General features: G+C 36.6%; 3 protein-coding genes across 20 annotated transcripts; 2 read left to right on the top strand and 1 right to left on the bottom strand.

Moving 5' to 3' along the window:
- The first annotated feature begins 13656 nt into the window (after positions 1-13656).
- On the top strand, positions 13657-14052 carry LOC145983830 (uncharacterized). The gene has a single exon (XM_083116874.1). It carries the CDS (start codon positions 13657-13659, stop codon positions 14050-14052), a length of 396 nt encoding a protein of 131 aa, XP_082973000.1.
- A 12561-nt stretch (positions 14053-26613) lies between these two features.
- LOC145984266 (transcriptional adapter 3-B-like) lies at positions 26614-71032 on the bottom strand. The gene is made up of 10 exons (XM_083117878.1): positions 70798-71032; positions 64049-64270; positions 58351-58532; positions 54066-54221; positions 44721-44861; positions 40357-40553; positions 39372-39472; positions 36496-36617; positions 30582-30746; positions 26614-28372 (listed from the first exon to the last, which is right to left on the bottom strand). Exons 2-10 carry the CDS (start codon positions 64245-64247, stop codon positions 28238-28240), a joined length of 1398 nt encoding a protein of 465 aa, XP_082974004.1. The 5' UTR covers positions 64248-64270; positions 70798-71032; the 3' UTR covers positions 26614-28237.
- A 38315-nt stretch (positions 71033-109347) lies between these two features.
- On the top strand, positions 109348-288002 carry RhoGAPp190 (Rho GTPase-activating protein 190). Of its 18 annotated transcripts, none has more exons than XM_083117879.1 (36): positions 109348-109674; positions 122592-122787; positions 124285-124705; positions 132069-132216; positions 132572-132661; positions 137519-138191; positions 141819-142028; positions 143460-143471; positions 151050-151236; positions 154862-154977; positions 156919-157071; positions 158315-158429; positions 164662-164785; positions 167572-167622; positions 174036-174237; positions 177283-177453; positions 180627-180878; positions 182762-182940; positions 195007-195193; positions 199840-200051; positions 200372-200725; positions 208813-208938; positions 215278-215322; positions 217885-217902; positions 218895-219043; positions 227202-227369; positions 235673-235796; positions 236766-237011; positions 246074-246358; positions 256352-256446; positions 260431-260782; positions 265114-265245; positions 270127-270150; positions 274251-274277; positions 284948-285053; positions 286606-288001. In XM_083117879.1, the coding sequence occupies exons 3-36, from the start codon at positions 124535-124537 to the stop codon at positions 286802-286804; spliced, it is 5703 nt and encodes a 1900-aa protein (XP_082974005.1). In that variant the 5' UTR covers positions 109348-109674; positions 122592-122787; positions 124285-124534; the 3' UTR covers positions 286805-288001. The 18 variants fall into 18 exon arrangements, with proteins under 18 accessions (XP_082974005.1, XP_082974014.1, XP_082974006.1 ...); XM_083117890.1 differs by having other exon boundaries at positions 109349-109674; positions 200630-200725; positions 286606-288000; XM_083117888.1 differs by lacking the exon at positions 227202-227369 and having other exon boundaries at positions 286606-288002.
- The last annotated feature ends 356 nt before the right edge of the window (positions 288003-288358 follow it).

Raw genomic sequence — 288358 nt, 5'->3', positions numbered from 1 at the left:
AAATTAAAGGCGCACACTTCCTCAACAACATTACAAATAGTTGTCGCGCACCCAAAGCCTTGCATGGCGAAGGTTTTATGATTTAAAACACTACATCACCAAAATGAGTAGATTTACACTTAACATTGAGATTTAAAATTGTTGCTTCATCCTTCAGATAATGTAGACAAGTCAAAAAGAAAGAAGACGAAGACACTGCTAGTAGAAACTAATATTTATCTTGGCATACATTTAAGCGAGTATGGATATTGAGAAGAATTTATAATTTTTATAAACTCCTACAGTTAAATTTTAAAACAATAATTTTAAGTTTCGCGAATTGCTTGATTGATTGATTTGCTTTATTATATTACGCTTTTTGTGCCACTTTTGGCTAATTTGCGAAGATGGGGATGAGTGATGATATGATGAATGGACACTCACAAACATCCATGCCCAGGCCAGGATTCGAACCCGAGACCCCTGGCGTCGTAGCGCGAGGTGCTAACCACTCCGCCACGGGGGCCGACTCGCGAATTGCAATTCGCATCATGAAGTTTGAGCATTGCCAGAGCTGCTGTGAAGTTACAAATAGCTATTGATTTTTTTTAAAAAAATCAAACATATTCATCGATATCATGGTTAGTGGACAAGGTGGAGGTTAATTCTGAGGAACAGGCAAAATAATTTCCAATGAAGAGAGAAGTAAGGCATTTCAATAATTTAAACGGGAAAAAATATATTGTTTACCTTAGTAATGTTTCCTTGTTCTTGAGGGAATTGACGGGCGAGTAAAGGGGGGAAGGTTTTAAGCGGAAACTATAACAATTCACAGTAAATGAAAATTGACCTGTGTTTTGTAAATGGATTTTCGGTGGGCGTTATGGTGGACTGGCTACCACACTACAAGGTCCCTGTTTCGTATTCTTCATAAAACATGAATTATTATAATTATTCATATTTCTTGTTTTACTTTAGTTTATTATTTTTTCCTTGTACTCTAAAATTTATTAACGAAATGTATTCTGACCTCACTAGAACAGTTCTGTACCGTTCAAATTTGTGTAACTAAAATATAAATTATATTTATACAATAAAGGAGAAAAGGTTTATTTAAAAAGCAGATGAATCCTTAAACATTCGCAGAAAAGACGCCCGAGGTTTATTTTATTTATTATATATATATAATAACCAGTGGCGTCTCGTGGCCTCAAATTTGGCCGGGGCTTATTTTTTAAAGAATTTAAAATATAATGACAATTCACATGAATTACATAAAATAGGTATTTTTTCTTCTAGACTACAAAACTGGACTTATTTTTTGAAAGAATTTAAAATGTAATGACAAATTACATTAATTACAAAAAAACGGGTATTTATCTTCTTCTAAACTACAAAACTGGACTTATTTTTTTAAAGAATTTAAAATATAATGACAATTCACATGATTACAAAAGAAACAGGTATTGTTGTGAAACATACCTTTCTACGAACGTTGACTCCTGTTCTTCTGCTCAGAAAATTTTGTTATTCCTTTTTCGTTGAAGCCCTCTATGTTTGAAATGTATTCTTTCTATATTGTAAGCAAGTGCCAAGGCATTTGGTCTGTCTTGTCCCATTGCATTTCTTAACCAGGTTTTAATACGCTTCAATGTGCTGAAACATCGTTCAGATTCAGCTGTTGCCACTGGAGTTATTAAAACTATGTTTGTCATTTTTACTGTTTCTGAAAAGGTACCCTCTAAATAATTTTAAATAAAAAATGAATGCAATCTACTGATAGAGTTTATGTTTTTCAACTCTTCACTACAACAAAGAACACGAAGTTCCCTCTTTAGTTTTCCCTCTTCTATGAATGGATAATAAATCTGGGAAGATGCCTCTATTTAAAGATTGTTCTCTTTCATTATGTCCTCGTAGAGCAAGTTCATATCGACCACAGAATTTTAAGCAATCGATAATTCTATTTAATATATGCCTATTTTTCCGGACAAATCCATTGTGTCTTGTAATTGACAGCCTATGTCCTTCATCAATTTGTGTTCGAACATCAACCCTGCCAAACTCACTCAAACATGGCGATTAGCGAATGAAAGCCACCAAACCACTACAGAACAACACGCGAGATCGAACGCGACGCCAAGGAACTAGCCCCGAATCAGCACTCAAATCCATTGGACTCTCCCCCTTCTCTTTCTGCTAGCACGTGACCTTCACTGTAGCGTAGGTGGGTGTAGGCCACGCCTTCCTTTGCGACGTGCCCCGGAAAACCATAATTGTCATCAATGCCGCTAGGAGCGCTGTCGTATCCATTGCAACAGACGATGAATTTACGTGGGTAAAAATCGCCTTTTAAAAGACTGTGTGATAGTTATGCGTCCGTTTTTCTTTAGGGGCTAAGCCCCGGAAGCCCCAAGGGAAGAGACGCCACTGATAATAACCCATGGGGCTACAGCCCTCGAAGGGCCTTGGCCTATCTCCTGACTGCCAGTCTCCCTCCCACAATCCTACCTAGAGGTGTGGAGTTCTTCAACCGGTAATGGGGTGACGTGTGGTCAGCATGTGTTCTTATTGAATTAGTGCTTGATGTATCAATGATTCACATTTTGGAGGTCGTGGGTTGAAATTTCGTGGCTCGACATTCTGAGGTTATCCCTGTCCTCCTTCAGTCACTCCCGATGGATGGTGGGGTGATACATTTGATGAACGCCGCTTACCACTTTCTAGGGCTTTCCTGCGTTCTGTCATCTTCTGCCATAACGTCCAGATGAATAACGTTAATCAAATAGATCAGCATAGGTTTTTGTAGCCTTGTTTAAAACCTGGTAAACAGTAATATGTTTTTGCGAGTATTGACGGTGACGCAGAATAGTTGATAGTTGTTGCTAGTGTCAACTTGAAAAGTTTCAGCTCTTAATGTTTATTACATGTGCTTATTATTTTTGTCCGCCAGAAACTCTAGACAAATACCGAGTTAATCTTGTTACTTGGCTAATGTAGGGCACTCTAAAAACGGAAGTCATAGCTTCGATTCTTGGCTCAAATTTCGCCTTTTTGTATGCTCAATTAATCAGTTGTCCACATTTACCGTTTTCTTCTCTGCGATTGTGATCAACAAATTGTTTCTCAATGTGTTTTATCCCCCCCCTCGGTCTTGGGAGGGGGGTAAAATTTTCTGTGAATTTACGCTGGGTGTGAACACGGGTGGGGGGATTTTCTCTGGATTTAGGCTAGGTGTGAACACCCAACGATTTACTCCACGCGCGCCACTGCGTAGATGCATATCAGTGATTTCACAACATATTAGGTTGATAATTCAAGTAGCCTGCATGATAATTTATGAGGCAAATATTTAAACAACTTGATCCAATCTTTATCGTACAAATGCATAATATAGTAAATAGCCATGGCAACCGAACCAGAGATCACCTGCTAATATTTCGTCACCATTCTGAACACCAATACAAAATTCTCTGACAATGCTATTGTTTATGCCGTATGGCAAAGTAAATCGTGTTATTTCCGTTACTTGATTTTATGCACAGACGTTAATCAGTAACGTTGGATATGAGCCAGATTTCTCGTACTGGTCTTGAACCCGGGACCCTTCACTTATAATTGATTCTCCTTTTCGATGCGTTGTGATTGCAAAATTGGAAATAATGACAATATTTTAACAATGATGAAGGCAAAATTGGTAATTTTAAGAAGTCGCAGAACACTTATCTTGAAGAAGTAATTTAAGATTTTACTTCGTGAGCCACCATGTGCTATCTTGTCAGTAAAGGTTGCATGGAGTTGTGCGTTTCGAGACGATTGAGAGTTTTGGAAGCTGTCTACTCATAGGCATTTTTTGTTACAGACGTAAACACATACATACATTGCAAAAAAAAATGCGTGACTGAAAACACTTTGAATAAAATAGGCATACATTATATTACAAAAAAATTTAGAGATTTCTGGCTCCTTTTTAAAAGGCGCGATGCATAGTCCATCGGCCCATTGCCATGTTGACTGTACTGGCAGCATTCTTCGGATTTTGTTTTTCATCTTCCCTTGGTAAGTGTAGTGTGTATGTGGTAAGTGTATCTTTATATTATTTCTTTCTGCTGAAATTTGTATAAGTTAAAGTACAGTATGAACACTACAACTTGTGTTTTCAGCTGGAAGCCCTTACTCAGAAAATTGAAATGCTTACATTGGCAGCCGTCGCTTCCCAAAATATATAAAAAAACAGAAAAGTTGGGGAGGGTTCAATTTGTCACAGCTGGATATGTTGAAGAGTACAACTCAGATATCCTAAGTGGAGTCGACCATGAGCATTATTTCCAAAGATATTGTGAATAAAAATAGAAACTCAATCACCAGACAAAGATGATGGTTGAGAATACTCTGGGACAAAATTGGGTGGCAAAATGTATTACTAATTATCCCGCACGGCAAATTCAGTGATGGAAAATAGAAACTTTACAAATAGGTGAAGAGGGACGGAACATAAATGTCTAACCTAAGCATTAGTGCATATAATCTAACCTGAATAGAATAATAGTGTAAGAACTCTTCTCATTGTTCTAACAACCATTGTAAATTTGTTCTCAGTGTAGACCTACTTGGTATTACTTATTCCAAATAAAAAAAAGGTTCGATCATTAACATCGTTAACATCACTAATTACGGGAACCTGTAACAATATACGTCACAACATTTTACTCCAGACCCATCTAGTAGTAGGTACATCACAGTGTCCAGTAGCGGCTTCTGCCTATTCGCACGTGAACACCCAAATAAATCTGCAATGCAATTATTTTTTTATATACTTATTCACTGGACACTATCTCCTTCAAAATATAAAACGTTCCGAAACCCAATCGCCCAATCGGATTCGCATTACCAGCGCCTGCCGCTGAGATACGATCGCTCGGAACACAAGTCGACCTGTGCTCGTTTGCCGCTGTTTGCAGCACTCAAGAAAAGAGAAGAGATTCACTCTTCTAGATCGCGGTATTATGGGCTTCACGCACACTGCTAGCATTGTGTTCACGATACAACAGTGTTGCAATCCCGTTCCACTTGAGATCGTGTAGCGGAGTAGAGGCAACCCACACATCGTCGTAAATCGAGGGATTTTTTTTTTTTTTGGAAAAGTGAATTTCTATGGTATCTTCGCCCACACTGTTCCGAGCATGAAAGGGAAAGAAAGAAGGGAAGACGGAATGGGGGGGGGGGGGTGGCAACTGAAAGCGAAAGGCGTGCTTTAAACAATGTCTTGCATTGTCTTTGCTTAGTGCAGCTTGGTCACAATAAACTGCTCTTGTGACGCTGTAGTCGAATTATCATATCAACCCACGCATGAGAACCGTGGATCAGTCAGCTGTACCTGCTCGTGCGATTTTAAAATTGTTCCACTGTCAAAGCTCCTTCCTGTTTCAGTGGAAAGTGTTTGCTTTCATAATGAAAGATAAAACTGTACATAGCGAAAGCAGAGCCATAATATTTAACGTTGCTGAATTTTTGGAGGGAAGTTAGCTACAAAGCGTGTAGCGACTGCAGTAATAATACGGATACGGTGGAAGAGAAAGAAAAAGTTTGAACTACAAAGAGGGCAGTGTGGAGTGGACTGAGTGAGTACTGTTATTTTCCTTAATATTTATTATTATCTTGATTTCGCTTGCTTCTGTCGGTCATTAGAAGTAAACAACTGCTAGATAGATTACAACTGATTTTGTGCATTGGTCGTCGGATCTGCTACCTTGTTTGCAGGAGTGGCTCCAGATGAAATTTTCACCCGGGCGAGGTGGAATTTTGGCGTCCCCTATTTTCCACCTTCCTCCAATATAAATCATAACCATGTTATATACTTACGGTTTTAATGACGAAAAATAATAGCCTTATTTTAAATATACTTTAATACTGTTCAAGAACACGTTTATTGTAGTAGGTATATGTTTATTTAATACCTACAGATCGGTATTTCTATGTTTATAGTGATTTTGTTAGTTTATCGAATGTTGAATAATCTATACCCAATAACATCGCTCTTCTCGTGATCGACGGAAAATTCACAGAAGTATTTCCAATTTATATATATTAATATTTTTGATATTTTTCATGAAATAAAACTCTTCCATAGCCTCATTTTCAGTAAAAGGTGGTCATAATTTTGGTTGCCAATACATTTAGCATCATAATGTACGAAAAAACGGGTGCGAGTATTTGAGAAGGGCTAAATAACACTTCTTCTGGACACGAGTCTGAAGTGCACACCCATAAAGTCAGACCACGAGCCGCCACTGACAGTGTCACTCGATTAACTTGAACGGCCGTAATATTTAATTCTTCCAACCATTATTATTATTATTATTATTAAAAAAAGAGTAAAACTGCTATATACAATCTCAAAAGTTCTAACCTACAAGTATGGAAATACATTTTAAGAAACACGTTACACACTCTCAAAGTGCTCCATCTGAAGCTTAATTTCTTTATGTCGTATCTTGATTACTAACCAGAGGATCTGGTGAAGAGTAAGGTGACAGAAACCTGAAAAAGGAAGAACGACGTAATCAGCGACGTTAGTGTGTAAATATGATAGCCGATGACATTGGCTCATTACACGTAATAATCCTACGAAATAATATTCGAGAAAATGGGAAACACAAGCAGTCTAACGCACATTCTCAAGATCTGTAGAAGCTCTAAGGGAAGATCTGAGGGATCAGTTCAAATCTGATGAAAATCGGAGGGTGTATTAGGAGATGGTCAATTGAGTTGACAGGGGAGAAATAATTTAGCAAAACCGCACCCAGAAATTTTCAACTGCAGAAAACATTTTTGAGTGCTTTCATGAATTGGAAAAAAATCGCAGTTCCTTCAGAACATGTTATTAATACAAGGGAATCAAAATTAATGTTTTGTCCTAAAGTGAGGATATACTTATATATTTAGAAAATATGTAAACAATTGTATGCTTGAGTGTTCACAAAATTAAATAAAAACACTAAAAAATCAAACTAATAAAATTACTCTAATAGCACAGTTAGATAAAACCAATTCTTATATATTACAATGAAAATTTTCGTTATTAGATTTTTTAATTAATTTTTTTGTCAGGTAGACAATTTCATATCAATAATGTATTTCGTGTTTCCTCCTTCACCGTTAAACACAGTTTCCCTATCCTGTATTCCTGCGTTTGATTGATGTTTTTCTTGCCTATGAACATGGGTGAACTGAAATAATTATTTCTAATGTTATTATCAATTTGTGACTGCTCATTTCAATTTTTGAAATGAGAGAGTAATTGGACACAATGTCGCTTCTCTTCCAAAATCACAAAATGAAGGAGAAGAGCACTCCCCTTTTTTAAAATTCCAACACTATGGTATTGCGAGATAGACCAGATCTTTGACTCAGCACACGCCACTGCTTTAATTGCAAATAATAATAACAAAATCTGCGTGAAGTCATATTTACAGGTCGTCGTAAGAATGAAATGTTTAAATAGAAAGAGAGAAAAAGAAAAACGATAAATAAAATGAGCGGTACACAGAGACATACGGACAGAGAGAGAAGAGAAAAAGAATCCAGTGAGAGAAAAGAAATACATGAAGTGAAAAGGTGAGAAATAGGAAGAAGAGAAATAAAATAAGTGACAAGGAGAGAAATAAGATAAACAAAATCAGGGAAATAGAGAGAAAGACAAAGAAGAGAAATAAAATAAGGAAAAGGAGAGAAAGAAGATAAACAAAATCAGGGAAATAGAGAGAAAGAGAAAGAAGAGAAATAAAATAAGTGACAAGGAGAGAAAGAAGATAAACAAAATCATGGAAAAGAGAGAAAGAGAAAGAAGAGAAATGAAATAAGAAAAAGGAGAGAAAGAAGATAAACAAAATCAGGGAAAAGAGAGAAAGAGAAAGAAGAGAAATGAAATAAGGAGAAGGAGAGAAAGAAGAGAAATAGAATATAGAAATGTGTGCACGAGTAAGAGAAAGAGGGTGGGATAGGGAGAAGGGGAAAGAGAGTGGAACAAAGAGAAAGAGAGAATGAAATAAAAATAAACGTTGTAGACGGACGGAGGACAAAGAAAGTAACAGAGAATAAGACAAATAAAAAAGGATCTACAAAGTTATAGAGGGGGCTCACAATGAAGAAAACGGGTGAGAAATGGTAATGAAAGAAATGTGATTGCGATTTGTGTTATTTAGCGTCGCTTTTATGGCACTTTTGGCTAATCGCGACGATTAGGATGAGTAATGATATGATGAAATTGTAAAATGGACACTCGCAACGAACACCCAAGCCCAGACTGGGATTCGAACCCGAGACCCCTGGCGTCGTAGTTCCTTGTGCTAACCACTCCGCCATAGAGGTCGGTGGTAATAAAATAAATTATCAACAACAGAAAAGTACGATGGGATACAAATAAAAGAGATAACTTAAAAATAAGTAGGCATTTGTTGGTGTCACGTGACCCTCTTGACTCACCCTTTGGGCACCCATTTGCATTATCCTATTTCCCTCAGGAAAATGATGCCCCCAATAACTCCCCTTTGGTGTGCTCATAAAATCGCTGTATTTTTAGTAAGTGGTAATTGAGAGCCAGAATAATTTATTTCTGTAAAATCATAAGTTGCTTTATCACTTTAAATGTCACTTTGTACCTTTTGTATTTTTTCCCCTATAAAAGTGCTGATATCCCGCCTATGATTTTTTACCATCACATGACCTATTGTGTTAAAAGTCTTGTGGGTGTTACATGACAAGTGGGCGTCAACATTGCTCAAAGCATCTTGCTCTCTGATTGGCTGCTGTTTTTAAGGTTGCGGAAATAATGTGAAAGAGCAACAACTCGCAATCTGACCAATCCGAGGTTGTTCTATTCAAGCATCATTTGTCACGCACATTCCAGGAAGGAAAGCATTAACGTGTGACAATAGCTCTTTTACACTGTGTATGGAACGCATATTCAATAGCATTAGGCCCATTTGACATTAATGTAGGAATGATTTGACTTGAACAATTGAATTAGTTTGCGTTAATGGGTTTTGAACGTGAGATTTTGTAAGAAATCGACACTCAGGAAATTATTTTACGATTCTGAGACTTGTAAAATATAAATAGCTCAATACAAGGCTAAATACCCAAGTAGAAAATAATGTGCATGGCTTTGTTCATATTCACAGTCCTTGCATTTCTATCGGATAATCAAAATGCATTATGTTGATTACAATTATACGACGCACGGTTTTAGAAGCGATATCGGTCGGAGTTACGGAGAGCGTGTCCTTGGCGACCAGCCAATAGCAGGAGTGCAACGTTGTACAGTTAGGAAACTGCGGCGAGCAAGTTAAGAGCCGTGTTCTGTAATTTTTTTTTGCGCGCAAGAAGTTCTTTATAAAACTCGCCACTTTAAGGTTCATCATTGGATGGGACACAACATTATGAACCTGACTGTCCAAGTCCCATGCATTTCCGTCGCCTACAGCCGGAGATATTGTTTCTCGAAGAAACAAGGGAAACAGCGCGTCTCTACACACACACAATGACCCTTCGTTTTCCTTCAGTGTTCAGTCTGTTTTTTGTTTTTTATATATTATTATTTGCCACCTTGTTAACCCCGCTGAGTTGTGTCTTGGTAAACCTATGGGTGTCAAATTCGGCTGAATATGAACAATGGTCCTTCATTGTCGTGGGCTTTTACGAACATTGCGAGTCTGAGTCACTTTCAGTTCAGCGTTTTCGTAACAAGGGCGGTGTAAGATAATTGTACTCGTACGCCACGAAGAACAGTTGTGAGACGATTCAATATGGCCCTTATTGATTGATTAAATGTTGGTTTATTTTACTTCGCTTTTCGCAAAGATGAGGATGGATGATGATATGATGAAATTGATGGACACTTACATACACCTATGCCCGGTCCGGGATTCGAACCCGGGACCCCTGTGAAGTCCAGCCCTTATGTTCGATAGTTATGCAATAGTGTGTGTTCCGCGAGTGTTACTACAGCGCATAGGTGTAACTTGGGACATAACTGAGGAGGGGGGGGGGATCGAACTTGGAGCTGAACTTTGGGGGAGCAGAATCACAACTTTTCAATCCAATAAAATATCATCCAGGGCTATCTTGATAAATTACTGTTACATTTGTAAAATCATAAACATTACTCGATACTTTGCTCCTCAGGTTACAGGAGGTTAACAAAAGTATCATTAACTTGTAAATTTTCATAATCCTGAAAATTTGGAGGGAAAGTACCCCCCCGCCCCCGCTAAGTCATGCCTACGCTACAGCGTACATTGCATGGACTGCTGTCTGTGTAAATAATATTTCTTAAAGTATATATTCCTTAAGTATCATACAATTTTAGCTTTTGTTATTACAATAAATTAACCTCAATCAACTTCTGTGCTATTAGATAAGAACAATTAAATATATCAAAGTGTGAAACAGTTAATCTAATACTCCAACGGGCCTCCCGATGGCGTAGTGGTAACGTCGTCGCCTTGATATCAAGGGGTCCCGGATTCGGTACCCGGTGGTTGCACATAGTAGGCTCAGATCCCATCTTAAACTGTAGGTCCAGTCTCGATTAGCCTTACTGTGCATAGAGTGGACTTACAACGCAAAATCAATGAATACTCCAACAGCACTTGGCCGATCTCCGTGACGGCAGCGGTGTTCGATGCCTTCATCAAATGCATCATATCATCATTCATTCTTATCGTCGCGATTAGCCAAAAGTGGCATAAAAGCGGTGTAAATTAACCTAAATCAATCCAAAAGCATTTTGGATCTACTCTTTGTTCCAAATTTTCAGATTTGTCCTCCCATTCTCTTCCGTCCTAAAAAAATCCTAGGTACGGGTGGCTGTGTGATTAAGAATGTTGTCTTACGTTTTCCATGCCTAGTTCTTGATAATGATACGCTGGATACATTGAAAGTAAAAGATAAATTCTGCACTAGGAGGCTTTTTTCGTCAATTTGTGATTACTGTAATTTTTATATTTATTATTTTGTTGATTTTGCTTATTTTAATTTGTTCGGCCAGTCGGTCTTGTGATATTAATAGTATTTTCGTGATCGATCGTAACTGATTCTTCTGCTTTGAAGCCGCTGCTGTGTATAACATTGGAAAATTACGCTTGTAAAATACTCTTAAAAACACAGTAAGTAGAATGTGTAAGCACTTGTAAATTATATATGTAAATAGCTTATAAATCCACAGATTGTAAAGTGCCGCCTCAAAAAATGACAATCCAGATATATTCTTCATAATATATGTACGTACCCACTTTCAAAATACGACTGAACTGAGATCGCGAAGTTACTGAAATGGAATGGGATTAAGAAAGAAATCCACAAGTTATGCTCAAAGCCATGTGTTTCAGTTGGAACTCTGACGCCACGAGGTGTTAGGAAACTTAAGTTCCCTTTTAGCGTGTCTTGCTACCAAAGCTACGCGAAATTTCCTTAAAACATGCCAAAAACGAGTGGATGCACGAAGACAACATTTCCAACATCCCCCGTGACAATTAACGTGCTTACTTTGAATGTAATTGTAACTATAATTCTGAGAACTTGAAATCATTTCGAAGCTAGCGGCTTTCATAGCGGAGATATCGCACGCGATTTGACGGGAGTTGGCGTCCGGGCGGCCGTTAAGCGTGCCGCCATCAAGGCGCTCATGGCTGAACGAAGGACCCTATTTCGCCAAAAATTAATAAAAATTCATCACTTGATTAAATCAGAGAGGATTAATCGGACTTATTAAATTGTGAAAATGGAACAACAGTTGGTTTTGCGATGAAAATCTTCGAACCTGAGTAAATAACACGTGAATATATTTAGTTACTTTTCAGTCGTTTTTCACAGTGTACCTGCCATTAAAGAATGAGGAATGTAGGTTGCAGTAAGCTTTAAATTCCCCTCCACATATTGCCATCACCTTGTTCTTTAGGTTAGAAGCTTTCGATTAATCAAAATGAATTTCGATCGACTATTTCGTGTGAATTGAAATGCTGCATTGTAGCATTGCGTCTAGCATATAGCTAATACACCGTGCATACAATATCCACCTGTCTCAAAATGTCTTACCTTATTCCCGAAGCTTGAACCTTCAAATCGTTTATTTTCCTTACGATTTGGCACACACGGGATATGTTGTTACGTTTCTTTTTCAATAGTTTCAATAATTTTTCACTTGTAGTTAAATATTTTGGAACTTCGTCGCAGTTACACTAACCTCCGAATACTGTAACGACTTCTCATCTGCACTTCAAGTAGTGTCTTGACACACAATCTTTTACTGCTGGCGCCAAAGCTGTCTGAATTGAATAGACTGCGGTGGGGGGGGGGGGGGTTAACTGCTCGCAACCTTGCCTTTATGCTCAGTATATTTCCATTTTTTTCATTCATACTCTCCCCATAGTGCACATACAAGTGCATTCAGTTCAAATAATTTCATTGCATTTCACTTCGACAAACATTTCAACCGTATGTCATTAAAGATTTTCGTGCAAATTACCGCGGATACGTACAGGAGACAATATATTGTATACGACGCAAAAATGAAGTCATTCTGGATATGTTGTGGCAGTCCATAAGAAATGAAAAGCCGTAGAAGGCGTATTTTCCTATGGCGGAAACACGTATTCGTACGAATGACACTTCTGTAAAAGCTAACAGAAGCTTTGTGGAAAGTCGAATTTTAAAACCGAAGTTACGGTACCTTATTTTTTTTAAAAAAATATTAAACGTTGTTTAAAATTGAAAACTTTGCCCGTGATGCCCGCACACTTTCGGAACTTTCTTTTTTTAATGCTTCTTCGGTTAAAAGTCTATGTTTCTAACTTAAAGTAATAGAGATTTTTTGTTATTTGAAAGAATATATTAAGCAGCGACAGCTATAGCGAAATCTACCTGTCGACCTTTCCAAAAGGGGGGGGGGACTGAAAACACCAATAGGACGGTGAAATAATAAAATACTACCTTCCCAAATCGATTGTAGAATTCATTTTGCTCTGGGCAAGCCCAAGTCCCTAGCGATCCCTTTGAAACATAAATGAGGCAATAAGGCAATAAGCATTTCCTGCTCACCAATAAATTACCTGGAGACAGGCACGTATCTAGAAATATGTTTCGGGGGGCGGTCCGAACCAAGTGTCTCAAACTGATGTTGAATGATAATAATAATAATAATGTTTAAACAAAAATAATTATTATATTAAATTAATTAAGAAAGTATTAGAATATTCAAATTAATTAATATATTTTTATTACATCAATAGGTAAAAGGACGATATAAGAATAGTGATATGACAGCACTATTCATTATCTAGCTTACGTGCACTTAAGGTCGGCAAAATGTGTACAAAAAAACTGCCCTGGCAAGAAAATTGAATATTTATTAAATATAATAAAAGGTTGTTATATATAGAGAGGAAAGAATAGAAATAAATGGGAAGGAATTTGAAAGAGTCAGGTCATTCCAATTCTTAGGGTTGATCATAAATGAACAAAATAAAAAAGATAGCATGATAAAGGAAAGGATATACATGGGGAATAGAGCATATTATGCAATTATTAAAGAGCAAACTAATAAACAGGAATCTCAAAATTACCATATATAAAACGTTAATAAGACCTATAATAACATATTGTTCAGAGATATGGGTAATGAATAAGACAGAAGAGGAAGCATTGCGCAGATTTGAGAGGAGGGTGATACGCAAAATATATGGACCGGTTAATGAAAATAATTTCTGGAGAATAAGAACTAATGAAGAAATTAACCATATACTAGGGAAAGAGGATATTGTGAGATTTATTAAATCACAAAGAATGCGGTGGCTGCGTCACGTACAGAGAATGGGAAAGGATAGAATGCAAAGGAAAGTGATGCAAGAAAAAATCTATTCAACAAGAAGAAGAGGAAGACCAATGACAAGATGGCTAGATGGTGTCCTGGAAGATTTGCGTCACATGAAAGTGAAAAGATGGTGGGAGATTGCAGAGGACAGGAATAGATGGAGGCACATAGTTGAGGAGGCCAAAGCCCATAAGGAGCTGTAGCGCCATGTGGTAAGGTAAGGTATAAAAGGTTGTTAGATCCGTTGACGGAAAGTAAAGTTCCTGGTGATATTTTATGAATGTTACGTTATAACTTATAAGTAGTAATAAATCTTGCATAAATCTACTTTGTCACTGTCATTCAAAGTAGTATGATTACAATATAATCTTAGCCTTCCAATAAGTTTGGCGGAAATAAATAAACATCGATTAAAGATAAAGTATATTTTGATTAATTATTTAATTTTAGTTATTTTATTATTTCATTATTTTCATTATTTAATTTTTGTATTAATTAGTGAGTCTTTCGTGGGGGGTCCGGACCCCCCCCCCCCCACCAAATACGTCCTTGGCTGGAGACCCTAGCGTACGCAGGATTTTTTTTAGCTGCGTTCGAAGTGGTGGACGTTATACACTGTAAAATATTTCGTAATTAAACTTCGTTTTTCAGTTGTTCAAAATAATCGGCGTCATTTGAAGGGTGGTTTGCGTTTAGCACTTCGACTTTTCCTGAGTTCCTTATTGCTTTCAATTGGAAATTGTGTTGTTTTTTAAAATTTCTGTATATATTATCCCCATCAGTCTCCTCCCCCTCCCCCTGCGTACGTCAGGGGATAGAGAGTTCCATGCCTAAGAGTTTCCTTATGAATTTGTGGCAAACTGTTAATTTAGTATTTAAAAGACACGAATTTTAACTTGGAATTATTACCAACAAATTAATCACATAGTATTTTTCTAAGATATTTTAGAGCTCAATTGACGTGGTTTAAAAGCTATAGAAACAGAATAAATAATCAACATCCCAGCTTTACGTGATTTTTGTAGCCAATGGAAAATATTAACATTGTTCTACCCAGGCACGTATCCAGGAATTCCTTTCGGGGGGGGGGCTCAACACCATTTTTTTAAGGGGTATAGTAAGAACCTCACAATTGTGTGTTTAAGACCAGAGGTGGCAATTGGGTTCCAAAACGGGGTGCGGGGGGGGGGGGTGCGCAGGGCTTTACAAGGAAAGTTTACTTTCTCTTGGTAGCCAAGGCTTAACATTAAGAGGTCATAATGTTGAGGCAAAAAAATAAAAAAATGGGGAACAACTATCTCTTAAATCGTTGCCACTGCAAGGCTGTCATTTTAATCAGAACGTGAAATCGGAACATTTTTTACCACTCGACTCCTCTGTTTCCATGCATTAATATTGTGTGCCGGAACCATCTCAGTATGTGTGTTTGTTCATTTCATCTCATCAGACATAAAAACATCTATGGTGTCTTTGAGTGTTTTTACGAAGCTGTTACACATGCACGGGATGGACAATCCACTCGACAACGCGAGATTCAAATTGTGGGCTGCGAACTGGACGCAGACAGCTCTCGAATATTTCTCTCTGATTCGAGCCTGAACACCACTAACGTGTCTTGTCCTCCCATTTTTCAGCTCTTATAAAAGCTGAAACCCACCAAATTGTTCAGATTCAGGGCTTAGCACTCACAAGTGTTCAAAAATGCCTGTCACAGCTTCCGCTGTCTTGTCATATATCGGCACGAAACAAAGGAAGTCTTCTCGAATACAGGTGGATCACGAAACAATTAATGCACAGTGAAAACCCTTCCGTTCCCAACACATCTAGTGTTTCGTCTCCCAGTATGATGAAATGCTTACTCATTTATCTCCAGTGACGTGCCCAAGGGAGGTTTGGTGAGGTAATAACCCCATTTGACCCAGTATTCCCCCTCTCCCTTCCGAAAATCCTGGGCACGCCTCTCTTTATCTCGGACATTTTTTAAAATCAACTCACCAGAAGTTTTTATCATCGTATTGGAGATTGAAGTAAGATGCGTTCTTCCTGCAGGTTTGGATATGATCCTTTAGGGTGCTGTCGTCTGCCTGCCTTCACACCTAACCTTAACAAGACCCTAATTTTCCATCCTTGTGACTTGGATTTTCAAGACTTAGGAAGGTTTCAGACCGAAGGGACACGCGATACATGTCGATTGGAATGGGCCAATCAACAGCAACGTTTCACACCGTAGCGACACAAAAGGTCGCACAAACCTAATTTCGATTTGTGAAATCCTCAGGCGACAGGGTGTGAAATCTCCCTTATTAGGCCACTGTCATTGTCACTTCGAAGTAGTAACTCTTGTTGACCACAGAAAAAAATATCCTCAACCGGTGATAATGATCCTCAGTTTTCTTCTCTCTCCTATATTTTCTGTGCTTGTTCACTATACAGGCAACACCTTACGATTTGATATATACAGGACATGTACTATGTAGACATTTTAACGAAAAATCGGTTGAAGTCAAGGATGGCTAGGTGGCTCAGTTGGTAGAGCCCTGATTTGGGTCCTGGTAGAGCCTGCAATTTCCGCCCAAAATGTATACATATGCAACATCTTCTTGCTTTCTCTTCTCGACATTCATAAAATTTTCGGCTGTCTCTTTAAGGTAGTTAAGTGTTTGAATGTGTTTCGAACCCAGTAGGCTTAAACAAAAGTATTTTTTATACCATGAAATTCTCGGACTGCATATACGAAATTTAGTTCTGGCAAAACTAAATCATCACTCAAAACTTTGATTCTCAGTTATCTATGCAGCTTATTTCTGTTTTAATAAACCACTCCAATATCCGGTACTGCTGAAATATTCACTTTAGAGAGAGACCTTTGATCTATTCGGCCCTCGAACCGAACTAGCACTACACCGAGGCCCCGGAAATTCTGTTGTCGTCAATGTCTTCATTTTCGAATCACTATATCTTATAAAGCAATCAGAGGACGCTGACTGATGTCATCACCGACGACTGTGTGAATTGTCACACTTACCTCTGAAATCTCATTAACCGATTCTTTGTACAGATCAACCGAAAAATTGAATCCGCGTATTTATATCCTCATTATATTCTAAAACGTTCCGCAGATAAAACGATTCGTTAATATCGCCAGTAGTTGACTCCTTCTCTCATTCAAGAACGTACCCCCTCCCGCCTTCCAGAGATTAGAAATTACAACGAATCGCCCTAAGTGTGGCGCTACCTTTGTTGTGCAGCTTCCAAATGCTGACAAGTTTCTACATAGTGCTCAAGTGCGCTGCGAGAACACCGAAAGTACAAGAAAAGTGTACGTGCAATATTATCAACAACAGGGTTATAGAACATTCTCCGTCTTGCCTCGATAATTGTCTATCTCCTTAAATCATCGTCGCATTATTCAAAAAGCCAAAAACCTGATTTTATCTAGTGTAAAATAAAAAAATTCCTGGGGCGCTCGAGCCACCTCAACCCCAGCTTGGATACGTGTTATTAACAATAACAGGGTTATAGAGCATTCTCCATCTTGTCTCGATAATTATTTCTCCCAAATTATCATCACATTATTCAAGAAGAAAAAATCCTAGTTTTATCTAGCGTAAACAGAAAAAAATCCTGAAGGGGGGCTCGAGCCTCCTGATTCCCACCTTGGATACGTACTATTGACAATAATAGGGTTATAGAACACTCTCCGTTTTGTCTCGATAATTATTTCTCTCAGATTTATAAATTTATTATCTTCACATTATTCAAGACGCCAAAAATCTAATTTTATCTAGTGTAAATTGAAAAATTTCCTGAGGGAGGGGGGCTCGAGCCATTAACTATAACAGGGGTATAAAACATGCTCCGTCTTGCCTCGATAATTATTTCTCTCCTTACATTACTTTCACATTATTTAAGAAGCCAAAAACCTAATTTTATCTAACGTAAACTGAAAAATTTCCTGGGTAGAGGGTCTAGCCCCCTGTGCCCCATCTTGGATACGTGCTATTATCAATAACAAGGTTACGGAACATTCTCCGTCTTGCCTCGATAATTATTTCTCTCCTTAAATTATTGTCACATTATTTTATTTCACACCACAAGAAATCAAAAACCTCTTTTTATCTAGTGTAAACCTAAAACTTTCGGGGGGCTCGAGCCCCCTAAGCTCCCCCTCTGGATACGTGCCTGGACCATATTTGAACGGAAAGTACAGTGTCTCGAAGTTTTAGGACAACGACATTTTAAACTAGGCAACCCAATTTACACAAGGCGTTGGTGGGTTGCGTGTAGAGTTAGGCTCAATTTCAGGGTTGCCACATGCACAATAGATATTTATAAAATACGCGAAAGAAATAAAAACAAGCAATAGTGTATAAAATTATTAAAAATATCACTATTATATAGGAAGTGACAAAATACTTTCTGAAAGAAAAAAAATAGGTTTTCTAGTATTTCATCGCTGATGAATCTACAGAAAGGAAAAGAGGTGAGAGAAAACGAAAGGTGACAAAGGAGAGGAGAAAGAGAAAGCGAAAGGAGAAGAGGAAAAGTAGAGGAGAGAAGAAAGAGAGGATAGACGAGGAGAGGAGATGTAGTGAGGAGAATGAAAAAATATTCTAGGAGAGATGAGGAAAATGGAGCAAAGAAGAGAGAAGAGGAGACGAGAAGAGGGGAGTGGAGAGTAAAGTAAAGGAGAGAAAAAGAGAAGAACGAAAAGAAGAGGAGAAGAGTGCAGTGGAGTCGGAAATCTAAGACAGGAGAGGAGATACGAGGAGTGGAGATGAGTGGGATGGAGATAAGATGCGAGAAAAGTAGGGAAGGCGATATGAGATAAAAGCAGAGCAGAAGGAGGGGAGAGAAGAAGGAGAAGAGAAGAACAGAAGGGACTGAAGAGAAGAGGTAGTTGCAGAAAATATCGTCTCAGCGTCTCAGTTCCTCTACAATAAATATGTACCTTCAAACTTCTTTCAGGTACGAGTTTCTCTTATATGCTGCAGTGATATGATATAATTCTGTGTAGAATTCTTTACTATATATTTCATTGTACTCAAATATCACGTGCATGCATTATATATAAAAAGCCTAATATTGGACACGGCGAAATCTCTGCGTATCCTTTCCGCTAGCAGTTGGTTTGGCAGCAGCGCGACAGCACTGGCTGTGTATTGGCTGAACTCATGTTCCTTCTAAAAGCGTACGCTGTATAGTAGGAGATAATAATAGTATCAACTAGATCAGCGTCGCCAAAAGTACAGCCCGCGGGCCACACTCGGCTCCCCATGGCTTTTCATGTCGCCCGCCTTAGTACTCTAAAACTTAATTTATTATTGCATTGCTTTAACTTCAGTGTTATTATGGCCCGCGACCCATTGCTCAAGTACTTTCTGGCCCTACATATAAAAAGGTTTGGACGCCTCTGGACTAAGCTGTTCTTGAAGCAACGGTGTTTATCATATGAAACTTTCCGGTCCTTAACGGTTACAGGACACACCGTGATCTTGCCCAGTACGCCAGTCTGCAACTTCCCTTAACCCTCACCAAACAATAAACCTACATAAATAAATGCTTATTTACCTCAAACACATATTTTTGTATGGCATTTAAGGGTATATATAGATATAGATATATTAAATATGGCTGCAAGGGTGTTCTTTGCAAGTTTTCTTTCATCGATTTCACCTGATCATCATTCATCCTTTTCGTTGCTTTTAGCCAAAAGTGAAAAAAGCGACGTAAGATAACAAAAATACAAATGCGAAACCAAACACTCAGTTCAATGTCTCTCAGAATAAACACTGCGACGCCAGGGGTCGTAGGTTCAAATCCCGGTTTGGCATGGATGTTCTTTGTGAGTGTCCCTTCATTAATTTCATCCTATCATCATCATCTTCGCGATTAGGCAAAAGTGGCAGAAAAGTTAAACAAAATCTAATGAAATCAATCAGAATGAACAGTTGGCCTCCCCGATGGCGCAGTGGTAGTGTCTTCGCCTTGTAATCAAGGGATTCCGGGTTCGATACCCGGTGGAGGCACATAGTGGTTTGGGTCCCACTTTAAGCTGTAGCCTCACTGTGCATAATGTGGACTTAAAACCAACTCAATCAATCAATCTTGGAGAGGAGGACAATTTTTACCGGCTGGAAATTAAGATTGATTGATTGATTTTGGTTATTTTACATTGCTTTTCTGCCACTTTTGGCTAATCGCGGCAAGGCTAATGAGTGATGATATGATGAAGTGAAACTCACAAAGAACACCCATGCCCAGGCCAGGATTCGAAACTGGGACCCCTGGCGTCGTAGCGTGCTGTGCTAACTATTCCACCAAAGAGGTTGGTGGGAATGAAAAAATGTAAGGTCTCGGAAAGAAACTCAGGAGGGACGAATTTGAATGCTATTCAAGATAATATTAAATTTAGAATATTCTATTGTTTAAAGCACTAAGAGTACGCGTCTGACTACCATGCTAAAGGTCCCGGGTTCGATCCCCGGCCGGTTCAAATCCGGGAACTTTTCTAACGGTGGAAGCGGTTCCGGCGCCCACCCAGCGTCGAATAACATGGGTACCTGGGGGAAACCCTGGGGGGTAAAGGCGGTCAGGGGCATGATGCTGATCACATCACCCCCACTCACGACCGGATCAAGAAAGTGTGGGGCGTTACCCCCACACCCCCTATACGCCTTCATGGCGTGGTGCTATGCACAGGGGAACACTTTACTTTTACTTTACTTTACTAAGAGTATATTGAATTATAACCTTCCCTAAGGTTATAATTCAATATACTCTTATATATATATATATATATATATATATATATATATATATATATATATATAAGGAGCAACATGCAAGACGTTGTCGACCAGGCCACAATCACCGCCTCCTTGTCACCTAGCGTCCCTTACAGAATTCCACTGCCCAGTGGCAGGGCCAAGGATTTTCGAAAAAGGGTTATGACCGTAAGGGAAAGGATTGTTTTCCTAGTTAGCAGTAAGTCCTATAATTTGTTTTTTCTGGTATTTGATGTCTTTTTTTTCTGGAAATGGCATGTCGAAAGAGAAATATGAACCCCACCAAGCGCCCCTGCCCCCTCCTTGGGCACGCCACTGCTACCGTCAGAAAGGTGATGGTACCTCTGATTTTGGGAACTACGACTGCAGGTCTTGTATTGAAAGTAAAAGTAAAATACAGAATAGGATAGGCATTCGTCAAGTGTTAATTCAATCAGAATGAGTAATTCTTCAACCGGGGCTTGCACGAGTACATTCAGAAGGTATGCCTCATTCGTAAACAATGTCACTCCTAAAGTTGACAGAAAAGTGTCAGTCCCTTTGTTCTTAGGAGGAATGTTGATGGCGTCTTCTGAAATGTGAATGCACAGTTCAAAATAACAATCTTCTCCCATAGCCAGAGGAAGGCCCAGATTTAGGGAGGATTTTGTAGGGTGGTGGCAAAAGCTCAAAACTCCTTGCTTCTACCAGTAATGGCATATACGGCCATATCATTTTTGTTGTCATATAATATTAGGCGTATAAATTAATTCTCAGCCCATAAATTAGTTCACCTATTATGCTTTACTGTTACAATTGCTCAAATTGGAACTTTCCCCGCCATATTTGGACACTCCAATACCAACCTAGAAAGGTTTTATTGATTTGTTTTGTTTTACTTCGCATTTCTGCTAGTTTTGGCTAATTGCCAAGATGAAGATGAATGATAAAATTAAATAGAAGAGAGAGTCACAAACACATATGGACAGGACACAACACAAGTCTCATAGAGGATAAACGTGGCTATGGATCCAGATGCCAGAGCCTCACTAGTCTGCAAAATGCAGTCCAGGGCATACTACGTAGAAGTGAGGTTGACATTTAGGTCACCCCTTATACCGCAACCTAGAAAGGTGAGATACCCAACTAGCAGACATGACAAAGAAGCAGTAGTGAGCATGATGCCATTTGTGAAGCAGCATGTCAGGCACTGCAGTTTTTTTTGCATACCAGCTTAAGAAAAAGGCCACCGAGGCAAAGGAAATGATTTGTTTGGCCTTAGGTGCAGATGCCGTATCATACAGCACCTGCAAGAAGTGGTTTCAGAGATTCCAGGAGGAGAATTTAAATCTGGAAGATGAACAGCATTCTGGACAGCCAAACAAAGTGGAGAACTGTTGAATTAAAATACATGTCAAATGCAGTCTGAACTTGCCACAGCACTACGAGTGACCCAACAAGCCATTTCTAACTGCCTGCAGAAGCTACAGAAAATACAAGAAGGCCGTTGGGTTTCACACATTCTCTTTGCTGACAATGAGAGACCCTACTACACTACTGTTTCCCCCCTGCTGACCTCCATGGCAGAGTGGTTAGCACAGCATATTATGATGCCAGGGAACCCAGGTTTGAGTCCCAGCATGGGGATAGGTCTTCTTTGCGAGTGTCCCTTCATCAATTTTCTTTTTCTCTTTTCTTTTCAAACTAAAGAATATCTTCAAAACAAGCCAGTCTAAAGAAATGGTGTAGTGAAACCTTCAATATATCATCTTCCTCCATTTCCACACTACAGATTATAATCACAAAGTATACATTAGGAGAGATTAGTAGTCAGAATACCAATGAGTCGGTTTGCATATTTCTTATTATACGTCCCTTTTGCCTCTTAAGATAATGATGATGAGTGATGGTTAGAAACTCTTTCATGCAGAGATTGTGAATCCAACACCTTTGGCTGCTGAGGTGATAATGAGTCAGTAGTGTGCACTAACGAGAGGCAGGCTTCCAAAGTTCTCATAGAATATTTATAGAACACTGCAGTAGTCGCGCAGATCACAATAGTGATCCACTCATTTGCTACTGCCTTTTGGAAACACTGTTGCTGACCTTTGCTCCCAGTGGACCTTCCTGGAACAGTCCAGGAACTATGTTCGTTCAGCATTTATTTGAAAATGATCCATTGTTGACTTGTTATTAGAGCTCACATTTCAGTGGAGCAGGATAGTGATCCACGCGACTATTGACAGGAGCGTTTTCAAACACCTAGTATTTTCATATACATAAAAACATGGTTTCTAAAAATTTATAAATGTAAAAAGTGAGTCTCCGGACCACAAGAAACCTGTTTGTGAATCTTGTGTCGAAAGGTAATAATAACAGTAAGATTCTAAAATACCCTGTATGTATTTTTGTTTGGTCTCATCACATTCAAATGTAATTTACTAGATTTAGTATTTCCTCTCTCCTGTAATATATTGAGTGAAATAACTGATAATTTCTTTCTAAGTGAATGAGAATACTTTAGAAAGGACATTCTGGCTATTAAACCAGATAAAGTTTGATAAATGGGTAAAAATGATAATATTTGATGGATCACAATAGTGATCCATGCGACCAAGAATGTGTATTTTTTCTACGACCACTGCAGTGTTAAGAGAGATGAGTTTCCTCTGCCACCATCTGCTTGGAAATTTGTTGCTTCACTGCTGGGCTGGCTTATGGATCCTGTCATTTCCCTGTGTGCTGCTAGGAGCGCTAGTGTAGCCAGTTCATCTGCTGCATGTGTTGGGTTTACATTGTTGCAGTAGTGGGAGGGAAATGTGATGTGCCTGACTGCTGTCGATGTTCAGATCATGTGGAAAGTGCATAATTGTGTGAGTTTCTTTGATTTTGGTGTCAATAAGGGTGTGCGACACTTTTTCATATGAAATAATATTTTCACTTCACGATTTAATTCTATAATTAAACAAATAGTACATGTTAAATATTTTTAATTGAAATATTTGAACACGATTCTCATTGCTCCTCACTAGGGCTGGCTCTGGTCATCTCTGAAGCTCAGGCAGACAACAGAAATTTTCCATGTAAAACAGTTCAACTTGTAATTTTTCGCAAAAAAATTAAATAACTTCTTCAGATAAAGTTTGAGAAGTGTTAGAACAATCTGTAAATACATTTATGTATCTCAGGAATCAAATTTTTAATAGTTTTAACGTTCAAAGTGGAAATTCCTAGGCTTGTTCAAGCCTTGGGAATAAGCTGTTGGGTATGCAAATTATCCTAGCTGAGGGAATTTCATTCCCCACTTTCAATACAAATATATTCAAAGTCTATATTTAAATTGAATAACTACTACCAATAAGTAAGGGTCTTTAAGTGCAATAAAATACTTTTTTCAATTGAAGGTTCAAATTTGTAGGTAGAGTGTAACCCTGATTTTACATTTTCCTGCATTTATACATTCAATCTTGATGGTCCCAACATAGCAAAATGTTATAAAATGTTCCTCAATTTTACATTTTGCTGCACTTTAAGTATTTTCAGATTGGTCCCCTGAAAAATGTAAAATCAAGGTTCCACTGTATTGTAATATCATAATGGCAGCTATGAGACACTCCTGACAAAAAATTTGAAATATTGTTATATTAGGCACAAAATTTAGAATATTGTTAAATTAGGCAAAAAAAAATTGCAATATTGTTATGCTAAAGCCGTTTTCACGTTCAGAAGACACAATGGGCTCTTATGGGCAATGCTTTTCTTATGCGAAATACAAGCGCGCTGTTGTGAAATTTCTGGATTTACAAATTTAGCTTAAGTAAAATCGGTACCTGCAGTTTTGCAGGAAATTTTGTAGAGAATATGATGGTGAACACAAAAAACTGGTAACTTGCTTACATAATTTTAGATAAATTAAAAACGTAAAGTTTCTGTGAAAATACAATTTTTACATTGTTTTCATTCCTAACGTTGAAACATGCCGTAAAATTGAAGCATTCATTATTAAAAAAATTGACACTGTTTTTTAATTGTTATAGGTGACGGTGGTACTCAGAATTTATCAATACTGTAAAGCATATTTGCATTAAAAAATATTCAAATAAAGTATGTGGAGATTTTTTATATTCGTGCAGTAGAAAATGTCGTCATAGGCCATTTTTTGTTCTGTAATTCCAAGTAAAAACTTTCAGCGACAAAGTTGTGGAGAAAATAATGAAATTATTTTTATAACCACTCAAAGGTTCCCAGAAATATTACTTCCATGCATTTGGAGTTTCTTTTTAACCCGAACCGCACGCGAAGTAAGGAGACGTTGTCTGGCCATCTTGAGCTGGCTCACCGCAGCATTCCGGCTAATCACCACCAAGTTTTCGAGTTGTTATTTTATTTCCATTCAGTAAAAATATGAACTTCATGCAGTTTGTTATAATAGAATTGAAATTACTTAAATGTAATAATTGACAATTATTTCCAATACTGCTGTTGTGAGCAACATTACATACAGGTTGTTTTTGTTTACATTACTGTCCCCATTAATACTGAAATGAAGATCACCTTTCAGTTTCCAACATACACATAAATTCATAGACATCATATTAACCCTTGAAAGGCTTTCCAACACGTGACAAAATATGGGGCTTCAAGATAGAAATATGACATGCCTTGCTTGAGTCATTCACGTCTTATCAGTTCACGTGGGCCATAACTTATTTGTTTGTTTGGGTTGCAACTTGAATCTAACCCATGTGCAAGGTTCGCCTTACTTGAGTGAGAGATCTGCTTTGGTCTGTTTAGACTTTTTTCTCTCTCGAAAAAGTGTTTTCAGTTGTGTGAGCGCTCAGTGATTTTTACTTTTTTAAGTGATTTCTGAAGTGTCATATTCGTGCATTACACTGGCGTGTGTAGTGATCGCAATGGATCATAGTAAAAAGGGTAACTGTAACGTTCACAGTATAATATTAATATTTACATATAATTATCATTATATATACAAAATACGTAACACCTTCATTGTGAAGGAAGGCCATCATTTCCCGGCGACATGAGTTAGCGCTGTATTGGCAACACTGTGCGGTTTCTCCATAAGCGCCGTTGTGTCTTCTGAACGTGAAAACGACTCTAGGCAATAGGTAGAGGCATGCAAATTTTGTTTTTGACGAAAACACGAAATATGAAATAACATGAAGTAATGTTCATTTTTCATGTTTCTGAAAGGTGTGAAGTGCATTTTCCTACCCTGTTTTGTCACGAAATAATGCGAAATGAACTGCAAAATGCGAAATAGACTCTGAAACACAAAATTTACAGTTTATATACCGACGCGACACTTTCTGAAGTCTGAAGTATCCTGTGAGTTATGCAATTCACGGAAAATTGATTAATTTTGCTGTAAATATTCGAGAAGCAAAAATGGACCCCGCTATAACACCGAAATGTTATTTTATTTACCGCTTTTGAACCCGAAATCGACTCTGTTTTTGTACCAAAATTTTGCTTTTTTATTTACCCAAAATATGTGCCTCTAGTGATAAGTAAGGTGGCATATGTCAGCAAACGTTCTGCAGACAGACAGATACTGTGTCGTGTTGAATTCCAAGGCCTTGCCCATCACCTATTGCCTAATATAACAATATTCCAAACTTTTCGTGAGGAGTGTATAATGATGATAATTATTATTATATACATATTTGTGTGAATTATATTCAGTCGCTTGCCTAACCCCAAATGTCACTGCACACCACTGCAATGAGTGAATTTGAATGTAATATCTTCTTCTATCACAGTTACAATTAACATACCTCACAATGTTTATAAACACATTGTTTCAAGTGTTTTCATTGATTTATAGGCATGCAAAATTTTCACATTCATAAAAACAAAAAACACAAAATTTTTCAAGTTCAGTTTACAAGGACAATAAATTACAAGTAATTCTTGGATTCCTTTAACCTCCTTTCAGTAGATTCAGTGAGCAAAGTGGAAACACAAACATACACACATTATATAAAAACGTATATTTTCTAAATATTTTGGATACAAGAGTTATTCACAGATCAGTTATTTACAAAAATCTATCCAAACTTGGAGAGTTCATAAATCAAATATTTTTGAAGCACAAGAACCAATAATGTTGCAAAAATAAGACTTTATGATATTTTATTTTTAAATGAGTATGCTCATGACTCACAGTTGTACAATAGTGCCAAATATGATTTTGTATAAGAGACGCACAAAAAAACAAATTGTTAGACACACTTCACTAATACATATTTGCATGGATTATGATTGCACTGCAGAATACTGAAACTTCTTCGGATTTGAAAACGATGGGATTAGAGTCGGAAAACAAATGCTGTTATTTACTTGCACACTTTTCTCTTTTAATATTGTTACTCTTTAATATGTAAAACTAAAAATGAACCCATGTGCACAACAATAATTTGAAGACCAAGGCCTGCCAATATGCTATCCAAGTAAATTACTCTCAGCATATCTAGTTTTATGGTAAGTTTCTTTTTTAAAAAAAAATACCTGTTTAAACTTTTCTTCCTAAAAAATAAAGTTCTTTGTCATGCACTCATTGTACTGTTTGGTTTGGTTTGAGTTCCTGTTTTAAGTCCACTTCATGCACAGTAAGGCTAATCGGGACTGGACCTACAGTTTAAAGTGGAATCCGAACCACTTGTACCTCCACCGTGTATCGAACCCGGGACCCCTTGATTACAAGGCAATGATGCTACCACTGCGCCATGGGGGAGGCCCTACATTGTACTGTTGTTTGGAATACTAGCTTGTATCCTTAGGAATTTGAAATGGCACATGCTAGAGAATCTTGGAACTTCCATTTCTGATTCTAGGCATAAAAATTAACAAAAAAAAATCTACTTTTACTTCAAGGCAAAAAATCCAAAATTTGTTGTACAGTGTTACCATAGTACAATCCCCATTCACTCCACTAATAGATGAAAAACAAATACAAATTTATGTACCAGCATTTGCAGAACTGGTACGTAATACAGACAAAAATTGTGAAAACATGATGATAACTATACTGACTCTGTCAACCGTTTTTTTTTTTCTGTAAATCTTTCTACAGTTCAAATGATAAAAAATACAAATTTTGTTTCTCATTTTAAAAATGTTAATATTAATAAAATATATAAGATTTTCACACCATATTTGTACATATTGCAAAGTTTAGTTGCCATACAAAAAATAACATGCACAAACGCACACATACATACTTTGAAAACAAGTAATTTACAATTTTCTTTCAATCATACTACAGTACTATTCATTCAAGCAACAAAAAAAGGTTTGGATAAACAACACAATCAGACTAGTTTTGAGATACTTTATTCGGAGGTCTGGTATTTTAAAATTACTTTGTCTAGCTGTTGCTGTTGGTGATGACAGTGTCTAAAATCAAAATTAGTTCAGACACCTGGATTTCTGCTCATTTTATAATACAAATGTAGAAACTACCATTTTGGTAGAATGCAAATTGATTATGCACATGAGCCATCACCTCTTATCAGCTCATACCAAAAAAGTATAGGTAAATGTTATATTACCACAAGTAAAAAGGGCCATACTTATAATTTAAGTATATTACATTATGTTACCCTAGGGAATCCAACTTCTTAAGAATCAGTTCTCTTTCTTTCAAAGCTTTCCAGGCCTGCTCCTTTTCTTTCTTGGAAGGTGACTTCTTCTTCTGTTTTGCAGAAGCTATTTTTCTGTATATCTCCATCACCTACAAAATTAACAACAAAAGTGCTAATTTTTCATGAATCATACAATAGTTAAAAATAAAACACTTCTATGTTCACATTTCTTTCAATGTAACTTATGGCTAAAGACAATCAATTTTCATGATGTGTGAAAATGAAAATTGTTTGATTGATTTGATCCATTTTACTTTGCATTTCCACCAACTTGGGTAATTGCAAAGATGAGGATGAACAATGATATGATGGAACTGATGAAGGGACACTCAGAAAGAACACCCATGCCAGTATTCGAACCTGGGACCTGTGGTGTTGTAGAGTGCTGTGCTAACCACTCTGCCACAGAGGCTGGCATGAAAGAATGCAAAATGTGACAAACTAATTTAATTTCTAGAATTCTACACCTAACAACAATTTTGTGGCCACGGAGGCTCAGTCGGTAATGCATCTGACTACCATGCTATAGGTCCCAAGTTCGATCCCTGGCCGGTTCATATCCGGGAACTTTTCTAACATTGGAAGCAGCCCCGGCATCCACCCAGCATCGAATGACATGGTTACCTGGGGGAAACCCTGATCACATCACCCCCACTCACAACCGGATCAAGAAAGAGTGGGGCGTTACCCCCCCCCCTATACGCCTTCATGGTGTGGTGCTAAGCACAGGGGAGTACTTTGCACTTTTTTTTTTACCTAACAACATCCCCAGTGATGAAATATGCATGAATTTTGTTTGCAAAGTAATGCAAAATACCTTGTGAAAATACTTTTCCATGCATTATGTCTTGAATGTTTAATCTTCATTATTACAGAAGTTAAAATTAATTTTATAGTATTTCACATAATCAAAGGTTCCAATTGCAATAATTCACATAGTTGTTAAAAATTCAAATAAAACCATCATCTCAAATCTAAACATTCAAAATTTATGACATTTTTCATGTAGAGTGCTGCATGTATACATGTGTTTAAGGTATTCTACATATTTTAATACTGTCATTTCACATTTCACTGATACATTATCAACTTGCATCATTGAACAGAATAAAGTAAAATGCCACTTTCTACTCATTAGTGATGTTTGGTTTAGAGTTTCTTAGATCTTCAAGGAAGTTTATCTATGACAGTTTGTTGGTTGTTAAGAAAAAAATGCATTTACAAGTTGTTAAAATAGGCATATCATTAAATAACCTGAGTAGTTGGCTAATTTGGATCCATGTAAAGGATCTCGAATTAGGTGTCACTAGTAAATGTTGTTTAAGTCGATTTTTATGTCCGTTAAGCTAATTGGGACTGGACTTACAGCTTAGAGAAAGACTCAAACCACTATGTAATGTACCACCATGGGGATCAAAACTGAGACCCCTTCATTTCAAGGCAATCACACTATGCTGTAGGGGAGGCCTAGGTATTACTACAGCAAAGCATGTGTTTGATTCTATGGTAGACAGTATTATAGAAAAGTATCAGCTTTCCAAAGTTCACTTTTTTGCTCCGATGACTGGACAGAGTACGCAGATAGAAGAAAATATCCAAAAATTAGAACTACTTCAAATTTTCAATTTGGCGATTTTCTCCTCAGGGGAGAAAAAATACAAAAAAGGGAGAATGAACATATTTCGAAACTAGCATAAGCTATAAATTTGTAACAAGCTTCATCTGATGTTTTTTTTTCCCTCAGTGACAAGAATGAATAAATCACACGTAATGGATTCACACAAAATAGAGTAGCATAAAATAAATAAATTAAATATGCAACCTCAACACCCACTACATTCATACAAAAGAACAAGATGAAGGTGGCAACAAACCCCTCTAATTGGCCCCTTTACTTATTCATTTCAAAGCATGAAACTAAACGTAACACATAAACAAAATGGTGAAGAGACAAATGCATAGAAATAAAAAATAAAACAAATAAAAAACATTACATAAGCATACAAGTTATGTCATAGTGTCTGTACACTATCTCTGTTCTGTTAAAAGGAAATTATTTACTTCATTTTTTAAAATATTCTATTTTAGAAATACTTGTGAGTTCTAGACATTTTGTTTTCCCCATGTGTGTTAGTTGTGGCAGTTATGCAACACAACAGCTTGCTACAAGCATTTCATTTAATACATTATATGTACCACTTAATCATTATGTTTCAATACACTCTTTCTGCAATACAATTAATCAATTAAAACTAACATTGTGAACAATGTACCTATATATGGTTACTTTTAACCTACCTCCAAGTCTGCTAGATGAAGTTTCTTCCTGTAATCTTGTCTTATATTTTCCTGATGTGTTAATTTTAGCATCAGCCTTAGTTGTTGAAGATTATGATGAGAGATTGTCCTTAGCTGACTTTGGCATCTCTTCAACTCGGTCAGAATTTCATCGTCTGCTTGCTCCTTAAATGATATTATATGTAATATGAGAATATAAATGGAAAAACAGTGAGCACATTGTAATGGATATGTGTAACAGTATTGATATGATTTAAAACTAATGTTCGATTTGAACACATTTCAAGGATTTAAGTAATGTTTTTTTAAAATTATTTTTACAATGGATATGACTGAAGGGATTACAGAAATATTCAGTTGCACAGTTAGAGATTCTTAAGCTTATATCACCCATATCTCTGCTCCCCTTAAAAAACTGCATTCATGAGATGAAATATTTAGATATTGTGCCATCAAAAATAGTTATATTTTCTTCTTTCGCAAACTTCCTGGAAAGTGGGAGTAGTTCTAAATACAATATAAATTCTTCAGTTTTACATGAAGAAATGCCAACATTCAAAATGTTGTACTTGGATTGTGGTATTGGTTTAGAGTGAAAAACTACTAATAAAAATATGATTTTGAGCGACATGTCAGTAGTTTGATAAAATTGTCATAGTGTGTGGGGCTCTTCATACTGATTCAGTGTAAAAAAAAAACTGCCATCAAAGGCAATTGTCTACACTGTAATTCATGTTTGCTACTCAGTAATATTTGTAGAGTTGTCACAAAATGATCTTGTACTGCAGTAACAAAAAAAGTAACTCAAAAGTACCTTTAGTATTATTGATCGTTTCTTGGATAGTGTGAAAGTAGATACTTTTCCAGTGCAATTTAGGTTTTCTTGTCTGTCAAGTGCAAAATGATGATGATGATTTAATTTTGATGAAGTACAACCCCCTTTTACAGAAACTATATTCAATTTATCAAGTGCAAATACACACACACATAAATAAAATGGTAAAGGAATACACAAACTCGCCAAACACTGAACAATTCAATATTTTAAAGCACCTCCACAACTTTTGAGTTAGGGAAAAGATTGATCAATTGAAATAAAAATTCTGGGAGGTTCAGCACTTTGCTATTTGCACCCATCACATTCTAAGGGATCCCAATGCATGGCTCCCACTAAACTCTCCTTACCTGGGTTAAAGACTGAGACTGTAAATGGGCATTCAGCACATATAAGGACAAAACACAGCCCTACAGAGGATTATACTGGCCATAGGTCCCAAAACCAGAGCCTCATTGGTTTATATCAATGCAGATACAGGGGTGACCTATGTGAAAAAGTGCCGACCCCATGGCAGAGTGGTTAGCACATCGTGCTATGATGCCAGGGTCCCGGGTTCGAATCCTGGCCTGGGCATGGATGTTTGTGAGTGTTCATTCATCAATTTCATCATATCATCACTCATCCCCAGTTTTGCAAATTAGACAAAAGTGGTACAAAAGGCAAAGTAAAATAAAGCAAATCAATCTATGTGACAAAGTGAGGTAGACTTTTGGGTGACCTCTATCCTGTATGCCATCTTTAATGTTTTCCTTGGGGTGTATCAGATCAGTGCAGTGCAGTACTTGGTAGTTCTTTTGCCAATGTAGGGGCAGCAAGTAGTGGGAAAAACTACAGGTGAATACAGATGTTGACATATATAAACTAGCATGGGATTGAAAAGAATAGGATCGTTACTGGGTGGTCTTACTGAGCCAAAGGAGAATTGTTTGCATGGGCTCTCTCCCAACATTCTCTGATAGAGGTAATAAATGGATAATTGCTGCCCAGAAACAGGCTATTAGTATGGATGGCAGCAGTAAAATTGTGGATCAGGACTGTGCTGTTTTAGGGCTGTTTACATTCCACCTTCAAGTTGAGACAGATAATGTACAACCTTGGTGACAATGAAGTTCGACCAGAAAGGAATATGTGATTAAATGCACAGAGGCATAGGCAGTGGAATGGGTGACCCGCAGAAGTGACGCATGTGTGTAAGAGGAGGCGTGTGAGCAGGCAAGAATCGTGATCCCAGCATGTTGCACCCAAGGTCACGTAAAGAACGAAAACGGGGAACTATACGCGTGACATTGAACTTCAACCAGGCACCAGACCCATACGGAAAATTCCAGATAGTGGCGCATTCGACGGAAGCATGACGTCACGGACACGATAAGGGAGTCTGCCGTATATAAGCATGTGCTGTGCACCGAGGAACCGCAGTGCATCATCACCATGGCCAGGGCAAACCTATTGACAACACCGTGAGGAGAAGAGTGGTGGAGTTGCAACGGGATGGACTCAGTGAACGGGAAATAGGGTGCCAACTGAACTTACCCAAGTCAACCGTCCACTGCATCATCAAACACCACCAAAATACGGGTACTACAGAGCCAGGTAAGGCCCCCGGTCGAAAACGCCTGCTGAGCGTGCGTGACCTACGGATATTTAGGCACTATATCCAGACCAACAATCATGTTTCTGTGGCCGAATTACGACTGTGGACTCGAGAACGCTTTCACATTGAAGCGTCAACCAGAACCATTCGCCGTTACCTACAGCGATGCGGTTACCGAGTGTACAAGGCGAAACGTAAACCCTTCCTTTCCATGTTGAACAAAGGCAATCGACTACGGTGGACACGAATGTACCGGGGATGGACATTTCGGCAGTGGAACAGGGTTTTGTGGACGGACGAATCCATTTTCAATGTTGTGTACGGGAAAATATGGAAAACAGTCATTTGTCGGAAGGAGGAACAGAATGAAGCAAAATGTTATGCACGTCGGGTACAGAAACCTGCGTCAGTGATGGTATGGGGATGCATGACGGCATCTGGGGTTGGCCCACTACACGTCTGTGAGGGCATTGTGAATGCACACGTTTATACACGCATACTGGAGCGGCATCTTCCCACAGTGCGAAGGCACCTGTTCCACAGGACAATGCCAGGCCTCATACAGCGCGGCTGACAAGAGAATGGTTGACTCGCCATCACGTGCGAACTCTGCCATGGCCACCATCGAGTCCCGACCTCTCGCCCATTGAGAATGTGTGGCGTGTTCTTAAGCGACGTGTGCAACAGAGGGGACCCAAGACAGTGGCTGCTCTTATCGCCTGCCTGCAGGAGGAATGGCACCGCATCGATGTGGAATACCTTGAACGACTCATCCGCAGCATGCCCCGATGCATTGCCACAGTTATTCGCCGATGGGGCGGCATCACGCCATGGTAAACAGGATCCCCTCTAACAGTGGTCGAACTTCAATGTCATGTGTAGATGGACGAAAATGTTTTATTTTGTGTGGACACCATACATTGCTGCGTTGCAGCGGAAATTTATGTTTTCCTTTGTTCCATGTAGCCTGCTGAATAAAATATGTTCAGCATATGCATGTGTTCTCCTTCTTCCACAACGCACTCCTATATTTGTGACTGGTCGAACTTCATTGTCACTAAGGTTGTACATGAGGATATTATAAATATATATGGGGCATTCCATGTCAAAGTAGCTCTGAATTCTTTAAATTAAATGAAATGTTGTACCTTTATTCTATCTTGCAAGTCAGCAATCTAAAATTGTTATTTGGATAAAAATTCAAGTATTATACATAATCAAATTAGAAGGTAGATGGTATTTCAAATATTGTAAATTTATTTTAACTTTTATATTTGCTTTTGTTTTGTATTGTGTTCCACCCATGACACAAAAAACGATAATTTTTCCTTTAACAGTTAAATTTCCCCTGCAACTCCACTAGAATATTCAAAGGTCAATTCCGTTTTCTCTTTGTCTTGAATAATTTATTTTTCATGATTATTACACAGATATTAAAATTAGTTTCTTATTAAGTAAAGAGGCAGTGTTTTATCTGTTCCACCTGTGACACAAAAATTGTTCACTTATAGCTATAAATCTGGGAAAGTATTTTAAGGGTAGTTATGTTTAATCAACACCGTTTAGTTTCAGGATTCATTGGATAGAAACTGTAAGAAAAATGTTACTTAAGTATCAGTAAAATAGCTACTTTTTAAAAAATTAAGTTTGTGTGTCCCAGCTGTGACAATGGAATGTCCCATATATATATATATATATATATATATATATATATATATATATATATATAATGGATAAAAGCAAGGAGGGCCAAAAGATCTAAGTAAAAATCAAAGAAGGTAAAAGGAAACACTCACCGGACAGTAGAAAAATTCAAAATTTTTCGCTAATTTCATAGCATCATCGGTGTGAGAAGAAATAGACGGAACCGGAACTTCCGGTGAGTGTTTCCTTTTACCTTCTTTGATTTATATATATATATACACTGGCTGACAAAAAAAGTGAAGCACCCAGAAGGAGTGGTCGAAGATTACCCCATTTCGGTATACCTGCATACCATTGATGTGTGAGTAAATGATTAGATGTACAAGGATCTGTAATGTGTAGAACGCCCACCAGAGGGCATTTGTGACGTCACCTCCTGTTGCTGATAAGGTGGGACCAGTCACCTGCTGTGAGTCAGACAGTGCAGCACGAAGTTCAGAGAGGAAAACGAAGCACCGGCGATGCCTCGCAGACGCGTTAGACAGCCGATCCAGCAATTGACAGCATTTGACAGAGGCCGCATTGTGGGACTGCATGAGGCGGGTTGGTCGTATCGGGCAATTGCCAGGCATGTGGGCCATTCAGATGTCACAGTGGCCCGATGTTGGAATCAATGGGTACATGAGGGCACCCATGCACGTCGTGCAGGTTCAGGTCGACCAAGAAACACCGCCCCGAGGGAGGACCGTCGTATGGCGCTCCAAGCAGTACGGGATCCCACAACTTCGGCACCCGTCATCCGAGAACATGTACTGGACACTCTACAACATCCTGTGAGTTCCCGCACAGTGTCTCGACGACTCGCATCCGCCGGATTCGGGTCCTACCGCCCCATGCGCCGGTTGCCGTTGACACCACAACACCGACAGCTGCGGTTGGTGTGGTGCCGTGCTCGGGAGGCATGGACAGAGGACGAATGGCATCGCATCATGTTCAGTGATGAGTCCCGCTTCTCCATGACCTCCGCTGACCATCGTGTGCGGGTGTGGCAGCGTCGAGGGCAGAGGGCACATCCTGCCTACATTGTGGAGAGACACACAGGTGTGACTCCTGGCATCATGGTGTGGGGAGCCATTGGATATGCGTTCAGGTCACCTCTAATAGTGCTATGGCAGACTTTGACGGCACAGCGATACGTCACAGACATTCTGCATCCACACGTCCTACCCCTTATGGCACAGCACCCTGGGACAGTGTTCCAACAAGATAATGCACGCCCACACACAGCCCATGTGTCTATGGACTGCCTAGAGCATGTTGAGGTCCTCCCGTGGCCAGCACGATCCCTGGACCTCTCCATCATTGAACATGTGTGGGATGACATTGGACGGGGACTCCGTCCTAGTGCCAACCTGCGGGATCTGGAGGGACAGCTGCAACACCTGTGGACGAACGTACCTCAGGAGAGGATCCAAAGGCTGTTTGACACTATTCCGAACCGCATAAGGGCATGCATTGCGGCCAGAGGGGGTGCGACACCCTACTGACCTGGCGCCACTATTCCACCTGTAACTGCCAACGGGCTTGACTCTTGCATCCTATATTGTAATCAGTTCAATAAAGGTACATGGACTTTCAGCATATGTAGTTTCATTCACGTCCAACCACTCCTTCTGGGTGCTTAACTTTTTTTGTCAGGCAGTATATAATATATATATATATATATATATATATATATATATATACACACATACACACACACACACACAACTGTATATAACTGCAGTTATAAATACATATGAGGTTGGGATCCCTTAGGATGGGAACTGCAAGATTACCTTTGATGGTTCAACTGGATCAAGGAGCCCCTGTTCTTCAAGTTCTTTCCTTACTCTTTTTTCAAGCATGCTCATATCCACATTTCTCAAGGCAGTTGCTTTTGTTGAAATATTTTCAGCACCTATGTTAAAAAAAGTGTTACATAATCAATTCTACATTTTCTCCATACAAAGTTTTGTACAGATACTTAATAGCTCTTTATTTATAAAAAAAAAGTGTTGTGATTACAGTCTTCAAAGATATGAACATATATAAAACCACTGAAAAAAAATGCCACTCAACCGAACCCAGCACTGCTTGATGCAAGAACAACACATGAACAGGCTATCATAGAGCTCAATAGATATACAAAAGTATAGGAATGGGCAGATATGAAATTTTTGCTGATACCCATAAAAGTACGAACATAAAATTAACCAATACTGATAGCCAGAGGACAAATTTATATGTAGTAAAAATGTGCTAAATATGTAAAAACATATTTAGTTATCTTCACAAAATATGGAGTTAAATATGGACTTAAAATTGTATTTACCTTTTAATAATATAAGATATTACACGAGCTACATAAAATACAGTCTCAGCTGTATTGAAGTGAAACCAGAAGCAAATGCCATACGTGTGCGGCTAAAATATTGCTTCTGTCGCAGCTGTTGGGCATGCAACTAGTAGTGAAGGTGGGGTTAGCAATGGGCTGCTCGACTTGGGACTCTCTTCCAATGTTGCCAAAATAACATAATAACGTTTGTAAAAAGCAGGAGCCAATGCTTGAGCCTTCATTCTCTATTGTCGACAGGGCTCCCTGATAGCACAGTGGTAGCGTTATTGCCCTGTAATCAACGGGTCCCAGATACCCAGTGGAGACACATAGTAGTTTGGATCCCACTTTAAACTGTAGGTCCAGTCCCGACTAGCCTTACTGTACATAAAAACACCAAATCAATCAATCTATTGTCGACAACAATTGTAAATAAACGGGAATTTCAAGTGTTTTACAATAGCAAAAGCAAACAGTTGGGAGGAGAAAAAAATTATTATTATTATTCGGAAGACAGAAAACTTGTAATTAATGCAATTGGAGGGCTATAAAAAAGGTGGTAAACTTTCATTTATTTAATTTTGCTTCAGACTTTGTCAGTTATTCGCAAGAAATTCACCCAACTCTTTTGATCACATGGGGACAGTTAGTTATTGCGTGAATATGGCGTATATGTTGATAAATCTCCTGAAATATGGAAATAATCTGTAAAAATAACAAAATATATAAAATATGAACCAAAACATAATATATGTACAAATATGGAAAATAAAAACGGAATTTTTTGAGTCTATATGCCATGATGCACAAAGATAATAGAAAAAATAATTTGTTTCAGCTTCATACATAAATATGTATTTACATAAAAATACATTCCCTGCTGATAACAAACATTCTATCAATCCATTCATATTCATCATTAGGTTTTGCCTTAGAAAAAGAAGTTTCATATTTAGACATTTACTTTACAAAACCAGGACATATGAACTACATCACAGGCAATTTATAGGCATATTGGATCGATTCGTAAAATTATGGGTAATTTTACCAATAAAAAAATACACCTTTATTCGCCAACACTGATTAACAGGGAACGGATTTATATGTAGTAAAAATGTTCTAAATATGTAAATACATAAGGCAATGTACACTCTCAATTAACTCTCAATTTCTGGGTAAAAGGGTCATTGTTGGAATTTTTATTGATTTTGATCCATCCCCTACCTCCACATACAAAAATTGAATTAAAATTTTACTTGGGCCACTACTGATAGACTCTCATGGCAGAATCTCACATTATATTAATTAAATGACAATTTATTTTAATACGTGGACGTCTTCTGCTTTAAATGATACCCCACAGGTGGAAATACACCCAAAGATCACATCATATTTTTTTTAAAATAACAGAGTGTAGGAACACAACACTCCACATCGGTCAGCCTAAAATAACAGTTGCACCTTGGAAAATAATATGCTCTTCCTAAATAAAACTACCTTATTTTAACAGTGGACATCCTTCCAATTACAATGATATCCCACAAATGCAGTTACGATCACTGATGACTATCAAAATTTTTAAACAATGGGTTTGTGCATCAGCTCAACATTGCACCGTGGCAAGTAACACATGGCAAGTACTTTGCCCAGGCCCTCGCATGGTTTGACCGACAACCAAAGCCTCACTGGCCAAGCAAACATAGTTGGAGATGGTGGTCTTAAGTGTTGTACTATCAACAGTGTATAGTACAGTGCTTGCAAAGAGAATTGCAATACAGATACCAAAATAAGTGCAACAAACATACTTCTTTGGCAGATTTCCTTTATAAATATTTTACCTTTTTCCAAAGTTTTCACAGTCTCCAGCAAAAGCGCTGTTACTTCGACTGTTAGTTACTCCAGCTGTGGTGGTCTAGTTGGTAGAGCATATCTGACTGCCATGTGGGAGACCCAGGTTCGATTCCCAGGATGGGTGATCTAAGGTTGGAATTTTTCTGGCGTTGCCATCATATGAAGTGGCTCTTGGGCTTACCCAGCCTCAAATCAATGGGCACCTGGGGGGAAACGCTGAGGGGTGAGGGTTAAATGTGTCCTGAGCTTGCTGCTGATCACATCACCCCCAAAATGGCCGAGATGGAGAATGTGTGGGGGCCTACCCCCACATCCCCTAAATGTGCCTTGATGGCACAGTGCATGGGGAACTTTACCTTAAGTACGGTAACATGGACAAGTGAAAACCTCTTTATAGCATACTGATAAGGATGTATGTTCAATAACTGTAAGAATAAAATTACCAGCTATATGTTTTACCAATTATAAATGACAAAGAAAGTATACCTTTTTCAGTATCTAATGATATATGATGAGGGTCCATTATGTTTTCATTTATTAATGCTGAAACTAATCTCTGAGTGAGTGGGCCAGCAGTGGATTCTGAACTGCAAATTAAGATAAAATATCAAAGTACCACATATGGATGTACTAAAGTAAACATTATTTCCTGAATCCAAATCAGATAATTTGTAATTTCTAGTTTATTAACACTGACTTAAGTAACAAATTCTTACTTAAACAATATACATCATACTGTACATGATAAAGGTTTTGCAATTACAGTTCGAACAAAATTATATGATTTTAGCTATCTGTGATATTTTGTTGAAAAAACAAGATATATATTTTGTAGAAGTAAGATTACTTAAAAAGATACTTCAGAAACAACTCTATGCTATATATTTTAGGAATTCCACAAGTACAAAACCTGTAAAAAATACTAGTTATAACTTAAACAACAAATGGAGGTGGTCAATGATGGTTTTAAGTTCCATCAATTCTACAAAATTTATCACCATCAGTATCTTGAAAGAGGCATCTGTTGATATTGCAGTTAAGACTCTGGAAGACTAAAATAGCACAGGAAGGACACAAAGGAAAGCCAATTACAAAAATACAGTAAAATATGTTTTATATAATTCTAAAATACACTCAATATGCACCATAACATTAAATTTTAGAAAAGTTCCAAGCAAAATTGATCTTCTTCTAGTTCATCACACGAATATCTATTCAGTACTATTGTAAATTGCCTAACATTGGCAAGAATCTGCAGTGTATCTGCATTAGAATTGTAATGAAAACTCTTATTAAAAAAGTTTTCAAGGATTTATGTGTGAGGGAGGAGTGTTATGATGCAGGGGGGGGGAGGGAATCTAATATTTTTTTGGGTAAAAATAAGTTTGAGTATATTTTATAGGAGAAATAAAAAATATAGTGGTAACTATGGTAGTTGTGTTACACAATTTGAAGCATAAAATAAACAAACCTTTTCTTCTCTGAACGCCTCAACATACTAGAAAGTTCAGTTCCTTGCTTTCGTTTTTTGTCTATATGAACGGAAGCTTCTTCCTGCTCCTCCAACAATTCTTCTTGAGCCCATTTTAAAGTATAATGGCGACCAAGAGCAGGGACTTTTTGGTATTCTGAATCATCCTGATGAGCGAGAATTTGTTCCTCTAGGAGCTGCAAGACACAAATGACATGCATCTTTTGTTTTAATCATATTGTAAATGTTGCTACAACAATTCTGCAAGTTAGTTTGCCAACAAGATTGCCATTCTTTAACCCTCCATAACCCACACCGCGGCACCGCATTTTATAGAATTTTGATTATTTTCCTTACCAGTGCAATAATGATCGGGAAAGCACTAGGTAACCTATCTACACTATTCCCACAAAAACATACAGGTGTTTGCGCCTTTTCTCTGACAGTTTTTCAGTTGTTTACATGCCTCTGAAGTGACCGGTCCCCCTTTGGCAGCACTCAGTACTGCACATGAGAAGTTTCCTACCTTAAATCATAGCACGTCAACCATAAATTTGGCGGCAATAAGAAGAATAAAGTAACGGTACGAAGTTCGATATGCAAATTATTTGTATGCAGAAATCATTGCAGTACCCATACGAAATGTCAGAGTTGTCAAAATAACGATATTCAAAAGTGACAACATTCGGTAACACTGGTTTGAGTCAGTATGTCTTTCTTTCCATATATCTCGTAAAAGTAGGAGAAAAATATTGAGATTTGAACATTTTAAAATTATTTTGTAAGTCTTAGAGTTGTGTTTAAAACATTTGATTGTCTTTTCTGCGAGTCAGTAAGATCTTGTCTGAAAATTTTGGAACAAATAATTCCTTTGTAAGCCCATATAAGTTGTACGATTCAGTTTGAAAAATATGTTGCAAATTTTGTGAATGGTGAGTTAATTTTTTAGTTCCTTCATTACATGGTAAAGTTTTAATTATTTTTAGAATAATATTTTGGTGCATCTGCTCCGAGTGTAAGCTTGTAATTCTGAGACACTTTTCTTATTTTTTAAAGTTTTTTTTTATTATAATAGCTAGAGCCCGGAAGTTTGGCAAAATGCCTCTTTTTATCTACTGCATATATTGATAAAATTTTTCCGGATATACGTTTCTTATGCTGTTTTGAATGTTTTAGAAGCCTTTTCATTTTGCCTATTTTGCCTATTTGGTTCCCCACTGCCTATTTGTAATTATAATGCCTTTTTTTTGCCTTTTTCAATGAAATTTGACCATTTTTTTAAAAAAAATGTGTATATAAATTATTTTTCTCCCAAAAAACGTTATTGGCATTTATTTTTCTTCCGTTTATTATGTGAATAATTTTCGCCTTATTTAAGTAATATTGAACTCACGCATGTTTCAACATTGTTGAAGGAGAAAAGTGTGAGAAAACTGTATTTCATGCTCACTTAGGATATTGCCTTTCGGTTAACATTTCCTTCTGCATGATTGACTTCTGAAGTGGACAGGTTGATTTCGAACACAAAGAAGATATTTCTGAAATCTCCCTCTCGAACCCGAAAATTTAAGGAAGTTGCATCTGAGCTTAGTTTACCTCTGCAACCAGTCTTGAACAGATAGGGAACCTGGATATCATCAGCTATATATTATGCTAACAACCTTGAAAAATTCAGTGAGGTGATAGATGCTCTTCCAGAAAATGAAGCAGCTTCAATTCTTGAAGTGGAAAAACTCCTGTGCTATTCAAGTTTATTTTTGCACATTATGGTGCATTGCCAGAGACAATTACAATTATAGCATCCATGAAAATCTACGAGGAATCTAAGCAGCATATGATGGAAGTGCCAGGAGAAAAGGGGTCAGCTGTTGCGGAAAAGTGCAAACGGGTAGTGAGTGCAAATGAGGACTTGAAACAATTGAAAACAATTTGTGATATTCTAAAAGGTGAAAATGCTGTTACCAAAATGAGTCCAGCTACATTAGCTTGTTTTATGTATGCTCCAATAACTTCTGTCGAAGTAGAAAGATCATTTTCTATTAAGAAAAACATTCTCTCTGACAGACGACTATCAATGAATGTTGAGAACTTAAAAAACACCTGGTAGTTATGTGCAATCAAGACGGAGAAAATTGAAATGCTCTTCCCAATGTAGATTTTAACATTTTGCCAGAAATTATGGATAAAAGTAAGCGACTTCCAAATGTGCCTTTTTTCAGTTTATTTTGCCTTTTTTGGTTTATTTTGCCTTTTTTTCCTTTTTAGTGCCTATTTTCCACATTATAAATGCCTTTTTGCCTGCCTATTTTAACGAAAATAAATGCCTGAACTTCCGGGCTCTAATAATAGCTAATAAAAATGTCCGAAATGGACGTTTGCATTCATATATATTTCACCTGATTTGCATCAATAATTCACATAAATAACATTGGTTTTGATGGGGGTAGCACTGAGTGCCGCACACGGGACATTTGTGCTAGTATGAGGAAGCGGATGACAGAGGATTAAAGAAAATATCAACAATTATTTAATAGAGCCACATATTTATGGTGAATAAAATACCAGGATTTTGTTACAAAAACTTGGCATATTTCGGGATCTAAAGTGGATATAAAATAGCATTTCAGTGAATAAAAACCTAAACTTGAAAAAAAGCTATACTTATCACACAAAATTAACATTTCACTTCTAATAATACATTTATATAGTTATCAGTGTGTTAAGTTCATTCATGTGTAAAGGAGTCAATTTTGCTTCTCAAATATTTACAGCAGAATTAATCAATTTTCCATGATTTGCATAACTCACAGGATAATTCAGACCTCGGAAGCTACTGTGTTGGTAAATAAACCCCAAATGTTGTGTTTAAGTTTATTTCACATTTTGCAGTTCATTTCGCATCATTTCGAAAAACACTGTAGAAAAATGTACCTCACACCTTTCAAAAACCTGAAAAATTAACACTACAATGTGTTATTTCACATTTCATGTTTTCATCAAAAATGGAATATGCACCTGTTGATTGAACAGTTCAGTCTTTTCATGAACGATTGTTATTTGGAATTGTAGCTTTCCAGGCAATGTGATTCAAACATGTGTTCTCAGGTTACCAGCCAGGATATGTCGGCATTAGTGTCCAATGTTTCTAGTAAAAACATTGCTCTCATAATCAGAGAATGTTGATTAGAGAAGAGGATGAGGTAAATATGTGTATATTAAGAGGCAGAGCTTAGAATTTGTCTTGTGAAAGGTTCGCTCTGGATCCTGGTGTTCTATTATTGGATGTCATGCTAATAAACATTCCCTGATGACGAGAGCAATGTATGTTCTCAAAACATTGTGCACTAATGCTGAATTAACTTGGCTGGTAAACTTGAGAACACATGTTCCAATTGTTATTTGTTGCTTTAGTGAGCTTAGTGGCTGAGGCATATGGTCACCCCAAGGGGAGTCAAAATAAAAAAGTTATGTCTGTAAATAGGATATACAGTGGAATCTAGATTTTACAGGTGGAAAAACTTAAAATGTAGGAAAATTTTAAAACATTTTGTCCATTGGGATCATGAAGAATGAATGTATAATGCAGGAACATGTAAAATCCTGGAATGTAAAAAATCAGGGTTCCACCCTCTTGATGTTATGTTTATGTTCCAACAGAAGAAATAAAACGAAATTACAAGTGTATAAGTCAGTAGTGGAACCAATTCTACTATACGGAAGTGAAATCTGGCCAGTAAGAGGAAACGAAGTAAGACAAATAACGACAGTAGAGATGAAATGCTTCAGTAGAATAGTTGGTAAAACAAGAAGAGATAGAATACAAAATGAAAGAATCAGAGAAGAATTAAATCAGAAGCCAATAGAAGAGAAACTGACACAAAGACAACTAAAACGGTTTTGACATGTAGTAAGAATGGACGAAGATAAAGCAAAACAATTAATGGAAGCTAGAACAAAAGGAAGGAGAAAAAGAGGTAGACCCCGGAAGACATTCAAAACAGGAATAGTAGAAATAGGACAAAATAAAGGAAAAGGAATAAGAGAATTGAAGAGGATGGCAAAATAATGGGGGAGATGGAAGGAGTGGATAGAGGCAACCCTGACACCATAAGGCAAAAGGGGAAAGAGGAAGAAGAAGAAGAAATAAATGGTTTAAGAGGGAGACAAAATAAGATATACCTAAGAAGAAGTCACAGAGAATGAAGGATGAGAAATAAAGTGACAAAGAGAGAGGGGGAGTAGTAGGAGAAGAAGAAGAAATAATTGTGCAGTGATGGAGTACGCATGAAGAAAAATTGAGACAAGAAGAAAGAAAGCTAAAAAAGAGAATACATCTAGACATGAAAACTCTCTAACTTAAATACCTTTATATCTTCTGAAGATATTTCAGCACAAAATGGTTCTACGGAGCTCCAGAATTTATTTGGAGTATCATTCTTAGGAAGCACTACTCTTGGAACTTCTGGCTGTGGTGTTTCCGAGATGTCAGCATCTGGTGGTGCAGGCTATAAAAAATTAAAGTTTTAATAGCTGAAATATAAATTAATTTTAAAAATAATAAGTTCCTATTCCTTCAAATTATTCTTATCCAATACAAAACAGAACATGGAGTACAGAGCTAAAGGTGGAGGCAGGAACGTAGCCAGGGGGCTGTAGCCCCTAAAATCCTACAAATATCAAATCTAAATAGTGTATAGTGGTAATTAATTTTACTTCCTTAGCAGGATTAAACATTAGATTGGAAAAAGTTTAGTGTATAATATAGGAACAAGGTTATATTTTTATATTCTACCATTTAATCCAAAGAATAAATGGATCCACAGCTCTCAAAATGTATAGTTTTCTTTGCGAGAGGTCACACAATATAAACTTTATGAGTAAAATTTGGCAAGCGCACCACACTTGGATTCCCCTACTACAACAGTTATCGCCCGGAAATAGCAGACGACACAGACTCAGATGCACAGTTAACAACACGCACCTAGCGGCACCCAGAGAACTACAAACAAAAGACGCACGCCAAGCTACAGTACCGCAAGTTCCAACGAGGATGGTGGAAGTGGCCACTGAAATTAATCGAAAAGAAAAAACAGCTTCGCGGATAAAAGTGACTACTAGTTTCTCCGTATTTATAACTTTTAAAGTTGTCTTTTTTTTAACGGAATGTGTAAAAGTTAATAAAAAATTACAATAACTATGAATATCAGTACACTAACTGTACAAAATGTAAGAAAAATAATGGACAACATTTGTGTTGTATATTCAATCATACGGTGGATCAAGTAGCACATTCTCTCTATTTATATAATAATAATAACAATAATAATACATTTGCATTAAAATTTGTTTAATTTTAATAACTTATAATAGTTATTATTGTAAAATAACAATTATAACCATTGCAATAATTAAGATTTTCATTATTATTTCTACTAATAAAGTTTTATCCTCTACAAATAGTTCTGGCAATGCCTGTGCTGATTAGGGATGAGCCCCCCCCCCCACCCCCCCGAAATAAAATCTTGGCTATGGGCCTGGGTGGAGGTGATGTAAACAGTAAGCATGATCTAGTTGTCTCATCTCCCTATCTATAAAAAACTGGATTGATAAACGTAAGAAAATTCCCTAACACCTAACATTACCCACATTAGCCATGTCACGAAGGAGAAATTTAGAAAGGATGGCTAGTCAATGTTTATTTAAAATGTTCAATGATTTTCAGATATTTTGAGAATAAGATGAACTTAATACTTGGCACATATTTGTTCGTAGGATTAGTATTAAACAGAAAACAAAATAATAATATTAACGGAACAGCTGATGTTGTATCAATGTCAACATTATGTTGTTTTTTTTTTAAATTGTTGATACTGTTTATTTATTTTCCTTCGCTTTTGTGCCACTTTTGGCTAATTTGCGAAGATGGGAATGAGTGATTATATGATGAAATTGACACTCACAAACATCCATGCCCAGGCCAGGATTCGAACATGGGAGCGCGATGTGTTAATCACTCCACCATGGGGGCCAGCTGTTGATACTGTTAATGTAATTCACATCTATACCCATCTACTTCACATTAAAAAGTTGATCTTGTAGAACCTAAAATAGAAATTTTTTGGCTCATGCACCTTTAGTCTGTCTGCGAAATGAGCATCTTGCCATGTGCAGTATTTTAACAAATCATTACTAACAACCACACATTTCAAACCACAAACATGCTCTTCAACAGCAAAATGTCTGTAATACACCTGCTTATATGTGCACATGCTTTGAGAATGTGTTACTTTACATTCATCCATATGTACAACACACTTTCTTGACATGTATATAACTTATATGTATGTAACTTATACACTATCAAATGTAAGTGATAAATCATTTATATAGTTGGGGCATTCCATGTGATAGTTAGTGTCCCTGAACCTCAATTTTTAACCCCTTCCCTGTGTTCGGAGTAATATTACGTCCTTGGTCACTATAGCTTATTCTGTGTTGGGCGTAATATTATGCCCGCGAACATCTCTGACTGAAGTAACCTGTGTTGAATGGAATACTAATACGTTTCTTGTTGGTGAAACATATGTTCTGCTATTGAAGAAACAACAACCTTTTATTTAGTCACAATTTTCAGTGCCGACAAAGAAGAAGTAGTAGTTCAGAGGAAAGTAAACTGTTTTTGTGTTATGCTGACAAAGTGCAAGCTTGAGTTCGTTTGTGTGCCGTGTTTAGTAAGTTGATGATTTATTGTTTGTTTTGGTGTGTAAAATGGCAAAGAGGAAACGTGCCAAGAAAAGTGTTCAAGTTCAGATTGTTTTTCCTAAGTTTGAGTTTCTAAACATGCCAAGAAAAGTGTTCAAGTTCAGATTGTTTTTCCTAAGTTTGAGTTTCTAATAGTATCTAACAGTGGCAGCGAGGGGGCAGTTGCCCCCTACTTTTTGCCACTTTTGCCCCCACACTATGCCCCCTCCCCAGTTTTGGCACCTTGTCCCCCCCTCCGCTTTTTGGAACCAAATCGCCGCCACTGGCTATCTAATAGTATTGTCAAACAGGATTGCAAAATATTTTTCCCTCATACCTATTGAAGATATTGCAATGAAACTTTGTGGACACATTACATATAGACTATAGTATTTTTCAAGGTAGATTATAATCGGGTACCTATATCCAAGGCATGGGGGTGAAACTTGATGACGTTTCTTGTGGTCTTTGGCTGAGGTCGGCAATGTTAGCGACATCTATGAGCAGTCGATTCCACTATTTGTCTCGAGTTGTTTCTCAACTGTCATGCTAGATGGCAGAATCGACGATCGGTATCCATTCTTTTTATGGGGAGCTGAGATTTACCTAAAAAATGGCGACGTCTACCAACAGCTGATTCTAGTACTCCGATAACAAATTCCTATAAATTTATTTATTTTAGAGTAAGAATAATAATTGTCATCGCAATATTAAAATTATTATTTCCTCATAAGTTATACATAAATTTGTGAGTTTCTATGTAATACAAAACTCAATTACACGTTAGTGCAAAATATGTTTGTGTTCATCAATTTAAGAATTTGTGAACCTAGTTGATTGGAAAGGTTGATTACATCAATGTCGAACTTGTAACTACTAATATTCCTTTAATTGACATGAGAAAAGTTGATTGTGGTTTGTGCAATCGTATTATTGTTTATACATTGTCAAAAATTGTATAATTGGAAGTGTAAAGCCCACGTATTTGCTTTCTAGTTCCAGTTTAAAAGCATTATGTGCACGATGATAAGTATGTCGTGGAATAAATATAATGTCCATCAATGAAATTTATGACTTCATTCTATTTTTATGGACTATATCACAAATATATTGTGGATAATTTTATACCCTTGCACTCAGTATGAACAATGAATGTTATGCACATAACATCCATTGCTTCTTCCTCTATAAAATACTTCTGTCAAAACAGCAAGATCTTTGTGATTATTTCAATGGAATTAATGAACTATATTAAAACGTAAAAGAAAGTTTAAACAAGATCCTAAAGTGAAAAGTTGCTACTAAAATACCCTGTACGCTTGCACCGTCAGTCAATGTGATTTCATGTATGCTATTTGCTTTATTTTCATGTATGTATGGTCCGTATGGAAGAGTAGGAGAGCGAGATATTATCTCAACCTGTCTTAACGTCAAGTGCAAGGGGGGAATATAATTATTAACTGACATGTCATGGAATATAAAGTTGTAATATATGCTCAACGACTATCAATTTAATGGATTACTATTTTCTCAAATTCGTAATCTGCCTAAAATTTAGACTACAGGGTCATTATCTTGTCATTATACATACACACAGCACACCTATTTTACATGACACGATATCGAAACATGTAATGTACAGTTAAATTTAAATTTTCGTTTTTAGGGATTAATGAAACACACGCCTAAAACTGACGTCTTATCTTGAAAAACAACTTTAATCATGTATTGCCCTTTGATTTTTACCATTGCCTGGCTTTTCTACCGAAATGAATATAAATTATAGGAATTGTAGAACAAAAAATTCCAGTATTAACAATGGCAATATTCTCCTTACAATACAGTACATGAGCCTACTGGTTCTTTTGCTTCTTGCTTTGGATTTCTTAGTTAAAGTAGGCTGATTTCCCTAATATTCCCAATGAGTTTCATTTTCCGCGTGACAGTAAATACCTTTGAATAGGCTTGAATTAGTTGGTTATGTAATTCTAGTTTAGTGTTCTTAGCATCTAGGTGTTTCGAGTAGGTTAGGCTAGTTATGCATTTTGTATTTCACTCTTTGCCTGCGCATGTATACGAAAAATTTTAAATACGAAAAATTAAAATTAAAATTTTATTTGAAAATTAGAAATTAATTCACATTATACACGGAAATTGCAATTCCAAAGTTTAAAAGCTTATTTGATACGAAATTCCAATCTTACAAACATTTTGTGCATCCTGTAAGTAACATTTTTTAGAAAATTATCTTGGATACGGAACTCTGGCCCATAACATGTTATTAGATAGCATTTATACAAGAACGTTGATAATTCTTTCGAATTCACAGTAAGTTTCAAATGTTGATAATATTTTTATCTGTGTTGCCCTTTTTTTTTTTTTTTTTTTTTTTTTTTTTTTATAATTTGAAAAATAAAGTTAGATTATGCAGAACAGTAAAGATTGCATTTGTTGTTTTATGGAGCTACTGCACATGGTGGCTATGAATTAATTGACTAAAATATATTATGAAAAGGGATTGCTCATAAAATTGTTTAACTGTAAATTTACAACTATTTTTAAGGCAAAATATAGTTTGTTCGTTGTTCTTTTAATTTTACTTTCAACTGAATGAAACTGATAACGTTTCATATCAAACAAAATTTAGAAAAAAATATTTGTACGTGCGAGTGAGTCTCTTGTATTTCTGTTATACACAGTGTGTTCCATAATTTTCCGGACTGATGTTGAAGTGTATTTACATATGTAATGTAAATGTCACTTCCCCAGTCACCCTGATGTTGTTTCTATCTTGCTGGTAAATTTGAACGTTGGGGAAGGATCCTCTTAAATGTTACAGTAACACAAGCGACACCACCCTAGGTCACAATATCGGAAATGACCAGTAAAACAAAAGGATCAACATTGCTGAGACCTACGTAATTAGGGTTGCGGACAGGGATTCCAATTTCCTGAAAACTCTCGTAACTCCTCCAAGGGAAGTGTTCTGCTTGATCATGCCCCTATTCCCCTGATCTGTTTCCTCCTGACTACTTCCCTTTCCCGAAACTCAAATTTCGGCTGAAAGGTACCCAGTTTTATGCTGTTGCAGACATTCAAAGATCTTCGACTGAGTATCTCAACTCTATTCCTGTCAAAGACTTCCAGAAGTGTTTTGACAAGCTGCATGAACGTTGTGTTGTATTCAGTGTACTGAAGCACAAGGTATGTACTTTGAATAATATACACCCCAGAGTCTCATTGCATGTGCACTAAACTTTTTTTCTTGTCCTAGTCTGGAAAATTATGACACACACTGTGTATAGCATCGCTTTTCTGCCACCTTTGGCTAATCGTATCGATGAAGATGAGTGATAATATCTATGTCCAGGCCGGGTCTCAAACCCGAGAACCTCAATAGCGAATTTCGAAAGTAGACCACTTAACTCGTTCGGTTCTGAGTCAGCTGAATGTGTGTGTGTATGTGTAGATACACACAAACATACTCAAACTCTGTTTTCTTTCCCTGGTGATCGGAGGCATATGCTGTGCCGGCACGATTTTCCATGGTGAAATTGATGCATATATCATCGCCATGATACGAGGGTCACTATTTATATTTTGAGCCTAACAATGAAAAAACAGGAATTTGGCATTGAAAACTGCTTTATTGTTTTTTGAAGTATTCTCCTTTATGGTCAATACACTTTTGCATTCATTCGAACCATTTGTCAAAGAAGTTTTTCCAATCTTCTTGAGACACCTTCATAATATGGTTTTTGAACGCATCAACGGCATCTTCCGCCGATGAAAATCGTTGTCCACGCAATTTATTCTTGACATTCGGGAACAAGAAGAAGTCATTGGGTGCCAAATCAGGACTGTATGGTGGATGACCCATCAATTCGATTTTTTGACTGTTCATAAAGTCGGTTGTTAGACGAGATGTGTGACAGCTGGCATTGTCTTGATGAAGAATGATCCGACGGCGTTTGTATGTTTTCCGTATTTGACCGAAGACCTCTGGCAAACAAATTGTTGTGTACCATTCAGAGTTGACCGTTCTACGTTCCTCTAAAGGCACATGACCAGTTTTCCCGAAAAAACAGGCGACCATTTGTTTCGATGTGCTTCGAGCGCGAACAACTTTTGTTGGATTGGGTTCATCTTGAAACACCCATACAGTCGACTGCTGTTTACGTTCCGGCTCATATGCATATATATCTATGATTCGTCACCTGTTACAATATTATATATGTCTTTTGAAGCACCACGATTGTATTTATTGAGCATTTGTTTGCACAAATTGACACGAGCGTCTTTTTGAGTTTTTGTCAAATTGTGTGGGATCCAACGAGAACATACCTTTCTCACAGCTAAATGATCATGTAATATTTTATATATGCTGGTGCTGGTGGAACTAATGCCTATGGTTGCCTCAATCTCACAGTATGTCACATGACGATCTTGCAGTATTAGGTTTTGCACAGCATCAATGTTTTCTTGAACAACAACTGATTTTGGACGACCTTTGCGAATCTCGTCGGTGAGCGAACGGCGGCCACGATTAAATTTGTTATACCAGCGTTTCACAGTGGCAAACGATGGGGCTTCATCACCAAATGTGGAAGTAAGTTGATCGATGCACTCTTGTCCTGATAATCCACGTCGAAAATCGTAAAAAATCATCGCACGAAAATGTGCATGAGTTAATTCCATTTTATTGTTGTCGCGCAATCTCCAAGGCAACATAAACAACACAAATCAAGCTATTGACAAAACATTTGAAGTACGTTATGGTCAATAATGCCAGACGATTCCGTGCAAACGTCAAATCCCGCCTAACTTCAATCAGTGTTGCCAAGGCTCAAAATATAAATAGTGGCCCTCGTATATAACTTGTTGCAATGAAATACCTATATGCTTTGGTTCTTTCTTTCAGTGTGCTCTTCTCTTCTTTGCCAAGTATTTTTTAATATTATCTGCAGTGTGTTGACTGGCAGAGTATAGTGCAGCAGGATAGTTTTGTCTCAAATGTTTAAAATATAAAATAATTATTATATTGTTATACAACAGAGGAGTAATTGTGCTACATTCTGTTTAACACATTAATGCTTTGGAAATTTGTATACTCATTGTTTACTGTCATTTTGTGAGACCGGGTGCATTCTGGTTACATAAAAAGGTACCAGGGTGCCACTGGCAAAACTAAACCACTGAGCAAGGCTGTATGTTTTTACAGGTATATTTTCGCATGTTCTGTTATGCCCATTCATTGTTATTTATATTGTAAGGAATTTTACTTTCGGCTATACTGTTGTAATATCAGAATGGGTTTCAACAGTGGTTAATGAACCACCACTGATGATCAACAGGTAATAATACTCCAAGGAAAGGTTAGGTTTATTGTCAAGAATGCTTTGAATATGAGATATATCTACTTTTCATCTGCCATCCTAATCACCTGTCACTTTATCATATTAGTTTCCATACAGCACCCCACGTTTCACAATAGAAAAACTCTTTTCACATGGAGGAGCAGCAAAACAATTTTTTGTTTGTTTTTATGTAGGTGCATTGCAAATAAATATACCTCCTGATCATGTAGGACAGGTACACTGAATTATTCGATAGTGTTTTAATGAACTAATATTTTGAAGTAGTAATTCATTTAGGGTCTCTGAATACAAATGTGGATGGATTAACCCCCATTCGGGATCTTGCTCATCGCAAGTCACCTTTGTGTTGTGAGGTGAGTGGAATATGCCTTCGTTGTTAGGTTTAGTTCTCTTAGCGTAAATACACTGCATTTCTAAGAGATTTGTTAGGTTCAGCATAAATAATACAACGAAGGGAAGATTCTGATCAAAAAAAGTTGTCTGATTTGCGTGCAATGAACGGGAGAAAGGTGTCTGCTCTGGGTGCAATGAGTGAGATGCATTCATTGATATGCACTGCCATCTAGCGTGTGCACAGAGAAACATATCGAAATAGTTGGATCCACTGCTCATAGATGGCCCTAGCATCGTCAGAGACGTATTAAGGCCACAGAATATAACACTGAGTTAACAAATCTCTCTAGTAGTTTATCGATGATTCAGGGCCGGTCCAGAGGGCACCAAAGTTACCAAAAGTGATTTTTCAGAGAGAAATTTTCCAAATTATCCCCGATTTCCCTTTCGTCAGACTTGATGTACACATGTGTGTGGTATAATTTCAAAGCCTATTCTATTCTGAAGAGAAAGACGTATGAACCATGATACTCGGATGAATTGTGCTGAAGCAGTAGCTACTTAAAAATATTACTACGCAAACTCAGAAAAAAAATAAGCAGAGCGAGAAAGCATTTTGTCAGAAAATTACACTGGGAAGGGGTTAAAATTAAATGCAATGCTGTAACATTATCTTATCTTGTGAGTGAACAATCTAAAATTGTCTCTTGGATAAAAATTTAAGTATTGTACATAATTAAGTTAGAAAGTAAAAGGTATTTTACATATTATTAATTTATTTCAATTTTTTTATTTACTTGTGTTTTCTACTGTGTCCCACCTGTGACACCAAATAACAATTAATTTCTCCTTTAACTGTTACATTCCCCCTCAACTCCACCACAAGAATATTCAAAAGTCAATTACCTTCTCTTTTTGTCTTAAATAATTTATTTTTCATCATTTTACAATTCACAGAAATTAAAATTTCTTATTAAGTGAAGATGAAGCGTTTCATCTGTCCCACCCGTGACACAAAATTTTTCACTTAAAGCAACAAATCTGAGAAAGTATTTTAAGGGATGTTTAATCAACAGTGTTATGTTTCATATTTTATTGCACAGAAACTGTAAGAAAAATGTTGCTTAACTATCAGTAGAATAGTTACTTTAATATAAAAAATGTAGTATGCGTGTCCCACCCATGACAATGAAATGCCCCAGTTACATTTGTTAAATCACAGTTAAGAAAGCATGTACTGCATAATCTCATACATACACCTGCCACAGGAACACCATTTACAGCTGGAATTTTCACTTTGGAGAATTTCACAGGAGCTGGTGGTTGAGGCACTTCTCTAGCCTTTCCTGTTATTTCTTTCAACTTCTTTATTGGTTTCTCTTCCTGCTTGCTTCGTTTCCCTGGTGATAGAGGCTGCAAAAATATTAAGTGTTAGGAGGATGCAAAACATTGTCACTAAACACACGTACAATCGTACACTTCATATCACTATAGCTCCTTCCAGTCTTATGGTGGGTGCTCAATATGCTGGCAAGGAAAGTGGGGAGCGAGGTGAGCATAATAGTTCCTCTCCTCGACATCGTAACTCTCAGCGCCACCGCTATTGTCTGGTTAGTCTGCTGCGTATTCCCTGCTCCCCACTTCCCTTGCCAGCATATATAGCACCCGCCGTAAGAATAGAAAAGATCTATAGCAAATACTACAAAATCATATTTACAACACATTACAAATGGTACTATTAAATAATACTGGTGTATATTGATGTACAGAAGTCACAATTATGTATTGAGTACTATATGGAAGGATATGAGCTCACTTTGCCAGGTTAATTCTTTCAGCACACAGAAAATTTACTTGTGCTACATTTAAGACACACAGTAAAATAATCAGCACAGAAGATTCTTTTTAAGGAATGAAAGAGTACACTACATTATAATACTGTTATTTTTCATCAAGATGAACAGTCAAAGATTATATACCATGTGTTTTTCCCATGACAATCAGCTTTAAAAAGTAAAAGTAAAACTTTTCACCGAACAATGACAAAAGGAAATGACTCCTGTAAACTATAATATCTCATGCACAAACGTAATGAAAATTGCATATTCTGATGAATTCCCTGCAGCCAACCTGGTCGCCTAGCTTGTTAAGTGGTTGACCTTTGAACTTAAAACTAAGTGGAATCCTGGCAAGGGTGTTCATTAATTTCATCATATCACCGGGGAACGGATTTATATGTAGTAAAAATGTGCTAAATATGTAAATACATATTTAGTTATTTTCACCAAAATGTGGAGTTAAATATGATCAGAAGCAAAGTAAGACCACATATGATTAAAAACTGTTTCCTGTGAATTATTGAAAAAAAAAAAAAAAAAAAAAAACTGGACCGAAACTAAGTAATAATACATGTATATTATTATCTTTTCATTTATTAGCACACACGCACTGTATATATTTTGTCATCTGTTTTCTTTTGTGATTTTCTTTGTGTAGTAGTAGTTTTTTTTATATATAGTTTCCTTTATGTTATTTTACTCATGTATAATAATTGTACCTAGATACTCTGCTACATCTTTCTTTGTCGGGTTAGGTGGTAGATCAGCATTTGCTGAACCTCGCCCAAGAATAAAGACCATTGAATTGAAAAATTTACCTTTTTAATCAAGTGGTAACACTATACGAGCTACATAAAATACAGTTTCAGCATTGTAACTATGACCATGACTGTCTAGAAGAGAAACCAGAAGTGAATCCCATATGTGTGCCACAAAATCGCTGCTTCTGGCACTACTGTCAGGTAACTATTAGTGAGGGTGTGGTTAGCAATCGGCTGCTCAACTCGGGACTCTGTTTCAATGTTTGTAAAAACCAGGAGCTGACGTTTGAGCCCTCATTCTCTATTGTTGACAATAATTGTAAATAAACTGGAATTTCAGGTGTTTTACAAAAGCAAAAAGTTGGGAAGTGTAAAATTGAAGGGAAAAAATATTTTGTTTGGATGACAGAAAACATGCAATTAAATTATTGGAGGGTATAGATGTTTCACCTACATCACAAACTGTTGCATTGTGGGACCGAGCATCCATGATTGAGGCTGGTTCTTGTAAACATACAGAATTCAAGCAGGCAGGCGGGAGATTCCAACCTTGTTCACGATGGTACTGTGTAGTTTTCGGTTGTTTAACAGAAACTCACATTTATCCTCGAATTTTCCAAGAAAGAACAGAAGGTGCGCTTCAGGGCATGGGACTCGATAATTGTTGATCAGAAGATACCACCGCATCATCTGGTTGGCAAAAGTAAATCGTGCCAACATTAATGAACAAAGCGAACATTACAGAGTATGCAGTGAACATTTCCTCTCAGGTAAGTTCATATGCCACCTTTCTCTGTGACTTTTAGTACAAATGGATCGAACTGGTCTTTTTAATCATGCTTGCAATAGTGTTTCCTCGTTTTTTGGTAGTAGAAAGGTGCTGATACTTCCGACAAGTTTGACGATAAAAATGATAATGTTCAAAGTTTAATTCATCTTGATAATTGTATGTTTGTACTTGGTTATGTATTATATTTTGTTCGTTAACACAAACTGTTATTAATTGTTATTCGATCCATGAGAAAAAGTGCCGCTAGTAGGCCTTGGGTGCTGTCAAAAAAAAAACACTGCTATCAAAGAATCCCAAATCGATTGATTGGTTTGGTTTATTTTACTTCGCTTTTCTGCCAGTATTGGCTAATCATGAAGACGAGGCTGAGTGATGATATGTTGAAACTGATAAAGCGAAACTCACAAAGAACACCATTTGAGCCCAGGACCCCTGGCTACATAGCACACTGTTTTGTTTTTTTGTTTGTTTCTTTAAGGAAAGCCCCTAAGCGGAAGCTTCCCCATTACATAGCACTGTGCTAACCACTCCACCACGGGGGCCAGTATATCTGCAATTGTAAAAGCAAGGAGTGAAATTACTGTTCTCGAGCACCTCAACATTTTACATTACAGCGCTTCAACAAACCTTAAAAGGAAACAGAGGCGATAATGGCGGAGCCTTCGAATTTACAGTTAATCTTGACTGGATGTAAATGTTTCAAGCAGAATCCTAACCAGTAATAAATACAAAAACAAACTGATTCCAGATAGTTGGGTCAAGTAAATAAACACACGTGAACTACAGTTGGTCAAAGGTTTAGGCCCCTTTTCGTTTCATTATTGTCCAGTTCATATGGATCTACACTGCAAAACTTTGCTTTTTCTCCATATCTCTTTCTGTCAATTGCACAAAGAGTTTGAACATATGAAAAATTACCGCTATTCCCAGATGACACGACACTGTCATTAATTTTATGCAATGTTACCGACATTTTACACAGTACTAACAAACGTACAGTTGGCGTAGGTGTAACGAACGCTATGTGGTGGGTATTTCCTTGCAGACGACAAGCAACTTTGCCGCAAACACGGCGGCAGTACGAATCCTGACGTCACATGAAACCCACCTATAAAAAAGGTCGTAAACTTTAGTTTGTTCGCAAGAAAATCACCCAATTATTTTGGTCACATGGAGGCATGTAGTTATTGCACGAATATGGAGTACGTGTTGAGAAATATTCTGAAATATGTAAAAATAACTAATGTATGTAAAATATGAGCCAAAACCTAATATATGTAAAAATATGGAAAATAAAAACTGAATTTTTAGAGTCTACATGCCATGATGCACAAAGATAATAAAAAATATAACTGATTTCAGCTTCATATGTAAATATCCGTTCCCTGATCATCACCAATCCTTATAGTCACAATTAGCCAAAAGTAGCAGAAAAGCAACACTAGAGAATAAAAAATGCAAATACAAATTTCCTGCAAACTTGGACCATACCAAAACCTATTTTTGAACCTATGTTTCTGATATTGTTAAATATTTCTAAACTATAGTACCATTACAAATACAGTAGAGATGTGACGAAACAGTTTCCAATTTATTGATATTGGCCAAAAATGGCATGTCAAAACTGGTATCAGAACTGGTAAAAAGGTGATATTTAAACTGATTCTGATATTCATTTTCCTACTTTAAAATTCTGATTAAAAGGGAGATATTGATGTAGTGTTGACAAGTTGAAAAGTGTAAAGAAAACAACAAATGTGATTTTGAAGCTCTGTTCTCTTGTAATCATTTCAAATTTCTTAACTTTATCCCTTGTCATCAATATGGGAGAAATATTTCTGTACTACTATAAAATATCAGTGATTGAGGTTTATTTATTGCAAACAAAGGGCTTATTTGAGTCCTGGTATATGCATGGGTATACCTTTGGGTTCAATCTCATTTAATTTTCATTACTTCTCATGTAAAATAAGATAAAAATCCACAAAAATATTTTTTGCACTACTTTTTTTACTTTTAGCATGTTGGTATTGCATTTCTGTTAAACAATCATGCACACCAAAATCAGTTGAAAAAATTATCTGCAAATTTTCTCCGTCATCACATCACTACCTAGTAGCATGAATTACAAGAAATGCATATGATGTACCTACTGGTTTCCCAACCAGCACTTTTCCTTTCTTATCTTTCTTTTCTTCGATTATGTTCAAGGCTACTATTTCTCCCTGCAGTGTTCTCATTCGCACAGCAACTGATGAAAGTAGAGCTTCTAACTCCAGCTGCAAAGTATCAAGATCTTCCATTCCTACTCCCTCTTCTTCTGTGCGACTTAGAACTGAAACAAACATCAGAATTAAATTCCAGTTATTATTACCTCGCCTAATGTAATGTATATGAATTAGGGCTGAGACGATACCGATGGCAATGTATCGATATCAGCCAATACCAGTGGTATTGATATTGTAAAGTATCAGTTTGATATTATTTATCGATACTTTTCTGGCATTTTGGTCGTTCATGGGGTTTGCAAAAATGCTGCATAACACTTTCACAGAGTCTAAATATCCTGGAAGTTTTGCAAAATTTGAAGTTTCCATTGATTTTGTACAAGTATTATGTGAAAAATATATATATATATACATAGCACGTATTTTTGCATTCTGATGTAATTTTTTAGTATTTTAAAGCAAAACTCTGGTAAATTGAAGCTTATAATAAATGGGCACTAATAGTAATCAATATTTTGATCAACTTTTAATTATTACAATTTTCAAGCATTGCACAGTGATCTGGAATGCGCAAAAAACGGCAAAAATCAGGAGCTCGCTATTTGACCTCTAAATCAATACAAATGTGTAAGATTAGCAATTTTAAGGAAAACTTCACACTTTGGGTCCACAGAATTCACATGAGATTGATTATTTTGATTTTTATACAAAAAGTATAATTTTGACCTATTTCAATACACACATGGGACCACAGTAAAACTAAACAATACACGTGGAAGACCGAAATCCATTTCTAGAAATAGATTAAATAATAACAAAAATTAGGATTTTAATGATATAATAAAATATTAATAATAATAGTAATAATAAATGTGAGAAGTATTGTTAAAATGAATTTATGCGCAATAAATGTTTAAAGCGAGGAAAACAGACTTCCTATCAAATCAGTCTCAAGATAAATTAATCTCTTTTAAGGCATTAAAAAATATTTATTTCTATTTTCAATATCTTTCCTTCTTCCTTTAAATGAACTTTGGTTGTGAATGCGAGTTCCTTAGACATATTTTCCCAGTGAAGCTCTTCAGTGTATCGCCTATCATTTCTGGTGCTACTTTCTTCAAAATTGATAATATGCTTTTGAGATTGCATAGAGTGAAGAAAAAGACAAGTACAAAAACTTTTTTAAAAAGTCAACTGGAATAATTTTGAATAAAATTATCTTCTTTTCGACAACATTTTTCATATCCTTAAAATTGTCCTTTTCTCTCTCTCTCCCTCTCTCTCTCTCTCTCCTCTTCTCCAACCTGTCGTTGGTTGACTTCATTCATTTCAACTCACTAATTGCACAGACTTGTTTTCGTTCGCTTGTTCCAGAAATTTCCACGGCACAGTGTAGAAACACATAAAAATGTTTCACAATGAAATAATTAAACATATAGCTGGTCCACATGTGCTACTCATTACAAACTTAGGAATATACATTTCTAGGTCTGCCCCTCCAACAGACACGCTGCTTTAATTTTCTGGTAGTACGTAGTATTGGAACTTTCTTGCCAAGCCGGTGGTAAAAAAATTAGATAAATAATGCTGAACTTACGATAATGTATGATTATGCTGTAGTATGTTCAGCAGCCCTGGTTAACTTTATACACCTCATCTTCATAGAAGTTCATTCTCTTTGTGTTCTTATGAAGATTACCAAAATTATTTCATGGAGAAAAATGTATTATGCGAACAGACATACACACGGCGGTGTCAACCCCTTTATAAATCCCTTTTTTACAATGAGGGGCACTGCTTGAATTTTGAAATTTTTGTTCCTTCAACGAACCTGTAACATACTTGTATTTAATTATCAATCCATTTCAGTGGCAGCGATTGGGTTACAAAACTGCAGGGGGTGGCATTTTACTTTCCCTTCGTAGATAAGGTTTAGGATAGTGAGGGAGGAAAAGTGGCAAAAAGTGGGGGGCAGGCAACTGGTCCCCGCTCCAGCCTAATCGCTGCCAATGGTCCCTTTTAATAATTATTTCAGTAAAGTGAAATTATATGTATGACCTATCCCGATATACCTACAGTTTCCAGGATGCACGTGAACCTCCACTTCCTCTTCTCTCAATTACACCAATGAGATATGAATAAAATGTTTTTTTTTACAGTGCACAACTAAGTACAAACCATTACATTTCCAGCCCATTTTATTTAGTAGTAGGCACTATATCGAGAAAAGATGGTCACATCTACAGACAAGCACGTAAACCTACAACAAAGACAAATGGCCTAATCCGTGTATGGTGAACCGGTCGCCTGCACAATGGTACCCACGTTCCTAATCCCAATTACAATTCCTGCATGGACTTGATTCGCTGCTCCCTCCCACAGCTGTCATGCTCGTGGATCCCACCCAGCAAGCAACCGTAGTGCGACGACACTAGTCCGGTTATATCCAAGCTGTGCTGGCCCATGGAGAGCTGGGTCCCGAGACGAGACGAGCCACATTGAACGGATCCTGGATTACGGAGTGAGTCATGCCCACCCACGCAGATCTCTAATAATTGGAGCATGGCAAATCAACTTGATTCTCAAGAAAACTGAATTTGATATTTTTTACACATATTTTGCACAGGAAAAGAACATGCATGAATTAGATTTATGCATTTCAAAGAACCAATACACAATAATGTCTATATCATGTACACCACCTCTTTTTCACACACGCAAACCGCACACAAGTATGGACGGAAGGATGTACACACACACACATACCCACACATCTACTCATCCGAAGAGTGTTATACATTCGCATTCATATCCCTGATAAGCATAGTATGTACGAGTTGCAGCTCTTGGTAGTGAATGAATCTCTCCAATGATATCAAATCGTGTGTCACTTTTCAAATAACATACTGGAGATCTCTGGATATGGACGCAGGATATTCAATTAATGCCTTGTGAATATCTATAACCGGATAAATATGTCCAAATATACCATGTTGGTTGGTTGAATTGGTGTTTTAAGTCCACTATATGCACAGTAAGGCTAATTGGGACTGGACCTACAGTTTAAAGTGGGATCCGAACTACTATGTGCCTCCACCGGAATATATCATGTTGTAAGTGACAATACAAATTCGTAAATATAATCTCGTTAATCCATATAAAAGTGGTCTAGATAGTCCTCGAAGTTGTTGGTTCTAGTCCAAAGCCTGGGTTTGGCTGTTCATTGTGAGTATCACTTAAATCATACCATAACTTCTCATCCAAAAATGACAAAAAAACAGCTTAATAACAAAAATAAATGTACCCTTCAAAACAAACATCTTTCACTTTGGCACCCATCAACTTCCTGTTTTCCAAAATCATGTTCACACATCATGCTCTAATTACCACATGCTATAAACAAAATGATTTTTACTTTTCTATTTTAAGGAGTATCATTTTGTCAATATGGAGTCCATCCATTCCATCATGTTAATTTGTCATGCTTAAATTAGCACAAGCTACCATCAAACCGAATTTAACTTCTCTATCTTAAAAAGTAATATTTTTCAATATGACGTCCATCAACTTCCGGTTTTCCACAATCATGTTGATTTGCCATGCTCTAATTAGCATAAGCTAATGTCAAACCAAATTTCACTTCTCTATCTTAAGAAGTAACGTTTTTCAATATGGCATCCATCAACTTGCGGTATTCCACAAACATATTGATTTGCCATGTTCTAAATAGCATAAGTTATCATTAAACCAAATTTCACATTGCTATCTTAAAAAGTAACATTTTTCAATATGGCGTTCATCACCTTCCGGTTTTCCACAATCATGTTGATTTGCCATTCTCTAATTAGCATAAGCTACCATCAAACCGAATTTCACTTCTCTATCTTAAAAAGTAACACGTTCAATATAGCATCTAATTTCCAGTTTTACCAAAATCATGTTGAATGGCAATGCTCTAATTAGTATAGGTCAATCCAAATTTAAGATCTGTACCTTAGATGGTAACATTTCTCAATATGGCGTACATTAACTTCCCCTTTTTTCCATATGTATTAATTGGTAATATTCTAATTACCATAAACTATCATCATGTCGAACTTTCAATACCTTGCTTGAAAATATTTTTTTTTTCAATATATTGGCATCACCTTGCACCCTAATATTACGTGTATTGGTTATATAAAAGTAACATTATCAATAACAAATCTCAGGATTCCATAATTATTTTGTTATATATATTGCCTACAACCTCCAATAATATTAGTTATTATCGATTGTTCAAGAATTCGACAATGAAAGTTTTAAAATGAAGAGTAGCGTGACTTATATATTTTCTGATCCATTCAATACCCATTTGATTTGTTAAACATAGGTTTTGTTACAATTGTACCCGTTCCCAAAGTTTCAGGTATACCCATCACGATTTTGTACCGGTATGATTCTAATGAGAGGCATTCAAGAAGGAATAAGTTCCATGATTTCTGGTATGGGTATTTTAATGTTCCACTCTGTGTACCTAAAGCTGTCGTCCCTGAAGCTCTCTCGGGTACGAACGGAACAGTACAGCAGAAACGTTACTGTTCGCTTTACCAAGTGGTTCTGGTATTTTCCTTGAACGGTCCATGGCACTTGGGCTGGTAAGCGGTACCCGGTACAGAAATAACATGGAACAGTGACAAATACCAATGAATTGCATTACGTTACAGGTACCTGATTTAAAGTATCATTTGCTTTAGAAATCTTCGGGAAAATAGCGGCAAAAGCTATGTTAACTCAAGATAACTTTTGTATTTTCAAGTCAAAAATAAAACCATTATATTTTATTGTAATTCAAATATGTGTTCTTTTGCTGTGCATTACTGAGAAGTTGTGAGTCTACCTAGCACAATCATATTGTCCGGCGAAAAAATAATTGCTACAACAAGTCTTAAAAATAAGTACAAAATATAGACCGAAAATTCATTTTTCATGAACCGCCATTTTGAGGCCCGAAAACAAGAACAAATAATCAATTTAGAGAAAAAAAAATATGGCAGTTTCATGCCCCATTTAGCTGTTTACAGAAGTGGTAATATTTTATCCCCTTACCGAAAAGTCAAAATTTCTATTCTTGCCGACTTTTTTCGCATTCTGGATCACTGTGCATTTACCAAGTGGTTCTGGTATTTTCCTTGGAAAATAAAAGGGCTCTAAAAATCCCGGGCGCCAGGTCGCCATTACGACTAAAATTTCTACTAATGTAGAATTAAATAACTTTGCCTGTTAGTTACATCAGTTTGAACAGTGTCTTTTTTTCTCTCCTAACTACTGAAAATCTATAAGCATGGCCAATACCAAGCTACAGGACACAATTATCTCACTTCATTATTTGATTATTAAATCATAGCACATGAAATAGAATTCCACAAACCCTTGTAATTAAGAACATAATTTAATATGATTTATGATTTACTATATCCCATTTTTCAACTGTTTGTTTCAAACCTTCTACAAACCTAGCAAATTAAATGGTGCACATGCATTAGGATAATAGGAAGGTTACAGAAGTGTTATACAACTTTGCACAGAAAGGAAGAGATCAAATTGTTTAATATTTTGAAACTGATGAAATAAATCTTCATACCTGCCATATAGCGAGGAAGGAACCTAACACTGTCAACAGTTTTCAGCTGAGGAAAAGTTAAAACACATTCCTTCACATCTGGGCAGTCACTTTCTTTCACCTTAACAACTTCCTTTTGCTTTGGGACAACAGTTTTGATGTGATCCTTTGGTTTCCCATTACCTTTCTTAGGTGTTTGCTTTCCTTTGCCTGTCATCATATTGTATGGGTCTCAAGTACACACTAGAATAAAAATACAGAAAAAAATATTTTAGAATTAACTGCAATCAACCAAATGTATGCATAATTTCAGCTCCATATTCATAACTCAAATTTATAGCATAACCCCCCCCCCCCTTCCTTTTTGTAAGTGAATTCCAGGTGTTCGTTCTGCATAAATATCACTTACCTTATCGATAAACGGCTACACCTGAATACTAGGATGAATGTAACCTGTGTTTTTTTTCTGGCATTTTGCAACTATACCAGCAACTTTTTATTTTCAAGAAAAAAATGTGTGTGAACTACATGGATGCATATCATTAATGAACACACCACAATATTTTGAGTATACTCTGTCCTGGCTATCTCTCGAGCAAGATGACAAAAACAAGTCTCTGTGCAAGTAGTGACACGAGACGGATCTACTGATGAACACATGAGAGGGAACGAGATTGCATGGAGGGGGGAAAGTGACTGCAGTTTCCAGCCTTCGCAGCAGCATGTACTGCTTAGCTCTGCCCACTCGATTCCCCCCTTCTCTGCCACTATGCATGGCCTTGCTCCACAGATTCTGGGGATAGAGTATAGTTCTTATGATAAACACAACAACAAATTAGCTTGAAGAGAACCAGAACCTTTCATCCCCGAAAAAAAAAAAACACTTGATGTAACTGTCTTTTGACTCTGACAATATTCATAACACAATGAAGTGTACGGCCAAAACTTATCACAATCCTCACCATTCATTTAGTGCTGCAGCAAGACTATATTTATAAAAATCAAAAATAGCCTGTATGCAAGTTCTACCAAGCAGGCATTAGTAGCTTCATAACTTGGTACACACACATGAGATGTACAATCGTGGACACTTTTTCGATTGATTGATTGAGTTGGTGTTTTAAGTCCACTTTATACACAATAAGGCTAATCAGTACTTGACCTATAGTTTAAAGTGGGATCCGAACCACTATGTGCCTCCACCAGGTATCGAACCTGGGACCCCTTGATTACAAGGCGACGATGATACCGCTGCACCATCAGGGAGGCCCATGGACACTTTTTCAATCGGATCGTTACAACCCAGAACTGTCAGTGACTACACTATGTACAGTCATGGAAAGAAATACTTACCCCATAAGACTATTGGTATTAAAGCTGTATGGGGGAAGTATTTTTTTTCAATGACTTATCAATTTAAGTGAAAAGTGCAGGCTCAACCAAGACTTCAACCCAGGCCTCTGACATCATCAATGTTTCAAAGGCAACAGATCATATCACAGTGTCACTAAACCAGACAATTCCACACTGGTAAAATAGAAAAAGTGAAAAAATCAGGAAAGCCAAGGACTAGTTCAGTTGCTCGGTTGGTAGAGCAATGGCACAGTGTGTCATGTACCTCGGTTTGAATCCTGGCTGAGCCTAAATTTTTTGCTTCAATTGCTACATAGCTTTTGAGACTGTGGTACAAATCTCTGAATAACACTGCATACTCTAAACTGAAATTTTTGACAGTATTTGTTTTAATACTCAGTTGAAAAGCTTATAAAAATATATTTTTAAATTACTGATAACGTTACTGTCATAGCAAAAAATTATTCTAATTTTTGATTATAACAGAATGCAGTAAAAACAGTCTAACTGTATCAAACATAATGCATGAAACCTCAATCATCAACATCAAATGTTGATTCCGGGGCTGTATACGCACTGTACCCCCTCGAGAATTATATCGATTTTTTTTTTATTCTACAAATTTCAATGTTTTACGTAATGTAAAAGTGGTTCCATCATTAGGAAAGCACAAATAAGGCAGATATTTGATCCCAAAGTATGGCCCCAGTTAAAACCTGCAATTTCGGTGTATTTTCGAAGCTTTTTGTTAATAAAAACCGTTTGTATCTCCTGTCTTTTCTAAACTTACAAATTGCTTATCAGCGACGTTTGCAGAATGATTTCAGTTATTTATACAAAATTGTGAATGCAAAAATCCGCTGCAACACACTTCTTGAGGAATTCCACTTTCGAGTAGCTATGCGCACAACACGCAACACAAGATTATTTTATACAAAAAAACTTAGACTAGAAATTCAAAAAAGATCTCTCTTTTACAGACTTGCAGCACAATACAATGATCTCCCCTCAAATATTGATATATTTTCCTCCGAGTTTGCCTTTCGGTCTTCCATCAGAAGAAATGATTGTAATTAATATCACATAGTGCCATCTTTTACTTATTTTTTTGTTCATTTGCTATTCACTTTTATGTTGTTTTGTTACTCTTAATTATTTTTTTTAATTTTTTTATTTTTATGCTTATTATAATTATTGCTTTCTCATTGTTGACAATTTCAGTGTAAAATGACCACCTGTGCTGTATCTGAAATTTTCTCAATAAATAAATAAATAATAGAACATTTCGAAAATAACTATCAGTACCAGTATGTAAAATTATAGCTGCTGTTGTGGAAAGTCATTTTGGGTGCTATATTCACTTGCACAAGCCTTTGGGCTGTTCTACTACATGGTAAAGTAACACGCTAACGCTAAGGTAACAGACTGACTTTACTTCACAATAACACATTTCCGCGGGCAAAAATCAACTGAAAACACATATTAACAACAAAATCTTCATAAACCATGCAAAACATTTCATTTTCTTCAGGGGGTACAGAGGGTCAAGAGTACCAAAATTCCTACAATCTAGCTGTCTTCAATGATTGCAGAGAAAATCAACATGATAGAACCCAACCATTCTCTCAATGTTAGTGACAGTGGTTCTATATTAGCTACTATTGTGTTAGAATAAGTATAATTTAAAGCACTGGACAAGGATAATGTCCAGTTAACATTGCATGGTAATGATAGAACCCACTTGGGCCTTAAAATCTTCTCTGGTTTAAAATATCGAAAATTCTTCTTGGTTCGTACTAGTGTAAAATTTTGCAATATCAATTATTCATTTCAAAGCATGATGTGGAATAGAATTACGGGGCATTCACACAACAAGAAAAATATTCTGAAGTTACACTTAAGTGCAGAAAAACACTGAAACCCCTTATTCAACTTAATATTATAAATTCTAGCTTAGTCATGAATATGTGAGCGTATGTGTGTGTGTTTTGTTGTATGCCCATGAGTATAGGTTAGACTTTTATTCCTGTACGTAATTCTTTCTTTGTCATTTTATATTTTTCTCGTTTGTTTCCAATATTGCTCTTCTTATGTAATGCTTTAATTTGTTTTCTAATTTTTGTATACTGAAATTTCGCTGTAAACATGGTTAAGTGGTAGAAAAGGTGTATTATTGTGATTTCATCATGCTATGAATGCAATTATTACATGGTTCGATTTCGATGTACGTCTGTTAACACATACTGCGAAGTTTTAGCGATTACTTAAGATTTTGTTCAATATATGCTTTCGTGGTTAGGTTAGGCAGGTTAGGTTTCGTTCCCTTAGCATTAAAATAAAGTCCCTAAATGCATTTTACTAAGGTTACGATTTACTTTTACACCCATTCCCACGCTTCTACGATATTTATCTTGTCCATGAGAAGTGCGTAAGGTAATTTTAAAGTTGTTTTTTTTCAACATAAATAACTTTTTTTGAGTCCAAACAGTGGTCATTACTCTAAGGAAGGTTCAAATTTCGTTTGACAATGATTTTCAAAATTCTACGATAATTTGTCTTTGTGCTAGTAGAAATCATAAAATAATCAGAACTGTTACAGAAAAGGCTACAAAGCCTTAACTTCACCATGATAAACTAAACGAAATAAATAAATAAATAAAAAGATTATCACATTTTTCAGTTGCAGAAATTTCATACTAGCAGTAGGTTGTATATGTTGTTGTGCTCATAAATGTTACTGCCTGAAGTTGTTTCTAGGTAAAGAAAATAAATATGTATGTGAAAACACTAATGCAATCTAACCTAATCTGACTAACCTATTCACATGAACATTTTTTGGTAACAGTTCGTTATATCGGAGACACTTTTCTTCAAATTTACAGGAGAAACTACTTACGGAAATCAGTTTCTGTAGCATTGTCGAAGTTCTTCGAGGTATTTTCTTTCATCTTTCAATCTATTTCAACCGGAAATCAATTCCCGTTGCTTCAATTTAAGCAAAAAAGTAACCACGCCATTTTTCAACTATGTTTGCCTAACCTAACCTTCTGTGAATGGTCCATGGGGCTATCCAGGAATGGCTTTTGGGGCTATTCGTGGATGGTTATACGATACCAAATAGTTTTTGGGGATATGCATGAATGGTTTTTGGGGCTATCCGTGAATGGTTTGTGGGGCTCACATCATGACGTGCGTTCCGTAACAGTTCGAGAAATGGCTTATTTTAGTGTAAAAAATGTTTCTAATCATGTGAAAACCTTAATGGCACCTTCAAATATGTTCCGCAATACACAATTGGTAAGTACGAACCATAACACAAAATATCCGATTTTAAAGTGTCTCCGATATAACGAACTGATACCCATTTTTCATCAGAAATGATAAACCCGATTTAGGGATATTTTATTACTGCTAAGAGCCCTGAACCTGACCCACCTGAAAGCATTTAGCAAAAAATACCTCTTCACACTGCATGCACGTAAAGTAGATAGCAGCAACAGTCTGAATCCAAGATGATAGTAAAAGAATGTCTGCTTGCAAACAAAGAATTATATAGGAGTGTGTGGAAGGGAAAAATCGTTCTCCAGAACATGTGCAGTAAGTAATAACCAAGTTAACAGATATAATTAGAAATCAAAGCATGCAAGAAAATGCCTATGAACCATGATAAACTCGGAATTAAACAATTGGAACATGGGCCCTTTAAATTTCTATTATGGTTATTTCACATCGCTCTCCTATCTTGGGTAACCATGATAATGAGTTAGGATTAACAGCCCAAGTTCCTTTTGTTTTATGGCGATTTCATCATGCTACGAATGCAATTTTTACATGGTTCGATTTCGATGTACATCTGTTAACACATACTGCGGAGTCTTAGCGATTACTCAAGGTTTTGTTCAATATATGCTTTCATGGCTAGGTTAGGCAGGTTAGGTTTGGTTCCCTTAGCATTAAAATAAAGTCCCTACATGCATTCTACTAAGGTTCTGATTTACTTCTACATTCATTTCCGTGCTTCTACAATATTTACTGTTGCCTTTCGACGAAGAATATCTTGTCCATGAGAAGTGCATAACGTAATTTTCAAGTTTTTTTCATTTTGAACATAAATAACTTTGGTACTAGTTTACTATTGCACGGACAGATTTCTTCATTTTTACAGAAGAAACTACTTACCGTAATAAGTTCCTGTAGCATTGTACGTGTCGTGGATGCATGGTGAAATTGATGTAAGTTTTCCGTATCCTGGAAACGGATTTCTTCAAATTTAAAAGTTTGGGGCTCATTTGGGGGTAGGTGACTCTGGCCAATTTCTAACATGCCTTTAACAGGGAGTCTATAGAAAAAGCCGAGGAGCCGGAGTGGAGCGGAGGCGGGGCCGCGTTAGCGGTTGGGGGTGGTAGGTCAATTAACCCAGGGGCGGAGCCCGGAATCTGTGGGAAATTTCGACTCGAAAATTTCAAACGAAAATAGTGAAGAATTGCAATTACTTTGATCAAAAAAACGTCAATACACCTTATGGAATGTTCCGCGAAGCAGATAGGTAAGTACGAATGTCAAAAATTGGCAAAACAAAGAAATTATAGGTGTCCGCAGGATAGTAAATAGGAAGGTTCAAATTTCGTGTGACAATGATTTCCAAAATTCTATGATAATTAGTCTTTGTGCTAGGAGAAATCATAAAACAATCGGAACCATTACCGGATTAACTGACAAAATGGATATTTCGGAAAACACAATGGTACAAACATGCCTTAACCAGGATTTTAACCTGGAACCTCTGGCATCATTTGGCCACTCTGCCATGGAGGCAGGCACCTAGCAAGTCATTAATGACAAATAAATCATGAACCAAGAGCAACATTCACTAATCATGTATGTTTAAATTTAATGTAAATATCACAAATGAAACAAATACTGTATCTACTATTTTGCATTTTTTATTTCTCAATGCTTTTCTGATTGAGCTAACCCAGACCACGAAAGATGATTGGATGGAAGGGATACACACAAATGGTGCAACTTCCAGGACTCGAATCTGGAATCTTTGGTGGTGAGATGTGGAGTCAACCAACCATTCGGTGCAATCGGTCACAGACCTCTCCTCGCCGAATTTGAACTGCCCGCACAACATAACAAACGCCTAGTTGTAAACAGCATTTGATAATAAGGTACCTTTGTATTTCGAACTCGTTCTTAGTTCATTTGGCGCTAAAATTATAATTATTATGTTGACAGCTGAAATTTTATGTTACTAAAAAAAATATGGTTATGACAGCAATTCATCCCGACAGATGAAAGGCAGAACATATAGTACAACATGTCACTTCAATAAAATAAGTAATTTCAAAGTTTCTGTGTAGAAATATATATATATATATAAATCAAAACTAAAATTATATGTAACTACATACGTTTGATTTAATAACAAGGACAAATTGAACACTGCAAGCTGCTTTTCAATTGTAAACACTGATGTGTTGTTATTTTTACGTCGCTTCACTGATTCTCCAGATTAAGTTCAACTCTGAGGATGAAAGATGTTTACGCGAAACTGGTGAAGCAACATCATCATGTCCTTTCCGGGGCTTGAACCCGGAACCTTTGTTGTTGTTGTCTAGATCTGAGTCGATCACTCAACCAACTCAACTCAATTAGTGATGGGTCGTTCGTGAACGAGTCGTTCAAAAGTAACGAATCTCTCTTGTGAGCGGTGAACGACTCGTTCACCAGAATTGAACGACACGTTCAAAGAGTCGTATGTGTGCCACGACTCCTCCGCCCGCCAAGCAACTATTATTCCATTATTCCCTCTCCTTTCCACGAATTTTGCGAGGAAGGCGCATGCGCAAGTGTATACTCGCCTGGCGGCCGGAATTTTTGAAAGAAAGCAAGTCGATTCTGCGGGCAGCAAATGGGGACTGGAGAGGAGAGGGAGGGGGGTCCTCTCTGTTCCTTTTCCCTACCCCTAGTTGAGTAAAGCTGGCTGAAACGTGCCGTGTACGATGAGAGGGGAAGGAGCATGCTCGCGAGTCGACTCTTTCCTTCGTTCAAAGAGTCGTGGCACACTTTAGCGACTCTTTGAACGAAGGAAAGAGTCGACTCGCGAGCTCGCGACTCGCGAGTGTTGTTTGCAGAGAGAGAGCGCGCAACCTCAGCCCATGACGGACAGCGAAGAACAGCCAACAAATTTGTCCTGTAGTTTCAAGTTCGGCCAAACCATTAGCGCTAAAATTACAAGAAATTAAATGTTAGTAAAAATATTAGGGGAGTCTTGTAAAAAATTTTGGGAAGGTGTTAGGCACAGACCTCTTGATTACAATATTCCGATTAGCCTATTTTGAGTTGTTATTGTTTAAGTCCACTTTATGTGCAGATAGGATAGTCGGGACTGGACCTACAGTTTAAAGTGGGATCCGAACCTCCACTTTGTATTGAACACGGTACCCCTTGATTACCGGCGACGTTATCACTACGCCATCGGGGAGACCCGATTAGCCTATTGGAGCATAAAATTGGACTTATAACAATTTTTGCCAAGCAGACCATTTTAATACATGACAGCGTTAACCACTATGCTATTAGGGTGAATCAGAAAAGGGGGGCAGTAATTTATAATTTGTAACACAAAGTACTTAGTGTGGAAAGCGATTGTTACTTTTAATTATTTTCTAAAGCGCCGGCCTCCATGGTGGAGTGGTTAGTACACCTCATTACTCATCCTGATCTTCGCGATTACCCAAAAAAGTGACAGAAAAGCGAAGTAAAATAAACCAAATCTATCAACCAATCATTATTTTCTAAAGCAAGATCAAAGACAATAAACACCTTTTGTTTTCTGTTACTCCAAATCCAAAAATGACGTAATACAAGCAGCAAGCACAAGTTCAAATGATAAACCTTTAGTGAAAATAAGAAACATGTATTAAAACAAAAATTATAACTTACAATTTTTTATATTCAGTTAAGAATTACCTAATAGAACAAACCACATGATAATGAATTAATTATAAGTGGACTCGTGAAATGAAGGTCTTTTTATATTTGAATACTACATTATGTTCTGTTTTTCTGATTTTTTTAATAAAGAACCTGAGAGACAAACACACGCTCACACGCGCAGTTATACACAATTTCTTATAATCCGATCTATAATGGATATTCAATTTGTTATAACATTAATTTAATATATTTTGTGTAATACAAGGAACAAATTTGAAATTATGCGGGGAACGGTGGGGATTTCCCCTCTAACGATCATATCATGCAATTTCCCAATACAATCGCTCTCTCTTTCTCTCTGTATGCATGTGTACATACATATTACTTACATATTATACACGTGAGATTAGAAGATTAAAATTTAAATCACATTGGAATGATAACGTTATTAGAGACGAATCACAAATTTACACCAATAGAAACACAGCATTATATACAAAATAAAAGTAAAACACAAATGAAAAGCAAAGATAAATATGAAAATTCAGTGCGCAAAATCATTGCAAAACAAAAATGCAATCAATAAAATTAATATTGACAAAACTAACTCAAGTATTCTATAATGTATGCCGGCGTGGTTAGCACATCAAGGGTCTCGAGAAATATAGTTTAAGGGATGTAAGGGATGATCCTTCCACGTAGTACACCCAATTGTCAACCTCACTTCCACATAGTACACCCTGGACTGCATTTTGCAGACAAACGAGGCTCTGGCGTCTATACCTACGGCCAGTATAATTTTCGTACGAATATGTGTGTGTGTTGTCCTGTGTTTTGCCCTTGTGTGTGCTGAGTGCCTTTACAGCCTCAGCTTTTAACCGGTCAGATTATTTTAATATTTTAGTTACTACAGGACATTACAGTTATGTTATTTTAGTTCTGGTAAGTGGCTGGATCCCGTATAAAGTGAAGGGTGCAAAATAGCCTAAGTGACGCACACAAAATTTTAAATTCATATTCAATCATAGCCTTTAGTATAAAACAGAGATGTGATGGGGAGGGCCGGCCCCCGTGGCGGAGTGGTTAGCACATCGCGGCACGAGGGCAGGGAGTCCTGAGGCCGATATTCGGTGGAAACACATAGCGGCTCGGGATACCACTTTTGCCCAGGCTTTGCTCTTCTGCCACTTTGGCTAATCGCGAACATGAAAATCAGTGATGATATAATGAAATTGATGAAGTGACACTCAATTCCGAGATTCCTCTTAGCGCATTGTTCTAACCACTCCTCCACGGAGGCGACTGAAATTGTTGGAAGTGAATCAGTTTCACAAGTAGCAGGACATTACAAAATCGCAATGAAAACAGGGCCAACCCTTCCAAAGTTGGTGAGATGATGAGAGACACTCTGTGTAAAATGTACTGTCCGAGAATCTCGTCTCATTGGAGTAACGATACCGATTTATGCTTTGAAATCGATAAGCGAACAAGACCAGACAGGTGTTTCTAACTTGAAATCAAATCGCGAACAAGATATGCATTCTCATTCACGAGTTGAAACGATGTGCCAAGTCATCTTGTCTCACCACGATACTCGATCGAGTTGCTCTTCCGCTTCGTGCACATGTAAACCTTTTAATTTACACGTTCAATTTTATTTATCCAAGAAAACAAATCTGTTAACATGAGAATGAACAGAAGAAATAAGCTACTAGTTATTTTCCCATTAAGGAACAAACAAATTTTAAAATGCTATAATTTCTTATAAATTAGCATGGAGTAATTATATTTTATAATTTATTAATTCAATTTTAATATTTTAACTGCCTAACACGCTTTGTTGTATTTTATGCATCTTTTATACCTAATTACTTAGTATTGACAGCGAGGATGAATGAATTTTACGTACAGATAAGCTAATCGGGACTGGATCTACAGTTTAAAGTGGGATCCACCAGGTATCGTTACAAGGCAACGACGGAGGATGGATGGTGATTAGAGTAATTGACAAGAGGTTAAATACAGATTACCACTCATCTCTGGGCTGGGGTTCGAACCCGGAACTTTCGGTGTCAATAGGCTTACTTTGAGGAGGGCGACACCACTTATCTGTCACTCCAAGATTATTTCAAGCTGGCCAACATAGAAACCAAGAAACAAAGAACATGCACCATGGAGTATGTTTTATTTATGTTATTCAGCCATCCTTTCATTCCTTGTTAAATCCTGGTAAGGAAATCGCTTCCTGTCTCGGATTCGATCCTCGGTGGAGGCACCTTGCCCAGTGATTTAGACCCCAGTTTAAAATGTAGCTTCAATCCCGATTAGACTATCTGAGCATAAAGTGAACTTTAAACATTGTCTGACAAAATCGTTTTGATATGACGTGAAATATTTCATTAACATTAACGTGTAAATATTTTACTAATGAAAACAGCATTAAAGAATAAATATAGAAGTTTAATCATAAATCTCATCGTACATGATACTGCAAAAAAGCTTTTATTGAATGACTGCAGAATTAGGAACAACTACGTAAGATGGACATGGGTCATGTTCACGAGTGATATAAACAGCTGTTGGCCATCTGCGGTGAGCCTACGTGTTAAGGTGTTTTACTAGTAGAAAGCAACATTAAAAGAAATACATAAATATAATTTGGCCTGCTTTATAGAAATTTGATCATACATTATGATATTGGCAGAAACTTATATTGAATGACTGTAGAACAACAAAAAGCTATGGACATGGATATGGGATGGACATGGATAATATTCAAGAGCGATATATATTTCTTAAACACAGCTGTTAGCCATCCGCGGAGAGCGAGCGAGTGGATCCTACTTTAAACTGTAGATCCAGTCTGCTGGCGAGACTGCCGCACCCGCGCCTTGTGTAAGATAGCTCGCGACTCGCGAGCGAACGATGAGTGAGGAGAAGAGTCGCTAAGGCGAGCGAGTCGTTAAGGTGCTTAATGACTCTTCGTGCCGACTCGCGAGTCGTGAACGATGAGGGAGGAGAAGAGTCGCTAAGGCGAGCGAGTCGTTAAGGTGCTTAATGACTCTTCGTGCCGACTCGCGAGTCGTGAACGAATGATGGGGAAAGAGTCGTGGGACTGTGCTGTGACTCTTCGTGCTGTTTCAAGAGTCGTGAACGAGCGATGCTCGTGGAAATGCAAGCATGTGTCGCAGCGCAGATCTGGAGTGCATTTTGTTGCGATATTAAAACCAGTGATCGAATGCAAAAAAGGAAGAATATGTAAATGCACGTTATTACTAATAAAAGGTTGATATAATTATATAGCATTTCTGTGTATGCTATCGTACTGCATAATTTGCATTATCCGCAGCATGAAATGTAAACTGAAACAAGATACAAATATAGAAAATCTCACTCATGAGACAGAGTAATGAAAACAAGTATGTGCAATAAATTTTGTTTGTGTGTGTGTGTTTACTGTTTACACATATATGTATATCCACACACATACAGAATCGTATTTGTATTTTTCTTATTTTATGCCGCTTTTCTTCAAATTTTAAGTAATCGCGACGATGAGGATGATGCGTGATGATATAGATGAAGGGACACTCGTAAAGAATATCCTTGCCCAGACCGGGACTAGAACCCGGGAACTTCTGTGGCAAGATCAAATGTCGATTACTTCAGAATCTTGGCCATCTAGTCGGCTACACGCACACACAAATGCACAAAAATGCAATACAATTTATTAATGTTGAAGGACGTACGTTGTGTTCGTTTACTTAAATACAATCATCTGCTTCAACACCTCCTACCCCCTTCCCCCTCTTCAGGCATGTGTTTCGAGAAAAAGAAGCTTGGCGACTCTTTTGAACGACTCATTTGAACGACTCTTCTCAGTGAGCGAGCGCTCATGAGTCGACTCGCACAAATGAACGGCTTGAACCCATCACTAAACTCAATGCGTTCGACGAACTCCAGCCACCGGGTCTCCTCTCCTTATCGCACAACGCGTGAGCAGCCTTGCGCTCTGACGTCACAGCGCACTGCTTTCATTATTACGCTAAATGCCGTTAGGTTCAGTTCTCTTAGTATAAATAATAAATTTTCTGTTTTTATGCTAAGGGAACCAAACCTAACAACATATGCTTTTAGCATCTGACGTCAGAACCTAAAGTTGGTCTCGCTTTGTGCAATAGAGGAGACCCCCGGCCACCTTGCAGTGCAAACATGTTGATGTTGATATGCCGTGAAGGTGATGTTTTCTGAGAATTTCCCTACCGCACGACAAAAGTTTCCCTTTTCTTCATAAAAATTCCCTCACTTCCACGTAAAATTATCACTCACCTCAATTAGTACTCCGGCAGTTTGGGTGCGTTCCGAAAGTCTTAACGAAACGAACGCATTCAACGAAAATAACTGGGCTCGTGAATCTGGTGAAACCAGTTATTTTACTCTAGGCGAAAGCGCAGGCGCAGCGTTTTGTTTAGAGAAAGTTTCCGCATGGCGTCAGCGGAAGGAATGTCCTTATGGCAAAAATAAACTCTATTATGGCCACTGTTACACATTTTAATCACATTCTAAGAACGGTCAAGGCATACTTATCTTGTGCATGTTGCTTCATATCGCTATCTGTTAAAATTATGATACATTTTCCGAACTAGTGCAGTTTGAATCCATCAGCACGCGCTTTGTCTGCAAGAAGCAGACGATTTTCACGGAACAAACCAGCATCCTGGCCCGTGCGTTTGGTGAATCTCGTTCTTGCACGAAACGCACGGAATGCGACTTTTGGGACAGCATAATGAAACTCACGAAACGCACGGAAGCACTTATGGAACGGCCAGTTACCATAACTCGTTTAACGCGTTAAACTCGTGCGACTTTCGGGGCAATTTCCCCCTCTAATCATGGACGAGCGCAGATCTTTCCCACTGAGGGACAAGCAAGGTATTTTTCCATGGGGCATATTACCCCGATAATAGTGTTGCCCCCCCAAGAAAACACCACTTGAATTTGAAACTATCGCATTAATGTGACTGAAATCAAATTATAGGTTTGAAATATATACTTTTTTGGTTGACATTCGATTTCTAAGGGGTAGGTGTGGCCATCCTTGACCCCCTTCCCTTCCAGACTTCCATGTTCCTACATTATTATTAGGGCTCGGATAGTTATGCACTAAAAAACGCAAAATATGCACTAAAAAGTGTAAAATATGCACATAAATATGCACTTTATAAACCTGTTTAATTTATAAGTGCTGTATATTACAAACTAGGAAAGATTACATGCCAGGCAATGAATATGCATTATTCTGGTTCTGCGTTAAATGAAACAAAATACACTACAGATCAAGATCTTGATTGCATTTGATAACAACATGACTGAAATTTTCGAACTACCTTCTGTTTTCAGCTAGAATAGTCTTAGGTATATTCAGAAATAGTTCCAGATCATCCATACGTTGTCCATTTGCGATAAGGAAAGAAGAAAGATAGAAACGATATTATTTATACTCTTAAAGTAAATGTAAGTATTTTCAAGCCGATTAAAGTTCAAAGCAACTACGAAGGAAGGGAGTGCAGTGGCGCAACCACAGGGGGAAAATGGGAATTGCCCTTCCCAACCTTGGACGGAAATCAATTCTAGGGAGGCAAGGGGGGCAAACACTGAGGTAAGATAAAGCAAGATTAGTAGAAACTAAAAGTAGCAGGACAAAAGGTTACTCAAGATGGAATTAGTTTTCACGTCGTTCTTGGATTATTTCTTCCAGACGGCCAAGAGCACCTTCAGGGGGGCACAGAGGGACAAATGCCCCCCTCGACATCAAATTTTATACAAATAAAAATACATTTCGTAAAATTTTGTTGCTCGCGTCGTTCGCAATGTCTACTTTTCTTGTCAAGCTCAGAGCCGTAGCTAGGGGGCGGCGGTAGTTGGCCCTGGGCGCTGAACAATCTAAATTAACAAGATTGTAAAAGAGAATGCCATGGCGCTCCATGATATTTGTGGTGCCATATTAAATCAATATTGTTTTCAGTTTGAAAAAAAATGGATCTAAAAATTTTCTTGCTCGCTTCGCTCACAATTTTATTGGTTTCTGTAACCCACTGTAAATTACTAGAGAGAGAGAAGTTATAACTACTAAGTACTTAAGACTCTTGCTGTTAAACAGTTTTGTCTTACATGAATGAACATAATTGTTGTGAGGAAAAGGAGCGCGCCATATTTTAGAGGCAATTTATTCATTCGTTATGGTGCTTCTATGTTGCTGCACACACACACATCAATGTAATGAAACTAAAAACAATGAGGTTTTCTTTCCCGACTGAACTTTTATCTAGGCTTTGCCCCCCCCCCCCCCAATGAGAGGGTCTGCGCACGTCTATGATCCGCAATATACGCTGTATAAAACACACCTTACTACGATCTTCGTTGACCCTCCACGGATGTTTTTTTTATTTACAATGCATTACAAAATCGGAAAGATAACATGCGTCTTCAATTAAAATATAAACTAGGAACATCACATTTTATTAACCATTATTTACTTCTACATCTACATGCAAATAAAATAATTTTCACTGCAAAATAGGGAGAAAAAACACTCGGGTTGTTCTTCTTTTATAGAAGGTTCGTATTTTTTTGGTTTTTTTTTTAAAAAAATAGAAAAAGCAATGAAGATGAGGACACAAATGAGGGTGCTCCCGTCCATGGAGGAAGGAAGGGGCTCCCATCCCTTCTGGCTGTTTTGGTAAAAATTCCCATTTCTCCCTTCACGTCAGAGGGATTCAATATTTCCCTTCGACATGGGAAATTTCCCTCAAACTACTTTTACCGCAACCAAAACTGCTCTTCCCTCAGCTGCCCTTGATGTAGCCAGGCAGGGGCCGGGGCTTGACATTACCCCGCTTGACATTAGGTAAAACTACTTATATTATGAATAGATTTTCTCGGGCTATCGACCAGGTGAGTTGTGGAAGATGAGAGTGACGTTAGCTCTCGAAAGCTTGGAATATTTTCCACAACTTACCTGGTCGATAGCCAGAGAGAATCTATTAGTTAAGAGTGAAAATGTAGACAACAGACATTATTTTGCTCACAACTTGGTGAAGGATAATTTCACAGAACATGAACAGCAGCTGTTATATTCATTCATCTTGTTTATAAGTCGAAGTCTAAGTAGCGGCAGGTATTTAGCAGATTCACACTGTTGCGGCCTCCCGTTGAGAGAGAAATACGTGACTTTAACATCATCATCCACATTATTTCCGCATCTGCGTCAAAGGTCAACTCCTCCCAAGTTTTGGGAAAGAAGTTTTATTGTTTCGGTCGGGGGTGGAATGTATGGTAGGCACTATGATTAATTATTGTGCATTTTTCTTGTATGATATACCATCAAAAGTAATATAGAGTGTGTAGTAAGGAATGATGCCAGTAGCAGTCAATTAACACCTAAGAGATGTTTTAGAAGATATAGAAGATATATTTGTATGATATTTCTAAATTTTATATTCACTTAATGATCCCTCCCCCATACACACACACATAATTTACCTTAATTTAATACTGTTAAACTTTTGAAAAATGAACTTAGTTTACAAAGCCCCTCTGATAGCCCGTGAGCCACCCCCCTGAAGATCAGTTCTAGCTACGGGCCTGACTCACTGTTGTAAATCTTAGACTAATATTGAACATTGCATGATGATGTGTATTTGCAATTTGAACTCGTTCTTAGTTAATATGATGGTGGAAGTTATTGATTTGTAAAATAAAGATTTTAAAACATTTTGAGAAGTTAAATTATTAGTGGATTAGATACATACGTCTCGTTTAATACCAAGCACAATCGCAACTCGAACTAGAGCGTGCACACAGCACACCGGCACTTTTTCTGATAAACACTGGAACAGCCTGTGCAAAACAGAGTGATTGAAGGCAGATCGTAAGCGAGTGGAAAGTGCGCAGAGTGCCACTGTGCTGCCTTGAATCACGCGCAAACAGCGCGGAATGAAATGTCCTTGTAAGCCATAAATAAGGGGAGGGCTTAACGGATGCAAACCCCACTCATTGGTTTAATAAACATTCTGCATTCATTGAATAATTGCATCAACATTTGAGCAAATCACTTTCCGCGATGCAGATCGCATTATGGTCTTTATGTACAGTTTGCTTGATTGATTTGCTTTATTTTACTACGCTTTTGTGTCACTTTTGGCAAATTTGCAAAGATGGGGATGAGTCGCAAAATGATGATGAAATTGATGAATCGACATTCACAAACATCCATGCCCAGGCCGGGATTCAAACCCGGAACGCCATCCCACTCTAAACTGTATGTCCAGTCCCAATTAGCCTCACTGTGCAAAAAGTGGACTTCAAACACCAACTCAATCAATCAAGTACTAATTTTCCAATACACTTTATTCAGTGCTGTAGTCCCAAAATTTTCACAGGGTACACGCTAAGTTTCGTGAAACGTTAAATGGAGACCATGTTTCCAATAACTTTGGATTATGTTTCCATTAAATATATGGATGAAAACATTTGACTTCTGCAAAAAATTTCATTCGTGGTAGACTGATGATGTTATACCCATAATTTTCATTAAAGAGTCATATTACAACAGAGAAGGCATTTTTAAAATTTCAAAAAATATATATGAAACGCGCAGCACGTTATTCTATTTTATATTCTTCTTAATATTGCTTTTGTGAATTATCAGCTTATATACTTTTAATAATTTTAATACTGCTAATTACACTAAAAATGAAAGACTTGGAAAAATACATAGATGAAAGATAAAAAAAATGAACAGAAAAATCAATATATATATATACATATTTTTTTGTTCTCTTCATGTTTTAAAATAGTAATACAACAGACTTCAATTGTCGCGTTTAACAATTAGAACTTTTATTATCCGCCGCCAAATGTTGCGGAAATGAGAAACAAGAGCATTGTTGAGACTCTCTCATGGGACTTACTTGATACTTCGAAATCTCAAGTCATGTAAAGTCAAACTTCTACATTGGTTTTGTTAACAAAAGGCAGATCTCAATAAGCTCACTGGAGTTATGGCCAAATTACATAAATAAGTATAAACGAAACCAAAATAGAAGGTATGAGCATTGTAACAGAAGTACACGCTAATGAGTACCTTTAAGCACAGGGTACACGGCATATTCCGCCGTATACCGTCGACTGCAGCCATGACTTTATTGAATGTTGGGCATCACTAGAAAAAAAAACTCTTGCTGGACCCCTCTAGTGCTGTTCTCGAATTTTTAACCGTAAGCGGATGGAGCGTGGGTAATGTTATGTGCGTCGTCAGTGTTGATTGATTTGCTTTATTTTACTTCGCTTTTGTGCAACGTTTGGCTAATTTGCGAAGATGGGGATGAGTGATGATATTGATAAATGGACACTCGCAAACATTCATGCCTAGGCCGGGATTCGAACTCGGGCCCCCTGGCGTCGTAACGCGATGTGCTAACCACTCCGCCACGGGGGCAGTGTTTCTTTCAGAAAATTTGCTCGGGGGAGGGGGGCATTCCAGAGAACCGGGAGGGCGTTGTAAATCTCATCTGCGAAATACAACATATGTGCGTTTAACATTGAGAATTACCAGTGGTCGTTCGTGGTTCGTCAAGGAACTTGACGCTGAGCGTTACAGGTGGGAAATGACGTACAGTAACAAAAATAAAGTAGGATGCGGTGACCTAAGTAGACTTAGTAATTCAATGTGGAAAGACATAGATTTTTCTTTTTATTAGTCTGTTGTCTAACATTTACAAATATTATCTTGTGCAATTACAATAGTAAATTACAAAACATCACCTACTTTTACATTTAATCATCCAGAACAAATTCCTCGATGGTGAACCATGAAAAATATTACAATTATTAAACTCAATAGAACACATCATGCAAAACTTAAGATGGCATGAAGAATTTACAGCACCCTTATCCTGCGAGGTTTCTTCGTGGCATATAAATCTACTGTTTTCTTCAGAAAATCATCAGTTGGAATCTTAGGTCCCTAAATGCTTATTATCATCATGCAATGCATTAAAGTTCCTGGTAGAATTCTACTTCTTGTCCTAGCTAGAGTGCGCGTCAAACCTCCTGCATATGGCGATAGCCAATAGCAGCGCACTGCAGCGGTGCCATGTCGAAATCTCACACGGAAAAGAGACAGCTTGGTTGAGCAAAACGCCTTGTCAAGAAGAGCACGGCAACGCCGCACGTCTGTGATTCGCTGGTGCTGTTCAGCCGTTCAAGGCCATATGCAGGAGATTTGACGCGCACTTCTAGTATCCTATTCATAACACTGAAAGACCTTTCCACGCCGACCGGCTGTTAGAAATCGCAATATCCCACGTCAGCTTCTAAGATTTTCAACAGTGGATTGTCAGCTTCTGTATATATTCCGTTATCAAGCATCGATTTGACAAAAAATTTGTAGGACTTGAGGTCAGCAAGAACTTCTGTACGATTGGACAAGTGTGGGCGTTGTTATTTACAGAGGGAAATATAAAGGCAAAAGTATTCGCCACACAAAGTAATGCGGTCCGATGCGAGGGAAACAACGGTAGTAGAAAAGTTTTATACTTTGATTTTGTTGTACAATTTTGTCCGGGGAGGGCGGTAGATTCCCTCCGGGGGTGCTCCACACCCCCGAAAAGGTGCCTGAAAGAAACACTGCACGGGGGACGGCGTTAGTGTTGAATCCAGCCACTTTTCTCTGGGGGGATATAAAACTTCACGGGGGGCGTCATAGGCATGAAATTATAATACTAATAAAATTATATTAATATTTCTAAATTTCCCCTTACCTCTGATATGCAATGATATCAAATTAAGTGTATTTAGGTATACTTAACTATCATTTTAAGAATGAGATTTTGAGAACCAATAAAATGATATTATAGCATGTATTATGTAAAAGCAAAGTGATGGTTGATTGATTGATTTTGTTTATTTTACTTCGCGTTTTGTGCCTCTTGGCTAATTTGCGAAGATGGGGATGGGTGATGAAATGGATGAATGGACATTCACAAACAACCAAGCACAAGCTGGATTCGAACCCGGGACCCTTGGTGTCACAGCGCGATGTGCTAACCACTTTTTTTTTTTTTTTTTTTTTTTTTAAAAGGAAAGCCCCTATGCGGAAGCTTCCCCCATCACACTTCATTCACTCATATCATTTCGTTCATATTTCAATTTCAGGACTTTTCAGGACAGACAATCACAAACATCCATGTCCGAGCCAGGATTCGAACCCGGGACCCCCGGCGTCGTAGCGCGATGTGCTAACCACTCCGCCACGGGGGCCGACACCACTCGGCCACAGTGCCCGGCGCAAACTAATTGGTCGAGGCTTTCTTTTACATTATATCTGTGGATGACATCATCAATGAAACTTTTTGTGGGTTCCTCGACCCCCTCAGTTGACACCATCGCACAAACTTTAAAAGTATCCTTACCTGTCCTATTTCTAAATTTTGTCATCACCCTATTCATGGTTCTGAATTACCTTATTTTTTCTTTGTTTCTGGTAGATTTTCTCAATTTAGTGAAATTTACAGAAATGAACATTCCGCAGGGTTTTTTTTAGCTTCAATGTCATTTTTAAATGCCTGTCACATAATTCCAAAAAGCCCCCACCTCGATCGCGGTCAAAGTACAATCAATTGTTCTTACACTCCCATCTTTGCTGGTACCTAATCGCCCGTTCAGGATAACTTGACGATGGGTCAGAAACAATACGCTCTTCATTCGAAGGATGAGGGAGAGTAACCGAAGCTTCTGTCGTTTGAAACCAAATATTATGTACTAAGAGATTGATTGATTTAGTTTATTTTACTTCGCGTTTTGTGCCTCTTGGCTAATTTGCGAAGATGGGGATGAGTGATGAAATGATGAAATTGATGAATGGACATTCACAAACAACCAAGCCCGACCGGGATTCGAACCCGGGACCCTTGGCGTCGCAGCGCGATGTGCTAACCACTCGGCCACAGGGTCGGGCCGTGTATGTACTAAGAGAAAAGGTCGCAATTGTAATAACCCGATTAACCTATGTAAGCATGTATTTTTCTTAGGTAACAACAAATACATTTCATAATAATTTTCTGGACACGAGACTTTCGTCAAAACACATGCATTTCGCCTGTTACAGTACCATAAAAAGATAAAATTGTCCTGCAGTGTTGAAACATCTCAATTTTTTCTTATAATAATGTCTATCGAACGACATTTTCATATTAGGAAGACAGAATATTGAAAATTGTTGCTCCAGCAAACGCTAGAAGCATGGTGTAGTGGTTAGAGTTCTTGACTGAAATGTAAGTGTTCTCAGGTTCGATTCTAGCTAGGAAATGTTTCTTTTTAAAGTATATTTCTCCTTTTATTAAACAAGAACAATGTAATATTATTTGAAGTGACAGTGTAAAATGGCCAGTGTTATCTATCTGGAATTTCCTAAAAAATAAACAAGTAAATGAGTTGATAGTCCTCCTCCGTAGCCGAGCGGGTTAAGGCGTTCACTCGTCTTGAGATCGTTCGCTGCGGGACGGCGTAGGTTCGCAACCCACCATCGTGAGGAAATTGGGGAGCTCCGAGTGAGTGAGCGTAATACGGTCGCGAAGTCCTACGACGACTGGGGGTCGGTCGGGCTGACCACCCGTCCTCCTAGTCTGGCTGCAGATCTCCACGCCCCCTTGGTGGCTCGCGTGGGAGGGAGGCCAGCAGTCGGTAGGTAAGCCTTGGCCCAATATTGGGCTGTTGCGCTATTGGATTATTAAATGAGTTGATACACGTTCAGAAGAGCATTTTTATGTGGAAAATAAGGGTTTGAAGATCGTGAGATTATGATATTCCGATGATAATTGTGTATGGATTCAAATATATTGACAACAATTAATTAATTAACAATTTATATTTGTGGCAGTTCAACACTTACTAATTTCACCCCTTCCTCCACTCAAGTTACGCAAGGCTACCTGAGCAAATAACAAATGAATACTTTTCAACATGTGCAAATATTCATGAAATGTTTCCGTCGATTCGTTTCGTATGTTACAATCAAGTATTATATACACAATACATGTAGGAGGTGAGTTGCATATACATTTCACATTGGCCAGCTCTATCTAAGTCTTTAAAGTACAAATAGAAGAAACGAAAGTTTGTAGGGTAGTGGTTACTGTTCAGGATTGTCAGCCTAATGGTCGTAGGTTCAAACCCCTCCGATGGCAGAATCTTTTCGTAAGTTTTAGACATATCCCATTGTGTTCAATGTCCACGCCGTGTGAAATTGGATGGTTCCGTTTGGTATTAACTATGAAATAATAAAATTTCCATTTCAACGAATTGACAAGAGGAACAAATTTGGAAACTTCTCATAAATATAAAAATTAAATTCGTGTTTTTAGTGGTGTAATCGCAGGTAAAATCGAAAATCTTACGCAGAAGATCTTATCTTGCTCTGAAGTCGGCCAAAAGACATTTCGCCCCTAGGATGTATTTATTATATCGCAATTTTAAAATGTTTTTTTGAATGTTTGATTAATGCATCAATTCTTGAAGCTCAGACGACATTTCCTGCAACTACTTCCCTTCTCCTCTCTTCTTCCCCCCCTCTATCCTCTGTCCTCTTCCCTCTTTCTTATATCTCATGTCGCCTCCTATTCTCGCCTATTCTCCACTCCTCTTATCTCCTCTCCTGTCTTCGATTCCAGACTCCAATGCACAATTTACCTTTCCTATCTTTTACCCTATTCTCCACTCCCCTCTTCTCGTCTCCTCCTCTCCTTTTCACCCTCCTCTTCTACTCTCCTCTCATCTTATCTCGTTTTCTCCATTTTGTTCCCTCTTTTCTCTTTTTTCATATCTCTCTCTCTCTCTCTCTCTCTCATATCTTCTTTCCTTTCCTCTCATTTCTTTTATTGTCCACTTCTATCCCCTATTTCCTTCCCTCCCCTGCTTTTATCTTCTCCATTCGCCTCCTCTCCTCTTTTCTTCTTTTCTTATGTGTAGACTCATCAACGATAAAATAGTAGAAAATCGATTTTCCTTATTTCATGGAACTCTATTTCTTTCATAAAGTATTTTGTCATTTGCGATATAATACTGAATTTCTTCGTAATTTTAAAATACATAAATCTTAGTGTTATTCGTTTAACTTATTTCACATGTATCTATTATGCATGTGGCAACCCTGAAACTGACCCTAACTCTACAGGCAACCCAGCAACGCCTTATGTAAGTTGGCTTGCCTATTATAAAATGTCGTTGTCCTAACACTTTTGAGAGACACTGTACAGCAAATGCTACATTTTCATTATTTCATTTATGTACTCGGTAAGTCTTTCGTCAAGGGGGGTCCGGACCCCCTGAACACCTTCCCTAAATACGATCTTGATAGACGAGGATAGACGAGTCTTCTTCAATATCCTGTCTTTCTTTAGAAAAGAAAAGAAAATGTTTGTTGTTTACATTGTATTTCGGTAACACTAACACAGTAACATTTCTTCGAAAAAAAAGTGCACAAGCACGTCACCATCATTCCATAACAAACTGTTAAAATAGCTGATACATTTTATTTGAAATTCGTTGCAATAATATAAGCTTACGTTACGCCAGCCCTGCTGCTCTACACGTGTCCATTTGTGAGCTTCAATGAAATGTAATTTCATTATATGTATTACTTGTAGCACTTATCAAAACGGACGATAATTTACAATTGTTCATTAGTTTGACCTTTAGTTTAAAAAAGGGGGAAGGAATCAGTGTTTATTATTACGGAAAAGCCAGAAAAAAATGCGTTCTACGTTAAATTAAAGTGAATGAAGGAAAGAGAAAGTCAACATGTTTGCCAATTTTTTTTAGCTATTGTCCAAAGGCTGTGTAAGGTTATTGACATTTTGAGGAGTCCTTTTAATTTCCGGAGGGGATTTTAACCCCCTGGCCACCTGTATTCATCACTGATCGTCATCACCTTTATTCAGCGCAAAGTGATACAGGGAAAAGAAGATAGAGATAAAGAGGAAGAATGATAAAGTAGAGGAAGCATACAAGAGAAATGAAAGGCAGAGATAAAGTAGAGGTAGAAGGGAGAAACGGGGGAAAACACACAGAGAGAGAGAGAGAGAGAGAGAGAGCGAGAGAGAGAGAGAGAGAGAGAGAGAGAGAGAGAGAGAGAGAGAGAGAGAGAGAGAGAGAATAGTAGAAGAAAGAGAGAGGGATAGAAACAGAGGAAAGAAGGAAACAGTGGAAGAAAGAGAGAGAGAGAAAGAGGGAGAAATTGGATAGAAAGAAATAAAGAAATAGTAGAAGAAAGAGATAAGGATAGAAACAGAGGGAAAAGGAAACGGTGGCAAAAAAAGAGAGAGAGAGAGAAATTACATAGAAATAGATAAAGAAATAGTAGAAGAAAGAGAATAAATAGAAACAGAGGAAAAAAGGAAACAGTGGAACAAAAGAGAGAGAGAGAGAGAGAGAGAGAGAGAGAAAGAAAAGAAGAACATGGACAGAATGAGAACGTAAGAAAGAAACTTTGAAAGTAAATGAGAAAAGAAGAATAGAAATAAAGATAATTTTGTTAGAGGCATTGTAATTTTTTTTCAAAAAGTTTATTCCCCTTGAAACCATCTTCAATGATGTGATGTTTTTGTTAATTCGAATTTTGGATGATTCGAACTTCTTCGTGTCCTTGGAGTCAGTGGCGATTCCTCCATGTAGGAAGTGAGGAACTTCCTACAGTTTCATTTATACTTATTTCCAGTTTTCTACCTTTTAAGAGTTTAATGAGCGTTATAAAATTTTGAGCGCAATCAAGGTTGGCTACTCGACTGTCAAGAGTCAATGTGCTAGCTATCACCAGCTCGTTCCAGATCTGTTGCCCAAAGACCACCGACTTTGCCTGCCGCTGAGAAACCTTTCTCGTCATCCTACAGGCAGATGGGTGAGGGGCAGTGCAAGGGAGGGCGGGGGGTTGCCCAGTTATACGGTCCGCGAGGAAGGTCCCGTGGGTTCCTCAACAGTGATGCCAACTCTAGCATAATGGTTCTAAACCTAGCAAAATTTGAACTTCGTTGGCACCTAGCAATCTGTGTTTGGCATAATGGAAAATCCAGCATCATCTCAAAAACGGGCGTCCCTGGGAAACAGAAAATGAATTCTAATGAAGATATTTTGAGGAAATATTTATTTTTAAGAAAATCTCCAGATCTTGTTTGTACTTCTCTAGCGGACTTGTTTCAAACAAAAGGAAGTATGCCGACCAAGGTATAAGCTTTTACAGGCCCTGATCCATCCTCTTGTTTTCATCTTCTCTTTATCCTCCCCGAACATTTCATAAAAGGAAATCGGTAGAAAGAGTTGGAGGTCACACATAAAACAAACGGACGGCGTTACCAGTCATGGAATTTTCTTCAACTTTTTTCAAGCACTATGCAAAACCCATTTTATTGAATGGTCGAAATTCCTAATGTTGCTTAACTACAATACATAATCAATAACGCAGTTCACAACTATAAAATAGCAAAATAAAATTGAACTTAAAACTACTAAAGTGATCAGAAAATTATGATAATAAATTAATAATAATTGATTGATTTGGTGTTTTAAGTCCACTTTGTGCACAGTAAGGCTAATCGGGACTGGACCTACAGTTTAAAATGGGATCCGAACCACTATGTGCCTCCACCGGGTATCGAACCCGGGACCCTTTGATTACAAGGCGACGAAGCTACCACTGCGCCATCGGGGAGGCCCTAAATTAATAATAATTGTATAATAATAATAAACCCTAGCATAATTTTATCACATTTAGAGTAATTTATGAGTTGAAACAGCACCTTTTCTTATCAGGAGGTTGGTATTGGCAAAGCTGTTCTTAATCCACACATGACAGGCAGGGAGGGCCTGCAGCTAGCATTACAAATCCAATGGCTAATCCAAGGTACAGGCCATACGTCTCACTGTGTAATTGAACGCATTTTCGAAAACTTTCCTCAGTCTGTTTAACATAACTTCCTACACCCCAAAATTTTCACGAGTTGGAGTTTGAATTAAAGTGGGTCCACTGTAATTGTCTCTGTTTTCTTCGGCACGTGGGCCTCTCATCCGTGCATTCGGGAGGTGAAAACAGCAGTTTGAATTCGGCTTCAAAGATTTATTTGTTGTAATATGGTATGTGTACAAAATGTGATGCAGTACAGGGGCGGCTTAAGGGCCTGGCGACCTGGGCTACTGATCGGGGGGACGCCAAACCAGCGGTTCTCCCCTGGTTAGCTCCAAAACCGTATTTCTGATTACAGAAGCGTGGGTATTTGTTTGTTTATTTATTATTAAGTCCACTTTATGCACAGAAAGGCTAATTGGGACTGGACTTACAGTTTAAAGTGGGATTCGAACCACCACGTGCCTCCAACCGATACGAGGTTATTTTGTTTTAAAAAGAGTTGCATTTATTGTTGATAAGAATTAATTGAAGTTAGAGCTGCATAGCATAAGTATATTGAAAAATCATGTAGCAATTTAAGATAAGCAATTAATATTATTCTGTAGTCATTATGTAGGTATTTTTAAAAAAAAACTACAATAAACGTGTTCTTTAACAGTAACACTTAAAGTATTTTAGAAATAAGGCAATTATTCTTTCCGTCATTAAAACCCGTAAACATATAACATGGTTATGTTTTTTTTCTTTTTCCCTCGCCTCCCCGATGGCGTAGTGGTAGCGTCGTCGTCTTGTAATCAAGGGGTCCCAGGATCGATACCCGGTGGAGGCACATCGTGGTTTTCATTTATCATTGGAGAAAGGTGGAAAGTGACCAGGGTAGAAAGAAGGGGGTTGCCAAAAATCGACCTCGCCCGAGTGAAAATTTTACTTTGAGCCACCCCTGATGCAGTCTATTTCATTAGGATGTTCTAATAAACTGGTCGCACATGAAAGGGCTACGGAATCAAAGCCGAAAGCGCCTGTGGCTAGGTGGGCGAAAAGCAACGAACACAAATAACGTAATCCATATAGCATTTTTCGCAAAATTTCAGAATCTTGGCTATTTGAAGTAACAAGATGAGAAGATAAATTATATGCCGGAGTGACTATGACGTCACCAGGCTGCGTCTTATTTAAAGTTCGAAGTTCATCGTCCAATTGCAGTTCCCATGCTCTAGGAAAAGCTAAAGCCAAGGTGCGAAACCCTCACCAAAAATATTGTCCTAAAAAATTCCCCACCAAAAATTTCAGGGAGGAATAGTTATGCACAATATAAGTAAAAAAAAAAAAAAGAATGCAAGACAAATATAAGTATGAAATCTAATTGATTTATGTTAATGAAAGCAAAAGCTAAACAAAAACTTAAACATAACAAATCCATTTCAACTACGTAATTTCTTGACATTTTTAACTAGTTGGTGAAGGAATTAGTTTGCTACTTTAAAAATTCTATAAAAGTAACAAATGAATTCCTTTACACCCTCACCCACACACATTATATATATATATATATTAAATATTTAGTAATTTACTTTTTAATGCAATAACATTATAAATATGTATATCATAAAAATACACACACACATTGTATTTATGTATGTTACATATCGCCGGCTGAATGTCGTATGTCTATCTGCACTGACTTTGCAGAAGAGCTGATTCAACGATTTCGCACCCTGACTAAAGCTACTTCGCCGATAGGCAAATAATGTTGGAAGCTAGCTGAAACCAAAATTTTCTTATGCTTTCGTAATATCAGCTGTTACAATGTTCATCTTGCTCGTGTGTGGCGAGGACCTATTCTGAACTTTGCTCGCAGTTGAAATGAGAGTCGCAACGCTCGAACTCGGTTCGGTCGCCTGACAGGAAAAAAAATATTTGACCTCCTTCAGTACTTGCAAGTGGAAGCAGCACATCCGGTAAATTCAATGTCCCTTGTTTGCGAACTGGAATGTGCTGGAGCTACACGTTTCGAAGTGGTTGAAAGTGAAAACATTTAACCGTCTTCGTGGGTCAGCGGGAATTGTTACCAGTGGCGAAAGAACGGGGGATACAGAGGTACATTGTACCCCCAAATTTTGGAGAGGGTACAGTGCCCCCTAAATTCTTATATCCGAATTGTGCCCCTTGTACCACCCTCGAGTAATATGACAGATCCAAGATAATGCCATTCAAAGAATGTCGATTTTAGTAGGCTGCTAAGTGCAAAAAGAGTTCCTTTGTCTACATTATCACCTTATCCAACAGAATCAAAACTAATGTTACATATTAACAGTAAACATATTGCACTATATTTTGGTATTAATTACCTCACTTGATCTGTGCTCGCGGAAAGCTTTGTAAATAAGTAAAGTGAAAGTGTTTAAAATTAGTGCAAGACGATATAATGTAGCCTAGAGTTTGTGAATTGTTATGTTTTTAAAGCCTGTTATCTTGAAAAATAGCTACAAGCTACGTTTTAAAAAAATCAATTTATTTTTTTAATTGGCAGTAAAAGGAAATGCAAATTTTATTTTCAAACTTAAGAGCATGCGCGTACGCATGGGGGTGCCAGGTATGCCTGGGCACCCTCTAATATGTCCTCAAAATATAAAAATGTAGAAACTAACATTAAAAAATTGAAAATAATATCCGTGTTAAGAAACTAAAGAATTTTGTTCCATTTCAGATGGCCTGCTGTCTTCTACCCTCCCTCTCCCCCAAAACAGCATCTATCCCTCTCCGGAGCACAGCCTCGATTGTTAATACAATCTGCTTCAACTCTCAAGGCTTACTTGTTTATTTATACATAACAAGAAGAATTGTAGTAGCAATCGAATCCGCACCCACAAGAAAAAAATATGCAAACCGATTTATGGAGGAGCTCTGTGCAATTTATAAAGTGATGAAAATAGTAATTTAGTAACGGAATATAGTAATTATGACAAGTTATTTTGTCGAGTGAGATGGACAAAGATTGGTTTTGACGATTTACCTCACAATGGACCACTGAAGTTCCAAGTAAAGAAGAAGACAATCAGAAAATTGATATTGTTTATGTATTTATATATTTTGGCCATTGTCAGTGGTATTACGATTGTCGACATTATTGTAACAGACTTCTTTCATAGCGTGATAAATGTTTTGGGAGGAATATGCTGTAAGTAAAAAAAAGTAACCATTCTATTAGTGTAATGGTTTTATTGAGAAATATTTGTTCATTTATGAAAGACTATGTCACATGAAGTTGGGTGATATAAATTTTGAAATCACGAAGAAGAACTGCATTCACTCCCTTAATGAAGTTCAAATGGCTAAAATACATTAAAAATATCAATTTCCAAATTTTGATAGCACCTGAAAGTTGAAATTATATACTGTTTAAAATGAAATGTACCACATAGTATTAACTATCAAGTAATCAGGTAGAATATTATATGTTATGGAGTAATGCGAAAACAAACGTAGAAAACTACATATAGTTTACTTTCATTATTTAAATAATATAAATAGCTTCGCAGTGACAGGAAAACTTGTTCTATACTGATAACGAATATTTAGACTGTAATGTTATAGGCGTTACCCTGTGATGAAAGAATAGTATTTGAAAACATTACAACAAGAACATCAAATATAGGAAAAGATGACAAAATGAGGGCTGATTACTAAAAAGTATACGTAAATCCCACCCTCTCGAAAATTCTGGACACGTCACTGCCTGTAATATATGAGCAATATCTTCCTGAGTCGCGAAAATTTGCTCTTCTGGCATATGTGCCGTCAAAATGGAGTCGGAGTCTATCTGTTCTGTAATAGCCTTATCTTAAACTTGTATCAATACCGTAGTTCACCGCATAAACGTCGCAGATTTCATGTCATTTTTAAATTATTTTTTTTTGCAAAAAAGTGGGCTGCGACTTTATGTGAAGATTTTTTAAAAAAATGTGCCGGTATAACCGGTAGGGGAGGGTGGGGCAAGTGAGACAGGTCGGGCAAGTGCATCCACCCTAGCTAAATTGTAGACCATGATAGGAAATGACTCCGTGAGAAGCTACTTGGTGTCATGGAAGCTGGAGAGGCTGTGTGCGAAGAAGTTGTACGCTCACTTGAAAATTGACGATTTTATAGATATATATTTATTTTCGGTGTTATGTTTATAAGGATTATGGTGTATACAGAAGTCTACATTCCATTTTGTCAATACATTTTAACACTTGTAATATATTTATTGCATAATATATCTCTTTATGAACCTCATACTGGCATCCGGTGAATGTAGCATTATTAGACTCGCATACAGGCGTCAAGTAAATAAAACATGTGGTGTGGAGTAAGAGCGTCCACCTAGAATCTTAGATGGTCCCACTTGTTCCAAGTTTGATTCATTCACTGACAGGTTAAGCCCCTATCACACGGAACTGGATTTCTAGTTGGAATGCCCTAGTTGGCGATGAACTGCCTTTCTAGGTAGTAATCATGGCCGCCTGGCTGACTGCTTGACTGGTTTTGAGGAATAGGACATGTTCTAATTGCTACTAACTTCTTCGACTAGATTCTGTGGAACAGCCAATCAGAGCAAAGTTTGGCCATGTGAAGATAATCTGTGAGTATGCAAAGTAGCGTTTTTTGTCTGTGGTTTCCGAGTGCATACAGCACGAAAGGCATGTTTACAATTGAAAAAGCTAAACTATTCTTCCATACGTGTATAGTAAACGTTGTAAAGTATGTCTTTTATCAGCGCCGTTCTTCTCTACCTAAAACCATTTAATACGAAGCTATATTCCTCTTGGTTGAATAGTTATCGTATTTTAAAAGTGTGAAGTGATACGTTGTTTACATCTCGCGCGGCCGCCATTATGGGAACGAAAGACTATCGACAAGTACGGTATAACAAGTACCGTGTGAGGCGAAAACTAGCAAATGGGTAGCCAGTCCAGCGTCTACTAGAACATTCCAACTAGAAATCCAGTTCCGTGTAATAGGGGCTTTATTTTTCGTTGCGTTACTACCGTTAGTTTAATTTTAACAACATGCCCACATGTGTATTGAGCAATATGCGTGCTAAATTTTTCGTTCTGGGGAATGCCCACTCATTCCTTTTGCCAGTTAATTTTGCTGTCTGAAGGACTCCCCAGCACATTCCGTTAATCTGGACACACGATTTAAGTGATTTAGAACGTTTGTTTGGTGAAAGTTATTTGCCAAGTTTTATTATTCAATTTCTGTATCTGGCTGGTCTCATTTGCCCCACCCGGTGGGGCAAGTGAGTCCACATGCAGACTTGATTTATTTAAATTTTTTAACAGAGAAGATAATTCTTTTTTGTATTTAAACTAGATAAAAATGTTCATAACTGTTCTACGTGTAGCCTGGTTAAAGTTTGTTTCTTCTCAAATAAATAATGTGCATACTATGACCTTTCTTTTCTTAAGGGGTCTCACTTGCCCCACTCTCCCCTACTTACAAATCATTTATTACTACGTAAACTGTCTTTGGTGCAAAATTAGAATGCACGGAATACTCGTGAATATATGTTAAAATTGAATAGTTCAAATTGACGCACATAATTTGTTTGTGACAGTTTTGCGAAAAATTTTCCTGTATGAAAAGGTAAACACATTAGTAGTTGATTTTTGCAGTGTAGTTGAAATATTACACTTGAGAAAATTTACTGCAGTGTTGCGAAGTATGGGCTTATGAAATTTAATCTTCTGTGTCCGAAGATTCTGCGCCGCTATCATTGGTTCCGTTATCTGACGCGCCGATGCGACGATTACGTGATGAAAGGTTATAAACCACTATTTGGACTGTAAAAAGAGGGTGCGACGATTATGCGTGTGGTAGCTAGGATTAAGCGGTGAAATACTATATTCCTTTCCCGGATTCTCTGGAGTAAGTGAACGCGAACGCGTTCTGTGCGCATGTTGAAGGGTGTGCGCCTCGTCCAATGAACGCGCGGAGGGGAGGGGCATCCACGGAAGGGGGCTCATTCGCGGTCCAGTATAGTTCCGTAGTAAACATGTCAGCTCGCAAGTCTAGGGGAACTCTGCATTCAGGAGAGCGCCTCCTAGTGTTGAATGTGTTCGAGAACAACTTGTTTGAAAAGCTTAAAACACATGGCTTTGTTTTTTATACAAAATGTTTAAAACAAAGTGTTTGAAACATGTTTTTCATATTTGTTTAAAACTCATTTTGATGCATGATGTTTCATAGTTTGTGGTTATTTGCATGTTTTTTTGAAAATGTATGTTTAAATTTGTTTTATTTTTTTTTCTGTTCTTCATAGCATCAAAAGACAAATAAACGTGCAATATTATTTGTTATTTGTGTAAAACAATACACTGGCCATTGTTAAGATTAAAAGAAGAAATTGGTAGCAGAAAGCGTTTTGCTTTACGGCTGTTACAGCGCGCAGCACTTCGTTGCTTTCATCCCGCACCCTTCTCCACCTAGTCTGGCCCCGCCCACAAGCTTTCCCCTCTGCGCGTCGCTACTCCAGAGAATCCGGAAAAGCAGTATACACGTATTGCCTTACAAGTACCAAGGGCGGAAAGAGGCCTCCCCGATGGCGTAGTGGTAACGTCGTCGCTTTGTAAATGAGGAGGTCAGGTTCGATACGCGGTGGAGGCGCATCGTGGTTTGGATCCCACTCTAAACTGTAGGTCCAGTTACAATTAGCCTTTCTGTGCATAAAGTGGACTTAAAAACAATAATTCAATTCAATGTTATGCCCCGTGGTCGAAGTGCATATTCCGAACTGGAGGTGGTGGTGGTGGTGGTGGGGGGGGTGTCAAGTTTGGGGATAGGGGATGCGTGCATGAATCGACATGGAGACAATGCAGTGGATTGGGATCGCAAATGATCCTAGCTGGGGGATAGCATCCCTTCCCTCCCCCAATTTGAGCACTGTTAAGGGGGTTCCTGAAAACTTCTTTCGCGGCTTGCCTGAGCTCAAGAAATTTTGTAAATTTAGGATGGTGATAATTTTTTTTTCCATTTTTGGGGGGCTAGGGGTATTGGGACCGGTAACTATTTCCTTTATCCTAATGAGTAATACTCCGAGTGAGTGAGCGTAATCCGGTCGCGACGTCCTACAACGGCTGGGGGTTGGTCGGGCCGACCACCCTTCCCACTAATCTAGCTGCAGATCTCCACGCCCGCGTGGGAGGGAGGCCAGCAGTCGGTAGGTAAGCCAGGGCCCAATATTGGGCTGTAGCGCTATAGGACTACTTTACTACAGGGACGGCACCAGAAATTTTCGACCGGGTGGGCAGAAGCTCCTTAGTGATAGATTAGGGTGGGCAGTATAAATGTAAGACCATGTATGTGTACGTAAGACGTATGTATCCCCCTCTGTCTCTTACACTCCCGATTTTCCTCTTACTCCTTTTCCCTTTCCTTGTTTTTCTCTTTATTCTTTTCTAATCTATTCTCGCATCTTGTTCCATTTCCTTTCGTTTTGTCTCTGATGGACACAAGGAAGTGTTTGCACATGCGCAGCCATACCCCAGCCATACATTCTAATGTATGCATGTTAATACAGTCAAATAAATTTGAATTAGATTTAAGCTTGTGTTGCAAATACAAGGCACATACTTGAGTTTATGTATTCGGCGACAATGATAGAAAGTGCGATGGTAGACAATCGTGAAGATTCTCGTAATTTAAATGCATGTTCCTGAGCATAGTATTTTCATCGTATGAGTTTTTAACTGAAAGAGTTTTCTTACTCCTTAGGGGTCACTTTTCTTAGCTTACAAGGTTTGTACAACTGACAAATCTATCTGAATGTTTGTAGTAGCGGCGATTGGGTGCCAACATTTGAGGGGCAAGGACAATATACTTTTCTTGGTAGAAAAGGCTTAGCATAAAAAGGCCATAGTGCAGGGGCAAAAAGTGGCAAAATTTGGCGAGGGAACCGCATCCCCCACTTCCCGGTTCTCCAAATCGCTGCCATTGAATGTTTGGATTAAAATGAACGTCTTATTAGGAATGATTTAAAACACACACGGAAATCAAATTCTTTGTTCATTGTCCATGAAGTATTCCTAGGCTAATGAAAGGCTATTTTGACAGAATATCACTCACAAACAAGTAAGATCGAAAAATCTGTTCAGAATTGAAGAGATTATTAGCTAAGTTGTTATTCATTTTCTGAACTGTCATGTTACTAATGCGGGAGAAGCAATACACGTATGGTTGGTTACATGAACATATTTTTTGAGGTAACAAAATGATTTAGGACACAAGGAATTCATCGAAGTTGATCACCGTGCCAGTAATAATTCATCTATTTTTCATAATGACTTGGGTTGCATGGCGTGACCATTTCGAACACACTAGAATGTCAACCTCTATCCTGTGCAGCACACCCTGGAAACTTGATTTTTCAGGCAACGAGTCCCTGGTGCTTGGAACCACTGTCAAAGTAATAATTTATGAGGGTTTGTATTTTGAGTGTCAGCTTGTGTTTGTCTTCGCCCCTTCGTAACTTTAATCTAATCACCATTGAACCTTATCGTCGTCATTATCAAAATTAGCAGAAAAATGACTTAACCTTTAAACAGCCAATGGGTCATATATGACCCATGGTGCGGATTACAACATTCACGTGCTTTTAGGACCTTCATACTTGTATGTGAGGTTGTAAACGCTGACAGATGTTGAGACAAGACATTGAAATTTCATGTGGAAGAAAACCCACCCCCTCCCCTTTCTCTAATATGCAAATTAGCTATTTTTAGCCAAAATCCAATTGTACATATTGCTTCATATTACAGCTTGTATGAGAACTAGAACTTGAAACAAGTTTCGCTTTGTTGCAAAAGGTCTACTCTTTGAAAACAATGCAAATGTTTGCGCCCTTTTTCCAAAATTACGGGAGAAGAGGGTGCGAACGCCAGATTTTTTTTTCATTGAAATTTTGGGACTTGGCCCCTCCCAACCCCGTTTTTCTCACTTGGGCTTTCTGAATTGTACACGGTCGCGTGCTCTGATGTTTTTGCTTTCAAACAAAAGTTATCCGAAGTAGATTGTTCAAATAGTATCCGAGATATAACGTTTTTCTGAAATAAGTGTAAAAATTTAAAAATCGCGTGCAAAGGCCGCGGCGAGAGAGGGGTTACTTTCGAAAACCGGCTCGGCTGTTTAAAGGTTAAATATAACAAATCAACCACAACTTACTGTTCCAAAAATGGAGTTGCATTAGTTCATACCTCTTAGAAAGTTGAGATGGTAGTTTCAATTGCACAGCGTTTCATTAGTGGATCAAGTCAAGGCAGCTAATTCCGTGAACAATGATGTTGTTTTCCCAAAGTCTCAAATATTTTCCTCAGGCAATCACCCTCCTAAAATGGACGCATCTTCTGTGGTGATAAAATGCCACGTTTGGTGCGAGTTCTTTCTGTATATTTTTTCCCAAAGGCACAACGCTGTCGCATTATAATGAAGACGTCCTGTGGTCGACTCCCCCCTCCTCTGGTGGAAGCACAATGCACACTGGTTCCACGTTAAACTGTAGGTTTAGTCCCGATTAGCCTATCTGAGCATAAAAGTGGATTTAAAAACAAACTAATAAAATCGTCTTCTGGATACTTCGTGACGTAACTTTTTTTCTTTACTTCAGCTGCATGTACAGATTCTGATGACATTTTCGGCTGATTCACGTGGCAAAATTTATGTATGGAACGAGGATTTCTAAATAGAATAAGCCACTCATTAGCAATTGAATAATTCTGTAGCTTTTTCCATACATTACTGGTTTATTAAAATTTATTCACTGCAGTATTGTAGTGATTATTGTGATTCCTTCTTATTAATTAGTAAAATGAATATAAAGTTGATATTTCGCATACCATATTGATATTTGAAGATAAGAAGTATATAAAAATTGTAATGAAATAAAAAAGGGACACTTCTGGAATTTTAATGCAGAGCTAATTAAAACTATATTATACTCTCTAGGTTTATGACTTCAGCAACAGAAGCCTTCCATCTGTCCCTATTCGGGGCAAGATCAATCCAATCTTTTCGATCCTTGCCGATTTCTTTTAGGTCCATCTCAACGTTATCCCTCCATCCTCGTCTTGGCCTTCCTACTGGTCTCTTACCATCAGGTTTCCCAACAAGAATCCTGTAAACTATTTTTCCCTCTGCCATTCGTGTCACATGGCCTACCCATCTAAGTCTTCTTGATTAAATTATTCTAATAATAATAATAATTAAAAAGTCAAAATAATGTATTGTGTTGCCGGTGGAAGTAACGCTAAGATGATGATTTTATTTGTTTATTTAGAGATTATTTTAACCATACCCAGGCCGGGATTTATATACGTATGTGGAGGCCCGGAGCTGCAGTTCTCAAGTTCGACCTAAATTCTGATATAATCTTGATCATACCCTGCATAATTTTGAGCCTCCTAAGCCTACTAACTGCTTTTAATCATGGAAGTATTCATTTGATCACAGTTTTTGTTTCAATAGCTCTAGTATTTACTTTCACTTTCTAAAGACAAAATTGGCTTTTTATGGGTTGATAATATGTGAATATTTCTAGCATAGATAAAATTCACAACTAAAATATATATGTTATGAACACCAGAATACACTTATTTATCGAATTATTCATATATCTCCAAGTATATGTACTTATTGAATTTGATTGGGTGGGCAATCGGGTGGGCACAGGAATTTTTGGGTGGGCGCTTGCCCACCCGTGCCCACCCGTGCCCACCCCTGGCGCCGTCCCTGCTACTTAATGAGTGATAACAACAGCCGCTTTGTCGGCTTCACTTGTTCACTGCGAGAGGTTCCAATTTAATTAATGCATATTCACAAATATTTATTTACAATTTCTAAATTTTGAGGGAGTTTGAGGGATCACGAGACTTGAACACTGATAACGTTCAGGGGTGCCGGGGAGGGGGGTAGCGTAGTTTGCGCCATCGAGATTTTGGGGGGTGGTTACCTTCAAATAATATAAAATTCAACATTTATATATTTTTCTAAAATATATGTAAAAATTGTACGCCTTAAATGGACCATAATTAATCCATTAGATGAAGAAAATAAAGTGTATAAGGGTATTATCGAAAGAGTGGTTGGAGAAATATCCAACTCTTACATATTAAGCCTTAATTAACACGTGGTTTTCTTTTGGAGGGATTCTGAATTAAACGTTGAGGGGCGACAGTATCCAACTCTAGATCTTTGATTATGGGGGTATTTTAATTAGAGGGGGATTGAGCATTAAATTGAGGGGGGTATCCAATTCTTGTGTATTATTATTGTCTTAGACTGTTGCGGAAATTCTGGTGTGGAGACTGAGAATTAATTTTTTGGAGGAGGCAATATCCACTCTTCAATATCAAAAGTAAGTCTAAAATTGGAATGGAAATTTTGGTGGTAGGATTGAGTATTAAATTTAAGGTGCGAGATTTGAAGCTCTTGATTAAATGTTAAATCTTAGATTGTCAAGGGATTTCTGTAGTGGAGAGAGAGTTCGAACATTACATTTTGGAGATTGTATTTAGCAATATGGTATCCACACGTTTGCAACCTCGAACGTGCCAAAAGAGAAGCTGGTAAAAACTAAATATTTCGGGATCCTAAGAAAGTATTGACATCCCATTAAGGCCGTACTAAAGGCAATTTTAATGGAGGTATTTTTTTTTTTTTTTGCTCGCTTCGCTAGCAATAATGTCTTGCGAGAATGCGTGATTGGAGCCTTACTGAGGTGAATGTGAAGCTTTATACTATACCTGCAGTACGTACAAGACATAAGCGATATTCTCGATATTCATCGCCGTATTATTATTATTATCGCCCTGGGCTTAATAATTTCTAGGTAGGGTTCTGTAATGTCTCGTGAAACAATAATTGAATCGGTCATACGGCTGGAACATGTTATTTGGTTTGCCAAGGTCGAATTTTCTATCTTCATCTTAAGTTGTGTAACAATTTACCTATGTTAAACACATTCTGACTCACAAACATTATTTATATGCTTATTTACCTAATTTAATTTACTACATTTAACCAATCAATGTTCTAGCTTTAAGTTTTTTCGAAAATCGAACAATTATAAAATATGGACAGTTTAACATGCTATACTGCTGGACAAAAAAAACCGGACACTTGCATTTTTTGTGATAATGCATAAATTCTGATTCGAAGGTTAACTAAAGGTTGCAGAAATTATTGGAAATAAGAAAACCTGAATATATTCAACAGAAGGCAAATTAAAATGTATTGTTAATAAGATAAATTAGAACAAAAACGAAAGTTGCAGAAAACTACCAAAGAAAAAAGAAAAAAGGAAATCTTACCAATATTTTTTTTTCATATTGTTAACTGGTACTGTTGGGGTATATAAGCTGTCTAGTAGCGGGTGTTACCTCCCCTGCCATCAATTACAGCTTGTAACCACCGTGGCATACTTCGAATAAGGTTGACAATCACTTATTGGTCCAATTGCTCCCATTCTTCTTGAATAGCACGTTTTAGCTCTTCAATTGTTTCTGGAACTATTGCGCGGTTTCTGATATGTCATTTCAGTTCATCCCAGATGTGCTCTATCGGATTTAGGTTCGGACTTTGTGGTGGCTATTCTAATCGCGTAATCGCAACTTCGTCCAAGTACTCCGTGACAATATTCACAATGTGAGGACGCGCATTGTCATGCATAAAAACAAAGTCCAGGCCTATGGATGGTGCATATGGTACTACATGATCTGCCACACATTCTGTAATATACCTACAAGCTGCCAGTGCCCCCCCCCCCATTCTCTACAAACCAACTCTGTACGTCCTTGTAAAGAGATACCTCCCCAGACCACATGACACCACCGCCTCCAAAGGGTGTTATTTCAACGAAACAACATTGCGCATAATGCTCATTAGGTCTTCTATACACATGTTCACTCTCGTCTGATGAACGTAGGTTGAATTTTGACTCATCGGAGAATAAAACCTTTTCCCACTGCTCCACATTCCAATGTAAGTGTTTTGTAGCAAATTCCAGTCTTTGCTTCCGGTGACGTGCTAACAACCTGGGACCTGCAGCTGGCCTCCGAGATGATAAACCACTTTCATTCAGTCTTCTATGAACTGTTCGTGAAGAAACCACAGCTCTATGAACATTTCTCAAATGCTGTGCCACAATATTTGAAGTCGTACGACGGTCTCTTAAGACTATGATACGCATTAAACGATCTTCCCGTGCTGTTGTGCATCGTTTCCGACAAGAAACCGGTCTTCTACCATAGGAACCAGTTGCATCATACCGTCTGAGACCTTCATGGATAGTACTTCGTGCTATATTTAGCACCCTAGCAATATAGTGTACACTACGACCATCATCGCGAAGAGCTACTGCTTTTACTACCTCTTCACGTCTCATTTTCAAGCTAGTAAACTTACAATACATTTGCAAGAAAAATACCAGCAATGACAATGTCAATAATATCTGTTACTATGGTTACTATGAACCAAAATACATGGCTCTCTAGACATTAAACAAAATAATACCAACAGGAATTGAAAATCAATAAATTAAAACAAAATTCCATGAAATTGATTTTAAGCCTACTAGGTGTTCCAAATAAGTAAATACAAGTAAATAAATAAATAAATAGATAAATAATAAACGGAAAAACTATGGAAAATGTTCAATAATGAATGTTCAATTGTTCAATACTTAACTGAGAGCGTAATTCATAAGTAATTGCAATTCAGATGTCAAATATTAAGGTGTCCGGTTTTTTTTGTCCAGCAGTATATTTCATTCAAATAGACATAAATTATTACGTATTCATCCAAACTATTTTGGGGGGATTATGATGAAGGATTTTAGGGGCGGTCTTGAGTGATCGGCACCCCTGTTTAGGTAGGATGGGCAGATCAAGTATAGTGTTCAGTTCAGTAAGGCTAAGAAAAAAGTTACTTTCGGTAGACACGCTGTCGTAATTAAATTCTTTGTATGGATTACGATATGGTTTGAGGGCGCGAATGATATGATTTCGGGGGGGACGCATGACATGATTTTGGGGGGAATGCGCCATTGGCCTTGGGGGCGGGGATGGGCACCCCTGATAACGTTTGATTACATGTCATCACAGTACCTGCAGCCCGTGGCCTCCCCGATGGCGTAGTGGCAATGTCCTTGTAATCAAGGAGTCCCGGGTTCGATACCCGCTGGAGGAACATATTGGTTCGGATCCAGGTTCAGTCTCGATTAGCCTATCTGTGCCTTACGTTGACTTAAAAACTCCAAAAACTCAATTTGAATGATTTTTCTGTCCAGAAAGTGATATAAAAAGGACATATAAACCGAGCAAAGAGACACAAAGGAAGAAGATATATAGAGAAACGAAGAAAGTGAAATAGAGATAACGGTAGAGGAAAACGAAAGAAAGAAAGAAAGAGAGGGACAGAAAAAGAAGAAGAAAAATAGTGATAGATGGAAAAATAGAGAAAGTAAAGAATTAAACAAAAACAAGGAAGAAAGAAAAAAGAAGGATAGAAAATCCAAGTAGGAGAAAGACAGAAAGATATAAACAGAGCAGAAAAAGAAAGAGGAAGACAGGGTGAAGAGGGATTGACTTTTTTTTCGATTTAACGCAGTTTTTACTTTTGATACTCTGTTTCAGTACTAACTTTCTGCTATTAACAATAAAAATATTAAGTTTTCTGCTATTTTGTAACTTGAAATGAACGACGACAATTTCCGGACCAGTTCGACTACCTCTCCCGACGCCCATGAACATCAGGGTTTTATCCAGAATTTTTCGTTGCCGGCCCCCGTGGCGGAGTGGTTAGCACATGGACTACAACGCCAGGGGCAGGCCCGTAGCCAGAATTTTATCAACACGGGCGTCGCCAGAAATATTTGTAGAGGGGGTCAGGCCATAGATAAAACTTGATTAGTACAAATAATAATTATTGTTATTTTACAATAATAACTTACAAGTTATTAAAAATATACCAATTTCAATCCAAATTTATTGTTATTATTACATAAATGGAGAGACTTTGCTACTCGATTCACCGTATCACTGAATATCTAACACAATTGTTGTCCATTATCTTTCTTATATTTTGTACAGTTAGTGTACTGAAAATCATAGTTATTGTATTTTGTTATTACCTTTTACACAATCGCTCAAAAAATGCTTTAATAGTGGTAAATTTTACTCATAAAGTGACCTCTCACAAAGAAAACTATAAAGTTTTGGAAGTTTTATTCTTTGGATTAAATGGTAGAATATAAAAATTTAACCTAGTTCCTCTATTATACGCTAAACGTTTTTCAATATAATGCAGTTTTTACTCTGGTTACAACTTTATTTCTGTTATTAACATTAAAAATAACATTAAAATTAGATATTGGCAGAATTTCGAGGGGGCTTCAGCCCCCTTAGCCCTCCCTCTTGCTACGTTCCTGGCCAGGGGTCCTGGGTTCGAATCCCGGCCTGGGCATGGATGTTTGTGATTCTCCATTCATCAATATCATCACTCATCCCCATCTTCGCAAATTAGCCAAACGAGGCACAAAAGCGAAGTAAAATAAAGCAAATCAATCAATCAACCAGAATTTTCCATCTTAGTATTTAGGTCAGTACAAGTGTAAATTTTGCGCCTAAATGACCATAAATTGGGCCTTTGTGAAAAATTTTAGGGGTTATTGAGGAAATTTGGAGGTGTGTGTACAAGCTGTACCAGTAGCGTACGCAGGATTTCATCAAGGGGGGGGTGTTATTTCGAAAACTTTCTACAAATTCACATTACCATTGTTTTATTATACTTTAACTAATTAATAATAATAATAAATTAATTAATTAATTTAATTACTAATAATAATTATTACTAATGCAGCTGCTATTTATGAAAGAAATAGAACAAAATTACATTTCTTTTGTTTCTTTGTTACAAAATAATTATCTAGTCAACGGTTATTTGTATATGATAAGTCAGACATTTTAAGTGTGAAGAAAATCCATAAAAACAAGCAAATATATTAAATTTATTAAAATAATCGAAATATGAAACTCATTCAAGGAGCCGCGCTGGTCTAGTCTGACAACTTCGTGGGATATCCGGGTTCGATTCCCGGAATTGGTTGGAATTTATCCAGCCTTGTCTCCGCACCCAGCCTCATAGCAATGGGTACCTGAGAGCAACCCTGGAGGATGAAGGCTGCCGGAGCATGGTGTTGATCACATCACCTGCAAAATAGATCGAGATCGAGAATCTTTGGGGCCCACCACACCAGTACGTGTGCCTTCATGGCACGGTGCTATATGCACGGGGGAATTTACATTACCTTTACCTATGGAACTCGCCCAGGATGATGATGAAGCGCGAGAATACATGTTGCTAAATTCCACTGAGTCTATGTTTTCGTTGAAAAGTAAGTTATATATAGACATTCCAACACATTTATCACTTCTAGGTGATTCACAAAGCACTTCTTCAACATTATTTAATGATGTGGATGTAGACTCAGCATCACTTGAGAGTTCACAAGGGGATGTGAAATCAGTACCGGGAAGAACGTTTGCAATAAGGTCGGCACAATGCGACGAAGCAAGGAATTTTCACAATTCTTGAGAGAGTCACTGCGCGACTTTTTGCAAAAAAAAATTGCAAAATTGAACTTTGCGGCCGCTTAGATTGTGTTTGGAATGTTGTGTTTTTCTTCATGCTGCATGGGAATAATAATTCAAATTATTATTATTATTATTACTGTCGCAGATCTTTGACTGTGATAAATTAGCCATTTTTATTTTTTTTCTACAGCATTTTCCATAATATTTCAAAAGCTCAAGGGGGGGGGTTAAACCCGGTAACCCCCCCCTTGCGTACGCCACTGAGCTGTACAACATTTTGTGCAGCTTTTGCAATGCCAAAGTTGGCGGCAATAAATAATAAGTTTGTGCTGCTTGATTGACTGGTTTTACGTCGCTTTTCTGTCTTTTTCGGCTAATCGCGACGATGGGGATGAATGGTGATGCGAAGGGACAATTCGTCATAGGATTATCCTGACTGCAGGTCCAGGCAACAGAGCCTCGTTAATAAGCAAAATGCAGTTCAGTGTACTAGGTGGGAGAAAGGTTGACATTTGGGTGCTTTCAGAGTAGGACACCCCTTACATAAGAAGATCTTGCTGATTTAATTTGATTTTTGTTATTTAGCGTCGCCTTTCTGTCAGTTTGGGCTAATCGCGACGATGAGGACGGGTAATGATATGATGAGCGAACACCCATGCCCAGGCCGGGATTGGAACCCGTGACCCCTGGAAGTTATTGTTGGTAACCATGGGATGTATGCATCTTGTCGTGTGAAACAAGTCTTATGTAACGTCACAGGTGTGTCTCATTCGTAAATAAGGTCGTAATTTTGATGTCGGAATGCTCACGTTTATACCTCTACTCTTAACAACGATAATCAAAACATTCATAGTCCTTTGTCTTAACAGAGGCAGAATTTGACATATCTGGTACGCAACACAAGATAATGAAACCATAATCTGTTAATGTGGTGCACATGCACAACAATGATTTGAGGGATACGTGTGTCGTGCAACAGCTTTTCACAGCTACTTTTATTGCCATTGGCGCAGTTGATTTTTTTTATTATAACACGATCACCGAAGGATTACATTTTACAACTACGGCAGGGGAGGGAATTGAGGCATGTGTTGTTCAACCTTGAATGATCCATGAATTGGATTTTAAGTACACGTTATGCACAGTAAGGTTAATCGGGACTGGACCTACAGTTTAAAGTGAGATCCGAACCACTATGTGCCTTAACCGGGTATCGAACCCGGGACCCCTTGATTACAAGGCAACGACGATACCACTGCGCCATCGGGGAGGCCGAATGATTAATGAAGAACACGGAAAAAATGTATGAAAAAAAAATGGTAATTTCATGTACGATTTCAAAGGCAGAGAAGAATAGCCAGAAACTTTTCATTAATTAATTTACAAATCACATTTCCGACATAATTCCGTAGGCTCGTTCATGTTCCACGTGAATTAATGTCACAAACGCGCGTAGTAACAACAATACTCACCCTTGTGCTCTAATAAAACCAGTGTGGTATTTCACAATGCAATGGCGAGGGACGGGGTGGAGGTGGGATTTCAGAAACTACTCTTGAAGCATTGGGAATTTAGACAAATTATACATATACTTTGCCCATCAAGAATAAAAAAAATAACAACCAGAGGGTGGAATTTGACCATTGATTCAACGTGAATAGTAGAAATAATAATAATTATTATTATTCTCTGCGCTTTTCTTCTTTGAAAAAAGGTTCAGGCACCCTTCAGCTTGGTTTGTTATTGTGTTCATCATAAGAACTCATGGGTGTCCGCAGAGAGAAACAAGGGGGTCGCTGCCCCCTTCTAATAAGGAAAAATTGCCTACTTCTCCTTCCTCCATCCCTTTTATTTGTAACTCTTCTTTCTACTTTCTCTCAGTTTTAGTATCTATTGGTTCGTGTTCGGTTCCTTTCTTCTTGACCATTTCTTTTTCAATGTCTACTCTCCCATTTTCTGTCAGTTTCTACTTTCTTCTACCAAGGGGTTCCGGGTTCGATACCCGGTAGAGGCACAACTGGTTAGGATCCCACTTTAAACTGTAGGTCCAGTCCGGATTAGCCTTACTGTGCACAAAGTGGACTTAAAACACCAAATCAATCAATCAGTCTACTTTATTCTTTCTCTCTATCGACCCTCTGCTACTCCTTTTCCCTACTTCTCTCTGTGCGTGTGTGTTGTTTCTCTTTTTATCTGGCTCTCACTTACGCTTTCCTTCTCCTTCCTTTTCTATCTCTCTCCGCGACTTCTTTGATTATCTTATCTTTTTCTTTACTGCTTCTTTCATCTGACTTTTTTCTATCTCTCTACTCATGATTCCAATACGTATATCTAAATCTAACTTAAGGGGATGAGGGACAATTTCGCACCAGTTGTGCATTTATTTCAATATCGTCCGAATGGGCAGTGCTACTGAGGAAAAGAGTTGGCGTTCCATAGAATATGAATTTCTCCACATGTTGCAAGTGAAAGTGTTTTTTTAAAAGTTGATTATTAAGCTAGATACAATGTTTGAAAAATATGATGAATAAGAATTTTCAGAAACCCATATATTCCTTATGGGGAATCAACTTCAACTTCAAGTTACGGCTAATCAAATGGAAGTTTCGATATTTCCGTCTGTCAATTACTACTTCAGTCTGTCCTTTTTCCGTTGATATTTTTTCTATGCAATCGGAATTTGATATTCTCAAGAGAACAAATATAATAATACTTCCATAAGAGCAATTTGTTTCTCCTTTCCTCCTTCGGCCATCCTGGCAGTGTTGCTAAACCTGATGCACATAAAAGAGCTAAATTTCACCGTAAACTGAGTAAAAACTTTCAAGGAGCTAGATTTACGAAACTGGATAAAATACCTGCTGGGGTAATTTTAGGTATCAAATGAGTGGGGGTGTGGGTGAGGGGGCGCTGTTATCCTGAAGATGAGAGTGACGTTAGCTCTCGAAAGCTTGTAATATTTTCCACAACTCACCCGGTCGATAGCCAGGAAAGCTTCAAGTCTTACTTCAAATTTCTACCAATTTTACAACGAATCTGGCGAGTTTCAATTCCCCCGAGCATTTGAGAAGTCAAAATTCATTTTAGTGTCCTAATTTTCCTTCATCTCTTCCACGCTCCTAACTGTACAGTGTTTTAATAGACAAATCTGGCTATTTCGCAAAGCTTTGTTATCAACAATTACAATTACATGAAATTTGTTTGAAACACTTTTGAAGCAGCTTCTATGTTGTAAATGTGTTACAGGTTTATAGAGTGATTCTGGGTGAACTTGCTTTCTTACAGCATGATGGAGTTCATTCCACTAGAAACTATAATACAAACGAATGGTCTGATAAATATATTTTACCTGATGGTGGATTACAGCACCTATACCAATATGAATCACTTTGATGTGATGTTGGTTTGAACATTGCACATACTCTCTTTACTAGTGTCGCTGTTATTGGCCAATCACCTTGCAGTACTCAAACCCTGCGCATCAGTACTCGTGAAATAATTTTCAACATGGCCGCCGCGATGACCTAGTGCTAACTGAAAGCTGATACTTAAATGTGTAGATGTGTATCAAGCGTGTTTCAGTTTTACACTATATTGATATGCCTGCAGTGTTGCGTAAATTAAGGATTGTGCTTGTTGCCTTAAAAACATTATCTACTCTGGTAAATGTTTAAGACTCTTCTAGTAGGCGATTTGAAGATTCTGTCACAGGGAGTTCTACACAAAGATAACGAGTATATATCGTGATAGTGGACGTGAGAGATAAGGTAAGAGGGTTAAGATAATACAATCCTCCACATTGATTAACATGTGATCTATTTTGCACACAGGGAGATATTTAAAAATGCTGGGCTATCCCTTTTTTTTCGCTAGGAGCGTTTTGTTGACAGTTACCCTCAAATTGATTTTGTAATTTTGGAGCCTATCAACCTCGTAGCTGTCCACAAAGATAGGCGAAGGAAACTTACATTACTTGAAAGTGACAGTTGATTAGAGTAATCCCGTTCTTGAAAATTCGTGCAGTCAATTTCATGACCAAAGCGAGCTAAACCAAGTGCCATTTATGTTTGTATGTCGAATGCAATTTTCGTGGAACTCTTGAATTTCGAATAGTTTTCTATCTTTTCGATTGATTTTCTTTAACGTAACCCGTATGTTAAATAGCTACGGGAGAATAAAACAGACACTGCGTTTAAACAATGTAAGCACTCATCGGCAACACTCTTAAATATAATTGATATTTGAGCATGTAACAATGCATGTTCAATTTGTTACATATAATCTAGGTGTTAATAGGAAATATTACGTCATTTTTATTAGTGCTAACAATTAGTTGCACTAATAATTTTTTGCATGATAATTGCAGTTCTTAATTCACCAGCTTTGAATAGTTTATCAATCATGCCTCACTGAAGTTTTGTGGTGCATGCAAATCATATATTAAATTAGAGAAGTAAAGAAAATAATGATTTTAATGGTTGAAGTATCAGAAATGCTGATGTTTTTAAGAAGCACTGTTGAGTAAGATTTGGTATTTTAACATTTGATGATTCATATCGAAATGTTCTGAGTAGTATATTTTTCTACAAGGCTAAGAGTAGATACCACTAATTGTATGCTTTCTGCTTATTCTTGGAAGTAAAGTGTGATATCATTCAATCAACACCCACATACCTGCAAGAGTTTTGATGAATTCTCTTAGAAGGGTAACAGGGTGCAAATTGTTACATTTCTCCTATCCAGGTCATGGTTCAATACATGGGAGTAGTTGCAAGTGTGTATGTTTTAAAAATGCAATCCTTTCAAGACTGCATTGAAGAATAAGATGTATGTGTATTCAAGGCTTTATTATTTTTTTAATAACTAGATTTGAAACAGTGGTTCTGGGTCCACTTGTATTGGACATTTCTCTTCATTGCTGCAAATATTTGGAACATGAATGGGTAGAATGTTTTGATTGCAAGTTGAAATTGTTTTTTTTTATGACTTAGCTGCCACAACCGGCATAACTAAATATTTGGAACGTGAATGTTTTGATTGCTAGTTGTAATGGATTTTTTTTATAATTTAGCAGCCATAACCAGCATAACTGATGGTTCTGTAGACAGTATTTTGTAATACCTTTCAACAATACGTAGTTGATTAGTCTATTAAAACAACCCCACACTACCAGTCCCTAGTTCTTGAGACATTTTTAAATAGTTATTCACAAAGTTATGCAGACATGAACAGGGGAAAAAAATACATATATGATACTTCGAAGTTCTTGGTACATCTAAATCAGTATTGTAGTTCATGCCAAATTTCATTCATAATTTTTAAACTTGCAAGCTATCATCTCCACATAGTATATTTTTTGGCAGTTTTTTTTTATGTTTCACCCCAGAAAAAGAATAGAACAATACTGGTTTAAATGAAGGTCACAGTTACATATTAGGAGGAATTGATTGCTTTGATCCATGTGAAGCACAGAAGCATACAGTACTATAGGCTACTTTAAAATAAAGGAGGCTTTTCTACCTGAAGGCATCGAATTTCAGTGATGTACCTATTATTGGCATGCACCAATTGTATATTTGCTACTATTTGATTTCCAGAAATTTTTATGCATAAGTTTTATTCATCATATAATAGTAATTCTACTTAATCCTTACTTAGTTGTGTATGGTGTTGAAGCATTTCAGTAAAACTGCAGTGTCAATTACCATGGGTGTGATGTCGCTGCTTATTTGAAGTTGTTATCAAGAAAACATTTTATGTTTTGAAATAGGTTCTTCAGTGTTGTCCCGTGCTTTCCAAATATTTTTTAGTTTTGCAGAAAGGCTTTCTGTGCATTGGAAACTTTGAAAGTTGGGAGATTATACTTCCCTATTATAATTGAAATAGATTAATGTATTGTTAAATAAGCTGTTACATTGTACGCATTCAGTCTTCCATTGAACTTATTCTTAACATGTATTAATCGAGTTCATAAACAATAAACACATTATGTTTGTTGTGTGTGTCATGGTAATTTGTGGTTGCTCGACCAAAGGGTGGATTTTGGCTATTTCATCCTTTATAATAAAGCATAAGCATTCTGTCTGGAATTCATAGCGCAGTTCGATAAGTGTCTTGTCTGAATGTTGTTGACATCTGTACTTCTGAGGCTTGCATTTCACAATTATTTGCATTTTACTGGATTTTCTTTGTCATTGAAATCAATATCCACATATGGTCAGAAATCATTGATAATTTTGCATGTTCCACCCCTTCCCATACCACCCCTTCATCTCTCTCTCTCTCTCTCTCTCTCTCTCTCTCTCTCTCTCTGTGTATTCTTATGGCTCCTAATTGGATATTTTGTCCTATATTAAATTTGTGCTTATTTCTTCCATTAATGCTATATCTTTATATTTTATTCTGGTATTACTTTCTTTGTGTCCATTTCTTCACCTTTTGGTACAGCTTTAGAACATTTTTTCATGTGAAAAGTGAAAACATGAATGTGTCTCTCACGTGTGCAGATTGTTAGTGAAAATGTAAAATGATGAACACTGTATTACCTTTCAAAATAAACATATTACTTTTATTTTTCCTTTTTATACCTTGCCGTACTGTATATATAATTACTATTTATTATGGACATCTGAGAAATAGACTGGGTAACGGTTCCCATTGTTTTATGATTTTTTAAAAATTCTCCTAACAGAAAGACAAATTATCATAGAATTTTTGAAATCATTGTCACGAAATTTGAACCTTAAAGTAATAATGCGCACTGTTTGGATTCGAAGAAAAAGTTATTTATCTTGAAAAAAATAAAGTTAAAAATTACCTTATGCAAGCATGTGGGCTTCCCATGGACAAGGTATTCTCTGTTGACAAGTGACGGAAAGTTACATAGAATATTGGGAATGAATGTAGAAATAAATTGGAACCTTGGTAGTGTGTATTTAAGGACTTAAATGCTAAGCGAACCATACCTGACCTGCATAACCTAACCACAAAAGCATATATTGAACGAAATCTTAAGTAATCGCTAAAACTCCGTAGTATGTGTTAACAGACGTAAATCAAAATCGAACCATGTAAAAATTGCATTTGTAGCATGATGGAATCACAATAAAACAAAAGGAACTTGGGCCATAGAATCTAGTATCGTTATTTGCGAAAGGGGGACTTGTGTGTGATATATTCTGTTTTAGATATTGAATATCGGTTGTGCTATTGTTTTTACATGTGCATATTTGTAATTTTTCCCCCAATGATTTCAGTTGTTCATCCTGTAATTGTAGATTCATTATTTGCATAAAAATTACTTGTAGTTGAAACTAAGCATGTAAGAAATCTGAATTCTCTTTGGGTAAAACTGATTCCTCACAAGCTTGTTATCAGGAGTGGTAGTTAGGTTTCTATACTGGGTAAGTCTTCTGTATTTATTATTTTTGCCACATTTGATGGTAGAATATAAAGTTGTCATTGTTAATGTATCAACATAACTTTAAGCTGAAAAAATTATTACCCCTTTACTTACTTTGCATCGTATATTTCTCAGTATGGAATAAGAGAGAACTGAGTTACTGGATAAATGTCTCGAAATTTAGAACCATTAGCTCGAGACATAATAAAGTGCAAAGCATTGCTATTGTGTAAATTGGTATTGATTAGGGTAGAGAATCATCATACACCACGATATTAAGAAATTAATTTCTTCAGGCAAGTACCTTGTATTGAAGGTGTGAAGCTATTGTATCTCATAACTTCTGCTATGCTAGTATGTTAATGTGAAAGTGCATGGTGTTATGGACTACGTAATTAGTTGAACAAGTTCAAGGGGTGCCATTCCAATGATAGCATTTTTGTAGTTTGAAATTTGAGTAACAAGTCTGCAGAAATGGAGGAATATGCTAAGTTGTTTGTTAATTTCAATCACAGATCAGGATTAATGCATCTTCTATATCTAATTATAGTTTGTGTACATTCTCTCTTCTTGATGGTTGATTGTAGTGTATTATTTTCTTTATCGCTGTAAGAAGCTGTCATACAGATTTAAATATAGTTAGAAATCATGCACAATAGGTTATCACATTTCCCAATCACCATTAAATGCAGAAAGAAGGGATGCTGGAAGAATCATCGCATTTTACTGCATCAACGGAAGTCAACAATTGTCTGAACCTGCTTTTCTTAGCGTCTGTGCTTGTATCCGATTTTTAGTTTTTATATTTGGAGAGGTTGATATGCCTGTATTTGAAAAATCTGCAAATGCAAGACTAAATGTGTTTGTTGATATCTCAGTTAAAAAATTTTAAAGAGTAGAATGCACATTAAGAAAAGAAGAAAGTAATAATTGAAGAGCTTAGGTTAGGCCATAGATATGGCTAACACATATGACTAAATATCACATTAAAACAATACAGCATAATGAACAGTCCTGTGTCCTCTACCTACCTTGAAAATGCCTCCCCGATGGTGGGAATGATAAAATCGTCACCTTGTACAGTGCAGTGCACAGTGGTTTAGATCCCACATTAAACTGTAGGCCCAATCACGATATTGTTCTGTGCATAAAGTGGACTTAAAAAAACAACTCAAACTACACTCCATCCCCGTAACCTGTGGAGCAAGGCCACACATAGTTTCAGAAAAGGAAATCTAGTGGACAGAGCGAAGCAGTACACACTGCTGCGAAGGCTGGTAACTGCAGTCACTTTCCCCCTCCATCCAATCCCATTCCCTCTCATGTGTTCATTGGTAGAGCCATCTCGCTCCACTACTTGCACAGAGACTTGTTTTCATTTGCTTGCTCCAGAGATGTCCAAGACAGAGTATATCTACCTTGAACTGGTAAAATGATGAAAGTAATCCATTTCTAAACTTATTCTAGCCAACTTCCATAAATATCACTTTTTGATATTTTGTTTTAAGGCCACTTTGTGTTAAGATATGCTAATTGGTACTGAACCTACAGTTTAAAGTGGGATCTGAACCACGGTGCAATGTGCCTCCACTGGGGAATTTAAACCAGGACCCTTTATTACAAGCTGACTGTTACCACTGTACCATCACAGTCATCAATGTCATCTGTTCCTCAGTCCAGTTGACCTATCAAGGTAGCAAAATGGTATAAAAGAACCAACATTACGAATAAGTAAATTCTTAGGGATTCATTTTTTGTAACACTATTAATAGGTGTTATAAATTCATTAACTTTTTTGTGACTGACCTTAATGCAGTGGTACTAGTGTGCAACCCTTGGTAGCAAGAGAAACTTGACGGATTTAAGACATGGAGAGTTTTTTTTTTGTGTTGCCAAATCTATAAGTTGTCATGTGCAGGCCATGATATGGGATTCTTATGGCAACATTCCTTATTATTTGGAATGAAGATATATTCTTGTCAGATAAAGTTATTTAGTTAGTCCACTATTTGTGGTGATTGACATACTGTAGAACTTAAGACAACAGTAAAATTAACAACACTGTCAAAGGGTAGCCAGAACATTGCCCTCATAGCTCCAGGGTGAAATAATGTGGAGGGGGATTCTTTTGGTTTCCATAATATCTGATAGTTCACATGTTATCTTGACACTATAGCCCAATCTAGTTTGACTTTCTCTGCACTCACACGTCTACAGTGCGCGTCAAATCTCCTGCATATGGCGATAGCCAATAGCAGCGCACTGCAGCGGTGCCATGTCGAAATCTCACACGGAAAAGAGACAGCGTGGTCGAGCGAAACGCCTTGTCACGGAGTGCACGGAACATTAGATAATATAACATATAATAAACTTAATGGGAGAAAAGAACATACCTGATTAGGGACTGCATAATTCTTTCAATATTCTCAAGGTGGAAGTTGTAGAGCCTTTGTAAGATATTTTGTCCCGTAAAGAGTACGTTATATTTTTGGCAGTAGAAAATTCGCCACGATCGTACGTAAATTTCAAAGACTGTTCTACGAACTACGTCTTTTTTCAAAGTCATCTAAAGTTGTCGTTCTTTTCTGTATGTTAATGTGCTTTCTAGTCTAGGTTATTGAAACATTGGAGCAGGCCCCGATCCACATTGTTTTGCCCCCGAACATATCCGAGAAACGGTAGCTTGATTCACACCACACGCTTGAGCTGTTAGATCCTGGCACTTCTTAAGGCAATTTTACTTCTCTGTTCGTCACTCGAACACTTTTTTTTAAAAAAAAATTGGACACCTGAAAAATCACCTGGCGTGCCTGGCTTCGTACAAAACTGTATTTTTCTCTCCTCTCGCCATCACTACCACTTGGTTTACTCAACGGCATGCTGCACACACACACTAAACACAAGGAAAAAACGAACAATGACGGTATCCTCTTCGTCAACTTCTTCTACCATCACTGGGAACGAACGTGCCCTGTTCCCTTCGCTAATCGGAAAGTTTCGGAATGCAACAGGAACGAAGGGAGAGCAAAAAGGATACAATGCAAATACGTTTATAATAACATTGCTTCTACAGAGGGAACGGTATAAGCTACAATCACGCTTGTTTTTCGTACATACTCGCAAATTCATTATCTTTCCATCTGTTGAACTACTGACACTTGAAATAATCTATTTATATCCGAGCGCCAGGTACACGATTTAGTAGCGAGGTGAAACAGCTTCTGAACTAGGCAACGCCGCACGTCCGTGATTCGCTGGTGCTGTTCAGTCGTTCAAGGCCATATGCAGGAGATTTGACGCGCACTCTAGTTGGTTACATGGTGCAACACTGACTCTTCTACTTTGTTGATTTGGTGTCAAGTATTGTAATTTGTGTTTGCACTATGCTCTGTTCTGGAGTGGTGTAATGTGTGGTGCATGCTAACTAATGAAATGAACGTAGAAAGCAGCAAACCGGCATTTGTTGAAACTTCTGAACTTTAACACCACTCTTCTTCTACTTGGTTGAACGTCATTTTCTTGCACCAACCTGACACTAGTATCCTAGTGTCAAAAAGTGCAGCGAACTAGACAGGTCTTATGATATTAGTCATATCACCCAGTGTACTATGGCATTTGATGTTAAACTTGACCATCATTTGGCACAATCAATCTGTTTTTGTAAATAGATTTACAAGTATGTGCCACGTGAGATTGTTTTTGAACATCCACATCATTCAGTTTTCACTACTTACATTAACATGATCCCTGTCTATTCAGTACAGGATATATCGGCCTGTAGATAGCACATACCTAAAAGTTAATTCTAATTATATTTTAAGATAAAAAATATAATATGTACAAGGTGGTGCAAGAAGAACTCATGCTTTTGGAATAAGTGTAACATCATTGAATTTCAAGATACAAACTTTTATTAACACCTAAACCATCTGTAAGAAATGCAGTTTGGATAGGTATACAGTGATGATTTAAGTATGGAAGATGATGTTGGAAAGAGACGCCATTATTGCTGTACACATCCAGAACATCTGAAGAGAGTTTGTATATTAAAAATCAAGGACCTTACACTTATTCCAAAAACATGCGTTCTTTTTGCGCCACTTTGTATATAATAATCAACTTATGGCAGTATACATTTCAAAGTATTTTTTGTTACATTTTCCATGGTATGGAGCTGTTCATGGTTGCTGGTTTTTGTTAATTGCATACTTTTATACATTTACGATGTTGCAATAGTTTAGGCAGTAAGATTTGTTTGTCACCCCAAATGTATAATTCTTTGAATGCAATAGTAATTAATCAGTTTGTTTTCCTTACCAGTGTATGTACTTAACATTTTTCTTGTTCATAAGCAATATGCAGTGGCTGTTAGGTATGTATCTTCATGATTCTCAAGAGGGCCTTGTCATGGTTTCATGTTAGCAACTGCACTTACAACTCAAGTGGAATATGCTACAGTTTCTTTAAAAAGTGAAGGATTTCATGTAATCTATTGCAGAATATACACATACAGATATACAAGTACATTTTTCTGTGCTCAAAAATTATTTTGATATTGGAAAAACAAATACCTTCGGAAGAAAAATTAAGTTTCTTTAAACTTAATTGGATTTTCATACACCATACACCACATTACAGCATTATGAGGGAGATTAACAAGAAGGAGAGTCCAAACTTGTTATTTCTCTCTGTAATTCTTTAACTGTCAGGATGGATTATACTATGGATTAAGTTTTTCTGTTCAGTTGGTAGAGAAATGGCATGGTATGACAGAGACCTGGGTTCGAGTTTTATTTTTTTATTTATTATTTCCATAGGGTTACAATTAAGCCATACAACATTTCATTTTGAACAAAATTAATACAAATAATGACTTGATGCCCTGGTCAAGCCAGAAATGTCAAATAGAACTTTTACTAAGCTGGCTGCAAGTTTGCTTCATGCAAAGATAAAATTAGAGAGAGTTAACATGACTACATAACTCCCATTTAGGGCCTCCCCGATGGCGCAGTTGTACCGCCGTTGCCTTGTAATCAAGGGGTCCCGGGTTTGATACCCAGTGGAGGCACATACTGGTTCTGATCCCACTTTGAACTTTAGGTATGGTCTCGATTAGCCTTACTGTGCATAAAGTGAACTTAAAACACCAACTCCCATTTAACATGAAACTTTCACAAGATATTGGGGAAGAAGGTTTGGACTCCGTGAGAAAAAAAAATCTTAGACTTCCTTGTCAGCATAAAATAACAGGAAACTTGTCCAATTTCATTCTGGCATTCGGTGATCTAGTTGGTTGGGCATGTGACAAGTGACTGCCTTGTGGGAGACCAAGGTTCAATTCCCGGGGTTGGTGATCTAAGGTCGGAAGTTTGGTTGCCTTGTCCCCACATAAAGTGACTGGGGTTCACCCAGCCTCAAATCAATGGGTACCGGGGGGGTAAAGGCAACCAGAGTGTGGTGCTGATCACATCATCTCCAAAATGGCTGAGATCAAGAATGTGTGGGGCCCGACCCCCCACATCCCCTAAATGTGCCTTCATGGCATGGTGCTATGTGCACGTTGAACTTTACCTTACCCTTACCATATTGGCACTTGATAGAATGGATCAATAAGGGCTCATTATATAACATTTAATCTTAACTGGGATTCAGTTTCCAAAGTTTGAGAGAACAATGTATCTTTTCCTTTGTTTTGTTGCTGAGGCTGACAGGAAAAATGTTGGCATTTAGTAGTCTGCTTATTGATTTGAAGGGACTGGTGCAGAAAATGAAGTGCAAGGCCTTCTTGTTTGTGGTAGATTGCTCAACGTCCATAACAAAATAGCTGAGAGATGAAGATAATGATGATAATTTCCTTGTATACAAAAGGATATTATATGTTAAACATATAATTTGGAACAAAAATACAGTTAAAGGTACTACTAGTGCCTAAGGACTTAAACTATATACTTAAATATAACTTGGAGTGGGATCAAGAATGGTTATGAATAGACATACCTTAGATAAAGTCCCTCTTGTGGCTTTTATAGTTGCCTTCATCAATTCCTCCTCTTGTTATTTCGCTCTCAATGGAAATTGTGGCTATTCCTGTTGAGATGGTGGAAGTGCAATTTAAGTATGTGGTAATGTACAAGATGAACTTGTAGACCTTAAGATATGCACTTGTTCATCATCAGCACTAACAATAACTGAACAATTCTCTTTGCGTAAGTTGTTAATTGATTATACTGTACTGGATTCACTATTCTTTGAGAAGAAAGATTATCTATTGTCCCACCCCACCTCCTCACTTGATATTTTTTAAATTCCTAGCATTTTCTCCTTTTGTGCAATTTTCATGCTCCAGACTCAGCTCTGTCTCTTTTCTCTACTTGACATTAGCATTGCAATACAGTTCACACACAAAACATGTAGTAAAGCCAGGGCTGGCAGAAGGGGGTGGAGGCAAACCGTGCCACTGCCCAGAGTGGCAAATTTTCAGGGCAGCAAAATTTGAAGAGAAGAAAAAAATAAGCCTATTGAAAACTTGAAAGTTTTAATATTATATAACTTGGAAGTTAATATATGCCAACGCACCATTTTGAAGGAACATATCAGTAGTCTCACTTTAAAACCACTGAATGCCACAAGGTGGGAAAGCAGATTAAATGGCCTAAACTCCGTTGAGATATCAAGTGGGAGTGGTCTATGATGCACTTGTTAAAATAAGTGGTGACAATAAAAGTGTCCAAATGGTCGCACATGGGGCTCAGTGTATTGGCAATCCAGTTTCGTGGTTTTACATTCCTGTGCTCACTAATTATCTGGTATGACTTTTTCTCCACATAATGTAATGAGCAAATGTCTTCAAAACCTTAATCTACGACGTGTTAGATGCTGTTAGATGATTTCTTCCAAACATGTCAGAGCTTTGAAAATAGCAGGAGTGATGAAAAATTTCAAAGTTTCTTAGATGCAACTTGGCAGCCTGACAGGGCCTGCCTCCCTCCACTCGTGGAGTCGTTTGGGTGTGGGGGGCGACCTGAGAGTCCCGGTTGATGAGAAAAAGTTGGCATCGAATTTAGATATAGATGATCCAAAGATAGGCAATGCTGTACAGGGACGAAATCGAAACAAGAAGCAGTTTCAGTATGATGAAACTGTTGGAAAAAACGGTACAAAGTTAATTTTTATTACCAGGTCCTAGACGATTATTTTAGCTCTAAGAGAAAGATTTGATAAGCTTAAACATCACAGTGAATTTTTGATTTATTTTATGATATTAGTAAGCATAAAGAAAGATCTTTTGTCTGAAAAGTGTAGGAAACTTGCGGGAATGTTAACATATGAAAGCTACTGAATTAAAAGAACTAAAAGTGCTTTCGACTATAATAAAACAATTACACCAAAGGAGACCCTAAAACTGATAAAGGGTCTTGATTTGCACCTAATGTGAGTGTAGAACTTCGAATTTATTAACTTTGTCAGTAACCATGGCAAGTAGCGAACGAAGTTTTTTTGGGAATTAAGGCTAATAAAAATACTATTTTCGGTCAACCACATCTGAAACATACTTGTTTTCATTTTATGCAAGGTAGCATTATACGAAAAAGGAAAAGTTCCCTGTGCACATAGCACCATGGCATGATTGAAGGCACATTTAGAGGATGTGGGGGTAGGGCCACACACATTCTCGATCTCGGCCATTTTGAAGGTGATATAATCAGCACCGCACTCTGGCCACCTTTACCTCCCAGGGTTGCCCCCCCCCCCCCCTTACCAATTAATTTGAGTCTGGTGCCACTTTATGCAGGGAACAATGCAGCAAAGAATTCAAATCTTAGATCATCCATGCGGGAGATCCGGAAATATTACATGTAAAAAAAAGTCCAATCATATATCACAGACCTACAATGGTAAACATATGAAGTCAAGCCTTCATTTTTTCCTAATACTTGTTACATTTAAGGTACGTTTGAGAGAGAGAGAGTTTTCATAAAATATAATAATATAAAATTAGTGTCGCATTTTTTAAAGTTTAACTGTGAGAGATATCCTTTTGTGCTCAATAGTATTGAAATAGCATAACAATTCTCATAATTTATTTTATAGTTTGATGTTTTACTTAGGAATATATTGATTTTCAATTTCCCGTTAATGCGTAATGACTAGGAGGGGGGGTCGAAAGGGAGCAGCATCGTCCGCCACTGCTCAGGGTGGCAAAATGACTAGCGTCGGCCCTGAATAATGCATAGTGCTCCCCTGTGCTTTGCACCATGCCATGCCAGAATATTCATGATTTTTTGTTCCAGAGTTGTGTGGAAAAAGTGGATTTTCATATTAAATGATGGTTTTCTCATAAGTATGAATATGTTTAAGCAAACTTTGGGGGATCTGTAATTGCAATGCAATTCTAATCAAGTTATATTTCTGTTGAAAGCTGTACACCATTTCTAATAATTCTGGATGCCAGTGTAAATGAAATTTTGAGGTCATGATGGTGCTGTTCAGTCTTAAATTTAGAGGTTTGACCTTTCTTTTGTTTGTATGATTCACTTCAAGTGCAGGACAAGCTACAACCAGTTTTCATGCAGTGTAAATGTATTGAAAGCCTTATAGTCTGAGGTTTGCCTCAAATCAATGGGTACCTGGGGCAATCCTGGGGGGGGGGGGGGGGGCAAAGGCAGCCTGAACATGGTGGTGTTCACATGATATCCAAAATGGCTGAGATTGTGAATGTGTTGGGCCCTACCCCCACATCTATATGTGCCTACATGGCACAATGCTATATGCATGGGGAACTTTACCTTTACACATAAATAACTTCTTACACCATGTGCCGAGCAGAATATATTTTTCTTGTATACAACCAACTTTTTGTCTGCTTCCTTCTGGCATTATCAACACTAAAAGTGGTGAGAAGGAGCACTGCACTGAGTCTACGTTAATATTTTTGTGCATGAATTTTTAAATTTTCCATCTTAAGTGTGAGAATATGGACCATTGTTTTAAGTCCACTTTCTGTACAGATGATAGTAAGGTCTGGTGTTATAGTTTAAACTGGAATCAGAACCAATGGGAATATCTTCCATTGGGAATCAAATCCAAAACTTCTGGATTACAAAAAAAAAAAAATATATTAACGACTACACTCTTGGAGAGGTTCTGGATTCTTCTTCTTGGTATTCTGTGGTAGACTGTAGTTTAGTAATAATAATTGTGCTATAATGATTAGTTGTATGTATCAATTTAGATATGTATTATTTCATTTTCCAGTAATTAATTATATTTTTATTTTTCTAGGTGCCATTGGGATGGTCTCTTTGTGTGTTTGACAACATACTTCTTAGAATGTTGTGGACAAGCATTTTAAAACAATCTGCTTTGCATCAGCTAAGTCCACTCTCATTCATTTATGGGAATCAGTGGAACGTTTCAGGAAGAAAGAAATTAAGGAGTGGTCATTCTACAAGTTGTGAAGCTTAAGTATTAAATAATTGTAAGTATATCTAATTACGTAATGTTCTTTACATCTTTATTTCATGCTATAGAAAAATGGCTCAGTCTGAGTGACACCCAAGCAGCATGTGCAGTATGTCATGTTGCTTCTGTGTGAAAGGTTGCATTGCATTTATATCTTATGGGCGGTGGAGGTACATAGTGGTTTGGATCCCACTTTAAACTGTCGGTCCAGTCCCAATTAGCCTTACTGTGCATAAAGTGGACTTAAAACTCCAAACCTTAGACATATCTTATGGGGATTTCACCAGTCAAACACAGGTGCTACAGTGTGAAACGTTTCTGTTGATTGGCTCGTTCACAAGTGGCATGCTGTTGATTGGCTCTTTCACAAGGGACATGTGTTGCATGTCTATCTGCATGCAAATCTAAAGAAGTCATTTATATAATGTTGATTTTGGGAAGTGCAAATATCACCAAATATATTTCCCCAAACATAAATATTTAAATGTAGTATGTTATAAATACATTATTGTGATAATAAAAAGTGCCTTGTATGTATGTTTGTATATGCAGTGAATCTAGGCAAGAATAGAATGCTGTGCCATTGAAAATATTTTGTTTTCTTTATTTTAGTTTTACATGTACAATTATTTTAATGATTATAATGAAGTTTTTTAGTTTTGAACTTCTTGCCACCAATATTTTGATTTGAATTTCCTTGACCAGAAATAAATAGTTAGTTATCATGACCATAATGGTATAGTTATGGAAAGCTTTTATAACTCACTCACCTCTTATTTATCACTGGTATTGCTAGTAAGCTAGTAAGCCATATGAGAGAAGTGATGAGGTATTGAAGTAGAAATATTTTAATCAGTTCATTAACACATTTCATGCAATAGTGACGATTGTGGCTTCACTTTTTATTCATTTTATCTGATTTATCGGGTTCTCTCTCTAACAAGATCCGGGAAATCAGTAGCATGCCCAGGAGTTTCGAAAGGAAGGGGTTATATATATACTTTTTTAGTAGTCAAACCTCAGTTTGCCATCTTTTTATACCTTTGATGTTCTTTTTTTTAGGAATACTGAGCCAAAGAGAGGGTGTTATGACCTCCCCCCCCCCCCCATTGGGCATGCCACTGCAGAAAATTTGTTGAAATGTTGGTGGCAACAAGTACCAACAAATTAGGATCATCAGAATTTAAAACTCGTTAAACATTGTGTTCGTTCTTAATTATGAGATTACTTAAAGTATTAGCTATTACAGTGGAGCCCTGATTTTACATTTTTCCTCATTATACATTCAATCTTGATGTTCCCAACATAGTAAAATGATATAAAATTTTCCTCAATTTTACATTTTTCTGCATTTTACGTTTTTGCAGTATGGTCCCCTGAAGAACATCAAATCGAGGCTCCACTGTAGCAAGTGACTTGCACTTTCATTAATATGTAAATTGTGTCTTAATTTTAAGTTGTTCTTTTTTCAGATCAGATCAACATTGCATTCTTTTTATTTTTACTCTTTCAGGTTAGAAGATGCGCACAATGCAAGCAATACATTGTTGTGGATATGATGAGTAAAGAATTTGTTAATCCACTCCTAGCAAACTCCCCTAGATCAGAGTGACAGTGAAAATTTATTGTAATGCAAATTATGTCTCTTTGTAATACACTGTGTCTTCCAAATACAGCCAGGAAAACAATAATGATATATTGGCTACAAGTCCTGAGTCGGTGAACCACAGGACATCCTGTATTAGGTGGGAAGAAGAAACAGTATGGCCAGAAAGAGTGAGGCCATGCGCACATTTAATGTGGCTGTGGTTGGACTCTCGGGCACGGAGAAAGAAAAAGGACAGGCTGGAGTGGGAAAATCTTGTCTTTGTAACAGATTTATCAGATCCCTTGCAGATGATTACTCAGTGGATCATATATCAGTTCTTAGTCAGGTACGTATTTGCATTTACATAACACGTTGGAGGCACATAGTGGTTTGGATCCCACTTTAAACTGTAGGTCCTGTCCTGATTAGCCTTTCTGTGAATAAAGTGGACTTAAAACATCAAATCAAACTCAAAATGTATGTATATATTTTTTTTTTTTTGGTACATATCCCTGTCCATAAAAAATATGGTTCTACATGATAGTATTCCAATTGACAAACCATGAGTAAGTATAATAAAAAAAATATATTTCTAGGTAGCTAGCTTATTGTTATACTAAACACTAGAGATGGATTTTGATGATTTTGCCAAAAAAAATTAAAATTCCAATCCAAAATTTACAAATCCAATATAAGATTGAAATTTTTCCAACAAGAATATGAATTGTTCATTTGCATCTTTAATTAATGCATGTGCCCATTTGGTATTAATGTGTAATGACTAGAGGGTGGATTCATATCCACTAAAAAAGGCCAAAATATGCACTAAAAATTTTCAAAACAACATATTTTAAGGTTCTGTACACCTTACTATGGGAAGTAATGTATCAGTAACTCACTGAATGCAATTATAGATATGCGTTATTATAGATTGCGCTATTTAGGATCACCAAAAAATAGTAATTGACAAGTGTTTTTAGTTTCCTTTTACAAAATGATTATACGTGTGCTGTGCAGAAAGTTACATTTTGGAATAAATAAAACCCAAGTGAAGGGAAACAGTTTTTATTATATACATTTGAAAGTCAAACTCTTACACCATTTTTCAACATAGTGTCCATACAAATTGAGACACTTATCATAACGGTGCACCGGCTTATTAATTTCATCGTTATAGAATTTTGCTGCCTGGGACTTCAACCACTCATTCACACCTTCCTTCAGTTCCGTGTCGTCGTTGAAGTGCTGCGTTGCGAGCCAGGTCTTCATGTGTGGAAACAAGCGATAGTCGCTCGGTGCAAGATCCAGACTATATGGTGGATGATCAAACACCTCCCATCTGAAACCATCCAAGAGCTCTCGAGTGCAATTGGCCATGTTGCGGGCAGGCATTGTCATGAAAAACAAAACCTTGGAACTCAACTTTCCCCGATGCTTGTTTTGAATCGCTCTTCTTAACTTTTTGAATGTTTCACAATATCTCTCAGAGGTTATTGTTGAACCACGTTCGTGGAAATTCACCAGAATCACACCCTACCTGTCCCAAAAAACGGTTGCCATGATCTTTCTTGCTGACAACGTTTGCAAACATTTCCTTGGTTTTCTGGGAGAACTTGTGTGTCCCCACTCCATAGTTTTTTCTTGTCTCACAATTCACGTGTTTTACCCAAGTCTCGTCCCCAGTTACGACACGATCGAGAAGTGAGTCACCATCTTTTTCATAGGTCTCAAGCAATTTCAACAATGCTACCATGCGCTGTTTTTTCTTGCACAAAACTTATGGTAGCCTAGCTTTTTGCATCACAATCTCATGCAACAAACTTCGTGAAATTTGAGGAAACTCAAGTGAGAGCTCCGTAATTGTGAAGTGCCAGTTTTCACGAATTTTTACATTTATTTTCGACACCAGTTCATCAGTCACAATGCTTGGTCGGCCACTTCACTCTACATCGTGCACATTAGTGCGGCCATTTTTAAACATATTGCACCACTGCCTCTCTCCGCCTTCACTCATTACATCATTTTTGCACACCTCACAAAGTTGCTGATGAATTTCAATTGGTTTGTGGTTTTTCGCCAACAAAAATCTAATCATTGATTGCACTTCACAACTCGCGGGATTTTTTATTGCAGCACACATTTTAGAAATTCATGGTAAACACAGCAGAAGCAACATGCTACCACAACTGGATACGTACAGAATGAGGGGACACTCTTGACACCAAGATGGCAGCATTAGCCCCACCCCTCACCCCTCTCCACCAAAACGTGTTAACTTTCTGGATAGCGCACATATTACAGGCATTCCTTTGTCTGGAGGCTCACTCTAAAAACTGCAATATTGCTCTTATAATTTCATTTCAGTATACTAGAAGTTATTTATCGATGTTGTCGGGTAGTATAGGCTCTTGTGATTGTCAGAAAGTAAGTAAGTCTTTGTATTTTGAAAATGTTCTTTCTATTTTACAAAATGCCACTGTACAGTATTTGTTGGTCATTTCTTATGTTGATATCCAGATGTAAAGTGGATTTTTCTGTATGAAGAATTTAAAAAAGAAAAATCTCTTGGCCAATCCAGGACAGCTTCCCCCCATGCAACACAGGATTCACCCGTTGCAGGATCTACAAACCTGGGTTCCTGGAACCTATTGCTAACTGCTTCTCCAATTCAGCTTTCTCAACTTCTCCTGGTAGTATTTTATTTTGAGCAATGTCGAGATTGGATGGACAAATGAACAAAGAAAATTAATTTTTGTCTGTTCAAAACTATTAACGAAATGTAACCATATTTTTAATGCTTCATTTAAGATTCAGATTAACTGCATTTTGATTCAAATTAACAACACAATCATAAATTGCACATGGTACAACTACAGATATACCACAATGGCCTGGATGGCCTAGTCTGGGGATTCAACCTCCAAACACTCTGAATGTGAATCCATCACCTTAACCATCAATTCAAAGGAAGTAATGCTGGATTGCTACATTTAACGTGTGGTTCTGGTGGTGATAGAGTTCGCACAGAGATAAATGTATTATAGACAGATATTGAACTCTGGCAGCAGCAAAATGTCTGCACTATGAATCTGTGGTTCGCACCTACATTAACATGGGAGTCGAACAAATACTATATGTCACTTTAGAATTATTGGAAAAGAATGCACAACAATAGACCAAAGAATAAGAAAAGCATATTTTTTAACATAAATTGTGCTACAGATTGTATTCAAGATATACGTAATTGTGACAATTTTACTTATCAAAGCCAGGGACCATGTTATACGCCCATAAAAACTGCATTAAACATATCAATAAGAAGTACACAAATTGCACAGACTCTTTTTCAGTTTCTATAAGACTGCCATCTTTCTCCATCTAATTCCTTTAATAGTAAAATTAACACTTAAAATCACTACTACTTTATAAGATGTAAGCAAGTTAATAAAGATATATCTGCGAAACTTACGTGTAAATGTTCTATTAATTTTGGTGGCCTGCCACCATCCACTTGGGAACTCAATGCGTTACTGAACATTTACAAGTAAATTTCGCAGATATGTCTTTAGTAACTCGCTTATGTCTTATATTATCAACTGCGTTGTTTATTCCCCTTAACATGAACTACTACTTTCTTAAAAAAATCACCCAAAAACCATTTTTAATCCTCACCAGTATGTTGTTTGAATATTTAGCTGCAATCCATTGACAGACATAATTGCAAAAAGTTATTGTATTTTTATTATGTGTAATTTAAGAATAAAATACCTTCATAGTGCAAATCTTTATCATCTGACCATCATTACCTTAGTTTCTACTGCCTTCTTATTTTGTACACAACTAACAGAATGATCCTTCACTAAGTTATGCAGCAGCATTGTCTGCAAAAAATAACATAAGCTTATAAACATCAGTGTCCAGGCCTATGCAGGCAACAAATGTTTTCTGTTACCAAAAATGAAAGCTCTGTTTGAGCATGGTAAATTTGCATTTCAGCAAATTTCTATTTAAGCTGCCAAAAACTACTCTAAATACCTGAAATGTATAACATGTTTAGAGCATACTTGACAATAAATAATTCTGCCAGCAGTGGTAAACGCATGCATCGTTGCCTTCTACCCACTGTTGGAGCAATATGCTGTTACTTCTTCTCTCCTTCGGCATTTACCATATTTACGCGTGTATAATGCACACTCTGGTTTTGGATGGGTAAAAGTGACAGAAAATTATATCTCGTATATAATGCGCAGTACAATCCAGTTTCAAGAAATGGCTTTCTTAGTTGTAGGTTGTAAATTTGTTGCTATGCGGATCAAGAGTGAATGACGTCATACCTATTCAATTGCTCATTCCTTCTTTTTCAAAATATATACTTTTTTTCCGTGACTAATGTAACATTTATATGAGGCACATTCAGGACCTTCCAAATAGCAGTTAGCAGCACAAGATTTCTTCCATTAAGGAATTTACACACTCCATGTATGTCATATTATTTGGCCAGGAATAAATTTTAATTTTTATTATCTTTTTTCTTATGTTTTCTTTCATCCAAAGTACCATAAAAATCAGAATGTTCCTTCATTTTTTGATGAACTTATTTCAAATGCATTTCGCATTCGTGTTGTTATCTTGTATGGAATACTGTTGCCGTATTCAGAAACTGCAGGATTTAAACTTTACAACGATATATAACATGATAGGGTTCCGTAAACATGAAAAATCAGTGAAAGTGTCTCAAAATAATGGAATGACCCTCTACGGTTTCATGTTGGCTGTCTGAATTATTCTGTGCATAATACGCACCACACTTTTTGGGGGCAAAAATTTTGGAAAAAAGTGCACATTATACATGAGTAAATATGGTATTTTCACTTCTGCAGCACACAGACACAGATTTATCCTCAATCCCCAGTGTTGTTGCTGGAATTTGGAAATGTTACTCCGATCTCTGAAAGGTCATTTGTTGATGAAATGGTGGGTTTTCTCTATCTTTGTAACCAGACCACCTGCAACACTATGAACTTTGGAATGTCCTTGACCCAACTAGTGCCCATGATCAGACAAAAGTTGGCTATTTTTTTAATTCTGACAAAAAGAATGGGGAAAATGAAACACAAACTTGAAACAAACAATGTCATGAAAATTACTCCCAGTATATGCAAATTATATGCACGTTAAGCTAAAATACAGGGTCTGTATTTTAAGTAATGAGAATAAATCCAGAAAACAAAATTTATTACAGATATCGCTACAAATCTTTAATAGTCTTCCAAGTATGCCCCTTGAGCGTCAACACACTTCTGCAGGCGAGTTTTCCACGCGTCGTACGCTCCCTGTAAGCCAGCAACTAAAACAGCCTTCAGAGCACGCGTGCAAGCTGCTTTGACAGCATCCAGGGTTCCGTGGTGGTGTCCTTTGAGGGTTGTTTTCACTCTGGGAAAGAGGAAAAAATCTGCAGGGGCAAGGTTGGGGCTGTAGAGAGGCTGAGGAATCGTTGTGATGCCAGATTTCGTCAGGAACTCTCTAACCACGAAGCACGTGTGACATGGCGCATTGTCATGATGGAGCTTCCAATCAGCGGAAATTTCTGGTCGCACTCGGTTGACCCGTCTGAACCGAGCGGTTGTGCAATTGCTCGTTCGTCAAAACTTTCGGGACGAGCTTGGTGCAAATTTTTCTCATCCCAAGATCCTCGGTGATGATTTTGAGAACAACCATTTTATCGAGTCCTAGCGTATCCGCGATAAACTGCACACTGACATGCCTGTCCGCGTTCAGCAAATCTCGCACACGTTGTTCGTTGTCTCTGGTTCTTGAGGTTGACGGGCGCCCTGCGCGGGGTTCTCCACGCTCTCCTGGCCTTCTTTGAACATTTTGTGCCACCGAAACACTTGCGCTTGTGATAAACTGTCACTGCCGTATGCTTTCCGAATCATTTCCAGCGTTGCTGCACCAGATTTTCCAAGGCGCACACAAAATTTGATCGCGTACCGCTGTTCCATGCTTTGCTGCATTTTGCTCTTGCACACACTACTTTGCAGACGTCCACGCCACGCGTGATCATGCCTCAACTGACGCCAGCAGGCAACTGCCGCTTGGAGCGTTTTCAAGGTCACACACCCCACTACCAACTCCAACCGATCCCAGCGGGCTCTGACGTCTAGTCGCGGCAGAAAAAAATATTCTCATTACTTAAAATACAGACCCTGTATGCACTAACATCCCAAAAATGCATTTATATGCACCATAAGACTTTACCAGTGTAATCCGCATCAAGTGAAATGGATAAATCCATTGAGAGCATATGATTTTTCCTTAAGGAAAAAATTTGCAAATATACAAAAATTCACCCCCTAGTAATGACTTGGAAAACAAACACCGTATTTTGAAATTTACGTTAAAAAAAGCAGTGTTTATATATTTTTTATTCAAAAAAATGATAACAAATTGGAAGAATTTTTCAGCAAAGTAAAACGTTATTTTAATAAAGATCAGATATGCCTACATTGGCTGATAGCACACTAATTAGTCTTGTCAAATACCTACTTGAAACAAAAATTTAACACAGCAAATTCAATTCTTGTGTGCATAGTTTATTGTAAGATAAATCTCTGTGGGGAGTCGGTATGCATTCAGTGTTTGTTAGGTAGAAGAAACAATGTTTCATGTAATTATAAAATAATAATACAAAGAATCGAGTATTTAATAAAATTATTAGATACATAGATAACCAAAAAAACATGAGATTATTTTAAGAATTAAATCTAACTGTTTTCATCTTACACTTACATTTGCCTAGAAGTTTGATCACTTTCATTATTCATGGTGAAGTGAAAAATAAATAGCTATTTAAATAATTTCTGCTTGAATAAGTCAACATGTGGGTTTAGTGGTTAGTTAACCTTTAGTACGCTGCGCGGTCTGACGAAAGTAAGCCCAGTGTCGCCGAGGCTTTGAGCACGAAATTTGAATTCGTATACATAATGGAGAAAAATTGTAATAACTCTGGCACTATGGGATCAATCTACTTCGGATAACTTTTGTTTTGCAGGTAATACATCAGTGCATGCAACCATGTAAAATTTGGATGCCCCAAACGTGGTGGGGTTACGGGCGGGGGCTGCATCCCCCGAATTTCAATGAAAAAAACATAAAATGTGGAGTTTGCCCCCCTCTTCTCCAGCTACTTTGGGGAAAAACCGGAACTTTTGCTTTTTTTTTTCAAAGAATGGACCTTTCGCAACAGAATGAAACTTGATTCATGTTCGTGGGTGCAATACAATTTGAATAATAAGGCAAAATGTAAGCTTGGAGGAAAACAACATGGTAAATACCAAGCATTCATTGTGTCTGTCAAGTGTGAGCCCAAACACGTGACATATTCCGAGAAAGGAGGGGTGGATTTGGAATTTTCGTAAACATATGTTCCCGAACCGAACTGTCAGTGTTTCAACCTCAATATACAAATATAAGTGTGGCAAACCCTCGATAATTGTATCTAAAGCTGTTTGTTCCATATATGAAACCGCGGCTGACAGGGACATACTTTTTTTATTCCACATATGAAACGGCGGGGGACTAAAGGTTAAATATATAAAAATCACAATAATGTAGCATTTTGGGATGTAACGACCATTAAAGTACAAGCCTGTTTCAAATATTATTATTGAAAAGCAAATTTGATATTTATGGATATTTTCTTTTTTCAGACTGATTTCAGTGGCAGAGTTGTTAATAATGATCACTTTCTGTATTGGGGAGAAGTCGCTAAATCATCAGAAGAAGGAACTGAGTGCCAGTTTCAAGTTATAGAACAAACAGAATTCATTGACGATGCTTCTTTTCAACCTTTCAAAGGTAAATTAAATTTTTAACTCTATATTGAATAATGAATTATTATAATATTGGAGGCTTCTAACTTTAATCTTTTATGTTCCATATTTTTAATCATCTATTAATTCTGAGAGGGACTGAATTTATATGCAGAACTTATCTCATATGTTGAATGGAGCCATTCAAAATTTAATTCTGAGTATTAATTGGTGAGTGGAATTTTACTGATCTTTACCTCTACATAAGTTTCACGAGTACAATTTATTTCATAATAATCACACTGCAAGTGCCATTTATTGCAAATATAGAAATAAACATGTGAAAACATGTTTTGAATGTTCTTGGAAACTTAATTGCTGATTTTTCGGATTTTTTTCAGGAGGAAAAATGGAGCCATATGTGAAAAGATGCAGCGCAACAAAGTTAACCTCTGCAGAGAAGCTTATGTACATTTGTAAAAATCAGCTAGGTATGTTGGTATATATAATTTTGTCATTTAATTTTAAGGCTCTCATTTATTGAAACTTGTGCTGCATTCATATACAATAATGGGGCTATTGTAGATCAACAGGTTCTGCAGATTTAGAACTTCATTTTGGGTTGCTAAACATGTTTAGGAGCTGCGATGGTCTAGTCAGTAGGGTGGCTGACTACCATGTGTGTCTGACCTAAGGTTGGAATTTTTCATTCTTGTCCCTGCATTAAGTGGCTCTGGGGTTCACCCAACCTCAAGTAAATGAGTACCCTGTGGGGGTAAAAGTGGCCAGAGCATGGTGTTAATCACATCATCTCCACAAATTGCTTAGATTAGGAATGTTTGGGACCCTGCCTCCACATCTCTTCTATATATGCTTTCTTGGCATGGTGCAATGTACATGGGAAACTTAACCTTAGGATCTACCAATTTGAACGTCAGAACTTTAAAATTAGATAGAATGAAAACCACAATTGATAATGACATATATATTTTTTATTTTAAAAAGCAAACAATAGCATTAAGTTTTGAACAATATGTTGTTCAAATGTCCTCCTCTGCTTCGGTGGGTGGAATGGATACTGACTGTCCAATTTTTCAGTATGTTTGCACACATATTGAGCGGTATAGCTGCAATGGTTCGTTCGATGTTCCGTTTCAGGTCACGAACTATGCGTGGCTTAGTCTCATACACCTTAGATTTGACATAACCCCATAGAAAATAATCCAGGGGGGTTAGATCACATGATCTTGGTGGCCAGTTCACATCACCCTTTCTGGACAGAACTTGTCCGGGGAACATTTCCTGTAATAAATCCATTGTTTGCCGAGTTGTGTTGCAAGTTGCACCGTCCTGTTGGAAAAACATTGTTGATTTGCCAGTTTAGGCCACAAAAACTGCACCACCATATTCCTGTATCACTCCCCATTGACAGTCACGTGATTTCCATGTTGGTCCTCAAAAAAATAAGGCCCGATCACGCCATTGGCTCAAAAACCACACCACACAGTCACTTGCGGATTTTCATCTTCCCAAATCCTACAGTTCAATGGTGTTCCGTCGGTCAATTATGTTGACCAGAAACTTCTCTCAATGCACAAAATGTCTGTTGAACTGAACATGAATTTTGATAATAAATTCAAATAATTTCTATGCATTGATGCATTGTGTATCTCTCCATGATAACTTGCCACAGATTACTACACACAGGTGTCACAGTTCAATCTCGTCATTTCAGTCAGTGTTGCCACAACACACTTTCAAATTTCTGACGTTCAAATTGGTAGACCCTTTATGTTTAATTTTGGAAAAGTATGACCAGACTATGTTGCATTTTGCAGAACAGGTTTTTGAAGCTATGTCCTGTTTGTGTAAATTAGATGTAGCAGAGTGTACTCTGCATATACAGGGTGGCTACTCACTGGGAGTTCCTTCCTGGAATTCTGCAGGCCGGCATTGACCCCCCCCCCCCACCTCAACCTTGAATGGAAGTTAATTCTGAGGAGGGCAAGGGGACCTGCAGAAGGCACAGAGGGGCAATTATCCCCCTCGATTTGAAATTATATGCAAAGAAAAATAAATTTCATAAAATTTTCTCGATCGCTTTGCTCACAATTCTTGCCTGTTTTTCTTAGTCTCGTCAAGTTCAGAGCCATAGTTGTGGAGCGGCGGAAGTCGACCCTAGCTGCCCAACAATCTAAATGATAAAAGTTGTAAAAGAGATTATGCCAAGGTGCCTCATGAAATTATTTGCGCCCTATTAAATGAATATTGTTTTCAGTTTCCAAAAAAAAAAAAAAAAAATGGACTGTGAATTGTGTAATGCACAGAAATGGATTTTGTCTTGCACATTTGAGACAATTTATATAATTTTTGCTGTTGTTTTGTTTTCAGGTGGATTAATTGATTATGTAATGAATATAAATAATAGACCTATATGCTGTGTATTGTACCAGGTGTAAAGTAAAGTAAAGTGCTCCCCGGTGCTTAGCACTACGCCATGAAGGCGTATAGGGGGTGTGGGGGTAATGCTTGTACTGGGTGGCCAGAATTAAAGTTACCGAACTCGGAGCCCTCTGTAGCCTGTTTGAGGCATCGTAGAACTCGGAAATTTGGTAAATCCACTATGCTGACCATGGGGAAGAGGATGGCGAGGCGATAAAAAATAGGTCAATTTTCCGTCACCAGGTTGAAATGTGTCACTGTAATAATGAATATTGAAAAATATAAGTCAGGTGTACAAATCTTGATGGTTGGTTTCTGCCAGTACAGCTGTGTTCAATCTGCGTGCCAGAAGTGTGAATGACCTGTTGGAAGCGTAGCACAGCATGATCAACAGTTGCACAAAGCATGTCCCTGGAAATGGTAGCAACATGCTGGTTTATGCTTGCTTTCAGCTCAGGCAGCGGCTGTACATGTTCCTGGTACACACAATCTTTCAGGTATCCCCATAGCCAGAAATCACACCGAGGCAAGTCTGTCGAACGGGAAGGCCAAGCATCGGGAAAACTCCTTGAAATGACACGATCAGGGCCAAAGTTGTCCCGAAGAATTTCCATCACTTGTTTACCAATATGCGGGGCTGCTCCATCATCCATGAAGATTGTGGTTACTAAACATCCTCGTTCTTGCAAAGCAGGAACCACGTGCTGTGCAAGGAGTTGAGCGTAACGTGCACTTGATGGAACATTAGACTGGGCCTTGCGGTGTTTGCTCCTCAAAGAAAAACTGACCCAGAATGAAATCAACAGTGAAACCACACCAGATAGTGACGTAATCAGAATGCAATGGTTGTTGTTGCAACACACAGGGCGGCAGTTCTGTGTGTTACCGCTCCATCGAGGGTGAAGTGTGCCTCATCTGTCAATAGAATATTCCAAGGCCACATGTCATCCACAGTCATCCTCGCCAGAAATCGAAGAGCAAAATAGACTCTTAGAGGTGGATCTTGCGGCTTTAACTGATGAACCACATGGATCTTATAGGGGTACCACTGTAAAATGGACTGTAGCACTTTGTGAACAGTTGACCATTGCAGGGACAATGAACGTGCCACAGCTCGCGCACCAGTTGCAGAATATCGGGAACAAGAGGCTCTATCTGCCACTGCAACAGTCACTGCAGTGACAACTTCTTCTGCAATCGGCCGGTGGCCCCTTCCTGCTGCAACACCCAGATCTCTAGTCTCTTCACATTTTTTCGTCATCTTTCTTAACCCATACGTCGTCATGGGCCCCTTTCGAAGTCCGTTCACATGGCGATAACCTTGCTGTGCAGCTGCACTATTACACCATTCTGATAAAACAACTTCACCAACAATGCACGTTCTTTCTTATTTAATGGCATGGTGATCACTTCCGAACTTTTGTTCAGCACTCATGTTAAATGATTTAGCTGAGTTATTAATTAGAAAGACATTTGTTAGTGGCTGGAAGTTGCAAGAAAATAATCTCTCGTTTATTGCAAGATTGTAAGGTGAAGGCAAATCCATAACCAATTGGAGCAGTTTACGTTATTATTACCACCCATCATGGAAGTACAGTGCCACATTTCAACCTGGTGGCAGAAAATTGAACATTTTTTTATCGCCATCCTCTTCCCCATGGTCTGCATAGTGGATTCACCAAATTTCAGATTTCTACGATGCCTCAAAGAGGCTACAGAGGGCTCTGATTTGGGTAACTTTAATTATGGCCACCCTGTATATATTAAAGAAACTTTGAATACATACACAATTTAGTGTTTGCATGTATTTTGTTATTTTACATCACTCTATTTTGAATATATGTAAAATATATGTTGTACACAAAAGTTATACATATGTACAAAAATAATAATATTCAGAATGCATTTATCATACATTTTCTGCCATTCAAAAATACAGTTTGTGTACTTGTTTTCCATTATTACTTAATGTGAAATTGAATGTTTTTTGTTTTTTTTGTAAATGTTTGAAATCGTTTGTTCCAACACAAATGCGTTAACACAGACTTCTACTCCCTTTTTGTGTAATTTATGAGGATGGAAATGTCTTTGACACTACCACCACTACTACTACTACTAATAATAATAATAATAGTCATAATGATGTCATTATTCTTATTATTATTGTTATTGGTACGTTTATCCTGGTACTTGCCCCCCCCTCTCAGATTAAAGTTCCTGGTTGCGCCTCTGGTGCATGTGTGTGTGTGTTGAGGTGGTAATACGCAAGGTTGAAATAGAGAAGACATCTGCTTATGGCCTTGAATTTTTTGAAAATTTGCCTTGAAAACTGGGAAAACTTGAATTTTATCATGGTCCTAGAGTAGTCACCCTGATATACTATCTAACCCCAATTTTACATTTTCCTGTATTATACACTTGATTTTGATGGTCCCAATAAACCACATGTTATAATATTTTCTCAAAATTTTCATGTTAGAATTTTTTCAGCTGAACAGGCACTTGAAAAACATTAGAAATCAAATTCAAACTGCACACATTTAACAGTTGTAACTAGTGCTGGTTCATTTTTCAGTAAGAGTCTGCAAATTTTGTTCTTAGTGCACACAAATATGCTATTTGTTACTGGAATCAAATTTAAAAGTATTGTAAGAAAAATTAATTCTGAAATGGCCCATGGCCCCTGTCAAAAAGTCTTGCATGATTGCTTCAGAACCTTTTAATTTTATTGTATTGAAAAACTTAAAATTGTTAGGATTAAAGTAAGGTTAATGAGGATTGAAACAAAATAAAATGTAATAATAAATACATTTGTTATGCCAGTTTTCTTTTTTACATATTGTACGAGAAATATGTCAAGTGATGAAAAATCTTTGTGTCTGTATTTTGATTTTTGTTTTTTACAGGCATTGAAAAAGAATATGAACAGAAGGTGCTGCCTGATGGGAAGATCAATATAGATGGTTTCTTGTGTGTGTTTGATGTCAGTGTAGTTCCAAGTAGAACAATTGAAAAACAGGTGGAATTTGCTGCTAGTATTTTGAACAATTTAATGAAAGCAAAAAAGCCAGTAATTTTGGTTACTACCAAGAATGATGATGCCAATGAGTCCTACGTGAAGGAAGCAGAAAAGCTTGTTAGCAGGAAGGAATATAAAGGAAGCATTTTATTGATAGAAACGTCTGCTCATGAAAATGTTAATGTGGACTTAGCATTTATTGTTTTAGCACAATTGATAGATCGAACCAAAGGCCGGACAAAAATTGTGCCTTTCGTTGAAGCAGCTAGAGTGAGAAAAGAAATTTTGGATGAAGCAACGGAAACCTACCAGAGATTAATTCGATCTCAAGTGACTGACTATCGGGCATTGTGGAGTAGCACATCGAAAAAGCTTGCTCAACACCAAGATTTTATCCACTATGTTGAACTATTTGGAATGGACAGTGCACAAAGACTTTTTAGAAGACATGTGAAAAAGCTAAAAGATGAACACTTAGCAAAGAGAGTGCAGGGTTATATGGAAATGCTTCCAGATATTTTGCAAGAAATGGTTCCCGATTTGTCAAGTCTGAGAGATGGGTAAGTAGTAGAAAGATCTTGATATTATATTTGTATATATATTGTTTCTAGAAATGTCCTGTACTTCCCTGCTGAAGCACCACTGAATCAACTTTATCTGATGCTTCTTTATAATCAAATGTTATTCAGAGTGGCTCATATTGTATCTACCAACTTTAATTTACAACGGAAAGGCAGTGAGTCCTTGTAGTAACTTTTTATGGTTATGAAATAAACATATACACATAGGCATTTAATACAGTGTATAATATGGACAATACAGACATCAGTGCACCTTGAAAGTAATGTCCTCTAAATGTTCTCCTGCGTGGATGCACTTTTCGAGGCAGTGTGGGAAGGTTTTCATGACACACGTCTCAACATGTGCTGTGGAATGGTGTGTGTGTTTCATGGCAACTGATGTTTTGCAACAATGCTGTTTGTGTCTGGAACAGGTGCATGGCGATCTTCAGTGTTCCACTACACTGCCTGGTGACTGTTTGGACAAAGGCTTTCACCGCCACAATCTGCCTCTGCACCGGCCAACACTCCATGGTATACTAATTGCCTGACTTCCAGATCTCCAGGGATGTAGGTATGCCACACATGAAGAATTGCATTCTGGCAAGGTTGCCAACTCAAATTGGTAGATACAATGTGCACCACCCTGTATGTTACAAACTCTTTCTGCCCTGCTACTTATATTTCATATTCTCTCATTATGTGCCAGAGTAGATGCTGAAGAATCAATTCTTTGAAAAAAGTTTTTTCTTTTCAAACTATATTCCATATTACCACTGCTAATGAATGTACAAATTGAACCCATTTTTTTTCCCCCAGGTAACTTTGCAATTATTCTTAAGATAGGTCCAAAATCCATGGCTACCATGTCAAACACTTAGTCAAGTGTAAAATTCACGAAGAATCCCAAGTTAGCATGGATTCTTTTCCATGCCTGAAACTATATTCATGAAAAAAATAGTCCCTCTTTTCATTACAGATTCTGGCAATATATTATTCTTCTGAATATTTTTGAATAATGTATTTTGAGAAAATGAAAATGATGATTGTCACACAAATTCCAAACTTATATGTTGTGCACATAAGAAGTATTAGTATGAGATAAATTGCACAGTTTACCAGTTTCTTTAGGAAATAGATGCATTGTTGGTTCTTGTTAAACAGTATACATGAGTTTCTGAATGTTTTAGTTGTGATCACGTGCATCGTTCACCCTGAAAGTATCTTGATACAATTATGTCTGTACCTATGTTGCTACAGATACCAGGTGTTTCAGAAATAATTAAGGGGTTTATTTCAAGTAAACTATTGAACTTATGTTAATGAAACCAGTTCGAAATGATCTAGGAATGCAAACAGTTTGTCAGTGTATGTTTTGTTACGCTGAGAGTTCACATCCCTGCCGCTAGTTGACACTCAAATCACCCACATCATTCAGTGTTTTGGTCCCCAAGATCACTGGACCTTACACAGTGCGACTTCTTTTTTGTGGGGTTCCATCAAAGACAGGGTATTTGTCTCACCAATGCTGCGTGATATCCCGGACCTAAGGGAGCGTATCATCACAGTCATAGAGACACTATCGACAAGTTTATGTTGATGCGAGTGGGGCAAGAAGTAGATTATCACGTTAATGTGTGCCATGTTACCCATGGTGCATACATTGAACATTTGTTAGGTACCAAAAAAAAAAAAAACTGTTTGCATTACTTGTTCTTTCTGGACTGGTGTCATTAATGTAAGTTCAATACGTTACTTGCAATAAATTTTTGTAACACCTCAATTATTTCTGAGACACTCTATATATGAACTTTTCGGCAGTTCAAATTATTTCTGAAATATTGCCTTTCAAGTGAATGGTAAAGGGCTCATTATGTATAATGGAACCTCAATTTTACATTTTCTCTGTTGTATGAGGGATGGAAAGGAAGTAGTGGTGTGTTACTATTGCCATATGGCAAATCAGACCACCTTAAATCGATGTTTTTGAAGTGTGAACAACATAAAATTGAGGTCCACTTTCAGAGTATGGAACAACCAAAAGTCACTTGCAGTAAAATCCGCAGAGTATGGTAATAACAGGAATGTTCTCCTCAGTGAAGACTTTGTGCCCAACAATGTGCGACTCTGTGATCTCATCTGGAGTCAGCTGCATCGGAAAAGTCTTCACAGTGACATGTCTCAACTTCAAAGTGTCTGACAGAATCACATGAATCCATGAGAGATACCAACTTCTTGTTCCAACTTGATGATGGCCACTGTTATACTTTTTCAATCATTTCTTTGGTTCTGGATGTGGGAGGCCTCCGGTTGTGCTGGTCATCCACCATCTTCTGTTCATTATTAAACTGGGAAAAAACCAGTCGTAAACTGCAGGTTTTGTTAGTGCAGTACCACATGTTGCAGGGCTGATTTAAGCTGATTTTCCCAATTTTCTCATGAACTTTATGTTCGTACACTGTTATGTTCATACACTGTTCAAATTGTGACATTGTGCCGAATGACCAACACTCATGTCAAACTGCAAAAGAACAGTAATGACCCTGCATGCCAAAACCTGTCCAGACCTGTTGCAGCTGCAGCAGACATATCAAGCTTCCCACTACAACAAAGCTTGTTATATCTTCTCTCTTGTTCTCAATCTGGAGGGTAATTCAATAAACTTTTTGATTGCCCCTCATAAATTCTTTAAACAGAATCCCTTGGGAAATGTATCAACAAGGTTCCACTGTATTGAAATAGCTGACATTTAACCAAAAAATTCTACTTTAATCATATTATGTTGGTGTGAAATGAAATTTCTCATTTTACATAATCCTTAGGATCTTTGAACCCTCATCATTCTTTGCAAGAAAAATAGAAAAGTATACTCTGAAATTAGTGATCAAATTTGAAACTACTTTCCGATACTTATAATACAATAATCAACAGATAACCGCACTTCATTGTCAACCTCTAAGGCAGCGTGGTTAGCATAGTATGCTATGATGCAAGGGGTTTCAGGTTCGAACCTGGCATGAGTGTTCTTTGTGAGTGTCCCTTATCAGTTTCATCATATCATCACTCATCCTCATATTTGTGATGAGCTACAAGTGGCAGAAAATCAAAGTAAAATAAGTCAAACTGTACTTCAGTATCAGAATATGCTCATCTTGAGTCATCTTTGTTTGTTGTTGTTCACTACGTTGTGGCTTTTCCTACACCTACTTGCCTTTCCTTGAAGATTGTGTTAACTTTTCTTCTGGTTATGGCAGCAACATGTCCAGTTTAGCATGTCAGTCCATGCATAAATCATAAAAATTAGGTGTCAACTGAATGTTTGGTATTATGCAGTTGAAATATTTTAGTTTTAAGTCTGTGAGTAAAATACTTGTCATTAAACATAGCAAGTAATACAAAACAAAGCAAGTAATTCAAAACAAGATTTGTGAGAAGCTGTATGTGTGTCTTAGCTTCATAATTTTAGTGTAGAAAATTGTTCATACAAATGTGCATGTATGTACTTGAAAATTTATATTGCAAGCTTATACCATAAGTTCTATGTTGTATTGAATCAATGAAAATTAATTGAAAATATATGAAACAACATGGTATAATTTTTATTATTACATCATTGCTTTATTGTAGGGATTGGCCAACTATTCAGCAGCAAATTAGAGAGCATCCAGATTTTAATCAATATTTTTATGAATGCCCTGAGGATATCTCGTGGGCAGACTGTGATTTTGTTGATAGTAATGAAACACGAATACCATACGAGGTATTGGATACTAGCGAAGCAGAAACCGTGTACAAAAACCATGTAAATGCACTTCAACAGGAGCAGAAGAGATTGGAGTACGTATATTTATTTCTTACATCTGTATGTGTGTAATGATTTGTAACACTAGAACTGCAGAAGTGGTCATTTTTACTGCTGTTGAATTCCAAATTGCTGTTAAGACGTTAATATCTCTTCGAATCATCTGAAATTCCTTGATTTTTTTTAACATTGAGAATATATTTTTGATTTAAAAATTTAAAAATAAATTGATTATGTAGTTATTCATCGAAATACCTCCAACTGCGGGAGTGGTCAAAATGATCGCTGTGACCCTCCATTTTTTATGCAAAGGTAAACAGAAAAATGTTCGGGAGATGTATTACAAAATTGGCCTTCAAGCTACTGCCATCTGGTGTGTCATTTATTAGATTTATCAGTAGGTGGCAACAGCTTACAGGTGAATGTTCAATCTATTTGTTTGAGCCAAATAGGGAGTTGTGAAACTTTGAAAGCACTGTCTTTGTTTGTCGTGTGTTCTTGATATTTATTTCTCACACACGTGAGTGATTATTGTGCTCTAAAAATGGCTGAATGTGGACTATGAGCTGTGTTGTTTTCTGATTTTTATTTCAAAATTGGTTAAGTAATTTTTTCAGAGCTATGAATTTTCTGTAGTTTTATAGCAGGCATCGGTTTTGGCACTGAGAAGCATTCTTGATTTCTATTAGGCATTTATGCATGCATGCGAGAGGTGAAATTTTTAAACATGTACAACTTTTAACTTAAAAACAAACGCACAAGCGTTAGAGGCACATATTTTTGGTAAATATAATAGCAAAATATCTGTACAAAAAACTGAGTCAATTTCGGGTTCAAAAGCGGTAAATAAAATAAAATTTCAATGTTATATCGGTGAAAAAGCGTTATATAAAATGACATTTTGGTTTGAAAAATGTGAATATAATCCCAAATTTGATTTAAAAACTGCACTTCCTACACAAAATAAACATATCCCTTCATTTATGTCATTACCAGACACTTAAGTTTATTCCTGTACAATGGGGTCCATTTTTGCTTCTCAAATATTGGCAGCAGAATTAATCAATTTTACGTGAATTGCATAACACACACGATAATTCTGACTTCGGAAAGTGTCACATCAGTAAATAAACTCTAAATTTCTTGTTTCGCATTTTGCAGTTCATTTTGAATTATTTCATGACAAAACAGGGTTGGAGAATGCACACCTCACCTTTCAGGAACATGAAAAATTAACATTACAATGTGTTATTTCACATTTTGTGTTTTCGTCAAAAACTAAATATGCATGCCTCTAACTATCGTACATGAATGATAAATACTGTCGAGATGGTTTGGAATTATTTTTTTTTGGTCAGTGTATTGTTTCAGTATATTATGTGTGAGGAGTGTGATTCGCTGGTGTGTCATGAAAGTAATAATGTATTAAATTAATAACAGTATTTTGTACATTTCCTTTGCTGCAGGCTACCTAGGAGGTACGTACTCATGCTGTAGATGTGTTTTGCTTTATCTGTAATTATGGTGGCTGTAGAAATGTGTTTTAGAAGTAGCTGTATTCAGTATAGTTAATGTATATTGTTTGTAAGATGCCAATTGAAGATAATAGTGATAGTAAAATCATGAATTTAATAAATGACAAAGTTTATCCATTGTAAGATGTCCAAGAACCATGCAGTTTTAGAATCTAAGAATCTTAAGTGTCATTGTTATCGAAATGGAGAAATACTGAATACATTTTTATTGATTTACAAAGAAGTGTGTAGCCAACCCCCGTGTTGGAGTGGTTAGCTCATCATGCTATGATGTCAGGGATCCCAGGTTCGAATCCTGGATGTTTGTGAGTGTCCATTCATCAATTTCATCATATCATCACTCATCCCCATCTTCACAAATTAGCCAAATGTAGCACAAAAGCAAAGTAAAATAAAGCAAATCAATCGAAGAAGTGTGATGCTTACAACAACTGCTTATTTTATAAGTAACGCTGTAATTTTGAAGACATGGTCCAGTGAAATTTTAATTTTTTGTTCCAGGATTTTACATTTTTCTACATTTACACTTTGCCTTTCCAGGTTTGACTAAAGCAATCTACAGTCAACTCTCGATACAACAACCTTTCACAGTTCCCGGGAAAGGGGTTGTTGGAATTTGCACCAATTTTCAGCTTAAACTGAGCTCAAATGAACACAAATATTCCTAGGAGACTGTAACACCATATATCCTGGTAGTTATACAACCTGTTATTCACAGGATGCATGTTGTGAGAAGGAAAATAGAACGTGAAAACGTTTTCACTAAAAAGGATTTAAAATAATGTTACTTTCTTTCAATTGTGCACTTTGCTCTTCCAGGAAATTCTTACAATTCTAGTTCATGAGAAACCTGTTTGCACTGAGACCTATGGAAAGGAAAACAATCTCTCACTTATTGCAAGCTGGAAGAACTTGACACTAGTCACACTGGCACCAGCAAAAGTCTGGAGATAATCGGTCTTAAGAAAAGTCACATTTTCTTTGCTTCAACCAACTTCATAGTCACCCCCCTCCCCCATTCAAGGGAGCAGTTCAAACTCCTTCTTCGACTTGCATTGTAATTCAGCCTGAAAAAGGAAACATGCAACTTGCGATCTGTTTTCACCCGATGCATATTCTAGAACACATTAAACATCGTCGCACTCTATAATCATTCGGGTTTGGAATTGGATTTCACTTTAAACTGTATATTTAGTCCCAATTAGCCCATCAGCATAAAATGAACTCAAAACAACCTTTATGAAACCTGTGCATTTTCAGATATCAAAATGGTAGATCGTTATTTATTCTCACGTTAATCGTCGATTTACTGTTGGATTTAGGAGTATTCTCGATGTCAAACATCCGCTACTCCAAACGTTTTTCCCCTTGAATAATGTTTATTTAAATCGGTCTCAGCATCCATTCTTACATTGAGCACTTTTTTTTCCTGCCACATGAATGGTTCTGAAGAAAAGCAGCGATTATATTGTGTGCATTTCCTTCCAACATGCTCCTGAGATTTGAGGAAGTTTATTCTCGTGTCAGATGCAAAATAAAATTTACAGTTTTGCTTATCAGAAGGCACAGAACATGAAGTTGTTTTAACTCTTGTTTTTCTTTATGGAGATCGAATTTTGTTATCTTCAAATCAAAACAGCTTTGCGAGAATCAAAACAATGACTTTTTGCTTCCCGGCGAGTCATTGATGTTATTAGCAAGCGACAGCTTTGCAGACACTAGACAAAACACAGGCACCAGCTGCAGCTTAAAAACAAGGAGACTGTCTGGAAATGCAAGCAACAGGTGGTCAAAGAGAAAATCCTCAGCACTTTAAGATAATGCAAGTGTCCAAGATGGAACTTTATCAGCAGTGTGAAGAAAGAAATGACCGTTGCTTTACATTTTACTATGCAACAGACAATAATACGGGCAATATTTCCTATGCAGTCAATAACATTAAAAAAAAAAAATAGGACCTGAATTCTGCAATTATCACATTGCCTTTCTGACATTGCCGTTCACACCATTGGCGGAAAATGTGCTGGGAAGGGAGGGGGTAACTTTTTTATTTTACTTGTCCTATTGTTTTTGTTTGTTTTCAAGAATGTATCCAGAACTGGTTGCCCCATTTTAGACATCAAAGGAAAGGAAGATGTGTCCACTTCACCCTTGCCTGTAATCACCCCGTGTGCACACATGAGCAAGAAAATCGTGGCAGAGTTTCACTTGCAATAAGCGAGAGATTGTGGCTGAACCTCCCCCCGCCCAAAAAGTTTTCTGAGAGGAAAAGAGAGAGGTCACTCAGCCAACGGAACACTTTTTTGGCAAATATTATGACATCGGCACAGTTAGGAAACGTATGAAGTGGGAAACTGGAGTTATGATGCACATAAGATCAAAGTCAACTTTTGCGGAAGCTTGGATGACAAATCATTACGTGGGTTGATGATCTTTAGTTTGCCTATGTGGCTTTGATTATCTGTAACAGTTTCGCTTTTTTATGAAGTGTTACAGGGAACAAAGAACATGTTTTGAATGAAAGCTGTTACCGGAAGTTGTGGGCTACAAGGCCAAGAGTTGTTCACTCTTGGGAACTTGCTGAACCCTAGGTCAGACCTGGACAGATAGTCCAGACTTCCAGGCACCACGCGTCTGTATTTTGGAACATTACTGTGATCTTATCTCGAATTTCTCAAGGTGGTGTATTTATCGATGAAAGAGCTTGACCTATCATACACATAGACAAAGACTGCAAGTCCAGCACAGTCATTTCGGGCTGCTTCCCCCCCCCCATCCAGTTGTCATCAGCTCTTAGGACAAGGAAACAAGTAAAGGTAGATTTAATATAACATCCAAGCACATTCGATCTTCTCTTCTTGTGTATCCAAGAGCAAGCAAAATCACAATGGCAAAACAAGCCTAGCATGTTTGGTAACGGCCGTCGGGGGCAGGGTAACATTGGCACGCTTGGGGGAGGGGAGGGTAGAGGTCAAATGTTATTGGATATCACTCAAGCTTGGTGTGGTGGTGTCTATTTTTAGATCAGACCCACTTGCGAGCGATAGAGCAAAACGAGTGCAAAAAACACATTTTTTTGGCCGATTTCCTTCAATTTTTTTCCAAATTTTTCACGGTTGCCGGGAAAAGGGTCATTACTTCGAGAGGGTCGTTATATCTGGGGTCGTAGAATCGAGAGTTGGCTGTATTGTAAAATTTTCTGAAATTTTGCTTTTCTTGCATTATAAATTCATCATCACAGCCCCCCCCCCCCCCTCCCCAAGTACATCACATCCTGTAATATCCATTGTGATTATAACATGATAGGGTGTGCTCCAGTGCAGTGAATATGTAATTAAAAATATTGTTATACACCACCACTGCAAAAGCTCCTATCATTTAGAAAGATTCCCAGATCAATACAGTACTTGCACATTTTCATTGATATGAATGTATTACTGCCAGGTATCCTCATGTTTATGTAAACACATAAAATAACTCACCTTAGGCATTTTATTTTCCTAACTCTGTACCTGTGATTCAATTGTGCTGAATTGGGTGAATATGCAAACATAATGTAATGCCTTTGACTGACCAAGACTCCAATATGGAAGTGAGATTGAGAGTTGAATACTCAACTTTCTTAGTAATTGAGGCAACTATGCTTGCTTAGTGCATTGTGCCGAAAGGTGCATGTGTTTGATTTACACTTTCATTTGTCATACCTGCCTCTTCAGGCTTTTTAATAGTAACACTTGAAGGATGCTAATCTATTGTCAAAAACAAAAGCAAGATACAAATGAAGGTAATGTTTCAGTCAGCGTGATTAAAATAAACCATCTTGTTAACATAGTGACTAATGTAACTTATTATTAGGACTGTTATAACCTTAATGGATTTTTGGTTTGCTTTACAATATTGCATCAAATTCTTTTCACCTTTATTTCCTCCCTCCTAATTCCTGTAGATTAATATTTCCTATCCAATTAATTCTTTGAGTGACTACATTCCTTAGTCCCCTTATTCTTTGTGGTTTCTAGTTTATTTTCACTCCCCATACCCCATTCAGGTCTCTGTGTTTCCATATATTGTTGCCTTACTTTCTTAATGCCCATGTTTCAGAACTGTGTATTGCCATTTGTTTTAAGTAGTTATATATTTCATGTCTGACTGCCACGCTGTAGACATGGGTTTGATTCCTGGGGTGGGTGATCTAAGGTCAGAATTTTTCCAGCCTTGTCCCAGCATAAAGTGGCTCTGGGCTCACCCAGCCTCAAATCAGTTGGTACTCGGGGGCAACTCTGGAGGGTAAAGTCAGCTGGAGCATGCTGCTCATCACATCACCTTCAAATGGCTGAGATCAAGAATGTATGGGGCCCTACTCCCACATCTCCTAAATGTGCCTTCACGGCATGGTGGTGCTATATGCATGGGGAACTTTACCTGATTGTTGTAGAAAGATGACATTCTTTTCTTTTTCTCAAAATGACAGGGCTTTTAGTGGAGGTGAAATTTATAAATTGTACCTCCTAATGACAGAAGTTAAAGAAGAAGAAAATTAAAATTTTACACAAAATTGGTATTCGACATGCTCATTTGGCAATCACAATAGAACAAAGTGATTGCAAAAATGTATATAGCACTGGTACATTCCTACAACCATGTATAGTTGCATTGAAAATAGACATACTTTTTGGGGAGAAAATAATGTAATAGATATAACTGAAAAAAATGGAAACTCTATGCATGCTGGATGGACCAAATTCAATCAGCCAATGTTATGTCAGTACCGTAAACATCTCTTTCTCACTACGACTTTGTCAGTGAATTTTGTTGAGTGTGTGTGAGTGATGGTGACTGTTCTGTCTGTGTACAACATGTTCAACTTTTGTACAGAAACATTTGAGTGGTGATGGCTCACAGACATATTGGCTGTTTTGTGATTCTGTCTGCAATCATGGTAGTCCACCTTATCTTCTACACGCACACACCTTAACTTATATAGTGATATTTTGGTGTTGCAGTCTCATATTGGGTCATTTAGATAATGCATGCATTGTCATTGTAAACTGAGATAACTTTGCATTTGTCATGATTCGGAAGCTTTATTGCATCTATTAAGACAGTCTCCATTCTGTGCAGATGCTTGAATATTGTCTGTAAAATATTTATATCAGATGCAGAGATGTGTAATAAATATTGTAGAAGCCTTTGCATGTTTCCTAAATACAGTGGAAACCAGATTTTACATTCCTGGATTTCCTGGGAGTGTGTGTGTGGTCCAACAATTAATATAATGAGCTCTGAGGAATCCAGGGTTTGAATCATAAGTATCACATGTTTGTTCCCTTTTGTAGTTCTCATCGTTGTCTTGTAATCAAGGGGTTCGGATCTCAGTTCAAATAAATTGTAGCTCCAGTCCCACGCCTTTCTGCATAAAGAAGACTTGAATACAAACTTCCACATTGTCCTTTTGTAGTTCTGTAATTCGTTTTACTTGTTCATCTCCATCAGCCCAAATAATAAGCAGAAAAAATAACAAAAAACAAATCTAATTGATAGTGTTCATTACGATGAAAGTTTTTTGTTTAATTTTAACTTTGGTTTTTAAGTTGTGGTATGAAATGTATATCCACACTTTTTCCTCAGGAATTTTACCAATCACTATTATGTTGCTTTTGCACTACTGAATCTCACATTGTCAACTGACTTATTTTATGAAAATGCCCTAGTGTTACGAAAAGTGTAGATTGTTTGAGCAAGCTATTGTACTTTGTTGTTGTGCATGAAGTGTTGCATGGTTTTCACTAGTTATTTGAAATTATTCTAGCTTAATGCCAATATGATATATACACATGGATTTTGTTTGTTAGATGTCAAGAAGATTTACATAGATTTCTTTCAGCCTGATGTCACAGTAAATACAGAGTATTATTGTAATTTGTTAATGATACATGTTACACCAGCTTTGAAGCAGAGATAATATGTGAAATTGAAGAAAAGTTGTTTCTTGTGCTTGACAATTCCTGTTCCATGACAGTCAATAGGGAACTTTGCCATTGTGAACAAATTAAGCCAGAAAGCTGTTGAGCATCCTCCCTATAGCTCAGATCTATTGCCTTGTTTATGAATGTTCGTTTCATTATATTGTTGATAAATGCCTTATTTTTTTCATTGATTAGAAGAGTTTGTGAATGCATGCATCCTTTTTTTGTACATCAGTGCACTTCTTCACCAACTGGGACTGTGTATATTTTTCTGATGTAAATGGAATATGTATGTAGTAAATTCTATGTTGTTGAAAGATTAATATAACACCACACTCAGATAGACTTAAAATTTTCATGTTTCACCAGTTTCTCATTGACATCTTAGAAATAAGTGGAAACGAGCAGCAAGATGTTTAGGAGGCATTCATGATTTGTTGACTTTGATGAAGCCTTTGTATTGGTGCATACAAACCTTGCTACTTTCTTCCCACTCTAGTTTCTGGGAAAGTCTAGAAGAGATTGGTAAAATATTTAGTTCCTCTGAACATGACTTCTCTTTGTATATTGGACTTTGATTTTGGTGACCGACAGAACCATTGGCCTTGGTGGCAGGTGAACAATCGATTCAAGTTCTCACCACTAAGGGTTCCAGATTCAAATCCTGGCTTGGTCATTGATGTTTCATCATCAAGTTCATCATTGCAATTAGCCACAAGTCTCATGAAAAGTGGCTTAGAATAATTAAAATTAGGGATTGTACAGATTAATTGGTACTTTCTTGGTATTGGCTAATATAGGCATATCGGTATATTGCTTTATTGGTAAAATTACCAATTATTTTACTGATCCGATACTTCTATAAATGTCTTATAATTTAGTGCAAGATTCTGAAATTTTATAATTTTTATGCCCTACTTTTTTAAAAAGTAATTGTCTTTTGGACAGCAGTCATCTAAACAAAAAAAAAAGGTAAAGTGTTCCCCTGTGCATAGCACCACGCCATGAAGGCGTATAGGGGGTGTGGGGGTAACGCCCCACACTTTCTTGATCCGGTCGTGAGTGGGGGTGATGTGATCAGCATCACGCCCCTGACCGCCTTTACCCCCCAGGGTTTCCCCCAGGTACCCATGTTATTCGACGCTGGGTGGGCGCCGGGGCCGCTTTCACCGTTAGAAAAGTTCCCGGATTTGAACCGGCCGGGGATCGAACCCGGGACCTTGAGCATGGTAGTCAGACGCGTTACCGACTGAGCCACCGCGGCCAGTCATCTAAACAAACCTTTATTAATGAGGTCAATGAACCATTCAGGTTCTTCAAGTACCATTTGGAATTTTATATCGGATTGGTAGAATGTTGGTTATCTGTATCTGTAAATTTTGTATCGATACTTAATCGGTATTGGCCAAAATTTCATATCGGCCTGTCCCTAATTAAAATACAAATAGATAGGCAAGAATGTATTCTATCCAGCACATTGTGTTGGAATGTATTTTAGTGAAAGTGAAATCTACTCTGGCATGTGATTAAAAAACATTGCTTGATTTCTTTGCAGGTGGAGGAAGCAGTTCAAGCAGCTCTTGGAGGAAACTGGATATGTCACTCCAGGGAAACTGTTGTCTGAAGTGAGGGTATTGTTTATGGGAAGAGAGTGCTTTGAGTCTCTTTCAGAGCAAGATTGCCAGCAAATCTATGAACAACACCAAAAAGAACTTATTGAGAAAGCAAAGCACAACTTTCAGGTAAGTGTTTTCAGATTGCCAACTATCTTGAGTACTGTATGGATTTTTAAATAAAAGGTACCATAGTGATCCCACCAAAACCTGATTGAAATTGCTTTTTCAAACCTGCATCAAATTATTGTAATAAAGGGGCAGAGTTTATTTACATCATCATCATCCTTTGCTATTTCCTGCCTCTGGCTGGATCGGCATAGAAGTCAAGCCTCTCCATTTTTTCCTGGTCTTCCACCACTCCTCTCTCTCTTTCCAGGGTGTTCCAATCTTGTCCTTTTCTCCTAAAAGTCATGCTATCTGCTCTTTCCACAGACATCTTTTTCTCCCCCTTGGCCTTATTCCCACTCCTTGTGCATTGTAAGTTCTTACTGGCAGTCTTTCTGCATCCATCCTCTTCATGTGTCCGAACCATCTCATCTGTGCCTGATCTATCCTGTCCTGAAGCTTCACCACCCCCACTGTCTGTCAGATCTTCTCATTCCTTATTCTATCCCGTCTAGTCTTCCCCAATATACTCCTTAAAAATTTCATCTCCACTGCCTGCATCTTTCTTTTGTCTCTCTGGCATTGTCCAAGTTTCTGCTCCATACGTAAATATTGGCACATAGTATGTGTTATACATTACCTTCTTGCATTTCATAGGTGCATCCCTGTTCCGTATTAATCTTTGAATTCTTTGATATAGTCCAGCACTCATTTTGTCCTCTTCTGTTTACCTCCTCATCTATTCTTCCACTTCTCTCAATTATGCTTACTAGATATTTGAAGCTCTCCACTACCCTCACCTCTTCCATATCTATCTTTATTCTTAGTTAATTTCTGGTTCTGTTTCTTGTTATTAACACCTCTCTCGTTTCTGCACTGAATTTCATTCCTGCTCTTCTGATTTCCTCATTCCAACTATCAAGCTGTCTGTACTTCGTCTTCCCTGTTTCCCCATATTACTAAGTCATCAGTGAATAACAGGGCCTTCATCTCTTCCTCTCCTATCTTCTTCCCCACCTCTTCATTAATTGCATCCATTTTAATTATGATGAGCAGTGGGGAAAGAGCACTTCCTTGCTTTAGTCCATTACTTATACTGAACCTCCGTTCTTCCCACTGGTGTCTTCACACAGCTCTGGTTGACCTTGTATGTGCTCTGCTCTCTACACACTATCTCTTCCTGGACTCCTTTCTCTCTTAGAGCCTTACAAATCTTTGTTCTGTCCATGCTATTGTATGCCTTTTCTATATCTAGTAATGCCATAATCAAATCATTTCCATACTCGTAGTGCCTTTCCTGCATTTGTCTTCTGGTTATTATTAGATCTACTGTTGATCTGTCTCTTCTAAATCCATACTGTTCCTCTCTCATGTTCAGCTCTGTTACTTCCCTTATTCTTTTCTCTAATATTTTCTCATTCACCTTTGCTGACGTTCATATTTACTATGTGTGAATTACTCACAAGATTAACAATATAAATTACAATTTTACTTACGTTTAAAACGTAACTAAAATTGTAATTTATATTGTTACCTTTGCTGAGTGGCACATAAGTGTTATTCCTCTGTAGTTTTTTTTACATTCCTTTCTGTCCCCTTTTTGAATATGGGAAGTATTTGTCCCTTTGTCCAATCTCTTGCCACTTATTTACAACACCGTCTTAGTTATACCTGGGCCAAGCTAACTCCCCGTGCCCATTCACAGTGCAGAATGGTTATGTTGACAAAATTCTATTTCCCTGCTTGCAGCTTAAGGGAAAGAGGATTGTCGCTTGTTCCATAAACAGGCAGGCAGAGGTAGGCCAGCTGTTTGTTTGACTGCAAGTTTTTTCATAGGTAAACACAGCAACAGCACACCACTGCCAGAAAGTTGGATCCCACTCTGGAGTAAGTTTGGCTCATTTCTGAAATGAAGTATGAAAAATCTAATTCTTGCTAGAAACTCAAATGATCAGGCTTTGGTATCACTGAGACCATCTTCATATGAGATAAAATGTGAACTGAGATAATAGTCATAATTCAATGGTCCGGTCCCATTGAGCTTATCCATGGATTAAATGGATCTAGAAATATTTTGATATTTTTACAATTGCCAACTTGCTTTCATAAATCTTCATTTTGTTTTTGTTCTGTTGAATCCTTAGGGAAAAGTAGAATAAACACTGTTTTTTAATCATTTTCATAAGTATGTTGTTAAATAGGCATGTTCCTTCAAAAAAGATGAAAGTGAACCGTCATTTGTTCACTTTTAGTAAGGAATTTAATACACAGGGTGAGTCTGCAACTTCATTACAGGTTAATATTTTCTGAGTGTATAATAAATGGCAAGGGCAATTTATCACAATACAGGGGCTTTGAGTACAGTGACGCCTTGTAATCAACGGGTCCCGAGTTTTGAGACCCCAGATCCCACTTTAAACTGTAGGTCCAGCCCTGATAGCTTTTCTGTGCATAAAGTAGACTTAAAACAACAATTCAATCAATCACAATGCAGTAAGTGAGACAAATGTTATTTTTTTGTCCTACTAAGTTAGGGGATACCCAGAGGCACCAAAAAAAATTGTGAATGGTTTGATTGATTGATTTTCTTACATCTGCTTTGCTTTTTGTGCCACTTTTGGCTAATTTGCAAAGATGGGGATGAATGATGACATGATGAAATTGATGAATGGACACTCACAAACATCCATGCCCAGGCCAGGATTTGAACCCGGGACCCTGGCAACGTAGCATGATGTGCTAACCACTCCGCCACAGGGGCCGGCAATTGTGAATGGTAATGGGTGTCAAGTGACACCCTGTTTAATAAGTCTCTTAATTTCACTCTTGTGTTATGGTTTAGCACACACAAGATGTACTATGTAGAAATTTTAAGCAAAAAATTCAGACTTGACCAGTATTTGAGCCTGTGCCTCTGGCTTACCATGCCATTGCTATACTGACTGATCTAACAAGCCCATGTATTGCCTACTTTCTTTTTTTTCCACTGTGTAGAAATTGGTATCACTCAGTGGTCTTGCTTTGTTAATTGTGCATATCCTATGAGATACCCAGATTTTGGAGAAGTATCAGCCAGTATCAATTATTATATTTGAAGTGATACTTTCCGATACTGATACATCATTATCAGTTAAAGACTTGCATTCATTCTGTATAGGGCCTCCTTAACAGTAATGCTGTTGCCTTGTAATTAGAGAGTATTGGGCCAACATCTGTGGCAGAGTGGTTAGCACACTGTGCTGCAATGCTAGATGTCCTGGATTTGAATCTCAGCCTTGGCATGGGTGTTCTTTTTGAGTGTGTCTTTATCAATTTCATCAATCATCCTCATCTTCACAATTGTCAAAAGTGGCAGAAAAGTGAAGTAAAATAAGCCCAATCAATCAATCAGGGGAACTTGTGTTTGATCTCTGGTGGATACACATAGCAGTTCAGATCACACTTTAAACTCTAGGTCCAGTCCTGATTAGCCTAACTGTGCATAAGTGGACTTAAAACAATCTTTGACAAACTTCTATTTCTTTTGTGTATATGGTGGTCAAATTATCTTTCATTTGATGTGGGTAAGATTTCACATGTAAAAATAGTACAGTAATTTATTTTTCTGCTATAATTTTTCGCATTGACATGACTTACTTCTCTACAGGAGTTATTGCTGGAGCATGCTGATCTCTTTTATCACTTCAAAAGCATAGCACCAACTGGTACTATAACTCAAGATGACATTAAGGAAATAACTGATGCATTACAAGAAGATTCGAGGTATGTTTCATTAAAATAAGTAAAACACAGTGGAACTCTGATTTTACATTCCAGGATTTTACATTTTCCCGCATTATGCATTCAATCTTGATTGTCTCAACATAGCAAAATGTTGAAATATTTTTCGTGCTTTTTAAGTTGTTTTTCAGGTTGGTCCCATGAAAAACATAAATTCGAGGTTCCACTGTATATGGAGTGTTTTAAAAATAAGAGCCTCTGTAAGAGCCTTTGGTAATGGGTTTTAATATGACTGTAATTGCTAATTCATATTAGAATGGACGTTTTTTTTTCGATAAAAAGCCGGATTTTTTTTTGCTTTTTTTGCTTTTTACCAATTACAGCTAACCTATTTCACTTAAAGTTACTGTTATGAGTTTACAGATTTGTAGTGACATATTTTACAACTAGCTAAAAGAAATTGACATGATGTAACAGCCAAGGGACAGATATTGGCCAATCCCAGGAGACACATATTGCATAATGGTTCAGGTAGCTTACCGAGGGAGAAAGGGGGGGGGGGGGCTTGCAGGCCTACCACCTCAACTTTTTAGATTTTTCAACTGTTTGAAAATAAAATTACATTGTTTCCTAGGGTGTTCCCAATATTTCTTTATTACTTTTGTTCATAAAAGCAAATGTAATGTAATTAGGAGGCAAAATGCACTTGGTGCGCATACCAGGCGCCATCTTTGAATGTGTGTCATTCAAGACACTCATGCCAGCGACAGTGTACAATTGGTTGGTAATGATGGTAATTATTGTAATTAATATATTTAATAAAAACTGCATTTCTGCAAACTAAAAACCATAAATAAAAAATGTTATGGATTTTGTGAGTTTTAGTGAATGATAAAACATATGTGAGACAGTCATGCAATAATTGGTTATTATTTTTTATTAAAAATAGTAATTTTTGTATTTTAATTAATAAATTACTGCACATATTTAATCAGGAAAGGAAGCAGTGATTCAATAATAAAATGTTTTCTTGAATTTTAGTGATTAAAAAAAAGTGTGGACCTATGAGCCCTGGTATCAGGGTTGGCTCAGGTGGGCCCAGCCCGGTTTTCCAGTTTTTTTTTCTTCTGAAAAACCCACCTTGGAAAAAACCCACCAAAAAACCTAGTTAAACAGTGTTTTTCAGAACATGTAAATTATTGCTTTAAATACTTGTGAGGTTCTACGATTGTCAACATTTTTTAAAAAACTTGCAAAGAAAAGGTTTAGCAGAACTTGTACTACATTCATTATTTTTAGTATTGTAAGTCAGTGAGTTTTTCAGGCTATTTTTCTTAAATCATGCTCAAATGGACTTTTAAACAGAAATAAAAATAATATATATCCAAGAAACAAAAGGGAAAAATTATCAGACATTTTTAGATAAAACATTTGCATTGATTGATACATTTTTAGATAAAACATTTGCATTGATTGATACAGCATAGCTGAACAAAGCTTATAATTTTGAAATATGGTAGCACTTTGGTTATGAGCCACTTCCTTATGTGGGTGGAAACCATAGTGGCACATGATAGTTTCAGCTGTGATGATCAATTGGTACAATAAATTTTTTGCATGTTTAAGCATTAGAATGGAGAATTGGGTACATTTTATTGAAGTGTCGTTAATTATGGTATAATTAAATCGGAACACTCTTCAAATGATTTTCTGATTTCTCATCATAATGGGTTGCTTACCTATTCAATATAATGCTATTTATGTCTGGTTAGGAGTTATATACCCATGTAGATTTCGATCTGTTAATAGTATGGTGATTGCTCTGCTCCTGCTAGAACTGGTAATGATAGTAATAGAAGAACCGCAGTGATGGTTCTGATCATACGAATAGTGGTACTCGTTCCATAGATATATAGTTTTCACAGTAAAATGCACTGATACTATCTTTGGTATTATAGATTATTGTTGTTTCTGTTATTTCAGGTATAAAGCACTGGACCGTTTAGACCAAGATAGGAAATTGATGTTATTTCAGCATTTAGGCTTTGTACATTGTCCTATCAGGGAACACTGTCCAGCATTCCCAAATTGTATGGATGCTTTAATTGAACGAATTTTAGCAACCAAAGCTCACAGGTAAGCCCTAGAAATAAGATTATGATAAGAGTACTGAATTCAGTTTCTCTTTGTTGTTATTCTTTCCAATGGCACTTAGCTCAAGTTTGTAAAAAGTGATTGGGAAAAGCTATTGGGGACAGTTCTTGCATTTTTGAGACAAGACAAATACAGTACTTTGTTACAGTATAAACTTTTTCAACTTCTAACAGAAATTGCATGCATTTGATGGTACAGTGAAATCTGAGTTACACGGTTTATAGGGGACAGAAGGAAGAAACGTATAACTGAGAAAAACGTATTATTGAAAGATAATTAAAAAGATAAAGTTAAGTACACAAAGAAAGAAAAGAAGCACTACATATGCACCAAAGTTTGCTGTATTGCACTGATCTGTTCTAAATCGTTATTTTAAATTCACAAAATCAAGAGTAATAGACCGTGAAGCTGCCCGGTGAGTGGAAGGGGTGAGAGCAAGGTTTACCTACTTAATCTGTTCAGCCAATTCCCTGCAAAAAAACATGTTGAACATTAGGACGTTTATCTCAATCTTATGTTTACTGTAACTCTAGTTTTCCCACTTTATACATTTTCCAAACCCTGCCAATGACAAAAATTGCCAATAGCCTGCTCCATATGCCAGAGGACCCCCCCCCCCTCTATTTCTCTCTCTCACTCTCTCTCACTCACTCACTCACTCTCTCTCTCTCTCTCTCTCTCTCTCTCACTCACTCACTCACTCACTCACTCACTCACTCACTCACTCACTCACTCACTCACTCACTCACTCACTCACTCACTCACACTCTCTCACTCACTCACTCACTCACACTCTCTCACTCACACTCTCTCACTCACACTCTCTCACTCACACTCTCTCACTCACACTCTCTCACTCACTCTCACTCTCTCACTCTCACTCTCTCACTCTCACTCACTCACTCACTCACTCACAAGACCATGCTATGAGGATATGTAAGTCTCGTGCCGCAACTTTGATAAAAAATGGAAGTTACGGTGTTCAGAAATTTTGCGTAATTATGGAAAAAATTCTAAGTTTGGGCTTTTGCCCTCGCTTCCTCCCTGGACCCTTAATTGTCTGATGTTTCAAAATGTTGCTTTTTTTTTCATTCTTACATTTAGAATTTAAATTTTCGGATTTCAGAAAATCTTAAGTTCATCATTTGTTTGTACAATAATCCAACTAGAATTTACAATATAAGAAACTATGAAATGTACATGTTTTTTTTCCATTTCATCCTAGGCCTTCTTCTTGGAATCGTAGCAGCCAATGGCTTCTAAGCTCAGACAATAATCAACTAAATCTAGTTTTACTTGGGAGAGATGGTTTGGCAGAAGAACTGGCAAATGAAATTCGGGTATGTATTATGTATTGTTGTTAGTGTAATACATTGTAGAAGCTAGTTTACAAGTTTACATTAACTTAATAAACTGCCAAAAATGTAAAAAAGTAACCTACCCACATCTACTCCCCCCTCTTTCTCTGTGCATGTGTGTATGTGTCAGTCACTCTTGGCTCTGTTTTTCCCTTGTAACTTTCAGACCAGTGGATGTAATTCAGTGTATTCTGCATGATCTCATAGCAAGTGTTGAAAATGGTGACCATTAGCAATTAGGCATGCGTGGACATGCCCCTCTATGTTATGGAAGATATTCACCAACACATCGGGTTTTCTACCAAATGTTGCTTGCATTTCCATGAGTGTCTGTGGTTTATGATATACTTTCCGCGTGGATGAGGACTGGCAGCCTTTGTGGCTTGCCCAAGTCCGTTAGAAATTATAAAATCTTCAAAGAAAGGAACAATTTCTGCCAAACTGGAGGTGTGGCAGGTTGCACCATCCTGGTGAAAATAGCCAGTATGGAGATCCTTGTCATGCAATTGATTTACTTACTCATTAAGATTTCCATGTAGACTGTGGTTTCCACCATTGTATGGAAGAAAATGGTGCCAATAATGCAGTGCTGCAGCAGAGCACACCACTTTCCAATGTTTTCATCATGAAAAGTTGTATTGTGTATGGTGTGATTCCCATGAGCTGAAGTACAGGTAATCTGGAAATTGATGTGCCTGCAGAAGTGCCCTTGCCATGTTGGAGAACCACGTGCAGTCCAGTATTCCCCAAATTGCATTGACAAACTGCTGGAACCAGCGGCAGTACTGAGTCTCTTCCGTTCATCAGGAGTTTTAAATTCTTGCACAGCAGGAACACGATAATGCATGCAGCTTTGCTTTTCTTGCATCTCATTGGAAATATCCTGCGACAGTTTATGCAAAGACTTGTGTGAGGACTTGTTCTGTTACTTCTGGCAGTTCCATTCATACGCCTTCAGGGGCATCAATGTTCCCATGGTTTCCAATTTCATCACCAGATACCGAATGGAGGATTTTGACAGTTGTTTCCAAACTTCAAACTCTTTATCAATGCAGATCTCCAGCATGTGCAGACGATAAACATGCACTGTTCCATTCTGTACTGGTTCATAGTGTACACTCTTGCTCATAACACAAGAGCATGATGACTCTTGCCAATCCTCTTAACAAAAGAACAGTCAGGTATGTTGCACAAACTGCCAGGTGCAGCAAACACACAATCAGACTTCACTTCACGCAAGTGTAGGTGACACATGGACTAGGGAGTACCTCCACTTGCATCCTTCCATAACCATGCTTAACATACAGCAAGGTATGTCTGTATCAGATTGCAATGAATTATGTCAATTAGTTTGAAAGTTATGAGTAGTCCTTGGATTTTTAGGTTCCTAAAATTGGCTCTAAAAATCTTAAATTAGGGTTGAAAATCCTGAAGTAGTTTCCAAAAAACTTATAATTATAATACATTCCTGAAAAACACTGATTAGATACAATTGTAAAAAAATCACAAGAGCCGTAAGAAATTTTAGTATATGTATAAAGGGTTTTCCAATAAGAATGATATGATTTTGAAATGAACTGGTAACTATGCTTCAAATGTTATAACTGTCACTAGTTGTCATTTGTGTTTAGTATACTGTGACAATTCATCATGGCTAATTACGCGCTTCAAGTACGTTTGGTTCTTGGGCTTTAGAGCAACTTGAAATGGATCACAATTTTGGGCAAATAATCTTCTCAAATGAAGCTCATTTCTGGTTAATTGGATAAGTTAACAAACAAAATTGTTGTTTTTGGTGTGAAAACAATCCACAGGATATTCACGAGATGCCCTTGCATCCGCAAAAGGTCACTCGATGGTGTGGTTTATGGCATGGTGGCATCATCGGACCTTTTTGTTTTCCAACACAAGGTAGGAGATGCAGTTACAGTGACTAATGAGTGGTACCGATTGATGTTAACAGATTTTTTGTAACCAAATTTAGGTGAAATTGATTTGGAGGACATGTGGTTCCAACAAGATGGTGCCACATGTCACACTGCTAATGCCACTATCGACGTATTGCAAGAACAGTTTGGTGAAAGGATAATTTCAAGAAATGAAACTGTTGGTTGGCCTCCAAAAAGTTCTGATTTAACTCCTTTAGATTGCTTTTTGTGGGGTTATTTGAAATCTATAGTCTATGCGAACAGACCACGAACCCTTGATAAATTAAGATTGAACATCAAACGCTGCATTCATGACATTAGGCCCAAGTTATTGCACAAAGTCATCAAATTCACTTGTGTGCATGAAGTCGAGGTGGACACTTAAATGATGTGTTATTCAAAACTTAATGTAATAAACTATGCTTCAAAATAATATAAAAAGTTTGGTTGTATCTGAAATAGTAAAAATGGTTGTAAAATCATATCGTTCTTATTGGAAACTCCTATATAACAACCAAATATTAATTTTCTAACCAAATTTTCATTTGTATACATCATTTTGAAAATTTTCCACAAATTATTGTAATACTAGCAAAAGTTACTTGTTCACGTGATAAACGAATTACAATTTGCTGCACAATATCAGGGGTGGCTACTCACCGGGAATTATACATGAATTACTCCAGGAATTATGCGTGAATTTTGGTGAAACATGAAAGAAGGGTACAAACAGATGTTTTCTCTCTTCCAATTTTTTTCTCAGACGTGAAAAATACATATTTATAAATGCCCTGAGGCAAGTTTCTCTGAGTTGAACTTTTATTATTTTTATCAAGGAAGAAAAAGAAAGCTGCATGGAAAAAAACACAGAATTCTCCCAATCAGTTTACTTTGTTGTTAGTGTCTTTTACAGAACAATCTATCTGACAGATGGAAGAGTATTTCAGCATAAAATACCTTGAAATTGATTAGGTAAATTTTAGGGTGCATCAAAATCACGCAGGCCCTTTATATTGTTAATATATTTGGGTGTGTAGGTGGTAGGAGTCAGTCATATGTAAGATTGGAATAGAGCAAACATCTGTTTGTAACCTTGAATTTTTAGAAAGTTTGCCTTGAAAATCAGGAATTATAATTGAATTTTATCATGGTTCCAGAGTGAATCTTTTTTTATGTTATCCACAGTCAAATTTCACCTTTTGTCTGTGAGGATCATTTTATGTGCTGAAACATAGTCAGTGGTGCAAATTTGAATGCTGAAACGTTATGCGTGAATACCACAAAAGGACCTAACTGACGCAAAAGTGAGCAAGACCACACAGATCAGAAGTTTGGTTTGGACTGTGTGGGCAGTAGAGGCGATTAGGTGCCAAAATTGGGAGGGGGCAAGGACAGTTTGCTCTCTCTTAGTAGACAAGGCTTGGCATTCAGAAGTCCATAGTGGGAGGGAACTGCCCCTCGAATCGCGGCCACTATATGTAGGTAACAGTTGCGTCGGACATTTTATTTTGTTTAGAGCTTTGAAAAACAACATAGATTTGGAGGGGGAGGGGGATGGGCAGAAAACATGTTTTAAACATGTCAGTCATTGAATTGTTTCGTCACCAAACTGAGTAAATACCTCTGCGAGATATAAAAATTCTGTAGAACCTAAAAATATATATGAAAACCTAAGAAAAGGTTTGATTTAGGCACATAAACCTAAAATAGGTTCTAAAAAGCAAAGTAGGTTATTTTAGGCACTATAAAAATCTTACAAAATAAATACGTAAAATAGTATTAAAACTTTTCAAACTTACGTGAGTGAGTAATGTTAATCCGGACAACGTTTCGGAGGTAAATACGTCCTCCTCCTTCAGATCTAACTAGATATCTATACACCGGACATGGTGTCACGTAAAATAGTGTTAAATAGGGATATGGTTGAAGGTATCTGTAAAAAAAACACTTAAAAATCCTAGTTATTAAAATCGTGAAAGTCCCTTTGCAGGTATAAAATTCTAAAAAATACTCATATTCAAAACTAAAGGCTTAAAACCAGGTGCCCACATTACCCACACGCTTCACCTTACTGCTGGACAGGAGTTCCTCGGCTGCCATGTGGGCACCTGGTTTTTACTCTTTTAGTTTTGAATATGAGTATTTTTTAGAATGTTTTACCTGGAAAGGGATTTTCACAATTTTAATAACTAGGATTTTTAACTGTTTTTTACCGATACCTTCAACCATATCCCTATTTAACACTATTTTACGTGACACTATGTCTGGTGTCTAGATATCTAGTTAGACCTGAAGAAGGAGGAAGTATTTACCTCCAAAATGTTGTCTGGATTAACATATACTCACTCACATAAATTTGAAAAGTTTTAATACTATTTTACGTATTTATTTTGTATTGAATAGTGAGTAATACGCACTTATTCATCGTGTTACTATAAAACTTCATCAGTTGTTGCATTTTTAATGAAACACATACATAACTTGTTTCTTATTTACCTGCAAAAAAAAAAAGGTTAAAAACCTAAAATCCGACGTCTAGTTATGAGGTTTTCAGAGCAAGTGAAACACCCAATATAAGGAATGGTATGAAACAGTGCTAAAGATAAATTCCTTCTGTTTCTGAAATGTATCATACATTTGTGCAGTGGATTAATGTAAAGGATTTCTCCAATAGTGCATGTTAATGTGTCCCGTTCATGATACTGTTTCTAACGAGTTCCTTTCTAAACTGAGATGCTAAAGCAATATCTAAAGTGTGATTGAAAATTGCCAAATTCAGGGTCCACATTTCAAATATTTATTTTGTAAATTTTTGAAATGTACGAAAACACTTTCTTTTCACCACTTGCAGGGTAAATATAGTTAGTTTTAACTTATTATGCATAAGCCTCTCTGATAGTGCCTTGTAATCAAGTGGTCCCAAGTTCAGTTCCTGATGGAGGCACATTGCATAGCAGTTTGGACCCCACTTTAAACTGTAGGTCCAGTCTCAATTAGCCTATCAGATCATAAATTGGACTTTCACAAAATAACATACTGTGCATGAGAATTGGCGGACTTTTAGAGATATTTTTATTACTTCATTGGGTTTAAAATTTATAACGTTTTTCATTGCAAGACTGTGCAGCCAGCTGTTTTCACAACACTTCTAGCATCCCCATTGGGATAGTGATCATTTTGTAACCTTGTAATCCAGAGGTTCCAGGTTTGATACCCGGTGGAGGTACATAAAGGTTTGGATCCCACTTTAAATCGTAGGTTGTCCTGATTAACCTATCTGTGCATAAAGTGGACTCAAATACAAAATTCAAACTTAACATATCTACTCCTCATCTGCGATATAACAGAAATGGACAAAGAAAGCTAATTTTCCATGCTTCAATATTAAGTATACAATTTTGAAGATGTTTTTACGAATGTGAACCTCCAACTCCCTTCGTGACATCCCCTTGGTATTATGGTTAATAGGTTGAAATATACCAATATGATATATTTTCTGTACAAGAAATAAGTATGAATCTGTCCTGTGCTTTTTAATATGAAGGTCATTCAGAAAGTAAAGAATGGTTTGTCATACAAAGATATTTATTAATATTGCAGAAACTGAATTTATATATGTGTTTTACCACATAATTTTTCCTACCTAGGTACTTCTCCACATAGTCTCCTTAGACATTGTAGCACTTGTTGTACCTCGACACCAGTAACTATTCAGTCCTCCTTGTGCCATCTGGCAATTCAACCAGTCTATGAGAGCATCCTGTAGTTTTTCATTACCTGCAAAACATTTACCAGCAAAGTATTCCTTCATCTTAGGAAAAAAGGTAAAAGCTGGAAGTTGCATCTATTTTCTTGAATGATGTGGTTCACCTCTTGCTTCAGGGCATCTTTGGTGACAGAGGATCACTCTTATTGCTCTCCACATCATTTGCCCCTTCTTATTAAACGTAATGCAACCTTTCCAGACACTTGCCATGTTCATAGCACCTTTTTCATCGATTGCAACAAGTCTCTGATGAATTACACTGGGTCTAATGTGTCCAGCTTGTTACATTCACCATGTGAACAGGTTGCTGGCACCAACTGCACCAGGCAACTACCTACACGATACTGAACACAGCCAAAGAATGACATTTGACAGCAAAACATTTGGCAGGCTCAATGTGCAAATGTTCTTTACTTTCCAAATGGCCTACATACTTTAAATGAGTTTTTTTTTAAAAAAAATTGTATGTGTTTTAAAGAAATGCTATGTTAATGCATGTAAAATTTATCTTTGTATGCAGGCACAGTGTGATGAAGATGAGTATGAAATTGATTGCCAGTTATACAGTTTGGACTATAGAATAATTGATGGTGATGTAAGCTTACCACAGAACTCGTTTAGGACATCAGACTTTTTGCCCCACGGTAAGTATCTGAATTTGTGTATTAGATGTACTGGAATGTTTTGGGTTTGCTTATGACTTTGCTGAAACATGTGTCAGTGTAAATATGATGAAATATGTAATGTATACTAAGTAGAGATGAATCGTGTGGTGTCTGTTGGAACTTAAGACATAAGTTTACAGGAAATATTTGGTATTGGGTGAAATTTTATGAAAATACTTTCTGCTTTGAGTTTTGTTTGATTTGTTCTATTGTGGATTTTTTTTAGTGAAATGACTAATACATTGCATAAACTGGAATAACTGATATAATCCCAGTTTAGCTGTAAGGGAATAATCAGTGATGAAATATTTTCTGCATGCATTACTTCAGACTATATTTTAAATATATCACAGTAACTCTAATAGGATAGTAAATTATTGTACTCAAGGTGTCCAGGGTTTGATAGATGCCTCTGATTGTAGAACAATTAAAAAAGAAACTTCATTATAAATTCCAATGATGGTGTTTTTCATTTGATTGCTTTTAGATTATGCAATGTAGTCTCAACATCTCCAAACTATAGTTTGAGAGATGAAACCCTCTCTCATCATTTATTTGTTCCCATGTTGATGAATAGAATGTTCTGAATTTTCATTCATACTTTGTTCTTGCTCGAGTTAAAATATTTCCTTATTTTTCAGTGATACATGTCTTCTTATATATATTTAGAATTGTTCATATTTGTTGTAATGTCTTTGTTAGGGAATATAATCATAACACCATGGTTGATTTCTTCTGGTATATTTTCTAAACAGTAACACAGTACACACTAATGTTGGTTAGATTTAGTTACCAAGTTTGATGACATACAGTGATACTTAATAATAAAACATATCCTTCCATCATAGTCTTCATTACATCAAGCATTAGGGACATTAGTTATTTTGTGGTATCGACTATTGACTCAAATTGCATATCTGATAATTGTGAAGATTAGGAATTATTTTATTGTAGTTTGGTACAGGTTTGCTCTTTTTGTAGAGAAAACTCCAAAATGGAGTTTGGGTACATGTAGTTCCAATGTTAAAAAAAGTTCAAGAACTGTGAAACTACATGTCTGATGGATACTGGTGTACAGTCACGGACACTTCTGGGTTGTAATGAATACATTGACTTTCAATAGAATCATTACAACCCAGAATTGTCCTTGACTGTACAAACAAATCTGGTTTCTGCTGTAAATGGAGTTTGTCCTTTCTGTCAAATGCCTGTACCAGATTTAGAGCCAGCAAACCACAGTATACGGAATTGTATTTTTTACTTTTATGTTGCAGTTTATACAAGCAAAATACAATACATTCATAAAATAAATATATTTATAGTTCTGTTCTGGATGAATAAACAATAATAAAATTGCTTCTGTTCAAATATTATAAATGATAAAAATGTTTATGTACACAGAGGCACCACTCTGTGTGCATTGGAAACTATGTTTGGGTAACCATCAGAATATTATTTTTCAATGCTACAGTTTATGGTTTACTTACACAAATTTATAGCTTGGATAGATAGCAATATTTTTACTAGGGATGCACTGATGCAAGGTTTTGCTGATAAATCAGATACAATTTTTATTTTTATATTCTAATTTTTCCCACTACTTTTGGCTAATTGCTATGATAAAGATGAATGATGATAGATGAAATCGATAAAAGGAACCCTCAGAAAGACACCCATGCCCAGGCTGGGATTGAAGTTGAAACCCAGTGGCATGAGTTGAACACTCAATATGATTTGTATTGTCGACTGAGACCAGAGCAGGTATAAAATAACGAACATTTTGTAGGAAATATGTTCAAATTTCTTCAAGTTTGATTGTAGAAAAATGCACAATAAAATATGAATTCACTGGGAAAATGAGCCACATGGTTGTTGACTTTATCTTCATAAGGAAAATGAAAATGACAGAATTGTTGAATCAAGTTAGCCAGATAATTTAGCTTGCTCAGTTGCCGAGCATCTTGAGTGGTTGACTCATGGCCTCTCCACTTAAGATTCCAGGTTCAAGTCCCAGACTGGGGATGGGTGTTGTTTTGCATATGTCCCATCATCAATTTCATCTAATCATAATTCATTCCCATTGTCGTAATTAGCCTAAAAGGCAGAAAAGCAGTGTAAAATAAGAAAAATATATGCAGTATAAATGCAGTTGGATTTATAGAATTACCAATTTGGTAAAACATTTTAATATTACTACCAAACTGGCATAACGACTTATCTTTATTCGCCCTAATAATCGTCTTTCATAACCAGTTCCATTCCTAGTTTTCACCCCTAATTACATGTGCCAGCTGAGCAGTAAGGCTGTTATCAGCACACTATATTATGTTAAATTTGGTATTGTGTACACCATGGATACTTCAGGCATAGACTTGACTGTGTTTGTGTATACTTCCCATAATCTGTAATGCTATAGCTTAAGTAATGAAACAGCTGTAATAATGAGTGTCCAAAGCAGATGTGGATGAAATTGGTGGAGGACTTCATACCTTTCAAGATAAATCATTTGATTTTTTATTAGCGTGGTAATTTGTACTCTTGAAAAGTTTCTCTTCACAATCCATTGTAGTGCCTGCATGTTGATGTTAATATTAATCTGGGTCGTAGTGAATTTCAAATTAGATCACAGTTGTGGTTTCATTCTTGTTTTCTGCGATTTGATTAGAAAATACATTGCTACCAATAGCAAGTTTTGAACTGTCCTTTTTTTTTTATTATATAAACGTTGGGGCAGCTGTAACAATGACTAAATCTTACATTTACAGCAAAGGAAAATGAGGACTTCACATCACAATTTCAACCACCAACTGTGACAGGTAAGGCTTTCCTGTAAGTAATTATGTTGAAAGATGTAAATGTGCCCTTCCGCTTTTGCGATACTTAATAGGGAATGTACTAATTTGGAAGGGAGGAGAATGACATTGCATAAGTTTTGATGTATAGTATTCCTTATGTGTTCCAAACTTCTCTCCATAAATTTTGTAAGAAAAACTGAAAAAGAAGTGTGAATTAGAGTATGTATAATAATAGCATGGGCCCAGAGTTAAAGTAAAGGATAAAAATGAACTTGTGATTCATGAAAATAAAATATTTTGTTTTATAAAAATGTGAAAATAAATGTACCCAAATCTGTGAAAAAAACAACACTACTAAATAGCAAGCTTGCGAAACCTACTATGCACTTTTCGCTTTGATCACACAACATACAATGTTATTGTCACCAACACTTGGTTAGTTTCTGTGCAGTGTGACGAGTGGCATTTTAAAATGAATTGGAAAATAAAAACAATATATCTAAGTAAGCAGAGGAAGATTTAATGCTTAAACGTTCAGTGGCACTTTCATGTGGCTCTTAAAATTCTTGTTCATTTAAGAAATTATGTGGCATGCAAGCAGTAGTGATAGTGATGTAATTAGTTGCTCAATGTATTGTAGGGTAAATGAATTTAAGATTTTTTTATAGCCTGAAGATAATTGCTGGTAGCACTTAAGTTTCACATTTCATTATATAGAAGGTGTCAAAAGGCATATTACAGAAAATCTGATTGGGTGAATTGTAGTATATGGAATGTGAAAATACTTCTGCTTTAAAATATCTTGTAGTTGCATGTTGGTGTGGTCTTGAATATTTGCAGTCAAGGTGACAGTGTAGTATTTTTTTTTTTTTTTAGTTTTGTTGTTCCTTGAGCACTGTTTGTTTATTTTGTAGTTGTTTTATACATTTCAGCATTGTAATTTTTTGTTGCTTGCACAAGAAATGGTGTTTTAAACTGTGAAGAGAAATTGATATAATTTGCATGCATAAATAAATAAATCGCTGTATGGCACAATTCAAGGCAACCAGAACAACAAAACTTTCTAAACAATGGAAAAATATATCATGTACAGCATTGTTGCAAATACAGACAGTGCAGATTTATATAACATTTCATTTTATCATGTTCTTTTCTAGTTTGGAGGAATATGATGCTGCTTTGATACAGCAAATTTCAAAAGTCTTGCAACTGTAATTTTTTATCATATATAACATGATTTACACTGTTTTTCTGTATTCCCAATAAATAATTTGTAATGTTTTAATTATCAAGTAAGAGTGATTTTTTTCCCCCAGAAACCAATTTCAAGAAAGAAAAAGGGTGTTACTTCAGTTTTTTTTAATTGACACATATCGGTTGTTTGTGACCAATAGGGGACATGTGCAGTACTTGATATTTGTAGGAATAGCGACATAATGGTTGAAGTAAAGAAAGTGATGTTTTAGTGACATATATAATTTTTGTTAACACTAATAGCCCAGAATTTTGTCCACATGTTCTTAATTACGGTCTGTCCATGTTAGTCTTGCTCATTGATACAAGTGTGCATGTGCTAACTAGATGAGTGCTAACCACTTCACCATGGAGGTTGGCAAAATAACTATCTGAAACTTACAACATAGTTTTCACACACATTTCTACACATTCGCCCTTTCACTTATGAATTCATCCACTTGACCTAGGCATATCTTCCATGGTCTAACTATTCTGACTGCATTCTCATAAAAATAATGAATCATAATTTTTGCCTGTAATTTTACTTTCAACTTTAAATTTTGTTGCACCTGGCAACACTGTTAGTGTGTGCACAAAGGAGGAGAGACAGGGTGAGTTAGACATGCCTCACATAATACCAGCTGTAATAGAGCACAGAATGAGCAGTGTAACCCGGTCATGGAAACCTACAACAAGGACTGGGGGTTCATTGTGCTGATCACAGGTTGGATGATCTCCCACCTTGGCCCCCATGGCCTGTTGTGCCATTGTTATAATAGAGCACAGGATAAAATCAAACCAGGACTGCCAGGTGTAACTTAGAATCCTTCTAGAAATCCCATTCAGAACAAAATTATGATTTAGAATTTTTCATGTAATAATGTTGTTGTCAGCAGTTGGGCACTTGTATGCATCTGCTGACAAAATTCTGAGCTTCTAGTGTTGCCAACCAAGGTTATATGCAACTAAAATGCACTACCCCCTCGCCCATAAAATCACTATTCCCAAACACATAAAATCACTATTCCCAAACACATAAAGTGCTGCACATGACTCGTATTAGCTGCAAACCACAAATTAACAAAGCTCCAGACACAATACTTGGGACAAGGGTTTTCTTTGCGAGTGTTCCTCATATTTGCATGTAGCCTAAGGAGGCTTACAAATTAAGGATAATTTTGTATCTTTTTTTGCCTCTCGATATTAGTAGTGTTGAAAAAATCACTTATGTGAGCCATTATTTAATTTCTAGAATTTCTTGTATTGAGTAAATTTACAATAAAAAATAATGCCTCAATGGGTGAGGCTTCATAATGCATAATACTTATATCTAATGTAGTTTTCATGTTATAGTGACAAGAGTTAAGTTTTCATATCTTCTGAAGCATTCTGTATTTGAAATTAAATGTCAAGTGATTTTTGTAGTTATACAATTCATGTTGTGTTTTTTTTATACAATTCATGTTGCTTTTTTTATTCAAAGGCAAAGATACTTCACATATGTATTCAAATGATTAATGTTTATGAAAACCAACTGTATTGTCATGAAATTACTACATTGTGTCATTCACTACAGAATTTTGTTAGGCAATTCTAATATTAAAACATTTGTATTGTGTGCAAGGTTGAAGGTAGTTTTCCATGATATGACATTTGATTCGAGTTATTTTCTTAATGCAGTACTTCATGAAAATACAGAAGCTGTTTTTTGAATTGATGACATTCTGCATAGAGTTAAACTTGATAGTGTACTTGCAAGTTGTACATGGAATAGAATTTAAGAACAAGAGGGTGTACAGAGTACAGTTTTTAAATAGAAAATAATGAAATTGGAAGTGAAACAAGTGTAATATTAAAAAAATGATATGGGAAACTTACTGTGTTACCAAAGAGAAAATTATACTTGTTCTGAGCTCACCTAATTTGTCATTTCCAAGTCTATCTTACCTTTAAAATGTAGTTAACCTCTGATATTAAGTCAAAGCAAATCCAAACTTTAATGTACTATGTTTCAATTTTTGTATTGTTCATCTATCATTTTAGACAATGAGAATGAATTATTAATAACAACCTATAGCTGCAAGGAAAATGCTAAGCTTGCGGAGATCTATGAAGTACATGCCATTAATTAGGGCTGTCAGTCAGATAGTCCTTCATTTAACTTATAAATGGTGAAAATGCTTTTAAGAACATTGTTTTATAACTACATATTATCATGGTTTTGACACAATAACATAGTCTCATTGATTTTGAAGTGTAGTTTTGTATTTCTTACTGCATTTATGTCTTGACTCTACTCACTGAAAGAGCAATGTCCTTAGTTGGAACAGATCTAATCAACAAGAATTGAATATGATGTGATAATAAATAGTTTAAGCTGCTAGAGATTTTACACTCAGATTCAGAAATTAAGGATAATTGAGAATTACAATGTTGAACTGCACAAAGTAAATAGTCAGTAAAATGATGCCAGACATTTTCCAGAAAGACCAAATACAATTTATAGACCCTTCTGGCAACATATGACATGTCCTACTATGTAAAGCACCTTGTACGTGATCAAATGAATCATGAACAAGTCTTTTAATTGAACGCAATTGAAAGTCATTGATCAGCGTTCCTATTGGAAATCTTGAATGGTCTGAAATTGCACGTGTACAGGATCAAAGAAAATTGGACAAATTCACATTTGACTAAAACGTGGCAGTGTGTATGGCATGAAAAGAAATAAATAGACTAGCGATTATCCATAACAAAGATAATTTTATTTCCAAAGGAAGAAGTAGGACATATTAGAAACTCAAAAAAAAAAGTGTGATATTGATGTATTTTTTTGGGTGTATTTTAGATGGAAGCTTTTCCTTTAACATTTTTGCTAGCATAAATGCTATGTAAATGCTTCCAAAAATAATTTAGCAGAAGATAGTACTTTACACAAAAGCATTTCATGGAACATTTCAGCTAGCTTTTGCGATTACAATGTACAATACATACTTCATGAAAGTCACATCGAGTTACACCATCTACGGTGAGTGCACGGTGTTTACAATTGAAAAAAAACTAAATTATTCTTCCATACGTGTACAGTAAAACCCTATAAAGTATGTATTTTAAGCAGTGCCATTCTTTTGTACCTAAAACCATTTAATACGAAACAATATTCCTCTCAGTTGAATAATTATAGTCTTTTAAAAAAAGTGTGAAGTGATACATTGTTTACATCTCACGCGGCTGCCATTACATCTGCATTCGTGACCTAGAGACTGCTTTCCGATAATTGATTTCAATAGCATGTGCTCTGATTGGTCGACAGTCAGGCTTGGATGGTGTTATTTAGAACCATTCCTAAATTCTTTGACCTAACCTTGGATCCAATGAGAAAAATGACATCTCTGACGTCACTTCCATTTACGCATTCAATCCAACGACTTGTTCATCATTAATTTGATTGTGTACAAGGTGCTTAAGAAAAGCCAGAGTTGTAGAATAACGTACATGTTAATTGTTTCTCTGAAACAGTAGCATCATTTTATGAGAAAGTTGTATACCAGCTCAAACAGATCATGTATCCAGATGGTAGTGAACCAGGAGCTGCATGTATCACTAAGTGTTGTTTAACAAATCTTGGGAAGATTTCAGGAGGATGGATGTGTCTCCCAAGACTTCAGCACAGGCCATCCAGAGGTTACAATGGCACAAGAAGACTGATATTTGCACTTAACATTAAATAACAGAAGTGGAGGGATGGCCACATTTACAGAAATACTGTGTACCAATGACCACACATGCTTGAAGGCCTGCGTGATTGATTCCATGGAAGAGCCTATGCAGCTTGGCACAGAAAACTGCACACCTGACCAATGGAATGATATTCTGGTTATGGACAAGTCCAAGTTCAATGACCAAAGATATTCAGACTCTATCTTCATCTGAATAACACCTGGGACTTGATACAACCCTCTCACATTCTTGAATATCATTGTTTTTGGTGGAATTTGTATCCTGGTGGAGGGTGACAGCACATTGTGTTTACATACACCACTTCATGTATGAGATGTTGATCTGGGAACCTGTAACAGGTCAACAGTGTCATTCTGCAGCAATATGCAAGGATGCAACAGGACCTGACTTCATAGGCAGTCTGAGTGGACATCTAACTGGAAAGTGAGGATATCCAGCACATACAGTGGCCAACCCAGTCTACAAATTTAAACCCTAATGAACATGCTTCTGACATATTCATGAAGCATCTACCACATCAAACTTTCCAGGATCTCTGGGTAGATGGGACAGTATTTCTTAACAGCAGCTCAATAACCTGGTGCTGAGTATGCTAACTTGCTGTTGTGATGGCATACATCATTTGAAACTCTTTACACCACCAGTAATTTTTGAACTGTGCAGAGTGAATTGCTATTTAAATCCAGGGTCATTTTTTTGTGGACAAGTAGGATGACACCATTTGTGACTCATCATTTGGTTGTATATTCTCATTTTGACCATGTTGGTTGTGGTCCAGTTGAACTACCCTTATTTTTTTACTTGTGTGTACTAGAGATAATTTTAATCTCATCATGCTATATTATATTTTTGGTGTTTAGCCACCTTTTCAAGATAAGAATTGGTTATTTCAGTACAAATAGCCAAAATAAAGGATAAATGTGTAGATAGATGCTTGGTTGTAATATATTTGTGTAATATAAATTTCTCAGTTTAATGTTGCCTGTGCATGAAAAAAGGAATGAATTACAGATTTGTGTGTATGTGCTGTAAAGGAGTAAAAATTTATGCTGTGATATTATCATAAGTTAATTAACACAATCCCCACATGATGTGTATATGAAACATGTTTATGGGACTCCACCAGTATGTCCTTAATTTATTTCAGTCGCAAGGCAGCATCTTTATAAATTAGAAATTTTCAAGTTTGTTTTGTTTTTACATGTGGTGCTAGGTGGTTTTACTTAGAAGTATATTGCAGGTGTGGTAAAAAATTGGAGCATGCTGCATACACACACACACAAACACACAGTTATGTGTTGTGGAAATTATACATAGAATTTCCATACAGCATACAAGTTAAAGATTCATATGTGTAATGTAACTGGAACAAGACTAATATTGTGCTGTATGGATAAGAAATTGTATGTTAATATAGATTTCCATTTAATTCATTCATCTTTTTTCTGTCTTTCCAGGTTGTTTCTGTGTGTATTCCAATCCAGATTCATTTGAGTACATCAGAGAGAGCCTTGAGAAAACCTTGTTATCAAATTTGGAGCAGGAAGACAGACTTCCTTTCCAAGGATTGCCAATTGTAATTCTATTTGTTGCTGATCCTTCATTGGAAGAGAAAGAAGTCCTCAGACTCAGGGAAGAGGGTCAGAGTTTAGCAGATAGGTAAGCTTGCATTTAATTTTGTTTTTAATACTGTGGGCACAGTATTGTTTTTTTACCTGCATATTATGTATTTATACTGTTGTCAAGGAATTTGAACCTCATGTTTGGTATTAATTACATATTGATGTGTTTTATTCCCATTATTAGTTTACACCAGTGAAAGGGATAAAATGTAAAGTTACAATTAAAAGTCAAGTAAAGTTATTCATGCTCATGTACTCCTAAGTTGAAATGTGAGTGAGATAATTGTTGTGTTTTTAAATGAAATTAGTGAATTAAGCAACACATGCAACAAATTAAGACAAATTGTTCAGATATTTGCATTGAAAACAAGTATTGACAAATTGAAATGAGCCTAAATGTACACCCATGAAATTAGGCAGATGGCAGAAGTTTCTGCTGTTGCCACATCAGAGCACAACCCCGTGTGTTCAGAGTTTTAGGAGCAGTCCGATGTGTAGATGTGGGACTCTATTTCTGGGACCTGTAATGAACTTTCAATTCACATGATCACCAGCTCTGTATTGAATGGGTTTCGAAAATGCCATGCAGAGAGGTCGGTCTGATGCTCGAACTAGGCAACGCAGCCCGGTTGACGTTGCCACACAGTGTGCGACAGCAACTTTTGTCCTGCTCTCGCTTTGCTTTACCCATATGTGGCACCAGTGCAATTCTGCCCAGCTGCCTATTTTCATGGCTGTGCATTTAATCAGCCTCCTGTATTTGTGAAAAAGTGCTCTCATATCATTGCACCAATGCCAAAACCACGAATGTGCAAATTTTGACATTCATTTTTATCTAGTGCAGTTTCTGAGTACTTTTTGCTGATAGATTCCTACGCTAACTCATGTGACCTGATAAACAGTCATAAGTAGGCACACATTTTACTGACGACAACATTTATCCAAATGTGATACCTGGTCTTTCCCAGGAAATTGATTATTAAAATGCTTTTATCTCAAAATAAGATTTAACACATTCATGGTTTTGGCATTGGTGTGATGATATTTACAGGTGGACGGCATCTGGATCCAAAGCCAGTATAATCATATGTGGGACTTGTGTTGTGTGCTGTCCATGTGTGTTCGTTGTTCCACCATCCATTTCATCTTATCACCATTCATCCTCATCTTCATGATTAGTCAAAAGTAGCAGAAAAGAGAAGTAAAATAAACCACTTCAATCAATCAATAATCTGATATAGAATTGAACACATCTCAGAGGAACAATCTATTTGATTCATTCACCTTAAGACTTGGCTGGACCTTTGGCATGCAAATGGGCGAATTTTTTCAAATTTTCCTCTCCACTCGAAAAACTTCTTGGATATTTCAAAATATGAAACATTACATCAGCTTAGAATTCCTTCTAGAGCATTGACGCGAAATTTCGTGTAGTTTTCTTTCACTGTTGTCTAGATATCATCAATAGTTTTGTGATTACATAAGTCTATTAAACTATTGCAGCATACTCTATCTCACAGGTGGAAGATTATTGCAAGATAATATATCTTGAAGTTGATTAAGTAAATTTGAGTTTGAAATTCTTATACAATTAACAATTTTTCGATTATTAGTATATCCCGTAACATTTGTGGCTTTTATTTGTAGATGTATTTAGAGTGTGAGTGTTAAGTGGTGAATGTAAACTCCAACACCTTAACTTTTTTATGTGTGTGTGTGCGTGCAAGTGTGTGTGTGTGTGTGTGTGTGGGTGGGGGGGGGGGGTTATACATAAGGTCGATATGGGGAAAACATCGAAATTTGCAAATTTCGCCTTGAAAACCGGGAATTATACTTCAATTTTTTCATGGTTCTAGAGTAGCCACCCTGGTTCTCAATTTCCTTATGATAGTGGGTGGCCACCAGTCTTATACATTTGCTGAAATCTTAAGAGAAAAGTTGTTACGCTTCCACCCAGGATACTTGAACCAGTGTGCATCCCGTAGCCCAAGTCCAAGGCCTGATGCCTTAGACTGCCCGGACGTGGTGTGGGACATAAAACTAGGGTATATGTACTAAACTTTAAAATAGGGATGGGACCGATTAATCGGTACTCTATCGGTATCGGCCGATATAGGCATATCGGTTTATCGGTAAAATTACCGATTATTTTACCGATCCGATATATATCGATAAATATTTGATAATTTAGTGCAAAATTCTGCCATTTTGTTGTAATTTTTATGGATAATCTCCTTGCCCTACTTTCTAAAAAAAGTAAATGTCTAAATATGCAACTTCTCTTGCACTAGTCACCTTGAAACACACATTTATTAAGGAGGTCAATGAACCTTTCAGGTTCTTCAAGGACCATTTCTAATTTTGTATCGGATCGGTAGAATATCGGTTATCGTTATCGGTAAATTTTATATCGGTACTTTATCGGTATTGGCCAAAATTTCATATCGGCTCATCCCTACTTTAAAATATATGAAACTTACAACAAAATGGCAAAAGATAGACTTAAGTATAGTTCATGAAAATTTGGGTCAGCAAAGTTGAGTTTTACTGATATACCAATATTTGCATTTCAGCGAATACTGATACAGTATCAATTATTTTTTCCCATCATAAATACAAAACACACTCCAAACATTTATGCAATAGTGATGTGTGTGGGTAACAACTCTCAACATCTGTAGGTGGAAAAATGTAATACTGGTAGAAAGTTGATGTTGCAGCAGCTAGGTGAAACTCCATTCAAAGTACATTAGTGAGGGTTTTGGTGAAATAGTTTAGGTTAGTACATGAAAGGTTGAAGAAGCATACTTGACCAAGTGTAGTCAGGATGATGGTATTTGTACATATTCAGCATACTGTGATTGAATATTCATTTTCTTAATTTAATTTTGTGTTTTTGTATAGTTTAAATAACATGTTGCCATGTAAATTGTATATTCTACTTCAATTTGCAAGTAGATTCAGTTTTCATATTTATTTGGTAAACCAGCAACTATTGTGGTTATTATTTTTTTGTCTGAATTGTAATAATATGAGAGACAGGCATTTCATACTGAAATTTTATTTTTTATTATTCTTACAGTTTGCAGTGCCCTTTCATTGATGTGTCTTTGGAAGATGTTGCTCCCGGGCAGCGTTTTAATGCTTCATTAGTTGGTGATGCATTACGACAGCTCATCCAGAGTATACACCATAGAGCAGGATTCCTGAATATATATCAGTCTGTTATGGAATGCTCAGAGCCAGACATCAGGTATTTGAATTTTGTACATAAGATACCATGTTTGCTAATAATCCTCATTTAGCACAAGATGTGTGCACTTACAAAAACATCTGATGAGTGATTTTTCTTGCTTAGTCTGGGATCATAAGTTTGTACACTCCTGTTCACATAAAGTTGCATGCTTTATAAGGTTGGGCAGTTGAAGAGTATTCCACTTTATCTGAACAGAATTGTACAAAGATTGTGCGACTAAAGTAAATTATATACAGGAAAACCTCATTAATACGAAGTTCAAGGGAACAAAAAATGTCAACTTCGTATTAAACGACTTCGAGTTATCCAAACTTTTCAAGATGGTGCCTGTTTTCAGGTGTAAATAAAGTAGAGTATAAATTACCCCCACAAAGGATGTTTTATACTTGGTGGTAGCTCAGAGAATAAGCTTTATATGTACTATATAATAATATTGTACGTTTTAAAGAAAGTGAAAAAAATGTTACACAAAATGAGAACACTGAGCTTAACGCGGACACAAAGATTCCAAGGAGACTGTTAACACCATTTATCCTGCCTAGTTATACAACCGGTTATGCATGGGATGCATGTCGTGGCAAAAAGTCTTTTAAAAAATGGTATTTTCTTTTAATTGTGCAAAGTCATTGCTCTTCCACGAAATTCTTACAATTTTAGTTCATAAGAAACCCGTTTGCTCGGAGAGCTAGAGAAAGGAAAACAATCTCGTTTATTGCAAGAAGTGAAACTCTGAAGAATCTTGACAGTAGTCACACTGGCGCGATCAAGAGACGGGAGATAATCCGATGAATATTGGATTTATGTTCACTAGAACATTGTCCATTACAGGATTAACTGGTAAGAGAAGATTCTCTTGGGAGAGAACACAACTTTTCCCTGGCACAAAACAAAACAAAAAAATCTGGGCTGTAAATTTCGTTCTGGTTCGGCTGTCTAAAACACATCGTAAAAAAAGTCACGTATTCTTTGCTTCAGTTAACTTCATATTCGCCCCCCCCCCCCTCCCCATTTGCAGGGATCAGTTCAAACTCTTCCTCAACTTGCATTGTAATCCTATCTGAAAAAGTAAACACACAACTTGCGATCTGTTTGCACCGAATGTGTATCCTAGGACACATTAAACAGTGCCGCACTCGATAATCGCTCTGATTTGGATCCCACTTTAAACTGTATATTTAGTCCCGCTTAGCTCATCAGCATAAAATCAAGTAAAAACAAGCTTTACGAAACTTGCGTATTTTCAGATTAATCGACAATTTATTGTAGGTTTCAGGAGTATTCTGGAGGTCAAACACTCGCTCCGCCAAAACCTTTCCTATCGTATTCCTACATTGAGCATTGCGGTTTGTTTTTTGTTCTTTTTTTTTTTAACAGCAGCACGCTAATGGTTCTGGAGCTAATGGTTCTGGAGAAAAGCAGAGCTTATATGGCTTTGCGAGATTCAAAACAATGATGCTTATTCCTTCGCACTGGATGAGTCATTGCAGTTATCGGCAAGGGAGAACTTTCCAGACGCTAGACTAAACACTGGCGCCAGCTGCAGAGTAAACACAATGAGACCGGCTGGAAGTTACGAGCAGCAGGTGCATCGGCATTTTAAAGATAACGCAGTTGTCGAAGACCAAACTTTTATCAGCAGTGTGAAAAAAAATGATCCTTGCATTACCTTTTACCATGCAACAGGCAATAATACGGGCAATAAAATCGTGGCTGAAACAATTAGCAACGGACCCCCCCCCCCCCCCCCCCCCGTTTGCTGATAGATAAAGGGGAGAAGTCACTCAGACAACAAAACACTGTTTTGGCAAATTTTATGACAGTTGGGAAATGTATGAAGCGGGAAACCTAGATGACAACGCATTAAGCGGGTTGACGATCTTTAGTTGGCCTATGTGGCTTTGATTATCTGTAACAGTTTTGCTTTTTTTATGAAGTTCTAAAGGGCACAAAGAACACGCTTTTAATGCAAGTGGTTACCGGAAGTTGTCGGCTACCAGGCCAAAAGTTGCTCGCTCACGGGAAATTGCTGAATCTCGAGCTCCGAACTAGACAGATGGGTGAGACTTCCAGGCGCCACGCGTCTTGTATTTTGGAACATTTGTGTGATCTTATCTCACATTTCTCATCTAGCACTGGTGAATATTTCCAAGGTGGCGCATTCAGCGGGGAAAGATCTTGAACTGCCATGCACATTGACAAAGAATATCAATGTCCAGCGGGCATTTCGGGCTGCTTCTCTCGGGTTGTCAGCAGCTCTTAGGACAAGGAAACATGTCAAGGTCAAGTTAAAATAACGTCCAAGATCTCTCCACATCCGATCTTCTCTTGTCGACTTACGCAGGTGTCTACTTCGAATTAAGCATGCAGAAGGGTCTTGTAAACAACTTCGTATTAAAAATTATCCGTATTTCGATTTATCCATACTGAAAGACATTATAAAGGTGCCAAAACTAGGGGGGCAAAGACTGTATATTTCCCTTTGTAGATAAGATTTAGCATAGTGCGGGGGCAAAAGTGGTGAAAATTGGGGGGCAACTGCCCCCTCATCCCCCCTAATCACCAGCACTGTAGAAAAAGGAAGCAAGCAAATCGCTATCAGACAACGACACGAACAGAACCGTTATGAGCATTTGCCCACCATCTAGTGGCAGTATGAGGAAATACGATGTCCAAACATTACTCAGGATTGCTAACTCCGTAAATGTACGGCAAATGACTGTTGAAATAAATTTTGAATTCAACTCCATATATATATACGTGATCCGCACACTAGAGAAGTGATTAGCACTCTTAAGTGTTAATAAGCCATGTGTCTGGATAGCCATCAGAGGCATACTTGGGACCAAACTTCAGAGGGCATAATTGAACTTCGAGCTTAATCAAAAAGTTTTCAAGCCCATAAAGATATCATCCAGGACTATAAATGATACATTTATCAAAATCATAAAAAAATACTAGTTGCTTTGCTCCTCAGGTTCCAGAGGTTAATAAAAGTAAATTTTCATAAAGCTAAACATTTTAGAGGGAGGGGTACAAGTGCCCTCTCTTTCCCCCACCAAGTTACGCCTATTATAGCTATCCCTAGTTTGTAACACGCTGCAGTTCATTTTAAAATTTATTTGTAAATTATTTAATAATGCATATTACAGATTCCCTTTGTTTACTTGCAGGATAATTATGTGCATGTTTTGTGGAGACCCATATTCTGTTGAAAACGTATTGGGACCATTGTTGAGTCATCAGTGTTGTTTTTTGAGTGGGGACAGGAGCATCATATTGGAAACCTTCTTGGGAGATTCCAAACGTAAAGTTGAAGTGATTATTTCATCTTACCATGGTGCCAATGCATTCAGGGAAGAATTAGTTCATGGTTTTATCCTAGTCTATTCAACCAAAAGAAAAGCCTCACTTGCTACACTCAAGTAAGTACAAGCTTGTATCACTTCTAAATTTATTGTTATAAATGCATGATGGGAAGGTTTAGGATTTTCTTTTATGTGGAGATTTTGTGGAGTTGTTAGATTGTACTAGATCAGGTGCAGGGGTGGCTTAATGACCAGGTGATTGCCATGCCATTCAAGTTTTCATCCACGATTTTTTCTTGTGTAAGAAAATGCATAAGCAACATTATTTAAAATAATTTGGAGCAACAGTTTTTTTTGCTGTAAATGTGCAATACTCATTTGATCATTATTTTGCACAGAACAAAAGTGAACTTGTCACTGTTTATTCTCTTATTTAAACATTTATTTCTAGCATTTAATTTGGGTAAAAATGCAGATTGCATGTCTTCAAACTTTTACTGATGTGCATAGTTTTCGAAACGTATTTATTTTTATTTCATCATTACAATGAGTCAAGTATACATTTACAAGAGGCAGCAAATTATATTTGCATGATTTAGATGGCAAAAATTAGGGATGATGGGACCGATTAATCGGTACTCTTATCACCATTGCCTGATATAGTCATATTGGTTTATTAGTAAAATTGCAGATAATGTTACTGATTTAATATATCTATGAATATCTTATAATTTAGTCCAATATTTTGCCATTTTTTTATGGTTTTTATTGATATAAACATGCCTTAATTTTTTTTAAAAGTAAATGTCTAAATGTACATCAGCTTTTGCATTGTAGTCAATCTGGAAATATGCATTTATTAAGGAGGTCAATGAACCATTCTGTTCTTCAAGGATCATTTGGAATTTTGTATCAGATTGGTAGAATATCGACATTGGTAAATTTTGTGTGTGCTGCATCGGTATCAGTCAATATTTCACGTTGGTCCATCTCTAGCAAAAAGTATCGTTCATTGTTTAGTTTGTTTAATTAGAAATTAAATTTTGAACATAGAGGAATACATGATTTAAATTATGATGCAAGAATCAATGAAATGTTGGTGGAAAATTAGTATCTCCTCCAGGATTTGAAACTAGGATTTATGTGTAATACTGGTTTGTATTGTATGCATTTGTATGCTTCAGTTTTATGAGCCATACCTTGTTATCAAGTAAACTACCAAGCTAAAATGTTTGGTACATAGTGTAAAATAAAATATCTAGTGTTACTAGGAATCTATCGTGGTAATAGTATGGGGAAAATTCTATGTATGTATCTTACATTGTGCTTTAGGAGTGTGTGTAATATTAGGTACGTTGATTGGTTGGTTGATTTGGTGTTTTAAGCCCACTTTATGCACAGTAAGGCTAATCAGGACTGGACCTACAGTTTAAAGTGAGATCCGAACCACTATGTGCCTCCACTGGGTATCGAACCCGGGACCCCTTGATTACAAGGCGATGGTGCAACCACTGCGCCATCGGGGAGACCCTAATATTAGGTAAAGCTGAGCCTATTCCACTTTGAATCAATACTGATGCTAGTACCGATACTCGTATCCATTCCTACTAATACTGATCCCCAAATATTGTAACAAATAAATTCGTTCAGGATATTTATATATTAATATCCAATATTCATCTGCAGTTACATTACACCAATCTACCAGAGTTTTGCTTTAAATTTTTCAAAGAATCCTGTAAGATCCAAATATTAGAATAGCTTCTCATTTAATTATGAAATTCACATTTGGTACACAATGTTGGTGAAAAATTAAATTTAGTTAAGCATTTGACATAGTTTACTGCATGTTTAGATTTTGCAAGATTATTAAATTCCAACTATCATTTCCAATACCAATATAGCAGCTCAACTCTAATACTAGGATAAGATATTTCAAAATATTTTTAAAAATGTCTGCGAGCACTAATGTTTTTACACATATGTATTATCTTTTACAGTGCATTTTCTATGAACATTCCAAATTTGCCAATTCAGATTTTGGCTGTCACTGACACTGGAGGTGCCAATGCATTTTTTAGTAGTGATTTAAGTCACCTTTTAATAACAGAAGGAAATGCAACTGCTGATCGACTTCAGGCCCACTTTATGACTTCAACTTCTTCCTGCCAGCAAAAGAGTGAGTATCTGTCAATCTTAATGTATTTACGAGGGAAGTTCAAGGAAAAAGTTTCCCTATGTTGCAAAAATTTTATTTCTTAAGTTACAGACATAAATCGAGTTGCACCAAGTAGCATGTTTCTTTCTCACTTTTCAACATAATTTCCAAGGCAGCACAAGCATTTGTCCCATCGTTGCACAAGTTTTTGAAAGCCATTTGCAAAAAATTCGGGGTCCAGGGAACGAAGAACACTTTTCACGGCTGTCTGAACCTCCAAATCAGTGTGAAAACGTTGACCCTGCAGCTGGGACTTCAGTGCAGGAAACAAGTCACTTGGGGTCATATCAGGGCTGTAGGGGGTGTGGTAACCTTTTCCATTTCATTTATCCTGTGTTAGTGCTGCCGAATGGGGACGAGCATTGTCATCCAAAAGAATGACACCAGCAGAAAGGAGTCCAGGACGTTTGCGGCAAATTACTTTTTTCACTTTCTCCAGTGGTTGGCAATAACGTGCAGCATTGACTGTTTCCCCTTTCTTCAAAAACTCTGAGAAATACTCCACACTTCCAAAACACATTGTTCCGCCATGACTAGCTACTCCGTATAGCCAGGGCACGTTTCTCACTGCATGACTCATGCTAATCACGTGCTTCGCATGCGCGGTAGCCCACACGAACATTGCATTGTGTGTAAATGGAGAGGAAAGACAAGGGAACACATTGCTAGTTTCATTTCATTTATCGGGCTTGTACTTTCTCCAAAAAAAGGGAAACTTTTTCCTTGAATGACCCTCGTATATGTACCCTCTAAAGCTAAAGACCCTTGATATACAGTGGAACCTTGATTTTATGTTTTTCAGGAGACCAAGCTAAAAAAATTAAAATGAGGGGAAAATGTAAAACCGATAAAAATTTATAACATTTTGCTATGTTGGGATCATCAAGATTGAATGTATAATGTGGAAAAAATTAAAATCTGGGAACATAAAATCAGGATTCCCCTGTGCAAGAAAATGCCATGGGATACCATTTGTTGAGCCATTGACCTCTTCAGCTGGAACCTGCTTTCTGAAGGGACTATGTCCAAGGCTGTCACAATGCTTACAGACATGATTCATGCCCTAATTCAGGATTATGTGCCACATGATATAATGAAATCCAAAAAGCTTCCTCCGTGGTTTGATAAAGAGTTGTAGCTTCTCTTACAAAACAGAGAGAGAACTGTGGAAATGTTTTCCTAATTCCACATGCAGTAACACTTTCAGAACACTTGGAAGGCATAGCCAGGCCTCACAAAACAGAAATACACCACATGTGTATACACAGTTAAAATGAAGTACTAACAAATCTGAAGATGTTCTGGACATTTGAGGAGTTCAGAGCACTTTTCATTGAAATGGAATTATGTATAACTTACATTTCAGTGCTAGAAGCAAGTATCTCTTAAACTGCCAATTCTTCTTCATGGAGGCACCACTATGTTTGTGCTCCAAGAGTTAAACATAGTACAGTCAAACCCCGATTTTATGTTTTTCAGGTGCCTGTAAATAAAAAAACGTAAAATGCTGGAAACATAAAAAGCGGGAAAGCATAAGCAAGGGTGAAACTGAAGTGTCAGTAAGAAAGGACTACACAATCGACTTTTTAGGGGGTATATTGTGTCAAAAATTATTTAACAACGGGAAAGGAGTATGATAATGAATTTGTAAGGAAAAAAAGCAAGGCGTGCTGTGAAAGTCAATGAAGGATTAGCGGGACCCACTTTCGAGGGTAGGGACGGTGGATGACTGCTCCTAACTGCCACCTATTAGGTTCAGTTTGTGCATCTGATTGTGTGAGATCTCCGTTTACTCTGTAAACTGGTAATTAGTTGCTCTTTTTAGAAGTCCCTGTTAATGGGGGGGGGGGGGGTGATCCTTTATAGCTGGGCACAAAGCATCTTCATATACTGCAATCAAAGTGTCCTGAAGACATGCAGAATGGTTCAAATTCAACTTTGAGCTGCATATGTATCCAGTCCCGATCAGCCCAACAGCATGAAGTGAACAAAACAAACTTTGTCAAACTTATGCAAGTTTAGACCTCGCATTAAATTATCAGTGATCCGCGCAGGATTTTCGAAAGGGAGATGGGATTCTGTATGCTTTTTATAGTAGTCAGTCCTCACTTTGCCATCTTTTCCTGCCTTTGACGTTTTTTTTTTTTTGACTTTTTTTTTTTAAGAAATACTGGCCAGAGGGTGGCTTATGACCCCCATCAACCCCCTTTGGGTACGCCACTGATTGCTATTTACATCCATGTTAATAGACGATTTATTATTGGATTTAGAAGTCTTGCGGAAGGCAAACACTCCTTCCACCAACAGTTTCCACGTAAATAACGTGTTTACTTTTTTTTCTTCCCCTCAACGTTTAATATTGCGAGATTTTTTTTCAGCACCTGAATCTTTCCAATAATAGATAATAAGTGGGGATTATAGCATCATGTCCATTTCCTTCCTGCACTGCTCTGTTTGTTCAAGGTGTTTATCAGATGGAAGAACAAGAAGAAAAAAATAGAGAGAAAAGGGTTGAATCTTTCAATTACTGCATAGCTGTGCACAGTGGCAGATTAATGAGCTCCTGTGGGGGAAAGATGGGCTTTTTTTACTTTTTACTGGCCCTATTCTATGTTCGTTGAATGTGCGTATTCAGGTTCAAAAGCAACAACGTAATTTTAGACGTCAGAAGAAAGGAGACGAGAGATTGCTTATCTCCATTATGTTAATTGGTTAAGATGTCTTGTGTAAGGTGTGCTCACTTCCACACAAGCAAGAAAATCGGGGCAGAAATACTTGGCACTTTTCAGTAATTATATAGGGGGCATGAGAAAGCAAACGACCCTCCCCCCCAGCAAATGAGAAAAAGGTGAAGGTAGTTTCTCATGCACTTTGCACCATGCCGTGATGCATATTCATTCATTGTTTTCTGCCTAATTGGCAGGTTTTTCACTGCAATCTCCAGCTTTCCCTATTCTCCACCTTACGCTTCGTAATAGCATACGACCCAGTTAATTTAATGTCATCCATAACCTGATATCTCTTTCTTCCACGGACTTTTCTTCCTTCAACCATTCCCTCCAAGGCATCTCTTAGCAGGCAGTTCCTTCTTAGACAGTGTCCTAACCAGTTTCTTTTCCTCTTCTTGATGGTCTCCAGTATAGATCTTTTTCACCAACTCTTTTCAGTACGGCTTCGTTTCTTACCTTGTCCGTCCATTTTACACGCTACATGCATCTGCAAAATCTGCGGCAACTTCTACTTAGGCGAAACCTCCACCCCCTTGAACCTAAGGATCAATAATCACCATTCCTCCACGCAAAACTCAGATTTCACAGTTGCCATCCACACCAACAGCCATAACCCCACCTTCAATAACTGTTTTTGTGTTGCCATCATCCATCTTTTACCCCCACTCTGAAACATCTTTCCGCAGGCGATGGGAAAGGCCCTATATAGCAGGCATGCACTCCACTATACCCCCCGTACTCAACCTAGCGAACCAGTAACCCTTTCCTCTCCTCCCCGAAACTACCCACCCACCTTACAGTAAATACTGGTTAAAGTACTTTTTGTTCTCTATCAACTGTTTCTGGGTACACTGACTGTAGAGACGATTCAGTCAGTATTCTGTTCCTCTACTCTGTGATGCCGATCTATCGATCTTCTACTTTGAAAATGCGACACATATCTCAAAATATAGAACTATTTCTCTTCATGTGGTAAGTGTTTACTGTCTCCTCCATCATATGTATTTATCCGACCTTCTGGAGATGGTGTGATCAGCACCATGCTCCAGCCACCTTTACCCCACATATTCTTCGATTTTTTTGGGCCAATTTGAAGGTGATGTGATCAGCACCATGCTTGGGCAGCCCCCTTGCTATTTTGGCCCAAATATGCATTTTAATGGCATTTAGATGTGCACTAAATTTGCCTGCTCTCAGAAAGTATTGCTGCACCTCTCGTTTATTCACCCCATCACTTTACAACATACGAATTACGCAATATGCAGAAAACATTCTCTGCCTCACGTAGAATTATTTATCTCAACTTTGCCCCCCCCCCCTCGCCCCTTACCCCCACACAATTGATTTGACACGAATATTTATCTGTCAGTGAGTAAAATATCACCCTAACTGCCCATAGAAAAAAATGATCGCTTTAACTTGTCCGTTTTCAACTTCATTCTGATAACCAAATGATATAGAGTCCATGAAAAACTTCAGATTAAAAATAATCTTAACTAGATCCAATCATATTTCCTTAGGAATCTAAACTAATTTCTATTAAAGAAAAAGTGCTGTTGTTATCCGGTATGGCAAATCCTTAATTTTTTCCATTTTCAACGTTACAAACAAGAAGAAAGTAAAGGTTTTTACAAACACCCCCCCCCCCTCTTTTCGTTCCTGTCAACTATGAAAATTCCGTAAATGCGTGGCAAAGTGAATGGTGATCAGAGTTCCGTTCTCAATTTTCCACTCACGTTTTTGTGGAGGGGAAGAGCGAACAAAGACACCTCAGTCACACACATTGTGCCCAAACTCTACGGAAGGCATCATTTAGAGAGCATTGGTTTGGCAACAGTGCGCTTCTTGTCTGAACCTGCGGTAGAAGGATCGGCCCACTTCATCTTCATGGGGAATGAAAGAAGTGCCTTTTCCCCTTCCTGTCCCTCAAGGGAGGTATGACAAATGCAACTTGTGCACCCCCTCCCTCCCTCTCTCCTGGGAAGTATGCCTCTTCTCCCTCCTGTAGCATGAAAGCCTAACTTCTGAAAGTTTAAGGTTGTGTGGGGAATGCGAACGCAAGAAATAGGAGGGAGGAGTCATGTGGTCAACAGAACAGGTTTCTGTTAAATTTTAAAACATCATCACGGCTCTGAGAACATATAAAGTGGGAAACAGGAGTTAGAGCGAACGTAAGATCGAGGTAAACGTCCTATTATTTAACATGGCCTTTTGCCAGGGCCTGACTTGATGAACGTATTAGGTGGGGAAACTTATAATGCAGGAACGTAATATCGGGTTTTCACTGTACTGAGTTATTTAAATGTGTGTTTTTCTCAAAGCTGTCTTGGATGGAGTTAGGCCACTTGTGCTCTGAACTCCTCATTTATGAATTCACCAAGACAATCCAAATGCATCCTGTCTGGAAGTGACACACGGTGGCCTTTTAGTTGTTTGTATAGTGGAACCACCAGCGCAGACTTTGCGACTCCTGTAAATCATACTCCTAGATGGAAGTGAGGTGTAGAGTGGAGCATACTTCCTTATGGCCCAAGTTGAACAGATTGAAGGGGAAGTGCACAAAGGTTTTGGTCAAACGTTCTTTTGTTTGTGGTCGCTCTATAGTGAGCAAGCTGAACTATTCAGTGAAACGGGTACCATTAAATGTGTGTGCTTTCTGTGACAAAAGTACATGATCACTTGCAATTGTGAAATACTTTAATTAAAATTAATTCATGCACTTTGAGTTGAGGGTTTATAGACATCCATTTCATCCAGCAAGTAGCATGTTTCCAGCCACTATGTTGCACAATAACAAAATAAAGGCACTGTATGTATTCAAGTACTGGCTTTGAGACACCCCTACCCAAGAGAAATCTGCTTGAAAACTTAACACCCCAGAATCTCATGGTGGAGACATGAAATTACTATAAATTATCATTAATGGAAAGCTAAGTGTATCATCCCCTTCCATGAATAAAGTGCCTGGACATAAAAACATGGAGCAAGGAAAATTTACACTGCAACTCGCAGACTCTCACTCATACAACATTTCTTATTCCATAAGCTACCAAATCTATTTAAGAACATCTCAAACCAAATACAGTGAAACCCCGATTTTTACGTTCCCGCATTATATGTTTTCCCACTTAATACGTTCATCCAGTCAGGCCCCTGCAAAAGGCCATGTTAAATAATAGGACATTCACCTCAATCTTACGTTCGTTCTAACTCCCATTTCCCACTTTATACATTTTCCAGGTCGTGACGATGTCTAAAAATTTTTTCTGTTGACCACGCAAGTTATCCCTCCTTTTTCTTGCTTTCAAAGCAGGTTCATTCACCACGCAACCTGGAACTTTCAGATGTTATTCTTTCATGCAAGAGGAGGGAGCTAAGATGCATGGTCCAGTGAAAGGTGGGGGGAGGAGGCAAAGCACAGCTTGCATTTGTCGCACCTTACTTGACAGACAGGACGGGAAAACGGCACTTCTTGCATTCCCGGTAAAATTACATTGGGCCAATTCTTCTGCCTCAGGATCAGACAACAAGCACACAGTTGCCAAACCGATTCTCGCTAAATGGTGCCTGTCTTAGAATTTGGACAACAAAATTTTGCCCTCCTCACTTCCAGTGGAAAATTGACAACAAGACTCGATCATCATTCGCTTCTTTGCCCACACAGATTTACAGAATCCTTCCTAGTTCACGGGAAGGAAAAAGAAAAGCGAGAAGGGTGCTTGTTTGTGAATAATTTTTCTTTCTTCTTGTCTGCAGTGTTGGAATAGTAAAAAATAAGAAGGGTTTGCCAACCTCCGCTATGAGATACTGAATAATAACTGCACTGCAGTTCTTTAATGGGAAGTAGTTTAGATTCCTAAGGAAATGCAATTGGATTTAGTCTATATTTCACTGTAAATTATTTTTAATCTGAAGTTTTTTGACTAATGCTAATGTCATTTGATCATCAGAATGAAGCTGAAGCTTACTTGATTCTTTTTTCTATGGATAGATGAGTGATATATTTACTCACTGACGGAAAAATGTTCTTGTCAAATCAATTGTTTGGGGGAATGGGGGTTGGGGTGAAGTTCGGACACGTATTTTTCTGCGTGAGGCAGAGAATGGATTATTTTATGCAGATTACGTAACTCTTGTGTTGTAAGGTGATGGGGCCAGGAAGAATGAGTGAATAAATGAGGGGTGCAGCCAAGTTTAGTGCATATCTAAATGCCATTAAAATGCGGGTGATCTAAGCTACCAAATAAAGTGGCTCTGGAGCTCACCCAGCCTAAAATAAATTTGTACCTGGGGGCAACCTTTAAGGGGTAAGGGCTGCCCAAGCATGGTGCTGATCACGTCACCTCCAAATTGGCAGAGATCAAAGAGTATGTGGGGTAAAGATGGCCAGAGCATGGTGCTGATCACATGATCTCACACATCCCCTATATATGCATCACGGCGTGGTTCAAAGTGCATGGGGAACTCTATCTTCGTCTTTTTCTCATTTGAAGGGAGGGGGGGGGTTGCTTTCTCATGCCCCCTGTGGTATCATCACTAGTCTTGTAATTACTGAAAAGTGCCAAGTAGTGCTGCCCCGATTTTCTTGCTCGTGTGGAAGTAAGCCCCCTTACACGAGACATCTTAAGCAATTAACATAAAGTCGAAAAGTGATCTCCTGTCGCTCTTCCTCTGACGTCTAAAATTATGCAGTTGCTCTTGAACCTGAATATGCACATTCAATGAACATAGTGTACTGCAAGTAAAAAGAAAAAGGACTTGAGTCAGTTTCTCATTCTTTAATGCCTTGCGTCGGAAATCTTACTCCTATGTCTGAAGCATTAACTTAACATGGGAGTGTCAAGCAGTGATCCTTCCTCCCCCCTTTCCTTCTTTTCTTTTTGCAACTTGGCGGGGCGGAAATGAGCACACTTCTGATAAGATGGCATACCGCTCCACCATCTGTTCATCTCCCCCTTCCCCTCCCACCATTACAAACTGGTCGGAGGGGTGTCTGCGGCACCAATGTTTCGTCTCCTGACTTCAGAGCTATGACTCATTCAGTCTGAAGTGAAGAAAAACAGCAGTGTTTTGAATCTCATTTCAGAAGGTTGTTTTGCTTTGACAATTAGGAAACACAAGCATCAGACACAATGCAAAAGGTTTTTTTTTTAAAAAAAGGACATAATTATTTTTTCTTGTTCTGTCTTCTGATGAATCCCTTGAACACACAGAGCAGTGCAGGAAGGAAATGCACATGATGCTAAGAATGATATGATCGCCATTTTCTTCGGAACCATTCATGTGCTGAAAATAATTCATGCAATATTAAAACGTTGACGGGAAGACAAAAAATAAATAAAAGGAAACACGTTATTTACGGGGAAACTATTGGTGGAAGGGGTGTTTGCCCTCCACAAGACTTCTAAATCCAATAATAAATAGTCGATTTATATGGATGTAAATAACACTCAGTGGCGTGCCCAAGGGGGGGGGTGATGGGGTCATAACCCCCCTCTTTGGCCAGTATTTCTGAAAAAAAAAAAGTCATAGGCAGGAAAAGATGGCAAAGTGAGGGCTGACTACTATAAAAATTTATGCAACCCCATCTTCCCTTTTGTAAATCCTGCATGCGTCACTGATAAATTCTTGTGACATCTAAACATTCTAAAATGCGTAAGTTTGACAAAGCTTGTTTTGTTCACTTCATGCTGTTCAGCTGATCGGGACTGGATACATATGCAGCTCTAAGTGGAATCTGAACAATTCTGCTTCTCTTCAGGACACTTTGATTACAGTATATAAAGATGCTTGACGTCGAGCTATAAATCATCACATTCCCCCTCCAATTACCCAGGACTTCAAAAACTAGCTACTAATTACCAGTTTACAGTGTAAATGGAGATCCCGCACAATCAAATGCATCAACTGAACCTAATAGGCGGCAGTTAGGAGCAGTCATCCACCGTCCCTACCCTCGAAAGTGAGTCCCTTTAATCTGTCATTGACTTTCACAGCAGGTCTTGCTTTTTTTTCTTAGAAATTCATAATCATACTTCTATCCCGTTGTTATATAATTTTTGACACAATATACCCCCTAAAAAGTCGATTGTGTAGTAATTTCTTACTAACACTTGAGTTTCACCCCTCCCATATGCTTTCCCGCTTTTTGTGTTTCCCACATTTTACCTTTCTTATTTACGGGCCTCTGAAAAACGTTAAATCGGGGTTTGACTGTAGATATCTTCAGCTCTTATTTGTATTTTATCACCAACTTAACAAAAAAAAAAAACAAAAAACTACATAAGTAATGCTATTGGGAAACTTGAGTGCTGTTTATTCTTCATACATTTTTAACACTATTTAGTCTACTGTTTTACAGTCGCCACAATGGAAATCTTTACATAAGTAAAAAATGCAACAAAAACAAGAAAATTCTGATTCTTCTTTGTTTTATATCTTTCAAAATTTCACAATTTTTTACTATCAATTTGTCATATTTCCACGAGCATGTACCGGGTGTTCCGTTCAAATCTCCCTAATTTCAATTAATTACTGTGATCGAAGTATGATGAATTGTGAAATAATTATAACACCAAATGAAAGACCAGATCTTCAAGTTTTGTTTTCATGACTTGAAGTTGTCCGTTTGCTCACTACGCAGTGCTACGGTCGCATAAATTAAAATTGCGACTGTTCAACATTGCACGCAGGCAGTGGTGTGGTATGCTGAGACAAAATCTGTGATTGTAACGCAACAAAATTTCAGACGAGTGTATGGAGGAGTTACACCTGATGCTAAATCAATTAGGCTGCAGTTTAGTAAGTTTCTAACAACTGGTAGTGTCCTAAAACAATCTGGTGGAGCTCATCGTCGTGTGTCAGAGGAAAAGGTGGAAGACATTCGAGCAGGTTTTTAGAGAAGCCCAAGTAAATTCATCCGCCAGGCATTTAGGCAATTCAATGTGCCTCCAACAACAATGCATGGAGTTCTGCACAAGCGGCTTTGGTTGTATCTGTATAAAGTGCAGATTGTGCAACAATTGAAGCCAGATGATAAGGCGCGTCGGAAAGAATTTGGTATGGAAACCCCGCTCGAATTTCTTCCACCTTTTCCTCCAACACACGATGGCGAGCTCCACCAGATTATTTTAGGACACTGCCGGTTGTTAGAGACTTACTAAACCACAGCCTAATTGATTTAGCATCAGGTGCAACTCCTCCGTACACTCGTCTGAAATTTCGTTGCGTTGTTGAACAGTCGCCATTTCTATTTATGCGACCGTGGCACTGCGTAGTGAGCAAACGGACAACTTCAAGTCATGAAAACAAAACTTGAAGATCTGGCCTTTCATTTGGTGTTGCAGTTAGTTCACAATTCATCGTACTTCGTTCACAGTAATTAATTGAAATTAGGGAGATTTGAACGGAACACTCTGTACAACTACTTGTACAACTACTTGTACTGGGCATTGAATCTGCCAAATTTTCAAAATAAGTTTTGTCCATTGTCACCCACAACTTCTTCACCAGCTCTTGTAACTCTGCGATGGTAGATGACTGTTTTTCTTGAACCTCTTTCTTTAATTGATTCCACGCATTCTCAATTGGATTTAAGTAGGGTGAGTTACCAGGCCATTCAAGAACTGGTATGTTATTGTCATTCAACCACTTTGTAACCAATTTCTTCCTGTGAGCTGGCACCATCATGCATAAAGTACAGACATTCATGAATTGTCCAGAATGTCAACATGTGTTCTTCCAATACTTTTATGTATTAGTCTCCTGTCGTGGTTACGTTCTTGGGAAAAATATATAATCCCCCTCTACCATAAGTACCACTGAATGCACCCCATACCATCACACTAACTGGATGTTTAACAGTGTACCTCGGATCATACCGCAAGACATTTTTTGGTCTTCTTACAATTTTTGATACTGATCTAACAAGTGTAAACTTTCTTTCATCAGAAAACATTACATTTTGCCAGTCTTCTGATGTCCAGTGTTGATATTTTCTGCAGAAATTTAGCCTTTTCGACTTCATAGTTGAGGTTACAAGCGGTTTCTTGGCAGCACGATGAGCTGGTAAGTGAAGATCTTTCTGTAGTCGATGTATGGTGCAGATGGATACATCACTTAGCAGATCTGGATGCTTCTTCTTCAACTGTGCGGCCCTAATCCAAAATCTTGTCTGTTCGTGGTGACGTTTTTCTGGTATCCCCAGAGCCTACTTTCCATTTAGGTATTACCACACCAAGTGGTAGACATGCAGCTGCTTTTTTAAGGTCGTAAATAGCCTGTCTTGAAACTTGCAAATCAGCTGCAACACGAACCACAGACATACCTTGTTGAAGCAAAGTCAAGGCATGAGTCTTCTCTACCATTGTCAACTTCTTCCTCCCCATTGTCTTCTTAGGCAGAAACAACGAAACTGCACACTTCTGTAACACAGAGAAATTGTTTGCACTGGATACCACAACTGGGACTCCCTTTTCTCTGGTTCCCTTGTAAAGACTGTTAGCCAAAGCATAACCACAACACTGTCCGCTGTTGTTTACTGAACAATCACAAAATTATAGACCTGTCCCACTTCGTTTATTTCGGAGTATAACAATGGCACAGTTGGTGTACGCGATAACCATGTAAAGATTTCCATTGTGGCGACTGTAGTATTGTTTCTTTTTGGTTTAAAATGGCTTCTGCTGAACTGGAAATTTCATTAAATAAATAAATAATATACATGTTAAACATTTAAAATACAAAAGAATGCATAAAAAGGAGTACAAGAGCAATACAAAATAATGAACATTACAATTTCAGGAAGAGCTGAAATCATTATAATGTTTGTCAATAAAGTTTAAAAATTATTGTTTTTAAATTCTGCATAAGTCATTTTTGAAACACTGTTGCTTGTTAAAGGATATGATGTAGCTTGCATAGATAAGATGTAAATGTAGTCACCTTCCAAGATTTTTGCTATGAATTTATCATTTTTGTAATGCTGAATTTATTATTAATGGCACTCGTAACTAATTTGTAAAATTGTGTATAGTTTGTGTAACAGTATACTGTGGAACCCTGATTAGACATTTCTGGATTTTACATTTTCCCTGCTTTATATCCCAGGGAAGAATAATGTGAAAATTTAGTAACCAGTCCTTATCCCAGTTTATACATTGTTGTGCATTAAAAGTCCCCAGAAATCATATAATCAAGGTTCCACTGTATTATGTCCTATGCTTCCTATTGATTAGCAAGGAGCTGATACCCTGTGTGTTTATATTTTAGTTATTCATAGTTATTTTGTCTTTTTCAGCTGCATTTTATACTCCCTTCTTTAAAGAAGTCTGGGAGAAAAAGCCTGAAATTGAGCAGGCATTTCATATGGAAGAACCCGGACAGTTGGATGATTCAGGAGAAGGTACGCTGGAACGGCCATCCCGACATCCACTGCCACCTCCACGACATGAGAGTTACCACATTAAGACAGAATCCAATGATGGGTAAGAGAATCATCAGATTTTATTTTGGCAGCCATTGTACCTATTTGTAGTAGAGATTTGATGTTGGTTTAATTTTGGATGAAATGACCAGGGCTTTCACAGGAAGTAAAATGTTAAGATCTCATCTTGATACAGGTGCAATTAGAAGCAGATGATGAAAAGGGCAATTTACTCAAGAAATTTTTTTCGGAGTTCTTGCAGCCCCCATAATAAATAAGTTGAATTTTAAAAAATCCAACATGGAAGTAGTACTGCTGTGTGCCTACAATAGTTTTATTTGTACTTGAAAATTGTCCCATAGTTGATTACAAATATATACAAGGGTTGATTTTTAATACTGGCAACACTGCTGTAGAGACGCCATGAAACGAAGCCAGGCAATGTCATGTATACCACAAGTAAGTCAAGTGCCTACTTTGAATCAGAGCAAATAAACTCACCCTTCCGTCTCCACTGCGTGTGCACAGCGTCAACAGGAACAGAGCAGTTGTGCATGGGTGCTCGCATTAGCAGTATGCTGTCGCAACGTTTTCGAAACAAGAGCAGAGGAGTTGGTTAAAAATTGAATGTGCTAGAGGTCGCAATGCACGAGTGTGTCACCAAGGACTGCAAGAGGCTTGCGGTGCATCTGCATTACCTTGCCGAACAGTAGCAAGGTGGTAAGTGCCTTCAGAGAAGGATGCAAAAATGTATCAGACATGCCTCAGTTTGGTCATCCACCAGTAAGTGATGAAGACGTGCAAACCGTGTCCACATTAATGCAGACGGATCAGAACTCTACGATTCGTGAGTTAGCCCAAGATACAGGACTGGCGCCTTCTACCATGCTTCACATCCTCAAGGACTGACTGAGAATGCGAAAAATTGCATCAAGATGGGTTCCACATGATTTAACGGAAATCCAGAAATGGCCATGGTATGACGGTGCTCGTACTCATTTGCAGCTCTATGAGCGTGAAGGAGAGGCCTTCTTATGGTGTATCGTTACAATTGATGAGACCTGGGTGAAATGTTACGAACCAAAGCTGAAACGCCAATCGAACAAATGGCATCATCACGGGTCACCGTGAACAACAACAGTTCGACCAACTCCCACCAATGTGAAAGTGATGGTGATTCTTGCCTACGATTGAGATGGTGTTATCGTAAAACATACCATTCCCCCAAGGCAGACCGTTAATGCTGAGTACTACTGTTCGTTTTTGCAAAACAATCTGCAGTCAGCTCTCAGAAGAAAATGACTACACTTCATGCAAAACCCACCCATCATTCTCCACGACAATGCAAGAGCGCATGCAGCAAAAGCGGTGTCTGATTTGTTCAATCGATGGGGCTGGGTGCTGGGAAGTGCTCTACCATCCCCCATACTCTCCAGATTTAAGTCCCTCGACCTATTCCCAAAGATGAAAGAACCACTTCATGGAATTCGCTTCCGAAGAGTTCAAGAAGTTATTCAGGCAATAGATTGCTCTCTACCTACCATCCAGAGATCACGCAGTGCCAAGAGTATCCAAAGGCTTCTGCATCGCTGGGAACACGTTGTACGCAACAGTGGTGGTTACATTGAAGGCCTGTAAAACTTTGAACCTGGTATGTATGTTATGTATCTTGAAAATAAATAGTTGCCACTACTTAAAAATCAACCTATGTATATATACTATATTACGTATATATGTATATTATATAAAGCAAAGAAGAAGAAAGGAAACACTCGCCAAACAGTAGGAATAGTCAAATTTTTGCAGACATGAGCTGCATCAACAGTTGAAGAAGAAAAGACTGAACCAGAAGTTAGAAATCTGCAGCGTTGCCAGGTCTTGATCGAAGAAGTAGAAGTTCTCTTCCAGGTTCGTCGAAAACTGTGAGTGGTGGGATGAGGTGGGGCAGGTGGAAGATTGGGTGGGGGTGGTGAGCTGGTTTGGGGTGGGGATCAGGATGTGGTGGGGAAGTTACTGGGTGGCCTTGTTCAGGCCAGGCAGTGTGGTTGCACTCATGGCTGATATGTAGGCCCTCTCCCATCTTTTGCGAACAGAGGTGTTGGCTGATTGGGGTAAGAGATGGATGATTGCTACCCGGAAGTAGTCATTGAAAGGGATATTGTGGTGGTTGGTATGAATGGCGACAGTGAAGTCCAGGTTGTGGGTGGAGGAGCCGTGGTTATTGATTCTGAGGTTGAGGGCAGTTGATGTTTCCCCCAGGTAAAAGTGACCATAGATGTTGCAGATAAGGATGTAAATCAGGTTTGAGGTGTGGCAGGTTCCTTTTGGGGTGGAGGGTGAATTTGCCAGTGGCCCTGTGCACCTGGAGGGTGCGAGAGGTGATGAGAATGGGGCAGGTTTTGCACCTAGGGTGGTTGCATTTGTGGGCAGGGGGATGTTGGTTGTGTGGTGAAGGGGAGTTGTGGAACAGGATGTTTTGTAGGTTGGGGGTACATTTGAAAACCACTCTGGGCTTGTCTGGAAAGATGTTTCTGGTTTCAAGATCACCATGGAGAATGGGGAGAAGAGAGAAACCTGCCACCAACCCACCTACACTCATCACCCAATATCACCCCCACCTCAACAAAATCAGGCACACACTACACTCTCTTCTCTGCTAGGGGTCCTGGGTTTGAATCCCAGCTTGGGCATCGGTGTTCTTTGTGAGTGTCCCTTCATCAATTTCATCATAATAATCACTCATTTTCATCTTTGCAATTAGCCAAAAGTGGCAGAAAAGTGAATAAAATAAACCAAGTGAATCAATCAATCAATCAATCCATGATCGTGTTGCATGGCAATTTTGCAGACCCTGTGAGCAATCAAAATGCCAGAAAAGTATCGGTCGGTATTGTTAAATAAATTCGAATCGATGCTTTCCAATGTGAATATCACTTGTACAGTTGTGTATTCTGAAAATTTGACTGGTTTACCACAATAATCCTTATTTATTGTATATATCAATTAAATATAATATAATAAAACACCAATGCAGACATGCAAGTAAAAACTAAAACAGAAGTCTGACCACTTAAAATTTTCCACCAATTTCAATGTGAAGAAAGTTTGTTTACCGGTGGTAAAACAAGTAACATGGGAGAATATGCGACTACACTGGTATCATCCAATACCAATACATCAGCATAAGTATTAAGTTCAGCCCTACTTTTTCTATCTCTATTGGTTAATTGTGACCATGTGGAAGATCATGATAGTATACCCATGTAATAGATAAGGGAAAAAACACAAAGAAATATCCATGCTCTATTTAGGACCTCCCCAGGTTCACAGCTCTGATGCTTTATTTAAGAAATTTATTTTAATTTCTGTGAATTGTCAAATTATGAAAAATAAATTGTTTAAGGCGAGGAGGGACAATTTCCCCTAGGTCTTTCTCGCTGGGGCAACTGCTGATCACTGTTGCCAACTTTGCTCTTTTGGAGCCAGATCTGGCTCTTTCGTTCACTCGTTTGACTGTGAACTGTGGCACCCGCCCTCTGCCCTACTATGATGCCACCACTGGCTCCGGCCCATAAATACCAACTTTTGCCATGAGAGTACATTTTGCACGTGACGTGATATTCGTGTAGCTATAGGCTGCGTCACCCACCTCTTCTTTCCTCCCCATGTATTTTTATATATAGCGCTGTGGCTAAGATGAAGATGACAATTTTGTTATCCGGGAACCCTTTATTTTCGATTTTATATTAACATCATTGGATTATTGAGATGGGTGATGCCGCCAAATCTAGGCGGTGAAAACTAAGACACTTTAAAGCTAACTGTAATAGCAGCACCCCCACCCCTCTGACAACTAAAATTACCCTAGTAGGCACTTTATGCAGCCTTCGTTAATCTAGCTCCTTGAAAGTCCTCTTTAGCTATATTAATGGTGAAATTTAGCTCTATTATGCACATCAGGTTTGGCAACACTGCCAGGATGGCCGTAGGAGGCAAGGAGAAATGCACTAGGCTTATGGGACCATTATTTCATTCGTTCTCTCGGGAATATCAAACATCCGATGACGTAGAAAAGTACATGGATGGAAAAAGGACACGTTGAACTATGTCATAGTAGTAGGAAAAGTCGAAACTCTCATTTGATGAGCCGTAACTTGAACATGAAGTTGATGTCCCATAAGGAATACATGGGATTTGGTAAATACTAATTCATCATATTTTTCAAAAATCGTATAAGGCTTAATAATCAACTTAGGAAACCGCTTCCACTTGCCACTTCATACTCTTCATTTCTGGCGGAGATCTTTTTAGTAGCATTGCTCATTCCGACGATATTAGAATAAATGTATGCCTGGTGTGGTGCGTAATTGTCCCTCTTCGCCTTAAGATAAAGAGAGAAGGCAATTGATCTTTGAATATTCTAGTGGAGTTGAAGTGGAAATGTAACAGTTACAGAATAAATTAGTGTTTCTTGGTGTCATGGGTGGGGGACAATCAAAGGTAAATCAAAAAGTTAAAATAAATTAACAATATGTAAACTTCCTACTATATTCTATAATTGAAATTTTATCCAAATGACAATTTTATGTTGTTCACTCACAAGATAGAATAAAGTTACAGCATTGCATTTAAAAAATTGAGATAAGGGTAAGTTTACATGGAATGCCCCAATTCTTAATTAAAGTTATATATTTTCTCTTGTTTCAGGAGTGGCTCTGAGATTTATGAAAGGCTGCCTACAGATGGTTCTTTGGGCGATGATTTAGATGAAAGGCTTTCTCCTACATTCCCAGATGATAGACCTTTAAGTCCCAGTGATGATAGTGACATATACAGTCACGTTGACATGTATACACAAGAAAATGGTGACCATCTAGTCAAACCAAGTCAGATAAAGAGCAGAAGGAAGCTACATCAAGGTAAACCACTGTTGAAGTGAATTTTATTTTTCTAATTGTAGATTTAATTTATTGGTTAGCAAATGCAAGTTTGCCTCTGAGATAGAGCAATAGTTAGCAGAGAAGCAGAGTAAATGAGCAGGGTACACCTACATCCAGAAAAATCAAGGCAAACGTATTACAAAGCACTATGTTATCATTATTATACCCCGTCCCTTCAAGTCAATCTACTGGTGATTGGTATTAGTAGAAATTTAGTTAATATAGTCTTAGTGTTATGTAATGCCTATGTTAAGATGTTTTGGATGCAGGTGTACATATTATGATCATCTCCTTTACAGAGCTTTTTCGCCAGTCCTATCCTAGTACAGAATCTCTGCCAACAGCCTTCTCTTCTAGACCTAAAGTCGGATCTTCTCACCCATCAGAACTAGAACTGTCATATCCCTCTTTGCCTCCATATCCATCCTCCGCCTCTTCTCCACCCCCATACAGTTATGTTGCCCGTGAATCCAGAGGAGATGCAGGTTCACCCAAATTATCCCAAAGGGATTGCCCCCCTCCATATTCCACTTCTTCTAAGACTAAACCTTTCCCAGGTTCCAGACACCAGATTTTCAAGGCAGAGAGTTTGAATTTAGAAACAACACGGAGTCAGACAGAACATCGATCATCACAGCTCTCCAGAGAAAGGGGTGAATATATTTTTTTATTATGTGTCTGCACAACTGCATAGATTAGTGATTGACAAGGCACTAAGATTTACTACTGTGTAATACCTTGAAATTTGAAACAGTAATGACTCTGAGTACGTAAACAATAAACTATGCAAGAAATATTGGCCTTTCCACGCATAACGAAGTGATGGAAATATTGACATCTTTCTTCTTCCGTATGCACATCATTAAATCGTAAAGCAAGCACAGCTATCTTTTAAAGAAATGAAAGTAGTTTCAAAAGACCCCCCAATTCCACCTATCCTTACATACTTTTCTTCTTGCAAGTGATACTGCTCAAAACTACAAGTTAATGATTTATTCAGACACTTTGATTTTATGTACAGTGTGAAAGGTGTGAAATTGTTTTGTTTTTTCTTTTCTTATACTCTCATTTGCTTTCAAGTCTGACTGCATGATATGTTTAAAGAAAGGAAGAATCAGCTTTTGTTTGCAGATAGGACTGTGTATTGCTTTTACTGAAATTATACGCTATGATACTGTAACTAATTGCATAGCAACAGTTCATATAGTTTATGAAACATAACTGCATACACACACACACACACACACCTCTGTAAAGAAAGATCTAATGAAGTCCTACATATTTCTCCATTTTAGAGATTTTCTATTTCTCTCTCTCTTTCTTTTCAATGTGATTTCACATTATCAATTGAAGTGCAGGAACAAATAAAAACTTCGCAATGTGTTGATTTTAACCTGTGTAAGTTTTAGATGTTCTAGTTGCTCACCTTGTGATGATAATGTGTACTCACAGAAAAATGTAGTGAAGAATTTATAAATATAGTGGATCACATGTTCACCTCTCACAAGTAAAAAAATTCATTTTTGAAAACAGACCTTTTGATGGTTGTAAAGATACTGGAGATGCCCAAGAATAAAATGCAAAGACATGCAGCTATTTTGCAAGTTTGTGGAGAAATTTTGGGCACAGACATCTCTAATTATCTAAAGTATGAATTTGATGGCAGGCAAAGGGTGAGAGGAGTGCAGACTGCCAGTTTCAATTACCTCTGAAATTTATTGCCATCATGGAATGTATTCATGATGGAGTATTTCACTGAATATTACACCATATATTTATCATGAATAGTGTTTTGTAATGAACAGAAAGGGAGATGAATCTTTGCTTGTGTAAAAGACCTAGATGAAGTCTGAAGTAAACAAGTAGATAAACATATTTGCATTAATAACTGACAGTTGGTTCATTTATTTATTTCTCTTCATTTATTCCACCTAGTCACTACATTCAGATTTGAAGAAAGCATCACAATTGCTTCAGTATTCAGTTTTATTTTGGTAAATGTCGGGTGTTTCTGATAATGACTAAGACAAACATTAGCATATTATTGACAAAAAAGAATGACTTCTTGCCCTATCGAGAATGTCATCAGATATTATCCAGCATAGTGATAATAAGCTCAAGTGGGTGTAATTTGAGGGAATATAAATTAGAATTTATTTTTTAAAAGAAGTTGAAGTTCCTAGTTTTCAGTCGTCACAACATTTTTAATGATGTTGATGCAATCTAATATATATCTGACTGTCGGGACGAATGCTACCTCTCTCACAATAATATGTCTCATACAATATATAGTAGATAGAAAGACAATAGATATGCCCACATAAGATTTTATGCTGATGCAGTCTAATATTCCATCAAATTCCAATACCCATACACCACAGGGTAACAGTTGATTAGTATGAAAGAAGCTGAAGATAAAATATGGGGATGGGAGGATAATACGTTCTTTCAGAATATCAGCCAACTGTTGAAAATTTGCTTTTGTTTTCACAAAGCACATGATTGATAACTAGAGAGAATTCGTACATGCAGATATATTTTTTTCCTACACAAAACAACAATTATGGGATAAAAGGAAAAAAAAATTATGTCTTGTAGAGCATTATTTTTCACATCTGGACATATGTAACCAAAATATTTTGTATTTTAATTTTAGCCTAATTTTTTCCGGCTTTAATGTAGTGAATGTGTGGTTAAGAAAAATGTTTCCAGAAGAAAAATCAATTGGAAGCTTTCTTGCTTGTGTTCACATATTTTTTATTTGCTTCATCCCCCGACTTGTTCCATCTGCTGCCTGGTATTGCCCAAATCTTGTTTCCTAATTATTGTCATGGGCTGGGACCATCCCCCCATGATGTATGTTAACAATCTAGAATCTCTTATATTTACTCACAATAGTTGTGCTGTGTGTGCATATTACACATTACTGGCAGTAAGGGGAATTCGATGGTCATGTAAAGGATCCTTCACAAGCTTGCCTTTTTTGTGCATGCGCTATATCGGGCTTTATGTTGGAAGTCAAGCCTGTATGAAGCTGGTTGTGTATGAGTGAGTGCTTGTGAGAAATATGCTGGTAACAATGTGCATCCGGAATTCTGATCTGTATGGTTGATTCCTAACATGAGTGTGCATATTTAATTTTATTTGCCTACAACATTCATTTAAGAACAAATTATAATTCTTCTGTAAGGAACTGTTTACACATGATCTTCCTAAAAATAACCATCATAACACTTGCAAAGCGAAGTGAAGAAAAATATTCATCTAATTTAAGCAATATGGACACAAATTTCCAGCCCACAACTTCACACACACAATAAGATCCTTGCACTCAACTGAGTTTTCCTTTTATAGTGGATCACCCATAAACATTTTCTTAACATTTTGTCTTGTAGCTGATAGATGTACATACCTGTGAACCTACATCCTGAGAAGGTTCTTGTTAGTTTTCTCTAAATTTGTCCTGTTAATACGCTGATGGAAATTGCTGATTGGTACTCTTTTTACATCAGCCGACCTCCATGGTGGAGTGGTTATCATGGCATGCAACACTGCCAGGGGTTCCTGGCTTTAATCTCAGCCCAGACATGTGTGGTGTTTGTGAGTGTCCCTTCATTAGTTTCATCATATTGTTACTCATCTTCATCTTCACGATTAACCAAGAGTGGCAGAAAAGTGAAGTAAAATTAACTAAATCAACCAATCACTCTTTTTACATCATGCAAAATTAGGAAAATGAAATCTTGTCAAAACAGTTCCAATCTCACAGCTACACATGCAACCCTTCACTTTTCTTTCATGTTGACTGTGCTTGAAATCTCTTGTACATGTGACTTTCTAAGTAGAACTCGCCTCAGCATGACTTTGCTAACCACTAAGATTTCAGTAAGTGTAGAGATTTTTGTCACCTGATGCCAGCTGACTACGTGAATTAAAGTATTCCACTTTTGGATTGAAAATTAACTGAATGTGTATTTATACATTAGACATCAGATGTTGTTGCGTGGAGTCGAGAATTAATTTCTGTTATCCACATGCTTTGGAACCGAAGATTGAGAATTGGAAGTGGTTTTCAAACAAATATTTCCATACATATGTGCACACATAATTTCTTTAGTTTTGTTTGAAACCTAGGACATGAATGATTTCCTTCTTTGGTACCATGTTTCAAAGATCAGCACAGTACCTGGTTTACTTTCCGCATACTTATTGTACAGAAGTATCATGACAGAATACTGTTCTCAGACTTTCTGCTATTTATGGAGACATACCCTGGTAACACTGCTGATTTTTCCAAACAATGTTTATTGGACTCGAGCCTTATTTCAATATTACTGTTGAATGTAATTGTAACTCACAATCATGGACGTTTCAGGATTTTTTCCAGGGAGGGTCAAGCAAGGTATTCTCTTTCCAGAGAGGGGGGGGGGGGGGGCAAAGGAGGCATATTTTTCACCATAATAGTGATGCCCCCTCAAAAAACACTATTTCAGTCTGAAATTATCATGTTTCTTGAAAGATTTTATAACAACATAAATTACTGTGACTGAAATGAAATTGTGTGAAATATATAATTTTTAGGTGGGACATTCATTTTCCAGGGGGGAGGGGAATGCCCCCCCCCCGCCCCCTCTTTCCGGATGTCCATGCTCACAATCTGCAACCAACCCTCTTTTACTGCTCTCATTAACCTAACAGTAGAAATGTGATTTTAATAAATAAAGTGCACAGTATGACCATTAAAAAAAAGTTTTAAAGCAAAATTCAGATAGCATGGCAAATTAAGAATTTTTTCTTCAATGATAAATATGATAAATGTAAATAATAAAAAATGAATTATCGTAAACATGTGGAGGAGACATTTTCCATTTAACTACATTTTGGCCACAGATGTATTTTTATCATAGGCACCCATATTTTTAATACTTTTTGCATCACTTGGATGCATTGAGAAACTGGCAATGTGTGTCAAGCATTTCTACTCCTGAGAAATTCACAATTTGAAATACCTTGGCATTAAGAGCTACTTGCATGAATCATAGAATTAGTTGTGTTGAGGTATTTTGCCAGTATAAACTGGTATCTTCAGTCGCACACTATAAGAACAACAGTATAGTTTTCATTTCTTCCCTTTCTATGTAGTAAACAGGTGTGGGGCAATATCAGCAAGCATCATCATATACAGAAATAATTCTATAGCCTGTTCCTGTTGACCTCTTTCAGCTAAATTCCCATTCCAGTCCAACATTCCTTTCTGTTCAGTTTACTGTAATTATATATAAGTACAAAAGTAGTGTACAATATTTAGCATGCATGAGACTGCTCCTCTATTTATGGATCTTGCTCCTGTTGTCTTTATTTGCATGGGGTTCACAGACTGAACATGGACCCTTACAAAAGTAAACGTAAAAAACTGTCAATTATTGGAAGCTATTAATTTTATATTAGTTCAAGTAATATAGTCACAGCACCACAGACTTTTTATGCTGCCTTGCAAGGCAAACTTGATAAATGTATGAACAAATTTGTTAACTTTTATGTATTAGTATTCTCTTCATCATCTAACAAGCAACAGTTTTATTTTTGTTCTTATAAATTCTCTCTTATGTGCAATCTCATTGAGGATATCTGTCTATTGAATGCAACGTTCCAGGTTTGAGTCCTGATAGAGCAGATGTCCCCCCCCCCCCCCCTTTAGAAATGTGATCATGAGTTAATAATGCTGTAACTATCTTATTTGGACCCATATTCTTGACAAAATATGCTTCTAGTGGACAGTGTTAAAGATATTGTCTTGAGTATAGAAGGTGAAGTTTGTTGTTTCACAACTGGTTTCATTCAAATGAGAATGGAGAAGCTAGAGTGAAGTTGGTTTTCAGTTCAGTGTTTAATGTTCTTTTTTCTTAACATAGGTCATATTTTGTTGGGGGGAATGGTGTTCCTATGACAGGCAAAATTCATTCTTGAAGGAAATATATTTTGATAGAGTCTTTTACTACATCATCTTACCGATGTTGAATGTGCAAGAAGTTTTCATATTACATGTGAGGCAACATCAAGTCTAGAATGCATTGTGTTAAACTTGACATTGATGATGGTCCAACAATTTTAACATTAAATTTCTCTGTATAAAATTAGAATTGAATACCTTTCACCTGATATTGAGCCAAAATTCCCATTGTTCTTGTGAATAAATCATCTTCATTGAAAATGTAGTACTTCAACTTTTACTAAAAGAAATCCATAACATCTTTTTCACTGTTACAAACACTATGATCAGTTGGCATTTTTATTTGTGTACATTTCATCAGAGGTACAAAATGAGGGTGCATTTTGTACAAATGTCGAGTGAAACCCATATCTCATCTGTATTAATGTATGCGGAAATTATGTTCTCTTTTATTGACCCATACTTTTGAAAAGGTTCTTCAAGAGGGAATGAAAGAATAGAGTAGAATAATAAAAGAAAGAATAGAATACGTTACCGTACAGAAATCTTCTATTTCTATCTAGGGATCTTTTCAGAAACAATAAAAAATGCTTGTGTTCTTAGCATGTATGAATTCTTGTTATTTGTTTGAGCTTGCAACGTAAACTTATGGCCCAAATAGAAGATTGAAAGAAGAAGATATGTGTACAATTTTTACACAATTTATAGACATCAAAGTTAGTTGCTAGCAGGAGACAAGCCTTAACAAATAAAGCTGTGTTACTACTAAATATCATCTCTAAGTCTGTTATCCCTACAGACCCATTGATTTTAATAATACTTCTTTTGTGTACCAATTTCATTGCAATGTACTTTACAAAGTACAATCGTACCAAAACACACAATTTAATTCTGGGAGAAGTTTATGTTTAATTTGGTGCTAGATACTTCACTATAATTGCCAGGAAAACGTTTTTGCATTGTAGTAGATATACTTAACAAGTAATGGAAGTTAGTTTTTGATTGTCTTTGTGATTAAATAAAGTCACATTGACATGAAAAATTCTGCAAGATGTCACATCATGATGTTACACTTGTTTAACTTTTCTTACATGCCATAAGAAAGCATTATTATAGATGAACCCATATTTAGATTTACATTCCATAAGCAATAGAAGAAACATCCCCTAACTTTTTAAAAAAATAAAATTAAATAATTTTTTTGCTTATTTGCCCTTACTTCTGTTATTTATAATTGAAATCTGTATGAGAGAACTTTTATCACTTAAATTCTGTTTTTCAGCCTAAAGAGAGGTGAATTCTACATCTAAACAGTTTTGCATTTTACTCAGAACTACTTCATTAAATGCAGTAGTAAAAAATAGTGTCAGTCAATCAGTCACTTATGATTCCTTTTTTCCCTGTAGGCAGATGTTACTTGAGAGCATTTACTTTTGTTTCATGGAGCAGTTTAGTAGCTATACATGATGTAGAGTACTGTTTGTTATAAGATGTTTTGACCTGTACAATTAATGCATTCCTTTGGCAGCATGTATGTTGCCATCAGTAATTAAAAGTCTCTGCATGGTAAGAATAAAAAAAATGCAGATTATTAAGTGGCTTTCATTTGCTTTTCATCTTCTTGTAGTAGTTGGTATTTTGCTCTATACATATTTCTTTCATGAATGACTTTGCCATTTTACAAGTTGTGATTGAATAACATGAGCATATTATGTATTTCCTCAATTAATTGTCTTGTAGTTCATAAGTGCTTGTCTTAATATTGTTCTTTATGGCATTATTATATTGACAGTAATAGTTTATTCTGTATGTATAATTTGTATTGTATAACTTGCATTGCATAGCAGTAAGTAATTTTAAAGCTAACTTTTTTCTGCATCTGTGCTCTTTTTATTTATTTTTTACAGTATAGTTGCTGAGCTTTAGAATTGCCTGCCATTTTGCATGATGTATGTTGTGCAAAAATGTATGTTCTTAGTGCCATCAAGGCAGGCATTTTATATATTTTTTTATATAAATATTAGGATCACTGTATTTAGATGCAGGGATTGTTGCAAGCAATTAGTTGAGGATTTACAATATTGTATTTTCTTAGTTAAATTGACTGTAGAGTAGATAAATCCTCTGTAAGTACTTTTGGAAAAGTTTAAAGTGTAATTTATATGCTAGATTTATGATTGTCAGTTTTCTTTATCAGTTATTGGCTGTGTACACACAAACCTAATGTCCAAATAATAATTGCACAAGATTGCACTGAATAAAATAAAATATATCTTTCAGAGACTAAAATATTTCGATCAGCATTTAACATGAAATTTATACTAGTTGTAGAGATCAAGATGGCAGTGTACATGCACATGTGCTGTAAAGTTATTAATTTTTGCATTTGGGGGCCGGGAGTGCATGATTCATATTGCATCCATCATCTGTGTACATTTTATTTTGACATTCATTACATGTCTTTTGTAAATGTACAATTTTTAATTTTTTAAAAATCTGGTTGCGGTACATAGTCTTTTAATGTGATTAGTAAACTGACAATCATGATTCATAAATGCACATGTATTACGTAAAACACAAATAGGTACATAATTGTAATATTCAGATATAACATTTGACCACACAAAAATTAATTTCATTGTATTTTTTTGAATACTGTACATGTAATTGAAGCAAGATAATTCCTTGAAAATGGTGGAAATATACAGTTATTTTTTGTGTGTGTACATATATATGTTTGACACGTTCAGTAGTAACTGTCTTCTTCATGTTGCATTATTCGTTATTTAGGGTTTCAGGTGTATCCCCCACCCACAACTCCCCCTGAGCCAGCACCTCCTGATAACCCTCCACGTCGGCTGGTGAAAGCCACAACTCTGCCAACGGGGTCACACACAAGTCTGGATGAGATTACATGTAACTTTCCTTTAACTGTGTTCACAGCATGATAAATGTTTTAGAGATTAGAATGTGCTTTCGTCCCCAAGAAGCATTGGTGTTATGTGTGGCATGAAGCTCATGTGTGCCATTGAAACTTCACTTTTTTACTTTATTGAGCTATATTCTTTATTCAGATATAACAGGTTTCACTATTTCTGATTTTGAAGAAGTACTGATAAGTTAGTGCAACAATTACCGAGCATTTTAGAAGCCTACATGTTAAGTATTGCATTGCCGATAATTTTCTGTGGGTAGGAGGGGCATTACTTGACCTGGCGCTTAAGCTGCTGTTTCTTATTTGTTAAATACTCCAACAAACCTTTATTGTCATCAAAATCAGTACTTTTAGATAAAGTATAGCTTGATTTTCAAACAGGCTATGTATTACAATCCTGATGCAAGTTACACGTAAATTTCTCTTTCGTTGCGTAGTCAGACTTTATGCTTCGCAGGAAGAATCATGGCTTACATGAAATCAATTACATTGTAACTTTTTTGATCACGATGAGTTTATTATGCATGGCAGTATATTCAGGTGGGATCTACAGTTCGTAGATATGATCACAGTTATGCTTCATCAGACAGTTTAAAACTCTGGCAACAATTGAGAAAGTTCTGCATTGCACTTAGGCATATGCATGAATTTTTTTTTTAGTATATAAGTTGTTGTACATGTAATAGGTAAGTGATAACAGCAAGAGGAGTACGTACAGAATGAAGCAGCATATTATTTTATTGCATCATTGTACTGTAAGGAAGAGGTTACTCTGAGTGGATTCTTAATTGGAAGGGGATGAACACATTTTATGCTACTTTTTTGTTGCTCAGATTTCACTGCAGGATTCTTCCCTACCTGAAATCCTTCTAAACACAGTCAATGTTAAAAGGAAGTCTGGAAACAACAGAAGGGCCCATTGTACAGTCATGGATACTTCTGGATTGTAATGATCCCGTAGACTTTCAATGGAATCATTACAACCCAGAAGTGTCTGTGACTGTACCATTATGTTCTCTCTCTCCTGTACAATTGAAGGGCACAGGGTAAAAATAAAGTCCACTTTTTAACTTTTTACCAGAATTTAATTTGAAGTTTGAAAATGCTAGAAAACGAGGTAGAAAAAACACACAGACCTGATTTTGTGTGGTTACATTTGCAAAGTCTTCTTCTAACAGAATATTCATATTACATTAATACTCTACATTTCTAGGTTCTACAGATAAAGTCAGAAAATGCACATTTGTGTAGAAAAATAACATTTGTTCAATTCTCTTCTACATGATAGAAAATCAAGTCGTGATAAGAGAATGAAGTCAATGGAAAGTAAAGCTGAGCACTTTCTAAAGAAAACCTCTTCAAAGACTGTAGGTCATTATACTTTGTTGCAGAAAGTGGAATTAAACTTAAATATGCAGCTCCCACTTCCTGTACCAGAGTTGTTGTCAACAATGACATAGGATTCCCACAAACTATGGTTCTCGAAGAGTTTCTGTATATAACCAATTCTCGAATGTCTCCTTTAGGCAACATTTCATCCTGTATTCCTTATTGAGAAGTGAAATACATGATCTGAACATGTAAGCACTTTGTTTATTTTTGTCACCAAGTACAGTGGAACCTTGATTTTACATTTTTCAGGGGACCAAGCTGAAAAAACTTGAAATGCGGGAAAATGTAAAATTGAGGAAAATTTTATAGCATTTGCTTTATTGGGACCGTGAATATTGAATGTTTAATGTGGGAAAATTTAAAACTGAGGAACGTAAAATCGGGGTTCCACTGTGTATTGAAATCACTGAGCATCATGTTTTGCAATTTTCTTGAAACACCTGTTTCCAACACTTGAACTTTTCGCATGGATCATTGTAGTACTAATGCTAGCATTTGTAATTCTATCATGTTTTGACATTTTCTTTGATCTACTTGGATAAGGAGTAGCATTTTTATCACTGCAATCATTAGAATCACTCATTTTTGCATTGAAACTCTCAGTGCCCTTCCAGTTACCTTATTTTAACAACACTAACTTTAAGAGTGCAAACATGGAGAGATTCTTTATGTACTGATATGCACCTTTTTGCTGTACGTGTTGTTCGAAATCTTGGGGGGAATTATGAATCACCCTGTACATTCAGACTTTGTTTTTCCCCTGCATGCCCTTTTTTGATCTTGGTTTCTATGGGACTGAGAGTATTTTCATAAGAATTAGGCATGTTGAAATATAGTACTTTATCCCTGTAATAGCATAGAATCAAGAACCCAATTTTCACCAAAAGTGGACTTTGGTACACCCTTCAATTGTTCAGACAGAAGAGCTTACATTTAAGAGTACTACTAGGATTGTTATTTCCATATTCATAAGCATTATATTGCTCCATCTTGTTCTTCTGTTATATCTGGTGATACACTATATTTATTACCTACACATACTTGAATCCTTGTTTTTCCTAATGTGTCTTTCTTTTGGTGTGGTTGTTAAAATAAAATGCAGAATAGATTAATCTTGATGCATTCAATTCCAAATGCAACATAGTTTGTGAATAGGATAATTTAAGATAGTTTATTTGTAGACAGCATGGCTTGTTTAGGCAGAAGTATCTTCTCAGTTACAACAAAATTTATTGAAAGAATGCAGAAATGAATTTTGAAACTATCAAAACATGTTTATGAAGTGAAATATGATGAGATGACTAATGAACATCAATACTTCAAGAATTAAATTCCTTGCACAGTTCCTGTTTTGGGTGTGCTACTTTCCTTCTTTTGTTAAGTTACATTTCAGCTATAAAGGAAGTAAGATTTCATGGTATCAAGCTACATGAAAAGAAGAAATATTTTTGACAGCCTAAAGGATGAAACTGCCATGCCAATTTGCATCAAATTTACAGTACATGATAATTCAAAGTTACAGTGAATATATTACAGAACCAGCCTCCTGTAGTACATACTCCTATAACACTTTTACTTTTTAATTTTTCCTCCCATTTAAGAAGATTAATTTTATTAACAAAGTTTTTTTTTTTTTGAGATTTCCATGTATAACCTAATTAAGCACAAGGAAAGTGTACAGTTCTTGTATTTTTGCAAAAAAGAAAAGATTAACATTTGTCAATTCAATTTTTGTTGCATTCTGCAATAATTTTGAAGCTGAAGAGTGTGAACATTCTTTCCACAGATGCTATAAAAATACAAAATATTGTTACTTGTAGATGTTGTTTTTATTATAAAGTTTGTTAAATTTAATAGTATAGGCCTGTAAAGCCATGGGTTATGTTAATAATAGTATAGTGCAAAAGTAATATTAACACTTGAAAACATTGTGAAGGTGTGCATGAAAAATAAATAGCATAGAAACATTTATGGTGCTGCTATTGTGAAAATAGTGCAGACTTCGTCTTAAAACATAAGGTTTTTTTCACAACAAAGCATAACATCTAATCTAATGAACATCAAACTTGGGGTAAAATTTTCTCGGCAGCTTTATTTCTGCTCTGCCATGTGCAAGTCCCAGGTTCAATTTTCGGGGTGGGTGATCTAAGACCAAATTTTTCCCAGCCTGTTCCCTGCACAAAGTGGCTCTGGGGCTCACCCAGCCTCAACTAAATGTGGATAACGGTGGCTAGAGCATGGTGGTGATCACATCCCCTCCAACATGGCTGAGATTGATATAATGTGTGGACTCTACCCCCACATCAACAAGTCCATTTGGATATTGGTAGAGCAACTGTAGAAAAACTCATTGCTCCAAAATTCTGTAAAGGTAAATAGTTGCAATAGCTTTATCATAGAAAAAACATAGATTTGCTATTAATAACTAGAGTAACTAGAGAATGCTAGTTTTAAGAATTGGGTAAAGTGTTTGACTTTTATATGTGTCCCTTGTCTAAAATGGGCAAAGCAGCATGTGGTCAAATTACATCTACCTCGTACTGCCTGAGAAAAGGTTTAAATGAACTAACCACAAATAACATTCTAACATTGACTTGCATGACAAAAAATCAGGTGTACAGTTTTCTTTTTCAATAACTTCATTTTTTGAAAGAAGGTAAGCTAGATGTTGCGTTCTTTCTCTATGATGATCCATAGCTCAAATATATTAATGAATGTGAACAAAATCTCAGGTTTATATGTTGGCATTACATATTTGAAATATTGTATATTTGCTGTTACACTAGATGTTGTTAATGTTTGAAGGGAATATTGTATGGTCGTTCAAAAGCCTGTTTGCTGCCAAGTGTCAATGATAGATCAGGGTGGCTACTCAACAGGAGGAATTCTGGGAATTATGCGTGAATTTTTGGCTCCGGGAATTCTGTGTGAATTTTTTGCCATAGATGTGAAAAATTGCGACTCTTATTAATCCAAATTCCATTGAATTTATACATATTTCTGAGGCAAGAATTTTACAGTTTAGCTTTTATTTTTATCAAGAAAGGAGGAAAAAGCTGCATGGAAAATAAAACAATTTGTGTACTTCATTAGTGTCATTTGCAGAACAATCTATCTGTCAGATGAAAGATTATTGCAAGATATATCATCTTGAAGTTGATTAGGTAAATTTGAGTGTGAAATTCTTATACAGTTAACAATTTTCGTAAATTAGTATATCCCGTAACATTTCTGATGAGTTTGTAGATATATTTCGAGTCTGAGTATGTGAAATGGTAAATGTAAACTCTGCACCTTAAACTAAATATTTTAAATATATATACTGTTTAATTTAGTTGAATATTGAGTTGAATTAGAATTTTTATATACAGTAGGTGCCCTCTAGTTTGAGCACCTCAGAACCAAACCGTAGGCCAAACTAAAAAATGACCAAACGAACCGAAGTTATGCAAAAAAGACCAATAAATCCTATAAACGATACGGCCATACATTAAAATTAGTTATATGGTAGTTTAAACCATGTTTAAGTGTATTTTACTGTACAAAAAACAAACTACATCTGGCCTACTTAGTACTTGCCAACAACGTGATGTTTTGTTGTTGTCAGGTGTCGTCTACTTTCTTTACTTTCACCCACAAATGCAATTGTTCATAGCTGGTTCATTAAGTATGAAAATGAAATGAAAAACACAAAACACAACGGTGAACACTGTCACTTATTTATATGAGACAATATACAAATATGGGGCGGGTCGAACCAACCGAAGCCAAACAAGAGGGCGCCTACTGTATGTTGAAATCACACAGACCCTTTATATTGTTTATATGTTTTTGTGTGTGTGGGTAATGAGAGGCTCAAATAGGTTCAAATATAGAGAACTTCTACTTTTACCCTTTAATTTTTCAAAAGTTCGCCTTGAAATCCGACAATTATACTTGAATTTTACCATGGTCCTAGAGTAGTCACCCTGTAGATGTATTCTTATAAACCTGTCAGTTTTATCACTTGTCTCTAGATGGGAGTTGTATCATGACTGGTTCCTTTTTTGGGAATATTAATTTAATTAGCATGTGATCTGTCTGTTTCACTATAGGGATGTATTCTGTGTCAATTTTCTGGAACTATTGTATCTATTGGTATGTATAGGGTAAAAATCAAGTCAAAGGTTTTTCTTCTAATGCTCATACTTCAAGATCAGGATCTTCTATCAACAAGTTATATAAAATGGTAGCTTTATAGATGTAAAGCTAGAGTATAAGATATTCTTGGAGTACTGCACATCCATCACTTGAAAATGATCACTATGCAATGAACTTTCAGGTCAACAAAGAGGGAAATTATGGTAAGGAATATGGTGTTAATACTGGAATTTTTGTATGTGGGGTCAACATGTTTTTTTGTGTGTAATTGTTTGAATAAGTCAAAAGCTTTGTGTATGGAACCATTCTTTGTCTGTTTGTGTGTTTTGAATTTTTGAAATCTCAATATTGTCTTTAAATATTCTTCAAAATTAAAGTTTTTTTCAGCAGGTACTTATGCTTAGGTCATGAATATAAAATGTTTACACAGGAATTTTAAAGAAATTCTGTTGAAGAAAGACCTTTATATTTAAGAAAATTTTGTTTGTAATAAACAAGTTTATAGATGATGTAATTTTAAACTGTTTGTTCCATGCCGCTTCATGCAGTAATAACATTGAAATTCAGAGGTGCAAAGTACACTCACACTTTAGTTAAAAATATAACAATGTTTTGAACGTGTGTGAGCATTAGTGAATACCCATTGAGACACTCGTTCATGCACACACACACACAGAATTGATTGTTACTGATGACACACAAAAATAGCCATAGGGCAATTGATAATTTGGATCACATTCTTTGACCATTTTCTTTTCTGAAGAAACTGTCCTTTTTTCCTCTTTTAGCTGACATCAGTGGTTCACGGGAATCATTGGCTACTCGTGACTCAGGTGAAATACTTTGCTAATGTCATGCATTTTTTTGAATGTGAAGTTCATGTAGTTAGCAGCTTGATGTTACACAGTTGTTGGATTCATCTATATTTTTGTTTACGCTAATTTTCAAAATCAGTTTTTCATTTTATTTGTGATTAGTGTGCATGGCTTTTATTATTTATGTAATTCTTAACCATTGTAGTTTGACCAAGTGCTTGTTTACAGTGTGGTTCTTATATGGTACTGTTGTAGATTTGTAGCATCAACAAAACACACATAAATAACTGGTTATTAAAAATTTGGTAGAAAATTGCAGTTTTGATGCCCCCTTCGTCACACACCTTTCCCCTATTGCATTCTCTGCCAGTGCTACCAAATCGAGCAACTGACTTTACCACCATGGTTTCTACCTGTTGGATGGAAATAGAACTTTCTTGTTATTGATTATGCACAGACATGCCAATAGTATCACTCGTGCCAATATCTGAAGATATTAATTCAAATTGAATTACTGGAACCTTTCCGAAATATTTCCTCTGAATTATGCATAATTCTCTTAATTATATGCCAATATTGTGAGGAGAAAAGTATTTCTCTAATAAAGGACAGCTATTTTAATATTTAAATTATTAGGAACAGCTATGTTCAATTTTTTTTAGTTACATGTGGGTAGATTTGTACTACTTCTGTATTAACCTCAGTTGCTAAAATAATAGATTATTACTGTCTATATTAATTTCAATTTCTCTGTGCGCCAAATTTGGACAGCATGTGCCAGTATAGAATTTTTAGCTATCACATTAAATTTGGTTGAAATCTTCTGTTTGCTTTCAGGCCATTTTAATATATTTTTTTATCATAGTTTTATATGATTGTGCACATTGAAAAAATGTAGAATGTTATATTTTGTTTGCTTAAACTGTACAGTACTTTTCAATAAATTTAACTGATTGAAGCGATTGGAACTTGAACAGAAATTCATTTCACAAATGGCTCTAAGAAAAATATTTCCTGTATGTTCTGATTTTGGACTTTCTATTCTTGTGTTTGTGTTTGCTTAATTTATTATGTCATTTTTTAACCCATACTGTACTGATAAATTTAAGAGCATGGCATGTGTGTAGTAGTAGAATAATGAAAAGTGTGCAATTTAGATGGCTGAGTGGATACCACTTTAAACTGACACTGATATTAATGCTGATATCTTTACTTGTTGTATCTAATACTTAAACATTGTAGGCAAGGAGCCCTGGGTTCGATACCTGTTGGAAGCACATAGTGGTTCAGTTTCCACTGAATAATGTAGACTTAAAACTCAATTTAAAACTCAAATATTCATAATTTCAGAATAATAAGAATACTTTAATACCAACATCAATTTATTTGTACTATACTGGTGCAAATTTAGTGAAAATTTCCAGCATATTTACTCCAGAAAAGTATCGGCTGGTATTAATGACTAATACACTGGTATTGACTCAGCCCTACAATTTAGATTTATGTTAAAAAATGTAATAAGATGCTACAAACACACGTTGCAGGCTTAATTGCCTGGAAATACTATTACTGTGATAACAACTTGTTTTTTTTCTATAAAATAAGGAATACAGTAAAGTAATGAAGATAAACACTTTTGAAAACTTCATCATATTAATTGTAGTTTCATACTTCAAATGTAGCTCTGATGACATGTATTTATGGCCAATAGTGAATGCATCCATCACTTTCAAAAAGAGTGCTTTTAAGATTGTTTTCCAATTGAATCATGTTGCGTTTCTATTTTGTTTTACAGAAATTGATAGTAGAATTATATTTTGCAGCTCTAAGCAGCTTAGCAGTTCTCTCAGGTTGCCTACTAAGAATTAAACATAAATATTTTTATTGTTAAATATCTTCCATGAACCACTGCCAGAAATTTTGGTACTTAAATTTGAGAAACCTGTACATACTAAGACTTTTTTGGGGGGGGGTCAAGATATGAGCAGTTCATATGCATGACACAATTACACTGGATTACCAAAAGGTTGCACGTGCATTAGTAATTTCATAAAATTTCATCACACTACCCACAATACAGATAAATGAAAATTGCAGGAGAATAATATGTAAAATCATTCATTGTTTTCTAAATGTCTGTTTTGTTTCTTTGGATATAATAACTGTTTAAACAACTTCCGGCATACAGAGAAATTGAAATACTTATTCAAAAGTTGATTCACCCAAGTTTCAACAATTTTTTACTAGTAAACTACCAACTGACTCCAGACTTTGCGAGACTGTGTATATTACATCTATTCCCATCATTCACATTTTTGTTAACTTACCTGTAAAGCAGTTTTCAGTGATATGTATATGTTCTCACATGCATACACATTTACACAAAATTTGCTTATTATGAAGTAGAAATGATATCCCACATATGAAATAATAGTTTATAAGTTAAGGAAATTTTGCTTGAAAGTACTGCTGTCTATTTTCCTGAAATACTAGTCTGCATGCACAGTGTGAAAGTTCATTTGATGAGCAGTTTGTAGAATACACCTGTAATAATGTTTTCTTTCTGATTTTTTTCAAAAGAAAGTGGACTTTACACAGGTGAATATAGGTATATTTTGTGCTAGCATAATATGCATTTTCATTTTATTTTTTTGTGCATATATGTAAGTATTGCCTTTGTAACGGATAATGCAATTAACACGAGCAAACTGTCACACATGAAGCACTTTCATAAAACTACATTTTTTGTAACTGTCAATACATTGGATGTAGAGCAGGGGGCAAAGGATTATTATACAGGCAAAGAATGAGATGTTCCAGTTTTCTCGTGTTCTTTATGCGTCTTCAATGGTTTTGTGGTGGTTCTCCTACCAATTCTCCATACATTTTGTTACAGGATTTATGTAACTCCAACCTTTTAAGAGAAGCTGTCAGCCTATTTGTTTTTCTTACATTTGTTAGAATTTAAATATATGATGAAATGACATGTCATTCTATTAAGGTGTGTGTCTTCAGTATGTTGTGATGGGCTGCAAACTTGCCTTGCGAATGCATCATCATGTTTACAATCCATTTACAAAAGAAATTAACTTTTTGTGTAGCGCATGGATAGTGCTCTCATCTTTGGTGCAAATGATCTCAACACCTACCTGTAGTATGCATTTTTGGTAATTAACAATTGGGGAATAACTTCAAATATGGAAGTTCACTTCAGTCAGGAAAGCTAGTTAAAATTGTAATGAAAAGTGCATGCTGAATCAACCAAATACTGCCTGGTAGACATTTGTGCTTCCATTGGGTTGAGCCTTAAAACAAAAAAACAATAAAAATGTATTATTAATGAATAGAGGCATTCCTTATTCTCTTACTGACATATCTTTTCATTCCTGAATTGTCAAACATTAAAATTCGTTAGTAGTATAATAGTACACTGTTATCTTAGGGATTTTTAGATAAATGGACTGTTGTTTTGATGAGAAATAATAATGGAGATGAAATATTCGAACTGATTTTCAGTATTTTATGCGGACTTAACAAAATCACATTTTCATTTTGATTCACAGGATTGAAAATATTCATATTCATTGCAGGATGGGTCGATGATTCCGTGTTCTTACACCGAACTGACAGAGAAGACGAGATGTGGGTTACTTCATATGGCCAGCATGCTTTCACTACTGGAAGAAGACACATATCATCATCAAAAACTAGACCTAAAGGAAACAGCCAGACCTTAAAGGTAAGTGTTTGTAGTACCTTTACTACTTGAGTACCTTTTTGATTTAATGGCAAAGAGAAGTACATTACATCTCTACGAGGTGATGTTTTATATGCATGCATAGTCACATGTTTTGTGAATCACTTAGTTGATTTCAAATGGAATTTTACAGACACACTCAGCATAACTACAACAAACCATACATGCAAATTGTATCTACTTTCAGCTCATGTGGGTGTACTTGTAATTGACCAGAACTGGTCAGTTATCATGATGGATATATATCATTAAACTTAAATAAAATATTATTTCTGATGCTTAAAGTGGAAACCTGTTTTACACGCGAGTCAACTAACTGATAACTGCTATAGCAAATTATAGTCAGTTTTGTTTCAATCTGCTGTAGTAAGGATATTTTTTAACTTAACTGTCCAAGGTATGAACCATGCATGACCATGATAAAAGACAAGGGGCACTGGTATTTACAGAAAAAATAAATCTCAAAAGAAGGATGCTATACTTCACGATGAAACTTGTGGCATAAGACTGATGGATCCATAGTTACGGGTGTATTTTGCAGTCACCTACAACCGGAATGTTGGCAAAACAACTAGGCATTGCACCTGTAATGACTGCAACCACATAAGTGTCAAATGCCAATTATCAGCTTGAATTTATGCAACCAAATGAGAAAAATTATAGAGGACACATTTTGTAGGGGCACGACAGACATATGTACATGAGGACAGCATACACACAATTTTTTATACATCGCAAACAAAAACGCAATATAAGAGTGTGAAAAATGCCACATACACACATTGGTCCACTTCATTGTGATGTGTTGTCACAAGAGTGTGTTGAATATCACACAAGAAAATCAATGTCATACGCATTACAGAATAGGAGGTGCATATCCTGTAAGACAAACCCAGTAGTCTTCCATGCATATTGAAGTACAGATTGATAGTGTGGTACATTCACCTAATTGCATATAAAATAAAGCAACTTGAAAATGACATTGTATCAACTAGGGCTGAGCTGATGCCACTGAACCAATACTTATGCCGATAATTTTACTAATTCCCAGTGATACTGATTCTGATACCTGAAAATGCATATCATAAATCTTGTTATGTAAGAATTTCATTGGAACTCTCCCATGTGATTCTACCTGTTTTACATTAAAATATTCATTATTAATCTTAGCGGATGGCCGGTTTCGAATTACACCACTGAAATTATGGTGTTCCTGATGGTTGCTTTAGATTGAAACCACCTACATGTGGCAGCAATTAACACGTCATTTCTTGAAAACTACAGACGATAAGTCATTGTCTTTTTTTGTTCATTTATATACATATGAAGGTATGGTATACTGGAATGACAAAACAATATAGCCTATCCATTGTTGCTATTATTAATATTTGTATATTGAAAATGTATTATATCCCACTCCACATTATGGGATAGATTTTTATAAATGGATTATTTACTCTTCAACCACTACATTTTAACTATATATTTTACTTTTACACGTAATAATGACCAAAAAAAAAACATGTTCACAGTGTGCGACAATCAGGGGTCCAGTGGGAAACATCCACTTTTCAAAATTCCCCAACAATTCTGATTTTCTAAAAGAATCTGCATATTTTCTTTTTTTCTCAAAATTGGGTGACAGGCACTACATATCCTCAAAGAATGATCTTTTGTTGTGATTCCCTGCAAATTTGGTCCATCCAGCATCCATAGGGCTGATGCTATATGCCATTGTTATTGGCAAATACCGATACAGGACAGTGTGTGTGTGTTGAACACATCACCTCCACTATGACTGAGATTGAGAATGTGTGGAACCCAACCTCCACACTCCCTGCCTTCATGGCATGGTGCAATTCACAGGCAATATATTTACATTTGCTTTACCTTTATTTGAAACTATTAACTTGCATGCATTCTGCTTTTTGTGCATTATAGTTTATTTGTTCTGGATTTTTAGAAATAAAAACCAACCAAAAAAAACATTGGCACAATCAGTCAGCATTGCGTTGTGGTTTCGATTAGAATATTAGATGAAACGATATGAGAATTTCAAATATTGATGCACATGAATCTGAGCAGAATGGGAATGATGTGTTTTCCTTTTAATTAATACATGTGATCAAAAATTAATAAATTATTTTCATACAAGTACTGTAAGAAGTGTCATCAGATGATGTGTACACAGACAGCAGAACTGCACAGGATGCCCAGGCCATAGTCTGGTTATTGTTTTGAAAAGCAATGACAATTATAATACGTGATAACCATTCTCAGTCCTGCATGCAACTATATCTTGAAATAAGTCAATGGTACACCATACCTGCACCTTTTTATAGGTGACAATAAAACAAATAAGATTTTATTTTAATGACAGAAATTGTGTGTGTACTAAGATGCATGCATGGTTACTTTGGAATGTACCACAATATTTTGAATACTTCTTAATGATAAACACAATAACAATAACACACCAAGTAATTAACTTGAAGAGTGCAACGGAACCTTTCTTCCAAGAAAAGAAGAGCACTGGATAAGTGCATAGCAATAAAAACAAATTTTTAAATTAACGTACAGTATATAATGAAAGCCTGCAATTGCTGCTAATTGTGAAACATTTATTGGTAACTAATATATTACAGACAACAAATATCGAATATTTAAGTTATTGCCATGTATATGCAATAGACCAGGATGGACTGATATGAAAATTTTGTTGATAACTGTAAACTACCAATTAAAAATGTACTGATACAGAATGCTGATATTCTACCAACCTGATATAAAATGCCAAATGTTCCTTACAGAACATTAACCTCCTTAATTAATGTATGTAACCAGTAAATTGCAGGTTTTGCCTGATGGCACAGAGGTAACTTTGTTGCCTTGTAATCAAGGGGTCGTGGATTCAGTACCAGGTGGAGACACGTACAGGTTCAGATCCAACTTTAAACTGTGGGTCCAGTCCCAATTAGTATTTCTGTACATAAAGTGGACTTAGAAACAAACTCAAACAAAAAAAAAAAGCAGGTTTTGCCTTTGAAAAATGACGTGCACATATACATTCACTTTACAAACCATGACATGAATTATATTTTTGTATTCATGAAAGATATCCTGCACCATGGCCGTACAGTCTAAGGCATCATGCTTTGGGCTCCGGCTACGGGATGCATGCAGGTTTGAGTCTCCTGAGGGAAGCTAACAACTTTTTTCCTGAGATTTTGACCTGTGTATGGGACTGGTGACCACCCACCATCTTGAGGAAATTGGGGAGCTACGAATGAGTAGTGTAACCCGGTCATAGAAACCTACAACAAGGACTGGGTGTTCGTTGTGCTGACCACATGTCACCCGTAACTGGTTGGATGATCTGCCACCTCAGCCAGCAGTCTGTAGGTAGGCCCTGGCCTTCATGGGCTGTTGTGCCACAGGTTATTATTATTATTATTCATACAATTTTCAGAATTTTGTCAAATATATATGAACAGTAAAATTGTTGGTAATGTTACTGATACTGATACTCTTAACCGATGATGCTTGAAAATTGTAACAATTAAAAGTTTTTCAGAATATTGACCAATATTAGTAAGTGAGTATTCTATTCTGATTATAAATGTCAATTTACCAGAGTTTAGCTTTAAGAATATATATAAAATATATATATAATGGATAAAAGCAAGGAGGGCCAAAAGGGCTAAGTAAAAATCAAAGAAGGTAACAGGAAACACTCACCGGACAGTAGAAAAATTCAAAATTTTCGCTAACTTCATAGCATCATCGGTGTGAGGAGAAAGTTCCATCTCTCACACCGATGATGCTACGAAGTTAGCAAAAATTTTGAATTTTTCTACTGTCCGGTGAGTGTTTCCTGTTACCTTCTTTGATTTTTACTTAGCCCTTTTGGCCCTCCTTGCTTTTATCCATTATATATATATATATATATATATTAAATAAAACATGCTTTGTAATAACAAAATACAGTTCTTTCACATAATATTTGTACAAAATCCATAGAGACTTTGAATTTAGCGTAACTTCCAGGATAATTAGACTCCGCGAATTTGTTGCGTGACATTTTTACTGACCCCACAAATGATCAAAATGCTGGAAAAGTATTGGCAAATAAAATTCAACCAATACATCAACATCAACATTGGTATCAGCTCAGTCCTAGAAGAAATGAATATAAATCCACTCTCTCCAGAAAACATCCAAATACTTTAACTAGTTCCGTTTACCCATGTCTGAATTGAATATTGAGCACCATGTGCTAACTATAATATTAGAGATGCTATTCTTAGTGAATGTTTGTCACACAGTGTTTATTCAGAAGATGGCATGTTTACACACATTAATTTGTATGCTTCAGCATGAAAGACTCCCAAAGTAAATTTCATAATGCATGCAGTTTTCACATGCAAAGGTCAAAATGGTTACCATTTTGACTTTTTATTTTTGTTATGTTTCTACAGTGTTATTTGTATTATTAGAAACACCATTCTTGCAATGTACCCTTAACATCCCCCCCTATTTTCCACCAACATTTAGAGTAGTTTCATTGTTACCCTATTTAGACACCAAAACTGACTGAATTTTTGTAATTCAATGTTCAACTACTTGGAACTGAAAAGAGATTGCCATTTGTCATGAGTTGTGGGTTTGAGAGCCAATGCACATATTGAACAGTAAGGGGAAGAAGGGAGTTAAGTCAGATAAACTATTTCACTGCATCTAATTTTATACTTTGCATCGTAAAACAATCTGCTTGAAATTTTAATTTCTCTTTGGACATGTTCATAAACAAGACCTTCCCTGCTTGCCTAATAGTTAAAGATGGTGTGTAAAGAGGTCTTGTTTTGTGTTCCAATAGGCACATTGAGTAAGATGTGCTCTAAAACTGCTTAGCATTTTTGTATGAAAGTAAACATTAATTAAAATGCTAAGGTTTCATGTGAATTGGGAGAATGTATTTAAAAGAACACTGAATAAGTCCATAAAATAATAGAGAATGAATGAATCTAGAGTGGATGGATGAAAAAAATGCAAGAGTGAATGTTTGATGGTAGGTAAGTAATACATGCAATGGTGTATCATGCTAAGAAACTGAAACATTGCACATGTTTTCTAATAGTCACAATGGTTCACTTCATAAAATTGTGCCAGAATTCATAATAACTCATGTGCATTGAAAAATATAGAGTAACGCATTTTGTCAGGGTAGTGTTGTTTTGTATAATTATAAAATTACATTATTTTTTTAGTAGTAATGTTTGTTACTCAATCTTTATTATCCCTTATTTTCATGTTGTTCACAATTTGTTTTTAATGTAACCGGTTGCTCTATCTCTTTACTTAAGTTAAACATGTTTAAAGCTTGACTTGAAGTAAAACAAAGGTATTTTTCAAGTTGTACAAAGAATACAAAACTCAGTTTACCACTTGTGTTCTCTTGTGTGTGTTTCAGAAAATATTTGTTTATGAGCAGGTTGTCTCATCATTTTTGTGTAGTTGGTGTTTAGAAAAAAGGCCACCTAGTTATTTCCCCCACCTCTGTTACCATCACCGCAGTGGATTCTTATTCAGAACACATCAAAACATTTGTCATAGTTCCAATTATTATTGTTGTTATTTTTCTTGCTTTGTTATTTTTGTCATTTGAGGTAAATGATGGACTAAGTCCATACTTCTTTCATTTACCTTGCAATAGAAACTTGATTGCTCTAACTGGTGTGTTTCCTTTTTTTCTTTTTGTTAATTTTCTGTAGATAGTAAAAATATTTACGATCAGTAGATTGTTCAACTTCTCAGTGACTGATAATAGCATTTATGTTAAAATGCCCTGATATATGTTGCTTCACTTGTGCAAAATAGCTAGATGTTAGTTATTTGCTGCATGTAAAATATTTTGTTGCCAGTTGAGACATTTCACCTTGTATGAGAAATATCCTATACATTACTAATTGCCATAGAGTATGAACTTCCTGCATGTTATGCTTTCAAATAACTTGGTTTTATTTTAGATATACCATGTTTCTGACTCTTGCTTTGAAATTAGGAACTAATAGGTCGCCCTAGCGAGGGCTTAGCAATACAGATTCCATGTGAAACTCGAGATGTACCTTTCTGGCTTTTGTGTATAAAGTTGACCTAACTTTTGTATTTGGCATTAAGAAATTTACTTCTCAAGGCATTCAGAGTGCACAATTATTTTGTTTGATAGAGCTCATACCAGTGCATATGTACAAGAATATCAAATAACAATCACAATACATTTGTCTGCAATATCGGTCTGTGATAATTATATCAACTTGATCTGAGTGTATGTGAGTGAGTGAGTGTCTGTGTTAGTAGTTCAAAAAATAAGCAAAAGGAAAAAAATACTAAAATGTTAATAGCTTTGGAATGGGAAAATGCAATCTTCAGTCTTTGCAAGACAATATTTATGTGCTTTTCTTTCAAGAATCATGTTGGCTCTTGGATCTGATCTGGCATCTCTTAAAGCAATTTGAATTGTTATAATTCTATCCAAATTCTTGCATGGATCTTAATCCTTGCATGTTCTTGATAATATTGTAGTTTCAATGATTTTTTTTAGCCTAATAGTGTAGTGTTCAATGAATGTAAGTTTCATTATTATTTTTTTAATATTAGTTTCTTTTTCATCTTGCACCAGTTCCTGAATTCTATTGTCTTCACTGCACAGTTCTGCAATTCCTTTCTAAAACCATGATATGGGAACAGTGATATGGAAGCAATTCCGGTGTTAATTTCTTTCCGTTCTTCAAGTAGAATTTTGTATCATGTGGAAAAAGTTTTGGGATTCATGTTATTCTCCTTATTGTTATGACCAATTAATTTCAATGGTCCACCACCTTCATTGTGAGCTGGGATGGTCTAATTGGTAGGACATCCGCCTGCCACGTGAGAGACCTGGGTTCAATTCGTAGGGTGGGTGATCTATGGTCAGAATTTTCCCGGCTTTGTCCCTGCATAAAGTTGCTCTGGGGCTCACCCAGCCTCAAATCCATGGATACTTGGGGGCAACCCTGGGTGGGGGGGGGGGAGGGTAATGGTGGCTGGAGCATGCTGCTGATCACATCACCTCCCAAATGATTGAGCTTGAGAATGTGTGGGGCCCGCCCAACCCCCACCTCCCCTAAATGTGCCTTCATGGCACATACCACCTTCATTAAAATGGGTTGTGTAATCTGGGAGGGAGGCTGTATTGCATCACTACATTGCTTAAACTCAGCTGGTAGGATTTCTACCATTTGACAGTGTTGGAGAATGTTACAGTGTGGTGTTGTGCTGCTTGGTGCCACATCCTCCAGCACCACCAGAATTGTAGAAATCAGAACTCCACCAGTTGAGTGTAAACAATTTACTGACATGGTACCACCTCCACCTCAGCTGCCATAACCTATGGCAATGAAGGCAGTGGACCTTCGAAATTAATAAGTCATAAGGATAAGAACGACAACGTGGAAAAATTATATTTTCACTGCGTTTACGTCACCACACCATAGAATTTTGTAGTGATTTTTGCAGGATTGGTTAGCAAGGTGCAACATTTGGTCATTCACTTTGGTATGGGGAACATGGTACATTTAGAATTAAAATCAACTCCTTTTGCTCCTACTTGATAACTTAGTCATGGCCTAAGTTCTGCTGAAGTCTGCATGTTTTGAAGGTTGTAAAAGTTAGAGGTACATTTTTCAGTTGATCCAAGATGTGTAGCACACAAAGTTCTTCACAAATGAGTTTCAAACACTGTGAACCAGAATGCCACACTCGTTCAGTTTCAGTGCAATTTTATGTAGATTTTTGGAAGCACTAAGCATCTATAATGCATAATAGTTCACACATGTGCTATCAGAAATTGATTTTTTAAACATCCTATTTTGAGTGGTCATTGTACAGCTAGAAAACTAGGGGTATTTTTTGTAGGCAACAAGTAACTTACCTAGATGTTTATTTTAATTTGATTAGATAACAAAATATTTTTTGATGGGTGAAATGCAAGCTGTACATATCACTCAAGCTACAACATAAGAACTTAAGTGAAGATTGAGCAACCGACCTGTAGTCAGATTCATTCAGAGCTTAACTTGTCATGAATATGAACTGTTTTCAGCAACCTGGCAAATTGAATTTAAAGGATTACACACTTGTGACTGATGCAATTGCTAGAATGAATGTTGGAGGGAAAGAGGTGATGTTACCAAAATTAAATAAACCCGGTTTTGGACATGCCCCTTTGGCTACACCAGAAAATGTGGATTTAGGATCTGAATATGCCCAGGTAAGCAGAATGGTAGAGTTCTACCACCTACCTTAGGAGGAGAATGTGAACATACTTCTAGGATGTAATTCAAATACCCGCAATCTGTTACGTTTACTGCAGACTTGTTAATTGCTGAATGAAAATTTTGTTCTGCCGTTGAGCCAGTGAACCCTCGCAAAACAATTTCACACTTAATAAGTTGATTTTCATATTGTACCATACCCACAAAAGAATATGTGAAGCTGAATTATTCATCATTTATGTTCATTCATTTTGTTTTACGCTATATGATGGTCATGGATTGAAACAAAAACATACAAGGTGTGGCTAGAAAAAAACCGGACTGTTGCTACAAAATCTTTTATTGGTTATTTTGTACAATACGAACATTATCCTTTTCAAAGTACTCCCCCTGAACTATCGATACACCACTCCATACGAATCTTCCATTGCTGGAAGCAGTGCTGGAAATCATTTTCTGAAACAATGTTCATGACCTCCTTCGCTTTTGTTTTCACAGATTCTACGGTCATAAATCTGGTTCCTTTCAGTGCTGGTTTGACCTTTGAGAATAAAAAAAGTCTCACTGAGTGATATTCGGCGAATAGGGTGGATGTTCTAACACTGCGATCCCATGCTTGGCCAAAAAAGCCTTGACTGACAATGCCGTGTCGACAGGAGCATTGTCCTGATGAAGAATCCATGACTTGCTTTTCCACAAATCAGATCGTCGTCTTAGTCGCTCATGAAGGGTCATCAGCACCATAATGTAATAGTGTTGGTTGTTTTGCAATAGCTTGAATACTCAAGCAATGATCTTTTCGAATCAATTCACCAACATTTGCAATGTTTGATTCAGTTTTTGATGTGCAAGGCCGTCCAGGATGCGAGTCGTCCACGATCACTTCTCGTCCCTCTTTAAACCTTTGAAACCACACAAACACTTGCGTGCATGATAAACACTCATCTCCATATACTTCCTTCAACAAACCATAAGTTTCTGTGGCGGATTATTCAAGTTTCATAAAAGACTTCAAATTGGTATGCTGTTCCACTTTCACACTTAACCTACTTTCCAACGGATCACAGATGTACGGTTCACTTTGTCCACAAGCTACAACGGACCTGATCGCCGTGCACCCTGGAAAATCACACAGTCGATATGCAGGATATCACATTATACACTCATGCACCGCTTGACCTTGACGTGCTTGCCGTTTGTCGACAGCAACATCAATCCGTTTTTTTTTCTAGCCACACCTCGTATAGCAGAGTATAACTTGTGCACCAGTGTTTATACAATTTCATCCAGTGCAGGTACATACAATGTAAAAGAAAAATGGAAGAAAGTAGAGGTGAACAATTTTTGTGCTCAGATCTATATGGGCAACTCTACTATCTGTGTTTTTTTCTAGGAATTTTTGTCAGTTGTGCATTCCCACACACATTACATATTTTTCAGAATAACTTAACACTAGAAGCGCCAGGATTTTTTACTACCTAGAAGTGCCACCTCCGGTCAAAATGACCGGTATTTAAAATTTGACCATTTCTCAAAATGGATATTGCCAATAATCATCTTATTACTAATAAAACAAAATATTTTGTAAAAAAATACAAAAATATCGTGAAACCCAGCGATTTTTATTTTCCATGCACTAATTACAACAATAAATATTAATTTTCTTCAAGGAAATAAGTTTGTCATGAAATTTCACATATTACATTTTTTGCATTTCAGTACCTTTTCTAAACCAGAAACACATTTTCCACAAACATATTTGTTGTACATTGAACAAATGTTACTTGTTTTGTTTTCATTGCACAATGCCACCTGGCATTGATGCCTCTTTCTGGAAACAGAGCCACTTACATTCCGTGCATGTGATATTGATGTTGACAATATTTTATTGGGCTTTGCATTCAAATGTCCTTCTCTGTTCCTCAGCTAATTCTATCAAAAAGTTATGTCTCGTAACGTTCCTCCCTGTGACTGCCTTGTAAACTACCCATTCATTTTTTGCTGCCTGATCTCCGATATTTTAAAACACATGTACAGGCCATCTACGTGATGAAGCACGGACTGAATATTTGCGTGCCATTTGATCAACAACGTCAACAACGCATTTAGTTTTGTTGTAATACTTGATTGTTTCTAGTAGTTTCTTCTGGCTTTGCAAATCTACTTCTACTTCTGAATGCACGGAGCTTAGGAGTAGAAAATTTTTGTTTGGTTTAGCTTGGTATGCACACAGTGTAATGTCCCCCTTTTGTTAGCAAACATGTTTCATACACTTGTGTTCTAATGTTCACAATTTCATTATGAATCTCCTTTCTATTTTTCTTCATAGTGCTAATTAGGCTCGTCTTCTTCTTCTTTAGCTTCTCAGCGAGTTTTAGCGATGTGAAATAATTGTCAGTCGTTACATTTCTACCCGCATTTAGATAAGGTGAAGTAATTCTCAATACAACATTTTCAGGTACAGTAACATTATCATTCCTTGATTCATCTTTCCCAAGATATGGAAAGGCATTGCACATGTATTTGGAATGTACGTCCACTAGCATCCAAAATTTTATACCAAATTTGTCTGGTTTGTTTGGCATGTACTGTGTAAATCTACACCTTGCTTTCGAAGGAAACAATTGTTTGTCAACTGTTAGATTTTCCTCTGGGGTGTAGCAACTCCTACAATTAGCTATAAATTTGTCCCAAATTTCAGAGCACAGTGCAAATTTATCAGTTTGTAATCGTTCAGATCTGGATGATTTTGAATCGAATCTAAGATATTTTATTATTTCCCTGAATCTGTTTCTTGACATTTTTTGTTGAAAGAAAGGTGGCCCCCAAAGTCATTTTCCATAAAAAATCGTAGTCTATAGAACTGCACCCATACACTCCTCTAGCATATAAAATAGCCAGGAAATCGTCAAGTTCTTGTAATGACAAACGCCAGTTGGGTTGCTGCTTTCGAGCTGCTGCTTCTTCCGTACACTTCTGTATGTGTCGAAGCATGGAATCGTCTACAGTAAGATCTGGGTCCTCGACATTGGATTCATTTTCACTAATCTCCTGTAATACTTTCAAATATTCCTCTGGACTGAGGACACATTGTCTAGAAAACATGCTTACAAACTGCAGTGTTCAAACGAAACTCAGTCTTCACTTTCTCCTCCTTATCAGCTTTGACAATACGCCAACATATATGGGTGAGTCTAAAAGAGGAAGGAAGAATAGGGGTGGAAACTGTAAGTGCAACGTTCCAACCGAGAAGTGGTTTTCCATTGAAATACATTAACGGTCAAAATGACCGTCAACGGCTCTTCTAGGTAGAAACACAAATATTTCCATTAGTATTTTTTTATATATAAATAACGCATAGCAGTAACAATGTACTGCAAATTTTAGGAAAACTCACAAAATTTCAACGCACGAAGAAAATTTTTTCTGTACAAAGCAAAAATTGAAATTTGAAATACGGTCAAAATGACCGGCTTGGCGCTTCTAGTGTTAAGATAAAGCCAGACCGTTTCACATGAAATTAATATTTCAGTGTGTCAATGAAGTCTTTACCATAACATATGTGTGATATTTCCCAATAACAATTATCTTAAAGGGCCTCCCGGATGGCACAGTGGTTGCGTCGTTGCCTTGTAATCAAGGGGTCCCGGGTTCAATACCCGGTGGAGGCACATAGTGGTTCGATCCCACTTTAAACTGTAGGTGCAGTCCCAATTAGCCTTACTGTGCATAAAGTGGACTTAAAACACTAACTCAATCAACAACTATCTTAATTTAATATTCCTATGCATAATCTCTATTCCTTTAAAACTTCCACCATTTTTAAAATTAATTTTGAACTATGGATTTTATTGCATTTATTAATAGTTACTTTTCATAGTTTCTGGGATACTTACCGACATATTTTGAAGGAATAAATTTTCTAGTGTCAGTTTAGTTAACAAATTCACAAACTACACATACAAAATACAAAATCATCAACTATATTTTATTACTATTAGTGTAAATGCTATTTGATCAAGTGTTATTCTGCAGAAAATCACAATTACAACAAAGTTTTTCTTCAGTATACAAAATTGGAAGTAAGAGAACATTAATTATTTAATTTGTAATATTTATTCTTTGTAATGTGTATTGAAAATTTTGTGTAGTGTTCTCAATTTTCTAAACTGCCGTAGCCACTTGTTTCCTGTAGGCATTTAGTGGTACATTCTTCATGATGAATAAGTTTGATTTTGTCACCACTCTTTCATTTTTTGGAAACATAATGCCCACAGACTTTCAAAATTCTGTCCCCCTCTGCGTTCATCATTTTCCACTGATTCTACACTGGTGACTCATGTAAAGATAGTCCAGAAATGTCTGTCAGAATATATAGTACAGAAATGTAGTTTGTGTAATTTTCAAGGCTCTGTGCTTACCACAGCCCAGAAGACTAATACAGAATTCTTACAACTGGAAATTTATTTATATATTTAAACATTCCTCCAGTTCAACAGGAACAGAACAATAATGTGAAAGTAGGCAAAGTGAAATAACAAAAAAAAAAAAGAAACAATAACAAAGCAAGATAACACAAAGCACCAAATTATTAATAATTATGTGCAATTTTCTGCAATTTCGTCACAAGTACTGAAAATATATATTTGACTAGAAATCTTAGTAAACAGCTGTGGCAATCTACTTATCATTGAGTACTGGGTAAGTGGGATGTTTAGAATATTTCCTTTTTTGCAGGTTCTGCATCTTTCAAAAATGTTTCTGAAATGTTAAAATTGAAAATGCAACTGTGGTATAATTTCCAAACTCATTCATTATTTAGCTGACCTCCAGGTGGAGTGGTTAGTGCAGCATGCTACAATACCAGGGGTGCAGAGTTTGAATCCCAGCCTGGGCTGGGTGATCTTTGTGATCATCCCTTAATCAATTTCATCATATCGTCACTCATCTTCATCTTCACTGTTAGCCAAAAGTGTCAGAAATGCCTCTACAAAATTGCATGTTCTTAGTTGAATTCTGAATAGGGTGACCATAATATTTTGACCCCAAAACAGTACATCTCAGTTTAACCCCTCCTGAAAATCATCGTAATCAAAACTGTATTATTTTTGGTATTATTATTAGTTAAAGAATGGATCACATAACCAAAACATTATAAACAAACAAATAAAATGTGATCTCCTATTAAGGATAAAATAAGTTCAGTATGGCTTACAATTGATGTTAGGCCTATGCTCAACTGTAGAGGATACCGTATTTACTCATATGCACTTTTTTTTTCGAAATTTTTGCCCCCAAAAACTGTGGTGCGTATTATTCACAAAATAATTCGGACAGCCAACATGAAACCGTACCAGGTCATTTCATGATTTTGTGACACTTGAATTGATTTTTAATGTTTAAGTAAGCCTATCATGTTATATATCATTGTAAAGCTCGAATTCTGTAGTTTCTGAGTATGGCAACAGTATTCCATTCACGATAGCGACCCTAATGTGCAATGCAGTTTAAATAAGCTCATCACAAAATGAAGGAATGTTCCGATTTTTATGGTACTTTGGATGAAAGAAAAGATAAGGAAAAAAATAATAATTAAAATGTATTACTGGCCAAATAATATGACACACATGGAGTGTGTAAATGCCATAATGGAAGAAATATTGTGCTGTGAACTGCTAGTTTGTGGATCCTGAATGTGCCTCCTAAAAAAATGTTACGTTAGTCATGGAAAAATTATATATTTTGAAGTTTTATTAGAAAAAGTAAAGAGGAAATGAGTAAAACAATGTATAAAAGTTTAATGGCCATGTCCCACAATTTTTCACTTTGTAATGTAATGTTCTGTGACACCAAGAAAAAGCAGTGCCGTTCCGCCGGAATTTGAGCATACACCTCCCGTCACATGGGATTTGTTGGGCAAAAAAATAACAAAGTAACTTCCTGAGCATTGAAAATCCATAACGTAATTTTGATCTCACTTTCCGTTACAGAATGAATAAGGTGGTTAAAGAGTGAAAGCTTTGGGATGCTAAACACAGTGGAGTGAGAGGGGGGAGGTGTAATGGGTTGGTGGTGACTTATTGTTTAAGCAAGAGGATATTCTCCTTTTGGTCCACATAGCAACAGGTGACTCATTGAATAGGAATGATGTCATTCACTGTTGATTGCCATAGCAACAGCTTTATGACCTTCAACTTAGAAAGCCATTTCTTGAACCTGGAGTGTACTGTGCATTAGATATAAGATATAATTATTTTGTCACTTTTCCCTATCAAAAACCAGGGTGCACACGTGCATTATACACGTGTAAATACGGTATAACATAATTTTCACCACTTTCGGAAGGACGTAATACCACTGGTAATACCTCGTGTGGTTCACTTAAAATCTGTACCCTTTTATCAGACAGATAATCGTTATTTTTCTTTACTGTCTTTTTGGAGTTGTCATGATTTCTCTTACAAATTGCCACTGATTGAACAGCTTTGTTTCATTTTCTGATCTAGAAAATGCATTAGCATTCACCAATTTATTAGGATTTGTTTTTTGGTTTGTGTCAAGATGCAGGAATTTTAATTCTTTTTGGAGACCCCCGTTGAAACCACATGTACACTTCTTGGTCATGCTTATTCACTGCTTTAGGCCTCCCTGATGGTGCATTGGTAGCTTCATCGCCTCCCAGGTTTGATAGCTGGTTGAGGTATGTGGTGGTTCGAATCCCACTTTAAACTGTAGGTCCAGTCCCGATTAGCCTTTCTGTGCAAAAATGTACTTGAAACAACAAGTCAACCAAATCAATAAATTATTCACTGCCCTAGAAATAGAGGGACCTACACAAAACAATAAAAGCCACAATGCGAGCTAACTTAAAACAGTAAACTGCTGTCTGCTCGAATCTTCTCAACGACTTGTAGCATTTTAATTGTGATGAAGTACTTGAAACTGTGTTGCCATGATGCTAGTTTAAACATTCTATCGACATTTTGTTTAGAATGAAATGTCAAGTTTTCATTTGGTTTTGAAGCTAACTTGTAGACTTTTATAAAATGGGATATATTGAGAATTTTTTAAAATATAAATGGGGCAGGGACGACTGGAACACATCTTTGTCCCAGTCAAAACAGGATGTATGGTCACCCTAATTCTGAAACAAGACTGCACATTACTCGCTTAGTGTGGAGATGAAGTTTGACCTGACATTTGAGAGTTGATTGTCATTGACTTTGATTCTTTTCTAAAATTTAATTTATGAATGTGAAGTTATGTTGATGCCACATGCAGTAGTCCTTTGATTAAGAATTGTATGAAGAACAAAACTCTTCAGTTTTGGCCATCAACCCCCTCCCTCATGCACGCACCTGCAAAAAATTATGAACATTTGATTCTTTTCATAACGTATTTGCACAAAATGCAATTTAACTAATATTATTTGTTAGGTTTTTGACTGTACTTTCTATTACTCCCATGAAATTTCTTTCTTTACTTTTCTATTGCTACTAGAAATTCAATCAAATGTATCATGGAGTGAAAAATCACAATAATAATTTAATGTATCAAATTGTGTGAATAAGTTTAATGTTCATTGTAGTTTCATGTACTTTGCAATGTGACTGTACAAATAGGGCTGGACACACACACTCACTCTCTCTCTCTCTCTCTCTCTCTCTCTCTCTCTCTCTCTCTCTCTCTCTCTCTCTCTCTCTCTCTCTCTCTCTCTCTCTCTCTCTCTCACACACACACACACACACACACACACACACTCACACTCACACTCTCTCTCTCTCTCTCTCTCTCTCTCTCTCTCTCTCTCTCTCTCTCTCTCTCTCTCTCTCTCTCTCTCTCTCTCTCTCTCTCTCTCTCTCCCCCTGCCTCCCCTTTCATGCAGTATAAAATTGAGTATTTGTCTGTTGTTTGATTGAAAGCACCATTATTGTTAAACTGCACTGGCTGAACCCTGATAATTTTTACTATTTTCTTGTCGCTTGGAGTCACACACACAAAGACAGACATTCTCACCAATTCATTTATGTGTAGATTTCTTTCGTTTGATAATTTTCACTTACAGGTGACAACTTTTGATGGAGACTGAAAATTCAAAGTGACATCAATATATTGTTCCTCTTGATTTAAAGGAAGACGTTGCATTATTTTGTATTTTAGGGTGTTAAATAATAATTTATATCTTTGAACTGTCATTCCAAAATGACATCCAAACTAGATGTATGATTTTGAAGGTTTTGTTTATTTTATTGACTGATGATTTGCTGATAACTAAATGAGTTGTTGCTCTCTTCTGTAGGTCAAAGATGCTGTTGCTAATCTATACCCGGCATATGATGGGGAATATAGTTACACACTAGTTCAAGATGCAGTACCCAGCAATAAGTCTAAATTAAGGCATAGACGAGAGAAGGGTCAACCATGTAAGTATTTATTGATTTCTATTTTAAATCGAGGAGCATTTTACTAGAGCAAATGAACATTCTACTAAGTTCAAATCCAATGTAAAGTGCAAAACTATTATCCAGGGTAATTCAACATTCATAATCTAAGATTATATTACACAAGAGATATCAAGGATGAAGTGATATTAATTTTTTGCTGATACTGTTACTATTAGATGTGAAATTTGCAGACACCTATAACTGCTATTCTACCAATTGGATACAAAATTGCAAATTTTCCTAGAAGAATGTGATTGGTGTGTTAGCCACCTTAATTAATGGAGGTAACCAGATTAGGTTTTAATTTGGAAAACTCCATATTAAGACATTTACTTTACAAAACTAGATCATGTGAATTTTATGTTTACTCCATAAAATTACTAACAAAAGTGGCAAAATTTTGCAGTAATTTCAGGCTATTTACAGATATATCCGATTGTGATAAATTGTTAATTTTACCAATAAACCGGTGCACCAATATACCTATACTGCTTGATTCTTATGGAATACTGACTAATCTGTCTCGTCCCATGTTCATAGAAAAATATATTTTTTAGAAAAATGAGAAAAATATGGCTCCTAACAAAGTAGAAAAAAGTGTTTCATTAGAAATTACTTGCATGGACTTTCATTTTATTTTCAGTACCATTTGCATATTCTTATTCTGTTCTTAATTCACTCATAAAATGAATTTTCCCATGTTTCTTGTAATATAATTATTTTAGTTATTTTGGTGTGTAAAGTGAAAATACCTGGATAATCAGTTTGCAGAGGGATATTTTGTATTATTTTTATTCTTTAGCAAGTGCATTTAATGGTAAAGTTAGTCCTATGTATTGATTTTGAAGTTCTACCCTTGATTTTGTTGAGCAGATATTTACTGTTATTAAATGTTTTAAGTTGATGATGTGAGGGAAATGTGTTAACTGGCACCCTGCTTTTCTCTAGCATACTCTGACTCAGACAGTGATTGGAGTTCTCTCGAACGCCGGCAGAGAGCAGCAGACATCTATTCTAAAGTAAATAGAAAGCCTACTCCCCACAAACGGATCCGCAAGAAACGTACAGCTATTCCTGTCGCAACTCCAAGAGTCCCCCCAATTCAGCCCTTTGTGGCCTCTGATGGGGCAGGGGTACTTAATTATCATTTTAAGGAAGAACGATCAAGGGGGGGTTGTGATTCCAGTGAAAAAGGTACAAACGAATGTGCACTGTTGTAAATTTAATGCTTATGAATGTCTTGTTAGGTAGTGATAGCTTTAGCATCAAATTTAGCTTTTGTCAAATTTAGCAAAGTGTTGCATGCGGTGTCTGTAGTTTTGGCCTGTTTCTATCTTCGTTCATGTCCTAACGTTGCTGCTACTAGTTTGAGGTCACTAGATCTCTTAACAGTTCTGACTAACATTCCTGTGCATGATATAGTGGAAAAATAGCAGTGATTGTGATAATGCTAATAATGTTGTTGCAGTAGTAGCTACTTGTTTGATATCTAACAATGTAACTAACATCAAAGTTGCAATAAAATTGTTTTGTTTTTAACATGTTGCTTAAAATGTGAAATATGTGTGTATGTGTGTGCGTGTTTAACATTTAACTTAGAAATCCATGCTATAATACATTTTTATATCATTAAGTTGAGGTACAACATGCAAATCATGCCTCTAACAATACTGATGAACATCTCGATGAGGAAAGGGACAAACCGTTGTAGTAATCACCAGTGAATGTTAGGGCTGACAGGTTTTTCTTTTCCCCAACAATTTACCCCTTTTTCATGTTTTGGGAAATTCTAAACATGGCAGAATATACATAAATGTCACGCTTATATTTATGTTAACCACGTCTATTTATTTGGCATTCTATTAATTATGGTTGGAATGGAATGGTCAGCGTAACATGCTACGAAGCTGTAGGTCCCAGGTTCGAACCCTAGACAAGTCATGGGTGTTTCATTGTGTTGTCACATCATCTACTTCACCAGATCATCATTCACCCTCATCATTACTATTAATCCAAGAGGTAAAAAAGCAATGTAAAATAACCTACATAGGAAAAAGAAAGGCTCTTTTTGGTGGTTCTGTATCATTTACATTGGAACTCTGTGTTTTCACTGTTGACAGGTTTCCATTCTGTGTGAGCTGCTATTGCTTGTCCATCAACTTTAGCTGGGTTGTAGTTGTAACAACTGGATCCATACAGGGTGTGCATTAATTAGAACTGCTTCCTCGATCTTAGGAAGAATTCACACCGAAGTGACAAGCAACATGCGTTGCTTGGGAATGAGCCAATCAGCAGCAACTTTTCACACTGAAGTGATCTGACAGGCTGCACAAGCTGTATTCGACTGTTGAAATCCTTAAGTGTCATGTGTCACCTGTCACTGGAGTGTGTAGCCCATTCTGCAATAGATGCAAACATCTAAGAGGTACCTCCTTGACAGAGTTGTTAGCACATTGCACTACAATACCAGGGTGTAATCAAGGGGTCCTGGGTTCGATACCCGGTGGAGGCACGTAGTGGTTTGGATCCCACTTTAAACTGTAGGTCCAGTCCCGATTAGCCTTTCTGTGCATAAAGTGGACTTAAAAAACACCAAATCACCAATACAATACCAGGGATCGAATCCCAGCCTGGTCATGAGTGTTTGTGAGTGTCCATTCATCAATTTAATTATATCATCACTCCTCATCTTTGCAATTTGCCAAAACTGGCAGAAAGGTGAAGTTAAATAAACCAAATCAATCAATCAAAGAAGTACTTGTCATAACAACATTGATTTTGAATGGGTTCTTTACATTTCAAACTGTACAAGTTCTTCCTGTATGGTATCGTATGGTATCACAACTAAAACAGCAAAAACAAACAACCCAAGCAGATGAACAAGCAGTAACAGTGCACCTATCTGCTCACAGCAAAATTGTTTAAAGTGGAAGTCTTCTAAACTGTTCAATACCAGTTTCCAACATAATTGGTAGCAACTGCCACCAAAATCAACATAATACCAAATAAATAGATAAGAAACAAATACATGTTCATGTTGGTGCAAATTTATATTCCTGCATTGTTCATTATTTCAGTGCTTTTCTTCTGTCAGGTGCTAGCATTACTTGGCATTAACTTGGCTGAATAAAACACAGTGTTGTTTCCTCCATTTTGGACATAGATGATTTATGTTCAATGACGTTGCTCACATTTTAAGAAATGTTGTTGTTGCTTTAGAAAACTTTCACTACTGCCATTGAAGGATAGTTGTCAGATAAATTAGAGAAATTTTCAGAAACTGAAAACTCATAACAAAAGCTAACCCTTGGTTTCAGTTGATCACCTCTAGTAAAATGCAAAGTGTAGGTGAAGTTCTTGAGAATCTGACCTGATCCATGATTTTTATAATCCATCTTTCGGAAATATCAATGTTTTTTTATTATTGAATACAATTAAATATTGCAGATCATTTACTTAACAGAAAAAATCCAAATTACTTAGCAATTATATAGATTTTATTCACATTCAACTACATTCTTGCAATATGGACACACACATTGTTGCTTTTAGGAGAGTTTGTGACTCTAGGTTCAGATCTATCATGAGATGGACATTAGTACATTCTTTCATACTTTTATCATTATGACTCACTAATTTGAAAATATATGCAATGTTAAATTATTTTATAGCATGCAAAATGAAGGATAAGAGTTTGATATACATCTGAGGGAGCCACAAAAATGGTGGAGAATTAGTAATTAAAATTCATGATCTGAATCAAGAATGAAAACTTGACTTAATCTTCCAGTATTTTGAGACGCACTAGCTCTTTCACAGTTTATAAAAATATAATCAATATATGTGTGTGAAACATGTACAACACCAAATTACAGGGGTTCCTAAGGTTAAAAAGTGCAACTAGCATCTTGGCTATTCAATGCTGAATAGACAAGGAAACTTTTCACAAAACTGCAGTATTTCATTCAACTTGTCTTAATTTTCTTCAGTTATGCATACAGAAGGCCAATTTTCTTTCCAAACTTTTGTTTATATTGTTTGCTTCTATTTAACATGAGAACTTGTGTTACTATTCTGCCTTTAGTTATGCATACAAAGTTTCTTGGTAGAACACTTGGGGAGTTGCATATTTTAAACTTCAAGAATGCCATGATATTACGAAGTTTATTAGTGTATTTCATTATTTAAATGTTTGTATCAATAAACTAAATTCTGCCAATATTCCCCCACACCATAATCATGGTATGAGATTGTAAATTTTCTGTTCGAACATCTGTATTCATTAAGAGAGTGAAGATCATATGATTGGTCCAAATGTTGAATATCTCTTCTGCTTATCTTCTACCAAGTAGCTACTCATTTCCTGAACATTCTGCACACGTTTTAACTGCATTCATGCAAAAATGAAACAAGGATTTCTTGCTCTTCGCTCTCAGTGAGTTTGCAATTTGTACTTTTTTTTAAAAAAATACAGCTGTATTAGTTTCAGTGAAAAAGAAATACTATGAATTTCTCTCTGTCTAGAATCATCAATAAACTAGTGGTGGTGGTGATTGTAGTAGGTTGAAGTGAGGCCATTTTCTTGTGTTCAGATTGATTTTGAGTAGGCATTTATTTTACCAATAACATCAGAAAGTCTCACAATCTTTTACAAAGTTCATAATTATTAAAAGTTGTCCTTCAGGATATATTAGTATTATTTCTGTGTAGCAATAACTTAAATCTGCCACTTTGAGTAGAATTTACTTTTGCACTGATTTTTTTATTTACATAACTGCTGTAAAATAAATACGGAGAAACTAGTACTCACTTTTATCTGCGAAGCTGTTTTTTTTTTCGGTTGATTTCAGTTGCCACTGCCACCATCCTCATTGGAACTTGCTGTACTGTTGCTTGGTGTGCATCTTTTGTTTGTAGTTCTCTGGCTGCCACTAGGTGTGCTGTTGTTAACTGTGCGTTTGTGTTGTCTGCTATTTCAGGGCAATAACTGTTGTAGTAGGGGAATCCAAGTGTGGTGCGCTTGCCCGCTATCGATGTTTAGCTCTCGTGCAGGAAGTGCCTTATGGTGTGCATTTCCTTGATTTTGGTGTCTACGAGCATGTGGGCAGTGTGTTTGACTTGAACCTTTTGAATTTTATGGCTATTGTATTTGATATGTTTAGCAAGAGCAGTAGTGGGTTGGGCTTTTTTTCACATCTGGTAGGTGCTGTTGGATTCTTTCATTGACAGATCTGATGGACCATCACCCCACCACTTCCAACCGCATATCCAAAGCCCTTCTCCCATATGGCATCAAAGTAGCACACAAACCCAATTCCAAAGTAGCTGATAAACTGAACAAACACAAACGGTACTTCCTCTCCCCCCTTGATAACCCAGGTGTATACGATGTGAATGCAAGGCACATTACATCGGCAGGTCCATCAGATCTGTCAATGAAAGAATCCAACAGCACCTAGTAGATGCGAAAAAAGCCCAACCCCACTACTGGTCTTGCTAAACATATCAAATACAATAGCCATAAAATTCAAAAGGTTCAAGTCAAACACACTGCCCACACGCTCGTAGACACCAAAATCAAGGAAACGCATGCCATAATGCACTTCCCACACGAGCTAAACATTGATAGCGGGCAAGTGCACCACACTTGGATTCCCCTACTACAACAGTTATTGCCTGGAAATAGCAGATGACACAGACCCAGATGCACAGTTAACAACAGCGCACCTAGCGGCAGCCAGAGAACTACAAACAAAAGATGCACGCCAAGCAACAGTACAGCAAGTTCCCACGAGGATGGTGGCAGTGGCCACTGAAATTAATCAAAAAAGAAAAAAACAGCTTCGTGGATAAAAGTGAGTACTAGTTTCTCCATATTTATATACTGCTGTGTCTCTCTTTTCCCAATTATGAATAACTGCTATCATGGACCTTTAAAATGCAAATAAATATACATTTGAAAATACCTACCAGCAGTGCTTATTTTCTAGTGGTGCCAGTATGCTGTACTGGCCCTATTTGAACATGAGAATAAAATGAATAACATTTTATTTTAACAAAATAAAAATGTATGTCAATGTGTGTAACTACACACATATGAACATACCACAATATTTTGATTCGTTCTTGTGACTTAGAGCACAGAAGCTTTCATGATGGATGCAGTTTAAGTATTACCTACATGAAATTTTATGTAGGTAATACTGGAACCTTTCTTCCTGGAAATATAGCACTGCCTGCCAGTATGAATTTTCCATTTATTCTAATATTGACACCTCTTTTTGTGCTTTCCAAAACTACATGTATTATAAATCTTTTGTTGTTTGAAAAAACATCCATGCATGTTACAGAAACATGCAAGAGGACATGATTGCAGTAACTTTTCCACAGTTGTTAATGAGAGAATAACATATCTCTTTGACTGAACCAAGACAGGTTTAGATTAAAATTTGATCTGAACCTTTTTTCCTCAGAACAATTATATTTTTCCAACAATTACCAGTTAAAATACAGTAACCAAAAAATCTCTTATGATGTAACAAAATTATTAAAATGGTAATAAAACATGTACCTTGAGTGATTAATAAAAAAGAACAAGTTTATATATTTCGATCTTCAAAAGGATGATCTTCATCAGGAATATTGGTTCCAAAAATGGGAGGTTAAAAATCTAAGTTGAAGAAGGATGAAAGGCATCTGAGGGGGTCATTCATTCAGATCTCCAGGCACCTTTCATCCTTCTACAATTTAACCTTTTAACTGCCCAATTTTGCAATTTTTCCATTGAAGGAAGGCCTTGGTTTAGAATATTAAAATGTTGAACTTTATTACTATTTTATAGTGTTGGCTGATACAGATGAAGTACTGATATAACATTTACTGATCCTACTCTGATAAATTTGATGAATGGTTCATTTGCTTCCTTAATTAATGATCATAATGAATTTTACCTAAATACTTACACTTTAATCATGATAATATCCCTATTTATATGCGAGCCAGTGAAATGCATAATTCAAATCTTTGTAATAGGGGTAGTGATTATTGCTGTGATCCTCTCAAGGGGGAAGCTACTGATCAAGTAATTTAGATCACAGATTCACCGACTCTAACCACCATTCAAATATATTATGTACCACTTCTAAAAATCTACACATGACTTGACATATACATAGTAATCCCTGATTTTCTCACAGGATCTACTGTCCCATTGCTTCAAAGTTATGTATCAGAATGTAATATTCTCTGGTGTTCCTAATTGTCAGAAAAGCTCGCATCATGCCAATTGGTTAATAAAATTCTGATACCCCCCCATTTTTTTAAAAAATGTTTAAATTTATTAATAAATATTTAGAAGTTATTTTAAAACTGGAGTATCATTAAATGGTGGGAAGATTCAATTATGATAATTTTCTCTTTGTTTTTGAAGTAAAATATTATTCATGTTTATGTTAACATTTGGAATTAAGTTGGTGTTTGTAGTGTTATTTTTCATAGTGAAGACAGTTATTGTATAAATGTATAAGTAACAGACAATGCAAGAATGAATTTCATAGTATGTGGAATGATGATTGGAATTATTTTTCATGCATGGGGAAATGAATGTATTTTCAAGCTGTGTGCTTTTAATGTGAAAAGTTTTTGCCTGTTATAATTGCTAAAGGATAGGAGTAATATTAAGTTAAACGAGTGTGTGTGTTGATAAATTAGAGAATAGTCATACTTAAAGTGAGAAACTTCCAAATTAACACCAATAATTGCCACATAAGCAGTCATGTTAATTATATCTGATCATTCTTAATACTTTGACTTTCCCAGTCCAAATAGGCTTATATCTATTTATAAGATAGTCCTATTGGTCATCCCTCAAAGTGTGTGTTTTGCAATTTTATTTCGTTTCACAGTATTATTATATCACATTCAGCAACTTGTCATACTTCCCTTCCCTCGAAAAACAAAAGCAGTTGAACCATGATCTGCTGACAAAACTAAGTACCCTATTAAACTAAAGCTTTTTATTAAACATTGAATGTAAATTTTAATAAGTTAAGATGTACTAGGGCAATATTTTTGAACAAGTGCATTTTAGCTTCAAAATAAATTAATTCCTGATCAAGTAAAATGCTTAAATTTTGGCATTTCTTTATTTACATGAATTGAGGGTCCCTTTACACAGAAATTTATGCAAATAAATGATGATTAAATGTTTCTTCATGTCTGCTCTCATTACGTATTTGGTATACATATTGCTAAATATCATTTGTCAAATAAGTGAAGATTTATTTTATCATTTGTCACCACTTTCATGTGTGATCACTAGAGGCAAAATTTCGGTACAAAAACAGAGTCGATTTCGAGTTCAAAAGTGTCGGTGTTATAGCGGTGAATAATCACATCAAAAGTGCTATATAAAATGACATTTTGGTTTTAAAATTGTGAATATAATCCTAAGTTTGATTTAAAAACTGCACTTATTACACAAAATAAACTTATCCCTTCTAATAGCATATTTATGAAGTTACCAGAGTATTAAGTTTATTCCTGTGTAAATGGATTTATTTTTGCTTCTCAAATATTTACAGCAGAATTAATCAATTTTCCATGAATTGCATAACTCACAGGATACTTCAGACTTCAGAAAGTGTCGCATCTGTATATAAACGGTAAATTTCGTGTTTAAGAGTTAATTTCACTTTTTGCAGTTCATTTCGTATTATTTCGTGATAAAACATGGTCACAAAATGCATCTCACACCTTTCAAAAACATGAAAAATTAACACTACAATGTGTTTTTTCACATTTCGTTTTTTCGTCAAAAACGAAATATGCATGCCCCTAGTGATCACGTGTGACTGTCATATCTTCCTGCATTGAAAGAAAAAAGGCTTCTTTATTGCTTGCTTCCACTAGGACAATTCAGTATAGCAGACACTCAGCCATATTGCAATAGTGTCTTAAGCCTCAAAATTAACAAAACAATCTTCCTTTGATGTGATGTTAAAATTATAATGTAGTAGCTGTAACTTGCAGGGTTGAACTAGATTCCTGTCTGCTTCTGTACTTCGGTGCAACATTTCTGCTTTCATTGATTGTTTTTGCATAGGAAGATAAGTTTCATTATTCCTAAATTAGTAGATGATTTAACATTTGTATTTGGCATTAATCTCTAGTCCATCATTGATATTCCTCCTCAAGATAGCAACTTCAGAAAGATGAAAAAGGAGAAGCAGGCACCCTGTGGAATGCCTCTTGACATCATAATGCAAATGAGGCTCTGTTATTGTTTCTTTTGTACCTTATCCATTTGTCCGAGGATGTCGACATTTTGGCATGTAGTGTTAATGAAAGTTGATAATATCTCTGAAAGTGAAAAAGAGAGAAATCAGAAAGTAACTATTAGAGATTTGTGTAATTCTCTCTCTACAGGATGTTATTTTTTACTTTTGCATGATTGACAAACTTGACTACTTGAATGACAAAAAACAAAGATATTGAGAGGTTTATCAGTTGAAAGTTAAAGTGAAGCTCTGGTTTTCAACTTGTTTTTCGCTCTTGGATAGTCTAACCTCTACCACCATATATCAAAGTACCTCAGTTTGATTCCTGGTTGTGGCTCTTATATGATTACTTCCAACCCTACTTGCAACTGGAGGCCCATCCCCAACTATTCTCTGTGCTTAAGCGGACTTCAATACAAATTATTCTCTAGATATTTCGTACCTGTGATAGATAACGGTGCACAAAGCATGCAGCAGGTGGAAGTTATACGTTTGATGGTCGGTCATGTCAGTAATTCTCAATTAGCCATAACATTTTAGTTTCAAAAGATGTTGCTGTGTAGCCTGTTAAGTGGGAATTTTATGTGGAAAATTTGTTATAAAGCACCGTGGATTGTGTGAAGGACAGTAGACATTTACATGAGTCTTGTATTACATATTGACCAAGTAATGCAGAACTGCAACACCCTTCTTTGTAATTTATTTACATATTTTATTAACAAATACACTCAATATTGAAAATCTTCGTAGTCTGCGAGGTTTATATTGTGCATTCTGGATACACAGGAGCAATATGTAAATGCCAATATATCAATTTCCCAAAGGAATAGCAATTCATTAGTATATGATTTGTGGCATGATTTGTAAGTGTTAAGAGTAGATAATGTAACAACCACCATATTGCTTTCCATATGTACATAGCCTTAAAGACGAAGTGCTTTGCTTTCTATGGTATGGGCAATACTTTCTGTCTTTCAGTCCGCAGTGAAACGCCTTCGGATGAAAGCGATGCTAGTGATATAGATGTGTCCAGTTCTGCCACGCGACCTAGGTACAAACCTCACAAACGTTCCTTTAGGTTGAAAAAGAAGTCGAGCACAGGTGGGAGTGGAAAAGGTGTAGGCAGTTTGAGTACTGTGGCACCTCCACTAATGCCAATCGCACCTCCCCCTGGACTGCAAGGCCCACCACATCATCCCCCAGCCCTTCAACATCAGTTCAGCACTCAGCTTACTTCTGACAATGACTTATTCTCTCCTTCATGTAAGTGCTTTAATGTATGAAAGAAGTTAAGCATGAACAACATTTTTTTTTTTTTGCTTTAGCTTAATGAATAGTGCGTAAGGTATGTTAGATTTTTTTTTAATTTACTCCCTTTAATATAAGTTTGACAAACAACTTAGATTTTTCTTTCTGTGAATTGGCAAGCATGCTATGCTATTACTGATTAACATACATGATGCAATCTTTGAACCTGCATATTTATGGTACTACATTTGAAGATTTAGAAATGGAAAGCACATGCATTTTAATCATGCAGATTATAACATAATTATGAAGACATCAAATACATTATATGCTTATCGCCTAAATACCTATTGTACTCCTGGAATAATAACAGTGCACCTAAGAAATGCAAGTCATTCAAGTTATGCAAGATGCATTATTAGCAGTGTGAACTTGAGGTGGTTGATGTGCATGATATTGAAAGACAAAAATATAAATATACAAAGGCATTACATGACTGAAGTACCATTATTAATTTTTTCTTGTTCCACAATACAGAAAAATTATGAGAACAATGTGAAGTGAAAATATTTTATTTATCTTTTTAGAGTTTTCTACTGAGATAGATTTCATTTTAAATATAACATTGTATATGAGTGCTCAAGAAATTGGCATTTGAGTAGTTTCCTGCATCATGAGTATCTTTTAAAATCTTCAGTTTTTATGCAAAAAAAAAAAATAGCATGTTTGAATGAATGTGTGTGTGCATGCGGACAAACATATTGAACAATACAGAAATTTATACAGATAATGCAGAATTCTGATGCATATTCTAAATTTATCTTTTCCTTTCCTGTCCACATATAAAGTTGCAAGTACAGATTTCCTGAGGAAAAATATTGAATAGCTTCTGCATTAGGGAGGCTTGTTTCAGATTTGCATTGATACAATTGGTTTCCATTGCTTGTTTCATTTTATCATGTGTACAAGAAAAGCTAAATAAGAGTGAATTGGAGAAAGTGAGTATAAATAAGAACAACAATGTACTCTTTTTGACATTCTCAGAATATAAGAAATTAGCTTATTGACACCAGATTAGTGTGAAAATTGCAGTATTTGTTCGTATGAATACACTTGTCTGTAAATTTTTTATATACTTTGTTGTGTGAAAACATTAATAGTATTTACTTATGTTCTGAAGTGATAGAAAGCTTTATTAGGATTTCCAAGTTCTAGAAGCAATTCTTTGAAGTTTTAAAAAAGGAATTGTTACACAGCTTAAAAGTTGAATCTTGTTTTTAGCATTCACATACATGTAACGAAATTAAGGACCAATGTGTACACAAATTTAGTACTTTTGTGATTCTTTCCATACGTTTTGTTTCACTATATTGCAGTTTCAGTTCAATATTTTCGAATCATCTTAGATTGGATCATTTTTAATAAACACAGTCAAAAAAGTTTTGCATCACCCGAGAAGTGATGAAAATAGCATCCGCAACATGCCGAAACGGACAAGAAACGATGAAGCAGAGCTCATTTTGTGAAGTAACGCGGTCGACGTGCAATACCGATCACCACACATGACTACCAGAGTCGGCAAGCACATGTTTGTGTTCGAGCGTAGCTCCACGGTAATCGGCGAAGGTTGGTTAGCTGGTCCTTGTGTCCAGTTAGCGAAGGCGAGCGAGTGGAGCTGTGCACAAGGCATGTTTAGGCGTAGGATAGTGCAGTTTGATAGGGCCAGGATCATCATGCTACTGCAGACAAGCACGTCACAACGGGCTGTAGCACGGCTGTTAGAGTGGCGAAAAGCGATGCCTGTAGGACCTGGAGGCGGTATACAGACACAGGAACAGTAGCAGATCGTCAACGGACAGCTCGTCCACGGGTCACAACACCAGCACATGAGCTCTATGTACGACTCTCAGCTTGGCGACAGAATACCATGACGGCAAGGAACATCACTCATGCCCTCCAGGCAGCCTCGGGTGTGTGTGTGTCAAACCAAACTGTCCGTAACAGACTCCGAGAAAGTGGTTTACTGGACCTCTCCGGCGCCAGTACCTATTGCCACGACATTGGCTCGTCCATGTACATTTGGCCCGTGCACATCGAAATCGGGGACCCGGTCATTCGGCTCATGTTCTCTTCACCGATGAATGTAGGCTCTGTCTAAGGCCATTTTCAGGAAGAGGACGGGTGTGGCAAGGCCCTGGACTGCAGGAGCAGCTTGGTGGTGTCCAGGTGATCCATCCATACCAAAGAGGAGGAATCATGGTGTGGGCGGGGATCATGCTCGGACGTAGAACGCCCCTAATTCCAATTAGAGGGACACAAACAGCTGTTTGTTTTGTCAGGGACATTCTCCAGACGACTGTGGAATAATTTCATCAGGAAATTGGTGACGAATTTGTCTTGGTGGATGACAATGCCTGTCCGCACCGCGCACAGATGATACACGATTATCTGAAGGCGGCAAATATCTGTCGCATGCTCTGGCCAGCGCAAAGACCCGACATGAATTGCATCGAACATGTATTGGCAATGCTAAAAAATGCCATTGCAAACCATTCTGTAGCTCTCACCAATCTTCGTGAAGTTCTTCTTGCGGCACAGGACGAATGGGATCGCTTACCGCAAGATCACCTTGATCGTCTCATCCTCAGTATGCCACAGCGTGTTCAAGTCCTTCTTGCAGCCAGGGGAGGACACATCAGGTGGTAGACAATGTTTCTGGTGGATCCGCTATGACGAACAGTCTTGTTGTGACAGTTCTTTGTTTTTTCGCCTCCATCATGAATTGTGTCATTTTCGTTTTACACACATTTCTGAGAAAATTGTACGTTTTTTGTTCCCTTTTCATTCAACATGTCTTGATCTTCATCTTTTTTTTTGTATTCCCACTGTCACTGTCAATAAACCTTGTGCTTCATATATCTTTTGTCATTTTCCATCCTGATGCAAAACTTTTTTGACTGTGTTTAGATAAATGCCAAGGTCTACTAGCTTGCTTTTCATTTGAAACTACAGGACTATAAGAGAAATTATGAATCACCCTGTAGACTAGTCTGCTATTTCTTTGTATTCAAATAGTTCTCCAATTTTACTCCCAATTCTGTTTTACTACCAAAAATGTGAATCTTCATGGGGAATTGACCCCAGGACAGCATGCAAGTGCTAAACTCTTGGTTTTGTGGATCTATATCAATGGTTACTTACAAGCAAAAGCACATGTGGAAAATACAAATACAAAACAGGATGTGTACTGACAGCAGTTAGTATAACTGAATAAAAGTGAGCTCGAGAGAGAGCATAACCATCATCACCTTGTAATCTAGGGGTCCTGGGTTTGATACCCAGTAGAGGCACACAGTAGTATGGATCCCACTTTAAACTGTAGGTCCAGTTCCAATTAGCCTTACTGTGCATAAAGTGGACTTAATACACTAACTCAATCCAATCCAAATCCAGTTCTGACTAGCCTTCCTTTGCATAAAGCAGACCTAAAAGCAAAGCCTAAGCCACGCATCAAGCTAACTTTGCAGCAGGTTTTATGTATCAATCCACGCGAGAACTGAGCTCAGAATCTTCTGTGCCAATCTTGCCTCAACCACAAAGCTGTTTACATCGCGCACACTGAGAAAATCCGCAGTATTGCCAACCACACAACACATCAAAACCTGCACAAGCGGAATGTAATTTTGCCTCTTTTTTTTTCGTCTCTTGAATCATACAATTTTCAAAGTACTTTCTGCGCATAGAAGTATCATTGATGTCCAATTGTTTTTATTGTTAATGAGGCTTGATTAATTTCGTGAAACAATAATCCTCCCTCTCCCCCTTTCCCATCGGTTGCTTCAGCCCTGCAGTGGTTTTGCATGGTGGTATCCTCCCACGCTTGAATCAACGTGTTGACGCACGTCTCGTCCAAATAATTAACATGTTTCTTTTCACGGCAGTATATTTTAATACTGCGGAGATTATTTTTTCATCAAACAACAAACAATAGTTTCCTACTCCTAAACTCAACCGCAAATCATTCAACACCAGGGACACAGTTCGTGTGCACACTGATGGCAAATCACCTCACGCCCTGTTTTATTTTGGCGTTGTTGCCATAAGGAGGAAACTTGCTTGACTTTGAAGAGCTTTTTCCTTCAGATGATGCACAAAATAACACACTGGCAAAACTGGGCACTGAACAGGACACCTCCATGCAGCCATTCTCGCCGCTGCATTGCACGATTAGCAATGAATCATGATAAACATAGGGTTAAAATAGTGGGATGTGCAACACTGGTATCACTAATTCCACACGCTCTGCAATGTATTCAGATTCGCTCTTGGGCTTCGCTGTTTCTTCCGTTCAACCGACTGCCCAGTTGGCGAATCTGCGGATCCAAGTTCGTCTGTACAGTGATTGCAACCGATCAAGTCCATACCTGCTAATGAATGTATCATTTTGTCTGTATATTACAAATTAAATAACTGTTTTGTTTCAAGTATGCAGTTGTCGGAATGTAACCCATCTCAGTGGAACTATATTCTGTGTTCACGTTTGTATCTACATATGCGAAACCCTGCTACAAAGTTGACTTGATGCACAGCTTACATACTGCTTCTTGAATCTGTGTATTTCAGTTTCACAAACCAATAAGTAAATATCACGTCAAGTAAACATTTACAGATTTTTGCATATTGTTCTTCAATCCCCTTTTGCTAAGTGCTCCATTTTTCCATTTTATATTTAACCCTAATGATGAATTCAAATTTCCAATTTTTGCATAGTATTACAACATTTCCAGGTCTCTTTCATAGAGTTCCATGAACTGCTAGTGCCATGTATTTAACAAATATTTATTTTAGATATAGCATTGCCAGTAATCTTCTGATTAAGTGATCTTTAGTTCAATTCTTGATGGAGTCACTGTTCCACAGAGCATTAACCATGTCAGGCTCATTTAAATATGATAATCTTCCTTTTAAATTCTAGAGCTGCAGTGGCCCAGTCAGTAGGGCATCTGACTGTCATATCAGAGACCCAAGTTAAATTCATTGCGTGTGTGATTTTTCCAGTAATGCCCCTGGATAGCAGAGCTCTAGGGTTCACTCAGCTTCTAATAAATGGGTACCTGGGGGGCAACCAATTTGGGGGGAGAGGATAAATGCTACTGGAGCATGGTGCTGATTGAATCATCTCCACAAATGGCTGAGATTGGGAATATGTGGGGACTTTACCCCCACATCCCTCATATGCCTACCTTTTACCTTTTAAATTGTATTGTTAATCCATTATAGAAATAGAATAATAGAGTGGGATGATAGTTATTGTAGAGATCAGTTTTAAGAAAATGGTGTGTACATTTTATCAGTTAATATTCAGTAGTATTATTTTACTATTGTGTACTTGTCTGAGATTTCTGCTTCTGTGAAGAAAAAAAACTATTTTTGTAACTTAAATTCTAAATTATCAGTTTTAATTTAATTTGATGTGTGCGAGTTTGTGTGTGTGTGTTTCAATAATACAAAACATGTAGGATTTGTACATAGGGATAAGCATGGTTTGACACTACTAACTTATATTTACTTATCAGGGATGCTAGTGCATTTAGTGGCTGTGATTGTTCTGCTATGTGTTCGTTGCATTTTTTGATTTTACATTTAACAAGGCATGATATTTTAATGAAATTTGCTACCTTGTAACCTTATTTATTTACTTAAATTGAATGCTGACAAAACATTGGACAATATAAAACACATTAATATGCAGGGCGTTGAAAACTGTGCACATACATTTGCAGAATTTCACATGTCAAAGGTCCTTTACATCACACATCTGAGCAGGTTTGAACACTCAAGTTTTAGGTGTAACAACTTTCATAAGTTATCTTATAATGAACAGTTTCATCTGCCTCTGTAGTGTGACATTTCTTGCTGCTCTTCAGATATAAGGATGATTGACTCAGTAAGTGAAGATTTTTGAGATTATTCTAATATTATTATGGACTAAGCAGATTTGAGTCCATATTTTGAGCCTGATGAATCATGCTTAATCAGAGAAGAAGATATGATCTAGACTGTCAGATTTTAAGCAGTAAACTCTCAACACTAGTGTCAAAAAAGTTTTAATTTATTCATGAACTTATGTAAGAAAGGACAATACATCTGATAACTAAATGTACAGCTGCCATACCCAATATTTCGGGTCTCTCTGAAGGCATAATGGTAATCAAGAGGTTCAATACCTGGTGCAGGCACATTGCACAGTGGTTTGGATCCCACTTTGAACTGTAATATCAATTCAAAAGCCATACCCAATATTTCCACTCTAAACTTCCAATATACACATGTGTGCTGCCAGCCTTGTGGTGGAGTGTTTTAGCATAATGTATAATGAAGCAAGACATTTCAGGTTTGAATTCGGAGTATACATGGACGTGCCATTGTTTGTTCCTTCCTGACCATAACAATTATGTTACAGAAATAAGAGAAGTACCTTAAGATAACCAAAAATAGAAATAGAACAGGGCTCCCGTGTTGCCAAATGGTACCTTCGGTGCCAGTGGTCCTGGTACGATTCCTGGTGGAAGCCCCCACAATTTCAGCATTGAACCAGCGTCGTGAGGACAATTGGGGAGCTACTAGAAAAGATGTATTGGACTCTGGTCTCGAAAGCCAGAAAACAGTGGCGATGGGACTTGATGCACTCACCATGCTTCACCCAAAGAAAAATCTATTCTGGAAGGCCTTGGCCCTTAGAGGGCTGTTAAGCATGGAGTGTTTAGAAATAGAACAACAACTATGCCATAATGTGATTAACAGTGTTGCTAGAACAGAATGGAGATGCAATTATTTTATATATAATAAACATGTATATATCAACAACTTTGAAATTGGCCAAAATGACACATCTCTCAGGCATTGTACTTGACAAGGAAGGAAGATTGTAATATGTATCATAAAATATTGAATATTGCACAAGTAAATTAAAAGCTGAATTTCAAAGCAAACATTGCTGAAATACAAATGTACACGTCGAGTGCTAGAGAGTGTGTTCAGAGTTGCTAATCAGGTATAATGAGATCAGCAATGTCTTGGGAAAAATATTATGTTCTGGCTTTTTTTTTGCTAACCTCCCCATACCAGAATAAGAGAAAAATAATAAAAACAACCTGTGTTGTGTTCCCATTTTTTATTAGAATTTACTTTTGGGGGAAGGGAAGGGGCATATGGAATTGCAAACAAAAGAGCAGGCTCTTCTGAATTCCTTCTATCATAGCCTCTCTGGAATGCTATTTCATTTAAAGGAAATAGGCATGTCTCTACAGATGCAGTTGAAGAATAATGACATTTTGCAGGATAGGGCGTATTTTAATCTGTCCACAACCAACTTGGATTAATTGATTTGCTTTATTTTACTTCTTTTTGTTCCACTTTTGGCTAATTTGCGAAGATGGGGTGAGTGATAATGAAATTGATGAATGGACACTCATAAGCATCCATGCCCAAGCCGAGATTCGAACCCGGGACCCCTGACATCATAGCATGATATGCTAACCACTCCGCCATGGGGGCCGGCACAACCAACTTGTAAATTGTAATTATGGGTAACCAAATTTTAGATTACTCATAATTCACATGTTATATTAGCAATTTTTATTGTAAATAAAACTAAATCAAATGTAGTATTCATAAATGACAAGCACTTAACTCTACTTTAATTGATTGTTGATAGATACTCACCTCATCCATCCTCCACCTTTACACACCTCATGTAAATTGGATTTTATAATCACAAAAGTTCTAAAAATCTCTATCAATTGAACTATCAGATTCCAACATTTTTTTTGGTAAGATTAACAAAAAATAATGAGTCAGCTAGCTTCCCTGAGATTTAACACCATTGGAGAGATGAGTTTTATGCACAAATATGGAATACCATGTTATCAAATTGGTATATCCCTGGAGAAAAGAAAAAGAAAACACCTGTTGTACGATATCATGTAGTATTGAAATAAAGAGGGCTTGGCCACTGGCTTTCTCTAGCCTTTTTATGAGTTTCAAGTGATGTGCCCAGTCCTATGGATGTCAATGTTAATGCTGTAAGGGACTGCACTGATGGATTACACCATCTTAACAAAAATATTTTAGAAAATAAAGCACTTTATGAGCATTATTGGGGTTAAATACACAGCAAATTGGTTACTGATCTCATGTTATATTTTTATCCGCCCCAGATTGTCCCAATATCAGCCCAGTGTTGCTTGTGGAGGACTGGCCATTCTGGTATTTGTCAGAATTGTCAGTCTGGTGCCAAATGTGATAATTCATTTCAATAGTTCTTTGCATTTAAATGGGAAATTTGTGAAACTTGTTTTTCAAGTGTGTTTTTTGTACTGTAAACAGGTTGGCAGAATATTTATAAAAAACATAAGTAATATAAAGTACTTTACAGTAATTCAACAAACAAAAGTAACACTAAATTAAAAGCAGGTCAAATTTAGGTCCCTGGTTTAATATTCCTATTGTTCAATGTCATAAACATGTGCAGAATTTAAGATGCAGGGACATCATGAACTTGATGTCCAGTATATAATATTTGAAAATAGTATACCTATCAGAATTCTGATATTTAAACTGATTTTGAGTAGTTTTAATTTAAGCATGTGTAGTTGAAAGCCTTGAATTTGTCAGGGACCTTTTTATGTTCCTCCTCTAAAATTCATTCAGGCAGGAAAGGGAAAAAAAATATTTTGCCTTAAATGCTTTAAAGTTAAAATAATATGGAGACAACAAATATGTTCTTTTTTTGTCTTCACCACAAAGTTTTAATTTCTGTGTAGTACTTTTTTCCAGATGAAAGTAATCATCTAAATTGTGAGTATTTTTTGGTGTTGTAATGTCAGTAAACTTCCTTAAGAGGGAGAACGTTCAGACTAAACTTGACTTTCTAATTGTTCATTGCAAAAAGAAGATTATAATGGGTACTAATGTATTGTTTATTAAATATTTACAATCAAGGAAAAAGTTAAGTTAAAAAAGTCTTAGAATGGATGCATCAAAATCAGTATGTTTTTTGTTAAGTGGGTATATGTACCATACAAATATAGCATTGTAAGACACTTATAAACCTGAGTTTGTTAAAATAATTATCAGAAATATATGTGAAAACTTGGTCCCATACAGTAAAATTATTTGAAAACTAACCATTATTACTTGAACTTGAGTATTTGTTTAGTTGATTTTTACTTTTGAAGTGTTACTTTGTGTAAAGTGAGGCAGTTAACCATATATTTTAAGATATCAGGTATGATGTGAACTCACTCTATGCAATCACAGTTGTAACATGAGAATATTAAGGTGGGAGTAAGTAGTAATTGTTGTTGCAATTTTTGCACCCAATTACTTACATATTATTGATGTAGCCAGTTGAAAGTTCAAAAGTCCATCTTGGTTTCATACTGTCATAAATGACCAGGAGTGATAGAGAGAAAATTGTTATGTCTATGTATAAGCTAGTATGATAGTAGATAAGACATGATGTTTGCCTGAAAAGAATATTGACTATATGAAATATCCATGCACTTGCAACTTTATGTGTTAAGTAAAATGGCAAGGAAGACTGTGTCTTGTTTACAAAAGCAAATTAATTTTAAAAGTACAAATAGTTCCTTATTTAGTGCATAAAGCATATATTCTTAGGGGCAACTTGCAACAGAAGTCTAGTTTTGTTTTGTTACAGTCTGCAACTTAAAATATTGCATGAAATTTTAAGAGTTAGTTTAAAATTTAAAATTATGTTTGAATGTATGTAGTACTGTCATGTGTGATCTTTGTTTCAGTAATTTTTTACTATCAATTCCATGCACGGTTTTCATAAATTACTCTTTGTTTGAATGAACCTCATTGATGTGTAATGTTTGATACTACTAACAATACTTTGAAAAATATTGTTTCTAATTGTTTGGTGTTAAAAATGTATGTGTCTAAAACATCTAAATATGTTTGTTTATTTCTCATACACAGCCAAACTAAAGATGGAGGCATCAACATATGGAACTGTCCATGATGATGAGTCTAGTTTGGATGTTTCTTCTCCACGTGATGTGAACTCACCAATGGTTAGTTTCATGTCCAATATTTATTGAAATTTCTGTGTATGTATTATAATATATTTATTTTGTAACAACCAGGATACAGTGGTCCTCATGATGCTGCGTCACCAAAATTTTGGAGCTCACACCAGGGATCATACCATGGACTACTCACATCAAAGACAAGAAAGGTAGCCATTCAACTATGCAAGAGCTCTTAGGGAGATTTCACACCCAAGTGACAAACGATCTGTTATACATGTCACATGAGAAAGGACCAGTCAATAGCAATGTTTCACACTGCAGTGATGTGAAACGTTGCATAAGACTATACTCTATCCCCGGAATCTATGGAACAAGGCCGTGCATAGTGGCAGAGGAGGGGAAATCGAGTGGGCAGAGTGAAGCACTACCAGCGAAGGCTGGTAATTGCAACTGCCCCCTCCATGTAATCCCATTCCCTCTCACGTGTTCATTGGTAGAGCTGTCTTGCGTCACTACCTGTGCAGAGACTTGTTTTCATTCCCTAGCTCCAGAGATACCCGGTATAGAGTATTTATTTATTTATTTATTTAATAGAAGATTCCAAATACAGCGTTAGCCATTTTACATTGGAACGTTTTTATAGAACATAAGGACAAAAAAAAATAATAACATAATATAATACATCAAAAATAATAACAAAAAAAAATTACATGTGGTTAAAAGACTTACATATTTTTTGCTAACTTTCTTCTAAAACTGTTCAGATTTTCAAAAATGTCTATTTGGCTTCCTAGATTATTATATTCACTGGGCAGTCTATGGAACAGAGAGCGCTGGATGAGACACAATCTCGGCTTCTGAGAGGCAAAAAGTTGAGTGCTTCTTGTTGAACGGGCAGGCACACGAAAGTGAATTTCCTGAAGTAGGCGGTCACTTCTGAGGCTGCCATTCACTATTTTATGTAGAAATATTTGGTCAGCCTGTCTATGTCTCTCTTGTGGAGTTTGGATATTTAACATTTGCAGGAGGATGGACTTTTGCAAGTGTTTTGTGGACGGAATTCGGTGTCGAACAATGGCCAGGAAGAAATTTAGGACGGAATTAAGTCTATCTGAATTTGAGGGGCATGCCATAGACCAGATCGGAGAACAGTATTCAATTTTAGGTGACACAAAAGATTTGTAAAAGGTGCTGAGGGCAGTCAAGTTGTTTATTTCCGTGAAACGATAGAGAAGACCCAGCATACGCATTGAACCCCTTGTGACTGTAGAGATGTGCTCAGAAAAGGAAAGTTTCTCGTCAAATATGACGCCCAGGTCCTTTTGTGCGGCAACTCTTTGAACACAATTATTTCTTATGAAATATTTAGTATTAAATGTGTTTTTCTTTAAGGAGAAGGTCATCATGGTACATTTTTGAGGGTTGAGTTTTAAGTTCCATAATTCACACCACTTTATTAGAGAATCTAAATTCTTTTGCAGAAGTGTCATGTCACTGAAATTGGAGATTTTACTATATATTTTGCAATCGTCAGCGAACAAGAGAAGGTTCTTGCATGACTCGGAAAGATATTCTGGGAGATCATCAAGGTACAGGATGAAGAGAAGAGGTCCAAGAACACTGCCTTGAGGTACACCAGAAGATACAGCTTGATAAGAAGAAGACATTCCGGAAAGAACAACTTTTTGTTGTCTGTTTTGGAGGTAGTACTTGAGCAGAGAGAGAAAGTTTCCATGAATATTGAAACGGTGGGATAATTTATGAAGCAGGAAATTGTGATTTATAGAGTCAAAAGCTTTCGAAAAATCCAGATATATTACATCCAGTTGAGAATTTTCAGATATAGAGTTGATAGCGTCAGATAATAAAATGCTTAAGTTGGTTAAGCAGGAGCTTCCTGCTAAAAAGCCGTGCTGTGTTGTATTTATATATGGAGAGGTAAATTTGTAGAGTCGGTCCTTTATTATCTTTTCACAGGCGATAGAAAGTGGTGAAAGAAGGGAAATAGGTCTATAAGAAGAAACAGCACACTTGTCTCCAGATTTATATAATGGTACCATTTCATGGACCATATTCGATGGAAAAGTGACATATGTTGCTTGTTGCTTTAGTGTGAAATCTCCATTCTAGAAATATTGGCTAAGTAAAATTTTCAGCAATTTTACTAGTAAACATATACACTGATTTGACCAACACTGATAGAGTACATAATAATATGTCCTTTTCCTAATGTGTACTTGTGTGTTTGTGTGTGTGTATAATCAAAAAATATTGAGACACTTTATGAGAAAGTACCCTTTAAATATACCCAGTGCCAGCAGAAGGTACTTCTATAGAGAGGAGAAAATTTACCTATAGATTCCATTAGAATTGGGGGATTTCAAACCCGAAATATAAAAACAACTTTCCAAGTTCCATTATTAAATTACTAAATTATATATTAGTTATGGGGCAGATTAATCATTATTGTATTGGTATCATCCAGTACAGGCATATCAGTGTAACGACAAATTACTAATAATTTTGCTGATCCGATATATACCTATATATAGCCTGTTGCAAAATTCTTGCATTTTTTTTTTGTGAATGTAAATGTCATATTTCATACTTTTGTTAGTCGACCTCCATGGTGGAGTGGTTAGCACAGTGTGCTACAACACCAAGGGTCTTGGGTTCAAATCCCTGCCTGGGCATGGATGTTTGCAAGTGTCCATTCATCAATGTCATCATATCATCTTTCATCCCCATCTTCACAAATTAGCCAAAAGTGGCACAAAAAGCAAAATAAAAAAGCAAATCAATCAATCTTGACATTTACTTTACTAAAAGCAACATTTGCAATTTTGTATCCGATCTGTAGAATATCTGTTGTCAGGATCAACAAATTGTTATGTCGGTTGTTTAGAGATTATGGCAAAAATTTCACACCAATCCATACATATTATTTGTAAACCTTGCAGAATAGAGTAAATTCGTAAATATTGTCTGAATTTGAATTAATTGGCCACTGTAACTTTCAGGCCTGTTTCTTTGCTCCAAAATCTGCCTCTAAAGCAAATAGAACAATGTGATAAGATAAATTTCCAGACACTGAACCTAGGCAAATATTAGTTGTTATCCACCACTCTGCATGTATGTTCTGAAGTAAGACTGGAAAAGCTCAAATTTTATGGCAGCTATTGTGGCCAAAATTTGGTAACTTGCCCCCCTTTCTCCTGCCCCCTCCAGCTTATTTCTGTTTTGTGGATACATAAGAAAATTTTAAGCCACAAGGTACACAAGAAAATATTTGTTAAGGGAAGGCAAATAATATGTTGTCCTTTTTTTCTCTTTAGGGTAGCAACAGTGTTTCCAGATGCTGAATATACCACTTAGTATAGTTGAAGGGGAAAATGACATTCATTTATGGAAAACCAGAAAAAAATATCCATTCTATGTGATGTCTATTTCATTCCGTAAAAGGAAAAAGAAAAGTTTTTAATTAAATTAAATTAAATTTAAATTAAAAAAGAAAAAGTAAAGTGTTCCCCTGTGCTTAGCACCATGCCATGAAGGCGTATAGGGGGTGTGGGTGTAACGCCCCACACTTTCTTGATCCGGTCGTGAGTGGGGGTGATGTGATCAACACCACGCCCCTGACTGCCTTTACCCCCCAGGTTTCCCCAGGTACCCATGTTATTCGATGCTGGGTGGGCGCCAGGGCCGCTTCCATCGTTAGAAAAGTTCCTGGATTTGAACCGGCTGGGAATCGAACCCGGGACCTTTAACATGGTAGTCAGACGCGTTACCGACTGAGCCACCGCGGCCACCAAAATTTAAATTAATTTTTTTTTTTAATTTAGTTAAAAATAAACAAGTTTAAACTAGATATTCTAATAGATTTCAAGTACTTTCTTTGTTAAGTTAAAATATTTTAAATGCTTACAGATTGCTGTTACATCAGGGTTGAGATAAATTTAAGCAATTTGATGAAATTATGATCAATTTCAGTGAAGAAATATTTGACAAATGTTTTTCTTTATTCAGTTTGGTGTCTTACCAAAGATGAAAGATGGGGATAAAACAGCACGGAGGAAAGAGAAGCAAAAGGCCAAAGAAGATGAGAAACTTGGTAAGAGGAGACAAAAGGAGGAGAAGTCTAAGAAGCTTGTAGAGAAAGAAAAGGAAAGGGAGAAGAAGAAACAGAAGCAGAAAGTGAAGAATGTTCAGCATCAACCTACATTAGATGACTTTGTTCAGTCAGAAGAAAATGCTATACCGTTGTTACTAGAAAAATGTGTGAAGTTCATTGAGGAGGAAGGCTTAGACTCTGAAGGAATTTATCGTGTTCCAGGAAATAGAGCACATGTGGAATTATTGTTTCAGAAATTTGAGGAGGGTAAGTATTTTTCTCTTTTTTTGGTGTAGAGGAGTTAGGATAGTACTTTCAAAACTTTCTTGTTTTTTTTTTTCTCATTTTGTTGTGCAAGTAGTTTTTCTGTTTTGTTAATAAAACTAGTTTTCAAAGAATACCGGGGTGTAAGATGTGACCCTTTGTGAAGACACCCAAATGTCAAACACACTTCCATGTAGTACGCCCTGGACAGCATTTTACAGGCTAGTGAGGCTCTGGTGCCTAGACTCATTGCCAGCCCTTTATGGGGCTTGTGTTGTGTGCTGTCCTTAATGTGTTTGTGATTGTCCTTTCATCTCATCACCATTCGTCCTCATCTTCGCAACTAGCCAATGGTGGCAGAGATGCAAAGTAAAATAAATAAATCAGTCAAAGAATACTACATAATTTCTGGAGGTAGGTGAAGTATTGTGTATCTAATGGCGTAATGACTTACTTGACTTATTTCCTATTGCTCCTAATGGAGCATAGGGCCTCTGTGAAGCATTTCCATTTTGTCCGGTTCTTCTCTTGACCTCCAACCACATCTTTTCTCATTGCTGCAGCTCCTGCTCGATCCTCCTCCTCCATGTACATCTGGGGAATCCTCTCCTTTGCACCCCCTCTGGGTTCCAATCCAAAGCATCCTTCTCTATTGAGCCATCCGGGTTTCTCAGGGTTTGCCCGATCCATTGCCATTTCCTCTTCTTTATTTGCCGTATGATTGGTTTCTGATTAGTGATATCCCAAAGTTTCTCATTTGTAATATTTTCAGGCCACTTTATATTCATGATCGTCCTTAAGCACCTACTCACAAATGTTTGTAGTTGGTGTTCTATTTCATTTGTTTGTTTCCAAGTTTCTCAGCCATATAGTGAAACTGACTTAACATTTGTTTGAAATATCCTGAGCTTTGTTTTTAATCCAATTTGTTTACTTTTCCATATTGGATACAGTTGAATGAAAGCTATATTGGCTTTGCTTATTCTGTTTTTGACATCATCATCTGCTCCTCCATTTTTGGTTATTATTGCTCCAAGATATTGAAATTTTTCCACTTCTTCGACAATTGTGTTTCCTATTTCCAATTTCTGCTTTTTTGTGGCATTTATTCTCATTTCTTTTGTTTTTTCCCCATTTATTTTTAATCCTACTACTTTTGATTCAGTTTCAGTATCTTTCAATTTGTTTTTCATATCCTTGAAGGATTGCAAAAGGAGACAAACATCATCGGCAAGCTCAAAATCCTTGAGTCTATCCATCATTTTCCATTGTATTCCTCTTCTCTTTTTGTCCAGAGCTCTCCTCATTACATAGTCCATCACTAATAGGAATTTAGTTGGTGCTAACACACATCCTTGTCTTATTCCAGTTGTATTTGTTGTTGGTTCCGATAGCTGGTTGTTGTGTGTAACTTAATTGCTTCTTTCAGACGTTTTTTTTTCAGATTTAGTATTTTACTAGGCATACCTGTTCCTGTGAAGAATCTTCCACATTTTTTTCCTATTTAGTAAATCAAGAGCTTTTTCGTAGTCAATGAAGATTGTATATAATGTTGTTCTCCATTCTGCTGACTGTTCTAGTATAATTCAGAGAGTATTTGTATGATCCACACACGATCTATTGGAATGGAATCCTACCTGTTCCTTCCTTATAGCTTCTTCTATTGGTTTCTTTATTCTATTCTTGCAACTACTGTACTCTGTATTGATAACAAGGTAATTTCTCTCCAGTTACTACATTTTGTAAGATCTCCTTCCTTTGGCAATTTAATAATCAATCGTGTTTTCCATTCTCCTGGATACCTCTCTGTTGTCAAAATTTGCAATATTAAGGGATATAAAAATGCTGCTGAAGTTTCTATATCTGCCAGCAAAATATCTGGTGGTATTCCATCTTTGCCTGGAGCTTTCTTCAATTGTTTAATTGCTAGTTTAATCTAATCTAAATTAGGAGTGTTTGCGTTTGCCTTCTTCAAGCTTTTAATTTCATACTTCTCACTAGTTGCTAGATTTTGATTTGTATTTTCTTCTTCTTGATGTTCCCTGTTTAATAATTCTTGGAAGTAATGTTTCCATCTTTCCATTTGTTCTTTGATGTAAGCAACTTCCCATTAATGTCTTTAATTGGTTTGTTCTGCTGAATTTTCTTCTTGCTAATTGTCTTGGTATATCATATAGTTCTTTTAAGTTAGTTAGTTCTGTTTGCAGCCTCTTCTGCTTGATCTGCTAGTTCATCTACCCATTTTCTTTTATTCTGTCGACTACCTCTTTCAATATCTTGATCTTTTTGTTTGTATAAGTTTGCTATTTCTTATTTTTGTTGTCTTGTCCTGGTGTTGTTAAGTCTTTATTTCAATCCTCTTCTCTCTTCTATTTTCTTCCATGTATCAGTTGAAATCCATTCCTTCCTTTGGGGGTTTTTGTAACCAATTAGTTCTTCAGTTGTTGTTTTTAGTACTTTAGCCATTCTCGCCCAAGCATCCTCTGGGTCTTGTATACGTATTTGATTTGTTTGTAGTAATTCATATCAGTTTCTGAGTTCTATTGTAAACTGTTGTTTTACTTGTGATATTTTAAGTTTATCTATATCATATGTCCATGTTTTTTCCTGAATTTTATTAAATGCTGCTTTTATTTTGAGTTTTACTTCTCCTATTAGCATGTGATGGTCATTGTAAATATCAGTGCTGTGCTTATTTCTTAAGTCTTGTAGACTTCCTCGCCATCTTCTATTTATTATGATTTGATCCATTTGATTTTCTGTTTTTGGTTTCTGGAGAAAACAACGTATTCTTATTCTTATGTGGGAAGATTTTTCCGCCAATTATAATTATTAAGTCATGGCTTTCACAAAATTCTGCTAGTAATTTCACATTCTCATTCATTTTTCCTAATCCTTGTCTTCCCATTACATTTTCCAATCCTGAATTATCGTCACCTACCTTAGCATTGACATCTCTCATTATTATTTGTATGCCTTTTTTATGTATTTTGTTAAGCGTGTCCTTCATTGCTTTATAAAAGTTTTCTTTATCTGCTTCATTTGCTGCTTCTGTGGGAGCATAACATTGAATAACAGATATGAGTCTTGTTTTAGAATCAAATGAAGCCATGATAATTCTATCTGATATTGGTGCCCAGCTCAGTAATGATTTCTTGCCTAAAGGCGACAATAAGAATCCAACTCCATTTCTAGGTTCTTCCTCATGTTCTTTACCTGAGTTTAGAAATGTCATTTTATCACTGGTTATTTTCCCACATTCCTTCCATCTGGTTTCACTTACTCCCATGATTTCTCTGTTTAGTTTAACTTCTTGTATCAGCTGTGCCAATTTACCTGATTCCCTCAGTGTATGGACATTCCATGTAGCTATCTCATCTTCCTCTTCAGGCCAAAAGTCGTCATCGATCGATGAGTCCAGCTATGCCTCACTTTGGTTTCTCTAATAATTAAAATTTCGGTGAGTGTGGGTTATCAGCCCTCAGCTCCCTAGTACCCTGAGGGGGCTGCCATTTAAGCCTGGGCACCTGCTGGCCTTTATGTTGATTTGTTTGATGGTGTGATTTATTGATTTTTCTAGATATGTTCTGGGACTGTCACCAAGAGAAAATGGTCCTTGTCCTCTTCCACAGCTGTTGAATGCACGTGGAGAGAGTTTCTTTCAGTATGCTAAACAGCTCACTCGATACTGTCATTTGGATTGCTGAATGTCACCGTGTCATCTTCCTTATGGAGTTGTTTTCAGTTGGAGAAACTTTTACTTGGTGTTAGCCAGAATGTGGCCTGGCGTTAGTATTTTTTAAAATTCATTGTTCTTAGGAGACTGGCACATGTTGAAATAAGATTAACATCACAGGCACACTTTCACATGTAATGTATTCTCTTTCTCTGAAATTGAACCTTGTTTCTTCATTTAATGTATCACATAGTATCATAATCATATCAAATTATTTTCTCTCAGACATTCACCAATTATAGTGGAATCCAGATTTCATTCCAGGATTTTACATTTTCCTGCATCATACATTTATCAAAAAGTTCCTTAATGGTTTGAGTTCATTTTAGGCTTGTGACTTTACAATTTAAAGTAGAATGCAATCAATTGTGGAGTGTGCTTCTACTGGGAATCAAACTTGTCATCTTATAATCAAGAGATCCCAACATTAACCACTACATGATCAGGGAAACCCATTTACCATTTTTATATCTAATAATTTTTTCTCTATTGATGAAATATTGATAACTTAGATTCTTATGTGTGTAGCTTATATATATATATGTGTGTGTGTATATATGGATGTACATGAATCACAAATTATCTATTTTTGTTACAGATCCAGCATTCAGTATTCATGAACTAGATATTCCAGTAAATGCTGTAGCTACAGCTCTGAAGGATTTCTTTTCGAAGCGCTTGCCTCCCCTTTTAACTCAAGATGTAATGGCTGAATTAGAAGACATATCAGGTCAGAATACATTCATTTTTTCATAGATTGTAACATAATATAAATTTTAATGGTTATGTCTATAGCGTTATTACTTGTAGCAATTATTATGTGTTATATTTCTTCCCAAGTGCAGATTTGCAACATTTTGTACAAAACTTTTCATTGTATTATTTTTAACTGAAGTAGACATGCTATTAAATGATTACTGATAGAATTTTTGAAATATGAAAAATGTTTTTGTGTGCTAGAAAGTAATATTTATCCTTTTCTGCGCTCTGGCAGTAAAATTAACATTCTTTGAGGGATTTACAAGTGAATCGCAAAAATAGAAATTCCTTTTCTCACATTAGGCCAACTAAATGCCAAAGAATTGTGTTTGAAATTAAATTACAACTACTTTAACTATTCATGGTGGTTGTGGTAAACGTGGTTTAAATTACTTACGTGAAATTTAGAAGATTTCGCACTTCCGCATTGCACAATTTAATGGTTCAATCCTATTAATTTCGAAGATCCACTGTCTTCATTCACAAAAGGGTACAGCTTCAAACGCCATACCCTTTTGTGAATGAAGACAGTGGATCTTCGAAATTAATAGGATTGAACCATTAAATTGTGCAATGCGGAAGTGCGAAATCTTCTAAATTTCACGTAAGTAACTTTAACTATATTTTTCATATTAAGCCACGAAGATACAAGTGTAAGTTGAAAAAAAAAAAAAAACTGTTCAGGTGATGCTAGTGATTTTTCTTGTGGTCATCTATTGTAAGTTGAGATCCACTGAACATCCCATTAGGTAGGTCCACAGATATCCTGAGGTAAGGAAACATTGCCACAGCGAATGATAATGATCATACCATGTCTCTTCTCTGCTGTGATTGAGATAATTGGACAACAGAACAAGGCAGTAATTTATAGACTTTTGTGTATGTAAAAATCAAAGAACTCTCTCCTAATTGATCCTTAATATCTCTCTCTAGCATTGCTTTTCTAACTTGTCACTCTGCAGGGTGTCTACAGAGGAGGTCCAATCAAGTTTTTCCAGCTCTAACATGGCAGTTTCCCTGACATGTAGTGACTAATTTTAGGGAGTCTAACCAGTGACATGAAGGTGGATTTGTCAGTCCTTTTCAAATTCTCCTCCGTACCATGAATTATTTTTTTTTATTATACTTTTAACACACTACCATACATGAAATATTAGCATAGCACCTCCCAAAATAGAGATCAAAGTATACTAGGTTTGTATATGATAAGTTATTTGTAAACAAAGAGAGAAGGGTGCCTTTCTCTGTTTAGAATTCAATGCTTTGATTAGGAAATGAGAATTTGGTTCCCCTTGAAGTAATATCCCATTTAGGTGTGATTTTGAATAGTTTGCTTCTTGTCCCTTTCCTGCATTATAAATTTTCTAGAAACAAACTCTTGAAAATTGGCCTCTCTTGTGCTCTTTTTGTTCCCACCCTCCACTCCATGTGTGCGTGATGAGACAGGATGACCAGTTTATCAGTAAAATTGATCATCATTTGACAGAGCCAGTATATCTATAAATAACTTTTAATTTCCAAATTATTTTTGTTATGAATTAAAGGTATAATTCACATTTACTTTCACTTTGTGAAGTAAATTTTTGAATTTACAGTTCATTTTTGTAGAGCAAAATCCACTGTGGTTGATAATAATAGAGTTGAGACGATACCAATAACAATGCCTATACTCTTAGTGAGTCTCACTGATACTAATGCCTGAAAATTATAATAATTAAAACTTGTTCAAAATATTGATTATTTTTAATGTGTAAGTAACTATTCCTAATTATAAGTATCAATTTATCCGAGTTTTGCTTCAAAATATTCAAGAGCTGACGCCCCGTGGCAGAGTGGTTAGCACATCGTTCTACAATGCCAGGGGTCCTGGGTTCGAATCCCAGCCTGGGCATAGATGTTTGTGAGTGTCCATTCATCATATCATCAGTCATCCCCATCTTCGCAAAATAGCCAAAAATGGCACAAAAGGTGAAGTAAAATAAAGCAAATCAATCAATCAAAGTATTCAAGAATTAACAGAAGAATATTAAAATATCTCTTATGTATTCATAAACTACAGGTGTTCACACAATATTTGTGCAAAATTAATAAAAACATGACATTTTGCATAATTTTCAGGATGATTGGAATTGGTTCATCGGCATTGGTATCAGCTCAGCCCTAATTAATAAGGTATCGTTCAGGTTCTTCAAGGAAATTGTCCATTCAATATTGGCTTTTTGTGGGAGTTTAGTGTATGCCTGTATGGGCTTATGTCTTGAAGCTTTCACAGCAATTAATGGTGGAGATTTTCTTCTTTTTTATATATATATATATATATATATCCATGTGTGTTCTGGATATATTTCTGAACCTTAAAGTTCAGAGTTACATTTGCTTTCAGAATTGGAAACTTGGTAGATAACCAAAGATCACACACAGACACTCACTCTCACTCTTTCTCTCTCCCTCTCTCTGTCTCACATGTGATGATATGTTCCTTGGTATTTTAAACCCCACAAGACTGAATGTTTACTGATAAGATATTCAACCAATCCAATGTAACATTGAAAATTTTCCATTAAAAACCCAAATTGTTCATTCACATCCTTAGTGAATGTAGCAAGGATGTGTGAATTATATGTTTTAAAAGATAATAACGGAATGACTGAATTTTGTATGTTATTTATAGAAATATTAGACTGGTAAAATTATCAGCAATTGCTAGATGCACATATTTTTGGTAAATAAGAAAGCAAAATTTTGGTACAAAAACAGTTCAATTTCGGGTTCAAAAGTGCTAAATAAAATAGAATTTCGCTGTTATAGCGGTTAAAAAGTGGTATATATGACATTTTGGTTTTAAAAACTTGAATATAATCCCAAATTTGATTTAAAAACTGCACTTACTTCACAAAATAAACATATCCCTTCTAATAGCACATTTATGTCATATCCAGAATATTAAGTTTATTCCTGTATAAAGGGGTCCATTTTTTCTTGTCAAATATTTACAGCAGAATTAATAAATTTTCCATGAATTGCATAACTCTCAGGATAATTCTGACTTCAGAAAGTGTTATGTCTGTAAATAAACTCTAAATTTCGTGTTTGAGTCTATTTCGCATTTTATAGTTTATTTCACATTATTTCATGACAAAGCAGGGTAGGAAAATGCACCTCACACCTTTCAGAAACATGAAAAATCAACATTACAATGTGTTATTTCACATTTTGTTTTTTCATCAAATACTAAATATGCATGCCTCTAGCAATTGCAAATATGCCTGTATCAACTGATTGTGATAGAGTACTGATTAACATGGCCCACCCCCAGAAATTACCTATTGAATCACGCCTAAGTGAACTCTTACTTTAAAATGAGGCATAGATTTTGTTTCAGTTCAATACATTATGTACAGTGGTTTCATATGGTACCATTAAGAGCATTATGCAGGTAACTGTAAACTTTGATACTAATTTTACATATCTTCGAGTTAACTAACATGTACAACTTGCTTAATTTTGAGGTATTCATCAGTTTTCCTCTTGATGACAAGAAGCAATACTCATATATTTTATTTATTTTATTGATATTGCACTCGGAGAAGTTCTGCCAATGAGGAAATAAAATATAATTACTATTTGTGCTAGGCATCAGTGGAGCTGTAACTGTTATTTGCGTTAGTATTCTCTCGCAGGGAGAGTGCACATAGTTGTTGCTGAGGTTAATGATCAAACTTGCACAAAGGAAAGCCATCGTTGAGGTTAGCATGTGTTGACAACAATAATCTCCAACATAAATTGGCTTATAGACACCTGGAAGATTGACCATCTGTGTTTCTGAATACACGTGAACTTCAAATTTTACACTCCCAGATTTTAATTATTTTTTTTTGTGAAATTAGTTTTCATGGTTGAAATTAGTTTTATGTAAAAATAAAACTTTCCCAGATTTTACATGTAAGTTTTTCCCCCTTGGCCCCCTGAAAAATATTGAATCAAGTCTCTACTGTAAAAAACTGGACATGTGTGTTGCAAATAGCATTCATCAGTAGATGACACAACACACTGTAAAACTTAAATGCATATTGTTTCTCTGTAGCATTACAATCATAATACACACTCTCTACATGAAATGAACAAATATCGGATAAAATTGTTTGATGCAAGATAACTTATCACTTATAAGTAGGAAGGTAATATGTGGATATATTTTCTTTAAATTCCTGTACAGAAAAAATACATGTACTGCAAATAAAATTATTGCAGAAGCTGTTAAATGTTTTGAATATTATAGTAGCATTCATATTTTCTCAAACAGTCAACTATGTCTGCAAGCTCCATGCCTGCTAGGTACATAGAACAATTGTCCAATCATTTAGTTGCAAAACGTAGCACTTGTCTCACATTCTTGTCTTGACAATATCTTCCCTCTGTGAAAGTTTCATGATGATTCAGTGGGACCTGTATGCACTTCCCTTGTTTGTGTACAAAGGATTCCTGCATGCATTTCAGGGAGAAGTGAACTAAATTCATACTTTTAACTGAAAGTGCATCCAAGTTTAACCATTAAACAATAGAATTTAGGATAGGAAGTTGTAATGAAAAGCTGTGGTTAAAAGAAATTAGATGCAGAATCAGACTGAAATCGTTGACAGTTTACCATTAGCATTTCATATAGTGGACATTATACACACAGTTACAATATTTTTAATTTATAAAACTATATGTTTATGAAAATTGTTAATTGCTGACAATTTTGTTATACTCTACTAAGAAAAGTTTCATGAATTCATGTATCTAATATCCTCAAAAGCAAAGTAGTATGAACTGTAGAATACCTGTGTAATGTTTTATGTTTTCCTTACAGGTTGCAATGGATCTTATAATACTGGTAATTAATACATATATAGTGTAATTATTTTCAGGAAAGGAACTTGCAATTTAGATTTCTCAATGTTGCTTTTTTCTAGTAGATACTGTAAATACATAGTTCCTTTTACATTATTTTACATACCTGAATGTGGTTTAATTTTTGTATTTCTTAACAGTATAATGGAAATAAGTTGCCTACTTCAGGAGTACTTACACTAATAGTAAAACCATACAGAAATTAAAACAAACAATATCAGTGTCTCTGTAAACACATTAGAAGGTGGGTGTTTGTTCCACCAAAACTATTTAAGAATTTTAAAATATCAAACCACATTAAGATATATGTAAAATAAATTAAGATATGTGTGAATAGTGTGGTAGCATGGGTGATTTCAAAATAGAACTTAGATTTTCTATTTACTTTTTTATTTTCTGTTTCATAAAACAACAGGTAATTTAACTAGCAAATATAAATGTGTTTTTTTTCTGTGGTAATGAAATCTTATTATTATCAGTACTTGTATGTAAGAGGAGTAAAACGGTAACAGACCAACAGCAATACTATCACAATGTGCACTTAAATCCTTTCTTCTATCAGTTCGGTGGCCAAGCACATTACCTTTCAATCTCACCAGTGAAATTCCTAGATTCAACTTCAAGCTTGGGCACAGGTTGTGTCCTTTCATCAATTTCTTAACTTCACACTCAACCTCACTGTCATGATTAGCTAAGGTTACATAAAATAACAAGAGTTACTGATTACTAGAGGCACATATTTTTGGTAAATATAAAAGCAAACTTTTGGTACAAAAACAGAGTCGATTTCGGGTTCAAAAGCAGTAAATAGAATAAAATTTTGGTGTTATAATGTTGAAAAATCTAATCAAAAGCAGTATGTAAAATGACATTTTGGTTTTAAAATTGCGAACGTAATCCAAAAATTGATTTAAGAACAGCACTTATTACAAAATAAACATAACCCTTCTAATAGCACATGTGTTTAGTTACCAGAGTATTAAGTTATTCCTGTATAAAGGGGTTCGTCCATTGTTGCTTCTCAAATATTTACAGCAGAATTAATCAATTTTCCGTGAATTGCATAACTCACAGGATAATTCAAACTTCAGAAAGTGTCGTGTTTGTAAATAAACTCTAAATTTCATGTTTAAGAGTCTTATTTCGCATTTTTCAGTTCATTTCACATCATTTCGTGACAACAGGGTAGGAAAATGCACCTCACATCTTTCAGTAATATTAAGAATTAACATTAGAATGTGTTATTTCACATTTCGTGTTTTCGTCAAAAACAAAATATGGATGCTCCTATTAATTACAAATCCTTCCTTCTGCTTGAAATTAGATTGCTGTTTATATTATTTGTCCAGCATCCTGATTCAATGTCTGTACTTCTGTGTGCTTACATTTCACAAGTTTTGTACGGATCCAGGGGTGGGGGGGGCATTGAATATAAAGCGCACAAGTTTAACAGAAAATCTCTAATATAAATGCACAGGATGACACTCATGTGTTGCAAAAAATGTTGTTACTTGAAATCAATGCTTTGCTTTTCTGAATGTTGAACTCTTCCATTCAGAGTCCAATATGTTTTGATTATATACATTACACATGCATGAAATCAAAGCTTTAAGAAGAATATTATTTAAAGCTGGTGTCTTAAAGCTAAAAGGTCTTAAAGCTGGTATTGACATGAAAATGTTGAGTGTGGTAATTACATGTTGGCTGGTTAAAAATCCTTACAAATATGATAAGGACCTCCATTGGTAGCGAGTCATGTATGTACATTCGAATGGAGTAATAACACCCTAGCCAACATGTAAGATTGACATCCAAAGATTTCATTATGTACACACCGGCTATATGAACTATTGCATTTTAAAGGAAAATAAATGTGTGTGTTTTCAAAACATTGGCAACTACACACCTAGAAGTTCCACATTGCGAGTACTGATTTTTACATTTTCTTATTGTTCAAAGTTTTTCTATATATAGTATTGATCTACTGTATTTTGAGTGCTTCTTGCACATTGTCAACAAAATAGTCTTGCCTTACTTCTAACACAAACAGAATCTTATATTTAGTATCAGTACCTGCCCAAATTATATCATATTTTGTTTTTTTGAGGATAACTTATTTGAGCCTACTTTAATTCATCTGCTAATTTCGACATATTATTAGTGAGGTATATCACACAGTTGAAACAGGTATACAGCATCGAAAACTCATTTTTAAATTTTACAGAATTTATTTTGTCATTTTGGGCAAAGCATCAAAAAACTAGTCTTCATTATTACACTCAAAATTAGTCTACTATGCCTACTCTGCTGTGCTCTAACAACTTCAACATGAACAATCAGTTAATACTTCATATGAAATCCCTTGCTGTCAATCACAACTTGGCATCTACGTGGCATGGAATCGAGGATAGTATCGATGACAGACTGGTCGATTTTCTCCCACTCCTCCTTCAGCTGTCTGAACTTATCTGCAGAAGTGGCTCTGGTGCCTTGCAGATGTGGGCTGAGCTCCTCCCAGAGGTGTTCTATGGGGTTCAGATCGGGACTCTGGCTGGGCCACTCCATAACTGGCACTCTGCGCTGCACGAACCACCCTGTGACGTCCTTCGATCGGTGCTTAGGGTCATTGTCTTGTTGGAAAACCTAACTTATGCCCATGCTGCGACGAGCTCATGGCATGATTTTTTCCAGGATGTTCTTGAAGACATGCCGATCCATGATTCCATAGATGCGTTCCAGGGGGCCAGTGCCGAGGGAAGAGAAGCAACCCCACAGCATGACCGAATCATCACCATGCTTGACTGTAGGAAGCTGATACTTGTGGTGGAATCTGGTGTCTGTAGGACGTCGTACCCACTGTATACTGTCAGTCCCGAACAGCAGATACTTAGATTCGTCACTCCAGATTACGGTATTCCACTCACGACGAGTCCAGTTCAGATGTGCCTTGGCCCACTCAACACGTGCCTTCTTATTCTTCTCGGAGACAAGCGGTTTCCTAACTGGCCAATGTCCATTCAGTCTGGCAGCCTTCAGCCTCTTCTGTATCGTCTGAGACATATCCTACCCACAACACGGTCTGTGATGCATGTCTCCCAGTCTTCTCCTTCTTTACGTATCCTCCGTGGAACCGCCACCGCTTCAGAAGTTTGCTCGCAGCCGACTGGCTGATCGAAAACTGCTCTGCCAGCTCCTTCTGAGTCTTCCCTTGGCAATGGCCTGCCACAATCGCATCTTGTTGCACCTTGGTAAGATCGAGCACTTGCTTTGTTTTACCCATCACTGAAATTATTATTATAATACATTTCAACAAAACAATTACAGATTGAGATAGAAAAACACTTCTAAAATGAAGATTTAAAAAATATGGAAAATCGCCATTTTCGAAGATCTGCTTTTTACCATTGTACACCACGCTGTAACATAATAGGCAGTTCAAAGTGCTGTGAAAATTTCATAGAGATCTGATAAGTCCCCAAAAAGTTATCCTCAGAAAACCTGAATATGATATAATTTGGGCGAGTACTGTACATATATATCTAAAGATTAGATTTTGTCATTTATATCAGTTGTTCTCAAATTTGCGATAGTTCAATATTTTTTGATTACTAGAAATTCCTTGAGTATTATCTTTTCCTATGATTATTTTCTTGCTCTGAACAAGCGAGATTTGAATATTAAAGAAAATGATCAATACAAGATCTGCAAGGAAGTGGCAGAACTTTTATTTGATCATGTCACAAACAATTGATAGTGTTAATAAGTTGTTTTCATAAGAAAAATATTTAATAATAATAATTTTTATGTTCTGTACATTCTGCAGTGTTTAAATTATTATTTTATTTCATAGTTGTGTTATCTTGATCTTCATATTTTCCTTAGTTGCGTTTCATTAAATTTAATTTAAAGAAATATAAAGGAAAGAAAAAGCAAAACAAAGGAATAGTTGTTATAATTATGGTATAGTTTACTGTTTAGATACAGAGCATGTTACAACCTTGAAATGACTATTATCGGGACATGTGTCTTTTTTTTTTTTTTTGCATGATACTCGGCTGAAAAACTTTTATGAAATTTATGCAGTATCCCTGTCGTCTTATGATTCTGCAGGTAAGTAACTATTCTTTAATGCTGTGTAATTTTTGTAGTGAACAGTTCAAAGGTTACTTCATTTCATTATTGTTTGTCTTTTTAACACCTGACCAGCAAAAACAGCATTGTGCTTTATGCAGCTCATGTGTTGTGTCTTTCATAAATTTATAATAATGCTAATAGTATTAGAATGTGGTTAGCTATCCTCTTTCTCAATAAATAAAGGGAAATTCATCAAAATCAAATCACTCTCTTTGTCGCCAATATTAATTTAATGCAAGTAATGTTTTTTTTATTAATTCTGTAATGCAATTCTTTCATTGCCATGCTAGTTACAAAAGCATTTGTGTGTGTGAATTGATGGTGGACATCAACTAGGGTTAATATTTTCAAACCTTCTTTTACAATTTTAAAATTGAATAAAGGCATCTTTCTTTCTTCCTCTGCATGATAACATCCTCAACTGATTATTTTGAAATAGTTAAAGTGACTAGGTTTCTCAAAATATTTTATAAGAATTATATGTGTTTGTAGGCTCATCCATTTAATATAGTAGTGCTCTATCAGTTGCCCCCCCCCCTGCCCACATCTTGTTATAACTTGTCGTTCAACAAAGCTTTACAAATAATACAATAATTCTTATTTTTAAAGCGTTTTTTACCTCATTTGTTGCGTCTTGTTTGTTTCCCAGAACTGTCTCAAGCTAACATTACCAACAGGATTCCCACTAATCAGAAAAACTTGAAAAAGCCAGCAAAAATCAAGCATGTTTGTAAATGCCAGGATTTGGGAATGAAAATAAATTCCGCTTTTTCTTGAACCAGATTGTTGATATGAAATATTAAAAAAAATGCTTTATAGTTTCTGTTCATTTACTTTGAACAGTATTGACAAAATTTTATTCTTTTGAATAGCAAGTGCAATGATTGGCAAAATCTGGAAAATGCAGGGAATTTGTTTGCCAAATTAGTGCAAATCCTCACCATGATATACACTGTCAGTCACTTAGAAACGTTCTTGGGGACTGGAGCAAAACCTAAGCTATTGAATGGAACCCTCTACCAAATTAAGTTTCGTATTATTATTTTCTACAATTTAGCAATGCTTATGTCAGCGTTTAACAAGAACATTAAAAAATGTTCTAAAGACATAAAGATAAGAAATTCTGCAAAAGTAAGAATTAAAAACTTGATCTTCACAATGTATTTTTCATGTTTCTTTGATGATTCCATCTCATTATAACTTTACAATTTTTGTTGTAGCCATTATTGTGACAGTGGTCTTGGAATCAAATCTCATGAAAGGGAATTTGGGTGTAAATTTCTCCTTGTGATCATCTTTTATCCATTTTCATAGTTACAGATTTGCCAAAATGAGTTTTTCAGTATTTTTTCTTACTGAAAATTGCTTAGATGAAAGGATATACAATACAGAATTTTGTAGTAAAATTTCAGCTATGATCATTAAAATGTAACATTGCAACAACTGCTTTTGTGCATTTTGTAGACCACTTCCAACCATTGTAATATAGCATCAGAAACCTGAATCCTTGAAAGACACCTCACTCCTCCATTGCGCTATTTATATATGTTAACTAGACTTAAAAGTACATGTCCACAGAAAACATTTAAAACTTATTTCAACAATGTTAGAAATTCAAGGAAATATCTGACAATTTGAATTTTTCTTCAATACATTCCTCCTGAACTATTTTAATGCCTGAAAAATTTACGTGTTCAGATATTGAACTAATGCATGATGTATGATGCATGGCTGTTTTATTATTCATCAAGTTGTGATATGGACATTGAAATTATTGGTAAAACCTGTATGATTTGCTTTATTTACAAAATACTACATATATTATTGTAGTATATTCATGATATTCACAGGGATTTTCAAGTGAGATTTCTAATTATATTTCTTGCAATCTGGGAGGTTTTTAACAATCTTAATATTTAAAGTATTTCAGATGTTAATCTGCATACACAGTTTTTATGTTTATACAATTTTTCTTTACATTTCATACTTTTTATACTATTTTCTTATTAATACATTTCATACTTTTTATACTATTTTCTTATTAATTTGCATGCATCTGTTCATTTACATTTGTTTAGTTCATGCTACAGTAATGTACACTCCTGTTCAGATAAAGTGGCACATACTTCAACTGTCCAACCTTATAAAATGTGCCACTTTATGTGAACAGAAGTGTACATATGTGTATAAATATTTAAATTAAGATATTCACCATCCTTTTTTATACATTGTGAATTCATATGTTTTAGTATATTTATTTTGTAGTCTTATATAGTTTTGTTCTTCAGAGAAAACCATTAAAAACCTTTTTAACTTAGTTTAATTCAAGGTCATAAAATGAAATATCACAGGGTAGAGAGAAGTTGTAAGTCAACCTACATAAGTACTGATCATTATTTTCATGTACAATAACAAATTTATTACATAACAAAATTATATTTATTTAAATATTAATATACTGTAATATTTATTCTTTAACTTGTAATTCAATTTTTATTAATTATTGTGAATAAATATTGTTTGCAAGCATTTGTAAATATGTATATATAGTCCACTTTTAGCAGCTGATTTCATGACTTAAGAATCATTTTATTCAGCACAAAGGGAAATAAATGCAGTGGTTTTAAAAAATCAATGACCTAATTATCAGACACAAAACATTTTGTTTCTGTTCATGGCACGAGTCTGTAAACTTAAAGACTTTGTTTCTTAATTATCTCATAGGGTATAGCCTATGTCAAGTAAAATGTAGTGTTTCTTTTATGTATTTTTCAGTCCTTATTGCGTTGGACATGCTATGTTTAAAGTTTGCATTAATATGCATTTTATTTGGCAGGATTAGCTTCTTTACAAAATGCATGTTGGGACATTGCTGATTTTATAGATAAGGATTGGTATTCAAAGTAGTTCACGGGCCTCCATGCTGTAACACCAGGGTGTCCCGGGTTCGAATACCAGTCTGGCATGAATGTTCTTTGTGAGCGTCCCTTCATCAATTTCATCATATCGTCACTCGTTCTAATCTTCATGATGAGCCAAAAGTGGCACAAATGCAAAGTAAAACAAACCAAATCAATCTATCTTCAGAGTAATTTTGTGATGAATAAAATAACAGCATTTAATAGTTTCTATTTTTTAAAAAATTAAATTTGAAAACTTTAATTAACAATTTCTGCTTTAGCCAGTAATTTTATTTTGTTCTCGTAATTATTATTGTTAAAAGATACTGCATTTACCTTAAATGATCTTGTACGAGAAAACATATTTTAATTTCATAAAAACAGTAGTTTTATGCTTAATAAAAAAGATTTAGAGGTCAGGTATTATACTTTTTAATGAAATCCCAATTTTCTTTCAAGGTGCTAATTTAGTAATAAGCTGTCAATAAATTGGCCAGTAGTGAGTCATGTATGTCGGTAAACTTGACCCTTTGACTAGCTTCCACCATTTCAAAAAAAGTCTTGCTGTAGGTCCTACAGAACCATAAGATGGCCTTTCCAAAATTTCTTGGGCACCATAGCTCAATGAAACAATGAAAATGAAGTAATTTAGTCTCTTTTCACAGTACAATATTCATGTTCTATTGTTTAAAGTGACACACTATGTCAACCTTCTTTTCCTTTGTTTTGGAACCATTGGAGGCTTGTATGGTCTGCTGCCATGTGAAATGTTGCTGTTTATTGGTTCATTCCCAAGTGACATGTGTCGCATGTCACTCACTTTGGTGTGAAATCTCCCTTAACATTCCTGCTTGTTTTTCTGAACATGGTTACATGTAATTCTTGCCTGTTTCATTCCTATAAAGAATTGTGCTGATCTCTTTTATCTTGTAGTCATACTAACTTGATTCAAAATAGAAATCCTGGTTCAAATAAAAATTCCACTCATTTTTATCAGTTCATTCTTTATTTTTCCTGTAACTGTAAGGGGGTTAATGCACAATCATGGACATTGCCAGAAAGTTTTGTGTGGGGATGTCAGACCATTGATAAATCTTGAATAGTAGAAATAATAATAATCACCATGGTTATTATTATTATACAAGAATAACTATTATGAAGTGATAAAAAAAAAGGTAAAGTGTTCCCCTGTGCTTAGCACCATGCCATGAAGGCGTATAGGGGGTGTGGGGTAACGCCCCACACTTTCTTGATCCGGTCGTGAGTGGGGGTGATGTGATCAGCATCACGCCCCTGACCGCCTTTACCCCCCAGGGTTTCCCCCAGGTACCCATGTTATTCGACGCTGGGTGGGCGCCGGAGCCGCTTCCATAGTTAGAAAAGTTCCCGGATTTGAACCGGCTGGGGATCGAACCCGGGACCTTTAGCATGGTAGTCAGACGCGTTACCAACTGAGCCACCGTGATAGAATGAATTATTATCCAAATTTATCATCATGATTCACCAGATGAGTGAATATCCAGCACAACTTTTTCTTTATATTAATTATTGAATTTTACACAGTTAATGTACTGAAATGCACATTCCATTTTTGTTTTACCATTTACACAGCTTGTTCAAGAGAAGCTTTAAAAGTTAGGGAGAAATTTTACTCAAAGTTTGTGACCGTCTACATAAAACTCTAATTTCTGTAACTTTGAAAACTGTGGAACCATGTATTATTTGCTTTAACTGGTAGAATATGATAATATTCCTGTATTTTGCTCTAAATTTTATTTCGATCTGACACAGTTTTTAGTTTGGTTATTCAGTCTGAGTACAAAGTAACTGAACTTCATTTCCATTTCCATTATTTAGTATTAGAATAACTAACTTTCTGCTTCTTCACGACCGGATCAAGAAAGTGTTACCCCCACACCCCCTATACACCTTCATGGCATGGTGCTATGCACAGGGGAGCACTTTATCTTTTTTTACCTGCTTCTTTTGTAACTTGAAATGAAAGATGCCAATTTCCAGCCCCCCCCCCCTCTCATTCCAAATTCCAGGGTGGCGACAGACCTGGAAAACCGGGAAAAGTCAGGGAATTTGAGGTGTCAAAAAAAGTCAGGGAAATGTCAGGGAATTTCGTATTTTCTTTTCTTTTTTTATATCGTTATGGAACTCTGCACGGGAACAGGAAATCTCGTTCGTAAGTTTCACCCTCAACTTTTAGGCCCCTTTTATGCACACCACGGCGCCAGAAACCAGAAACCAGTGATGGCAGGAGGATAGAGAGAGATAGAGATATATTTATATTTCTCTCGTCCGGGCTTCTCGGCGGGAATTATAAAATCGAACACTCTTTGAAGGAAAATCGTTATAATTCGGGCACTATGGGAGCAATCTACTTCGGATAAGTTTCCCCCTCTTCTCCCACTATTTTGTGGAGAAGGCGCGAACTTTAGTATTCCTTTCAAAGAATGGAAATTTCTCAAGAGAGTGAAACATGTTTCATGTTCTTGGGTGCCATACAAGTTGAATAATAAGCCAAAATGTGTTGTTTTTTTTTACGAAAAATAGGTAATTTGCATTTTTGGAGGAAAATTGTTATGGGAGCAATCTACTTCGGATAAGTTTTGTTTGTCAGATATAGCATCAGAGCATGCAACCGTGTATAATTCAGAATGCCGGACCGAGGAAGGCGCTTGCGGGGCGCGACCCTCCAATTTCAATGAAAAAATAAAATAGAAATCTGGAGTTTGCCTCCTGTTTTCCCGCTATTTTGGAGAGAAGGCGCAAACCTTAGTATTCTCTTCAAAAAAGGGACATTTCCAGAGAGAATGAAACATGTTTCATGTTCTTGGGTGCGATACAAGTTGAATAATAAGCCAAAATGGGAAACTCTGTTTTTTACTAAAAAAAATAGGTAATTTGCATATTACTCAGAAAATTGTTATACCTCGGGCACTATGGGAGCAATCTACTACGGATAAGTTTTGTTTTGAAGCTAAAACATCAGAGCATGCAACAGTGTACAATTCAGAACGCCGAACCGAGGAAGGGGGTTTGGGGGGCGCGACCCCCGAATTTCAATGAAAAAGCTATAAAAATCTGGAGTTTGCCCCTTCTTCTCCCGCTATTTGGGGGAGAAGGCGCAAACCTTAGTATTCCCTTCAAAGAATGGACGTTTCCAAAAAATTGAAACATTTCATGTTCCTGGGTGCCTTAAAAGTTGAATAATGAGCCAAATTGTGAAACTCTGTTCGGAAATGTGGCATGGATGTGTTGCGGGGAGAGGTTGGTCATCAGTATGAATTTCCCAGGCTTGCTCCAGACCTGTGTCAGAGTTTCCACCCAAACATAAGAGTATGAAGTTCCGAAAAGCATATTTATTTCGTAATCAGCACCATGATACCATATGGTATCATCGGGCCCATACGACCATACTCTGATGATACCATATGGTATTGAAGGAACATTGAAACAAATAGGTTCCATTGATACATACGATTTTTGTCGAATATCGCCACCCGACAAAGTATCTCACTACAACATGCGACAGAAATTGCATTGACTGCAAATATGCTGCTGGAATTTATTACTCTTCTGGCTCACTTCACCTTCTTTAATGTAGTAGTGCTTACGAAGGTCTTCTTTCATCATCCTGACGTATTACTGGTTTCGCACAAGTTAACATACGTTTACAATGACATTGCACTATTCTTAGATATCAAGAAGAATCTAACCAAACGGTGTATATATTGAATACTATCACGAAAAAGTGAAACATAAATCTGCATTGGTGAACATTATAAAAATTGGCAAGTGCATGCTCCCAACCTCAAATTTACTGCAACACTAGTATTGCAATGAAATTAATGCCACTCTCTGTCCTGTCTGTTAGTAGGGACATTGATTTTTCGCAAACGCCAAAACCGTGAAAAATGGTAATTGCTGTGAAGTTATGTTTAGGAATGTGCAGTGATGTCTGGACACATTTTTCGCCCGTTAGAAATATCGAAATAATGCATATTTGGCATAAAATTCGAATTGTTGCCGTTTTTAGCGATTTCTTTTAAAGAACTGTCCTAAAACATTGAAAAATTCCATGAAATCCAACATGCTTGTCTTTTCTAGGCCATGTTTGTGTACATAGAACATGCAAGTTTTCCAACATTTTATTCAAGAGTAAACTATAGAGTTATACGTACATGGAATAATTCCGACAGCCACATTAAATCATGTAAAAGTGGCAGGGTTCTAACAGGAGATCAAGTGCGTATCTACCGTCACACGGGAGCAGAATCTTCAGTATTTGTTGCAACAGATATGTTTTGAATTACCACGCTAAGTGTGCACCATCGGCATTTGTCGAGCGAGTAATAATGGAGCTCAGTCATCATGTAGTCTGACTACTATGTGAGAGACCCGGGGTCGATACCCTGCGGGGGAGTACCGGGATGTTTTCCACCTATTCAAACTGCTCCGGCACCACCCAGCATCATATGAAGCTGGTACCTTGAGGAAACTTTGAGGGATAAAGGTAGCCAGGAGCGTGGTGCTGATCACATCACCCCCACCTTCAGCCGTGATCAAGAAAGTGTGGGGCCCTAACTCCAAACCCCTATAGACCTTCATGGAAAAGTGCAGGGGAGCTATTTACTTTTACTTCCTCAAAAATCTGTTCCAACATATCAAACTGTCTCGAAAATACGTAGACCATGTGACCTACAATTTAAAATAATAGTTTAAAAGCACAATGGAGTATTAAGTTTCAGTATATCTGGCAGATAAATGTTCTAAAACAAAATCGCAAATGTTGGGAAACGTAACACTAACAAGTCAAAAAAATACAATGCCAATTTTTGGTGCCATAATATATCGGTATTGGTCACATGAGATTGATTGATTTTAATTTTTTGGGTGCATTGCCACTTATGGTCATTATGCACCCTTCAGTATATACGGGGAAATTTCCATTATCTAAAATCCATACCTGAAAATTAAAAAAAAGGGGCATGGAAAATATCTTTCCCAAAATAACTTTCAAGATATCAAACTCTCACGAAGAGGCGTAAGCCATGTGACTTACAATTTGAAACAGTAGTTTTAAAACACCATGAAGGTATAATTTGAGATATTTGCCAGAAAATGCGCTAAAATGAAAATGTGAATTTTGGGAAAAATAACACGTTATAGTAAAAAAAAAAAAAAAGAAAATACACCAATTTGAAAAAAAGTAAGAAAATATCAAGGTCCCTACCGATTAGGTATAAATAAAACAAGAATATCAGTTGTAATTTATTGCATTAGTAACAGTGATTCCTAACCTAATTTTCGGCATAATCACCACCGTTGTGTTGGCATTTGTCGTAGCATGGCACTAAATTTTTATGCCCATGGTATATGTGTCTGACAGCAAAGACTGGAACTATCTCTACCGCAGTGTAGCTGTGAAATTCTTGCCCTGCCAGAAACCTCTTCAGTTAAACAAAGAGATGAAAGTCGGTACATGCAAGGCCAGGGCTGTACAGGAAGTGGTCCAAAATTTCTCACCTGAAGTGATGGAACAGTCGCGTGTACTCAGCTATATGCGGTTGTGCACATTCGATTGGCCTTCGTGAATTGTCTGCACCATCGTCTGACCATACTATCATTCACGACATCTGGTCTGCACACATCACACGATTGCTGGTGGCTCTGTGCCAAATTCTGAGCGTGCAAAAATCTGATTACTACACGTAGGCTACATCGCAGTCGGTGGGAGACTGTATGATAGCTGCAATATTTAACCTAGAACTTTCCTAAAACGGCTGTATTGCAACTGTACCAGATTACAGCTACATGCCAGTTCTTCCTGCCTGCATGTGTGTGTGTGTAGCTCTCCGACCACTAGTGCTGCGTATAGGGACAATTGGTCCTTTTTTCAGGATGCCCCTCGTATATGAACTTTCAGAAGCTTTTATTATTAGAGTGTTCCTGTTTTAATGTGTGGTTAGCTACGTCAGGTACCTATACAATGAAATTCTATAAATTCCTTGCTTTAAATTTCTAATACCTACATACCCTTTTCGTCAGCATTAATGGTATAACTGAATGTTGTCAGTTTCACAGTACCTCACTTGGATATACTGTACTGAAGCAGAAATCCCATTGATAATGTAAGGAAATATGACACTTTATTTTGTTCGATTCAATTGTTTCACTTATATGCAAGAGTTAAGTTGTTTGCTTTACAGAGAAGAGAGAAGTAGCTTTATGCATTGAAAAATGAGTCTGCACTCATGGTTCTTGCAAGCAGAGGGTTCCAAACCTCAGTGGAAATATCAACATATAATCCCGAGAATGTATAAGGAGACTGATAAATTACAAATTGTATTTCTTAATCAATCACTCTTCACTCTTATCTCATTTAGTCGTAACTTTAAAAATAATCAAGTATTTTATTTTAAACTTACTGCGTATGACAACATTCCGTAATCCTTCCCTAGCTTGTGAATTGTAATAATTTTCCAAATTCACTATTTTGCAGTTTGAATTCAAATCATAGAGAATAGAGAAATTAAGTCAATTTCATAGAAGATAATATTTGTACTTAAGAAAACCATACGTGGATCTGTATGAGTTTATTATTTCCATTTGCAAAAACATCGATTTAGTTTAGTTTGTAATTGTCAGGGAAAAATGTAAATTTTGTCCTGGAAAACCTGGAAAAGTCAGGGAATTTCATTTCTGCTTGTTTGTAGCCACTCTGAAATTCCCATGTGAACAATCGTTCAAGAACATCTGTAATTTTTATCATTATTGTCAAAAATTTCATATCAGTCCATCCCTAATTTCTATCATTTGTAGAAAGGATTAACTCTTTATGTATAAGTCGATGCTTACAGATGCAATCATTAAATTATCTTGCCCTTATTTCATAATCCTATCTGTGAGCATTGCACTGCAAATCATAAGCAACAACAAATATGCCTAGGATTGAGTGCCTTGCATGTCTGCACCCAGTCTGGGAATTGTGGTTTAGCTAACCACATTTGATATATTTACTTTACCTATCTGAGAATGTGTTTGTATAGATATGCGAGTAAGGTGTTGTAGTATGTGGACACATACACGTAAGTTTGCAGCTGTCTATGCATAGTGCAGTCAATCTATTCTATAGCATGCAGCAATACTAGTGTAAAGGTAACAGGATACATAAACTCATTTCAATGTCAGCCTAAATTTCTAAGTAGTGCAGGTCAGGGTGTTAGTTTTGTTTGCTTTTAGTTTTAGTATTCAAATTTACAATTTTTATTTTTTTACTTAAGTGGATTTTTGCATTTTAAATGACTTTTCATTCTCATTTTTAAAATGCCCCAGACATGCTAGTAGAAGTTCATTTTGCTTCTTTATTATAAATTATTGTTGGGATTTCCTGATCATATGTATATTGGAATTAATGTAATTTCACATGGTAATAATTCAGCTTCTCATGTGGATAGCATTTTGAAAGTGATAAAATATCAAAGTTTTTGGATGTAGAGACACTATGTGTGAAGTCTTCAACATCTCAATTCCTTTGGAGTGGCTAGAATTCAGTGCTCTGTTGTAAGTATTTATAAGTGTGAAGTTGATTACATTAGTTATTACTTTAAGTAACCTTTTGTGTTAGTAACTAATATTTAACGTTAATGTTTGTCAAAGTATTCAAAATGCCTGCTTACTGCCTAGCGTCTCTGTGCTATTAATTACTAACAGCATGTTTCCATTTTGTTTTAGTGAAAGCAGACAGAAGTTGTAGACTTTTGGCTCTTCGAGGACTCTTAAAAAAATTACCCCGTGTAAACTTCGAAGTGTTGAAGTTTATTTTCCAACACTTTGTAAAGTAAGTATCTGTTTCATTGTTTGTTTTCTGCATAAAACTTTTAAATACCAAAAAGTGTGTTGTAGGATGAAAGAGAATTTCTAGAATTTTCTGTTAATTACATTGGATTTTCAGAACCTGCCATGTTTGTTTTCCTTAATTTGAAATGTTAATCTCTTTTCACATGAAGGCAACATCGCATATGTGGTATAGGTTAGTAAGCTATCCAGGTGTATTAATTTAGCAGGTGCAAGTATCATTCAGATTTTTTACAAAAAATATGTGTGCTTTATGTTGGATCAGAACACTATTCGTTATTGGTCAGTAAATTGTATATCTCTGCTATGTCAATATCTGTAAAATTTCGTATTGGCATATCCAAATATCTTCATGAAAAAGTTGATATTTCATGCCACATGCTGGTAACTTATTAAAATTAACCATGACAGCAGTCAGCAGTTGGTTGTCCATTTTTTTTTTTTTTTTGGATTGACCATGACACTGGGCTGGAAAGTTATGACAAGCCAGACATGGTAAAAGGTTCAAATTGGTTAAAAGATACAAAAACTGAATACAAGATTGCACCATTAGAACCAAAAGAATGTGCATGTTGTGTCAGTTGCCATGATTAATTTTATGATTGATCCTTATCTGTGTTAGTTAAATTGAAATATTCTCATTTTGGTGCACATGTCATGTTCTTTTGTCATTATTGTTGAAAAGAGTATTTGCTTATTGAAACAATGAAATGCTATGAGTTTTCCTTGTGCCCACTGTATGCAAATCTCGGAATTACTTAAACATGGCTCATTCTTCTCAAAAGTATGGTGGGATCCATGAGTATTACCATACAAATTGTCCATCACCATGTTTGTGCACTTTATTTGACCCAATAAGAGTTTCAAGAATTAAGAAAACAACTCAAAACAAGCTGTTGACAACTTCTGCACCACCATACATGAAAATCAATCACTTAAAAACACACAGGATGTAAGAGAAAAATTAAAGAAAATAGTCATGGACAATTTGCACAATAATACTCATGGATCCCACTACACAGACATACATTTTTATAGTGTTCATTTTCCTTACTTTTGTCATTCTGAACTTTTTTTTGTGACTAAACAAACATTTTACACAACTAGTAACAATCATATTTAAAGACATATAACTTGCTTGGAGGGTCCTTTTATACAGGGGCACTCTCTGGCATGTTTGTCAATCATTTGTAGCAAATTTTATACACATATATTAGTTTCTGGTGGTGGCTCCACTGAGTGATGCATTTGTAGAGCCACTTAATGCTCTACAAATGTGCCACTTGGTGGAGCCCAAGCCCTGATGTGCAGTGACATATCCTACTATAGAACTTAGTGTATGTCCATGAAGCATGCTACTGAGTGGTGCCTTATATTAAAGTAGATATGAAAATGCTCTTTTAAAATAAATTTTATAAATGTTTTAATTTCATTAAAATTGTCTTTCAGTCGCACATGCTTCAAATGATGATATGGCAATTTTTGTGGGTAAATTGTTAGTGGTGGTATCATAATATTGGTTTTCCATGTTTCAGGGTGGCAGAAAACTGCAAATTAAACAGTATGGACTCAAAGAACCTTGCAATATGCTGGTGGCCCACTCTATTGCCCATTGAATTCAGTGATATGGGAAGATTTGAACAGATGCGACCACACTTAGAAGACATAGTTCAAACTATGATCGACCAATATCCATTTTTGTTTTGTGGAAAGGAAGAAGTTGTCATGGTTTGAGACTTGAAGGGCTTATGTTGTGAAAAGTGACTGTAATGATTGTGAAGATATATTCCATTTTGATATGAACTCTTGCAAGTAGAAGTAATTTTTCAGAATGAAAGTTCAGTGTACTATTTATTTGTTATTAAAATTGTATAATAACAGTCCATGTACCATGAAGAATTTTGTGGCTTTTCATTCCATGAACATTTGTGTAAATGGAGATGAATCTCATTCAGGTATGATTTCGATCATTTCGTGTAGCATTTATAATATACCAGAATGTGTTGTATTCGTCTTCTGTCTCATAGTTACGACTTTGAGTGCTCAGTTAGTCAGTGAATGGACATTGTCTTCATGTCCATTGCTACATACAGCTCAGTGCCATGCCAGAGAAAACACATAAGAGAAACTTCCTAAATTGTACTGGTTTTGTGATTGTGAACAGTAGACATGTTTCTCTGCATTAGGCTTCAAGGAAAAATGTATGATGTGCTTTCTTTACTCTTAGAGGAGTAATGCTGCTACTCTCCAGAACACAAATTGGCTGTCATGCTGGTCAGTGAAACAGTTGAACTGTTTATCTTGCTTTAACCTTATGTTAACAATATTTATGCTTCAGTCATTGTTTCCTTGTGTTGTTTATTCTTCTTTCAAATTTGTTATGATATTGATGTATCTGAATGACTTTCTATCTTGGTCAGGATGTTATGTTGTACAAGGAAAGTCTTATTTAAAAGCATATTATGTGCTTGGAGAGACTTTGTGATATACATTATTCTAAGTCAAGAATCAGTGGTTTAAATGTGAGTATTGGGAGATAAAATGTGTGTTAATATATTAAAATGAACAAAAAATGAACACACTACTGCATCCAGTTGTCAAAACAAAAAAAAATTGTTTGTTTATATTGTATGTCTTCTGTCACTCTTTAAGTTTTCCTTAAATTAACATTACATGACAAGAAGCTGTTTGCTGTCACAATTTTCCAAAGCATTGTCTTTCAGTCTTGCAGTTTACATGTCAGCTTTTTACAAAACATGGTTTGTGAAGTTCCAGTGACTTGTGAAGAAAACTTCACTGTGTTTGACATGTACAAGACAACATAGTAATACATTGCAAATCAGTTTGGAACTAAATTATCTGTAACTTTATTTTGGTTTCCTTTCATACTCCACATTTTTTTTAAAATTGTAAAATACATGTGCATGTAACTATTTTAAAGAGTTGAATATATTTAATCATACAATGGATAATGACAACATACTTCCAAATAGAAGAGTAAATACAATATTCAGACAGTGAAGGTGAGAGACAATTTGCTGTAAACTTTAATGTAACACATGGAAAAGAATGATTCAAGGGATCACATAAGCAAATAAACCAAGGTAGTTTAAGAACAATAACAACAAATTTAATAAAGAATATGTGAATTTCCTGTAGTATAATAGATGATTAACTTTGTGTATTGTGCTCCACACCCTGTCTTATCCTTGTCAACATAAATTTTACAGCTAATAGTCTCAACAGTTGCATTGTCTTACTTGAATAATAATAATAATGAATCCAGTC

Source organism: Lepisma saccharinum, chromosome 2 (genome assembly GCF_977018435.1).
Source record: "Lepisma saccharinum chromosome 2, izLepSacc3.1, whole genome shotgun sequence".
Classification (NCBI taxonomy): Eukaryota; Metazoa; Arthropoda; class Insecta; order Zygentoma; family Lepismatidae; genus Lepisma; species Lepisma saccharinum.
This window is presented reverse-complemented; position numbering and strand designations above follow the sequence as displayed.

Excerpts from the sequence above, each read along its gene's own strand:
- LOC145983830 (XM_083116874.1), top strand. The coding sequence starts at position 13,657 with ATGAATAAGACAGAAGAGGAAGCATTGCGCAGATTTGAGAGGAGGGTG.
- LOC145984266 (XM_083117878.1), bottom strand. The coding sequence starts at position 64,247 with ATGATGACAGGCAAAGGAAAGCAAACACCTAAGAAAGGTAATGGGAAA. Across the intron at positions 40,554-44,720 it reads TATCTTCAGAAGATATAAAG|CTCCTAGAGGAACAAATTCT; the intron begins GTATTTAAGTTA and ends TGTGTCTTGCAG. Across the intron at positions 39,473-40,356 it reads AGGCGTTCAGAGAAGAAAAG|TTCAGAATCCACTGCTGGCC; the intron begins GTTTGTTTATTT and ends CTTAATTTGCAG.
- RhoGAPp190 (XM_083117879.1), top strand. The coding sequence starts at position 124,535 with ATGGCCAGAAAGAGTGAGGCCATGCGCACATTTAATGTGGCTGTGGTT. Across the intron at positions 195,194-199,839 it reads AAGACAGAATCCAATGATGG|GAGTGGCTCTGAGATTTATG; the intron begins GTAAGAGAATCA and ends CTCTTGTTTCAG. Across the intron at positions 219,044-227,201 it reads GAAACAGCCAGACCTTAAAG|CAACCTGGCAAATTGAATTT; the intron begins GTAAGTGTTTGT and ends AACTGTTTTCAG.